At 43.4% G+C, this 272,500-nt stretch overlaps 2 protein-coding genes and 2 long non-coding RNA genes across 6 annotated transcripts in view; 1 reads left to right on the top strand and 3 right to left on the bottom strand.

Annotated features, from left to right (window-relative positions):
* Positions 1-57,296: 57,296 nt before the first annotated feature.
* LOC118399417 (uncharacterized) lies at positions 57,297-77,890 on the bottom strand. Of its 2 annotated transcripts, XR_004828835.2 has the most exons (3): positions 76,999-77,890; positions 73,810-73,930; positions 57,297-57,695 (listed from the first exon to the last, which is right to left on the bottom strand). It is a non-coding gene; the product is annotated as an uncharacterized LOC118399417 (long non-coding RNA). The 2 variants fall into 2 exon arrangements; XR_008072628.1 differs by lacking the exon at positions 57,297-57,695 and having other exon boundaries at positions 73,232-73,930.
* Positions 77,891-78,089: 199 nt separating this feature from the next.
* LOC118399416 (teashirt homolog 1-like) lies at positions 78,090-112,901 on the top strand. Its single transcript, XM_035795475.2, has 2 exons — positions 78,090-79,151; positions 105,834-112,901. Exons 1-2 carry the CDS (start codon positions 79,112-79,114, stop codon positions 109,232-109,234), a joined length of 3,441 nt encoding a protein of 1,146 aa, XP_035651368.1. The 5' UTR covers positions 78,090-79,111; the 3' UTR covers positions 109,235-112,901.
* A 3,268-nt stretch (positions 112,902-116,169) lies between these two features.
* LOC118399415 (uncharacterized) lies at positions 116,170-210,153 on the bottom strand. Its single transcript, XR_004828834.2, has 3 exons — positions 209,988-210,153; positions 118,552-119,255; positions 116,170-118,121 (listed from the first exon to the last, which is right to left on the bottom strand). It is a non-coding gene; the product is annotated as an uncharacterized LOC118399415 (long non-coding RNA).
* Positions 210,154-254,302: 44,149 nt separating this feature from the next.
* Positions 254,303-272,500, bottom strand: part of LOC118399414 (zinc finger protein 516-like) — a 29,307-nt gene continuing 11,109 nt past the window's right edge. For both annotated transcript variants that reach the window (XM_035795472.2, XM_035795473.2), the window contains exons 2-5: positions 265,729-267,431; positions 262,531-263,916; positions 258,827-258,891; positions 254,303-258,131 (exon numbers count right to left, since the gene is read on the bottom strand). In XM_035795472.2, the coding sequence (XP_035651365.1) occupies positions 258,081-258,131; positions 258,827-258,891; positions 262,531-263,916; positions 265,729-267,274 (3,048 nt within the window). In that variant the 5' untranslated portion in view covers positions 267,275-267,431 and the 3' untranslated portion in view covers positions 254,303-258,080. The remainder of the gene's footprint in view (positions 258,132-258,826; positions 258,892-262,530; positions 263,917-265,728; positions 267,432-272,500) is intronic.

The following is a 272,500-nucleotide window of genomic DNA, read 5'->3' as shown; positions in this document are numbered from 1 at the left end:
TTTGAACAATATATGACCAAGTGAAGAGGTGTGAAGAAGTCACAGCTCTATTTAACAATGAGCTGTGACTTTAAAGAGCTAAGATTAGCTGAGTGCTCACAATACACAATGTATAATTGCAGGTTCATCTTTTATCTCCCTCTCTCGCCATCACAGGACATATTAGACAGGGTAGCTTTAGTATTGTCTTCTTGACCCTTTTTAATCGGCTGTGTGACCTGGGGCCTGTTCAGAACGCTGCAACATTATCGAACATTCAGATAGAGATGCGTTGTGTAGAACAGATACGATTGTCTGTAATGTAGAATAGGGATCCGTGTAAGCTCTATTTATACAACTTCTATCTGCAACAATCTGAACGTTTCACCTCTCCAAAAACAACCCCTAGAAAACCATTAGTGGATCTACTAGCCAATCAAGAAGAATCAAAAATACAACAGGCACTATGGCTCCTGGGAACAGGCGTGGTGCACCCCCTTGATTTAGCAGGTGTGTTGTCTTCTTCCCTTTACGACCAGACAAGCACAGGTGCAGAGGGTCAGGACCCCCATGCCTCCAGGGACACCCTTAGAGCCTTGTGTGGCTATGATGGAGTACATAGAGGAGATAGAGCAGACGGCATGATGAGAACAGCCCTGCGGCGCTCAATCACTCTCCTTCCCAGTCTGTGTATAGACATTCCATCTTACCATCTCCCACCAAACTGCCATGTGTGGGGAGGAGGAGGGTGTACTGGTGCAAAATGGACGCCATCCCTCAGCTTTTTGGTTGCTACACCTTTAAGGTGAGTGGATTGACTTTGTGTGTTGAAGAGTCCTTTGGTATCATCAGTATTATAAGCAAATGAGCTTTGAATGAATTAAAAGGCAATAATTAAATCTTTGCATGACTTTCACTTACACATACAAAATGAATCCTGAAGATTCACTTTCCCTTTGGGTTTGTCGTTTCCTTGCTTAGAATGAATGTGCTTTCCACTAAATAGACACGGAGGTTTCACTGTTGATGGACCAATTGAACTGTCAAAGAGAAATGACCACCTATTGGAGTCCATAAGTCGGTGGACAACAAATGTCCTTGGGCATGTCAAGACCTTTATGGTGTCCTCGTCATTGAGCTCACCTTCCAGGAGAAAATCCACCCCATATCTGTCCATCCGTTTGTCTGTTATTCCACCCCAACTCTGCCTTCCGATATCCCACAATCCTTCAATGTAAATGCAAGGCAGGACAAAGTTTTAATAAACAAGCCCCTAATTTGCCATCGTGCCACTCAGGTTCATCGGTAGATAAAAACGTAATACGCCCAGCATCTGTTAGGCTAAGCATGGCAGACGCCAACATTTTGTCTCCATTTGATGGAAGTTTGACTCGGATCTGAACAGCGCTCATTTGAAATTGGCCGCCCACGTGTTTAACTGTCAGAGTGCTGAGAAATGCAATCCGATTGTGTGTTTTCGTATGCAAGCGCGCGGTTATGACTCAAAGCACCCCCTTCCTCACAATCGAACCCAACCCACTTGTTTTATTCATATCCCTCAATCCAACCTGCTGGTATTCGATCATTTTGATTAAAAGACCGATTTCTCCTGGAACTGCAGTGGGAGTTGGGAGTGGAGTGGCCAATGACAGTTGAGGATTCGTATATTTTCATAAACTTTTAACAATGTCAATGGGAACATGTCTTCAATCTTAGCTTTCGCCACAGAAAGGCACTCCATCTTTCTTTAGCTTTTGACAGAACATTTGAATACGAGCATAGGATTATTAATGTGCCAGGTCCTATGGCAGACTTCCTGGGGAGATTCACAAGGATTTTTATTGCAGAAAAGTAGGTGTTGTTTTAAATGGTAGAATTTTTTTTAAAAGACGAGCAATAATAAGGAAGAATATTAATTTTCTCCATGGTTCCTGTGAATGGCTTCGGAGACATATATTTAAATTGGCTTCCGATTCCTTCCTATGACTGAGCCAGGGGTATTCATTTTAACCGGAGATGTTATGTTGTCCAACTGGTTATACAAGAACATAGGGGAAACTGTAGTTAATTTACATTTTCCCGAAGGAGTGTAATTGATTGTTTATATTTATTGTTTTTCCAGACGTAACAACTCAACATTGTTATGTCTAGGTTCTGCTTCAGTGCAGGTTAGTTTCCGACAAGCAAACTAACAAAGGGAGTATAAAAACTTATGCCATGGTAAGGTGTAGGTTCAGGAGTAGTAACTCACATTAAGAAATAGGGCTGCAGCTGCAGCCTGAAGAACACCACTCCCACAAGTAAAATTGACTGAGTGAGTACTCGACCAGGGTGCTTCCCTTCATCCTAAAAGTTCACATTCAGGAACTTTTTTGTACTTTTTTCCCCCTTTCTTCTCTCGTCTCTTTGTTTCCTCTTGGGCAGTCACATCCTCTGTTCCTCCCCCTCCTCTTCCTCCTCCTCTTCCTTCTCCTCCATTTCCTGCTCCTCCTTCCCTTGTATCAGTGCTTTCTTGTCATAAGAATGAATTGAATTTGTCCCCTTTAGTGCAAACAACAATAGACAGAGTGGGGACCTGCAGGAAAACAGATCGCCACTCCCGTCCCTGCTAGGGATAGTAAAGTTTGTGTGTGTGTGTTTGTGTGTGTGCGTGCGTGTGTGTGTGTGTGAGGATGAGGCGGCAGATGAGGAACAGGCCCAGGCCAGAGAGACACCCGCGGTCGTTTATTACCATGCCATCTTTATAGCTCCTGCTGAACCAGCGAGCGTCTCAGACAAATGATGTTAATAATAATAGCTGGCCCTGTGGCGAAAGAAAGCGGAATGGCTAGAAACGTCACTGCTGCAGCACAACTCAAGCCTGCACCTGATACATGTAACTTCCCTCCATAAACAGAAGGGGGGAACGTTTGGGGGTTTGTCTTTGCGGATCGGACACCATACGTTATGAAGTTGGCCTGCCTGTCTGAATATGAAATAGGATATGAAATAGGATATGAAATAGTTATATTTGTTGATGTTGTTAATATACTTCCTATGCAATGTAACATTGTCATTTAATCAGGATTTGCACGTGAACAAGTGCATGCAATGAGTGTACATTTTCCTCCTGTCAAGATGCTCAAGGACGAGTATCTTGAACGTATCCATGTGTTCAGTGTCTGTCGGTAAAACAAACAATGTCAAACCATGCAACACCTGCATTGTGTATTACGTCATGTGGTTAATATGAGCAGGTCACAATGTAACTAGCTACCTTCAAAGCAACATTGATTTTCAAGCTTTTGATTTGAGAAATCAACTTTTCTGCGCTGAACATTGATGGTGATTGCTATGTGTCACATCTTTGATTCCTTTGGAGAGAGAACCCCCCCCAACAATTGAAACGAACAAGAAAAGCCACAATATGGATCGTCCATGTCATTTCCTCTACATGCGGCGGCACTGAGTCGGATAGAGGTTAGCTAGGGTCATGGAATGGACACTTCGAGTGTTGTCATTAAATCAATTTGTTTGCGGTAAAGCCCTCTCTCCTCTTTCTCTCCCAGTCAGATCTCTGCTCTGCCAGTTGTAACATGGTAGGGAGGAGGGGAATGGATCATCTGCCCAACTGGTTACGGTCAGTGTTAAAAGCTTTTTCCAACACTATCGCGGAGTGGCTGTTGTAATAACACTGTCAGAAGAAATGACATAACACCTGTCATTTGTGGCATCCCACAATGTGTATCAATGTTGGTGAAGAGGAGAGTGTTGAAACATCACTGTGTGCGTTACCACTTCCAATGTAGTTTGACAGATTGTTTTTCATCCAGTCGGCTCGGTGATTCAAACGACCAGCGACCTTTCGGTTCATGGCCCAACGCTCTTAACCGCTAGGCTACCTGCCGCCAGTTAGTTTTGACGGTAAACATACATATTAATATGATAGATTTATAATAATACAATGGTACGTATTCTCAGTGGCCCTTTGGACTAATGTGAATTACATACATAGTGAGCTTTTCTAAACCGTTCTCACTAAATCTATCCATTTCTGAGACAAGAGTTATTTTTACCGTCAACCCATTCCTGCAATAGATACAGAAGTGCTTTCCCCTTTTTTTGACCTCAGTGGTTGTTTTTGTGTATTATGGCTGTGCCATGTCTAGAGTTGCTGACCCCAATAAGGTCAAGGACAGCTCTGGCACCTTGCAGCATCTCCCTCCCTACACATGTATTTCTTCCTCCCTCCTTCTCTCTCGTCCCCTCCCTCTATTAATCCCTCCGTTGATTTAACATGATATTTCATCACTCCACGGGAGTTTGTTGAGAGAGAGACGGGCGTGAGGTGGATGTTGCCCCTAAGTACTGACTCAATGACAGTTTTGTTTTTTTACTCCTAATGCTATAAGGTTTGTGTTGACGTTGGGAAGGCTGGTCCTAGAATGGGTGAGTTGGTTGGTGGGTGCTTATGTGTGTGTGTGTGTGTGTGTGTGTGTGTGTGTGTGTGTGTGTGTGTGTGTGTGTGTGTGTGTGTGTGCGTGCGTGCGTGCGTGCGTGCGTGCGTGCGTGCGTGCGTGCGTGCGTGCGTGCGTGCGTGTGGATATGTATATCTCAGACTTTGCTTTGCGATAGTTTTCATTTAGGTTCACAAAGTTATCAACAGCTGTTACTATAAGGTCAATAAAACATGTTTAAACCAAAAACACAAGCAACCCTTTCCCCTAAATACACAGCACTTTGACTCCGATACTAAGTAATAAAACACACTATTATGCCTAAGACATATCATGTCAAACAATGTACAATGTTATTTTTTTATTTCATGTTTTAGGGAAATGTAGTGTGTGTGTGTGGGTGTTTGGGTGGGTGGGTAGGTAGGTGCGTTTGTGTGTGTGTGTGGGGGGGGGGAGGTAAAGGGTAAGGTATGTGTGTATGTATGTAGAAGGTTGAAGTCCTGTTGGTTGTGAAACCTGTGGTCAGAATGGCAATATTTTATTGATAAAGATTACTACTAGGGAGGCTGGTCGACTGATATGAAAATGGTGTCGCGGGACAATTTCCAAAAATTCAGATATTTTTTTTTTATATCAAATTCATTGTAATGTGGTTAGCCTTAAAAATCTAAATGAAAATGATTGAAGTCTAAAAGATCAAATTCAACCAGAGAGTGCCCATAGATATGGGAAAAGGCCACACTTGACCGTTGCTCTTGAATCATACCCACAGTGAATGGCTAGGCCTGCTACGCTATGAAACCACACGCTATTGCAGAGACTGATATTACCGGCCGCAATTGATATGGTGAAAACATTATGTGGGGAGGCAGAGGCACATAAACTCACATCAATACCTTTGTCAGATAACACTGTTAAACTAAGAATGTATGCTATTGCTAGCAATCAAGAGGAAACTCTGACTGAACGACTCAAACTCCCCAGCTTATGCTCTCTTGGCTGTGAAGGCCGAGATGCCCATGCATTGACTTTTGCTCGCTATATGGATGCTTTTCGCGAGGACATATTGTTCTGTCTCACGACAGATGAAATGGCACAGGAGATGTACAGTGTGCTGCGTGGCTATGTGGACAAAAAAAAACAGATTCCATTGGATCGAATGGTGGGCTTTTGTGTAGACGGGGCACCATCTAAAACGGGAACGGTGGGCAGGCCTTCTGCATTCTAGTTATGAATGTGTCTCCCTCTGCCGTATGGACGCAATGTGTGATATACTAAGAGCAACTGGCGCTATGGGCGATATGAGATCAGAGCAGGACAATGTTGTGTTTCACACCGCGGCTTGGTGGTTATCGAGGGGGAGTGTAGGAAAGATTTTTCGGATTGAGAGAGGAATTGTTTTCTCTGTGGACGTAAAAACTAAAAAACAGACTTGGTTGACTTTCTGTATAATGAATAGAAAGCTTGTGTCGTCCTGCCTATGTAACAGACATATTTGGAACTGAACGACCTGAACGCAAGCATGAAGGGGAAATCCAAAAACATTCTGCAGATGAGTGACTGAATCAGTGTATTCAGAGGACAGAATTCTTATTGGAGAGAGAGAGTCTTTGAAAAGCGAAACCATACCCCCTTGCCCATGTTTCTAACAGAAAACAGCATCAGTAAGTGTCCCACACGAGTGAGGACTGCTCACCTTCAACGCTTGGAAGAGCACTTTGGGACCTACTTCCCAATCTGTTTGATCCTGGCTCAGTTGACATGCCGGTAAGTGAAATCGAACAGCTGATCAAACTGTCATGTGACCGAATGCATTCACGGGTCACTACGGAGGAGTTTTGGTTCCTGACTCAAAGGGAATATCCCGCTGTCTCCCTCTGAGCATTGATGCCGCGTTCAAAACAACTGAATACTCGGAACTGGGAACTGGGAACTGGGAACTGGGAACTGGGAACTGGGAACTCGAACTCCGACTTCCGGCTTTAGTGCTCTCAAGACAACTGAGTTCTGACTGGGAAAAATCGTTTTGAGCGGTCATCCAACTTGGAATTCTAACTCGGGAACTCTGGCCTCTTTCTGTAGCTCTGACTTTCCAACCTGAAGATCACTGGCGTCATGATTAGACCTGTTTTTCAGAGTTCCCAGTTATCACGAAAGCGCCATAAAACTCATGGTCCCCTTTGCCAGCTCCTATCTGTGTGAAGCTGGATTCAGGTCTCTAGTCTGCATCAAAACCAAATATCAATCCAGGTTTGATGTGGCAGCAGAGATGAGGCTGCGCACAGTCGACCACGCCCTCTGACCTTTGAGAGGTTCTGACGCGACAAGCACTCCCATCCCATGAGATAAGATCTATTATGTCAGACTAATTTCCAATTGACTGTCACAGCCCTATATGAAAAGTAGGTGATAGTGAGTAGAGAAGACAATCAGAAATATTGTAACAATGTTTTTCAACTGACTGCCATAGCCACAAATAAAAAAGTAAACATTGGCTGTTTATTATTATTTTTTATTCTCTCACATGGTTCGGGTTGCAAGAATTTGGGGTCGTGGGCCAAAAAAGTTTGGTAACCCCTGGCCTACTGTAACGTTGTTAGCCTTCAGCTCATTTTAGACTGAATTGCTACCTAGGAGAACAGGGGACAGGAACAATATCTAGTTACAGCCTATAACTAGGTTCCAGATTTTTCTTGGCAGGTCAAAATGCCATATTATGGCTAATAACCTGCCCCCCGGAGGGTGGGCTTAAATATATAAATATTCCCTACAATTGGCCCCATGTGAGTACAATTCCAAGTATTTTATTCCCTCTGCTCTTATCAAGTGCCTCTAATGGATCTGAAACGACTGGACAGGTAAAAGCAATCGACCATAGATGTTTTGATTACTCACAACTTTCTCTGTGCGGGAGAGGGGGTATAAAATGGCAGATCTTCGATAGTCAGGCTATAAGTTATGCAGGGCAGATACTGTATGTCCAACCACTCAAGATAATCAAGACTTCTGTCAAACTGAAAGGGAGTTTTTCCCTATGCCAAATCTGTTTCTAAATGGGTAATATACATTCCACTCCAGTGTTGGCCTACAATAAGAGAGAAATAATGGCTGAACGGATTAATAAAAGGAATAAGAGGAATAGGCTTATTCAAGGCTCTATGACGGCAATGCTGTTTGAATGGAGAGTAAGACAATAGGAACAAAATGGTCGCTCTCTAAAGACGCTGTAGTAATGGCATTCAGAGATGGAAACAATCCTTCCGTGAAACAGTCATTTGTGTGTTTTGACAATCATTTTTATCGCCCACAATGGCATTTTGTGAGGAGTCAAGTTAATTTGACTATAATAAGCTAATATGACGACATATACAGTGACTCTTGGTCCAGTTCATTGGAGCTTGGTTATGGCCATTCAGACTGTGTATGGTGTTTTGTATTCCTTTCTTAGTCCTTTTATTTGAGGACTCGGTGCAATTAGAGAATCGGAAAAGGGAATGAGACCAAAATGGTTCCGTGTTAATCTGTTTAACTGTGCATGTTCATTATGACAAGGGTGTATTTTCCTGAGACAATCGCAGGCTTAATACATCTCGAGCCGGTGCGCAGTGAAGGGTTCGTTATGCTTTCTCGAGGCTGTGGATGGGCGGTTTGTTGCTTTCTCTCTGGCTCAAGACCTATTCTGGTTGTAATGTATGGCAATAGAAGGAGCTTCTGTATATTACTCTACAGTATACCACATCACACAGTTCATAAGGTATGATTTAAAAAAAAAAAATTAAATTACATTAGATCTTACATGGACCTCTGGTTAAAAATGATATATTTCTTGTTCTTTTTTTATTTTTAAAGAAGGTAAATTACTTTGGAAGCGATCAAGTCTTGTGATCTTCTGCTTCCTGGAGCATTAGAAGTGAATTTACCACCCCCTTCAGTTGATTCTCATACAGTTGCCAATCAGATTGACCTGTGGTCATGATTGAATGTGTCACACTTCCATTTTGAGGCGAATCTTAAAGCTATGTGTGTTTAATTCAAATTCAAAGCCTTATATACTTTTTATGGTAATTATGATAAGTCTGACTATCTACTTCATCGTGTCACGGTCTCTTTTGAGATTGAGAAATGGGCAGTGAAATGCATTTAAATTGGAGGGAAACTGTAGCAAAAACACCATAAACGCTCCTATCAGGCAAAAAAATCACAAAAATGAGATATCTCCAAGGAAGGAGAAATTATTCTTCCTTATGATACCAGAGGCTTGGTTTACAGGGTCAATATTAGGACAACTCTATCCTAATATTGAAACTGTTTTGGCAGCTGCTTCTCCAACTCCTACTTGGTTTACCTTTAAAACACATTCTCCAGTGGGCAGCCTTTAGGAAGTTTCCCGAATTGTCTTTGGCAAAGACTGCTCCCAGGCACGCATCAATCTATCCCTCTAAAGGTTAGGAACCTTGGCCAACTTCGATAGAGCTAAATATTTACGCCGTCCAGCCCACCCTGTCTCCATGCAGGATGAAAAGGGGTATTCAGTAGATGCTCTCCTGGTTCTCTGGCACCTCACCTACAAGATGAAGAACCAAAGAGCAAAACCTCCCACTGTTACACAAATGGCTATATTTAGTCACATCCAAGCCATGGATAACAATATCTGTGTATATATTGGACAAATACCGTCTTAGTAATGATGAGGTAGTGTAAACGTATCCATGATGGGTGGCATAAGAATGAGAATAGGTTGAAGAGTTGTGTCATTTCAGCCTCGTATCCGGTTTGCTTATGACAGGGATATAGACCTGGTAATCTCATGTTGTCAGATGCACGGCCTCATGTTCAAGAGTTGTGAGTCTTGTGCTAATAGTATTTTTGAATAACTATACCACCCTCGGGAGGGAGTAGTCTAACCTGTGAGCTACACCAAAAATGTTGGAACCCCCGGTACAGTCAATGTGTAATTATGTAGTTATGATTATTCCGTTACTTGTGTAGTATTTTGTCCAATAGAACTGTATCATAGCATACAGGCGACTACATTTGTATGGCTTATGTTCAGCCCACATCTACAAGGTCACCATATACAACTTGACCTCAGTGAGCATATCACTGCGACAGGGTTGGTATAACCCACAAAGTCAAATCAAATCAGAGTCTATCGGTCACGTACGCAGTTTAGCAGATGCTAAAACGGGCGACGCAAAATGCTAATGTCACCGGGTCCTAAAAACGCAGTAAAACGTTGAAAAGAAGTACACAAACAGAGAACATCAATGTCGGAACGAATTCAATTAAATACCCAAATAGCGCTGTAATAGTAATCCAAATACAATCTATGCAAACGTATGTACACCGGATGAATTTACACAAAATGTGTTGAGGATGATATGTACTGCCGTAGATATAATAGAGTGAGCTATGTCAGGAATCCATGAGTGGACGAAACATTTTGAAGTTCTTGACACACTCAAACTGGTCACTCAAACACACACCTACCCCGTTCTCAAAGGCACTTGAGTATTTTGTCTGGGCCCATCCAGCCTCTGAATGGCACACATACACAATCCGTGTCTCAATTGTCTCAAGGCTTAACAATCCTTAAAAAAACTGTCTTTCACAGGTGACATCAATAAGGAATCATAGATTTCCCCTTGCGTTCACCTGCTCAGTCTATGGCATAGAAAGAGCAGGTGTTCCTCATGTTTTGTGCATTCAGTGCATACAGTGCCTTCAGAATGTATTCATGTGTAACGGCGTTCTTCGTTTGTTGAAAGAGAGTCGGACCGAAATGCAGCGTGGTGGTTCCTCATGTCTTTAATGAATGAAATGACGATACATGAAAATAACGTAATATACAAAAACAACAAAACGGAACGTGAAACCTAATTACAGCCTATCTGATGAACACTACACAGAGACAGGAACAATCACCCACGAAATACACAGTGAAACCCAGGCTACCTAAATACGGTTCCCCATCAGAGACAACAAGAATCACCTGACTCCGATTGAGAACCGCCTCAGGCAGCCAAGCCTATACAAGACACACCCCTAATCAACCACAATCCCAATGCCTAGAAAAACCCCAATACGACAATACAATAAACCCATGTCACACCCTGGCCTGAACAAATAATTAAAGAAAACACAAAATACAATGACCAAGGCATGACATCATGACTATTTTTCCACATTTTGTTGTGTTACAAAGTGTGGTTAAAATGGATTTAAAAAAATGTTTTGGTCAACAAGCTACAACAAAATACTTGGTCATGTCAAAGTGGAAGTAGAATGTGTAAAATTACTGAATGTGTGGGGTACAGAGATGAGGTAGTTGTTTAAGAATCATGTTAAACACCTATTGCACACAGTGAGTCCATGCAACTTATGTGACTTGCTGAGCAAACGTTTACCCCTGAACTTATTTAGGCTTGCCATAACAAAGGGGTTAATAAACACTTTCTGACTCAAGATATTTCAGCTTTTCATGTTTTATTAATTTGTAAACAGTTCTATTTGGCATTATGGGGTATTATGTGTAGATCAGTGGCAGAAAATCTCAATGTAATCATTTTGTATTCAGGCTGTCACTCAACACAAAGTCACAGCGTGTGAATATTTCTGAAGTCACTGTAAATAAGTGTGTGGTGTGTATAATCAGTGTAACTACAGATGTAATGTACAGCAGTAGAAACATTAGGAGGAGCTGTGTGAAGAATACAGTATTTAAATACACCGTGTGAAACAAAAAGTATCCAGTGGTTTAATGTCTCTTTAACATGGGACAGCAGCATTTGCTGTGTGTGTGTGTGTGTGTGTGTGTGTGTGTGTGTGTGTGTGTGTGTGTGTGTGTGTGTGTGTGTGTGTGCGTGCGTGCGTGCGTCGTGCGTGCGTGCGTGCGTGCGTGCGTGCGTGTGTGTGTGTGTGTGTTTGTGAGTATTAGGTGTGTATCTAATAGTGTGTAATAGTGTGTGTTTTGTGTGAGTGTGCATCACCTGGTAGATGGCTAGTGGTGGCTGTTCAACAGTCTGATGACCCGCTAATAGAAGCTGTTTTTTTAGTCTATTGGCTCTGATGCACCTGTCGGACGGTAGCCAAATGAACAGTCCGTGGCTTGGTGACTGAGGTGCTCAATCTTCTTCGCCTTCCTTTGACACAGAGTGCTGTACATGTCCAGAAGGTGTAGACAGTGTGCCATCGGTGATGAGTCAGGCTGCCCGCGCCACCCTCTGGAGAGCCATGCGGTTGAGGGCGGTGCAGTTGCCATACCAAGAGGTGATGCATCCAGAATGCTCTCAGTGGCGACAGGATGTTCTCAATGGTGCATCTGTAGAAGTTTATGAGGGTTTTAGGGCCCATGCCAAATTTCTTCAGCCGCCTGAGGTTGTAGGGGCGCTGTTGCAGACAATCAGACATGTTCTGGGCCATATGACACTTTGCGGCTCCAGATCTGGGCCATAGTCGCCTGCTGTCTAGGTCTGGACCGTAAAAGTTTAAGAAGCTGAATGCTCAAGATGCTCCCGCAGCTCTAGCTGGACCTTTGCCGCGCTCCTCCGCTCATACGTAGCAAAGTCAAATATCTGCTTCATCGTCTGAGTCAAGGGCGTTTGCTTGAACCACAGAGTGGCAGGCGCCGTAAATAACATTTAAGGAGCCAATGTGTCAACAATAAATGCCAATAGCCACCAAGCCATAAAGCATTGATGAGGAAGAAGGCCTTAAAATGATGCATCAAGCTTCTAAGAGCCCATTGATTCTGGATTTGAGCACTGGATAGCAACACTGAGCACTTATGGCAACTTGCTGACAATGGAGGAAACATTGCTCCAAAGGCTATTAACAGCTAGTTAATGCTTTCAATGCCTTTTCACATAAACCAAGGTCGTATATGCATAGTCTGATCTATTTTGTTTTTTAAATTGTGTCACAGCGTCAGAATCGGCTTGACTATGAACATATCATTTAACATATCACATGAGATGGAGAGGAAAAATATGTAACTTTGTGGCTAATTACACCACATAATTCAATTTTGATTCAGAATGAACATCTCGTTTCCCACCTAAATATCCATAATTAATCAACAAATCAGCGAGAAAGAATAGGCTAATTGGCTTCAAAACTCAAACCTGACCACTTAATCCAGGGATGACACAGCTAATTGTGGGAGTAATCGAAGTTCCTCACCTTTGGGAGTTGATGGAGGGATTCGTAAATGGGGGTTCCGTCGTGTTGTCGTGACGACTCCATCCGTTACACGGGGAGTATCTCCACTGTGACAACCAGAGGGTTGGTTCATAATCGTCAAATACTTTACAGTATCATTATGAATGAACAGGCCGGATGATTCTGTACGGTGTGCCGAAGTGTCAATCATTGTAACAATTGTTATTACATTGTTATTACATTAAGTTGTTCAATAACATTGACAAAGTAACATAGTTATTCAGGGATAGAAGTTAGCTGGAGGAAAGCACATATTAGTCTTATAACTGAACTACCAACAGTTTATATCTGCCCCTATGGAAACAACCTTTTTTTTAACGATTGCTCTAGAAAGATTATTATGTCCCACACTCATTTATTCTCTTCATTACCAGCCACTTTGTCCTTGAGGTGGCATTCCAGAATTTTTTTCACAACCTTATTTTTCTGTCAATTCCTATTTTAATTGGACATTTTTGTCACCAAACAAGATTTATTACCAGTGTACAGGTGAGAGTGAACATGGCTGAAATTATTATCTTTTTTTTTCTGTGACACGGGCATATCCGGGGAGAGGTGCGACCTTGTAGGCAGCTCTCTAGGGGTGGACCAGTGCTGTGTGTGTATATGTTTATCAGAGAGAGAATGTGTGGGAAAGGGGATACCTAGTCAGTTGCAAAACTGAATGCATTCAACTGAAATGTGTCTTCCGCATTTAACCCCTTCACCACTGGCCTGGATACAGAGCCTAGTCACATTATCTACTTAGCAGTATCACCTTCAAACCCAGAAGTACTGACTCCTTTTTGCTTCCCCTGCTCAAAGTGCTATTATGATAACTTACTAACATGCTAACGTGGCATGGTAGTGCAGCTGTGCCATGCTGTTAGTAGAAGTTGCCCATATGCACAGATCTGGGACCAGCTTACCCTTTCCAAATGCTAAACTTAAGGACATTGCGCTGACCTTAGAACAGTGTATATCGGCAACCTTCATCCTACTTCCTGTCACTCTGGAAACAATCATTAATAGACATGGGCTGTAGGAAGAGCTAGAAGAGTAAGAGTCTTGCTTCCTGTTGGTTATGTTGTACGATCTGCTTATTTTTCATTATTAGGAAGCAAGATTAGCTTATAACTCACTTATGAGCCTGCAAACACTTGGTATGTTTGGAGTTTGGAAATTGTAGCTACAGATGTTGGATCTTAATTTGATCATCTTTTGCAGGAGAACTTTCCTGCAATTCAGGAAATTGAAAATGTGTTGTGTATTTGAGGTTTAGAAATGCTTCTTCATTTTTTTATTTCCACTTTGGAATTTCAGACTTGATTTTCCCTTGTGAAAATGTAGCAATCCATTATAATCAACATAATAATTTGCATTTCCTGTTGCTGCAGGATTTTTTCCCTGCTGTACTCAAATTAAGACCCTACATGTCACGCCCTGACCTTAGTTATCTTTGTTTTTTAAAATTATTTTTGGTTAGGTCAGGGTGTGACGAGGGTCGTATGTGTTTTTTACTTTGTCTCAGGTTTTTTGTATATCTATGGGGTTTTGGTATTGTCTAGGTTTATGTAGGTCTATGGTGGCCTGAATTTGGTTCCCAATCAGAGGCAGCTGTTTATCGTTGTCTCTGATTGGGGATCCTATTTAGGTAGCCATTTTCCATTTTGGTTTTGTGGGTTATTATTCTATGTTTAGTTGCCTGTTTGCACTAGTCATATTGCTTCACGGCTCGTTTTGTTATTTTGTATAGTTCTGTTCAGTGTTGCATTCGTTTAATAAAATAGAATGTACGCTTATCACGCTGCGCCTTGGTCTCCTCCTTATGGCGACCCTGACACTACATCCGTAATGGATATTCTATTGTTTCATTACATAGAGTCGTGCTCTGATATTATGCATTGTATGAAATAAATGTTGAGAATGAAAACACTGACCGAGGTCTGAAAGGGCTAGTATTATTTTAACCCTTTTCTTTAGCTGCCTGATTTACAGTCGTATGTACTGTAGCAATAAAATCAATTCATATTTAATGTTCAGAAACATGAGTATCAGCTTCCTGTTTGAAAAACTCAGTGTCACTCTTAGGGCCAGTAAGAGGTCAGAGAGGAGACAGGCTCTAGCCTGTTTGTACTGGCAGTATGCAATAAATGTCTCAATGCACAGGGAAATTATAGCTTTACTGTGCCCACCACCATCACCTTTCAAATGAAATATTTAACACAAAACGTAATGTTTTACGGCCCTAATGCAACCGACCTAAGAGAGCCAACAAGCTCTCTTTATTTATGTCTTTCATTACACTCAGTTCATTTCATGGTTTTGGGGTGTTATTTTGCTTGTTGAGGACCAGTTCCATAGGTATGCTAGCAGGTGCATTTTATATCAGAGTTGTGTATGTTGTTCACATGGGTATCTGCCCTCTCATTGGCTAGAATGTTCCCAATTGATTTCGCCTCCTCCCGCCTGCCTCTTCCGCCTTTGCGAAAATAACTACCATTGTTAGGACAGAGACGAGACCATCTCGTCATTATCTAGAGTATCTCTGCTTAGGATTAGTTGTGGTTTTTTTTAGGACCCCAGCTGCTTAGGTTGCCTGGCAGGTGCCTGTCCAGATGTGTCCCCACCGCCCCCTTTCTCCTCTAGTGATGTCACTCTGAATACAGCTGCTAGGGGTCCCAAGCCTCCCCAACCACCCCTACCCTCGCCTTGACCATCATACTCTGGGTGTAATGAATACTATCTAGGAACCCGTCGAGGAGGGTTAAGGGGCTTATTTTTGGTAATTGATTGTAAGTGCTGTGCGACAGCTCCCCTGATGCTAGTGTACAAGTCATGACGCGGGCACTTATAGCGCACTCACCGGCAACTTGATTGATCAAGCCCAATCGATAACTTGGCCAGTGTGTAACAGGGGGCCTCTTAGCACGGGTTGACGTTCAGCGCTAATTGTGCATGACACGGTTGTGGGGGGTTGTTTGCGGTGTGATTATTCCACATGCCACACTAGTACTTGGCAAAACACTAGTACTTGGTAGCATAATGCGGCTCACTGTAGCTCAGTGGAGAGAAGCTCTAGCAGTCGGTCACGATGCTTACTGTTTTTCATTCATTCAAACTAATATCTCCTGTTTGAGGCCTGTGGTTTGCTTATTGATGTGAAGTGCAGTAGTCCTTCTACTGTGTGTGTGTGTATGGGGCATCAATTTACCTCCACCACCATTGCGCATCATCCACTTGGAAGATGCACATCAACAGTCACAACTCCTCCACTCTCCCAGCTCCCCTTACAGATGTAGGATCTTAATTTGATTACTGCAGGATGATTTTCCTACTGTAGCAAACTGGCTCAACTTAAGATCCTACATCTGTAGCTGTTCTATCCCTCCCCCCTCCCTCCCTCCCTCCCTCCCTCCCTCCCTCTCTCTCTCTGCCTGCTGTCCACCTCTGTGACCGGCCTCCGTCGCCCTATCAATGCCACCCGCCACCACCATCTTAATGAGCATCAGATTACAAACAGAAATCAACAGAGATGATTGGCAGGTTTTGGCGGCGGGCAGCTGAATCCGGACATGTCGCTTTGATATTTCCTCTCTCTCTCCATCTCACTGATAATGTTAACCCTCTAATGAACCTTTTGTGTGCCTGTCTGAAGCTATTGTCTTCTACAGGAACCATTATTTTCTTGCTTTTTTCCCCCGCGACTGACATACCTGTGACCGTATGACGGCTACTGTCTCTTTCTTTTGTTTCTATTTTATTTTTATTTCTCTCTCTCTCTCTTTCTTTCTTTCTTTCTCACTTTATTCTCTATCAATCTCCCACCGTCGCTCTGTTTTTCACTCCTTAATCTCTTTTTTTCTTCTCTCCATCTCTTTCCATCCCTCCATCATTTGCATATTAGATGTATTTGCACTCTAATTCACCCCAAGCCTGTGCTATTTGAATTCATACGGGGCTAAAAACCCGATGACTCGCTGTACAGCCACTCCCGCTGAAATGTCATCTTGCACGGAACAGCAGTATAATTTAATAGCAATTAACAGTAAACAATGGTGTGGGGTTGGTTAATAAATCAATGGGCGTGGAGAGGAGGGGTGGCGAGCGTGTGCTCCTTCTGTTCTTTCATCTAGTGAAAGGTAGATTAGCTGGGTTTAGCCGGGTTTCAAAGACCTTGACGCAACTGAACAAATGGCAGTGGCTACGACCCTCTGTGTTGATGTTCTCCTTTTTTGCTGAGCGTAACACAGATTGTGTACTGCAATAGGGATTAATGAGGTACTACAACAATCAATTCATGCAAGTCTCCACATTTATTCTCTCTCCTGTGTGTGGGAACACATGGGGATGTGTGTAACTTCCTCCTCAGCCTGAAGTGTCCCCACTAGCGCCACCAACTAGCTAGTGTTTCGACTGGCGCTTACCGCTAAAACGCTTCAGGAGGGGCGGTCACATGTGTTAGCAAGGCAGAGGAAGGCAGAGGATCCTGCGCGTTAGCCTTCACATATGTACATGTGCATTCCGCTAGCTGTGTTGTTTAACACAAGACGTTGCACTTTGTGCATGTCTGCTGTCTTTTGTCAGATGCCGCTGAATATACAAGGGTTGCGATGCTCATAAATACATAGTATTTTGTTTATCTTAGTACCTGAACCAGCAACCCTGTGGTAAACGGTCCATTTCACTATGTGAACAAAACAATGCTGTTCTGACAAGAACGACTCCGCTGTTCGTGTTGTGTAGCGTGAGCCACCTTCCCTTTTTGTCGGGAACATTTCCTGAAATGCACTGCTAAAGTGAAGTGCTAGTCGTCACAGCAAACAGAGGAAGCTAGGAAACGAAGTAGACGCCTTTGATGGAATGAGCCAAAGAGCCTTTCATGTCTACAGCGCCGAACCCATCTGTTGTCTAATCCTTCAAGGGTACTCTGCCGCGCATATCCCGCCCAAATGAGAAATGGCATAGAAACACCTTTTTATTTTATTTTTTGAAACAATCAACGTTTACTATTTGCTGATTACCATTAGTTTTTCCTGTATACCACGTACCTAGTGTTCTATTATCTGCCCTGTGCTGCAGGGGTTAAATGTAGGGCTAAATACTGTAGGAGGACGCAAGTACGCAGTCGTTTGTACGCTTTTTATTTACCTTTTTATTTTCCTGGGTTTGTGGTTAATGAAGCTTGCGTTTTTGCATTACAAGCCGATATTAGGTAAATGGCAAGGTTGAAATGATGTCAATATGATGTTGGCTTAACCAGGTTTGCCCCCCCCTGGGTGAATTATGAAACAAGGAAGTTATTGTCATGTTAAAAATCATCTAAGTTCAATTGCCGTTTCGTACCTCCTTCGCCAACTTTTCACACGTTGTTTGTTCTTGTCAGGTAATGGAATTGGATGCGTAAACCGGTAAGGCATGCCACGTTAAGTTAATGTGGGGGAACTGCATGGCAGTAGAGCCTCTTTGATAGGCCATGATGCCCAGCATGTCTGAGGCCTAGAGGCAGAACCTCAGGCTAACGTGTCACATCCTCTCACTCAAGTGCAGTAGACTCAAACCAGCAATGGAGGGTTTGCAGAACCTCTCGGGTGTAAAATGCATCCGGAAGGATACGGAGCTGTTATTGGTACGATAGATGCATGTGGATGTTATGTAGGAAATGTTATGTTTCAACGCTAGTTGGATACAGTTTAAACAACAAGATACCTGATAAAGTACATAGGTTTCTTGATGTATTTCCTAGGGAAGGCCGATTTTGATATTAACACGTGTACATATCCTATTCACAGACCAATCGGCTAAAAACGATGGTATAGCTTTCAAAGATAAATGTGAATCGTTTGACACACAATTTGTGAAATGTTTTCACTCGAAATGTGGGCCATGTGTAACATTTGCACACCCATAGCACTACCACACTATGAACAAACAGACAATTATATTTTCTTCAAGAGAAAACATTTTAGTCCTGGTTATGATTAGCCTGCTACAGAAGCCTTATGCTATCAAAGTTGCTACTGTCCAGCCCTAATCTTTTTATGAGCGATTTGCTGTTTTTAATGAAAACCCTCGCAGCCCTATCCACAATCAGCTCCCCCATCTCAGCTTATATTTCATCCGGCCATTGTGATGTCATAATACATAATTCCCCCTTCATGACAAACAGTGGCGTGTGGGGGGCAAAAATCTTAAAATAAATGCTTTCTTGTGTCAAGTCGTAGTCACTCGCGTTGGAACAATCATGTTAAGCTGGTTTTCGCAGGCTCTCAGGCTCCAATCGAATGAGTGCTGACGTCCCTCGTATCGAACAGGTTTTGTTGCCCCTGTGGCAGGCTTTCGAGCGATGAACAAGGGACGTCAAAGTGAAGATGGTTTTACATGCATGGAACGAGAGGTGTCACCCTTACAGCCCCAACACACACACACACACACACACACACACACACACACACACACACACACACACACACACACACACACACACACACACACACACACACACACACACACACACACACACACACACAGATACAACTCTCTGTGCAAGTTTGTCACTGTACGACCAACCCAGGATGTAAATCAATGTACACACACACACACACACACACACACACACACACACACACACACACACACACACACACACACACACACACAGAGGGCGAAGGCTGAAAAGGCCTGTGCATGACACAGTTATGGTCAGAAGAGTGACAACCCAGACGGAATAAACACAAGGAGAACACACACACACACACACACAGCTACATGAACACAGAAAGACTACACACACACCCCTACCAGAAACATGCCCCCCTTGCTTGCCGCCCCCACCCCTCGCCACTCTCCCCTCAGCCTGAAAATCTTTAGCTGCTACATGATGCATGAAAATATGCTGTCTTTTCTCAGAAGTGTTTGCGCCCTCTGACCCCATCGTCTCGGAGGCAATGTGACCTCGCTGCCGTCATCCATTTTAGTCGGCAGAACAAATTCGATGAATTTTTATTACTGTCTGTCTGGTGTGTGTTTCTTTTTTTTCTGTCTTTCTTTTGGTGTCTCTTCACTGTGGTGTCGAATGTCTTGACACTTCCAAAATGAAATTGTTTAGGTACTCCGAGAAGTTTCTTTCCCGCCTCACGCAGTGTTATACCACTGCTCCCTTCTCTTTGTTATTGACTCTCGTACGGTGGTTGAAATACAAACGGGATATTCAAGCTTTCATTCTGTGGAGGTGAGTAGCGTACCACTCCATTCCTAAGGGTACTGTGGAGAAAAAAAATGTTTTAAACTGGTCTAACTTCAGTACTTTGTCGAGAGCCTTTTAGACACCCTCATAGTACGACAGCAACATTGACACAAGGCTCTGAAAGCATCAATTAGCACCGCTGGTGGTCGGCGTACATTATTGCCTCCTCCATTTTCTTTTTACATCTCATGGGAGAAGCTGCTAAGGGATACAATTATTATTATTTTTGACACAAAAAGGAAAGTGCTAATTCACCTGTGATAACGAGTGCTATTCTTACCTCCATGTTGATGAGCGTATAAAGAGGTGTTTATTTATTTATTTATTTATTCATTCATTTTCCCCCATCGTCAGATTTGACTTTGGTAATTGTGGGATCTCAAGTTGAGGAGGAGTCTAAAGAAACATATTACAGTCCTGTTTGGCAGTAATAGCGTTTGTCAAAAAAAAAAAAAAAAGTTTTCCTTTACTTGCATGTTTTTTAATTAGTTGTTTTGGAGTTAGTTCAGCTTGGGCCCAGATATTTGGTGTAAGACTCAAACCATTATTTTCATACTATATCAAGTCTTTGAAGTGTCTAAGTAACATACTGTATCTGGGGTGGCAGGGTAGCCTAGTGGTTAGAGTGTTGGACTAGTAACCGCAAGTTCAAACCCCCGAGCTGACAAATCTGTCGTTCTGCCCCTGAACAGGCAGTTAACCCACTGTCCCTAGGCCGTCATTGAAAATAAGAATTTTGTTCTTAACTGACTTGCCTAGTTAAATAAAGGTAAAATAAAAAAAATCTTCCCTGTTGTAGAAAAACGAATCGAAGGAGAAGAGCAACACGGACCGTACAGTGAACAAAAGATGACACCCATTGACAAGAAACTGGAAGTTAAGAGACTGAAACGTGAGCCGTTGTCAAACAGACCTCAAGCTAAACTAAAACGAGTCCTCTTTGTAACCAAAGTGGGAGGTCTTGGAGGGAAAAACGTCAAAGTGTTAGCGAAGCTGCGTAGAATGTCTTCACATCCTCCATGCTGGATCCTGGCGCGTTCCTCCGCTGATGTTGCAAGAGGTAAAGTACAGAAGTAAAACACATCAGTGCTTGTTAAATCAACATCACAGCATCACTGCGCCTCACCTTTGGGAAACGAGGTGAAGGTATGAGACGCTTGTCACGGCTGTCTTAGAGAAGGAGGACATGTTTATCTTCTTGATGCTTTGCACATAGACGTCGTACATGCTACAGCTTACGGGCTCAATTCAGCGGAACACACCTTTTCCCCCGTTGTCTTTGCATTGGATTAAGTTGTAGGGCAACTGTTTTTGCCAAGCATTTCAGCGGCCAAAGTGGAGCTACTGGCATTGCTTATATCTATCCACTTCTTTCATATTTACAGGAAGTGTCGACGGGGTAGAGCCATGTGACATGAAACCAGGGTTACACAAGTAACTTAACATTTCTCTCCCCTATAAGTGCCAGTGAAATCACAGGGGACAGCCCCAACACACCTATCCCAGGACCCAACAGGCGTTTCCTTCACCCCTCTACACTAATAGGATTAAAACACGTTTCACCAACTCATCCAGGTCCATCTCCAAAAGGCGGACATAAAGAATGGGAAACCATCTGAAATCACATCTCGCGCCGGCTCGTCTCTTGACTAGTGAGCCCCATGCACATTTCAACATGAATTCATTGGAGGCAGGGATAGGGCGAGATCGGTGGCAGCGGCGGGAGAATCGTGGCGCTCATGATTGAAGCTGTTGTGTTTTATAGGAGCCATTTGTCAAGTCCGCCTCTGACAGCACTTGAGGTAATTAAATTGGTGAATTCAAAAAAGAAAAGAGGGATGGAGTGAGTGAGTAAAGGAGGGAGAGAGATATGTGGTGAGGAGTGGACTTTAGAGTTGCCCTGGCCTTGCCAAGGGAAGCCAGGCTTCCCCAAAAAATGAACATATAGAATCATCATTTTCCTTCAATTCGCTAGAGGCTGAATGTATTTCACTGGAGAAAGGTTCAGAGTGAGTGAAACAGCTCCCCCTCTGTCTCTGTATGTGTAGACCCTCTATCTGATGCTGTCTGGTCCAAAAGAGGATGCCATTGTTGCCGTCTGTAGCATTGAATGCAAGAGAAGCCAGCGAGCATTTGGCCTAAAAAAAGTATAAAATAATAGCCAATCAGCATTGAGCTAAACTGAGTGAGCTATACTGTGAATGGTCCTGGCGCACCCTAAACATTTTTTCAAGGGAAGCCAGTTTGGACTTGGTGTCACTCCTGTCAAATTGCATTGAGAGCAGACACAACTTGAATTGTTGCATCTCGTTGTGTCGTTGTCCTCCAGTGGCTAGCTAGCTAAAATTGTCCCTTTCCTAAATTAGCCCTGGATGGACATTGGGATTTGGACTTGTGGTTTTACTTAATTCTCCATACAGGACAATGAATATAACGGCGATTCTGACCCAACCATTAATTAATACATTGTGCCCCTGGCCTGAGAGGATGGAAGTTCAATATGCACAGTAGCTAGATGTAGAAAGTTAATGTTAACTATCTAACGTTACCCCCTGAAAGGAAGTTAGGCTAGCGAGCAAGCCTTTTAGGCAGGTAGCCAAAGACAACAAGAAATTAACATGAAGAGAGGAGGATGGCATTGGCGTTCCTCAACAAGTAGGGTGAGTCAACATGTTTTTTCTACTTGCACGAACGCGCACACACACACACACACACACACACACACACACACACACACACACACACACACACACACACACACACACACACACACACACACACACACACACACACACACACAGAAATCAGAAACATGCGCAGCCACATCATATTTAGCTTACGTTGATTGGGACTAAATGGTTTTTGGTATCTTTTAGTTGTTACTAAATTAGACTCAACATAAGTGATTTGTTGAAATGTTGAAGTTGAAAATTATGTTGGAATAGTGGAGGCAGCTCCTGTTTTCTTTGTGCCTTGCCGTCACTCTCTGTGGTTCCAAATCAAGAGTTGTTTAGTGGTCTGAAAATGCCGGCAGCATTACCTTGCTTGACCCTGCTGTAGGTCATGTAACTGTTGGTTAAATGCAACATGCTTTGTGGACTTCACCGGACAGATGTTGCTCTCCGGTTTTCAATGTATTCTGCCACTGTGTCTTCTTATTGTCTTAGGCCTATATAATACAGAGTCAAGGCATATGAACTAACAGGTTATAGAGCAAGACAATTCAAGTATCACAACACATAGGCTGTATTATGTAAAAAAAAAATCTGTCTTCCCCAGTGATTTTACCCACGCACCGTTACTGGTTGCCTGGTGTTTTCTTGGGCCGGAGATAGTGTGTGTGCGTGTGTGTGTTGGTGGCTCTTCGCCATTTAAAGGTCACTTCCGATTGAGCCAACATATGCGTTTACAGTGAATGTGGTCTCCGCGATCGCAGAGCACATTTCCTTTAAAAGTTGCATAGACAACAAAGTGCATAAAAGTTGCATGGACAACGAAGCACGATCGGGTTGAATCCCAGCCTCATTTAGCGTGTGTGTGTCAGTGTGGTGTTTGTGTGCATGCACGTGTTCATTGTGACACTGTAGAATGGGGGTTTTCTGATATGGGCTTTGAGAGTGGATGGAATAGGGGGCACAAACATAGCCACTGTGACCTTGGCGTTCACCCGTCTGCAGCCAAATAGCCACTTAAACTCACATAGAACTTATTCTCATACAACACTACTCTACCACCTCCATCTACATTGTTCATTGTTCATATCTCACTCAATCATTTGGCCCATCTCCTTTGTTCACTCCGAGATGTCAATTATTTATCTGTATTATACACACGCACACACGCACGCACACACATACCTACTCTACCTCTCCCTCTTCCAATTAGAACGCAGAGCATCTTCCTCAGTCTCCAAATGACTGCTCATTGCCAAGCCTGTCAAGAAATTAAGCCATCACATGATGAGAACTGCTCCTCTCTCTCTCTCTCTTTCTCTCCCTCTGTTTCCCTCTCTCCCCCCCCCCTCTCTCTCTCTCTCCCCCCTGTTTCTCTCTCTCTCTTTCTTTCTCTCTCTGTCACTTGTCTAGCAATAATCTAATCACTTAGGAGTTTCAAATACATCACACACAAGCATGCACACACCTACACATTTTGTGTATCCATTAGGTGTGCCAGTGTGTTTTGATACTACGAATGAATTAATATATTTTTTACCCCTAGATATCTACTCTTCTTCTTGCAGCTTCTCTCTCTTCCACTCGTCTATGAATGCCCTTCATTTAACAATGCTTTTTGATGCCAAAGAGTGCTGTCAAAAAGTCAAAAGTCTCAATCTCTCTCTCTCTCTCTCTCTCTCTCTCTCTCTCTCAATCTTTTTCTTGCTCGCCCTCCTTCATTTAACAATGCTTTTTGTTGCCAAAGAGTGCTTTCAAGAAGTCAAAACCCTCAATCTCTCTCTCTCTCTTTCACTCTTTTTCTCTCGCCCTCTTTCTCTCTCTTTTACCCATTGCCCCCTCTTCTTTCTCTCTCTACCATCCTCCCAACTCTCGCTCTCGCACCCTCTTTCCCTTTCCTCCTCTCCTCTCCTCTCTCTCTTTCTCGCCCATTCCATTCCTCCCTCATCTCCCTCCCTTCAGTTGACTGACTCTAATCCACTCCAGTAAGCGGAGCCAGCACGCGGATCACTGGCGGCCCCCTCATCGTCTCTTCTCTCTGGGGAGGCCTTTGTGAAGCTAGGGGCTGAGCTACAGGCGACTCCTGTGTTACAGCACTCTTTACCCCCCCCCCCCGTCGTTATCCGTGACTATCTCTCTCTGTGTCTGTTTGGGGCCGCACTATAAAGGGAGCGATTGAGAGAGGGAGACAGAGAGAGAGGAAGAAGGGAGGGACGGCATGTGGGTGTGAGGGGGGGAGAGGATGAGGGAGATGGAAACGAGATATCCACAATACATAGAGGAGAAGGTGTGAGTAAAGAGGGGTAGAAACAAAGAGGGAGAGTGTTTGTATGAAGGAACGATGAGAGAGTTAGAGAGGTGGCAGAAAAACATAGAGGACTAATTTGAGCAAGAGGGAGTCACACACAGCAAATGGGAAGAACGAGGGGAAGAACCAGAGAGCGGAGAAAGGACAGCAAGAAGGAAAGAGTTTCAGTCGGCCAAAGAGAGGGAGAGAGAGACGGCGAGAGAGGCTCTTGAGGGCTGAATGAAGCCTGATTCCCCAGACATTTGGACCTCCCTCGGGAGGGTACAGTGGTTGCCTGGCACTGATGATTGGAGATAGGCTCCTGAGGGAACAACACAACAGAATAAGCTGGGAACACACAAGCGTCTCGCTCCCGTTTGATTGACGCTTATTCCGTCAACATATCCAGCATACCATCGCTCCAACGCAATCCCTTTCAGAGACACAGTTGTTGTTGTATTGAGTCCCGGGTGTCTAGGGATCCAAGGAAGTCAGGCTCTTGTTTCCGTATTGATACAAGTATTTGGAGGCGATAAAAGCGCTAACAGCAGAAATATACTGTACATTTATGCGTGTGCACTTGAACTTTTGAATATGCATGTGCCCTGGAATGATGGATGGAATGAGTGTGTGTCATGATCTGTTTGCTACGTGTGTGTGTGGTTGAGTCACTGGCCTGATCTTTCCTATCCAGTTTTGCGCCCCCTCGGGCTTGTGCAGTGGGGGAGATCTCCGTGGGCTATACTCGGACTTAGTGGTCTGTTGCTGTTCCTTTGGTGGTGTGGGGGCTGTTCTTTGGGTGGGGGTGGGGTAATATCCTACCTGGTTGGCCCTTTTAACTTTAGACGGGGTCACAGTATCACACTGTCAGTGTTCTATTTAGAATTCAAGGCACAACCAGCATGGCTACCACAGATTTTCTGCAGCGATACGCCATCCCATCTGGTTTGCGCTCAGTGGGACTATCATTTATTTTTCAACAGAACAATGACCCTAAACACACCTCCAGGCTGCGTAAGGGCTATTTGACCAGGAATGAGAGTGATGGAGTGACCTGGCCTCCATTATCAACCCAACCTCAACTCAGTTAAGATTGTTTGGGATGAGTTGGATCACAGAGTGAAGGAAAAGCATCCAACAAGTGCTCAGCATATGTAAGAACTCCTTAAAGACTGTTGGAAAAAGATTCCTCATGGAGCTGGTTGAGAGAACGCCTAGAGTGTGCAAAGCAATCAACAAGGCAAAGGGTGGCTACTTTGGGGGATCTAAAATCTACAATAAATTGGTTACTACATGATTTCATATGTGTTATTTAATCGTTTTGATGGCGACACTTTTATTCCACAATGTAGAAAAAACATATATATATATATATATATATATATATATATTACATTTACATTTACATTTAAGTCATTTAGCAGACGCTCTTATCCAGAGCGACTTACAAATTGGTGCATTCACCTTATGACATCCAGTGGAACAGCCACTTTACAATAGTGCATCTAAATCTTTTAAGGGGGGGGGGTGAGAAGGATTACTTGATCCTATCCTAGGTATTCCTTAAAGAGGTGGGGTTTCAGGTGTCTCCGGAAGGTGGTGATTGACTCCGCTGTCCTGGCGTCGTGAGGGAGTGTGTTCCACCATTGGGGAGCCAGAGCAGCGAACAGTTTTGACTGGGCTGAGCGGGAACTGTACTTCCTCAGTGGTAGGGAGGCGAGCAGGCCAGAGGTGGATGAACGCAGTGCCCTTGTTTGGGTGTAGGGCCTGATCAGAGCCTGGAGGTACTGAGGTGCCGTTCCCTCACAGCTCCGTAGGCAAGCACCATGGTCTTGTAGCGGATGCGAGCTTCAACTGGAAGCCAGTGGAGAGAGCGGAGGAGCGGGGTGACGTGAGTGAACTTGGGAAGGTTGAACACCAGACGGGCTGCGGCGTTCTGGATGAGTTGTAGGGGTTTAATGGCACAGGCAGGGAGCCCAGCCAACAGCGAGTTGCAGTAATCCAGACGGGAGATGACAAGTGCCTGGATTAGGACCTGCGCCGCTTCCTGTGTGAGGCAGGGTCGTACTCTGCGGATGTTGTAGAGCATGAACCTACAGGAACGGGCCACCGCCTTGATGTTAGTTGAGAACGACAGGGTGTTGTCCAGGATCACGCCAAGGTTCTTAGCGCTCTGGGAGGAGGACACAATGGAGTTGTCAACCGTGATGGCGAGACCATGGAACGGGCAGTCCTTCCCCGGGAGGAAGAGCAGCTCCGTCTTGCCGAGGTTCAGCTTGAGGTGGTGATCCGTCATCCACACTGATATGTCTGCCAGACATGCAGAGATGCGATTCGCCACCTGGTCATCAGAAGGGGGAAAGGAGAAGATTAATTGTGTGTCGTCTGCATAGCAATGATAGGAGAGACCATGTGAGGTTATGACAGAGCCAAGTGACTTGGTGTATAGCGAGAATAGGAGAGGGCCTAGAACAGAGCCCTGGGGGACACCAGTGGTGAGAGCGCGTGGTGAGGAGACAGATTCTCGCCACGCCACCTGGTAGGAGCGACCTGTCAGGTAGGACGCAATCCAAGCGTGGGCCGCGCCGGAGATGCCCAACTCAGATATATATATATATATATATATATAAAAAAAATCTAAATCAAATAACTAAATGGTCCTTGGTATGACCATCTTAAAACAATTCCATATGTTATGTGTGATCTTTGTTGTGTGTCTTGTGTTTGTGTGGTTCCCCTCTGTCCTATCCATCAGTGAACACCCCCTGCATTACCAAGGCCGTTAGTATGTTTGGAGCCTGCTGTAATATGGGAGTGTTAGTGACACATGTGAGTGCCCCCCCTCCACTTAGGCAGCGTGGATGATGGACAGGAGTGACATGCCAGGTGACAGTAATGCGTCACACTGTGGCATTAAGAAGTACCACGGCGCCTCTGGCTACGGGGAACGTCCTCATGGAACAGTTTCAGGACGCTTCTGTCACTTTGAAAAGAAGGGAGCTCTGTTAACTAGGTCATGTAGGTCATAGTCTACTGACTAATACTAATACTTAACAATCAAACGTCTGATAAGCCGGCCTTGTTGATGACAATAAGTTTAGAAAATGCTGAAAAAACCTTATTGAATACACTTGGAAAGTGGAGACGTCATAGAGACAGGGGACACCTTGCCGTTTTGGAGACACACTTGCTAGCAAAGAGATTTGCGGTGGCTAGTTAACGGTAAATGAGTTCATTGTTTCGCCTCACAGTTAGTCAAGACGCTAAGCTAGACAGCTAATTGCTTACAGTTTGTTAGCAATCCCTTCTACACTATTTTGCTAGGTACAGTAGCGATGCCGTGTCTCCTAAAATGTGTTGACATTTCACCATTGTGACATGCCTCCATGCATATCCACTTTCTATGTGTATTGGCATATGTTATTACATGTCTATTGCATATGTTAATGTTCTTTATTAATTGTTCTTGGACAGCCTACAGTATTAGTTTACAGTATTTACAGTGGGCCTCATTTATCAACATATAAGCAAAATAATATTAAGGCTTTGGGGAACCTGGCCCTCCATGGATCCCCATGCCAAATTGGCACTTCAACTCGACAGCCTTCCAATGCCCCGATGCGGTACTACAGTATGTAGGAGCAGGTGACATCTCTTCACTGAATAATGAAGCAGGTGATTAAAATGACTGATGTCCACCTATCCATTCTCTCAGATCTCCCTTTAATGCCACCCCCTTGGCGACCACGTAGCGACCATGTCCAAACTTAGACTATCAAATAACCTCATTTGTGAAGGATCCAGCTTGCTCTACACCTGCCTTCATGTTATTCACGTTGCACCCAGGCATCGTTCTCTAGTAAGTGAATGATCATGTGTGGACAGAGAGCAGTTGAATAATAGGAGGGAAGAAACCCCAACTGCCATCTGATTGTCCAATTTCTCCTAGCACTCCTTCCCTCCACACCTCACTCCAGCACAGAGCAGAAGTGATACGAACCTTGCCTCAAATACTATTTGTTTCCTTGGAAGATCCTTGAGCTACACATGAATGATCATGCCTGGCGCAATGGAACCAATGGAGTGGTCCCTAACGTGCAAATGCACTTCCGACGGGCTCAAACAAACACCTAAATCATTTGAAAGATAACGGATACTACTTGAATCCAGGAGTGCGCAGGAGTGATAAGAGTGATATTTCGGCTCGCGGGGTCTTTTATATTGTCCATATCAGGATATGGGGAACAATGTGTCCGTTGTGGCAGGCGCCCATAGTTCATAATGTGCTGATGATGACCATGTGTCACTTTGATCCATGGATGGCAGAGCAAAAGGAATCCTTAAGCAACCTATATACACACACATGCATGGACACATGCAAACACACACACCTTCTGCCTACCCCCATAAGAATGTTCCAGGAAGAAGTAGCAATGGGGCCAGCATCTATCCGCTGGACGGGGAGCTGGACACATGTAGCAATGGGGCCAGCATCTATCCACTGGACGGGGAGCTGGACACATGTAGCAATGGGGCCAGCATCTATCCGCTGGACGGGGAGCTGGACACATTCTAGCAATGGGGCCAGCATCTATCCGCTGGACGGGGAGCTGGACACATGTAGCAATGGGGCCAGCATCTATCCGCTGGACGGGGAGCTGGACACATGTAGCAATGGGGCCAGCATCTATCCGCTGGACGGGGAGCTGGACACATGTAGCAATGGGGCCATCATCTATCCGCTGGACGGGGAGCTGGACACATGTAGCAATGGGGCCAGCATCTATCCGCTGGACGGGGAGCTGGACACATGTAGCAATGGGGCCAGCATCTATCCGCTGGACGGGGAGCTGGACACATGTAGCAATGGGGCCAGCATCTATCCGCTGGACGGGAGCTGGACACATGTAGCAATGGGGCCAGCATCTATCCGCTGGACGGGGAGCTGGACACATGTAGCAATGGGGCCAGCATCTATCCGCTGGACGGGGAGCTGGACACATGTAGCAATGGGGCCAGCATCTATCCGCTGGACGGGGAGCTGGACACATGTAGCAATGGGGCCAGCATCAATCCGCTGGACGGGGAGCTGGACACATGTAGCAATGGGGCCAGCATCTATCCGCTGGACGGGGAGCTGGACACATGTAGCAATGGGGCCAGCATCTATCCGCTGGACGGGGAGCTGGACATATGTAGCAATGGGGCCAGCATCTATCCGCTGGACGGGGAGCTGGACACATGTAGCAATGGGGCCAGCATCTATCCGCTGGACAGGGAGCTGGACACATGTAGCAATGGGGCCAGCATCTATCCGCTGGACGGGGAGCTGGACACATGTAGCAATCAGGGAGGAGAGGGATGGAGATGGAGGTGGAGAGGGGAAGACAGATAGAGGACTGGAATAAGACAAAGGAGGGAGGGAGTAAAGTGAGGACCAGGTACACTCAAGTTAAAAAGAGATGGCGAGAAAGAACCGGGAGAGGGAGTTCAGGACAAACGAATGAGGGGTTGGGAGACATGAGAGAATGAAAGAGTGGCGGTGTTGCACATTTCAAAAAGAGCTCAATGTGAGGCGCTACTATGGGGAACTGCAATGGATATATTAACACTGGCAACTGATGGCGGGAGACAACGTTATCAACAGAAAGGAAGAGAGAGGTGGTGAGACGAGTATACAGAGAACAATGTCAAAGGGTGATATCAAGGGAGGACAGAGAGGACAGAGAGAATGAGAAGAGAGACCCCCATCCGCTAACTATTGTCATATTCAGATTAGGGAGCAGACATCATTATGTTATTCTAGGATTGACAGGTGTTCTCACGGGCTTTAATTCTCCATTGGCCCGAAACCTAACTTGAGATCTGCGCACCTAACTGACTTCCACATAAAACAAGCATTGTCACTGGGAGAATTGGGTGAGAACTCCAGTTGCGTGCGCCGATCTCAAGTTCAGACTTCAATTTTGCACTGTGTCACAGGTCGTCTTCCGTGCCATTGTACGTGAGAGCGAGACACTCCTGATGTCAAAATAATAAGACAAAGCCAACTCGTTGTTGTTGTTCAGCAGAGTGGACGTTTTGCTGTTGCTCGGTGCAAGAGTTGCATCAGACACGAGTCCCTCTGGTTGGTCGTTAGACCAGAGCTTCTCTTTTGCGTCGCGCCAGAGCTTGACGGCCCATACAGACCTTGGGCTTGACAGTGGAGTGGGGGTTGCATGATTGCATCAAGGAGTGAAATGGGAATTAATTGCATGTATGTGTATGCGTTTGTCAGTACGTGCGTATATGAGCCGGTTTAAGTGTTTAAGTGTTTTCATGTACAGTGTGTTTGTGCGTGTAAGTAGCGACCAGCCAGACGTGACTCTTGGCAGCTTTTGAGATGGAAGTCTTTGAATAATTTTGTATTATATACTGTAGCTGCATCCATCCCTATACATTCACATTGGTCTGTTAACACATACAGCAGCTGAAGCTAAAATCATTGAAAATGGGCATTGGGCTACAGTGACATGTTTCCATTTCCACATTGCTAAGGCCATAGTTATACAATACCTGCGACCAGCGCACACACACACACACACACACACACACACACACACACACACACACACACACACACACACACACACACACACACACACACACACACACACACACACACACACACACACACACACACACACACACACACACACACACAAACACGCCCATTGTCTGACTTACGCACACATACTCATCCAGGCAGGTTTCACTTTGAACTATAAGGTTGATCAAAGTAACACAGTCTGTCCTGACAAGGCAGACTTGACAGAGACACTGAGGAGTTCTTGAGTAGAAGATATGACACACATGCACGCACACCTGATCATTGGCAATATCTACGACAACACAATTGACATATTTATAAAATCCACACTTGACACATACATAGAGCCCCAGGCATATGTGTTCGTTTGGAATTAATTAATCTGTACAATAGTGAAATATTTATAGTGTGACAATAGATTTGTGTCGGGTACAACTCAAAACATGACGGTGAGGGGATTGTATTGTATTTATTGTCAAGATTTCGAATCAATGGATCTGTGGCAGTTTTTGTGCAGTACAATTATGTCATTTGGTGATGAACTAGTAGTTGAAATACTGGATGCAAATTTTTTCGAATTTTGAATGTGTAATAATCTTGAGAGAGAGCGAGAGAGAGAAAGAGAGCCCTTTGATGGGGGTGCAACCTGTTGAGAGCCCTTTGAATAATCTTGAGAGAGAGAGAGAGAGAGAGAGAGAGAGAGAGAGAGAGAGAGACCCTCTCTGTTGAGAGTATTGTAAGTGGTCTAAAGTCCTTAATTTCTTCAGACTATACCCAGATATTCACAACACATTATTAGTGTGTGTGTGCATGCGTTGGATTGTCAACATGCAGGTGTGTGTCTGCACATGTTTGTTCACTGGTATAGCCAAAGGTTTTTTTGTGTTTGGACGGAGTGGGTATAGGTTTTAGGACTCTCTCTCCCTTCCCCTATCCCTCTCTTTCTCCCTATTTTCTCTCTCTCTCTCCTCCCTCTCTCCCTCCCTCCTCTTTCTATCTCTAGCTCTTGTTCAGGACTCTCTCTCCCCCCCTCTATCCCTCTCTTTCTCCCTCCTTTCCCTCCCTATTTTTCTCTCTCCCCCTCTCTCTCCCCATCTCCCCCCGCCCTCCCTCCCTCCCTCCCTCCCTCCCTCCCTCCCTCCCTCCCTCCCTCCCTCCCTCCCTCCCTCCCTCCCTCCCTCCCTCCCTCCCTCCCTCCCTCCCTCCCTCTCTCTATATCTAGCTCTTGTTCAGAGTCGCTCTCCCTCTCTCCCTCCCTCCTCTCTCTATATCTAGCTCTTGTTCAGAGTCTCTCTCCCCCCCTCTATCCCTCTCTTTCTCCCTCCTTTCCCTCCATATTTTTCTCTCTCCCTCTCTCCCCCTGCCCTCTCTCCCTCCTCTCTCTATATCTAGCTCTTGTTCAGAGTCTCTCTCCCCCTCTCCCCCTCTCCCCCCGCCCTCTCTCTCCCCCGCCCTCTCTCCCTCCCTCCTCTCTCTATATCTAGCTCTTGTTCAGTCTCTCTCCCCCTCTCTCTCCCCCTCTCTCCCCGCCCTCTCTCCCTTCCTCCTCTCTCTATATCTAGCTCTTGTTCAGAGTCTCTCTCCCTCCCTCCTCTCTCTATATCTAGCTCTTGTTCAGAGTCTCTCTCCCTCCTCTCTCTATATCTAGCTCTTGTTCAGAGTCTCTCTCCCTCCCTCCTCTCTCTATATCTAGCTCTTGTTCAGAGTCTCTCTCCCTCCCTCCTCTCTCTATATCTAGCTCTTGGTCAGCGTCTCTCCCCCGTCTTTCCTCACAATTTATTACACAAGCAACACAGAAAGGGGGAAACCTCCCAGTATGGAACCATTTGTCATCTCTACATTATCAGTGAAACACACCGCCTTCCATATTGTGCTACAAGGGCTCCGGCAAATTACTCTTTTTATGGGGTATGATAAAGGAAATGCTCCCTTATGTTCCCATTTTTTACCGCCTGATGCTGGCTAGACACGCCATGATTCACTCGCGGAAACCAGTTTTTTCCGTAGGCTGCAGTGCGTTGCTTGGTTTGTGGGGGTGTACGGGTGTGTATGTGTGTTATGAAGAGCAAAGACACAAACAGAGATGGATACAGGTTGGATGTGTAATATTTCCATTTAATACCATCTTTACCACCATCTCGGGAGACGTTGAAATGTTGCGTATGGAAATAGTGTCAACGGATCATTCAACGACAAGGAAAAGAAGCGGATGGATGTCGTTCACCTGGTGGAGCCAGACAATTGTGTCTACTGGAATATCTTAGTGTGACTATGAGCCTTGTCTGGGTTCAGTTAGTCTTTCCTTGATTCCTTGCGTCCTCGCTCCTCGTCCTTCTCAAAGAGAAACAGCCCTAATCTGGCAGAACGTCCTCTAGCCTCCAGTGATACGCTGCTGTCACGAATGCTTGTCGAAGTCGGTCAAATGAAAGGAAACACAACCCGAGAACATGAATATGTACAAAACATCAGGAACACCTGCTCTTTCCGTGACATAGACTGACCAGGTGAAAGCTATGATCCCTTATTGATCCCTTATTGATGTCAAATCCACTTCCGTCAGTGTAGATGAAGGGGAGGAGACAGGATAACATAAGGTATATATTTTTGCGGACATATGAATATAGATTTTTTTGATCACCAACTGTCCAATGAGAAAGAAACTGACCCAAGTTATGACATTACCAACCAGAACGTTCACTAACAGGTCTGGTATCACATCAACTTGTGTCGATCACATTTTTACTAACATGGCTGAACATTGTTCTAAAGCTGTATCAGTGGCACTAGGTTGCTGTGATCATAACTTGGTTACATTCACTAGGAAAACACCAAAGGATTTTTAAAATGTGCATTCACTGGTCATAGTCTTCTTATAAGCTTGCTGCCTGTGTTAAGTAAATTATTGGAAGAAATCTGTACAAATAAATCATTATTTCTCATGTAGTGGTCAGATAAATGGTTTCCAGTATGCACACAAAGAAGTGCATTCTACGAGTACGGCCTCAGCACAAATGACAGATGATTGGTTAAAGAGTATGGATGACAGGAAGTTAGTTGGGGCAGTGCTGCTAGATTTCAGTGCTGCTTTTGATGTAGTTGATCATGAACTGATAGTAGGTAAACTCAAATGTTATGGTTTTAAGTCTGCAGCTCTATCCTGGATGGAAAGCTATCTATCCAGGAGAAGGGAAAAATGTGTTCTTTAATGGTAGCTTTTCAAACAGTAAAGATATACACTGTGGTGTTCCTCACGGAAGTTGCCTAGGCCCACTTCTCTGCTCTATCTTTTCCAATGATTAACTTTCAGTAATGAACAAATCAAGAGTGGTCAAGTATGCTGATTGACACTACAATGTATAGCGCAGCATGATCATGTAATGAGCTAACAGATGTACTGAGCAAGTGAACTAAGAATGGTTCAAACCAACCCACTCCGACATCAATTGGTGTTGAACATTTCTTAAATTAAATGTATTATAATTGGATCAAGATATGTGCTTGCTGTTGTAACCCAAATGAATTTGTCGAACACAAGTGAAAAAAACAAAACTACTAGGCGTCATGTTGGACACAGCTTTATCATAGTCAGAACACACACAGTTGAAGTTGGAAGTTTACATACACTTAGGTTGGAGTCATTAAAACTCATTTTTCAACCACTCCACAAATTTCTGATGAACAAACTATAGTTTTGGCAAGTTGGTTAGGACATCTACTTTGTGCATGACACAAGTAAATTTTCCAACAATTGTGTCACAATTCCAGTGGTTCAGAAGTTTACATACACTAAGTTGACTGTGCCTTAAAACAGCTTGGAAAATTACAGAAATGTATTTCATGGCTTTAGAAGCTTCTGATAGGCTAATCGACATCATTTGAGTCAATTGGAGGTGCACCTGTGGATGTATTTCAAGGCCTATCTTCAAACTCAGTGCCTCTTTGCTTGACATCATGGGACAATCAAAAGACATCAGTCAAGACCACAGAAAAAAATTGTAGACCTCAAAAAGTCTGGTTCATCGTTTGGAGCAATTTCCAAATGTCTGAGGGTACCTCGTTCATCTGTAAAAACAATAGTACGCAAGTATAAACACCTTGGGACCACGCAGCCGTCCTACCGCTCAGGAAGGAGACGCGTTGTGTCTCCTAGAGATTAACGTACTTTGGTGTGAAAAGTGCAAATCAATCCCAGAACAACAGCAAAGGACCTTGTGAAGATGCTGGAGGATCTATACTCGAGTCCTATATCGACATTACCTGGAATGCCGCAGAGCAAAGAAGAAGCCACTGCTCCAAAACTGCCATAATGTAACGATCTTCGTCGGGTAAATGAGAGGAGGACCAAAATGCAGCGTGATGAATATCCATTGTTAATGGGATACTTAAACAACGAACAAAAACAATGAACCGACAAAAAGAACGAAGACGAAACAGTCCCCGTAACGTGAATAACAACACTGGAAACAGGAACAATCACCCACACCCCACAATATAAAACAGGCTACCTAAATATGGTCCCAATCAGAGACAACGACTAACACCTGCCTCTGATTGAGAACCATATCAGGCAAATCACATAGCAACAGACAAACTAGACATACAACATAGAATGCCCACTCATATCACACCCTGACCAAACAAAACATAGAAACAAACAACGCAAACAACGCCGCTCAGCAAGGAAGAAGCCACTGCTCCAAAACCGCCATAGAAAAGCCAGACTATGGTTTGCAACTGCAGATGGGGACAAAGATGGTACTTTTTGGAGAAATGTTCTCTGGTCTGATGAAACAAAATAAAGCTGTTTGGCCATAATGCACATCCTTATGTTTGGAGGAAAAAGGGGGAGGATTGCAAGCCGAAGGACACCATCCCAACCGTGAAGCACGGGGGTACAGCATCATGTTGTGGGGGTGCTTTGCTGCAGGAGGGACTGGTGCACTTAACAAAATAGATGGCATCATGAGGGAGGGAAATTATGTGGATATATTGAAGCAACATCTCATAAATGGCTCTCCCAAATAGACAATGACAGCAAACATACTTCCAAATTGTCGCAAAATGACTTAAGAACAACAAAGTCAAGGTATTGGAGTGGCCATCACAAAGCGCTGACCTCAATCCTATAGAAAATGTGTGGCCAGAACAGAAAAAGCGTGTGAGAGCAAACCTGACTCGGTTACGCCAGCTCTGTCAGGAGGAATGGGCCAAAATTCACCCAACTTATTGTGGGAAGCTTGTGGAAGGCTACCCGAAACGTTTACCCACGTTAAACAATTTAAAGGCAATGCTACCAAATTCTAATTGAGTGTATGTAAACATCTGACCCACTGGGAATGTGATGAAAGAAATAAAAGCTGAAATAAATCATTCTGAAAATTATTCTGACTTTTCAAATTCTTAAAATAAAGTGGTGATTCTGACTGACCTAAGACAGGGATTTTTTACAAGGACTAAATGTCAGGAATTGTGAAAACTGAGTTTAAATGTACTTGGCTAAGGTGGATGTAAACTTCCAACTTCAACTGTATATTTTTTTCCCAGCTTTATTTAACCAGCTAGGCTAGAACAAGTTTGCAACTGCGACCTGGCCAAGATAAAGCAAAGCAGTTCGGCACATACACCAACACAGAGTTACACATGAAATCAACAAACATACAATCAATAATACAGTAGAAAAAATCTATATACAGCATGTGCAAATGAGGTAGGATAAGAGAGGTAAGGCAATAAATAGGCCATGGTGACAAAGTAATTACAATACAGCAGTTAAACACTGGAATGGTAGAATGTGCAGAAGATGAATGTGCAAGTAGAGATACTGGGGTGCAAAGGAGCAAGATAAATAAATACATTCAGTATGGGGATGAGGTAGATTGGATTGGCTATTTACAGATGAGCTATGTACAGGTGCAGTGATCTGTGAGCTGCTCTGACAGCTGGTGCTTAAAGCTAGTGAGGGAGGTAAGAGTCACCAGCTTTTGTGATTTTTGCAGTTCATTCCAGTCATTGGCAGCAGAGAACTGGAAGGCGAGGCGGCCAAAGGAAGAATTGGCTTTGGGGGTGACCAGTGAGCTATACCTGCTGAAGCACGTGTTACGGGTGAGTGCTGCTATGGTGACCAGTGAGCTGAGATAAGGCTGGGCTTTACCTAGCAGAGACTTGTAGATGACCTGGAGCCAGTGGGTTTGTCGACGAGTATGAAGCGAGGGCCAGCCAACAAGAGCGTACAGGTCTCAGTGGTGGGTAGTATATGGCACTGTGATAGACTGCATCCAATTTGGTGAGTAGAGTGTTGGAGGCTATTTTGTAAATGACATCGCCAAAGTCGAGGATCGGTAGGATGATCAGTTTTACGAGGGTATGTTTGGCAGCATGAGTGTAGGATGCTTTGTTGCGAGATAGGAAGCCGATTCTAGATTTAATTTTGGATTGTAGATGTTTAATGTGAGTCTGGAAGGACAGTTTACAGTCTAACCAGACACCTAGGTATTTGTAGTTGTCCACATATTCTAGGTCAGAACCGTCTAGAGAAGTGATGCTGGACGGGCGGGCAGGTGCCGGCAGTGATCGGTTGAAGAGCATGCATTTAGTTTTACTTGCATTTAAGAGCAGATGGAGGAAGGAAAGTTGAATGGCATTGAAGCTCATCTGGAGGTTAGTTAAAACAGTGTCCAAAGAAGAGCCAGAAGTATACAGAATGGTGTCGTCTGCGTAGAGGTGGATCAAAGAATCACCAGCAGCAAGAGCGACATCATAATGTATACAGAGAAGAGAGTTGGCCCGAGAATTGAACCCTGTGGCACCCCCATAGAGACTGCCAGAGGTCCGGACAACAGGCCCTTCGATTTGACATACTGAACTCTATCAGAGAAGTAGTTGGTGAACCAGGTGAGGCAATAATTTGAGAAACCAAGGCTGTTGAGTCTGCCAATAAGAATGTTGTGATTGACAGAGTCGAAAGTCTTATTCAGGTCGATGAATACGGCTGCACGGTAATGTCTCTTATCGATGGCGGTTATGTTATCATTTAGGACCTTGAGCTTGGCTGAGGTGCACCCATGACTGACTCTGAAACCAGATTGCATAATGGAGAAGGTACGGTGCCATTCGAAATTGTCGGTAATGGTCGGTAATCTGTTTGCCTTAGAAAGGCAGGGTAGAATAGATATAGGTCTGTAGCAGTTTGGGTCTAGATTGTCTCCCCCTTTGAGGAGGGGGATGACCGCGGCAGCTTTCCAATCTATGGGAATCTCAGACGATACGAAAGAGAGGTTGAACAGGCTAGTAATAGGGGTTGCAACAATTTCGGCAGATCATTTTAGAAAGAGAGGGTCAAGATTGTCTAGCCTGGGTTATTTGTAGGGGTCCAGATTTTTCGGCTCTTTTAGAACATTAGCTATCTGGATTTGGGTGAAGGAGACGTGGGGGAGGTTTGGGCGAGTTGCTGTGGGAAGCGCATGGCTGTTGACTGGGGTAGGGGTAGCCAGGTGGAAAGCATGGCCAGCAGTAGAAAAATGCTTTTTGAAATTCTCAATTATAGTGGATTTATCGGTGGTAACAGTGTTTCCTAGCCTCAGTGCAGTGGGCAGCTGGGAGGAGGTGCTCTTATTCTCCATGTCCCAGAACTTGTTTGGGGTTGTGCTACAGGATGCAAATTTCTGCTTGAAAAAGCTAGCCTTAGTTTTCCTAACTGCCTGTGTATATTTGTTCCTAACTTCCCTGAAAAGTTGCATATCACGGGGGCTGTTCGATGCTAATGCAGAACGCCACAGGATGTTTTTGTGCTGGTCAAGGGCAGTCAGGTCTGGAGAGAACCAAGGGCTATATCTGTTCTTGGTTCTACATTTTTTAAATTGGGCATGCTTATTTAAGATGGTGAGGAAGGAACTTTTAAAGAATAACCAGGCATCCTCTACTGACATGATGAGGTCAATATCCTTCCAGGATACCCGGGCCAGGTTGATTAGAAGGGCCTGCTTGCTGAAGTGTTTTAGGGAGCGTTTGACAGTGATGAGGGGCGGTCGTTGGACCGCAGACCCATTACGGATGCAGGCAATGAGGCAGTGATCGCTGAGATCTTGGTTGAAAACAGCAGAGGTGTATTTGGAGGGCAAGTTGATTAGAATGATATCTATGAGGGTGCCCGTGTTTACAGATTTGGGGTTGTACCTGGTGAGGGCATCAAGCTTAGAATGTAGGATGGCCAGGGTATTAAGCATGTCACAGTTTAGGACACCTAGCAGCACGAGCTCTGAAGATAGATGGGGGGCAATCAATTCACATATGGAGTCCAGGGCACAGCTGGGGGCAGAGGGTGGTCTGTAAGCAAGCGGCAACAGTGAGAGACTTGTTCCTGGAAAGATCGATTTTTAAAAGTAGAAGTTCTAATTGTTTGGGTACAGACCTGGATAGTAAGACAGAACTCTGTAGGCTAGATTGCAACACCGCCCACATTGGCAGTTCTATCTTGTCAGAAAATGTTATAGTTAGGGATGGAAATTTCAGGGTTTTTGGTGGACTTCCTAAGCCAGGATTCAGACACGGCTAGGACATCCGGGTTGGCTGAGTGTGCTAAAGCAGTGAATTAAACAAACTTAGGGAGGACGCTTATAATTTTAACATGCATGAAGAGAGATGGAACTAAATAGTAGGTTAAGGCAAATTGTGCAGGGCTAGAGGCTCTACAGTGAAATAAGACAATAATCACTAACCAGGACAGTAATAGACAAGGCATATTGATATTGGGGAGAGGCATGCGTAGCCGGGTGATCAATAGGGGTCCAGTGAGTGGTTGGTCTGGCTGGAAACACGGCGATTCAGACAGCTAGCAGGCACCTGATAGCAAGCTAGCAGACCGGGGCTAGGAAGCTAGCAGAAGGGCCTTATAGAGGGACGTCTCAATGGAGGAAAGTCTGTTTCGGCCTTCGCGTACGGTGGCGTCGATTGACCAGTCGTGACGGATTAGTAGGGTTCTGAGTAGCAGAGGGGTCCAAGTCCATTGTCAAAATAGGTATAGTGGCCCAAGAAATTGGCCGATGGATCTATACAGCTAACAGTCCAATATGCTCTAGACAGCTAGCAGCTAGTGGGACGCGGCTAGCGGATGGGCATTCAGGGGTGGTCGCGATGTAGAGGTTGAGTACCCCCTCGAGCAGATTGAGTACTCCCTCGAGCAGATTACGTCGTAGTCCAGTCGTGAAGGATCGGTGGGTTTCCTTGCCCCGTACCGGCAATAGAAGGTGTCTGGGTATATTAGCCTAGGAGTAGCTGATGGGCCTCTTTAGCTAGCCGGGAGAAAGGACCTAGCATGGGCTAGCTCCAGGATAATATGTGTACCTGACCTGCAGAAGTGATTAAATAACTGAACACATGGCATAGTTTTCATCAAAATGTATATTCTAATGTTCTCCTTTCTCTAAAATGTGGACATGATAATGTGATGGTTGTTCCAAAATGTTTATTTGGTTAACTCTTCTTTCAAGCTCCTTTGGAAAGCATTAACTCTGTGAAGGTCAGAAAGACAGAGAAGGATGAAGACAAACCTGGAATAGGGAGTCATGAGAGACATAGAGAGAAGGAGAGAGAGAGAGAGAGAGTGACAGAGTAAGCAATGGTAAATAAATCAGTTGAGGTAAAAATGCATGGCCTTGTTCTGCGGGCAAAGATGTGTATACCCGTTGTCTGTGTCTATCCCCCTCCTCCACCTCCTCTCCTCTCCTTCAATCCTTCTCTCCCCAAGCCTTTGGCGTTGTCTGACAGCCCGTGCAGTGCCAAACTGACAGGTCCTCAAGCCTGGCCAAGAAAGCAGGCATTAATTAAGTCATTGCCGGACTATAATTTCCTTGAGAAGTAAAAAATTCTCACACTCGAAAAGGTTACCGAGACCTTTTCTGTGTCAAAATTACCATGCGTCATGAATATTAATGTGCCTAATGAAGACAACCTTTGCTTCATCAAGAATGTTCTAGAGCAGGTGCCAAGCTGATAAATTCAACTCGGTGAAGTTTTTTTTTCTTCTTCTCTTTTTTTCTCTGTTTTTTTTTTTTTTGTCTCGTCTCGTCACCCCCCTGAAAATAGACACACGGCGAGGTTTACTTATTTAAATCAACATCTATCTGGATTAGTTTATTTCCTTTCTTTCAACCATCACCCATCCCCCCCCTCCCCTTTCCACCTAGCTACCAAGTCTTTCCTTTTCTTTCATTCACTCTTTTTACATTTTAGTCCTGTTTGATGGTCTTGAAAAGTTGCCGACTGGCATGAAAAATTCTGTTTATTTTATGTTGAGGAAATGTTTTCCTTCTATCACCCCAGATGTGGCTAGCTGCTATTATGAGGTTTTGTGTGAAGTAGCAGAGAGCCTAGGAAATGTCAGAAGGTGAAAATGAGTTTTAATGACTCCAACCTAAGTGTATGTAAACTTCTGACTTCAGCTGTACATACACTTAGGTTGGAGTCATTAAAACTTGTTTTTCCACCACTCCACAAATTTCTTGTTAACAAACTATAGTTTTGGCAAGTCGGTTAGGACATCTACTTTGTGCACGACACAAGTCATTTTTCCAAAAATTGTTTACAGACAGATTATTTCAATTATAATCCATTGTATCACAATTCCAGTGGGTCAGAAGTTTACACACACGAAGATGACTGTGCCTTTAAACGGCTTGGAAAATTCCAGAAAATGATGTCATGGCTTTAGAAGATTCTGATAGGTTAAATGACATAATTTGAGTCAATTGGAGATGTACCTGTGGATGTATTTCAAGGCCTTTACCGTCACTCGTTGCTTGACATCATGGTATTGGAGTGGCCAACACAAAGCCCTGACCTCAATGCCATAGAAAATGTGTGGGCAGAACTGAAAAAGCGTGTGCGAGCGAGGAGGCCTACAATCCCGACTCAATTACACCAGCTCTGTCAGGAGGAATGGGCCAAAATTCACCCAACGTATTGTGGGAAGCTTGTGGAAGGCTACCTGCAACGTTTGACCCAAGTTAAACAATTGTAAGGCAATGCCACCAAATACTAACTGAGTGCATGTAAACTTCTGACCCACTGGGAATGTGATGAAAGAAATAAAAGCTGAAATAAATCATTCTCTCTACTATTATTCTGACATTTCACATTCTTAAAATAAAGTGGTGATCCTAACTGACATAAAACAGGGATTTTTTACTAGGATTAAATGTCAGGAATTGTGAAAAACTGAGTTTAAATGTATTTGGCTAAGGTATATGTCAACTTCCTACTTCAGCGATATGTGTGATCTCAGCTAGTAGGGTTGAAAAAACAAAGATTTTGTGTAAAACTTATGATTTGATTAAAACCGTCCCTTGGGAATGATTCTGCTTCAATAGAGCTATTGTCAAAGACAAAAAAAAAAAAGATTTTTAGACTACAATGCTTTAGACTGCATGTGGGGGAGGAGTTTCTGTCTCTTTCACATAGTGATGGTGACTCCAGGTTTTGTATGAGTGAGAGTGTGAGAGCAGTCAGATCATCAAACACGGTGGCTCTGACGTGGCGGCGGCAGTGATAAAACACACCCCCACCTCCTCCTTCCACCCCTCCCCAACTTTTTCTTTTCTCTGACATCCTCCGCCACTGCTGCCTATTGTCTCCCAGCTGTAATTGAGATGCACGAGCATTGACAGAACTCATTTACTGCCATGGAGAACTGTGTAATATGGAGGGGAACACAGATTATTACATCGACACACAAACACACAGGCACATATGCTCGGCACGCACACAAGCGCATGCACACGTGCACACACCAGCACACGCACGAGCAGACAATCGGACACACACATACAACCACATGCACACATGTGCACACGCAGGCATCAAACGCACCTGCAAAAGAATAAGCCTTGCAATTTGCCATTGCGGTTGATGTGTTTATTCAGTTGTTCCAGCATGATTTACACTCTGTCTTACTCAGTCTGGGTGGCACTGTGAGCGGAGGTGAGAGCAACTCTCTTGATTGCTTTGTGTTCACAGCTCAAGTCAGTGAGACTCTGTGGCAGTGAGCTCAAGTCATTTCAGCACAGTGCTGGAATAATGTCCGAAGTAGCTAACGTCCTCTTGTGTATATATTACGTCGATGTGAAGCACTTGAACTAACACAGAGAAGTGACATAATGAAGACTCTGATGATATGGTGTGGACTGGGTTTGAATTGGACTGCTTGGAACTTCTTGACTTGAGTGGGTGGTTAACTCCTTGACTTAATTTGCAATGCATTCTAAGGTACAGTATATAGGGTTGCATTAGTTTTATTCTGGCATTGGTGAACCCAACAAGATTAGGGTCAAATCAAATGTCGCCAATTCAATTCAGGGAATTAACTCAATTTGTATTGTTTCCTTAAATTGACTGAACTTGACACTTACTCCTAGAATACACCTGCACAATTAAACTATATAGATATTAAATGTATGGGAAGTCACCTGATTGACCTAGGATGTGCTTTTGCAAATGAAAAGTTTAAATTATACTTCTTTGATTTTCCTTAATTGAAAATCAATATATATTTGGAAGTATGTATTTGGAAGACATTTTCAGAAGGGAAACGTGTGCCTCCCTTTTCTAAGGAAAACATCTCTTTTCTCTTCCTCCTCTTTCTGCATCAGATCGATGGCCCGATCCCTGAAGGGGACCCATCCTCTTGAGACAAAGGGCCTCACTCACTCCACACACACACACACACACACGCACACACACACACGCACATGCACACACACACACACACACACACACACACACACACACACACACACACACACACACACACACACACACACACACACACACACACACACACACACACACACACACACACACACACACACACACACACACACACACACACACACACACACACACACTGTAACAGCGCCGGGATCCACCGTCACACACCTCTCATGAATTCCCACCTGTCAGCCAGTCCCCTCCCATATCAAGCCCCTTGAAAGGTGACAGCTTTCCAATGACTGACAAAGGCTCTTTAGGTGATACCGAAGATCTCTGGCTGCCGCCGCTTCTGTAAAGTGCCCCTCAAATGTCACTTTGCCTCTCCCTCTGCAGATACACACACACACACACACACACACACACACACACACACACACACACACACACACACACACACACACACACACACACACACACACACACACACCCTTCCACTCCTTACACTTTTCAAACAGAGGCCTGCTCTCAATTGCTCCACCGGCTTTGACATTGATATTGCCAGGAGCACGTAGATGTAATAATGGTGCTCGCCCAGAATGCTTCTAACACCTGAGAGGTGTACGATATGTTGAATGATAGGTCTATTGCTGCTTAGTTTTTCAATACATTTGTTTTTATCCATGAGGTAAAATAGAGAAGGAGAGGGAAACTATTTGCACTGAACCATAAGTATCAGGGGGTTTGTTGTGTTAGCCTGCTGAGCTAAGGCCTGGACATCAGCTCGGGGAGCTAACGCAAGTCTTCAGGTTTCAGACACGGTTACTCATCATGCAACTGTTGTCCACCGAATGACTTCTGTTACATTTCACCCCCTTTGACCTCCTCCGTGTCGAGACCCATCTGAGTCATGGAACCAATGTGACAAACGGGGGTTCAAACCCAGATCTCATGTGCACCACAAGACTGTATTAGCCCATGTGTTAGCCCGCTGAACTAAAGCCCAGGGATGAATTAACTCAGGGAGCTAACCCAAGCCTTCAGATCTCAACGTTACTCATCATGCGAGCGCAGTTCACCGAACCACTGCCGTTACACTTGCAGGTCCAAAACATGACAAAGATACGCCAGAAACGAGTCTAGTTCGAGGTTGTTAGAAGAAGTGAAGTTTTCAATAGTTATACGATACAGTTCGCCTGAAAGAATGCAAATAATTGACGAGACGTTTCCTTTTGCATGATGAGCCATTTGCCTCTTGGAAGTCGTTAACATTACTTCATAGCAGCGGGAGGGCTGATAAAACGTTGCAAAGTGAACTTCAAAGACGGTGGTAATTTGTGTTTAGCTGAATGATAAAGGCTGTTTCCGTGTCATAGTGGCGGTGCCTTTATCCAGGAATAGTGGCCCATACAAAATAATAGCCATGTTGTGTGTGTATGCTTATCTAATTAACAAGTGATACACACTGTGAGCCAAATGAAAGTCGCGGCGGGGTATCGCTGGTGACAGAGAACAAAGCTTCTAGCGTCTAGTGGGATCGCACGCAGTAGAAGGAAAGGTACAGTTCGATTGTGTGATGCAACCTTTATTTCATGGAAATGTCACAAGAGTCAGTTAATAGAAGATAGATATATGCGGAGACATACAATATCAAGAGGTACAGTACAGTAGAATACTGTACATTTCAATATGATTCAGTGCAGTAGAATACAATACAATTCAATATGATACAGCACAGAGCACTATTGTTCATTCAGTAGGGTACTGTTTTTTAATGATATATTTTGTGTTAAGATGTTTAGTGGCGACATCTTGGGTGAAATAGGACACAGTGATTACCTAGAAGAACCTTAGGCATGGGAGAGAAAAATAGTGTGTTGACTGATTAATAGTAAAGCACAATACATTTTAATCGCTTCTGAACATTTGGAAATCAAGAGCTTGTTACACTAATTAAAACACCTTGCGGATAAAAAGTCGGTCTTGCTTGTGAAGTGGAAAAGGAGAGATCAAGATTAAAAAAGCCAGGAACCAATTATCACAGGAAGCAGAACAAAAGGATACCCCATTTTTCACACACAAAGGAGATGTCAGACAGGTTTCAATAACTAGCCCTTCAATTATCAAGATGCGTGTCTTCAACAAGCAGTTAAAATGTTTATGTGCACTACTTGAAGGGCATATTCCATTTGAGTTCGTATTTAACTGAGTTTCTTACTTCAGTGTTCAGAGAAAACTAAGCAATGTCATAGTGGCTTCCTCAATCCATTGTGTGTGACACCAACAACAACATTGTTTTCTAAAACATTGGTAACACGGTACGGTACGCTTGTCAAAAATCCAGACATACAGTAGAAATCTGAAGTTTACATACACTTGGAGTTGGAGTCATTACAAATTGTTTTTCAACCAATCCACAAATTATTTGTTAACAAACTAGTTTTGGCAAGACGGTTAGGATATCTACTTTGTGCATGACACAGGTAATTATTCCAACAATTGTTAACAGATTATTTCACTTATAATTCACTGTATCACAATTCCAGTGGGTCAGAAGTTTACATACACTAAGTTGACTGTGCCTTAAAACAGCTTGGAAAATTCAAAAAAATGCCATGGCTTTAGAAGCTCCTGATAGGCTAATTTACATAATTTGAGTCAATTGGAGTGGATGTATTTCAAGGCCTACCTTCAAACTCAGTGCCTCTTTGCTTGACATCGTGGGAAAATCAAAAGAAATCAGCCAAGACCTCAGAAAAAAATGTAGTCCACCACAAGTCTGGTTCATCCTTGGAAGCAATTTCCAAACGCCTGAAGGTACCACGTTCATCTGTACAAACAGAGGGGGAAAAAGGGGGAGGCTTGTAAGCCGAAGAATGCCATCCCAACCGTGAAGCACGGGAAGCACGTGAAGCACGCATCATGTTGTGGGGGTGCTTTGCTACAGGAGTGACTGGTGCACTTCACAAAATGATGGCATCATGAGGCAGGATAATTATGTGGATATATTGAAGCAACATCTCAAGACATCAATCAGGAAGTTAAAGCTTGGTCGCAAATGGGTTTTCCAAATGGACAATGACCCCAAATATACTTCCAAAGTTGTGGCAAAATGGCTTAACCTGTTTGGGATTGGGGGCAGCATTTTCACGTTTGGATGAAAAGCGTGCCCAGAGTAAACTGCCTGCTACTCAGTCCCAGTTGATATGCATATTATTAGTAGATTTGAATAGAAAACACTCTGAAGTTTCTAAAACTGTTTGAATGTCTGTGAGTATAACAGAACTCATATGGCAGGCGAAAACCTGAGAAAAATCCAGTGGGAAATATCAGGTTTGTAGTTTTTCAACTCTTGGCCTATCGAATACACAGTGTCTATGGGGTCATATTGCACTTCCTAAGGCTTCCACTAGATGTCAACAGTCTTTATAACCTTGTTTGATGCTTCTACTGTGAAGGAGGGGGGAATGGGGGCTCTTTGAGTCAGTGGTCTGGCAGAGTGCCACGAGCTGGTGACGCGTGTTCATGTGAGAGTTATTTATTTATTTATTTTTTTTATTTCACCTTTATTTAACCAGGTAGGCTAGTTGAGAACAAGTTCTCATTTGCAACTGCGACCTGGCCAAGATAAAGCATAGCAGTGTGAACAGACAAGAGAGAGTTACACATGGAGTAAACAATTAACAAGTCAATAACACAGTAGAAAAAAGGGGGAGTCTATATACAATGTTAGCTTGAGTTCCATTGCATTTCTGAAGACAAAGGAGTTCTCCGGTTGGATAATTATTATTATTATTGAAGATTTATGTTAAAAACATCCTAAATACTTTGTTTGACATGTTTCTACGGACTGTAACGGAACTTTTTGACTTTTCGTCTGCTCCTAGTGATTGCGCGTCGTGAGTTTGGATTGTGTACTGAACGCGCAAACAAAAGGAGGTATTTGGACATAAAAATTAACTTTATCGAACAAATCAAACATTTATTGTGGAACTGGGATTCCTGGGAGTGCATTCTTATGAAGATCATCAAAGAATATTTATAACGCTATTTCTGACTTCTGTTGACTCCAACATGGTGGATATTTGTTTGACTTGATTTGTTGTCTGAGCGCCGTACTCAGATTATTGCATGGTTTGCTTTTTCCGTAAAGTTTGAAATCTGTTACAGCGGTTGCGTTAAGGAGAAGTATATCTTTAATTCTGTGAATAACACTTGTATCTTTTATCAATGTTTATTATTAGTATTTCTGTAAATTGATGTGGCTCTCTGCAAAATCAACGGATGTTTTGGAAGCAAAACATTACTGAACCAATGTAAACTGAGATTTTTGGATATAAATATGCACTTTATCGAACAAAACATACATGTATTTTGTAACATGAAGTCCTATGAGTGTCATGTGATGAAGATCATCAAAGGTTAGTGATTAATTTTATCTATATTTCTGCTTTTTGTGACTCCTCTCTTTGGCTGGAAAAATGTCTGTGTGTGTTTTTGTGACTAGGCTCTGACCTAACATAATCATATGTTGTGCTTTCGCTGTAAAGCCCTTCTGAAATCGGACACGATGGGTAGATTAACAAGAAGTTTATCTTTCATTTGGTGTATTGCACTTGTTAATGTATGAAAGTTACATATTTCAAAAAAATTTTTTTGAATTTCGCGCGCTGCCTTTTCAGCGGAATGTTGTCGAGGGGTGCCACTAGTGGAAGAAGAGGACATAAGAAGAGGACAACAAAGGTATTGGATTGGCCATCACAAAGCCCTGACCTCAATCCTATAAAACATTTGTGGGCAGAACTGAAAAAGCGTGTGCGAGCAAGGAGGCCTACAAACCTGACTCAGTTACACCAGTTCTGTCAGGAGGAATGGGCCAAAATTCACCCAACTTATTGTGGGAAGTTTGTGGAAGGCTACCCGAAACGTTTGACCCAAGTTAAACAATTGAAAGGCAATGCCACCAAATACTAATTGTGTGTTTGTAAACTTCTGACCCACTGGGACTGTGATGAAATAAATAAAAGTTGAAATAAATCATTCTCTCTACTATTATTCTGACATTTCACATTCTTAAAATAAAGTGGTGATCCTAACTGACCCAAGACAGGGATTTTTTACAAGGATTAAAGGTCAGGAATTGTGAAAAACTGAGTTTAAATGTATTTGGCTAAGGTGTATGTAAACTTCCGTCTTCAACTGTAGCAACACTTGTCGTAAGCAGTTATAACAACTGACGTCAGATGACATTTTTCCTCTGAGTTGACTGACTGTAGTAAGCATGTAGCCCCAAATAACCTATTGCTCTGTGAATGCCTGTAGGAAACCTCAGCCTATTTGGTGCACTCACCCTCTCTTCAAAGACTGTCACACAGGACTTCCCACTGAGAATAATCTCCTGGAAAAAATAAATGGGTTTGGGAATTTTACCAGTGTCCCTGTCTGCCTCTGAAGACCCGTGTCAATATTCTCATTGGCTTGTAGACAGATGAACATGGTATTGGAGAATGTGACTGGTACTCCCTAACACAGGGGTGAGCAATGTTAACATTCGAGGGCCGGTGTGGGTGCAGGGTTTTGCTCCGTCCAATTCTATTTGGAATTGGGCATAGTACTTATCCTAGGGGGAAAACAAATATGTCAGCCATTTTCTACTTCCTGATACGCACAGAGCAATACCTGGTCTGCAGCTACTGACCTCCTACTGGTCACAGTTCAATGTCAGCCAGTTCTGGCCTGATGTTTGGAACACTAGTTCTCAGTCTTTGATCCATATTTGATTTTCTCCCTATTTCCTTTCCACGGAAAGAAAAGGACACAAACAAATGTCAAAGTAAAAATGCAATGTTTTGGTCGAGAACTTTCCGTTCCTATTACACATACAGAACAAATATGTAAACATATACCCTGTGATCACAGTAGGTTGGTGGCACCTTAATTGGGGAGGACGGGCTCGTAGTAGTGGCTGGAGCGAAATGAGTGGAATGGTTTCCATGTGTTTGATGCCATTCCATTCACTCTGTTCCAGCCATTGTTATGAGCCGTCCTCCCCTCACCAGCCTCCACTGCTTGTGATACACACACTGCTACTACATTTGGTGGCAGCAGTGGGGATCTAGTGGCCTCAGGGCAGCACCATCTTCAAGCAAGACACACACACACACACACACACACTAAAACCTCCTGAAAAGGCCTATCATGCCACGAAGAGGTAAAAAAATAAAAAATAAACTACAGAGGGAAAAGGAGAAAATATATAGCTCCGGGTTTGCAGCGAGTAGAAATTAATTACGTAACCTATTGCAGCTCATCTCCAAAAGTTCACGGTGCATGAAAAACTTAATATGTGCTGCCTTCACCTTTACAGGGTCATAAAAACGATATAGTTGTACTTACATTTTTTCATAAAGTGACACAGAACATTTATTAAGACTGGCATATGTTAATAATATTCTGTCTTAAAAACCCAGTGAAGGACGATTCTGGACATCCAGTAGCACAGTATCGCAAAGGTCAATAATATTTTTATAATACTGTTCTAATGGCATTTCACATCCTCGGGGACCGCCTCTGAATTTGACTCACACGTTTGGATCGAAATTAAAAAGAGGGAGAGAAAAAAGTTGAATGTGTAAAATGTGTCCTAGATATTCTACAGGTTCATTTAATTTCAAAGAAGAAAAAAATAGAATGACCTCTAAAGAATATAGAGTGGCTTCAAAAATGATTCACAACCCTTGACTTTTTCTAAAATGTTATTGTGTTAAAGGCTGAATTTAAAATAAATTAAATTCAGCCTGTGTCACTGATATACACACAATACCCCACAACATCAAAGTGGCATTTTGTTGTTGGAGCATTTTCTAAATTAACAAAAAATATATATAATAGTGGTTAGCGTTATTTTTGAACGATTACCCCAACTCAGTATTCCACACATACAATTATCCGTGAAGTCCCTCAGTCGAGTACTGCATTTCAAGCACAGATGCAACCACAAAGACAAGGGAGATTTTCCAATGCCTCTCAAATCACCTATTGGTAGATGGGTAAAAAAAGCAGCCATTGAATATCCCTTTGAGCATGGTGAATGTATTAATTACCTTTCGGATGGTGTATGAATAGACCAAGTCACTACAAAGATACAGGCATCCTGCCTAACTCAGTTGCCGGAGAGGAAGGACATCGCTCCCGGATTTCAACATGAGGCCAATGGTGATTTTAAAACTGTTATAGAGTTCAATGGCTGTGATAGGAAAAAACTGAGGATAGATCAACAACATTGTTGTTAATCTACAATTAGTAACCTAAATGAAGGAAGAAAAGAAGGAGGTCTGTACAGAATAAAAATATTCCCAAAACATGCATCCTGTTTCCAATAAGGCACTAAAGTAATACTGCAAAAAATGTGGCAAAGAAAATGAACATTTTGTCCTGAATTCAAACCATTATGTTTGGGGCAAATTTAACACAACACATCACTGAGCACCACTCTTCTAATTTTCAAGTATGGTGGTGGTTATATCATGTTATGAATATGCTCGTCATTGGCAAGGACTAGGGAGCTTTTCTTTTATATAAAAAGAGACGGAATAGAGCTAGGCACAGGCAAAATCCTAGAGGAAACCAGGTTCAGTCTGCTTTCTTACATAAACAGGGAAACAAATTAATCTTTCAGTAGGACAATAACCTCAAACTCAAAGACAAATATACACTGGAGTTGCTTACCAAGACAACATTGCATGTTCCTGAGTGTCCTAGTTACAGTTTGGACTTAATTCGGCTTGAAAATCTATGGCTAGACTTGAAAATGCAATGATCAACAATCAACTTCACAGAACTTGACAAGTTTAAAAATAATAATTGGCAAGTATTGTACAATCCAGTTGTTCAAAGCTCTTCGAGGCTCACCCAAAAAGACTCACAGCTATAATCCCTGCCAGGTGTGTTGACTCGGGGTTGAATACTTATCTAATCAAAATATTAGTGTTTTATATTTCATCATTATATAATTTTTCTTCCACTTTGACATTAAATTATTTTGTGTAGATCGTTTCCAAAAAATTAAATTAAATCAATTAAATCTATTTTAACCGCAATTTGTAACACAAGAAAATAAGGAACAAGTCAAGGGGTGTGAATTCTTTCTGAAGGCATAGGGGACACAGTCATTTATGAAGGGTGGTAGAGATCCAGTATATACAATGTTCCTTTAATGTCAGACATGTGTTTCCATACGGTTTGCATAAGGCCATATATAAGTTAATGGTTTCGCAAGACTTCCATAGGTGAGTGTATGGTTTCCATTCAAACACAATGTATGGCTCAGGTACAGGCCAAGCATATGTCACCGACCGGCTCGATTCGGTTATATGTAGCAACATTTAACATGGTGATTATTTACATTAGATAAAAGTAGAGACTCAGAGCAAGAATCATACACTACAGTTGAGGAACAATTTTTGAGAAAATGGCCCTTGAATTATTTGGTACACCTACTGGAGAGCTCTTCTTTGTCTACGCCCGTTCAGCATCGTTCACACCCTCTTAAGCCTTAGCCCTACCCATCCCTTTAAGGATTCACGTGAGGCCATGTGCTAAACAGGGTGATTTAGTGTACTAAACAACAAAAGATTTTAAGACTAAAGGCAGGTTTATACTAAATCTATCGACATGTCTGTATACAGTTGTTGCAGTGGCATCCTGAACATTCTATTGTAGTCCGACATCAAACTAGTCATTGTCATTATGAAAAAGTACAAACACAAAAACAACAGGCTGCATGACATCAGCAGCCTAGTTGTCCAAAATAGCATAACTGGTGTTTTTTAACAACACTAAACCCATCTGTAAAATCATCTGTGGAAACCCATCTGTGTATTTAGTATACGTCAATCTAGCAAACCTGGGAACGAAAAGCAACTTTATAAACATTATTTTGGTTTGTTTTTAGCTTGTTCGCCAGCTAGCTAACGTTAAGTTAGCTGGCTAGCAAGTTCAAACACTGTAATGACCATATCATATAGCTGACAACGTCTTAACTTTAGCTAATTTGTCTGAATTATGACAGGAAAATAAACTCACAACATGATGATTATTTACAAGTTAATGGCAAGCTAATTACAGAGTGTGACGAAATAAAAGCAGGGCATTTTACAGGATACTTTTTGAACTTCGACACTGTCTCATTGGCCTAACGTTATATCCTAATTTGACTTTGGTGCATGTCATGTTGTTCTTAATATAATAATGACCGGCTCTGGCAAACACACATTATATCAAATTAAATCAAAGTTTATTTGTCACATGCACAGGACATTGATGTTTACCACTGATGTGATCTTCCTGTCTGGGTTGGCGCCCTCCCTTGGGTTGTGCCGTAGCGGAGATCTTTGTGGGCTATACTCGGCCTTGTCTCAGGATGGTAAATTGGTGGTTGAAGATATCCCTCTAGTGGTGTGGGGGCTGTAGGTAGGGTTATCTCCTTCCTGTTTGGCCCTGTCCGGGGGTATCATCGGATGGGGCCACAGTGTCTCCTGATCCCTCCTGTCTCAGCCTCCAGTATTTATGCTGCAGTAGTTTGTGTCGGGGGGCTAGGTTCAGTTTGTTATATCTGGAGTACTTCTCCTGTCTTATCCAGTGTCCTGTGTGAATTTAAGTAAAAATTTAAGTGCTCTCTCTAATTCTCTCTTTCTTTCTCTCTCTCAGAGGATCTGAGCCCTAGGACCATGCTTCAGGACTACCTGGCATGATGACTCCTTGCTGTTCCCAGTCCACCTGGCCGTGCTGCTGCTCCAGTTTCAACTATTCTGCCTGTGATTTTTATTTTTTGACCATGTTGGTCATTTATGAACATTTAAACATCTTGGCCATGTTCTGTTATAATCTCCACCCGGCACAGCCAGAAGAGGACTAGCCACCCCTCATAGCCTGGTTCCTCTCTAGGTTTCTTCCGATGGTTTTGGCCTTTCTAAAGAGGTTTTCCTAGCCACCGTGCTTCTACACCTGCATTGCTTGCTGTTTGGGGTTTTAGGCTGGGTTTCTGCACTTTGAGATATCAGCTGATGTACGAAGGGCTATATAAATACATTTGATTTGATTTTGATTTATAAACGGCAAAGTGAAATGGTTACTTGCATCTCTTCATTCAAAGACTCAATCATGGACACTCTTACTGACAGTTGTGGCTGATTTGCGTGATTTATTGTTGTCTCTGCCTTCTTGCCCTTTGTGCTGTTGTCTGTGCCCAATAATGTTTATATCATGTTTGTGCTGCTACCATGTTGTGTTGCTACCATGTTGTTGTCATGTGTTGCTACCATGGTGTGTTGTCATGTGTTGCTGTCTTGCTATGTTGTTGTCTTAGGTCTCTCTGTATGTAGTGTTGTATTGTCTCTCTTGTCGTGATGTGTGTTTTGTCCTGTATATATATATATATATATATATATATATATATATATATATATATATATATATATATATATTTATTTTTATTTTATTTTTATTTTTTAATCCCAGCCTCCGTCCTCGCAGGAGGCATTTTGCCTTTTGGTAGGCCGTCATTGGAAATAAGAATTTGTGCTTAACTGACTTACCTAGTTAAATAAAGGTTAAATTAAAAGAAAAAATATTTGTGGAGTCTTTTGTTTTAACATGTAGCCAGCTAGCTAGCTAAACAATTAACCATAATCCCAACATTACTGCCCTGCATGAGTCTACAGGTTGCTAAAGATAACCAACAAGGTTCAATGTTAGCTAGCTATATCTAGCAATGCAAATGACTCTGGGATACGAATAATATTACTAAACAGACCATACATGTAATGTTAACTAGCGAGCCAGCCAGCCAACTAACAATACACTTTTACTTGCAATGAAAACAACTTTCTGCAAAAATGTGAAACGTATAATATCTGAAAATGTAGCTAGCTAGACTCTCTTACATGGATGAACGCTTCTCCCTCTGTAGTTCTAGTGATATCTTTCAAAAAAGCCTCATTAGAAAGGATTACCTACACAAACTGAGCCGCTCATGTTATAGACAGAAGCAACGCTACATGGCAGACCAATCCAAACTCATCTCTTGGCATGTCCAGCCCATCCATTATCTCATCCAATCAAGGCTAGCGGGAAGGTTCCTGCCTTTTTCCATGGTTAAAACAACTAGGCTCGTAATTTAACAATATCTTCATTTTCACAGATGGCATACAAGTTTGTTATTTAGGCACATTAAAGTTCACATGTTCCAGAAGGCATTTCTACATTTTACAGTCAAATGCCTCTCATGTGAAGTATTGTCGTACGACATAAACCTAGTTTCCTGAAACGAGTCACATACTCCCAGGCTGATGCAGGCTAAGGCCTGCCAAACCTACCTTCTGCCTGATTAGGCCGCTTTCCCTCCACACTATCTCTGACCAGCCAGATGTCTGGTAAGGTCAAGGTAGGGCTGTGGTGGCGATGACATTTCATCAGCTTGTGATTGTCAAGCAAATAACTGTCGGTCTCACTTTAATTGACCGTTCATTTACATAAACACATTTAAGCATCTCCTGGGTTCCACACATCATTCACAAGTGATAATATATCATTCACAAGTGATAAGCTAATATTATCATCCATCAGACTATTCTTAATTTAATATTGTCTTTACATATACTAAATAATAAATGTGTGGCATTTGTTTCAATTTAGAAAGGACCATTATCGAAATAGGAGCAGCGGGAAAAATGACATGTCATCTATGCACTCAAATAGCGAATGGAGGACGCTTTTCCCAGTGGCTTATTTTCATGCCAGTCAGGAAGGCTATACTCCTGTTGTAAACATAAGCAATGTGCTTAATATCAGGAACGTTGAGAAATAAATGTAGTAGACCTAGCCCATAGAAAGCTGATGGGATCCTCCTCTTTTATTAGTGGCCATCACTATTAGAAACGTTGGCCAACGTGAGCTCTGATGAAGTGTTTGATTAGACTTTCGATGACATTTGCATTGATGTCAGAGTGATTAGAGGGACAATAGAGTGCTGAGTACCAGGCAGTCAGCAAGTTTGGTAGGCTACTGATGACCATCAGCAGCATCAGAGCTTGGAGAAGCGATATTACCGTGATGTGGAATTGGACTGCCTTCATGACTCGTGAGCGCCAGTGTGGCAGTAATACGGTCACCACAACAGCCCGAGGTCAAGCCCTCCAGAATGTCAGAGAGCTGAATGATGATTTTGTTTTTCTGACGCCTTTATTTTTCACCCTCTGACATTTTTGATTTCCTTGTGTCAGTGTCAACAGTTAACACTCCCATCTACTGCGGTGCAAAGAGTCTAAGACCGGAGTGAGGCAGCAAAATGCTTAACCCTTCGCTTTGTGTGTGTGTTTGTGTGTGTATGCGTGTCAAAGGCCAACCACCACCTACCTACCTGCCTTCAATTTCTTTACCGAGATTGCGTTAGCCAGTGGTTTTCAATTGGGACCAGAATTCATGTCAAAGGCGATAGGATTATTTATGTTCGACTTCAACTTCAATTTGCAGCCAATGAATATCCGTAGTGCTGTCACAGTTGTGACAGAACTGGTTCAGTGAACCGGGCTTGCATGATGAGTAACCTTGCCTGAGACCTTAGGACTTGCCTAGGCTTTAGCTTAGTGGGCTTCAATTGAGTTGGAAGATAGCAGGCTGAATTCATAGATTTACCCACAAAAAACCCTACAACTGTTATCAAGGTATTTCCCCCCCATATATTCCATATTTCTTTCTATTGAACTCCTTCGCCTATTTTGAAAAAAATATTACACAAAAAAAAGACACTGTGCCCTTTTATAAATACTTACATTATTCCTGTTGACTGTCAGCGCCCTGGATTGGCCCCCTAGCGTGACATGAGTTGCTGTGATTGTGATGTTGTGCCCCGAGCTAAAAGTCATGGGGCCTCCGAAGCTCGATGGAGGTGCCTCCTGTCGCCAAGGGGTGGTACTGTAGTTCTCTGCCAATATAAAGGCAATGCAGTCGCAAGCTGTTCTTGTTCTGAGCTTTTGTATCTTTTTGGTTCCCAGCATTCACCACTCGTTATCATTGTTCAAAAGTACACTACAATAAAACAATATGGCTGACAGGGAATTGCAAGGGGAGGGATACAGTTTTTTTACATTTATTCAATTATTTCATACTATTAACATTGTTTTATGGAGAATGTGATGTTCCGAGCAAGTTACAACCATATAATTGGAATTATTAGATTCTATATCTATTGATTACAATGTCTTTATACCTGTTCTTTTTGGATCTGTCATGTTTTTTTTTTTTGTGTCTTGCCCTTGTCATGTCACATGACTGTTCTCATAGCACAGGCCAGAGTCCCACCTTCATTCCCCATCCCTTATCCACCACGGAGGAGAAAAGACAGAGACACAACACAATCAGATGGCTTTGGGAGTGTGTGTGTGTTGTGGTGTACAGTGGTTTACATCCTGGGTTGGTCGTACAGTGACAAACTTGCACGTAGAGTTGTCGCTTCTTTCTCTAAGTTGCTGTATTTTTTCCATTCAAGTCAGAGAGCCAAGCAGAGTTGGGCCCTGTTCAGTCATAATGCCTGTATGGACAAAAACAAGATACAGTACTTCAATTGCAACAGGGAATACGCTTGAAACATAACTAGTGAAGTAAGTTTCATTTGATCACAGTAAACATTGTTAAATTGATTAAATCAATCTAAAATGTGTTAATGTAGCAGAATAGGGATTATCTTTAGAAAGTCTAGCAACCGGCTTTGATTGATTCATTGATTGGTTGAATGGAGCGGCCCTGTCAGTACTTTCTTTTCAGATCTTTTTCAATTGAACAATTTGTTTTATACATGTGTTTGTGTTCCTTTTTATATGACAGCTGTCTCCGCCTGTCTCTCTTTCTGTCTGTGAACAAGATGTGCATGTGTGTGTGTGTGTGTGTATGTATCCGTTTTAGAAATGGCACTTGGCCTTGACAGTCACGTAAACGTTCTTGAAAAGCACTCGGCGTGGACACTCGAGGAAGCATCTCCGATAGATTCCCTCGCTGTGATGTCTGCGTGTCAAAGGACTTATCTCGCTAAGCATATGCTGGCACTTCACAATCATGTACTTCAAAAACCTCCAGCCTTCAAAGCATCAAAACGGAATTCAGCACATCAATCATGTAGCCACAAGCAAAATTCCCGAAGATGTCATCTGCGCTTAACAACAGCATCCAAAGGCGTTTTGAAGACATTCTTAATGGCTGTCTTAATTTGAAGCTTTGCCTTAACTTTGCCTTAAGATAGAACTGTATGAGAAGAAATGAACACTAAAAAAGGACAAAAAATGAAATCTGAAACCTTATCATTTATTTGTATTGCAGAAAATAATTCGTAGCACACCCAAGCCAATTATTGAATCCTCTGTTGAATTTCTTTCTAGGATTCCTATATATGGCCATAAAACAAGCAAACCTATGGTCAATTATGGCAGTTTGCAACATACAGAATCAAAATGAAAGGTAACTTGCTCATCAACGTTCAACACAATGTAAAGCATCCACAGTCAAGCTTGTACTCAGTTGAGGGAAAAAAAATACAAAATGACAACTCCCTGTGTTTAATTGTATTATTTTATTTTTTGTAGCCAACACCCCCTCCTTCCCTTGTGTTAAGAGAAAATATTCCAGCGCAGGGCGCAGCGGAGGGATAAACAATTTCACTGTACTAATTGGCCAGTGTCACTCCTGATGTTTTGGATAAACAGAGAGCAGGGGAAAGCCGAGACAAATGTTGGCTAATTAAATTGATGGGGGTAGAAAAGGGGGGGGAAGAAAACACCTGACAAAAAATGTGACTGGGAAATAACAACAGCTCTACTCGGCGAATAAAAACTTCCTCCTTACTTTGAAATACTCAGCTTTCCCCTAATTGGGCATCATTTGCTGATGGGCGAACAACGTCCTCAAACTGGAACTCTTATTTTTTGAGAAGTAAGAGTGAGGTCCTGGATCCTCCTGAATAATACACGAAACAAAGAGAACAGGACAGAGAGCTTTGAGAGAAAGCGTGTTGTTTCGTTGTGTGATTCGATGTTGTGGCGATTTCCCAGTTCTGTAAGTATGTCGATTAGGAATTAATTCATCCCCCTCCCTATCCAACTGTCTGGCTGTCTACCTCAATATTTATTTCCCTTTCTCTCCGTCTCTGCTTGGCTACTCTCTACTCACTCTCTCTCAAACACACAGCAACACTCTCTTGCTCTCTCTCTCACATACACACACACACAAACACATACATTCTCTCTCTCTATAAAACACACATACTCCCTCCCTCCTCTGTGTTGACCACTTGTCAGAGGATGTTTATGGACCATTGTTTGCGGTGCTGATGATCATTGTCATGGGGTGCTTCCATTACCCATACTCCACTCTGATGGATGGGGCCTCCCTTGACGCCTGCTGATATGGGTGTCCTTGACCACTGGGGCAGACAAGACAGGGGGAGGGGTTAGTGTGTGTTAGTGTGTGTGTGTGTGTGTGTGTGTGTGTGTGTGTGTGTGTGTGTGTGTGTGTGTGTGTGTGTGTGTGTGTGTGTGTGTGTGTGTGTGTGTGTGTGTGTGTGTGTGTGTGTGTGTGTGTGTGCTGAGGTACGACTAAGATGGGCGATGTGTTTTTTGATTTAGCTAGGCGAAGGCTATGATGTATAGATTGCAGTGGGGAGATATATAGATATGGAGCCAAACAGGACTGGTGTAGGACTATTGCTGTTTAAGATGGCTTAGCCTATACGATGTTACTTGATTTAGCTAGGCTAAGGCTATGATATATAGATACACTGCAGATTTTGCAGGTTTTCCTACTTACAAAGCATGTAGAGTAGTTTTTTAAAATCATAGGAACACTTCAACTGTGAGAGACGGAATCTAAAACAAAACTCCAGAAAATCACATTGTATGACTTTCTGGATTTTTGTTTTAGATTCCGTCTCTCACAGTTGAAGTGTTCCTATGATAAAAATTACAGCCCTCTACATGCTTTGTAAGTAGGAAAACCTTAAGAATCGGCAGTGTATCAAATACTTGTTCTCCCCACTGTATATACTAGGGAGATACAGTTCATAGGTACAGTATAGTGGGGAACCCAGCTGGACTGGGATAGTCTATGGCTAATGGGCTATGGTTAAGCCATGCTTTGAGTTGGGCCAAGGTTCTCCACCATTCTTACCTCATGGTTCCCCATTTGAGTTATACCTCACCAACCCTGTTCAGAAAAGCTTTGGCTACATTGGGCTATAGGCTTGGAGCAACTTTATTCTCACGGCGCTCAAAATTCATATTTAAGGATTACCATTATATGTGCAGGTCCTCAGCTCATAACAACCAATCAGAATGATCAGTGGTGCTTATCTGAATATATGGCTCAGTAACTCATCAATGAGTGTCAGCTCTTGTTCTTCCGGCCTGAAATATATGTACTCAAAGTATGCATACCAAACACAACGATACTGTATAATAATATGAATGGAATGATAATTGCATACAGTCAACCTACATCATTATATATTTTTTTCTCGAAATGGCAATTGATTGAAAGCACTTGCGTTTCATGATTTTGTCACCACGAGACCTGACAGAGCATTGCACGATTAGATGACAGTATATTTCCCTTGCCCGGCAAGATTAACAACTATTATTGACCTTAATGGAAAGCAGAAGAAATACATTTCAAACAAATGATGCCCACCCTGGTGATTTGCATTCGACATGCCATTCGCCATCTTCACTGATTACCGAATGATTTTTGCTTTAATATAATGCACGGCAATCCATTCAAATATATTATATGCAACTTTACAAGCCCAGAGACAAAAAACCTTAAAGATATTGAAATGATAGTTTAAGGACTGTGGGGGGTGGGGAGAATGAGATATCTTAATGTCTTATCAGTTAAGACTTCCTTTGTATGGAGTAGTTTTCCCACCTTCACTCTCCTTGGAAAGACAGAGGCGCCACTGATGAATTCTTAAGCAGATCTCACTGATAATTGTATTTCATAACTGTCAAGCTGAGAAGAACGGTCCACTGAGAAGCTATTTGTGTCACCGCAGCCTCCCTCTCCCTCTCCTCACACAGCCCTCAATAAAACTCAAAATCGCGGCGGAGATTGTTAAGTCTTCCTCAAGGATTATTAAATCCAAAGGAGAAATTTATGGGTGACACTTCATAACAATTAATCAGAGTGCTTGATTAATAAAGTTGGCTGCCCCTCCCCATCCTCCTCCCTTATGCTCGTGAAGCCGTCCTATCGGGGACGACGTGGTGTCATTCTTTTTGATTAATGGAGCAGTCTGATCACGCCCATAACCCCCCCTCCCGCCACACACACACATTCATGCACACACACACATAGTATGCCAAGTCTCACCTCTGTGGGGTGACTTTACTAACTTTCAAAAACAGGTAGGGCACAGTCATATGCGTATATATGTAGGATCTTCATTTTACCTCTATTATCACAGCAAAGTAATTTGACCGTTTAGTCCATAATCAGTGGTTAGGCTATTAGCTGGCCAAAAGTAGGCTACATGAGAAGTGCAATACTGTTAACCCCATAGTCGATTAAGAGCCGACATCTGTAGATATGTTTTCAATGATTTCTGATAAAAGTGACCCTTGAGGGACAGAGAGAGACCATGAGGGACCCTCTCTGTTGACAGTATTGTAAGTGGTCTAAAGTCCTTATTTACTTCAGATTATACCCAGATATTCACAACACATTATTAGTGTGTGTGTGCGTTGGATTGTCAACGCACAAGGGATTTAAGGGGAAAAGGGGGAGATTTTGGAGAATGTCACCCACCTAACCTTGTCACTGTGATTAGACTACTGTGATTAATTAGTTTGGTAAGATTGAGCAATTAGGTCAGGTGTGTGCGTGTGTGTGTGTCTGGCAGGGGCATGTGAGAGCATGGAAAAATTACTTCCTCAGTTGACCTGTACCAAAGCAAAAGAGAAAGAGAGAGAGGGAGAGCGAGAGAGACATTTTAGCAATGAGAGACCGATTGATTTTGTAGGTTATAAATCTAGTATGATTCAGAAACTTGAAGATGGTATAATACATAGGCTACCACCAGGGGTTCGGCCAATAATAGTTTCAGGATATGTCAGTGCTTTTCAGGTACTGTATTTAGTTACATTCAATGAATCACAAGTCATCAGTGTCCCTTCAAAAATATGACTGTCGCTCTTGAGCAGGCCTACAAGTTGTAATGTAGCGCAAAGACTTCACAATAACACCCAAAATACCAACAACAGCTTCAAAGGAAATGTCCGTGGAGCCCATTAGAACAGTAAGGTGCACATTTTAAGACACCCGCAGGCTCAAGCTTCACAGCAGGCTGGTATCCTCCATAAGTCTGTGGTACTGGGGCCTGTTCAGAAGAGAGCAACCCTTCTATGTACAACATTGTGAATGCTCTGCCCTGCTTAATAGGCACCAGCTTTCCCCCTCTAAAATACTGTTTGGGGTAAGAGGTCTTATCCACTACAAACTACATTTTACCCTAAACTGCGACTGTAAAACACAATGACAAAAGATGAAGTAAACGGTTTGAAGTGAAAGAGGATCTCCAACAACTCCTTGAGAATCGGCCTTGAGGAACCTTTTAAAGGTTTTCCCAATTAACTTGTTAGTGAGGTGGCTGGTATATTTTTGCAATTAAGAACCCCTCTGTGATTTAAGGCTTCTTTTCAAGTGCCAGGTCCTCAGAGACTGGGTTTGTGGCCATGCGATCACTCCTGCTGATTATCATTAATGAACGTTGTGAGGTCCATCCCTCAATATGACTAGGGAGGTACAGAGGACCTAATTAAGCGGTTCCCCTTCATGAAAACGTTCCTCAAACTACATGGGATGACCAATATAGAATACAGACATTTTAGTTACATAAAAGACAATCATCTGTTCAGAGTTGTCAATTTGGAACATCAATAGTAGCGATACATAATTGCTCAACCAAATCCCAAAGAAATTACATTTACATTATCAAGATTATCAACTGCAGTCAGATTCATTCTTATAAGACTGACCATTCAATGTTACTGGCATGTTCAATCTCCAAATATACACCTCGCCATAACTAGCAACAGAGATATGGCATGGCTAGCCCTTTCATTTATTGCATGTGGAGCCATCTGTGCTGTAGTTGGTAGATTACAGCAGTGTTGTGGTTATTATTATGGCATATTTTTTGTTTGTTAGCTGTCAATCAAACCGAGCAAAAGTTCAACTGAAACTAACCTCGACAGGTAAATTTAGGAATACATTAGGAGATTTTGGTTAAGTGTTAGGCATTAGGGTTAACTTTAGGCATTCATTCTGAGTGGATAAGGTTAGGATTAAGGCTTGAAACAGAAAAAAACAAAAACAAAACAAGTGCTTAGAACTGGTTTTGAACCCGCGATTCTCAGAAGCATAGCTCGCAGTTTAAACCAATCCTCCATCCCATCCCATCCCATCCCATCCCAAACACCCTAGCTCGTCGCAAGCCTCTCTGGAAATAGGCTCTTGTGCTGTCCCTAGTGGATGGTAGGGTGTTGGGATCCCTGTGCATTAAAAACCTGGGTTTTCTGTTTGTCTGTTACCAGTTCGTCTTGTCTCTTCAAGCCTACCAGCGTGTTTTTCCAGACCCCTGTTTTCTCAGTACTTCTGGTTTTGACCAGTCTGCCTTCCCTGACCCTGAGCCCGCCTGCCGTTCTGCACTTTACGAACTCTGCCCTGGATTTACCGACCTGCCCCTTGACCTGCCGATTGCCTGCCCCCTGTTTTGTAAATAAACTTCTGTGATTCGAACTGCCTGCATCTTATCCTGAGTTCTGATATGTGGTCCACTGGGCATGTTGCGTGGTTGTTTTAGTGGAGACGTAAAAGGTTTGGCGAATCATACTGGAAACGACTACGCAAGAAGTGCAAGCTCACTTTTTAATGTTGGGATGGGCAGTTCTTATTTTCTCAACACTAGATCTGCAAAATAAATGATATATGTGCTTTTAAATTGCAGTAAATGCTGTCATTACAATATAAATGTCCTTTACAAACTAATTAGCAATGAAAAAAAATAATGTTTGCACTATGCCAAGAGACAGTCAATATTACTGATGCAGTGCTGTTTTGTCTGTTTGGGAAAATGTAGTACTGTCTAGCTGAGCTGACAAAGACAAACATTTCACTGCTTGACTTTTCTAATTAACGGGCAAAAAAAGGCTAATTGGCAGTGGAGTGCTTGTGTCAAAAACAACAAAAGGATCAGAGGAGGAGAGGAAAGTACACTCTTAGGAAAAAAGGGTTCCAAAAGGGTTATTCGGCTCTCCCCATAAGAGAACCTTTTTGGTTAAAGGTAGAACCATTTTTGGTTCTAGGTACAAACAATGCTTTTGGGTTCCATGTAGAATCTTCTGTGAAAAGAGATTTAGATGGAACCCTAAAGGGTTCTTTAAAGGGTATGCATGTCAATGTCTGGTATTTTGAAAAGTGAAATCTGTCACTTAATACAGCAGTGCTATAAAGGTTTTCTGAAGGGTGTTCCAGAGCCCTGGTCTGTCCTGAGACACAACTGTTTAAGTGAGTGAGTGAGAGTATGTGTTTAGGAAGTGGCCCACATAAGTATAGGTGACTCATGCCCCAGCCATAAAGACTCTGTTATTCTTACCTCTGGGTACCCCCTCTGGGTATTTGAGGCCCTCTCTGGGTATCGGGGACCTCCTCTGCATATAGGCCCTTCTGGGTATTTGGAGCCCTCTCTAGGTATTGGGGGCCTTCAGACCCCTTCTGCGTATCGGGGGCCATCTCTGAGTATCGGGGGCACCCTATGGATATTTGAGGCCGCCTCAGGGTATTTGGAGCCTTCTCTTGGAATCGGGGCCCACTCCGCGTATTTGGGGCCCTCTCATGGTATCGGGGCCCACTCTGCGTATAGGCCCCCTCTGTGTATTTGGAGCCCTTTCTGGGTATCGGGGCCCCCTTTGCATATAGGCCCCCTCTGCTTATCAGGGGCCCCCTCTGGGTATTTGAGGCCCTCTCTGGGTATCGGGGTCTCCTCTGCATATAGGCCCCCTCTGGGTATTGGGGCCCCCTCTGCGTATCAGGGGCCCTCTCGGCCATCTCTGTGTATCGGGGGCCTCCTCTGTATATAGACCCCCTCTGACTATTGAGGGGCCCCAATACACAGTGACTAAAAGAGGGGCCTCAATACACAGTGCCCCCCCTATGTGCAGAAGGGGCCCCTCTTTTTTTTCCTAATGGAAAATAAACCCCCCCACAACAAATCCACATAATAATTCATATTTCCTGTTGCTGCATGATTATTTTACTGTTGTAACAAAATGGCTCAAATTAGGATCTTACATCTGTATACACAGCAAGTAGTCTGTGTATAGGTTCTTCAAGCGTGATAGTGAATTTTTATCAAAATCCGTTTAATCAGAATAATTGCAAATATGCTGAAGTCAATGTGCTAGCTACTTTCACACTCTACAAATCCACAATGAAAAAATACCTTCAGGAAAAATACTGTACAAGTTGTACATTTTTCGAATGGGGTGATTCCTCACAAAACTAGAACATAATTTACTCTACGGGCATATCAAAGATCCAGAGTGGGATCTCTGCTAGTTTTAAAGTTATGACCCATTTTATATAGAGACATTTGCATAGTAGACACTTTAACCAGAGAGGAAGAGGCGAAGTGAGGGAAAACTGGGCCCAAAATGGGTGTTCTCCAGCAGGTGGCATTTTTTCATTTTTTTTCACTCACCATGAAGGTCAATGAGAATTTTGTATTTGGTTATAAAAACTGTTTTGTGGTTTATTTGCTACGTGTGGATTAATTGATCGAATAGAAGTTTCGTAATGATTAGGTTGTTACGAGTGTACCGATATAAGTACAACACGTGAGACATCCCTGCAACTTTGAGAAAAAACACTTTATTTTGGAGTTGTGCCTGGTCGTCACTAGTTACCCCAGCCACAAAGTCAGGCATCCAACCTATTTCCAAAAATGTTCTTCTTAAAATTATATTTTAAACCTCACCCTAACCACTCTGCTAACCTTATGCCTAACCCTAACCTAAAATGAAGACAAAAAAGCTATTTATTGTTTTCATGAATTTTTACTTTGTGGCTGTGGTAACTAGTGGAAACCATTGTGCCTGTGGGTCACACAAGTATCTGTCCTCTCATTGGCTACAAGGATCCCACCTGATCTTGCCTCCCTACTGCCTTCCATTTTTTTAAACAACATCTATTCATTGTTAGAGTGGTCACTAGAGTATCTGGTCAATATAGTGGATGATCAGTGATTTAACGAGTCACAGCCCTCCTTTTACTTGTATCATTACACACCCTGCAAATCAACAGCCAGAGTGCAACCATTTTGAATCCATTTTCACATTCACTTTGTTGGTAATGCAAACCAATTGGATTATAACTCTAAGTTGCAGACATACCACTTTGATATGGTTGTAGAGTGTATTATGTTCAACAATATACTGTATATAAAAAATAGGTAAATCAAAACATGTAAATGTTCAATATTCATGTTTATATTATCAATATGCATAAATTAATGTCAGGTTATTTGAACTTAAATCAAAATACTACTCATATTACAGGGCAATCGTTAAGGCTTTGTATAACACCAATGTTTGCTTTGCAGCACCTACAGATTAAACATTATAGTCTTAAATGAAGACTGGTTAAGGCCGAAATGTCACAAATATTCCAACTTCAAATAATTATTTCTCAATTATGCTTTAAGACAAACTACATGGTCAAAAGTATGTGAACACCTGCTCGTCAAACATCTCATTCCAAAATCATGGGCATTAATATGGAATTGGTCCCCCCTTTGTTGCTATAACAGCCTCCACTCTTCTGGGAAGGATTTCCACTAGATTTCGGAACATTGCTGCGGGGACTTGCTTCCATTCAGCCTCAAGAGTATTACTGAGGTTGGACACTGATGTTGGGCGATGAGATCTGGCTCGCAGTCTACGTTCCAATTTATCTCAAAGCTGTTCGATAGGGTTGAGGTCAGGGCTCTGTGCAGGCCTGTCAAGTTCTTCCACACCGATCTCGACAAAACATTTCTGCATGGACCTCGCTTTGTGCATTGTCATGCTGAAACAGGAAAAGGCCTTCCTCAAACTGTTGCCACAAAGTTGGAGGCACAGAATCGTCTAGAATTCTATTGTATGCTGTGGCGTTATGATTTGGGTGGACCACCCACTGTATTTTTGGTTAGTTAGTTAGCTGTATAGTAGTAGGCTAGTCTAGCTTAGTGTCATGTTCTGGCCTTAGTTCCTTTGTTATGTCTTTGTTTTAGTATGGTCAGGGCATGAGTTGGGTGGGTTGTCTATGTTCTTTTTTCTATGTTGTGTTTTGCGTTTGTCCTGGTATGGTTCTCAATCAGAGGCAGGTGTCGTTAGTTGTCTCTGATTGAGAATCATACTTAGGTAGCCTTTTCCCACTTGTGTTTCGTGGGTGATTATTCTCTGTTCAGTGTTTTTTGTATTCACCGTTCAGGACTTTTTCGTTTCATTCTCTCGTTATTTTCTTTTCTGGTGTTCATGTAAATAAAGTATCATTATGGACACTTACTACGCTGCGCATTGGTCCGATCTCTCCTACTCCTCCTCAGAGGAAGAAGATGAGCGTTACAGAATCACCCACCACCAAAGGACCAAGCAGCGTGGTAACGGGCAACAGCAGCGATCTCCAGACTCCTGGACATGGGAGGAGATCTTGGATGGCAAGGGACCCTGGGTACAGCTGGGAGAATATCGCCGCCCCAAGGCAGAGCTGGAGGCAGCGAAAGCCGAGAGGCGGTGGTATGAGGAGGCAGTGCGGCAGCGCGGCTGGGACGAGAGGCAGCCCCCAAAATTTCTTGGGGGTGGCACATGGGGAGTGTGGCTAAGTCAGGTAGGAGACCTGCGCCAACTCCCTGTGCTTACCGTGGAGAGAGGTGGACCGGGCAGGCACCGTGTTATGCTGTGAAGTGCACAGTGTCCTCGGTGCGCAGGCATAGCCCGGTGCGTTACATAGCAATGCCTCATATCGGACGGGCTAGAGTGGGCATCGAGCCAGGTGCCATGAAGCCGGCTCAGCGCATCTGGTCTCCAGTGCGTCTCCTCGGGCCGGGGTACATGGCACCAGCCCTGCGCATGGTGTCCCCGGTTCGCCAGCACAGTCCAGTGCGGTCGATTCCACCTCACCGCACTGGCCTGGCTACGGGGAGCATCCAGCCAGGTAGGGTTGAGCAGGCTCGGTGCTCGAGACCTCCAATGCGCCTCCACGGTCCAGTCTATCCGGTGCCTCCTCCACACACCAGGCCTCCGGTGGCAGCCCCCCGCACCAGGCAGTCTCTCCGTCTCCTCCCTACAGGTGCTCCCGCCTGTCCAGAGCTGCCAGAGTCTCTCCATCTCCTCCGTACAGGTGCTCCCCCACCTGTCCAGTGCTGCCAGAGTCTCCCATTTTTCCTGAGCTGCCAGAGTCTCCCATCAGTCAGGAGCTGCCAGAGCCGTTCGTTACTCCGGTGCCCTTCACTCCGGAGCTGCCAGAGTCTCCCGCCTGCCCGGTGCTGTCGGAATCTCCCGTCCACTCAGGACCCGCGGCTAGGGTCCCCAGTCCGAGGTCGGCGGCGAGGGTCGCCGCTCTAAGGAGGGCACGGAGGCAGGTTAGGAGGCGGACAAAGACTATGGTGGAGTGGGGTCCACGTCCCGCGCCAGAGCCGCCACCGCGGACAGACACCCACCCAGACCCTCCCCTATAGGTTGAGGTTTTGCAGTTGAGGTTTTGCGTTCCAGGGAAGGCTGTGCCGCCTTCAGGTAATGTGAATGGCAGAACGGGCTGCAACCCAGGATTGAACCCGTGGTCCAGTCAATATCGGGGTTGTGCTTCTGGAGCTAAGGAAATCCCAAAACAATAAAGATAATATATAAATAATAATAATATATGCCATTTAGCAGACGCTTTTATCCAAAGCGACTTACAGTCATGTGTGCATACATTCTACGTATGGGTGGTCCCGGATGTGGGGTGACTCAATGAGGAGAAGCTGTATTGACTCACTGTGGTTTCCAGATACCCGCATATTACTGGGAACTGTGTTGTACGTGACTCTTCCAATGGAGCGGCCGTCCAGTGCCCTGGCATCCATGGGAACGGAGAGGAGTTGAGTAGGGATACTTAGTTCTGATACCAGGGTAGCGTCCATGAAACTTTCATCTGCCCCAATGTGTAGAATTGCAGTAAATTTGCTTTTAAACTGCAACTCTTTCTCTCGGCCCCATGGCAAAACAAGTAGAATTGCATGAAATGAGTTATGAAATTGCAACATTTTCTTTCCGCACCATGGCAGAATGTGTAGAATTGCAGAGAACTTGCTTTCAAGCAATGATTAAGTTAAACAAAGTAGAAAAATTGTTAGGGAAAAAAAGGACAACAACAATGAAAATAAAGTAGGCCTACAACAAAGCTTAATGCAAACTGTAAATAGGACTATAGCATAAAACATGGCAAACATTAAAATGTTTGAAGTTGACATGGAATAATGACACAGTAAATGTTTTTCTATTGTGGTGTAATTATTACTTACCAACACATCAATTTAATCAGCCCAACGATTTGAAGACGCACAAGCAATCACCAGAGACTTGATTTTGTTTGTGTTCTCTCTGTGTGAATTTTTACCTTCAAACAATTAGGCTTCACAGTCTAACCTTTACATCTTAACAGCGAGCGATATTGTTTTTAATGATCTTAGTCAATCATCTAAAGTTCTTTAATAAGAGTCATTATTTTTTGGATCAATTGTAATAGCATAGCTATAGTCAGGGCTGACCCTGGGCATAAGTGACATAGGCAATCACCTTGGGCCCCTGGCCATAAAAATAAATAAAACTCAGTCGGGGTCTCAACTTACAACTTACATTAGAATAGTAGAATAAACAAGTTGCAATATCCTGAAATTTGCTTGTCCACCAGCAGTTTTCCTCTTGCTATTTCAGTCACTGACAGCCATTAATTTTTTTTTTAGAATGGTAAGTTATTTAAACTTGTAGTAATCATGGCTGCATTACCGACCTGGGCACTAAGGGCACGTGGCCAGGGGCTGTGACCTCCAGGTGGCCCCCATTGATTTTGTGACTGCAAGTCTTTCTCTCCACCCCATAGCAAAATGAGTAGAATGAAATGAGTTATAATATTGCAACAACAATAAAAATATGCACCATGGCAATATGTGACTCACCCCCTGGATTCAGACTTATGTTGCAAAATTTGAAATTGTGTTTTTTACATGAGATAAAAGTAGAGATTCAGAGCTACAAAATGGTATATCATACACTGCATTTGAGGAACAATGGGAAATTAATTCTGGTTTGAAAGTTGATTAGCTTGTAAACTCACTTTTGAGAAAATTGCCTTTTGAAGGTCTTGGTATCTAGTGAAGAGCTCTTCTTTGTCTACACCCATTCAGCCTCGCTTTAGCCCCACCCATCTCGTTTCCCTCTGGAAGCACACACTTGACGCTCTGAATAGCATGAAAACAGCCTAACCAGCTCTGCTGGCAACAATTTCATTACGCTTGTTTGCAGACGTTTACTGACACTGGCCATAGTCATTGGGTGTTGTACACACATCAAGTAACGTTAGCTAACGAGCCAGCCAGCCAACATTAGTTAGTTAAACCATGTTAATCAACCATGTTCAATGTTAGCTAGCTAACACTAGGCTCTAACTAGAACAACACACGCCTCTGGGAAATGAATAATAACATCAGCTAGGGAGCCAGTCAGCTAACGTTAGCTAGGTAGCTAACAATACACTTTAGCTTAAGACATATAGCTAGCTAGGTAAACAATGTACCTAGCTAGGTAAAGTGTAATTTCACACACGTCACATAATGTTTGCTAACGAGCCAGCCAGCTAACGTTATGTTAGCTAGTTAAACAACAATGAACAGTGCCAACAATGCCACAGTGCTGTGAGCTAACCAACCATAATAATGTTAGCTAACTCGAACAGCAAACGGCTCTGGGAAACGAATGATAACATCAGCTAGGGAGCCAGCCAGTTAATGTTAGCTAGCTAGCTAACAGTACACTTTAGCTTGAAATTAAACCACTTTCTGTCAAAATTAGAAAACGAGTAATATCTGAAAATGTAACTAGCTAACACTAGGCTATCTTACCTGTATACATCATCGTGCATGAATGTGTCTCCGTGTCAGGAATGCCATGCCACCGTTGCCCTTAGTTTGAAGATGTAATCCAAAGACTTTAGCTATCATACTCTAATTCCACTGATTTCAAAACTTGATCCTCCAGAAAGTGGTGAGACACACTTATGCAGCTCCACTACACAATACCATTTTTTTAAAGCCACGTTCGACAGGATTACCAACACAGACTGATGAGATTCTATGGCAGACCAAGCTGAAGTCCTCCCTCGTCATCTCCAGCCCACTCATTATCTCAGCCAATCATGGCTAGTGGGAAGGTTGCTAACTTTTTCTGTGGCTCAACCAACAAGGCTCATAATTTAACAAATGTATTTGTATTTACAGATGACATACACGTTTGTTATTAAGGCACATGAAAGTTCACATGTTCAAGAAGGCATTTCTGCCAAAAACCGCATTTGGATAAAAAACAAATATGTTTTATGTTCAAATGGCTTTCCTGTGAAGTCGTGAATTGCGGCATACACCTAGATTCCTGAATCGGGTAACATATGTGTAGAATTGCAGAACACTTGCTGTTGAACTGCAATACTTTCTCTACATCCAATGGCACACTTTGTAGAATTGCAGGAAATGTACTTTAAAATGTAGATTTTTCTCTCCGCCATCAAGAGGGGGGTCACCTAAATGTTTTATCTGCGAGGTTGGGGTCCCCCAATCAAATCTATAGCAGAGCAATTTAATCATGAGTGAATCGATATATGTAGACCTTATACTGTACATGTCCACATATCCATAGCATGCTCAACACCATTTTAATTTAGCTACATAGTAGTATGGCTCATAATGAACTTGCTGTGCATCTGTCATCCTCAAATAACGTCCGTGGGACGTTTCATCATCTTGGGGCGTCCAAATTGGGGTAATCAAAAGACCCCGGCAGAGATTATGAACCTTTAATTGCGTTGTCAAAATTACGGCATAGTGTGTCATCTCTCGCGTCTCTACTTCAGATACGTTTCTTCATCAACATTTGGTGAAAAACTACAGAAGTAATTGAGTTGTGGGTATAAAGCTCTATCAAAGCTCTTGTTCTTCTAGGCTAGGTGACATTTTAATTATACGTCCTTATCTGATAGATGGGGAGATATACCTTGTGTCAAAGTAAACCCCACTTCTTTATTGTTTTTTAATCATATATGCTTATATTCATGCTGTCAATGGATGCATGGGATTTCATTTGACCCATCATTGATTGAAGATTATGTACCATATAGAGGAGGTTTATCGTGAGCCACAAATCTCTCCGATTAGAAGTGTCTTGTTACTTGAATGACAATGAGCGCAAAAAGAAACTTAATAAGTGAATGGCTATATTTTATTCAAAGTTTAGTAGAAGTATGTTATGGTGAAAAGACTTTGTGCATGTGGAAGAACTGCAATCTTGAGCTGACAAGCTTATAGTTCTTCCTCAGGCACAAAGTCATTTCACCATAACATTATACGTAGTTAATAGTGCTTCAATTGTAAATAGTACTTATACTATTTGATTACTGATTGAGTCAGTAAGTAATCAATGTAACAATAGCCTCAATGATGAATCAAGAGTATAGCTATGGATCAATAGTACCAATGAGTCAGGCTGTAATTAGGACAAGTTACAGTACATTGCAACGTTATGAGCATCATAACATTCGAATGGCATGTCCAATTATATTATGGAGTTGAAGCGACATGGAATTCATCCCCCACACTAAAAACCCTTGATTCTATCATTCCATCAGTTACCCTTGCATTGGTGTGTTACGGCTGGAGGGTCTCAGTTTGCTTGAGGAGGTGCCTCAAACAATGATAATGGTGATAGTAATAGTGATAATGCTACACATATAACCAGGCAGTTAAAGGTCTTTCTCTTTATTGTGCCAACAGCATGTTTGCGTTCAACTGTATTTGTTTGATTAAATATTTCTTAGTGTGACTGATGAGGTTGTGTGATAGCAGGTCAAAAGAGGCATCAAACATTTTATCTGAAGCTTTGATTTAAAACATTTTTAGTACTTAATAAAAAATGCATGTAGGCATAGCACTTTGTATCCAAACTTTACATTTAATAATTATTATATTGGAAGATAAAATGGAAAAACTAAATGTGTTAATCAAGTGTCATCAGCTAATGTATGTAACATATTTTCTCCAATTGTTGGCCTATAAAAGTAATTTCTAACTTTCGTTACTTTTAGTTTTTGGATATTCCATTGTTGCCACCCATTTCAGGCTTACATTAAGGGGCAGTAAAGTTTGGGTAGAGAGTAATCTATCTCTAGCTAAATATCTTATCCTTACTTCATCAATAAAAGGGTAAAAATGTTTTGTCTATATACAGGTACATTTTGTGTATACTGCATATCACATAAATGTTTGGGATGAGGTTGTTTGTATACGTAAACAGTACACTACATTGGGAATGTTCCCTCACCTTCTAGCACTGGGCCTTCAGCCAATGTAGTATTTAGAAGCAGGGGTGAAATAGTAGTTCCATTCTCACTGGTATCACTGTACACCATCCATACAATCTGTGCGTGTTCACGTCAACCAATCTAAAAAAAAAAAGAAAGAACAAGAAAGAAGAACATAATGTGTGCAAATATACAGTACATGCCAACTACACGAACATGTTCACATGTACTGAGGGGAGTGTTATTCAACGTAGATAAAAAAAAAAGGGAGACGACGGTGACACAAAACGAGGGTGACTCGTCATCGTGTTGTCATTGTGTCAGTTTGAAAAGGTACTTGATATGCGCAGGGGGGGGAATGGGACTATGCCATGTTATTGTTTGCGAATGTGTAAGATCTTGACATACATGTGTGTGGACATGTGTGATGGCGTCCTAGGATTGTGTAGCTTGGAAGCTTTTTGGACCATAATGCACTGATTCATTATGACTGGCTGTAAGGAAGGAGAGAGAGAGAAAAAAAAAAGAGAAAGAAGGGAAAAAAAAAACGTTTCAAATGCGCTAGCACCTGGAACTTCAAATCTAAACAAAAATCTCCCCATTTTCCCTTCAATCTTGTCACAGGATATGCCATACTTTTCCTCAGACACCCACTTCTAGGGAACTGCAACACAATTTCCAGAAAATTCCAGGGAGTGTGGACGTGGACCCAATGCCCAGCGAGTTATGGTCTGGCCTCCCGGTTTACGCTCTGTGTTGTTACTGACAATGGTAGCCATGCTCTCACTCCTGTCATACCATGGTGCCGTCCGACTCTGCATTCAGCCATGTCTCTCTTATGATCACACTGTTCTTTAAAAAAAAAACTCAGTTACTCTCCAATGTTCGCGATAGCATGAATTGTGTGGTGTAAAGTATTGTCAGGATGGCTGCTCTAAGTTCTATTCAAAGTTAATACAAATGCTGGCTTCAAATTCTGCTTTTTTTGTGTCCTGTAGATTTCTTGGGCCTTGGCACTATGGTATTGTGGAATCTTCTTTGTAAGCGTCTTAAATACCTAAAATAAGGTATACCCAATATGTAATTGCATTCACACTGGCAATAAACGAATACATAAAAGACCAGCAAATTGTGAATAGTGGTGGACACTACAGAAAATACTCTGCTGTTAACATTGACTTACACATTACGAGAGGTTATGCATGTGCACGGGGGACGTGCAGAGAAACCACCATCTTGTTTTCCAGTTTAACCCTATGTGATAGGGCTTGCGTTGAGTCATCGGGGACATTCAGCAACAATTATAGTTACAATGTAACTGTAATGGGGCCACCACACACTGATATCACCACATGTGTGTGAGTTTATGTGTGTGTGTGTGTGTGTATGTTTGTGTGCGTAGGTGTGTGTTTGCAGGCCAGTGTATGTGTTTGCGAGCCTGCATCCGTCTGCAATGTGAAGGCCTATGCATGCATGTGTGTATGTGTGACACTGCCTTCCTTTGGGCAGATAAGAAAGCAAACAGCATAATGTGATCTTTGGTGTGTAAAAATCTGGATAATATCACATAACACATAATATGTGTATCTAGATTCCATAAGAAACAAATGTAGGCCTACAATATACCCTCAATTAAAATATAAGCCTACAATATACCCTCAAAGTAAGATTTAATTCCATATGATCATTATCGCATTTTCAATACCATGCATATTATGAAAGTGTTTATTTTCTCCAAAATAATTAATTTAGCAAATACAAAAGGTTAAAAACATACATGAGGATGACCTAATAATTTTCCCCATTACATCTTATTGTGAATACAACACAATGCCTAGTGAAAATGATTTACACTCAGGACTTTTTAGATGACAAAGACACTATGAACTCTGAATTAAACAAATTCTTTAGCAGGAATATTGTGTGCAAGTTAATCATGCATGTCAAATGACAATCCCTTTGAGTTAAAATTGAACTGCATCCTTATTGAGCCTGGGCTGGAAAGTATGGTCTAGAAGTGTTTTCATTCACTATGAACCTTTATGAAGTAGTCGTAAAGTTCTCCTGAGCAGGTGTTTGCCTTGAGAAAAATATTTAGTTCTGGTTTTCTGTAATCATTAGAGCATTCAATAGTGAATAACAGGCAACAATTTAGGACCTACAATAAATGCAATACACTCTATTCTACATAGTTGTGGATTAATATTTTGTAATATTTCTAATAGCCAAATTTCTAAATTATGTTAACTGGTCTATACCTAAATTACACCAAAGATGCCAGCAATGGCTTATAGAAAGAAATGATCAAAGCAACAAGACCAAACAAGATGCACAAGGGAGCACAACTAAGGCAGGATAAAAGTTCTCAAAGATCAACATTGGATATATTGTATAGAATTCAATAAGGTATCAATCTGCACAAAACATATATTCATTTTTTTTTGGACAAAGTTGACCAAAACGTTTTTCTGGTTTTGTTATAAGTCTTTGCCAACAAATCGCATTGGTATCCTATGTTAAATTAACTGTAATAATAATAATTATTATAATAATAATGACACTAATAATAATACCAACAATATTAATAATAATAGCAATATCTGTGGAAAATAATGGAGTTTAAGAATATGAAATTACATGAGACAAAACCTTTCAAGACCAATTAAATTCCAATGTTCAAACTGAACACTTACAATTGTAAACGCAGCTAGAGAAGTCTTATAACCGTTAAAAACGCTGTAGGCCTATTCCCTATGAAGAAGCTCCTGTAACACAGAGTGCTCTGTCCATTAAGTGCATAAAACCCTCGCCTGTCCTTGCCAACTCTACTTCCACGATGCACTTTCTGATTGAAGATTAGTGACGTAAGAAACATCAATCGCGACAGCCATGTCGAGGTAGATGGAGGAATGGATAGATAGGCAGATGTTGGGGCGGTACTTGGAAATATTGCCACATTATTAGCCCCCTCCGACAACCATTCTGCATAGATGATAAATTTGATAGCATGCTGGCAATGTCTCAAGTATGTCGCGCGCACTGAGAGGTAAGGATTTATTTGAGTGTGTAAAATCCTAACGATAGTCTATTGGTTCATCATCTGTTACCTTTTGACTTGAGAAAAATATCTAACATTTTAAAAAATGAAGTGCGGAGTGGCATGAACAGATAAGAGAGGTTAACATATGGTGCAAATTCCGAGAACTCACCAGGGTTAGTTAAACAAGGTTCGTCTGCCGGCCGCCTGGGCGTTGGGAAATTAATCCGTCTCGCAAAAATGCAGTCGTGCGCCCGAGAATGTGGATTGAGTTGGTGCATTAGCAAGAAGCGGCAGCCATGGTGGTGATGGAAAATCTCCAAAATATCTGATGCATGGGGTGGTACGTGGAACGGTGCGTATCTACCGCTGAGCAACGTAACACAGCTTCAATGCTACCGAAGTTATAAACTAGCCTACTTAGCAACATCAAACGTGCTTTATGTAACACATGTACCCACAGAGTAGCCAAAATAAAAGAGCATCTCATTAAAAAAACTGAAGAAAACTCAACTTCACGGTAAATTGGGGTTCTCTTGATGTCCTAGGTTTAGAATACTTTCAACAGCTTGGCTATTTGAGTTATTGACCAAATAGATACTCTGCCTCAATGCAGTCGGGCAGAATAAGTTGTTGTATTGACATGTTAATAACATAGTGAATGAAATGGATTTAAAAAATATATGCGCAGGGATGGAGAGCAGTGCACTGTTTCAGTTACAGTGGACTTCTGCACTCTGTGCCCCTCCCCTTCCCCATGCAAAGTATTCAATTCCTAGCAAGGTGCAACGAATCAATCTGCAACTTCCAATGCACCCTTTTTAGAGGTGTCAATGAAGAGGTACAACAACAAAAAACTCCTCCCAACTGCTGCCTGTATATATATATATATATTTTCAAGATACAGAAGCTTTGCAATCTAATATATGGTCTAAACGGTTAATGAAAGAATGAATTTCAGAAGAGAACTGAATATCAGAACAGATACAGAATATCCCGTCAGTGTTCTTTTCTGTGTTTTTGTGTTGATCATTTCTCTCCATTTTGCAGGCCATGTAACATGAGGACAGTAGCATAAGACATGCAGTAGTACCCTGTAGCCTCATACACTCACAACGAATTTGGTGAAACCAACTATCATAATGCATGGACGTGGAGAGTATTTTTTTCCCAGAGCATTGCATTGGACATGGGGTGTTTTATTATCCTGTTATAGAAAAGAATAGAGAGAAAACAACAGAACAATTAAAAAGATTGACAGGTGGGCTCTGACTGTCAGAGTGACGCTTCCAGAGGGGTGGAGTAACAGAGAGGCAGGAAAGGCAACTCGATGTGTCTGTCTATCAGTTGAGCCTGTCTGATCAGTCGCGCATCCCCGGTACATATTTCTCAATGCGGAGACGAGACTCCAGCTTCACTATGTGGAGTTTCAAAAAATAAGCAATAAATCCACATTCGTATCGGTTCATGGAGTAGCTGTTGGCGTTTCGTTTGTTTCTGAAAAGTCTTTGGAGCGGTAATACATGAACTGTCCACATGAAAGCCGAAAGGGCATCGTTTTTGTGAGCTTCGTCGGAATAGGCTATCCGAGCCTAGCTGTGGGTGTTTAGTTTGCGCGAGGAGACGGAGAGTAGCCTATTGGCGGCATAGCCATTTGATCTGTAATGCCGTGGTGATATGACTGACACGGACTGATTGACTTAACCCTCTAATGCCAATCTCCTTCTATCCCATGTTGTGTCTACTTGCAGAGATTGAACCACGGAACAGCACCTGTGCGGAAATACAGTTTGGAACGTTGTCCATCGCCGTGGAAGTTTGATACATTGAAAGACTTTTACTTTCAACGCGAAAATCTGTTATAAAGTGTCGTTCCCGGGGTTGGAATCCTTGTTTTTTAATGGAAGCTCCGTGGACTGAAGAAGCTTTTGGCGGCTGTCCATGTTCTCCACTGCTAGACTGAAACCTAAAACAGAGGTCTTATAAAAACTGTTTTCAACTCAAAATTTCCAGAGAAACATCATTTTGTTGAGAGACAGGCTATTTGTTTCTTCACATTTGACAAACATTCGCTGAAAGATTTTTTTTTTTTAAATAATACTTTCACTGACGTTTAGACTTCCTTTGCCACTCAAAAGAACGGGAATCTAAATTTCTATTCCGATTCTATTGAAGAGAAGGACAAAACTACGTTATTTTATTTGGTTTCGTCAAACTGGTTTCCTCTTGGGTCGTCTTTTATTTTGGTCTCTGCATGAAAGTCAAGCGGAAAGTCTACCAGCAGCATGCCGAGGAGAAAGCAGCAAGCGCCAAGGCGGTCCGTAGGTAAGTACAACTACAAGTCTATTTCCCCAATTCCCTCCCATAAAATACTCTCAATGACGCATTTTCCCATCCTTATTTCAAACAGCCCTAAGTAGACACACATTCGAAACATAAATATAGCTTACTATGTTATACATATTTAGCTACACTCAAAAGGAGATAAACATATACTTTTTGGTCCAGAAAAGTATTTAAGCCTAATTCGAATACTTTCCTCTTAATTTTTGGCACGGGTTCATATTCACATATAGGTTGTCAAAACCCATAGGCCTATTGAAGTTTTACACACATATAATATACCTAATGCAATTGGACGTGTGTTTGATCTAGTAGCATATCTTCGGCTTTAAGTACCCATGAAAAACTAGTCGCTGGCGCGTAGTTTAAGTCTCTGCGTTACACTCGGGGATTGCCATCCTTGATTTGATGCCTGATTGATCGTCTGTCATGCGAATACCTTTGATCTATTCATTCCTGTTAAGCGTCAGTAAATCATTCACTATGGAAACACGCATGCGCTTGACAGCTTGAGCCACTCAATGGACAACTTTTTCCCCTGTCGAGGAGCAGGAGAAAAAACAAATTGAAAGAAAAGTTCCCAAGCGGGGTAAATACTTTGCGATTAATGACCATGGGGGGAGGGACAAGGGATGAAGTGGAGGGAGGGGTCTGGGCGTGTCAAGATCAGAAAGTAACACTCAAATACTCGTAAGAGTACCTACAGTACGTCGACAATATCCTCCTCAAAGAAGCAACTTTAACTTTCCCCCAGACTTACTAGGCTACTCTTTACCAATGCAATACTATACTCAACCCACAATAGAAAGAGCTTTTTTCAGAGTAGCCTAAATTCTATTCTAGGATATAGACTATGCAGTATGCACACTTTTTCCCCCGCTTTGATAGTGCGTTTTTTTTCCTTCTATTTTTGGGGAGGTGCACAAAAATGTATTTGACACACATACGAGTTTTCATGAAGTATCATGAAAGATGACCAGAGTTGAGCCTGTCATTTTGGAGACGTTTTTTCTTTGTCTCTTATAACATGGAATGATTGACAAGGATTTCCACCAATCACCTAATGAGAACTCTGCCTTTGAAGTTCAGGCATTAACGACTGCTGCTGAACAAAACAGTTCTAGAATATTAAACAGACTTTGGAAATGTGAAGTTAAGCAGGTTGGGAAGGAGTTACTTTTAACTCTGTGGGGTTGTGAATTCAGCTTTAAAGCAGAAATATAAATGTGAGGATATTCTGGTATAAATAGGTGACATGGATAAAATAGTGAAAAAATTGTTACGAATGAAAAGGGCGCCAGGGAAGGGGTTTTGTCACTAAGCATGTAAGCTACAGTCAACTCCTAATAAATACAATGGCCTGAGACTGTTGTGAATGCATGTACTAAATCGCATTCAATAACCTTGTGCAAAAAACCATTATTTTGGACCGGTGAACTGCAATGCACTTCAACATAGTATGCACATATCCAATGTGTACACTTAAAGGGGACTATATTGTGTGCTTTAGCCTAGTTTTACCATGCACTGAAATGTACAAAATGCTGCTGAATTATCTGACCCAGCAGCTTGTGCACTCAACCAAGCCATCAGCTCCCTGCTCGACTCCCATCCAGCTTTTGAATATTGATTTAATTGTCTGATTTGTGACGGGAACATACATCATTGGCAGTAATGGTCAATCAAAACTTGGCAGGCATCGCCTTTCCATTATTTCCAGTGTGTGACACATGGTGGTCTCCATCAAAACACTGTGACAATAACTAGTTTGTTTGAGTGTGTGTGACAGAGACTTCTTCATTACTGAAAAAAGCACCACTACCCCACACTTACACACACAACCCAAATCATGTATTGAAAGTTAAATAAAAATCTTGACTTAAACACACACTGCAGTCAGGAAAATAAGAATGTGAAAACAACTAGCTGTGTTTTGCTGAAAAGCGATTGAATATCACTGTTTTAAAATGGAGGTCCATGCTTTATTGGTGGATTCTAGCCCCTTGGATGCCGCTGTACCTTGTGTCTAGTATGGCCAGTAACTATACATAATCTCCCCTCCATTTGTAACAACATGGCTGCATCTGTTCGTTTTGGCAGTTCCATTCAATGCGGTGCAATCCGAGCAGCATCGACTTTTGCTGCAGTCATTTGTTGACGTTTGATCTCCGGAGGGTGCTTCGTTTTCATTTTGGGTGTGTTTTAGCACTCTTATTTGGAGTGACCTGCAAGTCCAGGGTAGGCTTACTGTACTTTGATACATTTTCAAGCCAGAGATAAAAAAAAATCTGTAGCCTATGTAGCGCAAGTGTCATTTTATATAATAGTTTCTGAACAAATGGGTCCAGAGAAGCTTTGTTATTTTCATACTAGAGCGTATGGGTGACATAACCTTTGACCTGCAAATGCTGCTTAAAAATGTTGTACCACAAGAGTGCAGAATGCCAATATTCTCTCCAAGGGGGTTATGAAATTGAGGCCTTGTCTTGTAGTACTAATACCCTTTGTCACTTATTGTAATAAGTGTTGATTTCAGGACAATTTTCTTCTATACCTCTACACTGTAAAATGTCACGATAAGACCTACCCAGGAAAAACTCCATAATATTCAGATACTTAATCATCACCTCAATGACACCAAAACAAGAAACGGCGACCAATAAAAACACACCTTTTCTGTGACGTCGATCTATGCCTCCTTTTCTCCCCAACCAAACCCTGCCTGCTACATGAAAAGGAGTCTCAGTCTCTTAATTATCACCCGAACGAGGGAGGGAGGGAAAAATAAGTCAAGCCTCCTCCCTTCGTACGACGACAAGCGGGCGGCAGCTAGTGGCATCGTTAGCACGACTCCATAATTATCTGGGATGCTGACGGATCTAGCGACAGGGCCCCGCCGATTAATGCTGACAAATTCAGCAAGGTGTCAAGTTCTGCAGCTGGCTCGATGTAATCAAGTTGATATTAGCCCAGGTCCCCACACACAAGGCACATTTGCTAACACACACACACACACCCACACACACACACACACCTCTAGTTGCAGTATTAACTCAATTATTTCGAAGGGGTTCAGGGTGGGGGGCTTGCAGCTAGGTAACAAAAGGACTATCTGGCTAATCAAGTTGAAGTCGCCGAGGCAAACGAACACTGCTAGATAATGGCTGATCTAAGCCGTGTTTCCATGAGTTTTGTACAGGTGTCCTATAACAGGGTTATAAGATGTGCTGGTTTAGGCATCAGTACATTGGATATGTTGTATTGCATATTGTCCTGCATCACGCTGCTTGATTTCTATCTTCCATCTGTACAGTTTGTTATGAAGCGGGTGTTCCATTACGAACAGAGATTGTGTTGCGCACTGTTGGGGTTTCTCTTCCTGTGTTTTCAGACTAAACGTTTTTGTAGCACTGCAGCTTTGCAGGTTGTCAGGTCTCTTAAACTAAGCTGTAGTACAGTATGTGTGAGTCTGTGCGTGTCTGTGTGTAGCAGCCACTGTCTCTTTACCCTAGCTATAGTCGGGGATATGCAAAGTGTCATTAACAGTCGACATTGACTCTAGTAGTCGATAGTCATGTTTGCCCCCCCTATTTCTCAACGCAAATAGTTTCAATTTGCATGTGGGGTCAGTAAGGCCTATAGGAAATCAAAGTGTTACACACACATATATACACCCACCCCTCCACACACATACTCCCGTTCCTCATCTACGTGGAGGTTAAGTGACAAATGAAGATCGATGACTGCTCTTATGGAAAAGAAAGGGTGTTGAAAATATGCCTGGATTAAAAGAGCGCCGGGAGAGTGGCGGTGTGAAGGCGTCCGCCTCAGGAGCAGCGCCGCCGAGGTAAAACTATCCCTGGGTTTTCCACAATCTCCACACCTACAACAATGAAGAACTTGCTACAATCCTGCAGTTTAGTCTTCCAGTACGTGTATGGGAAACCATAGTATCCAAGGGGAACGGAGCAGCTGTATTTCCTCTTCATCTCCCCCTCCCTCGGTGTGGCTTGACATCTCATCTGTCCACTCATTTCTATCAGCGTGAGACAGAGGCGGAGAGCGAGACGATAAAATAAAAAGAAGAAAGAAAGAGCGAGTCATGACCTGGAGAGAGAGTGGAAGTCCAGAGTACACTCTCTTGAGGTCAATGTGTACTCTGGGGAGTCCCTGTCTGAACGGGTTCCATCTAAGCCCACGCTCTGTGTGTGTGTTTTGGAGGAAGTTGTGTGTTATTGTTACAAAGCAATGTGTATGTTATTTTTTCCCCCCGCCTTTCTAATGTTTCCTTTGACCTTAGAGGATAGGGGTCAATTGTAGACTTATACTCCAGTCGTCTCTGAGCTTATGTCAAGGCTTCTGTGTGTGATTGAGAATGTGGACGTGTGTCAGAGTCGTCTGGGTGTTAACTGATAAGTGCCAGACACATGGGATTTTTGTGGCGGGTGTATGATGTTAGGCAGTCCTTTGTCAATTAGCTAAAGCAACTGGATTTCACTGTGTACTGACACAGTATGACCTCTTCATTTTTCTTTTGTTTTAACAAACTGTTAGTTTTATGAGGAAAAGATTGATAGGACTGTGAAGAGCCTGTTTGGTGCATGTGGCACAAGGCCAATATTATATTTTATATTTTGGACAGTGACTTTCAGCCAATACATTTAAGCAAATAGTATTTGTGACCATATTTAGCATTGATTATATTTAATCTGAATGACCAATTAAAAATAAACTAAATGCATCTCTCTGATGTCCGACTTTGTAACTGCCTTTCAGAAAAAAAATCAACATTCTGGAACCTTGTGTAGCTCCTCCCCAACTTCCTGTTTCCTACTTCCTGTCTATCTGTACTAAACTAAACTAAATCATACAAATAAAAAGCATCTTTATTATTTCTTTGTTTATTTCCATAACAGAAGTTTTGAACACTAATGTGGTAGAGTGCATTTAACGGTGAGTGGAGGGAAGACAGAAAAAAATGTAGGAAGAAAGAGAAAGGGGGGGTTGGGGGGCTGCGAGGAAAAGGTATTAAAAGTGACAGATGAACAGGAGTGGGGAGAAATTCTCCCCCAGCAGCTGTGACTGCTGCCATTACCCTGACAGGTGTCAATTAAGAATTACTGCCAAGGCCCCCAGTCATTTCTACTACACCCACCCCCCAACCCAGCTGTGTTTGTGTGTGTGTGTGAGAGAGAGAAATAACACTTTACCCTTGTCGCTGTGTTAACATGTGGCCACAGTCGCAGCCCCCCCATTGAAAATGAGCCGTTGGGCGGTAGCTAGCTGCGCTAATCGATAACCAGTGTATTAGCAATTATTTTGCCCATTGATTTACGAGGGACAGTAACTCCCCACGCAGTGTTATTAGCCTTTAATTAGATGTCTGCACTACACACACACACACACACACTTGCACACTGCCCTGTTGCCAGATGGATATATGTTGGACACGCACACACACACACATACTATCCTACAGCTTGTTGCTAGGTGGATATATAGTTCCTTAGAGGCAGCAGGGTTTAGAACAATCACTCTCTATCATATCACAGGCCCTACATTTGATGCTGAGGAGCCTTAAGACCTTTGGGCAAGCTGAGGGAGGGGGCAGAATGAAATACAGGTCCATTTCAGATAGTAGTTTCATTGTGTGCACTTGTACTCTGGATGGAGGCTTTTGATAGGGTAGCGTGTATTAACGACTACTTAACGGTGGCAACATTGTTCCATATTAGCTAGTGGAATCATGCTAACATAGAATCAAGTCACCTGTCACGAACAGCCAATTGACACTTGACAATTTTCATGACATCGGCATCAGTTTCCTCATGCTTAGAGCACGCAAATACTAAGGATGGATGGGTGTTTGGAGTTTAGTTCTCCAAGTAAATTGTGCGAGGACATTCTTCGGATTCATTTGACGTCTGCGTTGATCAAATATCAGATTCTCTTCCTATCACTCAGAGGACATTGCTGTGTCAGCAAGGTTAATTTTATCCCATACCCAGATGAAATCTATTCCTCGAATAAAAAGCATTCTCAATTGAAAATCTCCATTTAAAATTGCTTTTAGTCCCGAAGACCAGTCCCAAAATACTTTGAGTGCATTTCTGTTAGCCAGCCCCAGTGAAAATAGTATGTTGAACCCCTAATCAGTGGCTTGTTACACAGACTTCAGTCTATAAGGCTTTCCAGACACAACAGGAGCATCAATAAGCCATACGCATCTGTGACTGAACTGCCATACTTGGAGAAACATCTACTAACAACAACACATTTAACTGAAATGTAATATGTGCCACTTTACAAGACTTTGTTGTATCATCTTGTAAAAGTTTAATTTGAAATGTGTCAAGCCCTTGTTTTGTTTTCCCTAACTTACTTGTAGGGTTAGAGTCGAGATTTTTACATTGCGATGCTACTCGTCTTTTTGTCCCTTCATTCAGGATACAGGGCACTCCAAGTGGGCTGTCATGTGCCTTTTTTTTAGTGAGGAGTGGCTTCCGTCTGGCCACTATACCATAAAGGCCTGATTGGTGGAGTGTTGCAGAGATGGTTGTCCTTCAGGAAGGTTCTCCCATCTCCAGATGAACTCTAGAGCTCTGTCAGATTGACCATGGGGTGGCAGGGTAGCCTAGTGGTTAGAGCGTTGGACTAGTAACCGACAAATCTGTTGTTCTGCCCCTGAACAGGCAGTTAACCCACTGTTCCTAGGCCGTCATTGAAAATAAGAATTTGTTCTTAATCTTAGAACTCCCCATCCCGGATCCGGGATCGTGACTACTGCTCAAGCTCATTACCATAACGCAACGTTAACGATTTCTGAAAATCGCAAATGAAATGAAATAAATATGCCTGTTCTCAAGCTTAGCCTTTTCTTAACAACACTGTCATCTCAGATTTTCAAAATATGCTTTTGAACCATAGAAAATCAATAATTTGTGTAAGAGTGTTGATAGCTAGCTTAGCATTTAGCGTAGCATTTAGCACGCAACATATTCACAAAAACCAGCAAAGCAATCAAATAAAATAATTTACCTTTGAAGAACTTCAGATGTTTCAATGAGGAGACTCTCAGTTACATAGCAGATGTCCAGTTTTTCCTGAAAGATTCTTTGTGTAGGACAAATCGCTCCGTTTTGTTACTACACATTTGGCTACCGAAACGAACCGAAAATTCAGTCACCTAAACGTCAAACTTTTTTCCGAATTAACTCCATAATATCGACCGAAACAATGGCAAACGTTGTTTGAATCAATCCTCAAGGTGTTTTGTCAAATATCTCTTCATTGATATGCCGTTCGTGGAAGCATGGTTTTTCTCAGAATCCCATGGAAAAATACCAGCAGCTGAGTTTTGCGCACCAATTTCCACGCAGGACACCGTGCGGACACTTGGCAAATGTAGTCTCTTATGGTCAATCTTCCAATGATATGCCTGCAAATACATCACAATGCTGCAGACCCCTTGGGTAAACGATAGAAAGGGTAGGCTCATTCCTGGCGCATTCACAGCCATATAAGGAGACAATGGAAAACGTAGCTTCAGAAATCCTGTTCATTTCCTGGTTGCAGAAACATCTTGGTTTTGCCTGAAGCTTTTGTTCTAGGGCACTCACAGTGAAAATCTTTGCAGTTCTGGAAACGTCAGTGTTTTCTTTCCAAAGCTATCAATTCCATGCATAGTCGAGCATCTTTTCGTGACAAAATATTGTGCTTAAAACGGGCACGTCTTTTTATTCAAAAATGAAATACTGCGCCTAGAGTCTTAAGTTGACTTGCCCAGTTAAATAAAGGTAAAATAAAATATAGTGCCTTCGGAAAGTATTCAGACGGCTTGACTTTTTCCACATTTTGTTACGTTACAGCCTTATTCTAAAATGGATGAAATAAAAATACTCAGCAATCTACACACAATACTCTACAATGACAGAGCAAAAACAGGTTTTAGATATTTTTGTTCTGAAAGAGCTGCAAAACCTGGACCCGTACAAATCAGCTGGGCTTGACAATCTGGACCCGCTATTTCTGAAACTATCTGCCGCCATTGTCGCAACCCCTATTACCAGCCTGTTCAACCTCTCTTTCATATCGTCTGAGATCCCCAAGGATTGGAAAGCTGCCGCAGTCATCCCCCTCTTCAAAGGGGGAGACACCCTGGACCCAAACTGCTATAGACCTATATCCATCCTGCCCTGCCTATCTAAGGTCTTCGAAAGCCAAGTCAACAAACAGGTCACTGACCATCTCGAATCCCACCGTACCTTCTCCGCTGTGCAATCTGGTTTCCGAGCCGGTCACGGGTGCACCTCAGCCACACTCAAGGTACTAAATGATATCATAACCGCCATCGATAAAAGACAGTACTGTGCAGCCGTCTTCATCGACCTCGCCAAGGCTTTCGACTCTGTCAATCGCCAAATTCTTACTCAACAGCCTCGGTTTTTCGGATGACTGCCTTGCCTGGTTCACCAATTACTTTGCAGACAGAGTTCAGTGTGTCAAATCAGAGGGCATGCTGTCCGGTCCTCTGGCAGTCTCTATGGGGGTGCCACAGGGTTCAATTCTCGGGCCGACTCTTTTCTCTGTATATATCAATGATGTTGCTCTTGCTGCGGGCGATTCCCTGATCCACCTCTACGCAGACGACACCATTCTATATACTTTCGGCCCGTCATTGGACACTGTGCTATCAAACCTCCAAACGAGCTTCAATGCCATACAGCACTCCTTCCGTGGCCTCCAACTGCTCTTAAACGCGAGTAAAACCAAATGCATGCTTTTCAACCGATCGCTGCCTGCACCCGCATGCCCGACTAGCATCACCACCCTGGATGGTTCCAACCTTGAATATGTGGACATCTATAAGTACCTAGGTGTCTGGCTAGACTGCAAACTCTCCTTCCAGACTCACATCAAACATCTCCAATCAAAAATCAAATCCAGAGTCGGCTTTCTATTCCGCAACAAAGCCTCCTTCACTCACGCTGCCAAGCTTACCCTAGTAAAACTGACTATCCTACCGATCCTCGACTTCGGCGATGTCATCTACAAAATGGCTTCCAACACTCTACTCAGCAAACTGGATGCAGTCTATCACAGTGCCATCCGTTTTGTCACTAAAGCACCTTATACCACCCACCACTGCGACTTGTATGCTCTAGTCGGCTGGCCCTCACTACATATTCCTCGCCAGACCCACTGGCTCCAGGTCATCTACAAGTCCATGCTAGGTAAAGCTCCGCCTTATCTCAGTTCACTGGTCACGATGGCAACACCCATCCGTAGCACGCGCTCCAGCAGGTGTATCTCACTGATCATCCCTAAAGCCAACACCTCATTTGGCCGCCTTTCGTTCCAGTACTCTGCTGCCTGTGACTGGAACGAATTGCAAAATCGCTGAAGTTGGAGACTTTTATCTCCCTCACCAACTTCAAACATCAGCTATCCGAGCAGCTAACCGATCGCTGCAGCTGTACATAGTCTATAGGTAAATAGCTCACCCTTTTTCACCTACCTCATTCCCATACTGTTTTTATACTGTTTTTATTTATTTACTTTTCTGCTCTTTTGCACACCAATATCTCTACCTGTACATGCCCATCTGATCATTTATCACTCCAGTGTTAATCTGCAAAATTGTATTATTCGCCTACCTCCTCATGCCTTTTGCACACATTGTATATAGACTGCCCATTTTTTCTACTGTGTTATTGACTTGCTAATTGTTTACTCCATGTGTAACTCTGTGTTGTCTGTTCACACTGCTATGCTTTATCTTGGCCAGGTCGCAGTTGCAAATGAGAACTTGTTCTCAACTAGCCTACCTGGTTAAATAAAGGTGAAATAAAAAAATAAAAAATTGGAGTCTACCTGTGGTAAATTGAATTGATTGTACTTGATTTGGAAAGGCCACACTGGTCTATATTAGGTCACACAGTTGACAGTGCATGTCAGAGCAAAAACCAAGCCATGAGTTCGAAGGACTTGTCCATAGAGCTCATAGATATGATTTTGTTGAAGCACAGATCTGGGAAAGGGTACCAAAAAAAATTGCTGCCGCATTGAAAGTCCCCCAAAACACAGTGGCCTACATTTTTAAATGGAAGATGTTTGGAACCACTAAGACTCTTCCTATACCTGGCCTCTCGGCCAAACTTAACAATCGGAGGAGAATGGCCTTGGTCAGGGAGGTGACCAAGAGCCAAATGGTCAATCTGACAGAGCTCTAGAGTTCCACTGGAGATGGGAGAAACTTCCCGAAGGACAACCATCTCTGCAACACTCCACCAATCAGGCCTTTATGGTAGAGTGGCCAGACTGAAGCCACTCCTCAGTAAAAGGCACATGACAGCCCACTTGGAGTTTGCCAAAAGGCACCTAAAGATCTGAATGCCAAGCGTCACTTATGGAGGAACCTGGCAACATCACCATTGTAAAGCATTGTGGTGGCAGCATCACACTGTGGGGATGTTTTTCAGAGGCAGGGACTGGGAGACTTGTCCGGATCGAGGCAAAGATCAGCGGCGCAAAGTACAGAGAGATCCTTGATGAAAACCTGCTTCAGAGCGCTCAGGACATCAGACTGGGGCGAAGGTTCACCTTCCAACAGGATAACGACCCTAAGCACACAGCCAAGACAACGCAGGAGTGGCTTCTGGACAAGACTCTGAATGTCCTTCAGTGGCCCAACCAGAGCCCGTACTTGAACCCGATCAAATATCTCTGGAGAGACCTGAAAATAGCTGTGCAGCAATGCTCCCCATACAACCTGATATAGCTTGAGAGGATCTGCAAAGAAGAATAGGAAAAACTCTCCAAATACAGGCATGCCAAGCTTGTAGCGTCATACCCAAGAAGACTCAAGGCCAAAGGTGCTTCAACAAAGTACTGAGTCAGGAATCTGAATACTTATGTAAATTTGATGTCTGTTTTTATTTTTAATAAATTGTCAAATTGTAAAATCCTGTTTTTGCTTTGTCATTCTGGGGTATTTATAGATTTATGAGGGGGAAAAACAATTTAATACATTTTATAATAAGGCTGTAACCTACCAAAATGTGGAAAAAGTCAAGGGGTGCGAATACTTTTCGAAAGCACTGTAAATCCACAACTCTTAAAGTCTGTGTTCACAGTATATCATGACATAAGACAAATAAAAATTGGTGCTGTTTTTACTGCGAGGTGATGGATAAAAGCTGGCCTCAGCACATGAGACAGTGTGTCGGGAGAGAAATTCCCAGCGAAATTCCCATCTCCAAGGAGTGTTTATTTAACCGATAAGTGTCTTTTGAAAAGCAATGAATCTAATTTTTTTGGGACAACAGTTTACTGGGCTCTGTAGATAAGATACTGCATCTGGGAATGGATACGGCCCACAGATGACAGTTTGTCCTTGAGACTGGACCAGACGCCAGGGTTTTTGCTGAATCCTCACCTCTCTCTCTCTTTCCATTTTTCTCTCCTTACTCAATCTCTCTCTGTGTCATGGTCTCTCTCTCTCTCTCATCTTTATTGCTATCCATCCATCTCTCCCGATCTCGTTACCTCAGTCCTCTTTCATATTCTCTCGTTTTGTCTACTCTTTCATACTCTCTCACTATTTTCTCTTTATTTACCCCCTTCCCACTCCGGTGTAACCGGACAGAGCCAGCAAGTCTGTTTTGAAAAATATGTACTAGAAGACAAAAGGAGTGTTTCCTATGCTGTACTCTGGCAAACCCATGTGTATATGTGCATTTCCTTTGCATAACACTCTTAATAGTCATGTAGCGCCATACATACTAGTTGTAGATTCTCTATAGGTGTTGGGGAAAGAATTTACTGTATAGTGTGTGGGTTTGTTCGACGCCACATGTGGGCCCCAAAATTGCCCGCAAGCTTTATTTGATCCGACGCGAACTCAGACAGTGTCAGTCTAAGCTCGGCTCTAAGTCGTCTTTCTTAGGAAACGGTGGGGTGCCCCCAGTCCCCCCTCTGTCTGTCTCATGACTGCCCTGTCACCTGGTCTCTCATAAAGTCAGTCTGAAGACTTGTTTTTGTGTCTGACTCTCAGACTTTCAAATTGTCTGTATGCCCTTTCAGTGGATCTCTCGTGTGGTCCTTCTTTCTGTCTCTCTTTCTCATGTCTGCATTGTCACTCAATCTCTCATACAGTCTGTCTGAAGACGTGTTTGTCCGTTATTCTGACTCTCTTTCAAGTTGCCTGCCTGTTCATCCCTCTGTTTCATAATCCTGCTGTCTGTTCGTCTTTCCCACAGCGGGGAAAACTAATCAAGCCATCTGCAATGATTGAATTCTGTCTGTCTGACACAGAGAGTGAGACAGCGAGAGTCAGGCAATGATTAGCTAAGTTGAACATTAGCTAACTATTGTGGCTGACTCAAACATCCATGTTTTCCAGTTCACTGTCAATCATCCATCAATCATTGACCCAGTTCGTTGTTGACACCTTCAGTATCTGTCTGCCTTTTGAGGTCACAGGTTCAGAGGTTAAAACGCTAATTGTTGACTATAAATTTTAAGTAGGTGTTTTTGGTAGGATTTCAACAAATTATAATTTATCCAATTAATAGTGTTACTTTGAGGGCATCCCTTTGATCACATAATGTGATGCAAGGTGATTTGTAGATCGTTGATTCTGCTCTCTCCATGGAATGTAGTGGAGCTCAAACACACACTGTGTAAGTGTGTGGTTTCACTGCTCTGCAGATTGACGTTCAATCGCACTTGGTCATTACACTGATAAACTGGTAATCGAGAATTAGAGATGTCTGTTCGTTGCCAATAGTGGAAGGGCTATTAGCCACGTGCGAGTGTGCGTGCGTTACTGTACAGAGGGATAGAGTGTCTAAGTCTTGGGGCAGACGGTGAGGAAAAAGAGACTGAGAAAAAGAGGGAGACTGCATGATGTGAGAGGGGGAGAGAAAAGGCCAGAGGTGGAGTGGTAAGAGGAAGAAAAGCGGGGAGGGCAGAAAGAATGTAAAAGAGGAGGAGCGACAAACGGTGAGGGAAGGAGGGGGTCAGGTTGGGTGGGAGAGTGGCATAGGGGAGAGAGACTGAAAGAGCATGAGAAGGATAGAGGGAAAGAAAGACATGTAACAAAGAAGTAGTGAGAGGGAGGGGCGAGAGAGAGAGAGAGAGGGGTCAGCCATGCCTGCCACTCATCACTCACTCCTTAATGACACTCTTTTTTTCTCTCCCTCTCTCCCTTTTTCCCCCGGAGTCTCAGCTCGGCCCAGCGGCCAATCAAATGAGGTCATCCAAAGTTCACGACCCCCACTACCACCGTGGTCCCACACAACACCCATCCCGTGTGTGTGTGTGTGTGTGTGTGTGTGTGTGTGTGTGTGTGTGTGTGTGTGTGTGTGTGTGTGTGTGTGTGTGTGTGTGTGTGCCAACTTGCTGTTTTTGTTTTTTAAGAAACACATTTTTCAGACATCTGAGAAAATGGCAGGTGTGGGTGGATGTGTCTACAGTACGTGGTTGATGAAAGACTTCTGTCAGTGAAATATTTTGTTTTTCGTTCTTCCTTTATTTGGATATCTTTCAGATCTGCCAGGTAGACCAGATTGTATGTTATGGTGCAATAAGGATTTTTTTTCACTGTTTATTTACAATAATATAATAATATATTCTATCGAAACAAAGTCTTATTATAGTTTTTTGTACTTTTGTTCAGTCTTCTGTGTGTGTACTATGTATTGTTTCGATGCTGGCTCGGTTCCTATTCCTGCTTGCGCAGGGTGTTGACAGACCAGGTGTGTGTGTGTGGTACCACAGTGTCCCATTCCCCTTGGCACGGTTTGTCAGCTATCTGGCTCTGGGAAGCGTCAAGCAACGCAACTCAAAGTGAAGCCTTTTCACTCTCTCCCCCTCATACCAAATTTGGGAAACAGCTGGAAAGACCATGAAGATGATTTGTCTCCCTCTGCTAGTGTGTTTGACAGCTTCTGCTGCACCACACACACACACACACATGCACTCACACTCCCCCTTGAGGAGATGTAAAATGAACAGTCCAATTTGGAGATATTCAGCATATTAAATGAAGTCAGTGTCCCTGGGGTGGATGGAGGGAGATTTGATAGGGTTTAATGGAACCAGTGGAACTTTTCATTATGTGTGTGTGACCACATTCCTACGTAGGTGTGTGTTCTCAAATATCTCCATGCAGAGTTTGTGAACACACACACAGGGTCTTGTATAAAGGGCTGTGCTCTCTTGGTGCTTGTTGCCAAAAAGACCCTGATTTCCTTTAGCCCAGCATGGCTGGGTCATACATCACTAAGGGGCCTCCCAGCTCCGGTGGCAGGGGCTGACAGAATGACACGTGTCATTTATCATAGAGGGGCCAGGCCTTGGGAAACTACACAGACTGGACCGCACATGACACTGCCTGAGAACGAGGGAGAGAGGCCGAGAGACAGAGGGAGAGAGAAATAGGGAGAGCTCCGAAAGGGTTGTCTGTACGATACACAGATAGAATACACGTGGACACAGTGAGTAAGTGTCTGTTCGTTCGATCCTCTACGTATCCCTCTATCCCTTCTCCTTCGTTCTCTCGTTTTCCTCTCTCCCATGCACCCATCCATAACCCCGCTCCTCCTCCCGCCTCTCCCCCTGCGACTTCTCCCTCTTTCCTTCCCTCCATCCATCCCACCATGTCACTCGCCTGGAACCCTTTTAATTTGTCTTCATGAGCCTCATTTATTTTGGATGCCACATGCAAGTTGACAGGCATCACTCACTACTGCCCTCCTTACACACACACACACACACACACACACACACACACACACATCGCCCTTCCCGACTTATCCGAGGTCAACCCAGCAGTCACGCTTCTCCATTTTACCTCGTCTCCCCCCTGTCTCTTATATCCTCCCACCACCCCCATCAACATTGCTGCCGATGGATGTGTTTTTAAATCAGAGATTGATTACGGTAGGGGGGCAGTGGATATCATTGCGATATTCGTGGACACCATCTGGGTGTATGTGTTCATGGGTGGCACAGTGTGAGTGTGTTTGGTGTGCCTGTTTCCGCGTGGCGCGGTATATAAGTGGCACGGTCGGTGGGCACTTTGAGAAGCTGTGCAAAAGTTTAATTGCCAGGGCGGTGAGGTTCTCTTTCAGCTCCATTTCTAAAATGTTCCATAGTCAGCCCTCAGTACGATATTATGTTGTGTTGAGCGATGGTTTCCTTCTTTTTTTTTCTCCTCTCTCTCTCTCTCTCTCTCTCTCTCTCTCTCTCTCTCTCTCTCTCTCTCTCTCTCTCTCTCTCTCTCTCTCTCTCTCTCTCTCTCTCTCTCTCTCTCTCTCTCTCTCTCTCTCTCTCTCTCTTACTCTCTCTCTCTCTCTCTCTCTCTCTCTCTCTCTCTCTCTCTCTCTCTCTCTCTCTCTCTCTCTCTCTCTCTCTCTCTCTCTCTCTCTCTCTCTCTCTCTCTCTCTCTCTCTCTCCTTCACTTACTGCTTCTCTCTTCTAAGCTGTTATGGATGGTTTACTAAGAGTCATGTCCCTACCCTGGGAAATCTCAACACAGGCGCACACACAACACTGTGAACACACATGATACAAACACACAACATGACACAAACACACAATCGGAGATGTAGGCATTGATCCCCAGTGACGTGGTTTCTTCTGTGAGAGGCCAGTTTGTGATTTAGTGCGTCTCCTCCTTCAGGGGCTCTATCTCGTTCCCCCTCTGCCTCCCTCTTTTGTCAGTTCACTGTCACGGCCATCAGGAATAGCCCCCCCCCACATACACAAACACTCCCATGTGGGCTGACAGAATTGTTACTCTTTCTTGACCCCCTTTTAGTTTTTTTCCCCTCGCTTAACTTTCCAGTAACACTTCATTTAAACTGTTTAAATGATGTAGCTTGACAACACAGAGTAATGCTATGTTGTAACAAGGTCTATTTTCTGTCACGTTGTTTGCATTGATATTAATGGAGTTGTCATTGTTTTGTGGAATGTAGACGATGTTCTCATGATCAGCAAATTCGATTTGGCAATCAGTGTGTGTGTGTGTGTGTGTGTGTGTGTGTGTGTGTGTGTGTGTGTGTGTGTGTGTATACGTACGCGCGTGTGTCTTTCCTCTGATCTGACTCATCCACAAGCTGTGTGGGTTTTCCCCGCAGAGACAAGGGGTCAGTTTCAGGGAAGAGTGTGTGTGTGTGTGTGTCCTGTGTGTGTGCATGTTGTTCCTCAGCGGTGTACAGAGCGGATGGCCCATGTAAAATAGAGGGGAAGGCTGAGGGTACAGGGAAGGGTTGATTGATGGGTTATTGTGCAACCAGACATAACTGGTGAGGTCATGGCCTTCACTCACTCACTCACTCACTCACTCACTCACTCACTCACTCAACTATTCACTCCCCTGCACTGCCTTTCTCCCTTCATAATCCACTTTGTTTTCTTTTCTTTCCTTCTCCAGTGTAGTTTTTTTTAATTAATTTAATCCTGTTTCATTTTAGACTCTATTCACTGAATGTAACCATTGAAATACTGTCTCTGACTCCTGAGAAACTCTAGCAAAAGATCTTGCTGCGGCGTTTTTTTTACGGCCACGCCGATTGGGCAGCAACCAGTGATTATCCAATTAGGGAGCCTCATACAAATTTTTCTCCCTCATGGGAAATATTCACCAAATAAAGTGTGACTGATGCAACAGGGGTCATGGAAAGGTGTATCTGAGCAATACTTTTGTTTTCTCTCCCTTGCCATGTCCTCTGCAGAAAGAGAGTGATTTATGGTAATTATCGTCTTTGGGGTCATCCATCAACCTGTTGTTGCTAGGCGACGGGAGCAGCTGTTGTTTGGGCCAGGGAAATTCCACTGTCAGGGGGCAGGCAGTACACAGGTGACTTCAGGGGGAGATTTAAAGGGACAGGCCCCATTTTTTGTTTTGTTCTTTTTCCCAGACAACTCTTGTGCATGTTGATTTTAGTTTGTTTTAATCTGTTTGTTTTTTGGTTTAGTCAGTGCAGAGAAAAGACTAGGATAGATAGAAACAGTAAGGACTGAATTTCGTCAAGCTCCCAGGAATTCCTTGAAGTCAAACAATGCCTGTGGATTGAAGAGGTAGATAGTGATACAACGATGATTCAATTTGACCCTACCATTGCCAAAGACATCGGGGAATGAGGGAAGATGGTCAATGCAGCTAGTCTATGAAAATGCTTATCCTAGAACCTGTTGTGTATGAATTAAAATGTACTACAGTAAGCGAAGCATGAGTGCTTATAGTGGCACCAGAAGCACTCCAATGTTGACTTTAACCTTTCCAAAACCATCCGTTTTTCAATGTAGCTCTTCAGAAATAACTGTGACGCAGAGGCTTCACTAACTGTAATAGCTAAACCTTCCAGGCGGTTTCTCCCAAAGCTTAACCAAGTGGGTGTGAGGCTACACTAACGCTCAGCTAACATTAGCAAAACGTTAGGACTTTTTGGTTGCATTATTTTGAGAAGCGGCAATAATGGGGGCAGAGGCGATACTAGTCTCTATGTTCTGTAGCATTCAGCTAAGATTAGCGAAACGTTGCGACTTTAGTTACATGGGTTTCAACAGAAGCAGCCAGCCAGATGGGGGTTGGCTCTGCAGTGCTTATGATATAATGGCCATTGTCTCATCTCTGAGCAGCCTGGAGTTGACAGTGGGGGGGAAAGGTGATTTATTGACTGCAACCGTCGCTATGGCTGCTCAAAGCTGGCTCCCAGGGAACATGGACAAACAGAGAGGGAGGGGAGAAAGGAGAGAGGGAGAACAGGGAAGAAGGAGAGAGACTGTACTGCAATGCAGGAGCGAAGAGCAGGGGAGTAAAATGACTGATTATCAGAAGTTTATTTGTGAAATTCAAAATTGTTTGTTTATAGTTAAATGATTCAGCAAAGAATAAATCAAATAACTTTAAGGTTTCACACTGCTTGTTGTTAGTTTAAACAAAATTATAATACCCACAATGTCTTCACATTTATGAACTAACAGGTATGTTGTTAATTTGTTATGAAGAGTTATAGAGTTATATTTACTTAGGATCAACATTTTTACCCCCCTCCCCAATTTCGTCATATCCAATTACGATATTGTCTCATCGCTGCAACTCCCCAACTGGCTCGGATGAGGCTTAGTTCAAGTAATGCGTTCTCCGAAACATGACCTGCCAAACCACGCTCCTTAACACCCGCCGGCTTAACCCGGAAGCCAGCCGTACCCATGTGTCAGAGGAAACGACGTTCAACTGATGACAAAGATCAGCCTGCAGTTACCTGGCCCGCTAGAGCACGATAAGCCAAGTGAGAGGGAGGCCCCAAGATCAACAATTACAAACATCAACAAAAAATAAAAACTGAAATAACTTATTTACATAAGTATTCTGACCCTTTGCTATAAGACTCGAAATTGAGCTCAGGTGCGTGCTGTTTCCATTGATCATCCTTTAGCTGTTTCGACAACTTGATTGGAGTCCCCCTGTTGTAAATTCAATTGATTGGACATGGTTTGGATAGGCACACACCTGTCTATACAAGGTCCCACAGTTTACAGTTCATGTCAGAGCAAAGCCATGAGGTGGAAGGAATTGTCCATAGAGCTCCGAGACAGGATTGTGTCGAGGCACAGATCTGGGGAGGTGATTTTCCTCTTCTGGTGTACTAATACTTTTCACTGTACATCTACACACCAGTCTGTATCCTTTTAACTGTGAGTAATGTGCTAATTGAGCCCATAAATTATTCAACGATCACTCCAAAGCTCTTGCCGCGTCTGGGATTGTCAATGCTGTGTGGTTTGGATGGGTATTGGAAATGTGTTAGTAGTTAGGCCTAGTATTACCTCGGTTAAGAGGTTTGCATAGTTGTTTCATTTTCAACTAATGAAACCGTGGTGGTCAAGGTGAACTTTTCCCCATGACTAAGAACTTGTGATGGAAGATGTACTTGTTCATGTTGCTGTGAGTAAAGTTGTCATGATGGTCAGGATAAGTCATGTCGGACTTATCTCCCTCTTCTGGACAGGGATATAAGAGTGAACTGACAGAACTTCCCCCTCCACAACCCAATAGTCCAGTCACCTCCCGTTAGCGACCCCCCCATTGTTTGAAGCTAATGTATAATGCTCTGTCTATATGACCCATTTTAGCAGGTCATTAGCATAATTTGGTTGTGGCCAGCAAGTTAGTGTACTGCAGATGACAGGGAAAGTGTGCTACACAACCTTAAAATATATATATATATTATCGGACAAAGTAGACTTTACAGTGGGGTGTGTGTGAGATGGAGAGAGAGAAAGGTGGATGAGAAGGTACAAATGCGTTATACATTTTATACCATGCTACAGGTGTATAATATCAAATTATCTTAATATCTATTTACAGAAAATAGGCAGAAATGTCATGTATGAACACAAATTTGGCTTAAATGATGATAATTTTAGTGAATTGAATAGAAAATAAACATGGTTTTCCTCCACCTCCGGACATTTTGGAAAGCCGAGGAGATGAATTTGCACGGCCTGCTGGAATGGTACAACAGCTATTGGAGGCCCTGCAGGTATTGTGCCATATGGTCAATTATTCCACATGGGCAGGGGGAAGGGGGGGCTGGGAACTGTGAGCAGATTTTTATAAGCAGGCAGTTGAGGGGAAATCAGATATTAATTTAGAGCGACCACTCCACAAGATGCACGGCAAACAAAATCAATGTCACTTTATACTGGGCGGGGTTCATGCAGGACAAGCCTCAGAACTTCAAAGGCCACCACTTTTGTTGAGGCTGGGATAAAGTTGAATCTGTCTTGAGGCAACAACAAAAAGGCAGTGGACATAATCACAACAATAATGCTAATCAGTGAATGGGTAACTCCCTAAGCATGGGTTGTATGATGGAAAAAGATGGGTCAAAACTGAATGCTCTTGGTATAGTTTGTACATTGGTTTGAAATCGCAAAAAATAATGTTAAAGGAGATTGTACACCAACAGCAGTCATGTACTAAAAAAACAGAGGTCCCTCACCATTACAGTAAATAAGATGCCCAACAAATAGGATGCTCTGTGGCCTTTTTCTTCTTTTTTTGAACAAAAGGAACGACTATGAGAATCATCTCGAAATGAAAACTATGCTGTCGACCCTTTTACACACAGGCGTAAATGAAAAGGCCGTTTTTCCTCGATTAGCCTGAGCGAACGTATGCAGTAGGCCTTAACGCCAGCTTGCTGTAGCGTAGACCCCGTGAGCGCTTGGAACAGACAGCAGCATCACGCCACCCAGGCCTGTGCAGCAGTGGCTGTCCCAGAGAAGAAGAAAGCGGGAGAAGGAGAGAGGGAGGAAATGACATGCCCCCTGACGTGCGGTGCATTACCATAATTGGCTTTTCTACATGATAGGACAGAGGAAATAATAATGTCATTTTATTTACAGCCAGTCCCACTGTCCCCCCCTCACTCGTGCGTGCGCACACACACACACATGCACACATCGTGCAGGTCAAATGACACACACTGATCAGGCCTGTCCAAAGCCATCACAGCTAAGTGGCAGCGAGTAGAGGGCCCGGTGACAAAGCAAAGCAGAGAGAGAGAGAGGAATAAGACTGGCCACGTTTCGGCCCCCATTTTGAAGGGCGTCTAAACGGCGACTCGGTTGCCGGTCTGGAATAGCAGAGAGTCCGACACGGGCTAAATCAGCGGAGTGAGAGCAGGCGGAATTGGACATTAGCACCGCAAATGACTGCCGGGATTGGCCCTCTTCTCCGAGACAGAGTAAATAAATATGGAGGGGTGTGTGTGTGTAACATGTGTGTGAGTTGCAATTCGGTGGTGCTGCTTCTCGCTCAACTGCTCTCGCTCCCTGTCTCACATTGTTTCCCTCACGATAGCTTTGGTTAAGTTTGACACCAGCCAAATGGTGTAACCCCTGCGCCCTGTGACAGATAGATAGTGTTACGGGTTTAAGTGACAGATTTGCGCAATAGAAACGAGCCAGGAAAAATATATATGAAGGTACTCCATTTTTCAGATGTTATATAGAGAGAGAAACTGCCGGCTCTCTCTCGGGAAAGCAAAACTTAATTTTAGTCTAATTTGTTTTGAAGCAGAGGGGCCTGTCTCGCCGGTTGATTCTCAAGTTGTTCCGATGCGATGTTTGAGCGTGTCAACACATTAGTGCATGTGAGTGAAAGCACAGCTAGTTGGGAATTCACTGTGTATACTATCACAAACACGGGGCCATATAGACAATGCAGAAACAGTACTGTAAGAGGACAATGGTTCTTTTTATGTTTATCCATGACAGATAACAATTTCTTTGATGAATGCAGTATTATATTTAAGCAATAAGGCCTGAGGAATTGTGGTACATGCCCGATATACCACATGCCCGATATACAAAGGCTGTTCTTAAAGAGTGCCTGGACACAGCCCTTAGCTGTGGTATATTGGCCATATATCACAACCCACTAAGGTGCCTTATTGCTATTATAAACTGGTTACAAACATCATTTGTGCAGTAAAATAAGTGTTTTGTCATACCTGTGGTATAAGGTCTGATATACCACGCCTGTCAGCCAATCTGCTTTCAAGGCTCAAACCACCCAGTTTATAAAACAGATTTGAGCTTGGCTTGGAGAAGGCTTGTACATGTTTGCATGTGCGTGACAGTATGAATGTCTGTCTGTTTTTGTCTATGTACTGTAAACTTAGGTGTGTGTGTGTGTGTGTGTGTGTGTGTGTGTGTGTGTGTGTGTGTGTGTGTGTGTGTGTGTGTGTGTGTGTGTGTGTGTGTGTGTGTGTGTGTGTGTGTGTGTGTGTGTGTGTGTGTGTGTGTGTGTGTGTGTGTGTGTGTGACAGTAAAGGCCCGGTAGTGTCCTGCCGAGGTGTCACCTGTCTGGACGAAGCCTGTGCCAAAGTGACAGGCTCGTCTCTGGATGCAGATGGCCTCGCTCTCCCTTTCCTCTCCACAGCTGTCACACGTCCCCTCTGTGTTTGACACACACACACATTTGCACACACACATACTAACACGCACACGTCATTGACACTGACACATGAACGTACTGAGACACACAAACACACAGGGACAGGCCTGATGGATACGTACAGAATATCTCCCTCGCACACCAGGTGGATAGATACGCATAGATGCTTACAAACCCACCCACGCTCACTCACATACACACACACACAAACCTTTCGTTTTTATCTCGCTGCCTCAGGTTACAGTCGATTTCACATCTGACCCACCCAAAGACAGACCAACTCAAAACTCTTGTTCACACCTCTGTCAGCTAACACCTAACCAAATCGTCTTTCCTTTTTTTGTCTCTACAAACTTATTTTCCTCTTCCATTCTCTGTGACAGCACAAAGTGGGCTTATTATTCTTTTTCTCTTTTGTTGACTGACAACCACAACAGACGTCCTCCCCTCCCCCTATTTGAATCCTTCCTCTCCATCTCTCCGTTGTTCTGAGTGAGGCTTGAAAGCGGGCGGCTCAACGCGCCTTGTCAGCATCTCCCCATCACTGATTGCCTTATTAGCCACCGGTGAAACCAGGAGCTTTTTTGATTTTATTTATTTTTTACACAGATGGCAAAAAAGGAGGGAGAGAAGAAGAAAAGAAATGGGCTTTTATGTTGCTTATTTTTTTCGATGAAAGAAAAGGCTTGTTGGTGGACACTGACACCCACCACCCTCACACTGACACCCACCACCCTCACACTGACACCCACCGCCCTCACACTGACACCCACCGCCCTCACACTGACACCCACCGCCCTCACACTGACACCCACCGCCCTCACACTGACACCCACCGCCCTCACACTGACACCCACCGCCCTCACACTGACACCCACCGCCCTCACACTGACACCCACCTCCCTCACACTGACACCCACCTCCCTCACACTGACACCCACCTCCCTCACACTGACACCCACCTCCCTCACACTGACACCACCACCCTCACACTGACACCACCACCACCCTCACACTGACACCCACCACCCTCACACTGACACCCACCACCCTCACACTGACACCCACCGCCCTCACACTGACACCCACCGCCCTCACACTGACACCCACCGCCCTCACACTGACACCCACCGCCCTCACACTGACACCCACCGCCCTCACACTGACACCCACCGCCCTCACACTGACACCCACCTCCCTCACACTGACACCCACCTCCCTCACACTGACACCCACCACCCTCACACTGACACCACCACCCTCACACTGACACCACCACCACCCAACTGACACCCACCACCCTCACACTGACACCCACCACCCTCACACTGACACCCACCACCCTCACACTGACACCCACCACCCTCACGCTGACACCCACCACCCTCACGCTGATACCCACCGACCTCCCGCTGACACCCACCGACCTCCCGCTGACACCCACCGACCTCCCGCTGACACCCACCGACCTCCCGCTGACACCCACCGACCTCCCGCTGACACCCACCGACCTCCCGCTGACACCCACCGACCTCCCGCTGACGCCCACCGCCCTCCCGCTGACGCCCACCGCCCTCCCGCTGACGCCCACCGCCCTCCCGCTGACACCACCCCCCTCCCGCTGACACCACCACCCTCCCGCTGACACCACCACCCTCCCGCTGACACCACCACCCTCCCGCTGACACCACCACCCTCCCGCTGACACCACCACCCTCCCGCTGACACCACCACCCTCCTGCTGACACCACCACCCTCCTGCTGACACCACCACCCTCCTGCTGACACCACCACCCTCACGCTGACACCCACCGCCCTCACGCTGACACCCACCACCCTCACGCTGACACCCACCGCCCTCACGCTGACACCCACCGCCCTCACGCTGACACCCACCGCCCTCACGCTGACACCCACCGCCCTCACGCTGACACCCACCGCCCTCACGCTGACACCCACCGCCCTCACGCTGACACCCACCGCCCTCACGCTGACACCCACCGCCCTCCCGCTGACACCCACCGCCCTCCCGCTGACACCCACCACCCTCACACTGACACATGATTTGACACGGACGGTTTCCGAGGTGGAGGCAGCAGTCTGGGGATGTCGGGGGAAGTACGTGTTTGTGGTGTGTGTGTGTATGTGGGGTGATCTAGGCTGAGGTGTAGGAGTGTGTGCAGGAAAAGACTGCCAAGTGTCAGGTTCTCTTGTCTGTCTCTTCTGTCAAGGCGTTCCCTCTTTACCCACTCTGCTCAGTCAGAGCTAAGGGTAATTATAGTGGAGACGCTAATTGATTTTTTTTTTTGGTGTGTTGCTTAGTGTGATGAGCTATTTGGAGACAGTGAGAGAATAAGAGTGATGGGAGAGTTGTCAGGTACTCAACCAAACGCTCCAATGAAGTGAAATACGGAATGCTCTTGACGGATGCACTTTTGACATTTTTTGTTGTGGTCAGTTCTTTAATTGGATTATATGTGAAAGGGTGTGATGTGGGGCTCTGGGATACGCCAAGTTGTAGTACCGGACCGATAGATTCCAGGTATTATGTGAGCAAAATAGTATTACCTTTTGTGTGTATACAGTACACGCTACAGTTGATGTTCATACACATTTATACCAACACACACACATACACACACTAGTCACAGTTGCTTATGGCCCTCCAGCTTCTCTCAGGCAGCAGTAAATGGCAGCTCACAAACATCAGGTATTATGTCTTCTCCGATTATGGGCCTGAGCGGCATGCGCAGTTCAGGAGCTGACAGCACATCTGCCTCTTCGCTAGAGACTGATACTGGCACCTTGGACAAGCATCTTATGGGGAAGGATAGAGTGAACTGCCCGAGCACTGTCTCCATCTGTCTGTCTCTGTATCGCTTTCACTCGCTCTTTCCCCCTCGCTCTCTCTGTCCGTTTCTCTATTTACAGTATTTCTCCTTTACCATTACAATATGGAACATACGTAATGTAGATACAGCACATTTTCATACCGAGTGAAACGTGACATAGTGTTGTGAAATATGGAACACATTTGATTGTTGTAAATTTGTTCCTCTACAATTTTCTATTTGCTACCTAGTGCCGTTTAGAGACAGTTGAAGTCTGACATTGTCTCAAAGTCCAGAGGGCCTGGATTTCTACTTGAGAGATGGTTGACGCTGGTTATAGGCTTGTTCTCAAAGTAAAATGTCTGCCATGATTCCTGCTTGGCTACAGTACAGGGGTTGCAATCACATGTTGTCTTCCATTAAAGATAACCAGCCGGGCAGCTGATCAACACAGGTAGTGCCTTGTTAAGTACTCAGTCACGTGGCTTTCATTCACTTTCCTTAATGGTCATTAAATAAATGGCGTGTCTTTTCTATCTTGTTGTGGCCTGACAAAGAGTTCTGTTATTCCCTTTTCAGGGCTGACAACACTTAAAAGTGTAAATGCCAGACAAATGCAGTTTCATTAGACACATACCATAGCCATGCTGTTGTTACCTATTATATCTTCTTTATCTGATGAAAGGCCACATAAGGACTGCCTGATTGTTTTGTTTTTTTGGTGTTGAAGAAAAAATAACTGGTGTTGTTTTTCCGCAATTCAGATTATTATTTTTTTTAAATAGTGCACTTCAAAATAGTATGTAGATGAACCTTGATATAAGAGTCTGTGTAGAGAAAGTATACTCAGTCACACCCTCATCCTCTATGGGTAACATTGTGTGTCCCCCCCCCCAGAAGCAGCCACACTCCGCTCCCTGAGAACTAGTACAACATGGATGGTGACAACATGTCATTTCCACCGGCGATTTCTACGTGCCACGCTGTGAGGAGTCCACTGCCTATGCCAACTCTATGCTAGCCCAGCCGAGGGCCTGGCATGCTCACTTATTGCACACTTGACGGGCAGGGTGTGAGTGGCACAGTGGTAGCAGAGACTGGATCAAACTCAGAGAGAGTCAGTGGCCTCCAACTAGAAGAGGAAGCCATTTTAGTACATGAACTGGCTTGTGGCTGTTGTGGTCACCTTTTTACTGGGCAGTCTAATCATTTCAAGGATAGGATTTAGGACTGTGAACTTTTTTTGTATTCAACAGTGTACATCAATATTAAATAGTGTATGATAACTTGGAGTTAAGACATCAAGGCACTACAAAGCAACAAACATGAGAGGTCTAACATACTGTATGTAAGCTACTGACCTTTTTTGTCAAGTGGACTGTTGATTAATATCTGCTTTGGGAACTGGTTTTCCATCATGTAGAATTTTGCTTGTGTCACTAGTTTTTGAATTCAAGGGGAAATATTTATCTTGCTCATCTGTGTTCTCCTTTACCCTTGCTGAGCCGTAATGTTCGATACCTTCGTTAGGCCGCACAGTGAAGGGGACTATCTATCATAGTCAAGATATCGATGTTTGCTACTTTATAATTGCAAAGCTGTGTCCTCCGCCAGGACTATTGACAAAAATCTCTTAAGAATCACGACACTCACCCACTCTTTACACATTCAGAGATACGCGCATGCGTGCGTGGTATACACACATTAAACGCACATTATGGGATGCAAACATCGAGAATCTTTATACACATCAGGTGGACACATCTGATCAATTTGAGTGGTGCCATTAGGAATGTTCTGCCCCAATGAGTTGCCTGATGTCCCTTTTTTCTCTCATCTTGTGTTTTTCAGCTTATGGGGACGAGGACGAATTTAAGGCTGATGACAAGATCGATGAGGAGCACCTGCAAGATGATGGGCTCTCTTTGGATGGACAGGATGGCGAGTACCTCTGCAACGAGGATGACGATGCCGGGGACCAATTCAGCTTCCAGAACTCCCCTTTCAGCAATGGCACCAACCCCGACGCTGGCTATGCTTCTCCTCTCAGCGATACCAGCGACCAACTTATCGACTTCCAGAGCACACGCTCCAAGGACGGACTGGATAAGGAGGAGGCAGTCAGAGGAGGAGTAGACCACCTAAAGATCTCCAATGGCCTGTCTCTGCAGGACAGCCTGGCGCAGATGAAAGCTGTCTATGCAAACCTGATCTCGGACGCCTCTTGGTCCAGCATCACCAAGGACATGCTAAGAAGTAACAGCAACAGCAACAAGGTCATCAGTGTGATCAGCAACAGCAATGGAAGCAGCCACAAGGGGAGCAACGGTATCGCCAACAGTAATACTATCAGACTTGTGAACAATAATAACCACACCAACAGCAGCAGTAACACCTCTGCCCCTACCAACACTACCAGCAACACTACCGCTACAAGCACCGCGAACACTAACAACAATGGCACTGGTGTCAGCACTGGCAGCACCGGTGGAGTGACCTACGACTGGCACCAAGCGGCTTTGGCCAAAACCCTGCAGCATACACCATATAACCTCCTCCCCGAGCCGAGCCTCTTCAGTACTGTGCAGCTGTACCGGCAGAACAACAAGCTCTACGGTCCGGTGTTCACCGGTGCCAGCAAGTTCCGGTGCAAGGACTGCAGCGGAGCCTATGACACGCTGGTGGGGCTCACGGTACACATGAATGAGTCAGGCCACTACCGTGATGACAACAAGGACAAGGAAGAGGAGCGGGGAAAAAGGTGGTCCAAGCCACGTAAGCGCTCCCTCATGGAGATGGAAGGTAAGGAGGACGCTCAAAAGGTTCTCAAGTGCATGTACTGCGGCCATTCCTTTGAATCCCTACAGGACCTGAGTGTCCACATGATCAAAACAAAACACTACCAGAAAGTGCCTCTCAAAGAACCCATGCCAGCCCTCACCTCAAAGCTGGTGCCACCTACCAGAAAAAGAGCATTTCAGGACTTGGTGTCCCCGTGCTCACCAGAGTCTGTCCACAACACACCTGGTGTACACCTGGGGGAGACCACGAAAGACCAGAAAGTGGTTAACCCCTATGTCACAGCGAATAACCGCTACGGCTACCAAAATGGCGCCAGTTACACCTGGCAGTTTGAGGCTCGCAAGGCCCAGATCCTCAAATGCATGGAGTGCGGCAGTTCCCACGACACCCTGCAACAACTGACAGCCCACATGATGGTCACAGGACACTTTTTGAAAGTGACCAACACAGCGTCCAAAAAGGGGAAGCAGCTGGTGTTTGACCCCCTGGTTGAGGAAAAGATGCAGTCCATTCCTCTCCCGCCGACCTCTACACGACTCCCTGCGCCCAATGTGAAGTCACAGCCCGATTCTCTTCTCCTGCACTCCTCGCACACTGAAGAGAAAAGGGAGGAACACGAGGAGAAAATGGAGATGAGTGAACCAGAGAATAAGATCAAAGAAGAGAAAGAGGATCTGACTGAGAAAAGTGAGAAAACTGGCAAGGCTGGACATTACAAGTATCTCACAGAGGAAGACCTGGAAGAGACTCCCAAAGGAGGTCTGGATATCCTGAAGTCCTTAGAGTTCACAGTGTCAAGTGCAATCATCAAGGCCCAGACAGGGACGCCCACCTGGGGTGGTGCTGGCTACCCTAGCATCCACGCTGCCTACCAGCTCCATGGGTCTCTGAAGTCCTCCATGCAGAGTGTCCAGGTGGTTCAACCCTTGTTCAGCACTAGCAGCTTGAAGGTGATGTCCTCTGACTCCAGCAATCTGATCCATTCACCGATCAGCCATTCCCCACCTCCAAGCCACAAGAACAATGTGCTGGCCATGGAGGAGCTGGTGGAAAAAGTCACAGGGAAGGTCTCTGTGAAGAAGGAGAAGGACGAGAAGGCGTCAGAAAACAAATGCAAAGTGAGCTCTACCAAGTCACCGTCCCCACTGTCCAAGGAGAGGAAGGGGTCACCCATGCCGGATAGCCTCAGCAAGCCGGTGAAAAACATTGATGTAGAGGATAAGAGTGAGCCTAGAAGCAGAGAGGGAGAGGCAAAAGACGGCAAAGCGGATCCGCCAATGAAGAACGGAGCAGATGTGCCAAAAACGGTAGCCAGCAATGGCTGTAACGGCTTGGGAATCATCACGGATCATTCACCTGAGCAGTCATTTGTCAACCCCCTCAGTGCGTTGCAGTCAATCATGAACAATCACTTGGGAAAGGCCTCGAAGACAGCCACCCCCTTTCTAGACCCTCTGGCAATGCTGTACAAGATCAGTAACAACATGATGGAGAAGCCCATGAACAACTCCAATCAGGTCAAGCAAGTTGAGTCAATCAATCGATTCTATGACAATGATGACCAACCCATGGACTTGACAAAATCCAAAAACACGAATGGACGCACTGCTAACAGCACCTCCACTACGCCGAACAACAATAGCAACTGTAACAGCAACAGGCCTATTCTGTCAAGCTTGTCTGAATCTCTCTCGTCCCCTTTACGGGAAAATGCTTTGATGGACATCTCCGACATGGTCAAGAACCTGACCGGCCGTCTGACACCGAAATCCTCCACCCCATCCTCCATCTCTGAGAAATCTGACGCGGACAACAGCGCCTTCGAGGATGGCTTGGAGGAGCTCTCTGCATTCCAGAAAAGGAAAGGCCGGCAGTCCAACTGGAATCCTCAGCACCTCCTCATCCTTCAGGCCCAGTTCACCTCCTGTCTCCGGGAGACGGCTGACGGCAAGTTCGTCATGACTGACTTAGGCCCCCAGGAGCGGGTCCATATCTGCAAGTTCACCGGTCTCTCCATGACCACGATCTCCCATTGGCTGGCCAATGTCAAGTACCAGCTGAGGCGGACAGGCGGGACAAAATTCCTGAAAAACATTGACTCGGGCCAGCCCCTGTTTCTCTGCAGTGACTGTGCCTCTCAGTTTAGGACTCCTTCCTCTTACATAAATCATTTGGAGTCCCACTTAGGCTTCAGCATGAAGGACATCTCAAAGCTTTCCATAGATCACCTTAGAGAGCAGCAGGCAGTTACCAGAATGATAACGGAGAAAACGTTCAGTTCCCTCGGACTTAATGAGGAAGACTCATGCTCTGTATTTCAGTGCAAGCTGTGTAATCGGACCTTTGTCAGCAAGCATGCAGTCAAACTGCACCTTAGCAAAACGCATGGCAAGTCTCCGGAGGACCACCTCATCTTTGTCACTGAACTAGAAAAGTTTGATAAAGCATAAATGAGTTGGACAAAAGCTGATGATATGACTGATTACTGAACCGTTGCACTATATCTCAATACTGCACTGCATCTTAACTGAGACTTTGGAATCAGTCCGAAGTAACTGCTGTCATAAAACTGGGCCATGTTCTGTTATGGATTTTATTTAGTTTTTAAACTGAACACACATTTTTGCAGATTATTTATATGATCTTTTGTCTGTGCATGTTTTTCAGTGAATTAAAGAGATACTTTGGGATTTTGGCAATGAGGCTACTTATCTACTTCCCCAGAGTCCGATGAACTTATGGATACCATATTTATGCTTCTGTGTCCAGTATGGAGGAAGTTTGAGGTAGCTTCTCGAGCCAATGCTACCTAGTGTTAGCGCAATGACTGGAAGTCTGTGAGTATCTGCTAGCATGCTAGGTCATCCGACTCTGGGGAAGTACACTGAACAAAAATATAAACGCGACATGTAAAGTGTTGCCTTCATGAGCTGAAATAAAAGATCCATGAAATGTTCCATACGCACCAAAATATTATTTTTAAAAATGCCGTGCGCACATTTGTTTACATCCCGGTTAGTGAGTATTGCTCTTTTGCCAAGATAATCCATCTACCTAACAGGTGTGGCATATCAAGAAGCTGATTAAACAGCATGATCATTACACAGGTGTACCTTGTGGTGGGGACAATAAAAGGGCACTCTAAGATGTGCCATTTAATCACATAATGCCACAGATGTCCCAAGTTTTGAGGGAGTGTGCAATTGGCATGAATGTCCACCAGAGCTGTTGCCAGATAATTTAATTTTCATTTCTCCACCATAAGCCAACCTCCAATGTTGTTTTAGAGAATGTAGCAGTTTGTCCAACTGGCCTCACAACCACAGACAAAGTGTAACAAGGCCAGCCTAGGACCTCCACATACAGCCTTACCTGTCGGATTGTCTTGGGAGGGGTATTTCTGTCTGTAATAAAGCCCTTTTGTGAGGAACAACTCATTCTGGTTGGCTGAGCCTGGCTTCCATGTAGCCCACCCATGCCTAGTCGTGTGAAATCCGTCGATTAGCGCCTAATGGATTTATTTAAATTGACTGATATCCGTATATATGAACTGTAACTCAGTAAAATATTTTCAATTGTTGCATGTTGCTTTATGTTGTGTATAATTTTTTCGTTCAGTAAAGGGCATAATTTCCAAAATCACAAAGTATCCCTTTAAGATGAAACTAACATTTTAAAAGAAATGTTGAACAAAACCACAAATTTTGCAAATATATGATCGATGTGAAGGTGTTTAGTTGTTTACAACTAATCAAAAAGGAATTAGGATTTCTGCACTTTACATAAGTGCTTTTGGGGTACAATGATGAGGTGTACACATTAGGGTTGTCAAAATAAACTCCATGGCAAGATGACATTTAAACATTTAGACTCTTCTCCTGATCACCTCAACATTGCGTAAGGGATGTAACATTTTAAAGGATGATGTGTAGGTCAAATGGCAAACTACAGAAAGAACAGAATAATCATTTGTTTAGCTTTTCTCTGCATACAGTATTTGTTTCCCTAATCAAGTATTATTTAATGGTGGTATTGAAATATTTGCTTTGATACCACGTTTCTTTGTATTGTGTGCAGTTTCAGTTTCAACTTGTAAATGAAGTTTAAAAAGGATGCATACATAAATGATCAGCAAGCGTGTGTAAATGTATGTCATCATATCTTGCTATTTGCTGCAGCTCAGCATTTGTACTGTGTGCATTTTTATATTGTCATTTTATAGAGAAATATGGAAAAAATATACAATTAACTATATATAGGTATAAATAGTATATACAGTGCCTTCAGAAAGTATTCAGACCCCTTGACTTTTTCCACATTTTGGTAGGTTACAGCCTTATTTTAAAATGTATTAAATTGTTTTTTTTCCCCCCTCATCAATCTACATATAATACCCCATGATTACAAGCAAAAACAGGATTTTATAAAATGTTGCTAATTTATTACAAATAAACTGAAATATCCCAGTTACATAAGTATTCAGACCCTTTACTCTTTACTTTGTTGAAGCGCCTTTGGCAGCAATTACAGAACCTAAAATCTTCTTGTGTATGATGCTACAAGCTTTTCACACCTGTATTTTGGGAGTTTCTCCCATTCGTCTCTGCAGATCCTCTCAAGCTCTGTCAGGTTGGATGGGGAGCGTTGCTGTGCAGCTATTTTCGGGTCTCTAGAGATGTTTGATCAGGTTCAAGTACGGGCTCTGGCTGGGCCACTGAAGGACATTCAGAGAATTGTCCCAAACCCACTCCTGCGTTGTCTAGGCTGTGTGCTTAGGGACGTTGTCCTGTTGGAAGGTGAACCTTCGCCCCAGTCTGATGTCCTGAGCTCTCTGGAGCAGGTTTTCATCAAGGATTTCTCTGTACTTTGCTTCATTCATCTTTGCCTCGATCCTGACTCGTCTCCCAGTCCCTGCTGCTGAAATACATCCCCACAGAGTGTTGCTACCACCACCATGTTTCACCGTAGGGATGCTACCCGGTTTATTCCAGAAGTGACGCTTGGCATTCAGGCCAAAGAGTTCAATCTTGGTTTCATCAAGACCAGAGAATCTTGTTTCTCATGGCCTGAGAATTTTTAGGTGCCTTTTGGGAAACTCCAAGCAGATTGTCATGTGCCTTTTACTGAGGAGTGGCTTCCGTCTGGCCACTCTATCATAAAGGCCTGATTGGTGGAGTGCTTTAGAGATGGTTGTCCTTCTGGAAGGTTCTCCAATCTCCACAGAGGAACTCTGGAGCTCTGTCGGGTTCTTGGTCACCTCCATGACCAAGGCCCTTCTCCCTCGATTGCTCAGTTTGTCCGGGTGGCCAGCTCTAGAGAGTCTTGGAGTCTTGGAGATTCCAAACTTATTTCATTTAAGAAAGACGGAGGCCATTGTGTTCTTGAGGACCTTCAATGTTGCATAATTGCTTTGGTACCTTTCCCCAGAACTGTGCCTCGACACAATCCTGTCTCGGAGCTCTACGGACAATTCCTTCGACCTCATGGTTTGGTTTTTGCTCTGTGGGACCTTATATAGACAGGTGTGTGCCTTTCCAAATCATGTCCAATCAATTGAATTTTACACAGGTGGACTCCAAGTTGTAGAAAGATCTCAAGAATGACCAATGGAAACATGATAAACCTGAGCTCAATTCTCATAGGAAAGGGTCTGAATACTTATGTAAATAAGGTATTTCTGCTTTTTATTTTTAGATTTGCAAAAAAATTGAATAACCTGTTTGCTTTGTCATTATGGAGTGTTGTGTGTAGATTGCTGAGAATTTTTATTTATTTTTATCCATTTTAGGATAAGGTTGTAACGTTAAAAAAAAAAGTGGATAGAGTCAAGGGGTCTGATCAGTTTCCGATGGCACTGTATACTGTATATATACTGTAGAGCCAGAACATGTCCTTTTTTTCAATGAAAAGTAGGTCCTTCAGTGTGGTTTACATGATTAAATGTAACTACGCAGGCATCTCTTCTGGTGCATGGTACTGTATGTCAAAAGGAACATGCAATGCACAAGAAATTATACATTTCAATGTTGTATCATTAATACTGTTCAAAATTCTATCCTCTAAATCATGAAAGTATTGTTTTGTTTCTGCAATTGTAAAATAAACTTTAAACCAGTATTCTGCTTTGTTATTTATCTTGGGGATTTTTTTTAACAAGGCAATGTAGCATCAGGAAAACATTGATTTATTCTTCATGGATCAATTCTCGGCTTGAAGGTAACCAGACCCTCAGCAAAAAATGTATTTTAAGTGGTCAAGACATGACATTTCGTATGTAGTTTGTCTATCACTGATTAGAGAGACTCATATTGACTATTTCTCATTGTATATGTTGTGTTAGTCTCTTGATGACACACACCAATGAGCATTAATAGTCACAGCAACGAGGGAATTTGTCTCCTGGACCAACAAAACAAGCTGCACTTTGAAGAGATTTTAAATGACAATGGGTTCGAGATATTAGTGATTTTAGCACCATAGCGCCTGTTAACCTTTTACTGCAGTGGGCTAAATTAGGGTCACCCAGAGGGATTCTTCTTCGTCTTAAATCTACTTTGAAACAAAAGTATACACCTCACACACATGGTTATGTGCTTAACCCTTGTGTAGTCTTAACATTCTGTCTACTCCCCTTGTTCTAAGGATAAGAAATGACCCGCCTTCACTAAACCCCTAAAATAAAGCACCTTCATTTAATGTTAAACCCCAAATCTATTTTGCATGAAAAAACAACCTTCCCTCTTCACAATGCAGGAAGACTGCATTTAATCAGTGGACACTGATTTATATTACAACACACCTGTCATAATACTATTAAACCTCTACTTTAGAAAACAATTATCATTATTGCTAAAGGTATTGCATAGGTGTAAACACTTTTTTAAATCAAGAGATACACTTGTATAGCCTAAGAATGTAACGGCGTTCGTTTGTTGAAGAAAGAGAGTCGGACCGAAATGCAGCGTGTTGGTTACTCATGACTTTAATGAAAGAAAACGCGGTACATGAAATAACTGATACTAAATACAAAAACAACAGAACGAAACGTGAAACTAATTACAGCCTATCTGGTGACTACAACACAGAGACAGGAACAAACACCCACGAAATACAAAGCGAAACTATGGCTCCCTAAATACGGTTCCCAATCAGAGACAACGACAAGCACCTGACTCTGATTGAGAATCGCCTCAGGCAGCCAAACCTAACAACACCCCTAATCAGCCGCGATCCCAAATAATACAAACCCCAATACGAATACAACATATAAACCCATGTCACACCCTGGCCTACCCAAACATATAACAAAACCACAAAATACAATGACCAAGGCATGACAAAGAAAGTAGCAGAAATGTGCAGAAAGTAGTTTTGAATGCATTTTATTGAAGGGAAACAAGTCTTGAATTTTTTTGGCAACATTGTGATATATTCTTATATACTGTACAATGAGGAATTCAACAACAAATACTAGTCTTCTCCCATTTTTTAACCATTATACACCTCGTGGGTGGGGGCAAACAACAGCAATAAATAAGAATAAAATAAGATAATAGATACAAAACAAAAATGTGAAGAGCATAAATCAATCAACTCTAATTAGCACATGCAAGTCTGTGTGCGTGGATTTATTTATTTACAGTCCCCCCTCCTCCCTCTCTGCAGATGACTTCGTCAACCATTTTGAAAAGATGGTCGACGACATCCGATCCTCGTTTGCTAAGTCAAACGACACCGCTGGTTCTGCTCACACTGCCCTACCCTATGCTCTGACCTCTTTCTCCCCTCTCTCTCCAGATGAAATCTCGCGTCTTGTGACGGCCGGCCGCCCAACAACCTGCCCGCTTGACCCTATCCCCTCCCCTCTTCTCCAGACCATTTCCGGAGACCTTCTCCCTTACCTCACCTCGCTCATCAACTCATCCCTGACCGCTGGCTACGTCCCTTCCGTCTTCAAGAGAGCGAGAGTTGCACCCCTTCTGAAAAAACCTACACTCGATCCCTCCGATGTCAACAACTACAGACCAGTATCCCTTCTCTCTTTTCTCTCCAAAACTCTTGAGCGTGCCGTCCTTGGCCAGCTCTACCGCTATCTCTCTCAGAATGACCTTCTTGATCCAAATCAGTCAGGTTTCAAGACTAGTCATTCAACTGAGACTGCTCTTCTCTGTATCACGGAGGCGCTCCGCACTGCTAAAGCTAACTCTCTCTCCTCTGCTCTCATCCTTCTAGACCTATCGGCTGCCTTCGATACTGTGAACCATCAGATCCTCCTCTCCACCCTCTCCGAGTTGGGCATCTCCGGCGCGGCCCACGCTTGGATTGCGTCCTACCTGACAGGTCGCTCCTACCAGGTGGCGTGGCGAGAATCTGTCTCCTCACCACGCGCTCTCACCACTGGTGTCCCCCAGGGCTCTGTTCTAGGCCCTCTCTTATTCTCGCTATACACCAAGTCACTTGGCTCTGTCATAACCTCACATGGTCTCTCCTATCATTGCTATGCAGACGACACAGAATTAATCTTCTCCTTTCCCCCTTCTGATGACCAGGTGGCGAATCGCATCTCTGCATGTCTGGCAGACATATCAGTGTGGATGATGGATCACCACCTCAAGCTGAACCTCAGCAAGACGGAGCTCCTCTTCCTCCCGGGGAAGGACTGCCCGTTCCATGATCTCGCCATCACGGTTGACAACTCCATTGTGTCCTCCTCCCAGAGCGCTAAGAACCTTGGCGTGATCCTGGACAACACCCTGTCGTTCTCAACTAACATCAAGGCGGTGTCCCGTTCCTGTAGGTTCATGCTCTACAACATCCGCAGAGTACGACCCTGCCTCACACAGGAAGCGGCGCAGGTCCTAATCCAGGCACTTGTCATCTCCCGTCTTGATTACTGCAACTCGCTGTTGGCTGGGCTCCCTGCCTGTGCCATTAAACCCCTTCAACTCATCCAGAACGCCGCAGCCCGTCTGGTGTTCAACCTTCCCAAGTTCTCTCACGTCACCCCGCTCCTCCGCTCTCTCCACTGGCTTCCAGTTGAAGCTCGCATCCGCTACAAGACCATGGTGCTTGCCTACGGAGCTGTGAGGGGAACGGCACCTCAGTACCTCCAGGCTCTGATCAGGCCCTACACCCAAACAAGGGCACTGCGTTCATCCACCTCTGGCCTGCTCACCTCCCTACCACTGAGGAAGTACAGTTCCCGCTCAGCCCAGTCAAAACTGTTCGCTGCTCTGGCCCCCAATGGTGGAACACACTCCCTCACGACGCCAGGACAGCGGAGTCAATCACCACCTTCCGGAGACACCTGAAACCCCACCTCTTCAAGGAATACCTAGGATAGGGTAAGTAATCCTTCTCACCCCCCCTAAAAAGATTTAGATGCACTATTGTAAAGTGGCTGTTCCACTGGATGTCATAAGGTGTATGCACCAATTTGTAAGTCGCTCTGGATAAGAGCGTCTGCTAAATGACTTAAATGTAAATGTAAATGTAAATTGGCATTTTCTCCTCTTGCCTGCCCCAGCTGCAGCCTCCGGTGGATCGGGACAAGATTCAGCCCCCAAAACAGCTTTCACAAGCGCTGCAGAGGCTGCTGTGCGAGGGAGGCGCTCCCTTCTTTGAATGTGTGGGGTTACAAGTGCCTTTTCCCAGCTGCTCCAGGAACACCCTCCTCTTGTTCCGCTTATCAGGCATCCAGGTAGGGTTGATCTTGTTCCATATCACAAAGGCATTGTATAAGGACACATCAATTATGTTATAGAAGATGACCAGGGCCCAGCGGGCAGTCATCCTCCTGCAGCTGTAAGTTCCAATCACCTTGTCTAGGTTGTCCACGCCTCCTTTGTTGTGGTTGTAGTCCAGGATGATGACTGATCTCAGCCGTTTTGTGCAGTATGCTCAGGAGGACCACATTCTTGTTCCTCTTTGGGAGGTAAGAAACTAGAGTTCCAGTGGGGGTGAAGGCAAACTTTGATGAGAAGGTCTCTCTCCCCCTTATTGCGAGGAGTGCAGGGGGGAGCTCAGACTTGTTCTTTCTAACTGTGCCAACCATGGTGATCTTCCTCTTCAGGAGCTGCTGGCTGAGGTCAATCAGTAGCACACAAAATCTCAATTTGTCATTGTGTGTGTGTGTGTCTTTGTGGTGTGTAAATGATTTTGACCCAAAGACAATCTTTGTACCCTGGTTGTGTACAGCTTTCATGGAAATATGAACAAAGGCGATGTTTCTTATTTTCGAATGTTGGGGTCTAATCTTCTCTATCTTGGGGCTAATCTTCTCTATCTTCTCATAGCAGACAGCATTTTGCTGGTTCTGGTGATGGCCTCCCCCTTATGTTAAGGATCTTAGCATGGTCCTAGTACTTAGACTATGTAAATCACTGTAATCGTAAGTAACGCCACAATGCAGCTACCTGCGGAGCAGACGGGAACATTGGGAGATAGGCACAGTTTCAGCAGATTTGCATGGTTTTGCCTCGATTCCGGGGGGATTCGTTGGCCTCCCGCTTATTTGGTAAATGTCAGTTTCCTTTCGGGAATCCAACATTTACTCCTTTCAACTCAATTATGGGCCAATTATGTGTCATGGACACGGGGCCACAGAGAAAATAACAATAATGGGTATGAGAGCAAATGTGCATTGAGTGCACAATCATCTCAAACGCTCTTTTACTTGAACGGACAAATATAGTTGTCCAAAACCGAACACATGTCAATCGAATAATATTACAAATCTCTGTTGAATGTCATGGATTGGTAATGACAGATGTCATAACATAGTCATAAGTGGTTGGTTGGTTAAATAGTATGACATTTACCACAGTCTGACTGGTGGAGAAATAAACTTGTTATTTTGATGATTGCAATGTCTAATATCCTCTGCCCAATCCAATGATTGAGTTAGATAGAACTGGTAACTTACATATTGTATATTACAGTAAGAGATGAGGTTCTTTGTCAACATCAGAACTCAAAGACTTGACGCTCAGCACATTTAATCCTAGTAGGAATAGCTTCAAATTTAAGTTACCAGAGGAAATGGGAATATACAGTAGGCTTAGTCACTTCTCTCACCGAAATACAGAGAATAAGGGGTATTGTCATTAAAATCAGGATTTCTGAGGGACTTAACAGTTTCAGGTGTATTATAAAATTAAGCCTCCAATTTTTCTGAGTCACCTGGGGACTTGATAAAGGGGGCATGGCAGGTTTCTTCCGGATGGTATTTAAGATGACACACAGTACTGCCACCCCACACATCTCTTGTACGTTCGCCTGAGGCGCTTCATACAAAACAATGAGGAACCGTGGTGCCTAGCAGCTTGTGTTCAGTACCTGGAAGTCATAAAAGAAAACAAAACACATACTAAGATATTTAAGTCACAGAAGAAAAGTTGTGAGGCAACATGAGACATAAACATTGGGGTAAACCCACGCTTTGGAAAACTAACATCTGGGGGTTTGTTCAGTAGGTACAAACAGGTGGAAATATTATTTAATGGAACAAACTTATTGGAGAAATTCTGAAATGTGGTCCACTTATCAAGTTCCCTTTATACAAGAAATTGCTGGTCGAGTGGTATAGTCCAGGGTTTACCAAACTTGGTACTGCCCACCCAGGTGCACGTTTACTTTTTTGCCCTAGCACTACACAGCTGATTCAAATAAACAACTCATCATCAAGCTTTGATTAGTCGGATCAGCTGTGTAGTGCTAGGGCAAAAAAACTAAAACGTGCACCCAGGGGGTTTGACGTATTTGATACCATTCCACTGATTCCGCTCCAGTCATTACCACGAGCCCGTCCTCCCCAATTAAGGTGCCACCAACCTCCTGTGGCACACATAGATGATAGAAAAGCAAAATCACAGAATTAACAATGGAACTATCCTGATGTTTACAGCACCAGCATTGCTTTCAACCACAGGAAATATGAATAGAGGTTTTGCGAGATGTCCTTTGCTCGTCTTGTGGAAGAGCTGTCATCACACAAACACAGCCCCTCAATATGACTGTCAGTCAGACAATGTTTTGTTTGTTCTCTTGCGATTCCATTTTTGTTGTTGTTGCTGTAAAACAAACGGATAAATAAATTGTCTAGATGTCATCAACATTACCCTACAAGGCCACAGCATAAATATGATGTTAAAAAAGGGTGTGTACAGAAGGCATCACAAATTCTATTTGTTTTGACAACTTATAATAATCAAAATGAAAAATCAGTCCGAGCACTGCAGTGTACTGCAAACTAATTAGACTTTACATTATTTTTTTTTAAATATCACGTTTCCATGATGTATTGGTGGCCAGACAGTTGGACAGTTGGACAGGGAATGTAAAGGATTGAGACTTGTGCAGACATATCATTGTACATTAATTTCCTCCTTACAAAAGGAAATAATGTGTAAATAATATCAACAACCCCATGTCACTTATCTTATATTTCTGTGCTCTCATTCCACTCATCACCTGCAAGAGAAGAAGAATAGAATTACAATCCTTACCACAGTGTTAAACAACATGTACCTATATCTCAGTAGGGACTTGTGTCATAGAGAGTACAGATGTCCTAAAATGTACACCATCGCGTACTCTGCATTGCTGCTATGATCCTATCATATTCTAGACGATTAGTTACCAACTTCCTTCTACTTCCGTCATCTATCCCAGGGGTACTCAACTACTATTTGAGAAGGCCCAGTCGCACACATTTCCTAAGTGGCAAAGGTCCGGATGGATATTGTAATTTATTTCTATAGTAACAAACCACCATCTTTCTATCCTTCTTTTTTTGTTTGTTGTTGGAACCGTCGGGCTGTAATGACCCTGTTCTCGGTTCGGATTTGAACCGCTGTTGAATATGGCTGATCTATCCATTGCCAGTTCCTGGCCTCCAGGCCCGAAGATAGGACATGAAGACTCAAAACTCCAAAAGACCCTTCATGTCGGACAGAGAGTTAATTCCAATGCTAGTTGACACATCTTTCCCTGCTGAAATCGTCCCAGTCACTCGAGAGCCATCTTGTAAAGTGTTGTGTCCCTGTCAAAAGTAAGCCGTGTTCAGAGATAGAGCGCGCCACTATTCATCAGGGTGAGTCTAACGCTCATGAAGAATGGAGATGTGACAAAATAATCTCTTTGGAGAATAATGATGGCTGCCAAACCATGTTTTCGAAATCTATCAGACGCTTTTCTTGATGATGCCCGTCCTCTATGAGGACCCGCAGGTGTGCGGTGATGACAGACGGCGGCATCTTCGCTTTGGCATCAGTCACTGTTGGAAGCAACTGAAAGCATACCTCTTCATCGTTGAGTGGCTTTACTTTTTATTTCACCTTTATTTTGTCTTAGTTTTACCTAGAAGGGACTGAATAAGCCATTATTATTTCTGACTGACGGGATACACCGTCTCATGTACAAACAATGAGAAGAAATACATTTGTTATGTCTAATTTATGTATTCTTCCCTCAGTCCACATGCATTGTGGTTAGATTGGTATGTATTTCCATGCATTCGAGACTAAATGATTGAATTGCACCCGGGCTGAATAGTATTTCTTCAGTCTGTAATTGCATAGGGCCTCCACGGGCAACAAAAGCTACCACTGCTGCAGTGGGATTCCTCTAGCAATCAAATCTTAAATTGATAAGAGGAGGAAAAAAGTTGCCTCTGTGTACATCAGTAATACCAGCGATAGCTCTTTCCCCATTTGTGTATAGGAAATGTAGATTTAGCCTTTGGGGCCTGAGGAAAAGAGATGGCTCGTGCTTTCCCGTAGTCTGAGGTTCATAACATTGTTCTGTCGACATTCCCTTGTTATGTGGGACTATTCCTGGCACAGGTTGGACGATTTGAATGTCTATGTTTACCCCCCCCCAAGGTACAAGAGGAACTGCTGTCACATGGTTGGTATATAAGCCTTGGACATTGTGGTGGGTCCCGTAACGTCTAGAGTTTCATTCACATTCTGTCAAATCCTGATTCCTGACATAATTTGCATGAGAATAAGCGCAAACTCCAAAAAGTGACACGTCCCAGACGGGCGATCCCAACTTGGCTGTCACAATTATGCCTGTAAATTCAGGTGACACAGATCTCGTGTCCTCGTCAAGTCTGACTTGACAGTGGCTCATGTTCCCTCCTGCTTTTTTTTGTGTGTGTGTGTGTGTGTGTGGGGGGGGGGGTTGGTTTTGTTTATAATCAGCGAGATGGACGTTTCTTGCTTGCGGGAGCCTACGGAGGGGCAGCGGGCGAGCCAGTGCGGCATCATTAGCCGAAAACCTGCAAGCTGCTGACACTTGTCGAACGAGGCTCACTCGAACCACGGACGACGCATCCGCATAATGTTGAGAGGTGAAGGCGTTTCTATGTACAGCAGTGCTGTCAGGTGAAATCTCGCAGGGAAGGGACTCCAGAGGGAGGATGGGAGGAGATGGCGGGTAGAACTTCCTTCTTCAATGGATGGTCGTATACAAACCCAGATAGGTAGTCATACATACTTTCCATAACTGCAGTGTCCTTCTTATTAAGAGTCAACAATAACTTTGACTGATCAAATGTACAATGTGTTTCCCTATTGGAACAGCAATAGTCTGCAGTCCCAATCAGTCTCATGGTCATAGCATTCACTTGTCGCGACCGGCACAATCACGTTCACTCAATTGTCCCCCACCATTAGTGCAGCATTCAAATATTCATACAATATCCATCACACACACACGCACACACACACACACACACACACAGACGCACACACAGACAAAGAAGTTAACTAAAATAGTGATACATTGTCATACATCCCTACTGAGAACCAGGCTGAACCTCACTTGTGTCCTACCAGATGCACTCACGGTATGTACAAACATGTCCCATTGATTTGAAATTGATGGAGCAATGTTGATATGTATCCCTGCCGCTGGTGCTGCCGACATCATTGACATCCCTGCCGTCATGTCACTTTGAAGGCACACCGTTTCTTCTCCATCCTCATCCATCAGTCTATCTATGCATAATGTATATCTGGGGTCACGTACATGGCTGGCTCCCCTCTATCTGATGTAGTAACAAGACTCTAGAGGGGGAAGGGGTATTTTGTGGGCACTGGAGAGGCTTCATTATGGCCTCATCAAAGGTAACAAGTGTAGTGTATGATGAGAACTAAGATCACCATTGCAATTCAGGGGGTGACCTTTGAACCGAAAAGAAGGTACGGGCAACTTCCTCATTATTGTGCTTTACCCATATTATGGAAAATGTTAGTGGTTTGGTTAAACGAACTGTACCTCACTGTGCCTGACTCACCTCTTCTCATTGACTCACAGTGCACAATGTAACAGCTTACTTTAAGAGATAGGGCAATCATTCACAGCTCACTCCGTAGCATACGATGCTGTGTAAAGAGACGTCTACAAACACTTTGTCCTGTCATGGTTTATTTTTTAAGAGCATATGTCCCATAACTGTCGTGAATGGACGCGTTGAGCCACTGATATACGGCTGTACGGATTACGGAGTGGTGGACAAGGCTGCTTGCTTTCGACGCTGATGTTTAGAGTCTATTAATTTTACAGTGCTGTTTAGAATTATCCAATCGCTTAAAGGTTAACGGCCTTCTCCTCATGAAGAGTGCATCCCCCCTCCTTCCCGCGCCAAAAGTTCCAACACGTGCCTGTGGACCTCTCTACACTGACACAAATGATAAAAGTTTGCAGGAGTCACATGGTCAGTTAAAACGGGAAGGCTGTAAATGAAATGGACCGGACATATCCTCGGAACTCAGCCTACTGTTCGACAGTAACTGCTATACATACAGTATATATTTTAAAGAGATGTATTAATAAGGGAACAAACAATCCACTTAATGCCTAAAGTGAAGGGGAGAGTCATTTTTTACAAGTCCCCCAGATGAGATTCCTCGGCTTCTGCGGAACCCGAGTCAGGGTGGATGATTTAGCACGCAGGCCTGCCGGTATTTTGTCACTCAGCTCGAGTCATTGTTCTCTGTCAGCTGCCAGGAGGGAGGCCGAAGTTCACCTTTAACAATAACGCTAAATGCATGGTGGCGCGATGGTCCGACGGCTCATGAATATGAATATAAATATAAATAGACAAGTTGAAGATGGATGCTGGCTTGTCACTTTCATCTTACCTAACATCTCCACTGAGAGTTTGCCGTGTCCCAGATCTTGCGACTGGAGCAGCAGAGCTGACTTCAACAAAGTTTGCGAGGGACAGAGGACTATAGCTTGTCACACTTTGAGAATACTTTGTCACACATACTTTAAAAAAATTTCAAACAGATTCCCAGGTGATCATATTTTTGTGAACTTGAATATTATTACAGCAGAATGGATTAATCAAATCAGGGATGCTCCCCTGTAAATAGCCAGGGGAGCATCAGCTGATTTTAAGTCCTTGTTTCGAGGTGCTTTATAATAAATAATTAAGTCTTTTAATCCAATTAATTGTGCTTTTTCATCTGTACTGAAATGAAAGAGCAGACAACAAATCTTTCTGTTTTCAGATCAGTGAAGATCAAGAACAGGAGATAAGGAGAGGAGATGAGTAGAGTAAACCCCTTTGACTATAGAGATGCACCCATAGAGTCCCAATTGACCAGAGAACCAATCAGAGGGGTGGTGGGCATGGCTCAGTCCTGTAGATGCTGAGATTCTCAACTGGGCAAAAATCTGTCCTCTCCTTCACTCCTCCATCCTCCTCTCCTCCGTGACCCAAGTGGTCGAGGAGAGTGTCAATTTGTTAATAGGTGAATGGAAGAGTGTCCTCTTCTCCTCGATAGCCTCCTCCCTGCCGAGGAAACTCATCGGTATTCTATCGGCTCCCTACCACAGAAGTGTTTTGAAATCCACCACACCCCATTTAAATCAGCTGTTGTTTTCTCAGAGGAGAAAAGCATCCACTAATTTACCTGTCTTCTATCTATAAAATGCCTGGCACAACCAGCTACATTTTATTTTACCACTTTACACATATATTTTTTGGATTCCTCTGTAAATGTAATTTGCTTGATGAGTGGAGAAGGAGAGTTTCATTTCATACAAGAGCAGTTGTTTCTACATTTCCTCTCCCCGCCACCTCTCCTCGATTACTTTTCACCTTTTTCAAAAAGAGGCAGAAGTCGAGCAAAACCAATTGAGATTCTCCTATCATCGGTGATGGGGTTAGGGGTGGGGCTTAAGTCCTTCTGAAGGATACATTCTAATATATCCATCCTTCCCCTTGTAGCTGGTTGGATGGTGAAGCCACTGTGTCCTGGTTATAACTAGAAGCAATGCAAAGGCCAGTTCTACATAAAGCAAAGACTAGCTCATTTTTATTAAGTTGAGCCCTCTGTGATAGTATAGTAGATTTAAACCATATATTGTTGTTGACATTGCCATACTGCACTCAATGTCACATCCTGATTGGTTTCACCTGTCTTTGTGCTTATCTCCACCCCCTCCATGCATCACCCATCTTCCCCATTATCCCCTGTGCATGTATACCTGTGTGCTATGTTCATCTGTTGGCAGTACGTCTTGTCTTGTCAGGTCTTAGCAGCGTGCTTTCCCGTCTTCCTGTTTTCGCAAGTTTCTGTTCCCTAGTTTCCCCGGTTCTGACCATTCTGCCTGCCCTAACCCCAAGCCTGCCTGCCGTTCTGTACCTGCCTGACTCTGCCCTGAATTACGGACCTCTGCCTGCCCTTGACCTGCATTTTGCTTGCCCCCTGTTTGGTCAATAGACATCTGTGATTCTATCTGTCTGCATCTGGGTCTTATCCTGAGTTCTAATACACAGGGTTGTTTGCTGTAGGGAGGTACAGTAAATAATGAAATTAGGGATGGCAATGTTATTATTCACTTAAGCATTATCACTTATTATAATATTTAAATATTTATTTTAATATATAATATCTAAACAGCATTTTTTACATTTATTTTATACAGTGGACATCTCTGGAAGTGCATAATCCAGGAATGCACTCTGTTTGACATTCTTTACTGACTATCAGAATGTGCTGGAAGTATCCTACCTGTCCAGTCATTGAGTGTGATGGGTGTAGGCCTTATTTTGAGTTGAGCAAGGCACTCGCCAAACCCAGCTCTCTTTCTTCAGCCTGAGCTGCGACTCCCACATTGTCACTATCTTCGATGCCTTTCATTTCACCTAACAGTGGGAACTTTTGACGTGCGACATTGAATATGACTCCCCTAGCACAACAACACACCGAGATTGAGTTCCCCTGGTGGTATGCTCACTGCCTGTGTCTGTTGTTTTTTTTTTTTAATAACTTTCACTCCAAGTTAAGCCAACCCCGACTGCCACGAAACAGAGATGTGACAAAAACAGGGAGAAGGGGGCAAAGGGAGGGGGAGTGAGGGAGAGTGTTAGCGTATGCCAAAGCCAATCTGCCACTCAGCGACAGGCTGTTTGACAATCATAGGCTGTCATCACTTTCTGATCAGACCTGTCACTGGGAACGACGTTCCCCTCGACAGCACTGCGGTGGAAAAATCCACACGTTTCACCCCCCACACAGACTCATACACACACGTACCACTCACACCGCTCACACACAAATCACTGATAGGCGAGTCACTTCTGTTATTAATACACACACAAGCCACATTTTGGAGGGCCAACAAATAAAAAAATTCACCAAGTGCCACACAACACCAATACGAGAAAAACTAGAATTGGATGTGTATTTAAGTAACGGGATGTTATATAGTTGAAGTCGGAAGTTTACATACACCTTAGCCAAATACATTTCAACTCAGTTTTTCACAATTCCTGACATTTAATTCTAGTAAAAATTCCCTGTTTTTGGTCAGTTAGGATCACCGATTTATTTTAAGAATGTGAATTGTCAGAATAATAGTAGTGGAAATGATTTTTTTATTTTTTTATTTTTTATTTATTTCATCACATTCCCAGCTTCCCACAATAAGCTGGGTGAATTTTGGCCCATTCTTCCTGACAGAGCTGGTACAACTGAGTCGGGTTTGTAGTCCTCCAAGCTCGCGCACACTTTTTCAGTTCTGCCCACAAATTTTTTATAGGATTTTTTTATATTGAGGTCAGGGCTTTGTAATGGCCACTCCAATACCTTGACTTTTTGGTCCTTAAGCCATTTTGCCATAACTTTGGAAGTATGCATGGGGTCATTGTCCATTTCTAAGACCCATTTGAGACCAAGCTTTAACTTCCTGAATGATGTTTTGAGAAGTTGCTTCAATATATCTACATAATTTTCCATCCTCATGATGCCATCTATTTTGTGAAGTGCACCAGTCCCTCCTGCAGCAAAACACCCCCACAACATGATGCTGCCACCCACAACATGATGCTGCCACCCCCATGCTTCACGGTTTGGATGGTGTTCTTCAGCTTGCAAGCCTCCCCCTTTTTCCTCCAAACATAAGGATGGTCATTATGGCCAAACAGTTCTATGTTTCTTTCATCAGACCAGAGTTGCAAACCGTAGTCTGGCTTTTCTTTATGGCGGTTTTGGAGCAGAGGCTTCTTACTTGCTGAAGGAATGGCAATATAGGACTTGTTTTACTGTGAATATAGATTCTTTTGTACCTGTTTCCTCCAGCATCTTCACAAGGTCCTTTGTTGTTATTCTGGGATTGATTTGCACTTTCTGCACCAAAGTACGTTCATTTCTAGGAGACAGAACGCATCTCCTTCCTGAGCAGTATGACGGCTGCGTGGTCCCATGAAGTTTATACTTGCATACTGTTGTTTGTACAGATGAACGTGGTACCTTCCGGTGTTTGGAAATTGCTTCCAAGGATGAACCAGACTTGTGGAGGTCTACATTTTTTTCTGAGGTCTTGGCTGATTTCTTTTGATTTTCCCATGATGTCAAGCAAAGAGGCACTGAGTTTGAAGGTAGGCCTTGAAATACATCCACAGGTACACCTGCAATTGACTCAAATTATGTCAATTAGCATATCAGAAGCTATCTAAAGCCATGACATAATTTTCTGGAATTTTCCAAGCTGTTTAAAGGCACAGTCAATTTAGTGTATGTAAACTTCTGACCCAGTGGAATAGTGATACAGTGAATTATAAGTGAAATAATCTGCCTGTAAACAATTGTTGGAAAAATTACTTGTGTTATGCACAAAGTAGATGTCCTAACCGACTTGCCAAAACTATAGTTTGTTAACAAGAAATTTGTGGAGTGATTGAAAAATGAGTTTTAATGACTCCAACCTAAGTGTATGTAAACTTCCAACTTCAACTCTATTTGTCTTAATTGTTATGAGTTACAAAAGAGGCCTGATTGGAAGTTTCTGAATAACTCTGTGAATTGTCAAGCAACTTAAGCTAACAGATCCAGTGTGAATTCCAGAAAACTTGCTGAATGTAACTTTTACATGTGCAGGTGTATGTGTTGAGAATGTGTACAGTACGCTGACCTTGCACTCTGTCAATAGCTGACACTCTGGTGATGGGTCGTTTCCCGAAAAATTACAGATTGAGCGGGGCCTGTTTGAAAGTGACAAGAGACATACATTATACTTACACAAAACAAACTGTCCAAAATGCTAGAAGGAACCATTAGACACACAGAAAGTCTAGTTTGATAGTATGAGCATGTTAAAAGCTTTCACTTTTTTTTTGTTGTTGTTTTTTGTTTTATTTGTATTTTTACAAATGACTGACACAAAACGGTCACAAAAAGAAACCTCGTGAGAATTCACCCTTTGAAATGGGTCACAATAAGTTGTTATCAATAAACGTCACAAAATGGTGCAGAAAGTTAAATTGACCTGCTGTGGTACAGGGAGACCCCCAGCTCCTCTAAAACCATTGGCACATGTTAAAATCATTTGGATATAATATCATCAACATTTGAAAAGCCAGAACTACCAATTTCAGATTTTTCCATGCAAAGGAATTGTGCACATTTAGCTCTGTCCTCAGTAAGTAATTGCATGCTTTTCATGATAGGTATTGATGTAATTTAAGATAAGTGAGGGTAGCCTATCTTCTTGACATGTAGCTAGCTAACTTAGCAAGCAACTTGTGTCATTTAGCTTGCTTCACCAGAGATAAGCCTTTAGGAAAGAGATTGAAATTGACAAGTATATTTTGAGTCCAAGCTCGTTCTGGTAAGCTTGTCTGTCTGACTATTGATGTCATCACTGGCAAGCAAATCAATCAATATTAAGAGATAACTAAATCGTTTTATCCACTGAAAGTTAGCTTATTAGCTAGCTGGGCAAATTGACATGATCTGTCATTAGCTAGCAAGCAAATTTGACGTGGTCCATCAATCAATGTCATGTCTGTCTTGTTGCACAGCAGCAATGGTGATTAACCAGTCTTAAAAACAATGTTGAAAGGGGGAAATGTTAGCTAGCCTAGAGAAAAAAGTACATAACTTACCACAATGCTTAGGCAACTTTACAAAATGTCTTGCTAGTGTTCTGAAATCAATAACTAGCTTACTGATTTTGCTGCACTCGCTATGTCTAGGGGTCTTAGGCCTAGCTAAATGGTCCTGTAACCTAAATGAGTGTGTGTTTTTATGTGATAAATCAGCATTTGAGGACCGTGTTGGATGCATGTACCCAGGAGACAGCCACTTTATCTTAGCTCCTTCTTGACCTCTTGGTTGGCCAGTCCAAGCAGGTTGATAGTTGTTCAGATGGTGATGAAGCATAATTATGACAAAAGGAAAACTACCAAAGGCAAGGCCAATCTAAAGACTCCAAAAACAAGCAAAATGCCTCGTGGCCAACAACGAAAACCAGCAGCCTCACAGCTTTTCCAGCTGGGACAGACTGACAATCTCCCTAATTGGCAGATCCTGATGCTCTTATCAAGGCTTCCTGGCAGAGCACAGCCCTTGTAGAGGTATTTTTACTTTATATTACTCAAATATCTAATTAAATGGTGGCTAATATTGAGAGATGGAGGTGTACTCTTGCCCCCCAGCTGGGAAGGGCAATCGTTTCCATTTGAAATAGAACAAATGATGACGTTAACAACTTATTCATGGTTTGCACGTTTCGTCACAGTATTGTTTCGAACATTTGCTTTGAACTGATGACGACTGGGGATTCTACTAAATGCATTGTCAATGAGCGCTGATAAAGATTTCATCAAAAGTACATTTATTGGAACGAAAATGACATTACAAAAGGAGGCAAATAATTAGTAGGAAAACCTTTCATCGTCAGTTTGATGCCGCCATATTGACTTTGATTTCAGTATAACGTTAGCTAGCTAGCTAAGATTGATAGAAGACAACTGGATTTTAGTTAGCGTTAGCAATGCTAGCTATTTTTGACAAACATTGCCATCTGTCTAAATGAAAATAAACATGGTACTGATGGCAAAGATGTTTCCTACTAAATATTTGCCTACTTTTGCTATGTCATCGTAGTTCCATGCCACTATAGTGTCAATTAGACCAAACAGTCGTTAGCCGTTATCATTATGTCCAGAATGACTGGGCTTATCATGACTTTTGAGCACCACTCTGGCGCCATCGGCATGAGAACATTCATACAATGGCATGACGCAGCCGAGGTACGGAAGTGTAACCTATGAATTGAGTTAATTACTCTATGATGTCATAGAGGAACTAATGGCCCCATGAAATTACTGATAGGACGCATGGAGAGATAGTAGCTCCTTTTTGTACCGTCAAAATATGTAGAAGCCAGACAACATAGTTTAGATTGAGCCACCATTAAAATCTATAGAGCAATATATCCCCAAGCAACCGGGAGACAGTGAGCAGTTAGTTACAGTGAGGCAAAAAAGTATTTAGTCAGCCACCAATTGTGCAAGTTCTCCCACTTAAAAATATGAGAGAGGCCTGTAATTTTCATTATAGGTACACTTCAACTATGACGGACAAAATGAGGGGGAAAAAATCCTTGTGATCCAGTCCTTCAAATTGCCGCCTTTAAAACACTCACAAGAGATGTGTTTTCTGTCTTTCAAGAAGGAGAACAACTTATGTTTTTTTTTTACTCTTCGGGCTAATCATGAGATAATGAATCATTTTGAGTGTGTGGAGGAAAAGGGGTGGTGTGGAGAAAATAAGTCAAAATATTTAAGGCTAGGGAGGGAAATATTTAGTTGCGGGGTGATGGTGGTGGGGTGGGTGGGTGGGGGGGGGGGGGGGTGTATGGTGGTGCAGGACACATGTCAGGGAAGCTACATGAATTACCGAAGCTATTATTGCTTTATTAGTCTCTTGTCAAATCAAATTCAAATAAAATGTTATTTGTCACATGCTCTGAATACAACAGATGGACCTTACCGTGAAATGCTTACCTACAAGCCCTTAACCAACAATGCAGTTCAAGAAATAGAGTTAAGAAAATATTTACTAAATAAACTAAAGTAAAAAAAATATATATATATAAAAAAGTAAGAAGGAAATTACATAACAATGTGCTGGGGTACAGGTTAGTCGAGATCATTTGTAAAGTGACTTTGCATAGATAATAAACAACGAGTAGCAGCAGTGTAAAAACAAAGTGTGTGTGGGGGCAATGTAAATAGTCCGGGTGACCATTTGATTAATTGTTCAACAGTCTTATGGCTTAGGGCTAGAAGTAGTTAAGGAGCCTTTTGGTCCTAGATTTGGCGCTCCGGTACCGCTTGCTGTGTGGTAGCAGAGAGAACAGTCTGTGACTTGGGTGACTGGAGTCTTTGACCATTTTTGGGCCTTACTCTGGCATTTGGATGATCCAGAAGAAGATTGGGAGAATGTCATATGGTCAGATGAACTTTTTGGTAAAAACTCAACTCGTCGTGTTTGGAGAACAAAGAATGCTGAGTTTCATCCAAAGAACACCATACCTACTGTGAAGCATGGGGGTGGAAACATCATGCTTTGGGGCTGTTTTTCTGCAAAGGGACCATGACGACTGATCCGTGTAAAGGAAAGAATGAATGGGGCCATATATCGTGAGATTTTGAGTGAAAACCTCCTTCCATCAGCAAGGGCATTGAAGATGAAACGTGGCTGGGTCTTTCAGCATGACAATGATCCCAAACACACCACCCGGGCAACGAAGGAGTGGCTTCGTAAGAAGTGGCCTAGCCAGTCTGGCCTAGCCAGTCTCCAGATCTCAACCGCATAGAAAATCTTTGAAGGGAGTTGAAAGTCCGTGTTGCCCAGCAACAGCCCCAAAACATCACTGCTCTAGAGGAGATCTGCATGGAGGAATGGGCCAAATTACCAGCAACAGTGTGTGAAAACCTTGTGAAGACTTATATAACAAAGTATTGAGATAAACTATTGTTATTGACCAAATACTTTTTTCCCACCATAATTTGCAAATAAATTCATAAAAAATCCTACAATGTGATTTTCTGGATTTTTCTTTCTCATTTTTTTTTTTCATTTTTTTTTCTCATTTTGTCTGTCATAGTTGAAGTGTACCTATGATGAAAATTACAGGCCTCTCTCATCTTTTTAAGTTGGAGAACTTGCACAATTGGTGGCTGACTAAATACTTTTTTGTCCCACTGTATACACAACAGCATACCAATCTATGGGTGAAACAACACTGAGACTCAAACAAACTCTGATTCCAAGCAATACTGTTCGTATGGAAGGGAACACAGAGAATGGAGAGGAGTTCACAAGAGCCAATGAAGCACTAAACCGGCTGCAGGAAACCTTTCCAGTTGAAAGCGAGCCCAGTACCCAGCAGAGTGGCAGAAGTGGAAAAAAACAGATAAGCACACTAGGCTACATACAGTGATGCCCAAGACCAGTTTATCGTATACTGAGACAATAGTACTTCACCCTACCCCCAATACAATCTAGACTCTATTGTCCCCAAGAAACTGTTGTTCTCTAAGAAGTAACGATAGAATTAGCCAGAGCCAATGAGATACATGGACACTGAAAAGACAATATAAAAGAGGAAATTAGCACGTCAACAATTGTCAATAATTATTCTATGCATGCATGCATGTGAGTATGCATGTGAGTGTGTGTGTGTGTGTGTGTGTGTGTGTGTGTGTGTGTGTGTGTGTGTGTGTGTGTGTGTGTGTGTGTGTGTGTGTGTGTGTGTGTGTGTGTGTGTGTGTGTGTGTGTGTGTGTGTGTGTGTGTGTGTGTGTGTGTGTGTGTGTGTGGGCAAGAGGGTGTGAGTGGGTGTATGTGTGGGTATGTGTCTGTGCATATGAATGGGAGAGTGAAGGAGGGTGGTAGAGAATGGATGTGTGTAGTTATTGGGTGTATGTTCTGTGTGAATAAAAGAGAATGGATGATTAAGTAGTAGTATAGAGGGGTGTAAATATGTTTGAAAAGAAGGGAGAGGGGAAAGGATGGAGGTTGGGATAAACTTGGTCTGGATGTTTAAGGGAGAGCAAGGAAGGCGAGGTGGTGACACATTTGGTTTTGGGGGAGAGAACGGGGAGGGGTGGTGGAGAGGGATGGATTTGGTTTTGGAGAGAGAGAAAAAAAAAACGTAATTATACTATAATGTAATTGTATTTCTTTCTTAAAAGTGGAATTATTTCTTTAAATGTATGTACAATGTATGTGCCATAGTTTTTATTCACAAATTTAGGGAGCCTCCAAAGAGGATGAAAATGTTCATCTCCACAAATGATTTACCGGACACCTGGAGATGTTATTATCCCCAACTACAAAGGACTATTCCTTTTTTTCGGAAAGTAAGAAAAGCTATTCAAGAATTTACTACATTCTTATTTCCAAAAATACACCAAACAATTTACTGGATTCAAATAATTCATGATTTATTTTTTTTATAACCTTTATTTAACTAGGCAAGTCAGTTAAGAACACATTCTTATTTTCAATGACGGCCTAGGAACAGTGGGTTAACTGCCTGTTCAGGGGCAGAACGACAGATTTGTACCTTCTCAGCTCAGGGGTTTGAACTTGCAACCTTCCGATTACTCTAACCACTAGGCTACCCTGCTGCCCCGATATTGGATCATTCTCCGGTAACATGTTTAATTACACCAATAGAAAATACACTTTGTGACAGAGTTTGGAGAATGACCAGAGCCATCTTCTGGACCCCAATGTATTAAATACGTAAATTAAAAAATAAAAACGTTTTACCATTACAAATGTAGACATAGAGGACAGAGAAAAGTAGACCTCTGATAGAATTTGAGATGCTTTTAAGGAGTACATTAGGGGGATAATAATCTCATACTCTGCAAAGTTCAATCTGGTTCAGAAATTAAATTTCAATGCAAATGTTATAAATCATTATCTTAGAAAAAGTTAGAGAAGAGAATACAATTTCGGAACTTAAGAATGAATACAATCTTTTACATTTGAAGAGAGCCAGCAACTACAGGTTAAACTCAAATAAAGCATAGTACTTAATGGAAAATGAACCTGGTGAATATCGCACAGCTCTCACAAAACAAATACATGCTAAACCAATTATAATTTGAAAACATAAAGATACAAAAGCGCTAATTACAAACAACAACGTAATTAATAAAACATGTAAAAGCGTGTATGTACATAAATCAGAATTAAAACAATAGTTGGATGGATCCTACAGCCTTCTTAGACTCGACAACTCTGAAGCAATTATCAGCAGACAAAAAGTAATCACTAAAAACAGAGATCACCAAAGAAGAAGAAGTTGATACTGTTAAGACATTCGCACAGAGAAAAGCACCAGGAATGGATGACTTTCCTATAGAATTCTATTCAACATTTTGGGAAAAGTAGCCACCTTATTTACACAAATGACAACACACACGTCACTCAATTCAGTACTTCCTAGTTCCATGTGTCAAACAGTTATTTCAGTTATATTAAACCCAGAAGAATCTGGAGAGTCCCATTATATGACACCCATAAGTTTAATAAATTATAAGCAATCGAATGGCAAAAGTCTTACCAGACTTGGTACAGTGCCTTGCGAAAGAATTCGGCCCCCTTGAACTTTGCGACCTTTTGCCACATTTCAGGCTTCAAACATAAAGATATAAAACTGTATTTTTTTTGTGAAGAATCAACAACAAGTGGGACACAATCATGAAGTGGAACGACATTTATTGGATATTTCAAACTTTTTTAACAAATCAAAAACTGAAAAATTGGGCGTGCAAAATGATTCAGCCCCCTTAAGTTAATACTTTGTAGCGCCACCTTTTGCTGCGATTACAGCTGTAAGTCGCTTGGGGTATGTCTCTATCAGTTTTGCACATCGAGAGACTGACATTTTTTCCCATTCCTCCTTGCAAAACAGCTCGAGCTCAGTGAGGTTGGATGGAGACCATTTGTGAACAGCAGTTTTCAGTTCTTTCCACAGAATCTCCATTGGATTCAGGTCTGGACTTTGACTTGGCCATTCTAACACCTGAATATGTTTATTTTTGAACCATTCCATTGTAGATTTTGCTTTATGTTTTGGATCATTGTCTTGTTGGAAGACACATCTCCGTCCCAGTCTCAGGTCTATTGCAGACTCCATCAATTTTAACCATCTTCCCTGTCCCTGCTGAAGAAAAGCAGGCCCAAACCATGATGCTGCCACCACCATGTTTGACAGTGGGGATGGTGTGTTCAGGGTGATGTGCTGTGTTGCTTTTACACCAAACATAACGTTTTGCATTGTTGCCAAAAAGTTAAATTTTGGTTTCATCTGACCAGAGCACCTTCTTCCACATGTTTGGTGTGTCTCCCAGGTGGCTTGTGGCAAACTTTAAACAACACTTTTTATGGATAACTTTAAGAAATGGCTTTCTTCTTGCCACTCTTCCATAAAGGCCAGATTTGTGCAATATACGACTGATTGTTGTCCTATGGACAGAGTCTCCCACCTCAGCTGTAGATCTCTGCAGTTCATCCAGAGTGATCATGGGCCTCTTGGCTGCATCTCTGATCAGTCTTCTCCTTGTATGAGCTGAAAGTTTAGAGGGACGGCCAGGTCTTGGTAGATTTGCAGTGGTCTGATACTCCTTCCATTTCAATATTATCACTTGCACAGTGCTCCTTGGGATGTTTAAAGCTTGGGAAATCTTTTTGTATCCAAATCCGGCTTTAAACTTCTTCACAACAGTATCTCGGACCTGCCTGGTGTGTTCCTTGTTCTTCATGATGCTCTCTGCGCTTTTAACGGACCTCTGAGACTATCACAGTGCAGGTGCATTTATACGGAGACTTGATTACACACAGGTGGATTGTATTTATCATCATTAGTCATTTAGGTCAACATTGGATCATTCAGAGATCCTCACTGAACTTCTGGAGAGAGTTTGCTGCACTGAAAGTAAAGGGGCTGAATAATTTTGCACGCCCAATTTTTCAGTTTTTGATTTGTTAAAAAAGTTTGAAATATCCAATAAATGTCGTTCCACTTCATGATTGTGTCCCACTTGTTGTTGATTCTTCACAAAAAAATACAGTTTTATATCTTTATGTTTGAAGCCTGAAATGTGGCAAAAGGTCGCAAAGTTCAAGGGGGCCGAATACTTTCGCAAGGCACTGTACATATCAATCAAAAAGGGTTTATAAAAAAGTGGCACATACAAACAAATACAAGAACATGTTTAAGTTCAACACAATATGCAAAAAACAACTAGATATAGATTTATCAATAATGGCTGTTGATGCTGAAATTACAATGTTTTTGTATTTATTGTCGATAATACCAATTACCTAAATGAGGACATTCTTTACAAAAGTATACTCGGTCATAAATAAAGGTTTTACATCTCCTTTAGTCTGATGGTGGTTTTAACTTTCCACACTTGGAATTGTAGCAACTCGCCACCCAAGGCTTTTACTTGCGACATATTGTTAAATGCACTAAAGAGGAACAATGGGTACATATTGAAGATCCCCAGAATGTTTTTACTTGTTCATTTTCAAAGGATAACGCTAAGAACATGAACAACTTCATAGTTAAAGAACACTATAACAATATGGAAGAAAATGAAATGTATTCTACAACAACTAATATCACTTCCTAAAAACATAACCTAACGGACAAAATCCTTAAATAGCTTTTCAGAAATTCTCTGAAAAATTGGTCCAGATGGAAAACAAAAAAGGCATGGAAGGAGTTAATGACTTAAGTAATACATTTATTTCCATGACAGAATGTTAAAGTTTTATGTCACGTCGTGGGTGGAGCTAGAAAGTTGGCTGTCAGAAGTATTATTATGTAAACATACTCTTAATCCATCTGTCTGCATATTTCCAGACATGCCATATGGGGGTGTAGTGAGATTCCCGATGGGTTGGACGATTCTCTTCTCATCAATCATCTTGAAAAAAACGTATCCTAACAACGTGGAAATCGATCAATTCACCGTCATTAGCACAATGGAAAAAAATCAAATGATTTATTACTTAAATATTGAAAGTGTGTGGGCTACGGAGAGGAACAAAATGGTGCCGTTTCAGGCCATGTGGTGGAAAGTGATGTGGGCACTGGAGATGGGGCTATATGCCAGTGGATCTGGGCAGGTGCGATATAGTTGATGTTTGTATGATGTTATAATTTTTTATGTGTTTGTAAAAAAAAAATAAACTACTGATCCGTCCTACTACAGGTTTTCAAGCTGAAGCCAGCTGAACACCCTTTAGTTTACAGGCTATAAACATGACCTTTGGTTCATGCAACTCTTATCAATTTAACATTTTCTCTATTGTCTGCTGCTATAGAGTTGTGCTTATTGTACTATCTCAAAGTAGTCCTGATTGTGATTGTGTGCATGTGTTCTTACGTGCGTGCATACGTTCTTGCGGGTGTGTGCGCGTTGGGATATAGGTTCGTCAGACAGCGAAATCCCTATAGAACATCCATTTGAGTTTGTAGTGGTAAAACATACGAAATCAATGTTCATATCAGCGTCAACTAGTACTCATAACCCTACCATTTTAAAACAGCAATGGTGTACCTTGTATGAATACTGCAATCTAAAGCCAAGGCGTATACTGTGATGGCTCACTGAGTGAGTAGGGATGGCTGCCACTCTCCTCCTCCTTTAATGGGTCATTACCAAGGCCCATTCCAATCCCCTGCCTGGGGCTTGGTAATATTATCATTAACATCAAGAGCACATGTAGCCTCGTCTGCTGGAGACAGAGGGGTGTGTGTGTGTGTGTGTGTGTGTGTGTGTGTGTGTGTGTGTGTGTGTGTGTGCGTGTGTGTGTGAGAGATAAGAGATAAGCACGGGTTGAGTGCACCTTGGGGCCTGTTCGTTGTGCTAATCACTTTTAATATGACACACTCAGATACAAACAACAATAACGCTAGTGTATACACACACACACACACTCGCACACGCACACACACACACTGAAGCGTATTGTTTTTACAAAACACATGTACAAATTTGAATTGATAGTCTTTAAACTGCCTACACATTTACAGACACACACACACACACACACCACAATTAGAATCTCACTCTCTGATAGTACAACACATGGACACTCAATGTACTGTGTTACACCACCCCAGTAGACCAGGAAAGGGTTAATATGAAGCCCATACAGAAAGCAGTGCCTGGAGCCATTTGAGGAGCTTTTTGATCAGTTTGATGCTGCTGTGATGGAAATGTGCTCGGTGGGCAGTGTCGGGAGAACAGATCAGTAGCTAGGGCGATGTGGAGTGAAGCCCGGGCCAAAACTGCCTGACATCTTATCCGTCTAGCTGGGCTCACTCTCTTTTTTCCCCTCATCCTTCCCATCTTCTCTTTTATTTCTCTTTTCTCCAGGCCCCTTTTCATCGTTCTCTTGGGGATGCTGGGTGGGTGGCTGGGTGGGGGTGGGGAGGGGTTACGTTTCACTAAGGTCCATGTTTTGAACCCAAGCAACTGCGGTCATGTCGACAAGGCAACTTTTTACTAAACTAGCCCAGAGATGGTCATTCTGTTGGCGAACCGTGGTGGGGGAAAGTCGACACGGTGAGGGGAGCCCAAATGGAGAACCGGTGAGGGGAGAACGAATGGAGAACGGGTTAGCCACCAGAGACTGAGATCAATGACCCTCATATCCTCTGATAGCAGCTCCACAGAGCACTAACAAGTTAGACCACCAGCGATGTGTAACAACATGGTCGAAAGATGCAAATTAATCACTGAAATGGAATCTGCAGTTCAGAGAGGATGAGTCAGAAGTTAATCTTCCTTGAGCCCAGGGTACCCTATAAAACTCATCAGTTGGGACACAACTTGTGTGGAAGTTCAACCGAATAGGGAGATGAATCTGAAAACGGAGGGACTAATGTTTTGAGTTAGTTAGACCAACTAGCTTTCAATCTGGCTATTCTGCATGCTGTGTTAACCCTCTAAACTAATGCCTAGGCATCTACTGTATTTGTTGTCTACTTTCACTGCGCTTTGCAACTCTATTGTCTGTACTGAATTGGTATATAAACGCAATATGCAGCCAAAAATTTTAAATATTTGGCTGAGTTACACTTCATATAAGGAAATCAGTCAATTGAAATGTACTTTTTTTCCCCTACAAAAGGGCTTTATTACAGACGGAAATACATCTTCATATTGTTGAGATATTTTATTTCAGCTCGTGAAACATGGGACCAACACTTTACATGTTGCGTTTATATTTGTGTTCAATGTACAATTGAATTCTGGCCCGTGTGTCCTCAACCTCTGTTTACTGTAGGTGTGTAGTGGTGTAAACCATGTTTATCCCCAGAGAATGACAATAACCCAAGTCTGTAATTAACAGCCTGTCACATTATCCTCTTGTATTCAGCCATATGCCTTTTTTGAGAACGTTGTATCAAGGACTGTCTCAACTTGTACACGATAATTAAAATCAAATGACAATTCCACATGTTTTTAAAAAAATTATCCACTTAAGATGTGCATTGACACACGAGCACAAAACACACACATACACACACAAAGAATGCCTGTTTTCACCACATTTTATTAAGTGCCCGCACTTCAACTTTGATGTTATTCATAAATAAATCACCTCCCACTCACACATCACTCAAGCTCTCATAATTGGAGTGCAAATTCATATAGGTTTGACGATACATTTTATCTAAAAATGACACCCCAGAACCAGCAGATTTTTCTACGTGTTTATGACAGCGTGCTTGGCGGAAATAATTGGCAATAGCTAGTTCGCTGCGATAGGGCTAGTTAACGAGGCAAATTCCCGAAAACAATACATTAATATGCAAATGATCTCTGTCTGCCGCTAATTTTCAGAGGCAGTGATATCAGGGTGCTGTTAAGCTTTTTCTCTTTAACACTGATTTTCTTTATCCACCATAACAAACAAACAGACAGAAACTATAATCCTATTATATCGTTAATGGCACCATTTTGTTTCTGAGGTGTTTTTGTGAGCCCATTTTTTTAGGTTGGCATTTTCTTTATTGGAACTATCACAACTTAAAATCTATTTTCATCCATTTATATTGCCCCTTTTTTAATTTTATACCCTTCTCACTTATCTTCATGCCTCCATTCTCGTTGACTTAACTTCTCCTTCCTTTTGTCTGAGTCACTGTGCTTAACGTCTGTCACTGGGAAGACAGTGATAACAAACCATTTATATTTTTGCGGAATTAATATTAAGTACCTTACCATCATGTTGTCATTGGTGTTTTAGGGTTGCCATCCCACATTAGGGTATGTCAGATAGTACTGTATGTACCAAATGTATTCATTCTACCATAAAAGTGGTGTTTGTATGTGTAGGAAATACAACTGTCGTAACCTGTCCCTGGACAATGAAACAAAATGAAAACCCCCGTCACTTCAACAAATTGTTTAGCTCTTTATACACTTTAGTGGTCTGATGGTCTAAAACATGGAGCTTATTCAAGAGAGCAACGTCATAGACATACCTGCATTCTTTTAGACGTTTTGACCTCCTAAACAAACCCCTGATGTCACTCATTTGACTATTTTAACACAATGTCCAATAAGACCAATTCAGAACAGTAAATTACAACTAACACAAGCAGACCAAGCCCTTAAAATGTCAATAGGTAAACTGTACTATGGTCTTAATTTGAACCAGCTTTGAAAGAAAGATGGTCGTTTTATCAGCCAAACCCCCCCAGCTTGTACAAATGGGTACTCATGTTTACATTCAATAGTGGCTCTGCTAGTCACAGCCTCAGAGTTTTTGACAGGTTCCTCTCGAGTTCAGCAACCTTGTCTGCATTGACAGCTACCGTTATTAAGGGCATGAGGCTGCCATGGCATCCCGCTGTGTTACTGACTGGTTAAAGGCATTTGGAGTATTTTTCCCTCTAAAACACCCAGCTAGTATGTCTCTGTCAGATAGCTATGCTATACCTGTGTCTTGCCGTCTAGCCATAGAGTATGACAACAAAGTTTGGGAAGTGTGAAGGCGTGCGGTGTAGATGGAGATTGAATGAGAGAGAGAGAAAGAGAGAGATGGGGGGGAGGGGCGGTTTTGAATAAAAGATGAGGGATTGGTTGTGAAGTTGTAGAGTCATCCTCCTAAAGTGAGTGATGGAGTAAATCAAATGTGTTGTGCATCATACGGCAGATGCCTGAAGTACTATTAATCCTGTACACACTCTCTCTCTCGCTTGCAAAAGCATTAGTGAGGTCAGTCACTGACGTTGGGCGATCAGGCCTGCCTCGAAGTCGGCACTCCAATTCATCCCAAAGGTGTTCGATGGGGTTGAGGTAAGGGCTCTGTGCAAGGCAGTTAAGTTCTTCCACACTGGTCTCGACAAATCATTTCTGTATGGACCTCGCTTTGTGCACAGGGACATTGTCGAAACAGGAATGGACCTTCCACAAACTGTTGCCACAAGGTTGGAAGCAATATCGTATAGAATGTCATTGTATGCTGTAGCGTTAAGATTTCCCTTCACTGGAACTAAGGGGCCTAGCTCGAACCATGAAAAACAGCCCCAGACCATTGTTCCACCTCCACCAAGCTTTACAGTTGGCACTATGCATTGGGGCAGGTAGTGTTCTCCTGGCATCCGCTAAAACCGGATTTGTCCGTCAGACTATTAGATGGTGAAGCGTGATTGAGTCCAATGGCGGTGAGCTTTACATCACTCCAGCCAACACCCGGCATTGCACATGATGATCTTAGGCTTGTTTGCGGCTGCTTGGCCATGGAAACCTATTTCATGAGGCTCCCAACAAACAGTTATTGTGCTGACGTTGCTTCCAGAGGCAGCTTGGAACTCAGTAGTGAGTGTTGAAACCGAGGACAGACTATGTATATACGCTACCTGCTTGAGGACTTGGTGCTCCCGTTCTGTCAGTTTGTGTGGCCTACCACTTCGCGGCTGAGCCGTTGTTGCTCCTAGATGTTTCCACTTCACAATAACAGCACTTACAATTGACCGGGGCAGCTGCAGCAGGGCAGAAATGTAAGGAACTGACTTGCTGGAAAGGTGCCACATTGAAAGTCACTGAGCTCTTCAGTAAAGGCCATTCTACTGCCAATGTTTATCTATGGAGATTGCATGGCTGTGTGCTCGATTTTATAGACCTGTCAGCAATGGGTGTGGCTGAAATAGCCAGAGGAGTTTCTCCCATTCTTCTCTGCAGATCCCCTCAAGCTCTGTCAGGTTGGATGGGGAGCGTTGCTGCACAGCTATTTTCAGGTCTCTTCACAGATGTTCGATCGGGTTCAAGTACGAGCTCTGGCTGGGCCACTGAAGGACATTCAGAGTCTTGTCCTGAAGCCACACCTGCGTTGTCTTGGCTGTGTACATAGGGTCATTGTCCTGTTGGAAGGTGAACCTTCGCCCCAGTCTGAGGTCCTGAGTGCTCTGGAGCAGGTTTTCATCAAGGATCTTTGCCTTGATCCTGACTAGCCTCCCAGTCCCTGCCACTGAAAAACATCCAAAAAGCATGATGCTGCCACCACCATGCTTCACAGTGGGGATGGTGCCAGGTTTCCTCTAGACGTGATGTTTGGCATTCAGGTCAAAGAGTTCAATCTTGGTTTCATCAGACCAGAGAATCTTGTTTCTCATGGTCTGAGAGTCTTTAGGTGCCTTTTGGCAAACTTCAAGTAGGCTGTCATTAGTTTTTTTCTGAGGAATGGCTTCCATCTGGCCACTCTACCATAAATGCCTGATTGGTGGAGTGCTGCAGAGATGGTTGTCCTTCTGGAAGTGTCTCTCATCTCCAAAGATGAACTCTAGAGCTCTGTCAGAGTGACCATCGGGTTCTTGGTCACCTCCCTTATCAAGGCCCTTTTCCCCCACTTGTTCAGTTTGGCTGGGCGGCCAGCTCTAGGAAGAGTCTTGGTGGTTGCCAAACTGCCTCGACACAATCCTGTCCCTGAGCTCTATGGACAATTCCTTTGACCACATGGCATGGTTTTTGTTCTGACATGCACTGTCAACTGTCAGACCTTAAATAGACTGTTGTGTATTTCCAAATCATGTCCAATCAATTGAATTTACCACAGGTGGACTCCAATCAAGTTGTAGACACATCTCAAATATGATCAATGGAAACAGGATGCACCATGAGCTCAACTTTGAGTCTCTCAGCAAAGGTTCTGAATACTTATGTTTGTTTTTTTGTTTAAAAAAATTGTCATTGTGTGTAGATTGATGAGTACAAATGTTTATTTAATCCATTTTAGAATAAGGCTGAAACGTAACAAAATATGGAAAAAGTCAAGGGGTCTGAATACTTTCTGAAGGCACTGTATAGTGTATGTTTAAATTGCCAAAGCAAGTGAAATAAATACGAAACAAAAGTGAAATAGACAGATTTTTATTTGATTTTTTACAGTAAACGTTTCAGAGGAATAGAGACGTTTCAAATGTCCTATCATGTACGGTGTCGTAACGATGCTCTCTCTCTGCCTCTCTCTCTCCCTCTAAAAGGTCCTCTGTAGTCTCTCATAGCTGTATATTTGAGTATCAAATTCCAGCAATGATGATGAAAAATGGACAACTAACACTTTATTACCAGTGTTGGATTAGAGTTATTGGATCCATTTGCTTCATGGCCCTAATGTGCTGAAGTCAAAGTGGAATGCTGAACTAAAACTGCCTAATAAAAAGTGTAAAGATTGAGTTGATGTCATTTCTGAATAAATTACCTTTTTTCTTGCTCAATATTATCTGGACGTTCGTTTTAAATCGTCTATAGTATTTTTGATTTGGTAACTGAACCGGAAATCTCATTGATTTAGCAAACACTATATCAATTCACCACCCATTGCCGTAGCATAAATTCAAAAGATGGATTGGCATTTTTTGTACTATTCAAGTGTTTCCATTGCACCATGCAAGCTCAAGCAAGCACGCATAAATATTTGAAAGAAAAGAAATACAATGTTGAAACCAGGTCTGATTCAAACCGTAGACAGGTTTGGTGTACAACTGACTGTCTGTCCGCCTCTCCTCCTCAGTCACCTTCCACAGCGTGTATAGTAACCTTAGGAGAAAAGTGACAAGAGCCCATATGACAGCTTTGCAGGTGTGAGAGGGAAGAGCACAATGTTTTCAAGGACATGCTATGTGTGTACGCACCTAGAAGGGCCAACAAACGCCACCAACTGGCACACTGAGCACTGCAAAACTGGGCTGCTGTTGAGAAACAGAGAGTATTGGCACCGGTGAATGTTCCCATGTCTTGGAACAAGGATGGTTCAGAGGAGAGACAACAATGATGATAGGTTGGGGTCAATTCCACTTCAACTCACTCAATTCAGAAATTGAACCGAAATTATGATCCAATTCCAGTTTACTTCCATAATTGAAATGGAATTGGGACCCAATCCTAGTTTACAAGCTTGTTTTTTATTTACATGCAATTATATTATATTATAATTATTTTTGCCATTACATTTACAATTGATGTATTAAAGGAATTAGAAATGTGTGTTTTGTGTGTGTGCTCACCGAAATACTGCTACAAACGACAAAATATCACATTTAGATTCCTTCCTAAATCTAAATAATACCTTACTTGCAATGATGGCATCCTGAACAGTTGACGGTAACTATTGTGGAAGTGTTTGTTTCGATCTCAGTTGTCAATGAGGTTTTTAAGAGGCTGAGCCAAATCCTTGTGAAATGTCTCCTGAACCTGGCTCAAGACGTTGCCTCTCTCTCTCTCTCTCTCTCTCTCTCTCTCTCTCTCTCTCTCTCTCTCTCTCTCTCTCTCTCTCTCTCTCTCTCTCTCTCTCTCTCTCTCTCTCTCTCTCTCTCTCTCTCAGTGGGCGGAATGGGGTTGTTTCATGAACTGCAACTGTAACAAGCAGGAAGTTCCAATTGAACCACACAAATCATAGAGTCTGGAATACTTGCACGTACTTACATTGAAATCAATGCATGATTTACCGGACATTTTAAGTCAATGTCGAAAGCAGGTACATCACACTTGGCAAATTTCCTTGAGCTCTCAATTTCCATTCACAATATATGCAAAAGTATGTGGACACCCACGTTGTTGACAGGTGTATGAAATCGAGCACACAGACATGCAATCTCCATAGACAAACATTGGCAGTTTGGCAATCCAGTGGATGAATCTGGGTTTGGCGGATGCCAGGAGAACGCTACCTGCTCAAATTCATAATGCCAACTGTAAAGTTGGCAAACTATCAATGGAACTAAGCCCCTTAGTTCCATTGAAGGGAAATCTTAACGCTGTAGCATACAATGCCATTCTAGACGATTCTGTGCTTCCAACTTTGTGGCAACAGTTGGGGAAGACCATTTCCGGTTTCAGCATGACAATGCCCCGCTGCCCAAAGTGAGGTCCATACAGAATTTGTTTGTCTAGGTTGGTGTGGAAGAGCATGACTGGCCTGTACAGAGCTCAACCCAATTGAACACCTTTGGGATGAATTGGAACGCCGACTGCGAGCCAAGTCTAATTGCCCAGTGTCCGACCTCACTAATGAGTCCCCGCAGCAATGTTCCAACATCTAGTGGAAAGCCTTCCCAGAAGAGTGGAGGCTGTTACAGCTGCAAAGGGGGGACCAACTCCATATTAATGCCAATGATTTTGCAATGAGATATTCGATGAGCAGGTGTTCACATACTTTTTTGGTCATGCAGTGTATTATCTCCTTTGTCTGTGACCCATGTACACAAATCCTTTTAATGCTTGTTACTATGAGTCCTTAATCTCCTTCATTAGTGGGCACCTCTTAATTGTCTGTTGCTTCTCAGACATCAGACTTTGATAAGAGGATTGTACTGGTGGTCAATGTTTCGGGGGCTGATTTCCCCAAATGCTATACTAGACAAGACAAAGATCATGTTCTTTAGGCACCAATTGGGAAGAAACTGACTGAAACAGGGAGGGATTTCCCGGAACTTGTCTAATAAGAAACTCACATTTTCGTTTCCCATTGCAAAACTTTCCGATGCAAACCTCAACGAACATGACCAAGTTCCCTTATAGGGATCTTTGGAATTGGGGAGGTGGGGAGTATTGGGGGGATTGGAATCTCTTCATATTTCCCACTTCCCGCTGTTTTTCTCTTCAGGGTCCCGCCAAGTGCCATATGGAGAGGGATTCAGAATGCTGCTGTCTACAAAAGAGGATGATGGGCATGATTGGGCAGCGACTTAAAATGTCTGGAAGTTTAATACGGTAAGTAACCGTGCCACCTTATTGGAATTAAATTCCTCCTGTTTTGTTATCATGTTCAGATTGCTTTGTAATTTGTAACAAATATACATATTGTATATATATTTGTTTTTTCTTAACAGCAGACAACAACCTATTTGTATTTGCTCTGTTCTTAATATTTGATAATGATAGTACTAGTGCAAATAGTTTCATATCATCCCCTCTCCCTGTCTTGCCTGTGAATATATTCTTCTCTATATCCCCAAGACAGGGGTCCAGACCAAGTAACAGATAATTGGAATACCCCCCCCCCCCTCTGTTTTACTTCAAGGTCTTGGCAATTCCTGATCCTCATGACATTCACACTCCTCCAGGGTCAAACAACATCTTGCAGCCTTCATAAAATGATTAAATATTTTAAACAGCCTCTGCTCATACCTCAGTTGCTCTCCGAGACCGATGCTGTTAGCGTTTTTGTCAAAGCCTGTTTCAATCTGCATTTGTCATTCCCACACACATTTACCAGTTATCAATCGCTGTGTCAGAATGCGAAATAACTGATGTTCTCCAGGGCGGTATTGGATGGACTATCTGAGGCTTTTAATCAATGCATATTTTCTCTCTCTCTCTCGCTCTCTCTCTCTCTCTCTCCCTCGCTCCTTTTTTTCACCCCTCCACTCACATAAATCTTTTAACGTTGTGCCTGAATGTAATGTATTTGCACAGAGAGCGAGAAAAAAACGAGAGCCGTGACAGAAGCAGTATATTATCAAACATTACACCTCAGGTCTAACAGGGTATCAAGGGGCTTTCCGGCTGGGAATGACTGGGAACGCTGGGAATCATGGCGGAATCACACACACAAGCTTTCTGCTGTCCATAAATCAACTTTTCCGAGCTAATCTTTCTCACTCAAAAGGCAGAGTAAATACTCTGAATATGGATGGTGGATTGATCTGACGGGTCGCGCTTCCTGCGCCGCACCTGGCTAAGGCTGTATGGTTTTACACCACAGTACAGTACAAGACCACTGCCACTAGTAATAAGGTTGTTAATGTATCTCTCTCTGTCTAAAATATTCTTCTCCATCTTGTCTCCGCTGTTTATGTAGGGTGTTGAGAGAAGACATGAAAGCAAGGGATGGGGTAAGAAGGGTGCATCCCTGACAGATGGGTACTATGTGCGTGTAAATGTATGCATATATCTTAGGTAGAGATTCAGTTCAGAATCACAATTTTAAAACCTTTTGATTCTTGTTATATACTGTATATCCTTAATCTGGTCTGCCAAAAAAGGAGTCATATTAATTGATCAACCACTGAAATGCAACAGGCTTATGAAAAAAGACAAGCCACAAGCTTGTAATGGAGTAAAACATGAAGAGGTACATTCTCCCCAAACTGAACATCGTAAATTAAAAACCTGATGACATGCAAAATTAGCCACTTAGCTAAAACAGCGGAGTTAGCATCCTTAGCTAACACAGCAGAGTTAGCATCCTTAGCTAACACAGTAGAGTTAGCATCCTTAGCTAACACAGCAGAGTTAGCATCCTTACCTAACACAGCAGAGTTAGCATCCTTAGCTAACACAGCATAGTTAGCATCCTTAGCTAGCACAGCAGAGTTAGCATCCTTAGCTAACACAGCAGAGTTAGCATCCTTAGCGAACACAGCAGAGTTAGCATCCTTAGCTAACACAGCAGAGTTAGCATCCTTAGCTGACACAGCAGAGTTAGCATCTTTAGCTAGCTAGTTAAAGTGAATAAAATCAATAAACTATTCATTTCAAATTCATTTATAAAACCTCTCAACACACTTGACAAATATATATATATATCTTTTTTTAAATGGAACTGACTCCTTTGCGTAACAGAGGCATCAGTTTCATGTTTTATTCCCGTTCCTCGCTGTAACAGCCCTCGTTAGTTAGGGGAAAGCCGCTCAACCTCCCTGGAACAGTGTTCGATCAACTAAGCGGAAAGCATTCGTTTTGGGCATATAGTTAATTGTTGTCCATCCGATGTCTTTTCCCTGGTGGTTGGAGGAGACAAGGACATATCATTATTTGGGGAGAGGGACTGGAGGGACGATGCAGTGGAGTGTAAAGAGGGGATGAAAGCAGGAAGGGCTAAGCAATGAGTTTCCACAGATGCAATTTAGGTTCAAATCAAACCTCTGAGAAGCTGAGAAAGCCCTGGTGACAGCCACCCAGCTCTGAAATAAAACACGCTGTATTGTGTTTGGGAAAGTTTGTGGCCTCTGAACCGACAGACAGTCTAAGGGTTTTTACATTTCCTGGAGAAGGGGGTTTTACCGTTTGTGCTGGCCACTTAAGAGGACACTGTCAGGTTGTGTTCAGGCCTTAAATGACTGTTTGAAGTCCCAGCTTGGACACAAACCTTGTTATTCTGCATTGTACCTCAGTGAGAGAATATCCTCTATACCCCAAGATGGTATGATGGCTGAGAGTACATTTATAGCTATGCCTATGAAAGAATTTGTAACATTTTGTTTATGAAGAGACACCTCAACATCTCCATATAATGCAGCATATATAGGGCCAGGATCTCATGACTACTGTACATGACCTTGACCAGGAAAACCTCTGGGACCTATAACAGAGGTTCTAATTCATGGACACGCTGCATTATAACTTTGGCAATGCCCAATTGCTTGAAGAGACCTGGGTCATGTTCATTAGGCACCAAATGGACTAAAACAAGGGGAAACTAGCTTGTCCAATAAGAAATGCTCATTTTAGTTTTCTGTTGAAAGATATTTTCCATTGCGGTGCCTAATAAACACGACTCTGATTGCATTGACAAACAGAAACCTTGACCTTTGACATGGCCAAGGTAAATCGGTTCAACAGTCCCTTTCCCTTCTAAATGAGTCTGCTCTCTTAATTGATAAAGAGTACAGAGGTTGTGATCCGATTACTGTTGGTGTGGGACTCAATTAGCAGAAGATGTAGCACTGTCTGATTTCCCTCGATCAGCTGTAAACCAATAAACTGCCTCTAGTTATACCTCTTCAACAATGACATGACTGATCTTAGGTCAGTCCTACTGACTGAGTGCCCTGAGCACAGTCCTCCTAAAGCTCTCATTGACTGACTTTGAACTACAGCATATTCTTTTTTGAATTCTTCTGTAGGTCCCATTTCATATCCTTACTGACCAGAAGGTGACATCAACAAGGTTGAGACTCTGCCAACTGGTAGGTTCCCACCTTCCTTCATGTTCTACTGCTTTTATCTGAAGGTTTTGGGAGGTGCATTACAGACACAGTACATCAAAGAAAACAACACATAGTAAGTAACCTTGTCAAGGAGTTGAAAGACGCTGGACTCAGTTTTGGGTACCGGTTGGGTCTGCCCCCGAATTCGTTGCAGTATAGAATTTAACACACTGAAGTTGAGTTGCATTTCAGAGAGACACAAGGCCTGATGCCGTTCTAATTGTTGCTGTAGACCACAACAGCCCCTCCAATCAAAGCCCCCAATCTAATTGATCTTACCCGGAATATCTCTGATGATTTACTGTCTTGCTAAAAGGATATGATAAGTCGAGGGCCTGACGGCTTTCTATTCGACAACCGTTTATTTTGTGTGTGTGCGGTTTTAATTCAAATTCATGAAGGGTTTTGTGCTGAATTGCATTGGCTATAGCTGCGGATCTCTCTGTGTGCAACGGTGGTGAGGGTTGGTGAGAAGGATGATGAGTGATGTCAGACAGGAGAGTGTGTTGACAAGGGCAGAGAATGCACATCCCAGTGTTTATCACCGTCTCTCATCTGCATCTGGAGCCACTCCTACAGCACTGTCTGTTGGCACCAAGCCCCCAGTGTCCGGTCTGGAGCGTGAAGTCACAAGCTCCGCTGGTCGGCTACTGCGTAACAACCTAGCGGTGCCAAAAGCCTTGGCTTGCACTAGAAATCCTATGTAAAATTAGGATCACCAGAATGGCCAAACAAAAAAACGTTGGACTTTGTCTCTCTCAGGCAGGATGAAAATGACTACATCGACCGTGATCGTTTGCTAGTTACGGCCACTTTCACCATGATCCTTAGGATTCTTATGTGCCAATTCAGCACGTTCAGCAATATGGAGCGCTTCAAATTCAAATACGTCTGTCTCCATGCATCATCAGGAGTCTTCCATAGGAATACATGGATGACGTCAGCACTATCATCAACTACTGGTTTTGATGTCTATGGGTGGCAGGGTAAGCAGTTGTGTTTTGGGTCCGCATCAAATAGCACTGACTGGATTTATGATAACTGATCATGTCTGGATCGTCAACTAGTAATGTCTAGACCAGGGATGAAGCAACTCTGGACTTTCGGAGGCCTGTGTGTCTGCTGGATTTTGTTCTTATTTTCAAATCAGTGTCTGGTTAAGACCTGGGAAACCAGGTGTGTGTGATTTGGGGTCCTTAACAGATCAAAATAGTGCCTGGAATAAAATACAGCCAGCTGACACTCAAGCCACTGAAGAGGGGAGTTACCCATGCTTAGGGCTCTATTCAATCTGTAACACTGCATTGTTGGTTAAGGGCTTGTAAGTAAGCATGTCACAGGCAAGGTCTACACCTGTTGTATTTGGCACATGTGACAAATACATTTGATTTGATTTTGCAATAGAAACGTAAAGATAATTTCCAATTAAGCTGACATGTGCAGTGTTTACCCGTAAATGCGGTCTCCGATAAAGCTGACATTTGCAGTGTTTACCCGTAAATGCGGTCTCCGATAAATGCGGTCTCCGATTAAGCTGACATGTGCAGTGTTTACCCGTAAATGCGGTCTCCGATAAATGCGGTCTCCGATTAAGCTGACATGTGCAGTGTTTATCCGTAAATGCGGTCTCCGATTAAGCTGACATGTGCAGCATTTACCCGTAAATGCGGTCTCCGATAAAGCTGACATGTGCAGCGTTTACCCGTAAATGCGGGCTCCGATAAAGCTGACATGTGCAGTGTTTACCCGTAAATGCGGTCTCCGATTAAGCTGACATGTGCAGTGTTTACCCGTAAATGCAGGTCTCCGATTAAGCTGACATGTGCAGTGTTTACCCGTAAATGCGGTCTCCGATTAAGCTGACATGTGCAGTGTTTACCCGTAAATGCAGGTCTCCGATTAAGCTGACATGTGCAGTGTTTACCCGTAAATGCGGTCTCCGATTAAGCTGACATGTGCAGCATTTACCCGTAAATGCGGTCTCCGATAAAGCTGACATGTGCAGCGTTTACCCGTAAATGCGGTCTCCGATAAAGCTGACATGTGCAGCGTTTACCCGTAAATGCGGTCTCCGATAAAGCTGACATGTGCAGCGTTTACCCGTAAATGCGGTCTCCGATAAAGCTGACATGTGCAGCGTTTACCCGTAAATGCGGTCTCCGATTAAGCTGACATGTGCAGCGTTTACCCGTAAATGCGGGCTCCGATAAAGCTGGAACATTGTCTTTGAATTTCAACCACCTTGTAAAGCTGAACCTTCACAATGTGGCTTGAATAGAGCCCTAAGTCTAGATCTACAGCAACTAGATCTACAGCAACTAGATCTACGGCAACTAGCTTTACTAGTTCTGTACCTGTAAGGTTCTTGTTGTTGGTTGCAAATAGAATCACACGTACGCGAGTGTGTGTGCGCACACACACACTTTCTCAGTTACCCTCAAACTATTTTGCACCTACGCCAAGTTGAACGCAGTATTAGACTTTGCATCCATAAATGCATGTTTCCTGTACAACACCAAGGTTAGGTCCTGAATGACCAATAATGACTGTAGTGTCATTGCAACACCTGACCTTGAGTCTGAGTACCAACACATCTCTCCTTACATTCATTTCAACCCAAAAGAGCTGTTTGTCAGCAACCATAGGTCTCTATGTCTCTTTCTGGATCCAACTGGCCAGACTCGACTGCATTATTCATCAAACACAGACACACAGAGAATGGATTCCTGTGGACCGCTACTCACATAAGTAACAAGATTTATGAGTCCCTCTTTAGGTTATAATTCAAAGTTCATCCTCACATACATCATATTTTGAAGCACATAGATTATGAGAGAGAGCACATTTATCATATGACAGGGCGCACATACCCAGGCACACACAGACGTGCACACAGACGTGCGCACACACACTCGCCAACAAATGGACACACACAGGCACACACCATCACACCAACAAATATACACACACCAACAAACATTCACACACACACACACACACACACACACACACACACACACACACACACACACACACACACACACACACACACACACACACACACACACACACACACACACACACACACACACACACACACACACACACACACACACACACACACACACACACACACACACACACACTCCTCCTCTGAAGCGTTAAAGTGCTTGAGCTTTTTGTTCACAATCAGATGAGAAACAAGAACGCGCTGAACAAGAATGCTTTACTATATACCGCCCATGAAGAAAAATAAGTGATCATAATCATTCATCATACTGTTTACGTAATACAAGATATTGAGTACACAAACTATCAAATGAAGGGTTAAGCCATGCTTGTGCCATCTATTGACCATTGCTGTTCACTTACTGGAACATAACATTTTGTGTACAAAATACTGTATTTGATCAAAATGTTTCAAACAACTGGAAAGGACAGGGCGGTATAGGATATTGTGTAGTGAGACACACTGCATTAGCTTTCTAGAAATGACAATGAAAGATGAAAATGGTATGAGAGTCAAAGTCTAACCCTCAAGTAACATCCAACTAGCCGTTAACCCTGCCTCTCACCATGATAGATTGTATTATGGCCTAATCTTCTCTCAAACACTTGATGAGAAAGGGTAATTTGAGAGCTGATGGACTGAGGGATCGAGTTCAAATCTCTCAGGCCCAGTGAATAGATACAGATAATAACCGCAGACAAGAAGCCTCGATTCCACATTTGGCACCAAAACAAACTCGCTTCTTCAGAAGTCCCAAATCACAATTTTGGGGATGCCGACAGATTTGATTCTCTCTAAATAGGCGCGATAATGTTATTGACGCCACTTCAAATGAGGTTTCAATGACACACTCAAATTGGAGATCATTGGCTTAAGCTAATCCCCTCCATTTGAGCACTTGTCAGAGAGGAAACTGAAACTGCCATTTCGCAAGTGCCCTCGTGATCCGGTCCTTCAAATTGCCGCCTTTAAAACACTCACAAGAGATGTGTTTTCTGTCTTTCAAGAAGGAGAACAACTTATGTTTTTTTTTTTTGACTCTTTGGGCTAATCATGAGATAATGAATCATTTTGAGCGTGCGGGGGAAAAGGGGTGGTGTGGAGAAAATAAGTCTATTTAAGGCTAGGGAGGGAAATATTTAGTTGCGGGGTGATGGTGGTTGGGTGGGTGGGTGGGGTGGGGGGTGTATGGTGGTGCAGGACACATGTCGGGGAAGCTACGTGAATTACTGAAGCTATTATTGTATTATTGTTATTGCTATTATCAGCCCGACCATTGTTGTGTCGTCAGCAAACTTAGAACAGGGAGTACAGGAGGGGACTAAGCATGCACCCCTGAGGGGGCCCCAGTGTTAAGGATCAGCATGGCAGATGTGTTGTTGCCTGACCTTACCACCTGGGGGCGGCCCGTCAGGAAGTCCAGGATCCAGTTGCAGAGGGAGGTGTTTAGTCCCAGGGTTCTTAGCTTAGTGATGAGCTTTGTGGGCACTACGGTGTTGAACACTGAGCTGTAGTCAATAAAAAGCATTCTCAAATAGGTGTTCCTTTTGTCCAGGTGGGAAAGAGCAGTGTGGGGTGCGATTGATATTGTGTAATCTGTGGATGTGTTGGGGCCATATGCAAATTGAAGAGGGTCTAGGGTTTCCGGCATGATGGTGTTGATGTGAGCCATGACCAGCCTTTCAAAGCACTTCATGGTTACTGACATGAGTGCTATGGGGCAGTAATCATTTAGGCAGGTTGCCTTTGCTTTCTTGGGCACAGGGATTATGGTGGTCTGTTTGAAACATATATGTATTACAAACTCTGTCAGGGAGAGGTCGAAAATGTCAGTGAAGACACTTGCCAGTTGGTCCGCGCATGTTTTGAGGACACGTCTTAGTAATCCGGTTTTGTGAATGTTGACCTGTTTAAAGGTCTTGATCACATTGGCTACGGAGCGCGTGATCACACAGTCATCAGGAACAGCTGGTGCTCTCATGCATGCTTCAGTGTTGCTTGCCTCGAAGCGGGCATAGAAGGCATTTAGCTCGTCTGGTAGCTCATGGCTGTGTTTCACTTTGTAGTCTGTAATATTTTTCAAGCCCTGCCACATCCAACAAGTGTCAGTGTAGTAGGATTCATTAGTCCTGTAGTCCTTAGTCCTGTATTGACACTTTGCCTGTTTGATGGTTCGTCTCAGGGCATAGCGAGAAGCTTCCGGATGAGAGTCCCACTCCTTGCAGGACACTCAGTGGCAGCTCTAGCCTTTAGCTCGGTGAGGATGTTGTCTGTATTCCATGGCTTCTGTATGGGAAATGTACATATGGTCACTGTGTGGATGACATCGCCGATGCACTTATTGATGAAGCCGGTGACTGAGGTGGTATACTCCTCAATGCCATTGGATGAATCGCGGAACATATTCCAGACGGTGCTAGCAAAACAGTCCTGTAGCGTAGCATCCGCGTCATCTGAACACTTCCGTATTGAGGCAGTCACTGGTACTTCCTGCATTAGTTTTTGCTTGTAAACAGGAATCGGGAGGATGCAATTATGGTCAGTAATTAATATCGCACTTTGAAGTAAAGTTCGGCTTGCAAAAATGCAAGTAAATCATATTCCGAGACGTTCCCTGAGTTAACGGAGGAGCGATGGGAGAATCACAAGACAGGATTTCAACTCCCCGGCTGGAGAGGATGTTTCTGAACTGTGACACAGTGTAGCGAACATTAGTAGACGATGATCCCATTTTCTTCCATCTCACTCGTTTAGTAAACTAAAAAGATTTGCATAACCTGCAAATGGCGTAATGTTGGGGCTCAAACAACACTTGAGGTTCAATATTGGAGCCGACAGAGAGAGAGAGATCTTAATATATACTAATATATATTATACTTATTCTGTTTGATTCTATTCTATTAATTATGATTAAGATACCCCCTCCCATTTTTTTGCTTACATTTTCTCTGTTACCCTCTGCTTGTCTGAATTGGAAACGGGTCTTTTGATAGAAATAATTTCCTCTTCAAAATATTACTATGAACAACTTATGAGACGGAGGCTTTGAAATGCATTAACAGTGAACTGTACTCACTCATTTCGATATATCTTTAAACGTACATCAAAGGACTCACATCAAATCAGATCTGAAACAGCTGGAGCATTGTTTGTGTTTTTGTGTGTCTGTGAGTGCGTGCGTGAGTGTGTGCATGTGTCTGCGTGTGTATTTGTGTGTGTCCGTCCGTGTGTCTGAGTCTGTTTGTGTCTGTGTCTATCTGTGTCTCTGTGTACTGTGTCTGTATGGGTCTGTGTGAATACACTTCAAAGGCTTAGGTCTACTTCAGAATAAATGTCAATATTTGCTTGTGACACACTGAATTCACTTTTGATTTCTATGTTCTGGGACATTAACATATTATTCTAAAAGTGATAGAAATGAATTGTTCCTGATGAATGATGGAACGAAACCTGATCATATTCGACATTAGAGCCATGATTGTGTATATTCTTTTTTAGATTTCTTACATATTTCTTCTTATATTTCTTGCATACACTTTATAATGTTGTGTTTTCAATCATATTACTCAATGTTACTATTTTTTACCAGCTTGAAAATATAGCCTTTATGATCCATCATTATTAAAAGCTGTAACTTCTTACACAGTTAATTACAAGTATTGGTGATTACCTGCCCCTTCATTTCTCCCCTCTCTCTCTCTCTCTCTCTCTCTCTCTCTCTCTCTCTCTCTCTCTCTCTCTCTCTCTCTCTCTCTCTCTCTCTCTCTCTCTCTCTCTCTCTCTCTCTCTCTCTCTCTCATATTATGAAGCCAATCAGTTGAATAATGTGTGGGTATTTTTTTGTCCTAAACTCTGCCACTACCACTGGCACACAATCTATCTAGTGGGACTAGCATGTGCATGTGGGTGTACATGCGTGTATGTCATGGAAGAGTAAGGCTCATTTGTACGTTTATTGTTTCTCTTCAAGTTCTCTTTTTATATTTTCTTAGTATCGTTGGTTTGATATGAGGGCAAGGCTAGTGTTAGGACATAGAAAAACACACTGTCCGGAATACACCTCCACACCTCCAACCGTGTCCAGGTGCTGAGCCTGGTTGATAAGCACAGCAGGTGCTGCCAATTAGGGTGGGGAACTGCATTGTGGGATAGAACACCGGTGCGGTGGCCATGAGATGGCAGACAGGACTAAAAGCAGAAAAGTAAAACGTGTTTTGAGTGACTATGGAGTGGTGGATCACAGATCACTTTGGGAAGAGCTACAAAAGGAAATTGAACAGGACGAGAGTGAGGAGGAGGTGGGGTGAAGACCGCCGAGTTTAAACTTACCCTGATGATGAGAAAGATGATTCTGGCCCAGTGGGATTGAGATTTTAGAAGAGAATGGATTTTTGCCTTCTTTCATATCTATATATGGTGTCAGGTTGGATGGATAAAAGGTTGGGGAATATTGGGTCGTGAAAGGGACTCGAAGTGGAGTCATGTTTATTTGTTGTGTTTCTGCCGTCCAGAGGGCGTGTGCGCTCTGCAACACACAAATGGGGACAAGAACTGTGACTTGCTTCCCTCTCTGGAGCAGGGCGCCATTGAAAGGAGTGATGACTCGAGCGGCGTTAAGTGTTGAAGAGGATCACCTGAAGTTGAGCACTTCTGGTGTCTGTGATGCCCAGTGGAGAGCATGGTGAAACTGAGAAGACATTGTCTGTTACTACTGAGTTTTGATGCAGAGTCTTTAACAGATAAAGTCAATTTAGGATGTGTCAGTTATCCCATGAGATCCCTGTCCCGAATTCATTATGGTGTTTTAGTTGTCAAGCTTTATGGTCATGTGGCAGCAGGGTGTAGGAGGGGGGGAAAAGGTTGTGTGTATAAAGGAATGTGTCTGTGGAAAAGGTTTTGTGTACAGGGTGCTAGAGATCAGAGGTGTCCTGTGAGAGAAAGGCAGGTTGAGTTTGCCAGGATCATAATGCAGAAGGTTCGTATGCAGAGACAGTGAAGCGAGTAGTAGAGGATGATGGGTCCAGGATGAGGGATCCTAAGAGGATCATTGTGAGTAGGTTGAGGCCAATAAAGCGTGATAGGAATAGCATGTGCTTCAGTAAGGTTGTTGTTCTGGCGTTCATGGCTATGGTTGTCAACTGTACCGCAGGAATGGAAAGTAAATCACAGAGGATAGATGTTGTGGTGGCAGCTGCGGAGAAGTACTTGGGTGTACTAAATTTGACTGCAGAAGAGTTACAAGATCTTTTGAACGATAGCGTCCCGTCCTCCCAGGCTGCTGGCTTGGAGTAGAATCAGATAGGGCCAAAGTAGTGGAATAGTGGTGAGGTTTTAATGGGTGCAGGGTTAGTTGGTAGGGTAATTATTTCACAAAGTTGAATGAATTCATACTATTAGAACAGTAAGCTGATGCACAGCCAATACAGTATGTGGCGAGATGCACCTATAATATTTGTTTGCGGACTGCCATAATACCAAAGAAGAAGAATATTAAGGCGATCACCGATGAGTGTCCCAGCTTGCAAGCCGTAGGTTTTCTTTGGTGGCCATGAGGCCTTTTGTTTGTTTTTGAGTCTTTAGTTTGGGCATGCCTTTAGTATTTTTTCCTTTTTGTACTTATTTATGTTTTATTACCCTCTGAATAAATACTAATCCGCTTGGACTGACCGACCAAGAGGTCAAGAGAAACAGAGCTGGCCCTGGATCAAGGTAAGGTTGCTGTCTCCCTTTGTACATGTGCATCCAACAGACTTCAAGCACTGATTTCTCACATATTCACACATTCATTCAGGTTACAGACCGGGGCGGCAGGGTAGCCTAGTGGTTAGAGCGTTGGACTAGTAACCGGAAGGTTGCAAGTTCAAATCCCCGAGCTGACAAGATACAAATCTGTCGTTCTGCCCCTGAACAGGCTTTTAACCCACTGTTCCTAGGCCGTCATTGAAAATAAGAATTTGTTCTTAACTGACTTGCCTAGTAAAATTAAAAAATTAAAATTAAATTAACCAGGCCTAAGACGTCTCTACTTAGTGAGTGCAACAATAGTAGCAGGCTAGTTTTGGGTTTTGTAAAATATGGGAGCTCGTCCTGCATTCATTTGAACAGAGGTGAACATTTGCAGATGTAGTGTGGGTGATTTTGAACCAGGATGGTTCGGTACTGCTTTTGTGCATTTGTTGAGAGAGTTTGTAGCAAGTGTTGTGTCGAGCTAGTATGCTAGGAGAGATTAGCAAGATAGCTGATGGTTTTGGTCAACAGAAATGTTTGGTGCGGTTCGTAAGCTACTGTAGGGCTGATAAGGTGTCTTCGTGGTTGTATTTGTGGGCTGAGAAATTAGTTGGCTCCCCCAAGTCTTTTGTTCCTTTAGCTGACACGTTTTTTTGCCAAAGCAGAGGCGATTGTGGTTACTCAGCAGGTTGACCGTGAGGTTGTTTGGATTTGATTTAGCTGACACATTTCTCATAGAGATATGGAAGGGAGGATATTCTTCCCAATGATGTTGTGAGGATTCTCTGGCAGACCTGGTCTGGGTTTTGCAGGTGGACTTGGCTGTGTCTTGTGATGAGAATCAGGAGTTTGAAGAAGTGAGGTTGGTGGAGAATCTAGATCCATCGGTGTTGTCACTTCCTGTTGTTGAGGAGCATTTGATAGTTCCTACAGCATGTAGGCCTAGCGTGTCTCCTGCTAAGGTGGGGGAAATTGAGGAGGATATGGCTAGCAGTTCCCCTCCAGTGAGTGTGCAGGGCTGGAGCAAAGAGGCATTAGGGAACGTAGATGGTGTTCTTAGTGAGTTGGCTGAAGCCCCTAGTGAAGGTTGCTCCAAGTCTATAATCGTTGCCTCCATACCAGATGGAGCTTGGCGCTTGTGACCATGGGGTGTTATGATATGGGGGCACGGGTAGTGTAAGAACATAGACAAACACACTATCCAGGATACACTTCTACACTCCATTACCCCCAGGGAGCAGCAGCAACCTTGTCCAGATGCTGAGCCTGGTTAATAAGCACATCAGGTGCTGCCAATTAGGGTGATCGTCAGTCAGTGTCCCAGTTTGCAAGCCATGAAGCTGCAGGTTTTGCTTGGTGGCCATGAGGCCTTTTGTTTGTTTTTAGTCTTTAGTCATCCCTTTTGATATTTTTGCACATACACTGGATTTATGTTTCATGACCCTCTGAACAAATATTAATCTGCTTGGACAACCAAGAGTTCAAGAGAGAGTTGGCCCTGGACCAAGGTAAGGTTGCTGTCTCCCTGGGCACATGTGCATCCAACACGGTCCTCGCATAACTGCACACATTCATTCAGGTTACAGACCAGTTAACTAAGCCTAAACCCCCTAGACTTAACGCGTGCAAGAATATTAGCAGGCTAGTTATGGGTTTTTTGAGTGCATCTGATTGTCAATGCAAGGCTGAGATCACACACAAAGCTTTTGGCTCAATTATATAGTGGGATTTTAGATATCCAATCAACCAACCTAGTGTGAGTTCTAATCGGGATTTAATGACCATTCTGATGTGCTGTGAAAAGGATATTTTCGCCTCGTCTTTCCATCCGTTGCTCTCGTCCTTGTCTTATTGGACGTCATCTTCCGCTACACTCTCTCGCTCTCTCCTGATTTCCATTTTGGGTTTGTGGTCAATGAATCCGATCTCCGCTCTTCCCCTAATTTTCTTTTTGATTAACAAATAGAAGCCCCAGTTTCCCTTTTGTACCATTCTTATAAAGCATGTTCATGCAATTAATGCATAAATTAATGGCAATCTGGGAATAAATGAAAAATGATGATGAGCAATGAAGATTCAAGACGGAGAAAGAAAGAGCGAGAGAATGGAGAGAGAGAAAGAGAAAGCGTTTCAAGCTCCATCGCTTCCTTCCAGGTGTCTTTGCCCGCATCATTTCAGCTGTGAACCATAATCAACTTCCTTAATGAAATACGTAATTAACATATTATAATTGTACTACGAATGGTTTTGACAGAAATCATTTTCCATATCTAATACTATGCTAATTTAATCTGTTCCCCTTCTCGCCAACATGACCTTTTGTGATTAAGTTTCATGGCGGATTTCTTCAGTGTGTTTCTGTGCGAAGTGTGTGTGTGAATGCATTTGTGTGGTTGATGGATTGATTAAGCTACTGCGAATGCCAGTGCTAGGACGTGGCTGTCACAGTTTTAACACCCGGAATGCAGACGCAGATGGCGAGAAAAGGTATATGAGAAGTGAGAGGAAACTTGGGGAGATATGTAGAGCGGGTCTACCTAGCTGAGGAAAGGTACTGTTTGATCTTTAGAAACCAACTGAGAGGCAGTTATGATTTGTCAAATAATACCAGAATAACTTTTGTACAGACCATGGGCAAACAGTCCACTACTTTCCCACCCTCATTTATGTCAAAAGCCAACATTTTACATGCATATAAGCCATATGCCCAATAGAGATACAGGAAATCAGCCAATGATTTTCTCCCCCTGTAGGACAACAGATGGCTATTATCAGAGTCATGTGAAAGAAAGGTTTTCTGATGAACTGGATACCATAATGCTGCCTTTGCACAGTCTACTCACCCACTAATGATGAATACTTGGGAGACCTCTTTTTGGTAGACCTCTTTTTGGGAGACCTCTTGCATCTAAAGCTGTTTTGTTTGTACCCTTAGTGAAAATTTCTGTTCAATAACAGAATGTTATTGGTCAATAATAACCCTGAGGAGCCAACATGGATGGCTTTGAGTCACGTCACGTCATCCCACAGCCCAGTGTATATCACAATGCATTTCAGTTGAAATGGGGACGGCCTAGATATGACTCCGGGGGTATATGTGATAGAGTTCCAGCCCTACAATATTTCGCTCCTCTTCGTGTACACAAAAAGGTCAAGTAGGAAGGAATGCAGGAGGTGGGGAAACACAGGAAGTGAATAGGAAGTCATCTGTGTCGTGACCTATAGTGCGGGGGGGACATTTGATGAGTGACAAATTGGATGCCAGCGAGTAATGAGAGAAAGTGTCCCAGACTGCCAGTGCCATTGTTTGTCTGTGTGACAGCTTCAGTGCCCCAAGGTGTGCCAACGACACTGCCACTTTTCACCTCCGATCAACAGTGTATCCCTCTGCCTTTCAGCGTGGCATAACCCATATGGTGTGATGGGACTTGACATGTTTGTGTTATGCTGGCATGTCTCTTGTTGTTTAATGCCTGTAGTGCTGGAACGAGCTGCAAAAAAATACTCAAACTGGACAGTTTTATCTCCATCTCTTTATAGAAAGACTCAACCGTGGACACTTACTGACTGTTGAGGCTGCTTCGCGTGACGTATTGTGGTCTCTACCTTCTTGCCCTTTGTGCTGTTGCTGTGTCCAATTATGTTTGTACCATGTTTTGTGCTGCTACCATGTTGTGCTGCTGCCATGTTGTGTTGCTACCATATTGTCATGTGTTGCGGCCTTGCTATGTGGTTGTCTTTAGGTCTCTCTTTATGTTATGGTGTCTTGCTTGTTGTGATGTGTGTTTTGTCCTATATTTTATTTATTTACTTTTAATCCCAGCCCCCGTCACCACAGGAGGCCTTTTGCCTTTTGGTAGGCCGTCATTTTAAATCAGAATTTGTTCTTAACTGACTTGCCTAGTTAAATAAAGGTTAAATAAAATAGTGTGCACGTTAGTTTACTCAAAGTCTGTTTGTATAATTGGGAGAGTTATAGAGCAGCGCATCGGACAGATGAAAATCAACCTTTTAAATGCATTTTCCTCAACGTTTGAGGAGGTTGCATTCACAGTAAATGCTGCACATGTCAGCTCAAGCCTGCACTATAGTCGCCTCTACAGTGGTTATCTGAATTATGGCAACACAGGACAAGATATCCACAAGCACCGCAGCTTTCCTCGCAAAACACAGACACAACCACATTAGACACACAGGTACAGCGCAGATCACATTGATGTGATCATGCGAAATAACATCATGCTGGGTATAGTGAGGCTCTCAAATGTTTGGGTGACGGCAGACTAAGGCAAGAGAGGGTTGGGCATATCATCCATATGAAATACAATATTCATCCACCTTCTCAAATAGGTCGAGATAGCAGTTACCCCTGATTACTAATACGAGGTCAGATACCCTTTCAATACCGTATTGGTGATGATTGGGGGTAATCTGATCCTAGATCTGTGGTTTTAGGGAAACTTCTATGTCTTGTTGTTCTATTAGAAACCACAGAAGCCAGTGCTTGATGTTTTTGCTATGGCTAGCGGCTGACGCTGCGGTACGAGGGTCATAGGTCATATCCATCTCCATCTGTCAATCACAGAGAGCCAATCCTCCAATCTGATAAAAGTATGCGGTCGCCATCCCTCATTACTGAGTCCACAACACGAAATGAGCCTGATGCACACTGATAAGTATCTAAAATGGTTTCTAGCCCTCAGGCTAACGAAATGATGAGCACTATCAAATATCAGACACTTCTGCCTGGGTATTAGGGCCCATATCTGCCATGCAGCTTTGATCACTCAGCAACAAAGTGTGCGCTTCTTTCGATACCCCTTCATCCACCCACCCCTGACAGACATCTATGAACAGACAGTGACATGAGCGCTGACAGGGTCGATGGAGACATTTGACAAAAATGTGGTTGTTTTGAGGAAGAGACACTTTTGTTAGAGAGCCTGCTCTGTTTGTTGGTTATAAGTAGTGCAGTACTTTAAATATGGGATATATATTGGCATTCAGGAGACAAGGGTAATACTTGAATGACTGTGGTCATTTTTGAATAAGAGCCTTGTGACATTCCATGACAGATCATGCATTGGGGACCTTTTTTACTCTCCGAAAGGTTCTCAAACATTTTCTAAAAGAGCCGCGACATCCCTTTGCAACTTGACTGAGTAGTGAGCTCTCTGTTTACATCTAGAACAGCTGAACACACTTCCAGACCCGCACAGTGAATTCCCTGGCAATCTTCCACACTGTAATCCTCATCTCTCCTCTCCCTCTTCTGTCCTCTCCACCGCTCTATCCCTTATCCCTCTCTCTCCTCTCCGTTACTCCTTTATCTGTCCTTCCTTCCCTGCACCTTACTCCTTATTTTCTGTCCTACCTATTTTGTCTAAAGGTCCTCCTCTTCTGTCTTCTCTCTTCTCATGTGTTCTTTCATCTATTTCACATTTACATTTGAGTCATTTAGCAGACGCTCTTATCCAGAGCGACTTAGTAGTCGAGTGCATACATTTTCATACTTTTTTTATTTGTGTTAATTTTCCATCTTCAGTTTCTACCCTCTTACCTATTCCTTTAGGTTCCTCTTCTCTCCTTTCCTCCTCCAATTTCCCTTTTATCACATCAGTATCCCCCCCCCCAGAAGTATAAGCAAATGGATGATAGATGCTTAAAATCAGTCCCTATTGGCCATTTTCCCCCTGGTTGCGATGTCATGGCTGACAGACGGACAGGACGTTGATGGGGAGGGGTCTCTTCCTCTACCACTTGGCGCCAACTGTGCTCGTTGGTGTTATCTTTTACCTGTGAGCCTTGTATACTGCACCTCTAAGTCTGGTCAGGCGAGAACAAGGGGAACCATCATGGGGCGACTAAGAAGAACACTGGTATATAAAGGAAGGGATATAGAAATGAGAACGAGATGGTTGGAATGGAGGACGAAATAGGATGGAGGAAAAGAGGACCACAGAGAGAAGTATTACTGAAATAGTTAGATTTAGAATTAGTTTAAGTGTATTGACATACATACATAGACAGTTCCACACTTAACGAATTAAACACATGGGTCATTGTGTGTGTGTGTGTGTGTGGGGGGATTGAGAGAGAGAGACCTACACAGGCTCTAGTGAATGGAAGGGTTTATTATTCTCCCTGGCACTCAATCAAACGTTGGCCCCGTCACCGGGAACAGAGAGTCACGCTAGAGAATCATCCTGGGGCTTTTTTTTCTCTCTCTCCCCCTCCCATCCAGTGTGAGTGGTATCCATCTGTCAGCTGTCAGTGCCAGCGAGCGATATAGAGTGCTGTCACTTCTTGTCAGCCAGCGTTTGTGAGGCCTTTTTGCAGCTGCTGTGTTACACATCCTGACTGACGGCCAGCACAGGGCCCAGAGAAAAGGTTGGGAGGGAGGGAGGGAGGGGGGAAAGAGTGAGGATAGAGAAGGGAGGAGAAAAAAAAGAAAGAGATCAAGAAGGGGGAGGGAGGAGAGAAAAAAAGGGATAAAGGATAGAGAAAGAGAGGAATAAAGAACCGGGGAGAACAAACGTGGTGAGAATGGGCAGGCCATCTTGAGCAAGTGAGAGGGAGGGAGAAAGATGGAGGACAAAAAGAGGGAACGAGGAAGAGTAATGAGACTGTGGAGGTAGATGAGTCAGAGGATTGCGGGCTCTTCACTTGCGTCGCTTCAGAGTGGGGTTTGGGCAGAGAAGGAGAGGGAGCCAGAGAGACTGAGGGGGAAGAGAGCAAGAGAAAGATTATTAGAGGGAAGGAGGACAGAGATGTGACTGCCAATGGCAAAGAGAGAAGGGCGAGCAGCAGCAGACGGCACAAGGAGCCAATCAGAGAACAGGAAGGTGTGTGTGTGAGCTGTTTACCCCACACCCGTGCCCCGTTTCTCACAAGAGCTGCACTCAAGTACAACACAGCTGAGAGGCAAAGTGCCAAAACCAAACACAGCTCTTGGAAGCATCAGGCCCTCCAAGATTTCAGATGCAAGCGTTTGTTTTTCATCCAAAGCATCTACTGCATAGTACTTTTCAGTTAATTCGTCCTCTAAACACAAACAGTCTGAGGTGCTTTAACCTTCAGAGGGTGAGCCTTTGTATCCTCTGTCACTCTCAGCGAGGAATTCTTCCTCCTACTCTATGTCTGTTTTACACTACTGTTCTGGCCTGGTTACACATCCATAGGAAAATGGGTAACACTTTATTTGGATAGTCCATCGGTAGATGCTATACAGACTATCCGTCACATTTCAACCATCTATCTACTAACCCTAGCTCTAACCCTAGCTCTAACCCTAGCTCTAACCCTAGCTCTAACCCTAGCTCTAACCCTAGCTCTAACCCTAGCTCTAACCCTAGCTCTAACCCTAGCTCTAACCCTAGCTCTAACCCTAGCTCTAACCCTAGCTCTAACCCTAGCTCTAACCCTAACTCTAACCCTAGCTCTAACCCTAGCTCTAACCCTAGCTCTAACCCTAGCTCTAACCCTAGCTCTAACCCTAGCTCTAACCCTAACTCTAACCCTAACTCTAACCCTAGCTCTAACCCTAGCTCTAACCCTAGCTCTAACCCTAGCTCTAACCCTAGCTCTAACCCTAGCTCTAACCCTAACTCTAACCCTAGCTCTAACCCTAGCTCTAACCCTAGCTCTAACCCTAGCTCTAACCCTAGCTCTAACCCTAGCTCTAACCCTAGCTCTAACCCTAGCTCTAACCCTAGCTCTAACCCTAACTCTAACCCTAGCTCTAACCCTAGCTCTAACCCTAGCTCTAACCCTAGCTCTAACCCTAGCTCTAACCCTAGCTCTAACCCTAACTCTAACCCTAGCTCTAACCCTAGCTCTAACCCTAGCTCTAACCCTAGCTCTAACCCTAACTCTAACCCTAGCTCTAACCCTAGCTCTAACCCTAGCTCTAACCCTAGCTCTAACCCTAGCTCTAACCCTAGCTCTAACCCTAGCTCTAACCCTAGCTCTAACCCTAGCTCTAACCCTAGCTCTAACCCTAGCTCTAACCCTAACTCTAACCCTAACTCTAACCCTAGCTCTAACCCTAGCTCTAACCCTAGCTCTAACCCTAGCTCTAACCCTAGCTCTAACCCTAACTCTAACCCTAGCTCTAACCCTAGCTCTAACCCTAACTCTAACCCTAGCTCTAACCCTAGCTCTAACCCTAGCTCTAACCCTAGCTCTAACCCTAGCTCTAACCCTAACCGTGACCTTAGCAAGCAGTTGCATATCAACAGATAGTTGTTGATAGAAAATCCAGACTATCCAACTAACGTGTGACCGGACGTTAAATGAAAAACTCTGTGCCAGAACGGGATGGTTCAGGTGGGCAAAATGGTGTGAAAAGAGAGAGAACGTTTTTGTAATGTTCCCCTGATAATGATCGTAATGTTCCCCTGGTGTTTGAGCGTCCGGTTCTCCATTCTAAGAACCTATTCTACAATAGGTCTACAATTTTGTTTCTGGTGTCCTTTGACAGCTCTTTGGTCTTGGCCAAAGTGGAGTTTGGAGTGTGACTGTTTGAGGTTGTGGACAGGTGTATTTTATATTGATAACAAGTTCAAACAGGTGCCATTAATACAGGTAACGAGTGGAGGACAGAGGAGCCTCTTAAAGAAGAAGTTACAGGTCTGTGAGAGCCAGAAATCTTGCTTGTTTGTAGGTGACCAAATACTTATTTTCCACCATAATTTGCAAATAAATTCAGTAAAAATCCTACAATGTGATTTTCTGGATTTTTGTGTCTCTCATTTTGTATGTCATAGTTGAAGTGTACCTATGATGAAAATTACAGGCCTCTCTCATCTTTTTAAGTGGGAGAACTTGCACAATTGGTGGCTGACTAAATACCTTTTTTGCCCCACTGTACTGTATGGCAGCATCATATTTTGGGGGTGTTTTGCTGCAGGAGGGACTGGTGCACTTCACAAAATAGATGGCATCATGAGGGCGGGACATTATGTGGATATATTGAAGCAACATCTCAAGACATCAGTCAGGAAGTTAAAGCTTGGTCACAAGTGGGTCTTCCAAATGGACAATGACTCCAAGCATACTTCCAAAATTGTGGCAAAATGGCTTAAGGACAACAAAGTCAAGGTATTGGAGTGGCCATCACAAAGCCCTGACCTCAATCTTATAAAACATTTGTGGCAGAACTGAAAAAGCGTGTGCTAGCAAGGAGGCCTACAAACCTGACTCAGTTACACTAGCTCTGTCAGGAGGAATGGGCCAAAATTCACCCAACTTATTGTGGGAAGCTTGTGGAAGGCTACCAAAAACGTTTGACTGAAGTTAAACATTTTAAAGGCAATGCTACCAAATACTAATTGAGTGTTGTGGTCCTTCTGTAGCTCAGTTGGTAGAGCATGGCGCTTGTAACGCCAGGGTAGTGGGTTTGATTCCCGGGACCACCCATACGTAGAATGTATGCACACATGACTGACTGTAAGTCGCTTTCAATAAAAGCGTCTGCTAAATGGCATATATTATTATATTATTATATATTATGTAAACTTCTGACCCACTGGGAATGTGATGAAAGAAATAAAAGCTGAAATAAATAATTCTCTCTACTATTATTCTGACATTTCACATTCTTAAAATAAAGTGGTGATCCTAACTGACCTAAGACAGAGAATTTTTTACTAGGATTAAATGTCAGCAATTGTGAAAAATCGAGTTTAAATCTATTTGGCTAAAGTGTATGTAAACTTCTGACTTCAACTGTATATATACTTCTCCAATATTATGATTGTTTACCAATTCCTATGAGGTAGACGAAGCATATGCATATTATGTTTCTTCTTCTAGACGAAGCATATGCACCAAAACCTAAAGTGGTAGTCATAATAACAAATTAATGAATCGGATGACGGTCACAGAAAATGGCTAATGGGAAAAATCCTCATTAAGTCCCATTGGAGACATAATTTCCGATCGGAATATCCGGTAGGATATTCTTTGCGATTAAAGATCTATCAATATCCCCTCCTCGCCTCGGGTCTTTGACATGCTCGATACCCATTTACTTCAATGAAGAAACATTGTGTCTGGCAGTCGTAAAAAGGCATAACGACTGGATTTTTGGGGTCTTAGTTTCTGATGCTACTTCTATGTTCGGAAATGCATGTCTTCAGTGCCCGACGCGTTCAGCCCACATACTGTATATTTCATTGTTTTTGTGCTGCTCATTTCAACTCAAAAATATATAGACCTCCCTGATTGGTGCTTGTCTTATGTCTATTATTATGGGCACGGTAAACTTCCTGTGAAATGACCTGACGAAAATCATTGCAGGATCGAACCATTGTTTGTTTATAAGTAAAGGTACATGGTGGAGCTTATGAGTGTGTGGGCTCTATTTCTTTTATACCGACTTATCTGTCCAGTTGGCCCACAGTACGGACACTCATCGGTACAGCACAAGACATGCAATCAGAGGACTGTTTTTTTACAGTGCCCAGGTCCAGAACAGAGGCTAGGAAACACACCGTATTAAATGGAGCCATAACTACATGGAACTGTCTGCCACCCCAGGTAACTCAAGCTAGCAAGAAAAACAGATAACATTCTTTTTAAAAGACCAATGAACACCTTACGTCACAACGGTGACTGTGAAAGAGACAGGCTTTTTTTTTTTTTACATATTTTGCATTCTATTTTGCATTGTATTGTATTATGTAGTTATCTTCTGTTTTCTGAAGTGTGAGGCAGGAGATTATGTAGTGTTTCTGTATATTATATGTATTTTGTTTGTGGCTTTGTTTCCTGTTTGGACACTAGGAAAAGTAGCCGCTGCCTTATAAAAATCAATACCCAAGTCTAGTGTTGCTATTTCAGGCCCTGATAGTAAAACAAGCATACAGGTGAAGAAACACACAAGCAAAAGAGCACTTGGAAAGGTGAGTACATTCTGAGCATTGAGAGTATCTTCATATATTTGTAAAGAGGTCACCATGGAGATGAAGATGGATGAATTCTCGAGGCAATGATTCAGAGATCTTGCCGTCACATATCCTGAAAATGTTTACAAGTGAGTCAGGAAAAAAAGATAAATAAATAATAAATAAGTTGCTAAGAGAATCCGCAGAGACTCCGAGGACAGACTTAATCCTAGAAGCGAATGAGGAAATAAAAGGAGACCTTCTGTTCTACACGGCTGATCCTAATGCTGGGTACACAGTTCTCCACAAGACCAGCAATCAACTTAATGGAAGAAAACATAAACATTGAGGCAAATGGTACATTGATTCCATCTCCAAATGTAACATTAATATTTATAATATCAGCAATGTGATGGTTCAAGGTTCGGAGGCCAGTCTGGATCAATTTGTCCACTACTTCGACCAAATAAAAGCTCTTGTTGCTGAACTTAACCTCTCCACTGTCCACTTAACCTCTCCCAGTATGTAGTCCCCAGTGTTTCTCGCCTGAGCAGACACAGCCCTGAGCAGGCCTCTCACACGTGCACCTGCAGTACCACAGCATCTTTATAGAGGAGGAGATCAGCCTGGCGCGTCAGCATAGAGATGAGATCTGGGAGCTGCAGTGTGCAATGAAACTGTTGAGGAGGACAACCCCATAATTACTCCCATCACTCCTGCCATCCTCCACAGACCTGACGAGAAACCAGACATTATATTAATGATGGACTCCAATGGAACGTTTATATTAGATAATAAACTTTTCCCAAATAAAAAGGTGGCAAAGTTATGGTGCCCCACAAGAGAGAGCTATGGAGCTCTTGACTGTGGCCCAGCTTTGCTCCCCCAGTCATCATCATTCACACATGGATCAATTTATCTGCTTGCCCAACAGGAGAGGGTGGCCACATCCCTAAGGGGAGTGATAGAGCAGGCCTCCACCATCTTTCCCCTTGCGAAGATTGTAATATCTACCCTGCTCCAGAGAAGACATGTCCACTCTGCCACCATCCAGAGGATAAATGCCAGCCTCTCTCGGGACTGTGTGCTACGGCACACCATCCCACCCTCAGTCTGGACTGTCTTTACAACAGTGTACACCTGTACGAAGAGACAGTCCCCACCTTCACCAGAACGTTAAAGGATGTTGCTCTGGGTGGCCACCTCACCTCACCCCTACAGGAGCAGCAGACCAGCCACCAACTCCCTGAGACAAATGAGACACTCCTTTATACCTGCATCCAGTGGCGCTTCACAGAGACTGGAGAACAGCCATAAACACTTCCCCCCCACAGCACCCTCCACCACTTCTCTACCAGGAATTGCATGCGGATACACTGAGCTATGCCCAAGCCGTATGCATTAAAAGAGGCCCCACACAGAGTTTGGAGCATTGCCGGCCACTTTGCCCTGCACACCATCCTCTTCAATTCCCCCTAAAACCGCCCACCCATGATGCCAGTCCAGGCCCGCCTCAGCACAGCTCAATCCGACCTGACCCATCACAGCACAACTCAATCGGACCATATCTATCACAGCACATCTCTACCAGACCAAGCCCATCACAACACAACTCAACCAGAACCGGCCTCCTCAGCACAGCTCTACCAAACCAGGCCCACCCCAACTCAGCCCAGCTCTACACAGCACCAATCCCTATCCTAGGGTCTGGCAAAACACTGTCAAGGGTAGTGCACCACATGATGCAGTCCACATCATTCACATCATCAGCCTACATATGCTGAGAGTTTGGTGCTTCACCAGCCACGCTGCCCTCCACACCACCCATCTCAATTCCACCCACAACCTCCCGGCCAAGGCAAGTTTTGGTTACCCTCCCTACTCCCATCCCCAGGTCAGGCCTGGGACACTCCTGCCCCCCAGCCCAACCCTGCAACAGGAGCCACAACCAATACCTCCTGTGCACACCCAGAATGGAACATTGGCAGCCACTCTGGTCCCCTGCAGCATCTCCACTCCTTTTGTGGGAACTCCATCGGGGTGGACTGAGCTCTGCCAAAACTGTTCTCCCAGTTCGTGCCCCTGCCCCTGCATCCAGTGACTTGAGGGAGGTCTGACGAGTACAAATTCCTCTTCTTCCCTGCCTAAGCAAGTTCAGTCTAATTCTGGTATCATAACTGAGAAGAATGGGTTAAGTGATGCATTTAATAATAATTTGATCTTGGAAGGCTTTGAGAGAAACTGTGGTGTAGATGATCCTGGTCAGTCAATCGACTGCTCTTCCCTCTGCCAGCCTCTAGCTGACTCGAAGGTTAACCCGTCAACTTCTAGTGAATTTTTGTTTTCATTTCAACAATGTACTATCTGTGGATGCTTTGCTTAAGATTGATGTTTTAAAAAATCCCCTGGGGCTGATATGCTTGATCCTTTTTTTTTGCTGCAGCTCTCTGCCCCACTGATTGCTGAATCATTAAACCATATTTTTAATCTGACAATTATATCGGGTACTGTCCCCAAGGTTTGGAAGGCGGCCCATGTACTCCCCCTTCACAAAGGTGGTGACCCTTTCGACCTTAAGAACTATCGGCCTACTTCTAAACTTTCTTGCCTAGCTAAAATATTAGAATCTTTGATTAATTCTCAGCAAAGATCTTTCTTATCTTTCAAATATATTCTAAATGTACACCAGTCGGGTTTTAGAACAGATCATAGCACTATCTCTGCTGCATTCCTAGTTATAGATGTGGTTAACTGTATGGTCAAACAGCCACATTGTGCTGCCCTCTTCATTGACCTTTCAAAACTGTTGCTCACTCACTGCTAATTAAGAGGCTTTCCTCAATTTGCCAAGACCGGGCTGCATGTAACTGGTTTCAAAATTATTTGACAGATAGAACGTATATAAATCTACCAATTTGTGTTAAATCCGGTTTCCTGGATACAATAAAAAGTGTCCCGCAGGGGTCGATTCTGGGTCCTTTACTTTTTACTGTTTACATGAACAATATCGACATGTCTGTAAACATTTCTTACCTGCACTTGTATGTCGATGATACTGTTGTGAAGGCTGTGGGCCCCACGGTTGACCAGGCTCTATTTGAACTACTATTTTAGTACTCATCATTCATTTATCTACCAGAAAGTTGGTTGGTCCTCTTTGATGTCATGTAGGTTGATGCAGTACATTGCTATGTCTTCATTTATAAAGCCCCTTTACAAAAAGTCACACCATACCTAACATCATTACTAAACTTTAGTAATAAGAGTTATCACACCCGGTCTCAGGGATGGCTAACTCTGGAGATTGCTTTGGTCTCTACTGAGTTAAATCAGCTTTTTGTTTTCTTGCACCTTATTTGTGAAACAATCTCAATGTTCTCCCAATTTGATGTTCTGGTGCCTCTAGGGCAATTCAGAAAGCTGATTGAGGACCTTATTACTGATGAATGTGTTTGTTTTTTTATGACTGTTTTTCTTTCTGTTTGCATTTTGTATTTATATTTTCTGTGTTTTCTGTAACTTAAGCATACTGAGCAAAATATAAACGCGACATGTAAAGTGTTGGTCGCATGTTTCATGAGCTGAAACAAAAGATCCCACAGAAAGTATATTTCTCTCAAAGTTTTTGCACAGATAATCCATCTACCTGACAGGTATGGCATATCAAGAAGCTGATTTAACAGCATGAACATGTCCACCAGAGCTGTTGCCAGATAATTGAATGTGAATTTCTCTACCATAAACTCTGCCTCAAACATAATTTTTGAGAATTTGGAAGTACTTCCAAACGGCCTCACAACCACAGTCCACGTATAACTACGCCAGCCCTGGACCTCCTCATCCGGCTTCCTCACCTGCAGGAGGGGCTGCTAAGCAGTATTTCTGTTAGTAGTGAAGCCATTTTGTGGGGAAAACGAATTCTCATTGGCTGGGCCTGGCTCCCCAGTGGGTGGGCCTGCCCAGTCATGTGAAATCCATAGATTAGGACATAATGAATTTATTTGAATTGACAGATTTTTCTTATATGAAATGTAACTTGTTGAAATTGTTGCATGTTGAGTTTATATTTTTGTCCAGAATAACTCAGGGCTCATCTGTAAACGAGAGCTTGATATCAGTATGACTCCCTGATAAAATAAAGTTTAAATAAAAAATTGTGCCATGCATCTTATGAACTGAGCCACATACAGGACCACTACAATACCTAAGTATAATACTGGAAAATAGAATACACGATTCAAATCCAGGTGGAAGATGTATGATTGCCATCCCCATGAGCGTACCACCCTCCTTCAGGCCATGGAGGAGGCATGCAATGACTTCAATCCTGACCTACAGTACCAGTCACAAGTTTGGACACACCTACTCATTCAAAGGGTTTTCTTTATTTTTACTATTTTTTACATTGTATAATATAATATATTTATAATATATATTGTATAATATTGTATAATATCAAATATTTCATATTTGAGATTCTTCAAAGTAGCCACCCTTTGCATTGATGACAGCTTTGCAGACTCTTGGCATTCTCTCAACCAGCTTCACGAGGTAGTCACTTGGAATGCATTTCAATTAACAGATGTGTCCTTGTTAAAAGTTAATTTGAGTAATTTCCTTCTTAATCAGTTGTGTGGTGACAAGGTAGGGTTGGTATACAGAAGATAGGCCTATTTGGTAAGATACCAAGTCCATAATATGTCAAGAACAGCTCAAAAAGCAAAGAGAAACGACAGTCCATTACTTTAAGGCATTAAGGTCAGTCAATCCGGAATATTTCAAGAACTTTGAAAGTTTCTTCAAGTGCAGTCGCAAAAACCATCAAGCGCTATGATTAAACTGTCTCTCATGAGGACCACAAAGAAAAGGAAGACCCAGAGTTACCTCTGCTGCAGAGGATAAGTTAATTCGAGTTAACTGCACCTCAGATTGCAACCCAAATAAATAGTTCACAGAGTTCAAGTAAAAGACACATCTCAACATCAACTGTTCAGGTCTTCATGGTCGTATTGCTGCAAAGAAGCCACTACTAAAGGACACCAATAATAAGAAGAGACTTGCTTGGGCCAATAAACACAAGCAATTAGACCGGTGGAAATCTGTCCTTTGGTCTGATGAGTCCAAATTGGAGATTTTTGGTTCCAACCGCCGTGTCTTTATGAGACATAGAGTAGGTGAACGGATTATCTCTGAATGTGTGGTTCCCAGTATGAAGCATGGAGGAGGAGGTGTGATGGTGTGGGGGTGCTTTTCTGGTGAAACTGTCTGTGATTTATTTAGAATTCAAGGCACACATAACAGGGATGGCTACCACAGCATTCTGCAGCGATAAGCCATCCCATCTGGTTTGGCTCAGTGAGACCATCATTTGTTTTTATAATATCAACAGGACAATGCCCAAAAACACACCTCCAGGCTGTGTAAAGGCGATTTGACAAAACAGGAGAGTGATGGAGTGCTGCATCAGATGACCTGGCCTCCACAATTACCCAACATCAACCCAATTGAGATGGTCGGGATGAGTTGGACCGCAGGGTGAAGGAAAAGCACCAACAAGTGCTCAGCATTTGTCGGAACTCTTTCAAGACAGTTGGAAAAGCATCCCAGGTGAAGCTGGTTGAGAGAATGCCAAGAGTGTGTAAAGTTGTCATCAAGGCAAAGGGTGGCTACTTTAAATTTAGATTTGTTTAACACTTTTTTGGTTACTACATGATTCCATATGTGTTATTTCGTAGTTTTGATGTCTTCACTATTATTCAACAATGGAGAAAACAGTAAAACTAAAGAAAACCCCTTGAATAAGTAGGTATGTCCAAACTTGTGACTGATACTGTATATATATATTTAAGTCCTTTTTCCACACAACTTAATTTAAAATTGTTGAAAGAGTTTCCTGTAAACAACAGACATTATTTTCCTTCTCTTTTAGCCCGGAAAATACTGATAGTCTTTTCTTTTCATCTGCTAAGCCATTGCAATTATAACTGGCTATACTTATTTCACCATTTACCATAATGAGTTACAAGTTTCAATTCTATTCATCATAATATATTTTTGTAAACCTACCATTAAAAAGTACCATAATGATTGAGTGTCCATACACTGAAGCTATACCATGATTTTTACACTAAGTAAACCTCTAATTGTTCTCCACTATTCCATCCGCTAAAACCTCCCCCATCCCAAGTTGGGTTGTCGTCCTAGTGACTGGCAGACCACCCCCATCCCCCGGGATCCCAGGGCCCCTGAGAGACTGGGACCCATCCTTCATAAAGAGCACACAGTGCCACCCACAGAACAGAAGCAGATTAACCGCCAAAAGCCTCACCTCGATCGTACTATATACAGCTATTTTTTTTAAAATTATACAGTATATATATTACAAAAACTTTTGTATCTTAATGTCCACAATTAACAAATAATATGCGTAATAATCTAGGCAGTTCATGCAAGGATTGTTACCTATAACCAGGATTGACATGACAAAAATTACATTTTTGGCAAGCAATTATTATTTTAGGAAACAATTATTGTGATTCATCCTATATTGTTCCCAACATTACCCTATAGAAAAGATGTGGGACACACACACACACACACACACACACACACACACACACACACACACACACACACACACACACACACACACACACACACACACACACACACACACACACACACACACACACACACACACACACACACACACACACACACACACACACACACACACACACACACACACACACACACACACACACACACACACACACACACACACACACACACACACACACACACACACACACACACACACACACACACACACACACACACACAGCGTAGCCTAGTGGTTAGAGCGTTGGACTAGTAACCAGAAGGTTGTGAGTTCAAACCCCTGAGCTGACAAGGTACAAATCTGTCGTTCTGCCCCTGAACAGGCAGTTAACCCACTGTTCCCAGGCTGTCATTGAAAATAAGAATGTGTTCTTAACTGACTTGCCTGGTTAAATAAAGGTAAAATTAAAAATATCTTTCTTTCTTTAACTGCACAAAATGGAAAGCTTTCTGTCACAACTCCTGCTCACAGACACACACACACACACACACACTCCCCACCCTTCTTTTCCAAGCATCTCTGTGCAGTCAGATCTTTGATTTATTTTGTGCCACCAGGGCCACAATAATTTGTCCCCTCTCTGAATGTCTGAATGTTACCCCCTCCCCATGGTTACTGCAGCGAGTGTTACCAGCACTGCCACTACCTGGGTGGGGGCACCCCACCGGAATCCCCACCGGCTCGGTACAAGGTCGTCAAGGTTCTCATTAGCAGCTTTGAGAAATTCCTTGTATATTATGCTCACCCATCTGGGGGCTTTGGCTTTGTAGGAACAACCCTGCCAGGCAGGCTCAGAATCTTGAGGGGGCGGCGCTGCTTTAGTGGGTCTCTGACCGCATTTATCTTTCTATCTTGGCTGCATATAGGTTACTTGCAGTAGACCTATAAAACAGATAAGGGCTTCTACTTAGTGTATGGGTCGCTCAGGTGGGTGTAGAGGTTATAAGGTGGGGGACCATTCCATCATGATAGGACAATACCTTTTTATAAACTATATTTATTTAAAAATGTATATCCCATTAACTGCACAAAATTGAAAGCTTTCTGTCACAACTCCTGCTCGTAGACACACATGGCATTGGCAACCATTTCTTTTTCACTCCCTTAAGTCCACACTTTTCCAAACACAAAAGCACACAGCCCACCTTCCATTACAATACACCCACACATACCTACATACTCTGCCCTCTACAGTATGTCCTCTTTTTGCTATGTTTTTCTCCGTACCATGTTGATTCCAAAATCATTTCAGGCTTTTGACTACTTTTGCGTTCCAGTTCCTTATATTTGAACTATTATTTCAATAATTATTCTGTATTCCAATAACCTCTCCTGTCTCTGCCTCCAGTATTTATGTTGCAGTAGTTTCTTTCTTTCTCTCTATCGGAGGACCTGAGCCCTAGGACCATGCCTCAGGACTACCTGGCCTGATGACTCCTTGCTGTCCCGAGTCCACCTGGCCGTGCTGCTGCTCCAGTTTCAACTGTTCTGCCTGCGTCTATGGAACCCCAACCTGTTCACCGGACGTGCAACCTGTCCCAGACTTGCTGTTTTCAACTCTCAGCAGGAGTGGTAGAGATACTCTGAATGATTGGCTATGAAAAGCCAACTGACATTTACTCCTGAGATGCTGACCTGTTGCACCCTCGACAACCACTGTGATTATTATTATTTGACCCTGCTGGTCATCTATGAACATGTGTACATCTTGTCCATGTTCTGTTATAAATCTCCACCCGGCACAGCCAGAAGAGGACTGGCCACCCCTCATAGCCTGGTTCCTCTCTAGATTTCTTCCTAGGTTCTGGCCTTTCTAGGGAGTTTTTCCTAGCCACCGTGCTTCTACACCTGCATTGCTTGCTGTTTCGGGTTTTAGGCTGGGTTTCTGTACAGCACTTTGTGACATCAGCTTATGTAAGAAGGGCTTTATAAATACATTTGATTGATTGATATAAATGGAAAGTCAACTACTAATTATTTGACAACATTCCCTATCTTGAATGTATTATTTTATTTGATTGTTTTCCTTTTCTTTACAATCCCTACCTTGGATAGTATTGGATGTTCCATCTATGAAAACTCTAGCCATGGTAGTATTGGTGTCTTGGAACAATTGGGTATCAATATACAATTTATAGACTGCGAGAGCTACACGTTTCCTTTTTCATCTATTCACCTTGAAAAGTGGGTACAGAACTTTGCACCGTTCTGCAATTTCCTTCGGGAAATGGCTTTTAACCATTATTTTACCGCTAAAGAATGCACATTTGGCAACGTTTGGGCACTCGTATCTCTGTCCTCTCTGTCTGAAACAGTGCACACACGTTTGAGTTTGATTTTGTCAACAGTGCCGCTTGGAATCTGTAGTATTTCAAGAAACGATTATTTCACCACACTTTCAGGATCTTCACCCTCGTTTTCCTTTGATACCAGCAAGTGCCTGATTTTCTCTCATAGATCAAGTCTGCTTTTCATGTAAGGCTTGTCTCACAATTGTTTTTCCTTTTTAAGTTCTTTAACGTCCATTTCAATCGTGTCGACTGTACCTTTTAGCTTCTTTCGTTCTTTCTTCCTCCATTGTCACAGCTTTTTCATCACTCATGTTCGAGTCTCCCCTTCAACTCCTTCATTTCTCCACTGACTTGTTCAGGTATGCCCAGTTTATCATTAATCCACCTTAGCAACTCGGTTTCTACACTTGCTAAGGTGTTCCTGGTGGTGAAAAGCATAAATCGCCTGTGTCCGTCAGAGTCTCGTTCTCTTTCGGGAATTGGCTCTCCATGCTTACTCTCCAACATGTTTGGGTGTCGATTGTGTTGGTGATATTGGTCGCTCAATTTCTCTAGCCTTATCATTTGTTTTGTGTTGTTATCCAGATTGAAGGTTATTGCCGAAGCCTTTATGGAGTGAAGTGCTAATATTTAGTCAAACGTACAGATATGGACTTTTACCTTTTTGTCTTGAGGCATTCTGCACTGCTGTGTTGAGTCCGCCATGACGTCTCTCTAGCGTTCTTTTGCATAGTTCGTTTTGCATGCTAAGTCTTGCGTAAGTCGTTTTGTTTCGGTATGCTGCGTTGAAAGTGGCTAATATTGTGTTGTTTCGGTCAACAATTCCCACAGTAAAAGGAAACATTGATAGTGTTAATTAACTAAGGGGGGAAAACGCTAGAAAGTAAAGTTTTATCTCCTGCTTCTCTGTGTGGGCTGATATTTCTTCTGCACAGCATACCCGGGGGGCGCAGCTTAGAGGGAACATTGATGTGAGCAATACTAAAATGGCCTGGAGCATTTAATAGTCAATGCTTATTTGTAGGACTTATTCAAAAATGTCCACGAATAGCTGTAAAAATACATAGCCTCATATAAATCATTTTCAAAGCCACAAGTAGGCATATCAGACACTGGCAAACGTGGGAAGAAGATAAATAATAAAATACTGTAAGTGTGTGAGGAATAGATTTATTTTAGCCCTTTGTTTTAGAATGAGAATTGCTCAACTGATCAGAATCAAAGTTAACTGATAATAAAAACACAAGATTACATCAATCTGCCCCTACCCCCTAATCAATTATTATTCTTTTATTCATTGTCCCCCCTCGAGTATCAAGCATACACTTTTGGGTTCACAATCTTTTTGACTATAATGTATTTTCATCTTTACAAATCAGGTCACCCTACCAAACTTTCCTGCTAAAACCGACTGTAGGTCTGTCTGCTGCCTTTTCATTGTCACAGGCTAAATGCCAATCACCAGAGGGGACTAATTCAAGTGTGGATTAAATCGATTTTAGTACATGCTGTCAAAAGACTGCATTCTGCAATAGGGACCGAAGTAACAGCAACCTGTTTTTGTTGACAACATTCTACACAAAACAGTGCTACCATGCTGCTCTCTTTACGGTTTTATAAACTTAGCGGAGAACATTCTCTCTCTCTCTCTCTCTCTCTCTCTCTCTCTCTCTCTCTCTCTCTCTCTCTCTCTCTCTCTCTCTCTCTCTCTCTCTCTCTCTCTCTCTCTCTCTCTCTCTCTCTCTCTCTCTCTCTCCCCCCCTCCCTCCCCATTCATCTCCACTCTGATCTTGAGGGGCGTTTCTTTAAAATGTGCATCCAATCCCCTTGATCCCTTACATAACTAGCCCAATCATATGCTTCAGTGTGCAGCGGTTCATAGTGCTGTGGCAAGACAGGACAACAATAGAGGTTCTGCATGTGATGTTAAATTGCAGACCCAGATGCTACAATTTCAAAACCATTTTGAGCACAGTTGAAAAGTTAACCACAATACAACGGACTTAAAAGCAGTACTTTTCAATGCGTGAGATATAAGAGGTGTGTGAGAGTTGGCAGCTCCGTAAACTTATATTTTGGTTGTGTGGTGCAATTTGTCTGCAAGCTAAAATCATTCATAATGGAAGGTTTTGAACGCAAGACTAGCTGTGTTACAAGTGTTACCAGTTTGAAGTTTGTACAGAGAGTTTTTGAAATTCACCACATACTTGTGAAAATAGCACCAAAGCGATAAACTGTAAGAGCTGTTACCAGTTTCAGTCATTGAGTTTGTAGCCCAGTCAAAACTGTTCGTTTTGGTGGAAATTCACCAGGACATAATCTTCCGGAGACACCTGAAACCCCATAGGAATACCTAGGAAGGGTATAATCCTTCTCACTGATTTAGATGCACTATTGAGCTGAGATGTCATAAGGTGTATGCAGTAGTTCAAAGTGTGAAATGACAAATGTAATTGACACAGACATGATGGTGTAACAGGAAGATCAGAATGAGGTGAACCAAGAGGTTGTGAGTTCAAATCCCAGATGAGGATATGTTGAATAATGCAGTAATTACTGTACAATGTACTTATTTATGTCAAATGTATTCATTGAAAACATTGTATGTTAATGGCACTGTGTGTGTGGGTGTACCTAACCTTGCAAACAAAGAGCTGTGAATGGATCAGTGGTTCACCAATCAGGGCCTCGATGGGCTTGGCGACAGCAACAAGGGGTGTGTCAAGAAACATCATTTTTAGGGTCTTTAGGGACATCCCTGGAACAAGCTCGGAACTAGACCAAATCCTCAAGAGGACAATGACAGAATGTCCTATGTTTTAAACGCCATTGGACACATGAATGCTCTTGCAACATTCCCATGAAACATGCCTAGAACATTCCTATATTTTATTCTCAGAACATGGCTACCGTGTTCTGTGTTTGTTTGTTGTGATGTTGATGAAATATTATCCTAACCCTCAGAAAACTAGACTATTCTTGCAATGTTCCAATGAAAAGTGTCTAGAACATGAATATTGATTATTCGGAGAACATTGTAACCACGTTCTTCGGGTAAGTTCTGTTTGACATTAAGGGAATGAATGGTCTCTTGGAAACAGTCCTTGCACATCACTGGATTGCTCCTATAAATATGTTAGTTAAAGACCTAATGAGACTCCTAAGGGAACGTTTTCTAAAGTTGTGGGAATGGTTGTTAGCTGCGAAGGTTGTAAACTAATCCACCTAATTTGATCAAAGTTGCACTGTGGAGAAACATGTTTCAAATGCAATCCAATTGGATTTTCGCTTTATTCTAACGAGAGATTTAGGTCTGGGTTGCTTTTAAGCACCTTGTGAGAAATGTATTCGTGGATTGACAGATTTGACTCTATCTCTAAATAATACAAAAAGCTAACTTTGGAGAAAACAATTATTGAAATGCTGACAGTTGTCTTTTTTCCTCATTAAAATAGCTTCTTAAAATGTTCATTTCTGTTTGCATTTTATTATTGCCTCTGTCAAAGTCCCTTCTGGCCACCCCTCAATCCAGATTTATGGTTTTTGGAAGTGGAGCGCCTCCTAGACAAGTGCCTGTCAATGTCGAGTCAACGTGCCTGCTAAGGATATCTCTCTCTCTCTCTCTCTCTCTCTCTCTCTCTCTCTCTCTCTCTCTCTCTCTCTCTCTCTCTCTCTCGTTCTCTCTCTCTCTCTCTCTCTCTCTCTCTCTCTCTCTCTCTCTCTCTCTCTCTTCTCTCTCTCTCTCTCTCTCTCTCTCTCTCTCTCTCTCTCTCTCTCTCTCTCTCTCTCTCGCGCTCTCTTTCGTTCTCTCTCTCTCTCTACACCTGCCCATGGGTTGTTGATGTATCTGTGCTTGGGCAGTTGTCAATCTGCCAAATTTGCATATGCAGTCTCAGCAGCCCCTCACTGATCTAAGGTGTGTTTGTGCATTGAGAAGGGAGGGGGTTATGAAGACAGAGATTTGCAACACTTTCCAAACTGCCTCTTTAAAAAAAATGACTCTCTTTCGCTCTCTCCCACTTTTCTTCAAAGCGTCAGACCAAAGTATGGAGGCGCCTTCCTGACGCACGCATCAAAACAAAAACAACGAGCAGAACATTTAACGCACCTTTTAAAATCCTCAAATCGTATGTCTGTGTTCAAAAAGAGGCAACTGGGGGATAGGGAAACATCAGTAAAACGTTTGAAAGCAACCCCCGCCCAGAATACCCAAACCACTACCACTCTTTGCCTTTCCTAATCTTTACTGCCTAATACAGAGCGGAACTTAAAAACAAACAAGCTTGAATTCAAAGAACGTTTTTTTTTTTTTTTTTTTTGCCTCAGCGTGCGTTCAACACAAGGGCTTATGGGTTGGTTATGGGAGTAGCAGTGCAGACTAAAGTATTTATGACAGACTCTCACAGTTTCCTCTCAAGGGAAAAGTAGGTTTGATTATTGTTGGGTAACTGACTTTTTATTTTTGTATTGATCCTTTATTTAGCCAATTGAGTCCCACTGAGATAGGAATCTATTTGGAATGTTATTTAAAATAAAATAAAAACATTTACCAGGTTCCCCACTGGGAAAACACATGCATTTCGTAATACACTGTTCAGATACACTTTTTCAAGCCATAGACATAATGGTCTAGCTCTATTACGAGTCATAGCTCATTACCAATACCTCAGGCCTCACTCCCCTGTCATTACATAAACAGTCACTGAGTCGTACCTCTAACAAACTTTAGGCTACACAATATACACGTTCATAAACATTCACAGCACCAAACATTGTGTTTAGCTTAGACGCCTAATTGACTCGTTCAGGCAGGTTAAAGTTACTTGCAGAGGGAGAGATGGGGGGGTGGATACATAGAGGAGTTAAAAAGTGGGAGGAGGGAAGAGAAGGGCTAAATGAGGCAAGAAAACAGAATGAGAGAAACAAAGGTTTCAAGTCGTGGAGAAGGAAACGATCGAGGAAGAGAATGACAGTGAAAGAGAACCACATCAAATAGTATCCATCACATGCTTCATAAACAACAGGTGTAGGCTTAACAGTGAAATGCTTACTCACAGGCCTTTCCCAAGAGAAAGAAAATTGAGAAATAATAGAAAAGTAAAACACACAGTAACAAAAGTAACAATATATACACAATAAATAACGATAACTTAGCTATATACACGGGGTACCAGTACCGAGTCGATATGCAGGGGTACGAGGTAATTGAGGTAGATATGTACACATTACAAGGAATAAAGTTACATATAATAACCAGTAGCAGCAGCATACGGTGGTTCCTCCTTTAAAATGGCAGCGTTCTGCGGTGCAGCTTGCATGGTGCCGCATAATTCTATGGTATGTTTTTTAAGTGTGAACAACTGGTACCATTTAATGCTACTTAGTGCTAGTGTGACCGCCAGAGTGCATCTTTGAGAAGCATTTGTCAGCCTTCAATAATGGCTGTAGTAGAGAATGCCAGGCACGTGGGAGACCGGGATTCAATTCCACGACATGGAGGAAGGAGTAGGCTGTCCTTGTGAATAAGAATTTGTTCTTAACTGACTTGCCTTGTTGAATAAAGGTTACACTAAGAGCATAACATTTCTACACCCGCATTTTCTCATTCTACTCAAACTAGCATAACATTTCTACAAACTAAACTCATTCTACCCAAATGGAGATTCAGTGAAAATAAAATCTCATGGATTTATCAAGACCTATCAAGATTTATCAAGATTTATCAAGATTTATCAGTCCCCATGCTAGTCTCAGAGCAGCGCGAAAAGGTGCTACAATAGTTGTAGGCTATTGCTTCAAATCCGGTTGCTTCGAACTTCAATATGCTCTTTAAAAGAAACAAGACCTACACCCCTTTTAACAGCAAATTACACAACACCAGTGAGACTCATGTCCCCCTACAGTATATCGAAAAATATGACATGACTCTCCGCCAATAATTACATATATAGAATTGGAGAATATTTCTGTAATTCAGTGATATTTATTCCCATACTAATTCGTTATGGATCCATAACTAAATAAACTTCTGCATTTTGAAAGAGTATTTTTATCATTGTTTTATTAATGAAAGCATAAAGATGCCATTATTAGTTACATTGTTTTAGTATGAACGTGCAGACTGGCACTAAGAACAGAACAGCAGGAACGTTTCCCTAGTCAGCGCCATTATTAGTGCAATGCCCCTTAAAGTGTTGCCAGTCTGGCGGGGTGGGGGTCCACCCCTCCCCCTTCCTCCTCCTCGCTTCCCCATGGGCTAGCTCGGTCTTCTGTGGGCGGCTTTATGGACCATCCCGTTCCTCGTGTATGTGGTGTAACAAAGTTAGTGCAAAAAGGGTCAATGTAGATAGTCCAGGTAGCTACTAGGTTAATTATTTAACTAATTTAGAAAAATTATGGCTTGTTCAGGGTTGGTTCCAGACTTGGTGCATAGGTACCACTTGCCGTGTGTTAGCAGACAGAACAGTGACTTGGGTGGCTGGAGTCTTTGATCATTTTTAGGAAGTGACTAAGCATGCATCCCTGAGGGGCCCCATGTTGAGGGTCAGCGAGGCTGTTGGGTTGCTGCCTACCCTCACCACTCAGGGGCGACCCGTCAGGAAGTCCAGGATCCAGTTGCAGAGAACCATCAGAGTCAGAGAGATCCGCTGCAGGAGTTTGTTCCTGGTGCCATTTCCTCTTTGTTTGTTTGCATCACAAGCTTAGTGATGAACTATTGATAGCTCCTTCCTAACTGTCTTTAAGTTGTCTCCCCTTCTCTTAGCTCTCCATCTATCTGTAGCACCTGGGGTAGACGTGGGGAAACGCACACGTCTGTCTGAAGAGATGAGGCACAGCCTTGTGCATCGGGCTGTCAAAGATGACAGACCACTTTTTCCTCCCTCCATCTCTCCCTCTATCCCCCCATCACAACCGGGGGAATAATGTTTGACTGGTTTGCCTTCACTCAAAAAAAACATATGCACTGGGTAATTGGATTGATGAAGACTGCGCAAAGTATGGATAGCGTGTTTGGTGGACAGGTGATGCTGTCGATTTGTTTGGCCATCTCTCACAATGCTACTATATGTAGTATATTGTGTGATGCTGTGTTTGCAATGTGTGTGTGTTTGTGCTTGCGTGTGTATGTGCATGTGTCTGTCTGTTTGACGTGTGTGTGTGAGTGAGTGAGTGAGTGAGTGAGTGAGTGAGTGAGTGAGTGAGTGAGTGAGTGAGTGAGTGAGTGGGGAGTGAGGGAAGGAAAGGGGGGGATTAAGTGCCGGCACACACGGAGTGATAGGTGGGAGATGGCATTCCAACAGTGACAGGTTCGACAGGTTCGGCAGGGCAGGCCCATGTTGGCATCTGCCACTCACTCACATGTTCGAGCATCATAACTCTCAGTGTGCATTGGAGGTAAAATTGTACAGCTTTAAATCCATTTTTTGTCTTAAACATAGGACATAATCTCACAACCATGGAAATTGTAGAAGCTTTTAGGCTTGGTTAGCCACCCTCAATCAGGCACGTGCACAGATAGGGCCCTAGGGGTACCCAGTTGCCCTCGTATGAGAAGTGCCCTTGCAGATTGGCAACATTTTTAATTAATACTTTGAATTATTGAGAATGTATTCTGTTTTCTTTCTTGTAAATGTAATGAATTGCCCATAACACTTGCTAGGCTAATCTCACAAACTCTTGCATTTTTGAAAAATCCCCCTCCCTAGCAACTCTGCCACCAGGAGAGCACATCCTGGCTGTAGGACAGACTACAGGCACCATATGGTGAGTAGAGTATAATCCTACTTTTGAGTAGCTTGTTGTCGTATCTCAGAGCAGGGGAGAATTGGACTGTTTTTTGTTGTTGTACAAGGCAGCAAGAAAACAAACTCAAGTCACGTAAAGACAAGTTGTAATTCTTTCAATAGCATAGCTAAATGGCTACTGTAGATAACAATATACTGACATACATAATCTACGGTCGCTCATTGCTTGACTTGATGTTGACTATCTGTGAGCAGTAGAAGCCTGGGTGAGAGTGTTTTACAGTGTCTTGCGAAAGTATTCGGCCCCCTTGAACTTTGCGACCTTTTGCCACATTTCAGGCTTCAAACATAAAGATATAAAACTGTATTTTTTTGTGAAGAATCAACAACAAGTGGGACACAATCATGAAGTGGAACGACATTTATTGGATATTTCAAACTTTTTTAACAAATCAAAAACTGAAAAATTAGGCGTGCAAAATTATTCAGCCCCCTTAAGTTAATACTTTGTAGCGCCACCTTTTGCTGCGATGCCAGCTGTAAGTCGCTTGGGGTATGTCTCTATCAGTTTTGCACATCGAGAGACTGAACTTTTTTCCCATTCCTCCTTGCAAAACAGCTCGAGCTCAGTGAGGTTGGATGGAGAGCATTTGTGAACAGCAGTTTTCAGTTCTTTCCACAGATTCTCGATTGGATTCAGGTCTGGACTTTGACTTGGCCATTCTAACACCTGTATATGTTTATTTTTGAACCATTCCATTGTAGATTTTGCTTTATGTTTTGGATCATTGTCTTGTTGGAAGACAAATCTCCGTCCCAGTCTCAGGTCCTTTGCAGACTCCATCAGGTTTTCTTCCAGAATGGTCCTGTATTTGGCTCCATCCATCTTCCCATCAATTTGAACCATCTTCCCTGTCCCTGCTGAAGAAAAGCAGGCCCAAACCATGATGCTGCCACCACCATGTTTGACAGTGGGATGGTGTGTTCAGGGTGATGAGCTGTGTTGCTTTTACACCAAACATAACGTTTTGCATTGTTGCCAAAAAGTTCAATTTTGGTTTCATCTGACCAGAGCACCTTCTTCCACATGTTTGGTGTGTCTCCCAGGTGGCTTGTGGCAAACTTTAAACGACACCTTTTTATGGAAATCTTTAAGAAATTGATTTCTTCTTGCCACTCTTCCATAAAGGCCAGATTTGTGCAATATACGACTGATTGTTGTCCTATGGACAGAGTCTCCCACCTCAGCTGTAGATCTCTGCAGTTCATCCAGAGTGAGCATGGGCCTCTTGGCTGCATCTCTGATCAGTCTTCTCCTTGTATGAGCTGAAAGTTTAGAGGGACGGCCAGGTCTTGGTAGATTTGCAGTGGTCTGATACTCCTTCCATTTCAATATTATCACTTGCACAGTGCTCCTTGGGATGTTTAAAGCTTGGGAAATCTTTTTGTATCCAAATCCGGCTTTAAACTTCTTCACAACAGTATCTCGGACCTGCCTGGTGTGTTCCTTGTTCTTCATGATGCTCTCTGCGCTTTTAACGGACCTCTGAGAGTATCACAGTGCAGGTGCATTTATACGGAGACTTGATTACACACAGGTGGATTGTATTTATCATCATTAGTCATTTAGGTCAACATTGGATCATTCAGAGATCCTCACTGAACTTCTGGAGAGAGTTTGCTGCACTGAAAGTAAAGGGGCTGAATAATTTTGCACACCCAATTTTTCAGTTTTTGATTTGTTAAAAAAGTTTGAAATATCCAATAAATGTTGTTCCACTTCAGGATTGTGTCCCACTTGTTGTTGATTCTTCACAAAAAATACAGTTTTATAGCTTTATGTTTGAAGCCTGAAATGTGGCAAAAGGTCGCAAAGTTCAAGGGGGCCAAATACTTTCGCAAGGCACTGTAATTAAATAATTTGGCTACAGGAGCGGCAGAGAGGGACGGTGTCATATTTATCTCAATACATTGTCACTTCATCAGTATTATGCATTTTTCATCTCATAGGTGTATTATAGTTGGTAACACTTCCTTTTATGGGGTCCTAATTAGTGTAATTACATGTGTAAGTTAACTGTAAGGACTCATGGTTACAATGTAATAGCATGTACCTGGTAGTAATTGCCATCTGTAATTACAGAAGTGTAGCAACGAAAACTTGTTACCATGCTTGTTACAAGTGGGCAGGTTTCCACTAAATTTAACAATTTAGTACTAGTTTCTTCTCAGCTGCGACAAAGGTTTGGATATCTTGTGGATTCGCTGGGTGTCTGAGAGATTATAGTCTATGCTCAATAAACTGTAATTACTTAACCATGAATGTGAACTGTTAAAAATATATCTCCAGTCAACGTTGTTGCTAGCGCTAGTTGTTAACCCCAAAATAAAGCTTGCCATCTTGGTTAACTTTGTTGAGCTGACGAAAACAGATTTAGTGTGTCATCCCAGATGAAGAATAAAACACTTTCTAAGCACAAGTAAGATTTGCCTAAATACAGTGTAATTACTAGTTGTTACACAGGGTTTAGCAAGTTAATATTAAGTATATCTTGAGGGCTACTTACTTATAAATAATGTGTACTTACACAGTACATTACCAATCCTGACAACCTGGCCGCCATTTTAAAGCTTCTGGAAGCACCATCCAAGTGGGAGAATAAACACACTAGTACACTACAGAGTACATGTAAAAAGTTTTGGGACACTGTAAAGTCCATGGAGAATAAGAGCACCTCCTCCCAGCTGCCCACAGCATTGAGACTAGGAAACACTGTCGCCACCGATAAATCCACAATAATCGATCATTTCAAAAAGCATTTTGCTATGGCTGGCCATGCTTTCCACCTGGCTACCGCTACCCTGGCCAACAGCTATGCACCCCCCGCAGCAACTTCTGTATCACCATTCTGTATACTTCTGGCCCAACTTTGGACACTGTGTTAACAAACCTGCAGACGAGCTTCAATGCCATACAACACTCCTCCCGACTAGCATCACTACTCTGGACGGCTCTGACTTAGAATATGTTGACAACTGCAAATACCTAGGTGTCTGGTTAGACAGTAATCTCTCCTTCCAGACTCACATTAAGCATCTCCAATCCAAAATGTAATCTAGAATCTGCTTCCTATTCGCAAACAAAGCCTCTTTCACTCATGCTGCTAAACGTACCCTCGTAAAACTGACTATCCTACCGATCCTTGACATCGGCGACGTCATTTACAAAATAGCCTTCAACACTCTACTCATTAAATTGGATGAAGTCTATCACAGTACCATCAGTTTTGTCACTAAAGCCCCTTATAGTACCCACCACTGCAATCTGTATGCTCTCGTTGGCTGGCCCTCGCTTCATATTTTTCGCCAAACCCACTGGCTCCAGGTAATCTATAAGCCTTTGCTAGGTAAAGCCTCGCCTTATTTTAGCTCACTGGTCACCATAGCAACACCCACCCATAGCACGCACTCCAGCAGGTATATTTCACTGGTCATCGTTGGAGACTTCTATCTCCCTCACTAACTTTAAGCATCAGCTGTCAGATCAGCATACCGGTCACTGCACCTGTACACTGCCCATCTGTAAATAGCCCACCCAACTACCTCATCCCCATATAGTTATTTATGTTTGCTCTTTTGTCCCCAAGTATCTCTACTGCACATCATCATCTGCACCTCTATCACTCCAGTGTTAATGCTAAATTGTCATTATTTCGCCACTGTGGCCTATTTATTGCCTTACCTCCCTAATCTTACTACATTTGCACACACTGTTTATAGATTTTTCTGTTGTCTTATTGACTCTATGTTTGATTATCCCATGTGTAACTCTGTGTTGTTGTTTTTGTCGCACTGCTTTGCTTTATCTAGGCCAGGTCGCAGTTGTAAATGAGAACTTGTTCTCAACTGGCCTACCTGGTTAAATAAAGGTGAAATAAAAAGATTTGCATAAGTACAATGTAATTACTAGTTGTTTAGCTAATTAAAAAATGTGGTGTATCTTTAGGAGTACTTACTCGTAATTAATGTGTAAATATACAGTATATTACCCATCCTGACAATTTAGTGGGTGAATAAATACACTGTACACCACAGAGTAATATTTGCATAGGTACAGTGTAATTACTAGGTGTTACACAGGATTTGGTTTGTTATAATGAAGTTTATCTTGAGGGGTAGTTACAGTACTTGTAATTATAGTGTACCTACAAAGTAAGATACACATCGGGATAATCTCATCGTCAGCTTCTGTGGGAAATCAACACACTAGTACACCTCAGAGTAAATGTAATATCTCCATAAATACAAGGTAGTTAATAGGCGTTACACAAGTTTTAGCAATTTCTATATAATTACTTAGGCCTACTACTAATTACCAAGTGAAAATCCCTTCAAACAGTAGATTTTACTATAATAACGATTAATAATTCAATCTTGGTTTTATCAGACCAGGTAATCTTGTTTCTTGTGGTCTGAGACTCCTTTAGGTGCCTTTTGGCCAACTCCAAGCGGGCTGTCATGTACCTGTTACTGAGGAGTGGCTTCTGTCTGGCCACTCCACCATAAAGGCCTGATTGGTGGAGTGCTGCAGAGATGGTTGTCCTCTGGAAGGTTCTCCCATCTCCAAAGAGGAACTCTGGAGCTCTGTCTGAGTGACCATTGGGTTCTTGGTCACCTCCCTGACCAAGGCCATTCTCCCCGAATGTTCAGTTTGGCTGGGTGGCCAGCTCTAGGAAGATCATGTCAAATCAATTGAATTTATCACAGGTGGACACCAATCAATTTGTAGAAACATCTCAAGGATGGATTCATCTCAATGGAAACAGGATGCTGCTGAGATCAGGTTTGTCACATGCATTTCACAACACACAGCATTAACATCTGCTAAACATGTGTATGTGACCAAATAACATTTGATTTGATCAATTTCGAGTCTCATAGCAAAGGGTCTGAATACTTAAATGTGATACTTCCGTTGTTTTTACGTGTAATACATTTGCAAAAATGTCTAAAAACCTGTTTTTGATTTGTCATTATGGGGTATTTTGTGTAGATTGATGAGGGAGAAAAAATAATTTCATACATTTTAGAATAGGGCTGTAAACATAATAAAATGTGAAAAAGGTGAAGGGGTCTGAATACTTTCTGAATGCACTGTACCTTAATAGAAAATGACTAAAGTGAAAGCCTCCCAGTAAAATACTCCTTGAGTAAAAGTCTAAAAGTACTTGGTCTTAAATATACTTAAGTGTCAAAAGTAAAAGTAGAAATAATTATTGAACATTCCTTATATTAAGCAAACCAGACAACCCGAATAACAAAACAATATGGATAGCCAGGGGCACACTCCAACACTCAGACATAATTTACAAACAAAGTATTTGTGTTTAGTGAGTCCACCAGGTCAGAGGCAGTAGGGATGACCAGGGAAGTTATCTTGATAAGTGTGTGTATTAGACCATTTTCCTGTCCTGCTAAGCATTCAAAATGTAATGAGTAATTTTGGGTGTGTCAACAAAAATGCATTGAGTAAAAGGTACATTATTTTCTTTAGCACTTGTAGTGGAGTAAAAGTAGTAAATTACAGATACCTTTTGACTAAAAGATGCACTCTCAAACATTTGTATAATTTCAGCCTGACAGGGGTGCTCAAAAGTGTTCCCTGTTTGTGTACTATGTCATCAAATTGTGTATTATGTCATATGACATTATACTGTATGTCCTGCAAAAAAATTTGGGGGGGCTATTCGTTCTATATCGTGTTACACATTTGTTGCGATTAAAGATCCTGAAGTGCATCTTTAAGTATCAGAACTAGCATCCCAACACACTGTAACGGCTCTCTTCTATCTCCTCCTCTGACGAAGAGGTGGAACAAGGATCGGACCAAAATGCAGCGTGATGATGATTCATGATATATTTTAATAAAGAAAAAACTATACATGCAGAAACTACAAAAATAATTAAATGAAATAATGAAAACCGAAACAGCCCTATCTGGTGCAAACACAAAGACAGGAACAATCACCCACGAAACACTCAAAGAATATGGCTGCCTAAATATGGTTCCCAATCAGAGACAATGAAAATCACCTGCCCCTGATTAAGAACCGCCTCAAGGCAACCATAGACTTTCCTAGACAACCCTACTCAGCCACAATCCCGATACCTACTACAACCCCAATACAAAAACACGGGACTGAGAGGCAGCTCGGGACTGAGGGGCAGCTCGGGACTGAGGGGCAGCTCGGCACTGAGGGGAAGCTCAGCACTGAGGGGAAGCTCAGCACTGAGAAGCTCAGCACTGAGAGGAAGCTCAGCACTGAGAGGAAGCTCAGCACTGAGAGGAAGCTCAGCACTGAGAGGAAGCCCAGCACTGAGAGGAAGCTCAGGCAGGTAGTTGGCTCCGGCAGATCCTGGCTGGCTGGGGGATCTGGAAGAGTCTGGTTGACTGGCGGATCTGGAAGTGTCTGGTTGACTGGCAGATCTGGAAGAGTCTGGCTGACTGGCAGATCTGGAAGATCATGGCTGACTGGCAGATCTGGCTGCTCTGGCTGCTCCATGCAGACTGGCAGCTCTGGCTGATCCATGCAGACTGGCAACTCTGGCTGCTCCATGCAGACTGGCAGCTCTGGCTGCTCCATGCAGACTGGCAGCTCTGGCTGCTCCATGCAGACTGGCAGCTCTGGCTGCTCCATGCAGACTGGCAGCTCTATGCAGACTGGCAGCTCTGGCTGCTCCATGCAAACTGGCAGCTCTGGCTGCTCCAGCTCTGGCTGCTCCATGCAGACTGGCAGCTCTGGCTGCTCCATGACTGATAGCTCAGGCTGCTCTATGCAGCTGACAGCTCAGGCTGCTCCATGACTGGCAGCTCTGGCTGCTCCATGCAAACTGGCAGCTCTGGCTGCTCCCATGCAGACTGGCAGCTCTGGCTGCTCCATGCAGACTGGCAGCTCTGGCTGCTCCATGCAGACTGGCAGCTCTGGCTGCTCCAATGCAAACTGGCAGCTCTGGCTGCTCCATGCAAACTGGCAGCTCTGGCTGCTCCATGCAGACTGGCAGCTCTGGCTGCTCCATGCAGACTGGCAGCTCTGGCTGCTCCATGCAGACTGGCAGCTCTGGCTGCTCAATGCAGACTGATAGCTCTGGCTGCTCCATGCAAACTGGCAGCTCTGGCTGCTCCATGCAGCTCAGCTCTGGCTGCTCCATGCAGACTGGCAGCTCTGGCTGCTCCATGCAGCTCTGGCTGCTCCATGCAGACTGATAGCTCAGGCTGCTCTATGCAGACTGACAGCTCAGGCTGCTCCATGCAGGCTGGCAGCTCTGGCTGCTCCATGCAGACTGATAGCTCAGGCTGCTCCATGCAGGCTGGCAGCTCTAAACAGGCAGGAGACTCCAGCAGCGCTGTAGAGGAGGAAGGCTCTGGCAGCGCTGAACAGGCGGGAGGCTCCGACAGCGCAGGAGAGGAGAAAGGCTCCGACAGCGCTGAACAGGCGGGAGGCTCCGGCAGCGCAGGAGAGGAGGAAGGCTCTGGCTGCGCTGAACAGGCGGGAGACTCCGGCAGCGCTGGAGAGGAGGAAGGCTCTGATAGCGCTAGACAGGCAAGGCGCACTGAAGGCCTGGTGCGTGGTGCTGGCACTGGTAGTACTGGACCAAGGACACGCACAGGAAGCCTGGTGCGGGGAGCTGCCACCGGAGGACTGGTGTGTGGAGATGGCTCTGGATAGACCGGACCGTGCAGGCGCACTGGAGCTCTTGAGCACCGAGCCTGCCCAATCTTACCTGGCTCGATGCCCACTCTAGCCCAGCCAATACGAAGAGCTGGTATGTACCGCCCCGGGCTATGCACCCGCACTGGAGACACCGTGCGCTCCATAGCATAACACGGTGCCTGCCCGGTCTCTCCAGCCCCCCGGTCAGCACAGGGAGTTTGCGCCGGTCTCCTAGCTGGCATAGCCATATTCCCTGTGAGCCCCCCCCCCCAATACATTTTTGGGGCTGACTCTCAGGCTTCCATCTGCGTCGCCGTGCTGCCTCCTCATACCAGCGCCTCTCCGCTTTCGTCGCCTCCAGTTCTTCCTTGGGGCGGCGATATTCTCCAGGCTGAGCCCAGGGTCCTTCACCGTCCAGTTCGTCCTCCCATGTCCAGTCCTTCTCTCGCTGCACCTTGGTGCGGCTACACTCCCCTGGTTTAGCCCAGGGTCCTCTCCCGTCGAGGATTTCCTCCCAAGTCCAGAAATTCTTGTCCTGCTGCTCCTGCTGCTGCTGTTGCCTGTTACCACGCCACTTGGTCCTGTTGTGGTGGGTGATTCTGTAACGGCTCTCTTCTATCTCCTCCTCTGACGAAGAGGTGGAACAAGGATCGGACCAAAATGCAGCGTGATGATGATTCATGATATATATTAATAATGAAAAAACTATACATGCAGAAACTACAAAAATAATGAAATGAAATAATGAAAACCGAAACAGCCCTATCTGGTGCAAACACAAAGACAGGAACAATCACCCACGAAACACTCAAAGAATATGGCTGCCTAAATATGGTTCCCAATCAGAGACAACGAAAATCACCTGCCTCTGATTAAGAACCGCCTCAAGGCAACCATAGACTTTCCTAGACAACCCTACTCAGCCACAATCCCGATACCTACTACAACCCCAATACAAAAACACACCACAAAATAAACCCATGTCACACCCTGGCCTGACCAAATAAATGAAGACAAACATACATACTTCGACCAGGGTGTGACACACACCATGTTTCAGCCTGGACAAACCCTGTGATATGTGTCGGCCAACTGAGGACCGATATCCTCATTGACTCTGCTTTGATCACCAGGTAGAAAGTTAACTTTGGTTGTTTTGTTTACTAGCTTAGCGAACTGGCTAATGTTGTCGCTGCTGGCAAGTACTGACCTAACCTAGCTAGTTTGCTAGTTGGCTAATAATGTTAAGTATACTTTCCTTTTGAAATTAGTTAAAGCGGATGACACATAGAATTTAAAGCCCTTCTCCAATTGGATTTTTGGCACTGCCGTTGTGGCCCAGGCATTTCTGTGGACATTGTTTATGGTCAACTTCGGCAACTGCTGAAGGCACCAAGAGAACTTCCCGTGCAGTACTGTTTACTATATGAATACGGATTTAAAGTTCTGCAAAGTGCCTATAAAGGGCTCTGGAGTCTGATTCAAAGGCCCAGTTCAAGCTTTTGTTTCAAATTCATGGAAGCTTATGAGCACAATGTCAAAAACAGGTTCACAAATGGTTCACATAAAAAACAATTCAATTGTTAAATAATTTTATGTGTATTTGACAATGGGTCAATTTCTTTAACCATCAATGACATTTTTTTTAGACACATTAAGCAACAGTTTTGGTTAAAATTGTAAGTTTGCTTGAATAATGGTTTATACATGCATTTAAAATAGTCATAAAACAAACTCTTATTCCATCATGTAACCTTGCACTGTTGAAGAACATTCTGACTTTCGAATGTGATGTGTTGATGCAAAAAGTTTTTACTACGTGTCTTCAGGACTTGCCTCAAATTAATATTAATGATGTAGATCGAATTGTTAAATCAGCCTCCGAGACTCCAGCTAGCAGGAATGAAAAGGGGTTCAAGATGTATAATGTAAACTCACCCCATTCTGTACAAATGTGCGCCTTGGGGCGGCAGCGTAGTCTCGTGGTTAGAGCGTTGGACTAGTAACCGGAAGGTTGCGAGTTCAAACCCCCGAGCTGACAAGGTACAAATCTGTCGTTCTGCCCCCGAACAGGCAGTTAACCCACTGTTCCCAGGCCGTCATTGAAAATAAGAATGTGTTCTTAACTGACTTGCCTAGTTAAATAAAGGTAAAATTTAAAAAAAATAATTAGCGACTGTGTTGACGTCAATCGGGGGTGAACTAGGTTTCTATTCAAGCGTTGATCGACATGGTAATGGCTCTATAGTATTGGAGAAAAGTTAAAAAAAACTGACCCTCTGTTACATCTTGACATGTCATATCGTACAGCACGCATAAAGCAACTATTTCTGTCTTACAATCTCTCTCCACTAGGTGTCGCACTTCTATCATCCTTTAAAAACAAGAAATGCACAGTGACGGGGGTAAGGGGGGGATACCTAGTCCTTTTATTCGTCATCATTGCATGCGATCATCATTCTCAAAGCCGCTGTTTACTTCTAAGATCACTTTAGCACCGACCGCCCTAAAAACCCGATTTAAATTCGACACAAACCTTCAAATAGGTTTTATTTAAATTTTAGAGGTGATAAGGTGATAAGTTGGACAGATCGAGCGAAAAATTTTCCCACACTACATCTCTCCTTCTCACTATCACGCTTACCCAGCCGCCATTTTTAAAAAGACCCGACGGGGCTCATTGCCTGCTTGAATTATGCAGAAACGGGCAGCGTTTAGGTCATGTAATTGATTCTGTTGGAAAGGGGAGAAATTATGCTTTACAATGGTATTGACATTACAGTTGATCTGGAAGTATTATGTTTTGGGGGGCGCTAAAATAAGGGCAATTTTCGTTAGCTTGGTTAAGTTATGCTTGCTAGCTATATTTGCTAGCTAAAAATACTTGTTATTCATGTATTCTTCACAGTATCTAACAAAGATACATTGACAGGGGAGATCACCGTGACGGCTGCCTGTCACAGGTCCATGAGGAAGAGTGAAAAGCCGCACAGCATGAGAATAGGGAAAGCTTATAGATGGCTACTAGGGACCTTGTTAAACATCTCCTGTGAGGCACTGTCATCATGGTCAAAATGTGTTGGAGACAGTGTCAACGTTTAATCTTATCAGTAGATAGATATTAATGATGGGTCCCAATCCCAATTTAGAATTGCCCACTTAACAGGTTATTTGGTAAAAATCTGTTGATGCAGTGTTTGGTAATTGTGTTACTGAGACACAATCTATTCCTGTATAGTTAAATGAGCCCCTAGTTCAGAAGACTAGACACTACTATGTTTATTGTTATTTATGGGCCGCATCATTCTTGTTTCTCACTTCAGTCTTTCATCACACTTATCCTCACAGATGGTGTTAAAGCACTCCGTACCAGTGACAGTGGTCCAAAGCCACTGCTCCTGTGTTGCAGGAAGTGCTCTGTGCAATCTTCTGGTGGCCCTTCTTTACCAGACAGCACACTACTCTCAACTAAACATTCCTGCTGCACCACCAGTTCACAGCTGCACAGACACAGAACAACGTTGGCACAAGCCAAGAACACTCTGTAAAAGGCCATTGTGCAAAATCCAGACATGATAGTTTGCCGCTAAATAAAAATACTGTTGTAGACGAGACAAAAACGCCACAAGAGAGAGAAAGTATCTGCTGGACAATTTAGCATAGAAAGTTAGCTATCTAGCTAGCATTTGCAAACTACCTAGCCAGGTGTTGGGTAGCTAGCTAACCGCAGAGCCATATATGGCTAACTGTAGCTCGTTAGCTAGTTAGCTATGATTTGAGTCACCACTAGAATAGTCATTTTTATGTTATCTTTGTTTAATCAAATTATGAATCCTTATTATTTTGTAAAAAATGAAAGGTATTTTTAGATGTTGCAATAAAGTTGACTAAAGTAGTAGCTCAACTGTTGTTTGTAGGTATTTTCACTTCAATTTTCATTTCCACTTCACTAATGAGTATTAGGCCCAAGTAATTATATAGAAATCAAAAGTAACAGTCAGTATCTGGTGTGGCCACCAGCTGCATTAAGTGCTGCAGTACATCTCCTCCTCATGGACTGCACCAGATTTGCCAGTTCTTGCTGTGAGATTGTACCCCACTCTTCCACCAAGGCACCTGCAAGTTCCAGGACATTTCTGGGGAGATTGGCCCATGCCCTCACCCTCCGAACCAACAGCTCCCAGACGTGCTCAATGGGATTGAGATCCGGGCTCTTAACTGGCCATGGAACACTGACATTCCTGTCTTGCAGGAATTCATGCACAGAACAAGTGTAACAGTATAACTTTAGACCGTGCCCTCGCCCATACCCGGGCGCGAACCAGGGACCCTCTGCACACATCAACAACAGTCACCCACGAAGCATTGTTACCCATCGCTCCACAAAAGCCATGGCCCTTGCAGAGCAAGGGGAACCATTACTTCAAGGTCTCAGAGCAAGTGACGTCACCGATTGAAACACTATTTAGCGTGCACCACAGCTAACTAAGCTAGCCGTTTTACATCCGTTACACTCACCCCCCTTTTGACCTCCTCCTTTTCCGCAGCAACCAGTGATCCAGGTCAACAGCATCAATGTAACAGTATAACTTTAGACCGTCCCCTCACCCATACCCAGGCGCGAACCAGGGACCCTCTGCACACATCAACAGCAGTCACCCACGAAGCATCGTTACCCATTGCTCCACAAAAGCCAAGGGGAACCACTACTTCAAGGTCTCATAGCAAGTGACATCACCGATTGAAACGCTATTTAGCGCGCACCGCTAACTAAGCTAGCCGTTACACAAGCAGTATGGCTGGTGGCATTGTCATGCTGGAGGGTCATGTCAGGATGAGCCTGCAGGAAGGGTACCACATGAGGGAGGAGGACGTATTCCCTGTAACGCACAGCATTGAGATTGCCTGCAACAAGCTAAGTCCGATGATGCTGTGACACACCGCCCCAGACCATGACGGACCCTCCACCTCCAGATCGATCCCGCTACAGAGTACAGGCCTTGGTGTAACACTCATTCCTTCAACAATAAATGCGAATCCGACCATCATCCCTGGTGAGACAAAACCGCGACTCATCAGTGAAGAGCACTTTTTGCCAGTCCTGTCTCGTCCAGCGATGGTGGGTTTGTGCCCATAGGCGACGTTGTTGCCAGTGATGTCTGGTGTGGACCTGCCTTACAACAGGCCTACAAGACCTCAGTCCAGCCTCTCTCAGCCTATTACATTCTGAGCACCGATGGAGGAATTGTCTGTTCCTGGTGTAACTTGAGCAGTTGTTGTTGCCATCATGTACCTGTCCCGCAGGTGTGATGTTCGGATGTACCGATCCTGTGCAGGTGTTGTTACACGTGGTCTGCCACTGCAAGGACCATCAGCTGTCCGCCCTGTCTCCCTGTAGCGCTGTCTTAGGCGTCTCACAGTACGGACATGATCTCATCTGCAGTCCTTATGCCTCCTTGCAGCATGCCTAAGGCATGCAGATGAGCAGGGAGCCTGGGCATCTTTCTTTTGGTGTTTTTCAAAGTCAGTAGAAAGCCCTCTTTAGTGTCCTAAGTTTTCATAACTGTGACCTTAATTACCTACCGTTTGTAAATTGTTAGTGTCTTAACGACCGTTCCACAGGTGCATGTTCATTAATTGTTTGTTTCATTGAACAAGCATGGGAAACAGTGTTTAAACCCTTTACAATGAAGATCTGTGAAGTTATTTGGATTTTTACTAATTATCTTTGAAAGACATGGTCCTGAAAAGGGGCATTTCTTTTTTTGAGTTTAGTAACTGAATTGTATTTATACATGTACTCTGTTTCTGTACGTAATATTGTTTTCATTTCCCACTTCGATGGCGCTTTCAGAAGCTGAAGATTAGATTGTCAAGATGTGTAATGTAGGTACACTATAATTAAAAGTAAGTACCCATCAAAATCAGTGGCGGTCAGTGCCATTTAAGATGAGGGAGGATGATTATTTTTTTCACGAGCATGGCCTTATTTCTATTACAGCATATTGGATGACTGTCATTCATATTCCATTCACCCAGTTCAATGTAACAGCGATAGGTTTAGGCTACTGCATGATACCCACATTTTCTCTATACGCATCATGAGGTTGGTACAACCTAGCCTATGAATGATAGTTTACAACATAGGGAAAGAGGTGGAAAGTAGGTGACAGACAGTGACATATTCAATACAGCCTTGCACACTCTTGCCTGCATCTAGCTGATATGGGGTGTAATCATTAGTCTAACAGTTGCAAAACCAGTTTCATTTGGACAAAATCAGATATGTTTATCCCCGTTTTCCTCCGTTTGAGGGCCAGGTTGTCAGGGTGGGCCAGGTTGTCAGGGTGGGTAATGTAATGTAAAGGTACACATTAATTACAATTATTACCAGTTACATGTTATTACACTAACTATGAGTTATAGTTAAGTGCAGTACTTGCTGATGTGTAATTACATTGTAATAAGAACCCATAAAAGGTAGTGTTACTTTGTATTTGTTGGAGCATTTGTGAGTATGGGTCCTAATCCAATCATGACAATAGCATGGAGTTTACCCATAACACAGCCTTCATCTTCCTAATTTTGAGTTGCAGGGAGGGAGCCGGGCACCTGCTTATCCAAAAAGGCCAGAAGGTTTTCATTTGTCAATCTTTGTTAGGCTCTGTGAATGAAATCTAACGTCCTAATCTCTGACACCAACATCCTTGCACTAAGCCTTTTAACCCAAGGCCAGAGGAAAGCAAAAACGGAGAGGTGTTGGGGGAGTGTGCCATACTGTCAGCCAACTCTATTCTGGGAATGGACATAGTGGAGAGCACGGTACAAGACGGCCTTGTAAACAAGCATAACAAGGGGAGGTGTGTGTGTGTTCCTCTCATCTCTCTCTCTTGTCCTTCACCCATCCCTCCCTCTCGGTTTCTGTCTCTCTGTCTTTAAGCCCACCTCTTCCCTGATGAATGGCGGCGGGGGGCCGTCCATAAATTGACGGCCCAGAAATCCTATTCATTTGCATACTGTGATTATTCTTTGAATCAGCCTACCTTTATTGCTGCCAGTGAAAATTTACTGTCAGCACTGCCCAATCGATCACTGTTGAAAAGCCAGTCCACTGAAGGAAAGAGGGTCTGTGAGGAGATATAGGCTGGGCTCCACCCCACCAACTAGCAGGCCAGCACACACACACACCATGCGCACGCTCATAAACACACACTCAGAAAAACATACTTCTTCGCAGACACACACACAGCTATGAACTGAACTGATCCTAGATCAGTGTAATAGGGTATTAGGACACGGACCATGCTACTGTACATGGTGTACTGAGCCTAGATCAGTGCCCCTTGGGTTGGGAATAGCTTGATTACCACTTTGAAGAGCATGCTGCTATTGTGTTTCTCACTATGGCTGCACCTTTGGTCTAAAATCTGACAGAGAGAAAAAGGGCATTATAATCTGTCAATTCAGCTAAAGACGATGTTTGATTTTTCACAACCAAACGCATGTCTTCTGGCGTTGCGCACACTGTACACATGCATGTATAGACACACACACCCTGTCTTGTTCCACTTGGCTGGGTTCATTATGGAATGGAGTCCTCCAGAATCTCCACTCTGATAATAATACACCGATCGAGGCTCAATTCAGTTCATAGCTATGTTCGACTCTAAAAAGCCCAATTCTGATTTTAGTTCAGGTCAGGTAACAGGAGTTGAGTAACACTAGCTAAGTGCAGTTTGGGCTGTGTTTTAATACCCAATTTTGAATGTACAGCATCCATATCAGGACATTGTCAGTTGTCGGATTAGCAATATTGTGTCTGATTGGCTGTGTCCCACTCATCTTATTAGGTAGCTTCCTTTCCTCATCTCCTTCTTTTATTCAGGAGCTCTAACAGGTCAAATAACATTGGCCCTAAGATTTTTGAAGGCGGTTCTTTTTAATAAACTGCCTCCAGGTCAGGGAAGGTCTGCTCTGCCGTCTCTCTTCAGTGCCAAAATCTGATGTCGTCTCAGTTGTGTTCAGCAAGGCCATCTGTTCCCTTAGCTCACCTTTCCCAGCTAGCACATAATGTTCTGAGAACCATATGTTTCTTCGAGCTTGGTGAGAGCGTTGTTGTCCCATGTTTAATTTTGCATGCAACCGTCCCATAATGTTTCCTCATGGTTATATTTAAAGTAATGTTCTCAGACCATTCAGAAAACTTTACACATTACAAAGAAATATACATTCCATTCTCAGCATCAACAAAACTGTCTTCCATCTTGTTAAGTGTGTTTGTGTGTGTCGGCCACACCCACTAATTGGCCACACCTGAACACACTTAACTTGAAAAAGGATGTGTTTGAATAGACTAAGATGAACAGCTTGGTATAAGTAAAAACAAACATGGCATGCTAGCTCCATCCTTGTAGCGTGGTGGACTAATTCCATGGATGGACAGCAGAAGGTCATAGGTTTGAATCTCACTGATGCCATGCCACAATAAATAAAAAATACATATTTGCATAATTAATGCCTCAGCAAATTTATTTCCATGTGTCCTGTCTGTGCTTGGAGTTCTGAACAGTTAAACTAAACTTAGCAGTATTATTGAAACATGTTCTCAGAATGTTATTTAATCACCTTCAAATATCTGATCATTTAAATTCTTACAAAGTTAATGAAACCTCCCTGGAAAACTTTCAGGGAACCATAGAAACATTTTCTCAAGAACAGGTCCATAAACGGCATCTTGTCTGCTTTGATCGGACTGCTAATGTTAATGAGTCTAATTCACATTTGTGCATATGAGATTGCAGATGCTTGTTTATTTTACCCGCACACTTCTCTCTCCCAGGCTTCCAGTGTTGTCATCTCTACAGCGGATAAGATTGCCTAGCTTTGCCCTGCCTCTCAATCTCGTCTATGTGTGCTAGAATGTCCTCTTTCCTTGCCAACACACACACACACACACACACACACACACACACACACACACACACACACACACACACACACACACACACACACACACACACACACACACACACACACACACACACACACACACACACACACACACACACACACACACACACACACACACACACACAAAGAGAAGAGGGGAGCAGCTCTTGGCCTACATAGAAATCCCTGTGGGAAAAGGGGGAGAATCTCTGAGCCTCTTTGAGTAGTTGTTTTGTCATGTTTTATATCATTCAACTAATAAAACACAAGTCCTTTACTAAAGACTCCGGCTCCCAGAAGACCCCTGTTATAAATGTACTGTAAACACAAATGTTTGTCTTCAAAACATGTTCCTCCTTTTTATCCCCCTCCTCCTCCTCGCCAATCTAGTCCCATATATGTCCTGCTGTTGTTTTCTTGGTAAACACACTAGTGAAATGTATTTGTTGATGGCTCTGGGAAGAAAAAATTATGAAACTGCTACTGAGTCCATTTTTGTTTCTTGTCATCAGTTTCCAAGTGAGCCTTGTCTTTGGTGGAGATATTGTGAAGAGGATTTCACTTTCATACGAACGTCTGGACAGCTTATTTGTTATCTTCGGTTGTCTTCTGAATTTCGATGTTTGAAATATTTTAAATATAGAACACAGTGTGAACCAGATACTGCACATCTCAAAACGTGATCTGCAGAGAGAGAGAGAGAGAGAGAGAGCCTGTTTTGACACTGCGGACCCTCAACTGTGACGAAGCACCAGTGCTGTTCCCTCTCCTCACACACGACTGTAATCACTCTCCGAACCCTATAAATGACCCACTACATTGGTGGCAGCTGTGTTTTTTGAGCATTTTTAAAGACGGGAAAAGTCTTCTGAAGTCATGACGGGACGTGACTGTGCTTGGCTTACATGCTCGGCCTACTACCAGCCCTGTGGAGCCAGCATACGAAGCGGAGCATGCACCATGTTCTCTGAGCTATCATCTCTCTCACTGCTAGCTGTCGGACAGGCAAACCGTGAGTATTGGCCACAATCATCCCTGGATCTATACTGACCCCCGAAAATGTAGACGCAACAATTTGAAATATTTTACTGAGTTACAGTTCATGGAAGGAAATCAGTCAATTGAAATCAATTCATTAGGCCCTAATATATGGATTTTCACAGGTACCTTTAAAAAAAATGGCCCTCGGGATCTCGTCACATTATCTCCGTGCATTCAAAATTGCCATCAATGAAATGCAATTGTGTTCGTTGGCCATAGCTTATGGCTTCCCATACCATAACTCCACCACCAACTTGTGGCACTCTGTTCACAATGTTGACATAAGCAAACCACTCACCCGCACGATGCCATACACGTGGTCTGCAGTTATGAGGCCAGTTGGATATACTGCCAAACTCTCTAAAATGACGTTGGAGGTGGCTTTTGGAAGAGAAATTAACATTAAATTCTCTGCCAACCACTATTTTGGACAATTCTGCAGTCAGCATGCCAATTGCACTCTCCCTTTGAGACATACATTGACTTCAGAAAGTATTCAGACCCCTTGATTCCCCCCCCCACACATTTTTGTTAGGTTACAGCCTTGTTCAAAAATGTATTAATTTACACACAAGAGCAAAAACAGGTTTTTAGACATTTTTGCTAATTTATTAAATAAAAAAAACAGAAATATCACATTTTCGTAAGAACTCAGAACCTTTACTCAGTACTTTGTTGAAGCACCTTTGGCAGCGATTGTAGCCTCTAGTCAAATCAAATCAAATGTAATTGGTCACATACAGTACACGTGATTAGCAGATGTTATTGCTAAATGCTTGTGCTTCTAGTTCCGACAGTGGAGTAATATCTAACAAGTATTATCTAACAAATTACACAACACGCACAAATCTAAGAAGGAATGAATTAGACTATACGGACGAGCGATGTCAGAGCGGAACGGACTAAGAAACAGCAGAATAGTATTGAACACATTACATAAACTCAGCAAAAAAAGAAACACCCCTTTTTCAGGACCCTGTCTTTCAAAGATAATTTGTAAAAATCCAAATAATTTCACAGATCTTCATTGTGAAAGGTTTAAACACTGTTTCCCATGCTTGTTCAATGAACCATAAACAATTAATGAACATTACGTTAAGACACAGTTATGAAAATTAAGGACACTAAAGAGGCCTTTCTAACGACTCTAAAAACACCAAAAGAAAGATGCCCAGGGTCCCTGCTCATCTGCGTGAACATGCCTTAGGCAGGCTGCAAAGAGGCATGAGGACTGCAGATGTGGCCAGGGCAATAAATTGCAATGTCCGTACTGTGAGACGCCTAAGACAGTGTCAAAGGGAGACAGGACGGATAGTTGATCGTCCTCGCAGTGGCAGACCATGTGTAACAACACCTGCACAGGATCGGTACATCCAAACATCATACCTACGGAACAGGTACATGATGGCAACAACAACTGCCCGAGTTACACCAGGAACAGACAATCCCTCCATCAGTGCTCAGACTGTCCGCAATAGGCTGAGAGAGGCTGGACTGAGGGCGTGTAGCCTTGTTGTAAGGCAGGTCCTCACCAGACATCACCAGCAACATTGTCGTCTATGAGCACAAACCCACCGTCGCTGGACCAGACAGGACTGGCATAAAGTGCTTTTCACTGACGAGTCATGGTTTTGTCTCACCCGAGGTGAGGGTCAGATTCACGTTTATCGTCGAAGGAATGAGTGTTACACTGAGGCCTGTACTCGATTTGGAGGTGGAGGGTCCGTCATGGTCTGGGGTGGTGTGTCACAGCATTATCGGACTGAGCTTGTTGTCATTGCAGGCAATCTCAATGCTGTGAGATACAGGGAAGACATCCTCCTCCCTCATGTGGTACCCTTCCTGCAGGCCCATCCTGACATGACCCTCCAGCATGACAATGCCAACAGCCATACTGCTCCTTCTGTCCGTGATTCTGGGATTTCTGCTCACCGTTCTTGTGATCATTTTGACCCCACAGGGTGAGATCTTGCGTGGAGCCCCAGATCGAGGGAGATTATCAGTTGTCTTGTATGTTTTCCATTTTCTAATAATTGCTCCCACAGTTGATTTCTTCAAACCAAGCTGCTTACCTATTGCAGATTCAGTCTTCCCAGCCTGGTGCAGGTCTACAATTTTGTTTCTGGTGTCCTTTGACAGCTCTTTCGTCTTGGCCATTGTGGAGTTTGGAGTGTGACTGTTTGAGGTTGTGGACAGGTGTCTTTTATACTGATAACAAGTTCAAACAGGTGCCATTAATACAGGTAACAAGTGGAGGACAGAGGAGCCTCTAAAATAATAAGTTACAGGTCTGTGAGAGCCAGAAATCTTGCTTGTTTGTCGGTGACCAAATACTTATTTTCCACCATAATTTGCAAATAAATTAATAAAAATCCTACAATGTCATTAAATCATGTTGTCTGTCATAGTTGAAGTGTACCTATGATGAAAATTACAGGCCTCTCTCATCTTTTTAAGTGGGAGAACTTGCACAATTGGTGGCTGACTAAATACTTTTTTGCCCCACTGTATGCTACCTCTTGGTGATTCGGAAACACAATGGCAACCTTCACTGCTATGCAGATGACACGCAGCTGTACATTTCAATGAAAACATGCTGAAGCCCAAAAAATGTTTAGATGTTGGGGCCGGAGAGGATGGCTGCCGTTTTATTGGCTCTGAACCGACCATGCTATTTTTATTTGTTTCACATTGCTTGTAACTTATTTTGTACATAATGTTGCTGCTGCGTCTCTTATAACCGAAAAGAGCTTCTGGACATCAGAACAGCTATTACACACCTCGATTTGGACAAATAATTTGTCTTTAATAAGTTGGGCGGGAAGGATATACTCCAAACACCCGAACAGGTCCTCATCCCTTTCATTTGCAGGAAAAAGAAACAGAGATTTCGTGGAAGGAGATCGGAGATCCTTGTGAGGATCAGGCGACAAGTGGCTAATCTGCCTTTGCCATCCATACTGTTAGCCAACGTTCAATCGCTGGAAAATAAATGGGGCGATCTAAGAGCATGTATATATCCTACCAACGGGACATAAAAAAAATGTATATCTTATTTTTCACAGAGTCGTGGCTGAATGACGACATTAATAACATACAGCTGGCAGGTTATACAGTCTATCGGCAGGATAGAACAGCAGCCTCTGATAAGACACGGGGTGGCGGCCTATGTATATTTCTAAACAACAGCTGGTGCACAATATCTAAGGAAGTCTCAAGGTTTTGTTCGCCTGAGATAGAGTATCTCATGACTTTGTCAATAAAAAAGTGGTCAGATGAAGCAGATGCTACGCTACAGGACTGTTTTGCTAGCACAGACTGGAAGATGCTCTGGGATTATTTCGATGGCATTGAGGAGTACACCACATCAGTCACTGGCTTCATCAATAAGTGCATCGATGACATAATCACCACAGTGACTGTACGTACATACCAGAAGCCATGGATTACAGGCAACATTCACACTGAGCTAAAGGGTAGAGCTGCTTCTTTCAAGGAGTGGAAATCCAGCTATTCCCTCTGACGAACCATCAAACAACGAACCTCCAACGCTACTCGGATGTGGCAGGGCTTGATAACTATTACAGACTACAAAGGGAAGCACAGCCAAGAGCTGCCCAGTGACACAACCCTACCAGACGAGCTAAATAACTTCAATGCTTGCTTCGAGGCAATTAACACTGAAACATCCATGAGAGCATCAGCTTTTCCGGGCGAGTGTGTGATCACGCTCTCCGCAGCCTATGTGAGCAAGACCTTTAAACAGGTAAACATGCACAAGGCCGCAGGGACGACAGATTACCAGGACGTTTACTCCGAGTATGCGCTGAACAACTGGCAAGAGTCTTCACTGACATTTTCGACCTCTCCCTTTCTGAGTCTGTAATACCAACATGTTTCAAGCAGACCACCATAACCCCTGTGCTCAAGAACAATAAAGTAACCTGTCTAAATGATTACCAACCCGTAGCACTCACGTCTGTAGCCATGAAGTGCTTTGAAAGGCTGGTCATGGCTCACATCAACATCATTATCTCAGAAACCCTAGACCCACTCCAATTTGCATACCGCCCCAACAGATCCACAGATAATGCAATCTCTATTGCACTCCACACTTCCCTTTCACACCTGGACAAAAGGAAAACCTATGTGAGAATTCTATTCATTGACTACAGTTCAGCGTTTTCAACAACATAGTGCCCTCAAAGCTCATCACTAAGCTAAGGACCATGGGAATAAACATCTCCCTCTGCAACTGTACCCTGAACTTCCTGACGGACCACCCCCAGGTGGTAAGGGTAGGTAACAACACATCTGCCACGCTGATCCTCAACATGGGGGCCCCTTAGGGGTGCGTGCTCAGTCCTCTCCTGAACTCCCTGTTTACACATGACTGCACGGCCAGACACGACTCCAACACCATCATTCAATTTGCCAATGACACCACAACGATGAGAGAGCCTATAGGGAAGAGGTCAGAGACCTGACCATGTGGTGCAAGGACAACAACCTATCCCTCAACGTGATCAAGACAAAAGAGTTTATTGTGGACTACAGGAAAAGGAGGACCGAGCATGCCCCCATTCTCATCAACGGGGCTGTAGTGGAGCAGGTTGAGAGCTTCAATATCCTTGGCGTTCTCATCAACAACAAATTAAAATGGTACAAGCACACCAAGACAGCACGACAAAACCTCAGGAGACTGAAAAGATTTGGCATTGGTCCTCAGATCCACAAAAGGTTTTACAGTTGCAACAATGAGAGCATCCTGATGGGTTGCACTGCCTGGTATGGCAACTGCTCGGCCTCCGATCACAAGGCACTACAGAAGGTTGTGCGTACGGCCCAGTACATCACCGGGGCCAAGCTTCTTGTCATCCAGGACCTCTGTACCATGTGGTGGCAGAGGAAGGCCCTAAAAATTGTCAAAGACTCCAGCCACCCTAGTCATATACTGTTTTTTCTGCTACTGCATGGCAAACGGTAACGGAGCGCCAAGTCTAGGTCCAAGAGGCTTACAAACAGCTTCTACCCCCAAGCCATAAGATTCCTGAACATCTAATCAAATGGCTACCCAGAATATTTGCATTACCCCCCTTCTACATTGCTGCTACTCTCTGTTATTATCTATGCATATTCACCTTAATAGCTCTATCTACATGTACATATTACCTCAATTAACTCAACACCGGTGACCCCGCGCATTGACTCTGTACTGATATCCCCTGTATATAGCCTCGCTATTGTTATTTTACTGTTGCTCTAATTATTTGTTACTATTATCTCTTACTTTCTTTTTAGGTATATTCTTAAAACGGAATTGTTGGTTAAGGGCTTGTAAGTAAGCATTTCACTGTAAGGTCTACTACACCTGTTGTGTTCGGCACAGATGAAAAATAACATTTGATTTAATTTGAAATTGCCTACCCTGGTAGCCTGCTTCGTGGAAGTCGGGGAATTTTGCATCTCCCGCCAGTCACTGTTTTCGTTGCTTGGTGAGCTTGCACGTGGAAGGACTGTGCTCTCCTTGGTTTACCACATTGGGATCGGGATGGAGCTGCCTACTCTAAGAGGGAGAACTTGCCCAGCTACTGTTTGTGTAGACTTTGACCACATGAAAGAGGCCTTGGGGATATCTGCTATTGCACGACCATGGGACTGCTTTATGCATGCCGACAGCGCATGGTACTGAGAGACCATCCTAGTGGTCTTCATGGTTTGAAGAAAAAGAAAATACTAAGTGTGAAGGTGGACTGAATGTTGCGTTTGCAATTTTGTGCGAATGAAATGTCAATTGCATTTTGTCTGCATTTATGACAGTCAAAGGTAGCCATGACAGGAATATTTTGTTTTGTTATATAATATTTATCTCAGCAATATGCATAGACTATTCAATTATTTTGCTTCTAAAACAATTAGGCCACTACCTGTGTTTTATGTTAGAAAAACAAGGACGTTTCTTAGTGAGATTGGGACGGATGTAAGGATGAGAATTCATGTCTATAAATTCACGTCAGTCACGTGAAGTAATTAAGATGGTTGCTTCTAGAGAATAAATACACTTTTTACATAGCTCCTCTATGCGTCGTCTGTCTAGTCTTAACTTTCCAATAGTGGAAGTTCCACTCTCCGAACTTTATAAACGGCACGTTACAGTAGAAAGCATTGGAATGAAATCCAAAAGCAAGCATTTTCTTCTTAGATAGGTTCAGGTACTACCTATACCCGTTTCCTTCCGTTTCATCCCCATTGAACACGCCTCTGGGTTGGAGTCATTGAAATACTTTGAGTATTTGAACGAGTCTACCTGGAGTGTCAGATGGAAGAATGCATGCAGAATTTATCTCGAAACCAGTGCTAAGATAGTCTGCAAAAAATACATTCACAGACTTGACTTCCTTAGCAAATCATCCCTCTCTCTGCCAACGAGCCAAGTCAGCACTCAGCAAGATACTGCAGACATCTCCCAAAACATGTCATATGACCTTGTTGTCCAGCCTGCAGGTGAATTATCTCACTCCCTTCCTTCCTTCCCTCCCCTCCTTCCTCCACTCCACCCCCTCTCCGGCCTTTAAAATGGGGCTGGAGAGGAGTTTTATTGCTAAGTGGGCCTGGGCACGGTAAAGTGCCAGATGACGGTGTTTAATGGGACCATTAACAATGGGATAGAAAATCAATACAGAGAGGTAGAGAGGAGGTGCATCTCTGTCACGGTGATGTGTAGTTAGTGCCTGATTGTTCTCAGGCTGAGATCTGGCCTCACTCCCAAAGCCTGGCCGTTGTAATGTTGTAATGTACTCTGCTCCGACGCAATTAAATTGAGTCCCCCCCCCCCCTTTAGGCATGGTGGTGGTGGAGAGAGTGGAGGCCTGTAAACATGTATAACAATATAGAAAGGGCATTTTCTTTTGGATTAGATGCACCATTTTTTATTTAAACTTTGTTTTGGGATGTCTGTGTGAGCTGAATATCTGACAAGGTAGATCTTTGTGATGGTTAGATTTTTCTTTTCTTTTTTCTTCTTCGGTAAAGACGTAGTACACAGAAAAGCACGAACAAGTCCATTTCTTTGCAAAGCTTTTGCTATCGAGATATTAACCTGTGCCTCAACTTCTGTCCCTATCAAGCGTGTTTTACAAATACATTTCTACCTAACTGTAAATTGAGGCAGATACCGAACTAAGTCGATGCAGAAAATGCACCGAACAAAAGGAAGAAACACTCAAAACGTTGATCGTCAGAATACATTTTCAGGTAAACACACCACAAAAATATCATGGACTCTTCGCCATTACAAAAATGTTAGTTCCAGCTGCCCTTCCCTTCTGCTGCATCTAATAGACAGACAAGTGTGTGTAAGAAGTGTGTTTCAGCCTCCTTCCACTCCCCCCCCCCCTTGTGTGTGTGCTGATTGACAGGTCTTACCTTCCTAATGGAACGGTGAAGGAAGCCGGATGGCACCACTGGGTTTGCCGGGGGGGTTCCCCCTCAGGCTAGCACAACGATGATGACTACAGAAAGAAAACAGAGACAGGCACCATCCAAATGAAGAGGGGTAGTTGGCAGATACACTCAGTGAATACTGTTTGTTGATGAGGCTACTGAGCCTTCTCTCTCTCGCTCTGTGTGTGTTTGCAATGCAGCATAGCCCTTCGGGACTCTCTTCCCCTGCTGCCACATCTTATTTGGGGCTTGGGTTTTTGTAAATGAGAATAACAACTCAAGGAAACAAGACTATTGCTCTTGCTCTGTCTCTCCATCTTTCTCTCACAATACAACTCTCACCCCACCCCCTCACTGATTCCCTCACTCACCCCCTACCACCTCTCTCCTTGTCCTCCCCCCGATAGTAAAGGATTTAAAAAAAATGTAAATCTCTATCTGTGGCTGTATAGTTTTGCTGGTGTGAAGGATAAACAGCATCAGCTAACTATTTCCTGGGCAGTTGCCAGTGTCTTGCTCACTCATCCGCTGTGTAGGAGACTGTGGGAAACTCGGATCCGCATGGGGAGGTCGGATGGTTCTTTGCAATGCATGCTGGGAGTGAGGGGGTGTTCTTGCACCTTTGTTTTGAATCACTGGAATGACCCAGGGAAAGTGCTCAGTGGAGATTTGTAAACAGAAGTCTGCATTGGACAGTAACTAACTACATCTAGCACGTTGGTTTGTAGCCTATCCAGCACTGTTTCAAAGCTGGCTAGCGAGTCATTCCCTCTTGCCAATTGATCAACGCACAGCAACAATATAACACATCTATGGTAATAATAGGTCACCACATGAAGTGTTCACTTCCAAAGCCACATACCAATTATTTTTTTGTGCCCTTCTCTTTCTAAAAAGTCACTTCCTCTCTTCCTGATCCCTCTCGCACCAAAGAACTCAAATGGCTTATCAGAATCCTTTCACTCTCTCTCTTTCCTTTCCCTTTTCTCACTCCAAGCCCCAGTTATAGAAACTCATCCGGCCTCTCTCCCATCTCCTACTGTTCACAGTAGGGTGTGTTTTTCATCAGCATGTCAGTCATGTGTATGGTCTGATTGATGGAACAGATTCGGTTTAGTTTCCCGAAAGCTTTGTAGCTATCATGGTCCTTTATTTCTCTCAATGACCCCAACTGACACACTCAAACAACAACAAATTGTTTAATTTAATGAAATGCATATGCCCATGTCCGGTATTGGAGAGTAGTGAACGACATGTAGTTCAATTAGTAATTCAACTACATTTTGCGGTAGCTTGGTGATAGTTGAACTAAATTCAAATCTTAGTAGTGTGTTATTTTTTTGACATGAAGCGGTATCGCTATTTCCTGGAACACCACACCCCTTTTTGTGCTCAAATATAATATGTGTGAAGCAGTGATGGTCGGTGCCGTTTAAGAGGAGGGAGGAAGATTCTTTTTCATGAGCATGGCCTTATTTCTATGACAGCATATTGGATGACAGTCATTCATATTCCATTCGCTTAATGTAACATCGATAGGTTTAGGTTACTACATCTAAAAGTCTATGCTAGGTAAAGCTCCGCCTTATCTCAGTTCACTGGTCACGATAACAACACCCACCCGTAGCACACGTTCCAGCACGTATATCTCACTGATCATCCCCAAAGCCAACACCTCATTTGGCCGCCTTTCCTTCCAGTTCTCTGCTGCCAGTGACTGGAACAAATTGCAAAAATCGCTGAAGTTGGAGACTTTTATTTCCCTCACCAACTTTAAACATCAGCTATCTGAGCAGCTAACCGATTGCTGCAGCTGTACATAGTCCATCTGTAAATAGCCCACCCAATCTACCTACCTCATCCCCATACTGTTTTTATTTACTTTTCTGCTCTTTAGCACACCAGTATCTCTATTTGCACATCATCATCTGCTCATTTATCACTCCAGTGTTAATCTGCTAAATTGTAATCGTTCGCTCCTATGGCCTATTTATTGCCTACCTCCTCATGCCTTTTGCACACACTGTATATAGACTTTCTTTTTTTCTACTGTGTTATTGACTTGTTTATTGTTTACTCCATGTGTAACTCTGTGTTGTTGTCTGTGTCACACTGCTTTGCTTTATCTTGGCCAGGTCGCAGTTGTAAATGAGAACTTGTTCTCACCTAGCCTACCTGTTTAAATAAATGTTTTTTTTAAATTAAAAAATACATGATACTCAAATTTTCCATATAGCCATCATGAGGTTGCTACAAACTAGCCTATGAATGTGCGTAGCCTAAGATGCACAGGTCAAGAGAAAAATGTGAGTAATCAAGGTGACAGACAGTGACACATTTAATACCACCTTGAACACTCTTGCCTGCATCTAGCTGATCTTGGGTGTAATTATTAGTCCAACATGTGCAAACGAGAGTTTCTCTGGGATTCAGGTATGTTTGGTTTGGGATGATTTGGACCGCAGAGTGAAGGGAAAGCAGCCAATAAGTGCTCAGCATATGTGGGAACTCCTTCAAAACAGTTGGTAAAACATTCCAGGTGAAGCTGGTTGAGAGAATGCAAAGAGTGTGCAAAGCTGTCAAGGCAGAGGGTGGCTACTTTGAAGAATCTCAAATATAAAATATATTTTGATTTGTTAAACAATTTTTTGGTTACTACATGATTCCATTTGTGCTATTTCATAGTTTGATGTCTTCACTATTATTCTACAATGTAGAAAATAGTAAAAATAAAGAGAAACCTGAGTAGGAGTATCCAAACTTTTGACTGGTACTGTATATAATTATTTATAGCTAGCTCTCTTGCTCACTTCTCCTTCATTTTTGAAGAAATTCATTTGTTCAAACTGTAATTTGCTCAAACTCTCTGAGTCAACAATTAATTTTTTTGAAGTACTTGATTAATTCTCTGATCCTTGGGTGGACAACATGTCAGTTCATGCTGCAAGAGCTCTGAGAGGTTTGAGGAAGTCCTCCGGAAGTTGACATAATTACTGTGTTAGTGAACCGAGTCTTCTAGGTTTGTATTGAAGTCAATGTAACCAGAGGAGGAATGAAACTAGCTGTCTTTCAGCTGCACCATGGTGCTACCCTATAGAGTGTTGTTGAGGCTACTGTAGACCTTCATTGCAAAACAGTATGTTTAAATAAATTACTTGGTGGTGTGAATATATTTAGTATATTTCTATCTAAAAACGATTACTTTTATTCATGTTTCACATTTTATTTTTCTGAAACTCACTGATGATGGTCCTCTCCTTCCTCCTCTGAGGAGCCTCCACTAGTGTGGAGTAGGCAATCATTTCCTTTCTTTTTTGGCATCAGACCTGCCTTATTCTCACTCTAAACATTGTTTTTGTGTTTAATAGGATAAATGACACATTCTGTTAACAGGAGTGATCTGACCTTGCAATTTGTATTCTATGATGTTTTAGATTGAAATATGATACATTTTCATGTAGTTTGGATGTAGTGAACAACTTTTTTAAAGTAAGTTAGTGAAGTATACTATGTTTCTCTTAAGGGTAGCTTTAGTGTAGAATAACTTCTTCCAGTGTGAAGTCATTTGTAGCTTGGTAAACTATCTTTTCAGAGTAGCTTCCTCAACACTGCCCATGTCCATGGAGAAAAAAGCATCCCAACAACAGACCTTTTATTGTAAAGAATGTCCATTTCGCTGCATTCAATCCAAATAATGAGATATTCTGTATTCGTTATGCTAGCATCCAATCAATGTGATTCCCAATTGACACGGGCTCTACATTTCTAGGGAAAAGGTCGTTTTAAATGTAGTTCTAATCTCTGCTCTCCCATGTGCTAATCTGTCAAACCCTCTTTTCATAATTTCACCAAATTCCATCTGCCTCGCTCCAATACAACACCCGGAGTCTGTTGCATTGAAAACTGCTCATTCTAAAAATGTGACAGAACATTTGGAGGGAGAAAAAGTCTTAGTTTGATATTGCCTTGCCAACAGATGCCAAATTCTTGAGTCAGCCTCTTGGGTTTTGAAGGGGGGGGGGGATTATATGAAACTTCATTGAATTGTGTCCCGAGTCCAGTATTGACAAATTCTGTTTTCTAGTACAATGAAACACAAAATAGGAATCCATCGTTTTTTTAAATGACTCGATTAGGTTTTGCAAATAAACACCATTTGTAATCTGCAAACCTTTTCTCTTTTCTCTCTTTCCTGTCTTTTCATGTTTTACTTTTATTTCCTCGCATCTTAGCTTTACCTCTAATTCTTTGTTTGTTCCTTCCCTGTCACAATCTCTCCTCATCACCCTCACCCGTTATACTCCTCATTTTCTCTCTCTATCTTTTAGCTTCTTCTACACGCAACATATTTATACAATATATTTTCTACCCAACGAAATGGTCCCGCAATGTAGCATTGTTGGATTATATCCAATAGCGTCTCATCAAATAAGGAACCACATCATTTTCTAGTGCTATAGTGGATCCCTGCTGGCCTTACATCATTAAGAAAGCCCAGCACCTGTCATGTCCTTCAAACAATAATAATATGAGGTTAATTTGGTTATTGAGAGTATGAAGAACCATTTCCTAATGACCCGCAGGCTATGATAATAGGAGCATCAGCAATGTCACCCAGTTGATTGTCGTGGTAACCGGGCCAACCATCCAAGCATGCTGCCCCCGATTGCCATCTGATGGCTTGGCCCAAATATCGCAAACCCACACACACACGCACATGCCTCAACAGATACACAAATGCCTCAACAGATAAACACAAACATAATAACAAAAATAGAAACACTGCTTAGAGCAGGGATAGACACCTTTGATGGCAGTTGGGGCACAAAAAAATCTGAACTCATCATTGGGGGCAGCAGTGGCTCACGGGTGTGCGTACCCACATCCATACTCACACATTTGGCCCTGGCCTTTTGGTGGCCCTAACCAACATTTTATTTTCCCCCACCTTAAAACCTCTCTAGGGTACGTGGGACGGTAGCGTCCCAACTGACCAACATCCAGTGAAATTGCAGAGCGCCAAATTCAAAAACAGAAATACTTATTATAAAAATTCTGAAAACATACAAGTGTTACACATATGTTTAAAGCTTAACTTCTTGTGAATCCAACCACAGAATCAGATTTCAAAAAGGCTTTATGGCAAAAGCATACCATGCGATTATTTGAGAACATCGTCCAGCAGACAAATCATTACAAACAGTAACCAGCCAAGTAGAAGAGTTACACAAGTCAGAAATAGAGATAAAATGAATCACTTACCTTTGATGATCTTCATATGGTTGCACTCAGAAGACATTCATTTACTCATTAAATGTTTGTTTTGTTGGATAAAGTCTCTATTTATATCCAAAAACCTCAGTTTTGTTTGCGCGTTTTCTTCAGTAATCCACAGGCTCAAACGCAGTCACAACAGGCAGACAAAAAAATCCAAATTGTATCCGTAAAGTTCATAGAAACATAGAAAACATTTATATTCAATCCTCAGGTTGTTTTTAGCCTAAATAATCAATAATATTTCAACCGGACAATAACGTCGTCAATATAAAAGGTAAACAAGGAAGGCGTGCTCTTGGGATCGCACATGAAAAAGTTCTGTGACACTTTAGGTTCCAGTCATTCAGATTGGTCTTACTCCCTCATTTTTCAGAATATAGGCCTGAAACAATTTCTAAGGACTGTTGACATCTAGTATAGGAACTGCATAGGAACTGCAATTTGAGTCCTAAGTCAATGGATGAATGGCATTGAATAGAAAACTACAAAATAAAAAAATACTACTTCCTGGATGGATTTTTCTAAGGTTTTCGCCTGCCAAATCAATTCTGTTATACTCACAGACATTATTTTTTGGAAAGTTTTGGAAACTTTATAGAGTGTTTTCTATCCAAATCTACCAATTATATGCATATCCTAGCTTCTGGGCCTGAGTAGCAGGCAGTTTACTTTGGGCACGCTTTTCATCCGGAGGTGAAAATAGTGCCCCCTACCATAGAGAAGTTTTAAGAGCAAAATATTTTAGCTGCCACCCTACAATTTTAGAGTTAATTGTCTGCAATTCTACACATTTTGCCATGCGGTGTAGAGAAAAGGTTGCAGTTTTAAAGAAAGTGCTCTGCAAATCTAGACTTCTTTCCATGGGAGAAAAGATTTAGCAATTGTATTTCTCATTTCATGCAATTCTTCCAATTTTGCCATGGGGTTGAGAGACAAATGTGCTGTTTTAAAGCATATTTCCTGAATCCCTACCTGTTTATTCCGTCATGAAAACCTGGACATTTTTGGAAAGGATTCTGCAAATTTGCAAAATTGCCCAAGTTCTTATAGTGGGTGTGGCTATGGTGGAGGCTCCTCGTTCCTCCCCACCCCAAATGTCCCTTCATACTGTGTCAATGTTAGGGAGAGTATAATTTTGGACATAAAAATAATCATTCAGGTTTACCGGGGGCAGGGCCATCAAACTAAAGGCTTATCTGAAGAGGATGCTGGCTGAGGCTAAAACTGGCGAGTGTAAATGGTACAGTGCATTCAGAATGTATTCAGACCCCTTGACTTTCTCAACATTTTCTTCCATTACAGCCTTATTCTAAAATGGATTAAATTGATTAGTTCCCTCATCAATCCACACACAATAGCATAATCACAAAGCAAAAGCAGGTTTTTAGAAATTAAATATTACATTTACATAAGTATTCAGACCCTTTACTCTGTACTTTGTTGAAGCACCTTTGGCAGCGATAACAGCCTTGAGTCTTCTTGAGTATGACGCTAGAAGGGTGGCACACCTATATTTGTGGTGTTTCTCCCATTCTTCTCTGCAGATCCTCTCAAGTTCTGTCAGGTTGGATGGGGAGCGTCCCTGCAAGGCTATTTTCAGGTCTCTCCAGAGATGTTTTATCTGGTTGGGCCACTCAAAGACATTTAGAGACTTGTCCCGAACCCACTCCTGCGTTGTCTTGGCTGTATGCTTAAGATAGTTGTCCTGTTGGAAGGTGAACCTTTGCCCCAGTCGGAGGTCCTGAGATCTCTGGAGCAGGTTTTCATCAAGGATCTCTCTGTACATTGCTCCATTCATCTTCCCCTTGATCCTGACTAGTCTCCCAGTTCCTGCCACTGAAAAACACATCCACAGCATGATGTTGCCACCATAATGCTTCACCTTAGGAATGGTGCCAGGTTTCCTCAAGACGTTACGCTTGGCATTCAGGCCAAAGAGTTCAAACTGGTTTCATCAGACCAGAGAAATCTTGTTTCTCATGGTCTGAGAGTACTCTAGGTGACATTTGGCAAATTCCAAGCAATCTGTCATGTGCCTTTTTACTGAGGAGTGGCTTCTGTCTGTCCGCTCTACCAAAAATAAGTGATTGGTGGAGTGCTACAGAGATGGTTGTCCTTCAAGATGGTTCTACCATTGGGTTCTTGGTCACCTCTCTGACCAAGGCCCTTCTCCCCGATTGCCCAGTCTGGCCGGGCGGCCAGCTCTAGGAAGGGTCTTGGTGGTTTCAAACTTCTTCCATTTAAGAATGGTGGCCACTGTGTTCTTGGGGACTTTCAATGCTGTCTAAATGTTTTCGTACACTTCCCCAGGTCTGTGCCTCAACACATTCCTGTCTCGGAGCTCTACGAGCAATTACTTTGACCACATGGCTTGGTTTTGCCCTGACATAGACTGTAAACTGTGGGACCCTATATAGACAGGTGTGTGCCTTTCCAAATCATGTCCAATAAATTGCATTTACCAACTCCAATCAAGTTGTAGAAACATCTCAAGGATGATCAATGGATACAGGATGCACCTGAGCTCGATTTTGAGTCTCAAGACAAAGGATCTGAATACTTACAGTTGAAGTCGGAAGTTTACATACACCTTCGCCAAATAGTTTTTCACAAATCCTAGTAAAAATTCACTGTCTTAGGTCAGTTAGGATCACCACTTTATTTTAAGTATAGAGAATGATTTATTTCAGCTTTTATTTCTTTCATCACATTCCCAATGGTTCAGAAGTTAATGTACACTCAATTAGTATTTGGTAGCATTGCCTTTACATTGTTTAACTTGGGTCAAACATTTTGGGTAGCCTTCCACAACTTCCCACAATAAGTTGGGTGAATTTTGGCCCATTCCTCCTGACAGAGCTGGTGTAACTGAGTCAGGTTTGTAGGCCTCCTTGCTCACACACAGTTTTTCAGTTCTGCCCACAAATGTTTTATAGGATTGAGGTCAGGGCTGTGTGATGGCCACAATACCTTTACTTTGTTGTCCTTAAGCCATTTTGCCACGACCTTTGGAAGTACGCTTGAGGTCATTGTCCGTTTGGAAGACCCATTTGAGACCAAGCTTTAACTTGACTGATGTCTTGTGATGTTGCTTCAATATATCCACATAATGTTCCTGCCTCATGATGCCATCTGTTTTGTGAACTGCACCTTCCCTCCTGCAGCAGAACACTGCCACAACATGATAATGCCACCCCCATGCTTAACGGTTGGGATGGTGTTCTTTGGCTTGCAAGCGTCCCCCTTTTTCCTCCAAACATAACGATGGTCATTATGGCCAAACAGTTATATTTTTGTTTCATCAGACCAGAGGACATTTCTCCAAAAAGTACGAACTTTGTCCCCATGTGCAGATGCAAACCGTATGTCTTTTTCATGGCGGTTTTGGAGCAGTGGCTTCTTCCTTGCTGAACGGCCTTTTAGGTTATGTCGACATAGGACTCAATTTACTGTGGATATAGATACTTTTGTACCTGTTTCCGCCAGCATCTTCACGGGGTTCTTTGCTGTTGTTCTGGGATTGATTTGCACTTTTCACACCAAAGTACGTTCATCTCTAGGAGACTGAATGCGTCTCCTTCTTGAGTGGTATGACGGCTACTGCTTTAAACTTGCATACTATTGTTTGTAGGATGAACTTGGTACTTTCAGACATTTGGAAATTGCTCCCAAGGATGAACAAGACTTGTGGAGGTCTACCATTTTTTTTCTGAGGTCTTGGCTGATTTATTTTTCTGAGGTCTTGGCTGATTTTCCCATGATGTCAAGCAAAGAGGCACTGAGTTGGAAGGTAGGCCTTGAAATACATCCACAGGTACACCTCCAATTGACTCAAATGATGTCAATTATCCGATCAGAAGCTTCTAAAGCCATGACATAATTTTGTGGAATTTTCCAAGCTGTTTAAAGGAAAAGTAAATTTAGTGTATGTAAACTTCTGATCCACTGGAATTGTGATACAGTTAATTATTTTGAAAGAATCTGTCTGTAAACAATTGTTGGAAAAATTACTTGTGTCATGCACGAAGTAGATGTCCTAACCGACTTGCCAAAACTCCAACCTAAGTGTATGTAAACTAGTTTTAATGACTCCAACCTAAGTGTATGTAAACTTCAGACTGTATGTAAACTGTATGTAAATAAGGTATTTCTTTTTTTAATACATTTCCAAAAATGCCCCAAAACCTGTTTTCACTTCATCATTAAGGGGTATTGTGTGTAGATTGACGAGGAATAACATTATTTAATCAACTTTAGAATAAGGCTGTAACGTAACAAAATGTGGAAAAAGTCTAGGGGTCTGAATACTTTCCGAATGCACTGTATAGGAATATTGTTATCCACATTGGCACCAACAATGTTATGATGAAACAGTCAGAGGTCACCAAGTGAAATATAACTTCAGCATGTAACTTAGCTAGAAAGATAATTGTCTATGGCCCTCTCCCATTTAGTGGGAGTGGTGAGCTCTACAGCAGACTCGTACAGCTGAATTACTGGTTGAAAACTGTTTTCTGCCACTCCCAAAAGGTAGAATTTGTAGATAACTGGCCCTCTTTCCTGGAATCCTCCACAAACCGGACCAAGCCTGGTCTGCTGAGGAGTGACAGACTCCATCCTAGCTGGAGGGATGCTCTCATCGCATCTATCAACATAGTGTAACGTCCGTCGTTAAATGAAGACCAAGGTGCAGCGTGATAGGCATTTTCTTTCATTTGAAATGTTCCACCAAAAAAACAATAACCAACTCAACGAACGTAAAGCTAGGAGTGCAACACATGCAACACACAAAGACAAGATCCCACAACTGAAGGTGGGAAAAAGGGCTGCCTAAGTATGATCCCCAATCAGAGACAACGATAGACAGCTGCCTCTGATTGGGAACCATACTGAGCCAACAAATAAATATAAACATAGATTTCCCACCCTAGTCACACCCTGACCTACCAAATAGAGAAAATAAAGGATCTCTAAGGTCAGGGCGTGACACATAGACAGGGCTCTAACTCTTCTAGCTTTACAATGAGATAGGGAACAGGCCAGGCAGTACGGTGCAGGCTAGGCAGCCAGCTTAGTGGAGTCTGCTCCTAGCACAGTCAGTGTACTCAGCTCAGTTTACGCCATTGAGACGTGTCTGTGCCTCAATATAGGTAGGGGGAAACTAAACATGGCTGTGTTCGCTTTTGCAATCCCACTGGAATAAGAGCTCCTATCCTATTGAAAGGGATTGTGATAATACCTCACATCTCAAAAAAATACTATTTCATATTAGATCCCTCACTTCCAAGGCAGTCATAGTCAATGAACTAGTCACTGATCATAAACTTGATGTGATTGGCCTGACTGAAACATGGCACAAGCAAAATACATTTACTGTGTTTAGAGGCCTCTCCTCCTGGTTACACGAGTGACCTTATCCAAATCAAAATGTATTGGTCACATTATGTATGTGACTCAAATACACATACTGTATTTAGCAGATGTTATTGCGGGTGTAGCGAAATGCTTGTGTTCCTAGCTCCAACAGTACAGCAGTAACAATAATACACACAGATCCAAAAGTAAAATAATGAAATTGTGAAATATAGAAATGTTAGGACCAACAATTTCAGAGTGGCATTGACTAAAATACAGTAGAATATAAAACAATATATACATATGAAATTAGTAAAGCATTGTGTTAACATTATTAAGTGACTAGTGTTCCATTATTAAAATTACCAGTGATTTCATGTCTAAGGTGGAGGGTTAAGTAACCCTAATCGCTTGAGAAAGAAGCTGTTTTTCAGTCCCTCGGTCCCAGCTTTGATTCACCTGTACTGACCTCGCCTTCCGGATGGTAGAGGGGTGAACAGGGCGTGGCTCGGGTGTTTGATGTCCTTGATGATCTTTTTGGCCTTTCTGTGACATCGGGTGCTGTAGGTGTCTTGGAGGGCAGGCAGTGTGCCCCCGGTGATGCGTTGGGCAGACCGCACCACCCCCTGGAGAGCCCTATGGTTGCGGGCGGTACAGTTGCCGTAACAGGCAGTGATACAGCTCAACAGGACTCTGTCAAGTGTGCATCTGTAAAAGTTATTGAGGATCTAAGAGGCCAAGCCTAATTTCTTCAGCCTCCTGAGGTGGACCATTTCAGATTTTCAGTGTTGTGTACGCCGGGGAACTTGAAGCTTTCGCATTCTCCACTGCGGTCCCGTCGATGTGGATGGTGGCGTGCTCCCTCTGCTGTTTCCTGAAGTTCACTATCAGGTGCTTCGTTTTGTTGATGTTGAGGTACAGGTAATTTTCCTGGCACCACTCCACCAGGGCCTTCACCACCTCTCTGTAGGCTGTCTCGTCATTCTTGGTAATCTGGCCTACTACTGTTGTGTAATCTGCAAACTTGTTGGCAGTCATGGGTGAACAGGGAGTGTTGAGGATCAGCGCTGTGGAGGTGATGTTTCCTACCTTCCCACCTGGGGGCGGCCCGTCAGCAAGTCCAGGACCCAGTTGTACAGGGCGAGGTTCAGACCCAGGACCCCAAGCTTGATGATGAGCTTGGAGGGTACTATGGTGTTGAAGGCTGGGCTATTGTCAATGAACAGCATTCTTACATAGGTGTTCCTCTTGTCCAGATGGGATAGGGCAGTGTGCAGTGTGATGGCGATTGCATCGTCTGTGGATCTATTGGGGAGGTATGCAAATTGAAGTGGGTCCAGGGTGTCAGGTAGGGTAGAGGTAGCGGTTCTCCTAGCTTCTATTTTTCCCAGTCTCTGTTTTTTCCTGGCCCTCCTGGTTTTGACCCTTGCCTGTCCTGACGCCGTATCTGCCTGCCTGACCACTCTGCCTGTTCTGACCTCGAGCCTGCCTTTCCCCCTGTACTGTTTGGACTGAACCCTTACCTGTTCTGACCTCTAGCCTGCCTATCGTCTGGTACTGGTTGGACTTGGTCTTGGTTTACGAACTGTCGCCTGTCCCCCACCTGCCTTTTGCCCACCCCTTATGGTATAATAAATATCGGAGCTCAAACATCCGCCTCCTGTGTCTGCATTTGGGTCTCGCCTTGAAAGAGATACTTCCTGTGCTTGACCTTCCTATGAACATAACAGCTAACTATCCTCCAGATGTGTACAAAAGTAAATAAAAACCAAAGCTTAAAAATAAAAAAAACTATTGATCTATATCGAATCTCTCATTCCTCTCAACATTTATAAAAAGGACTTCCTTCCTAAGGACAAATAATGTATACAAAACTCTTCAGGCCTCCTTTGTTTCCCTAGAATTTCTAAGCAAACAGCTGGGGATATGGCTTTCTCCTGTAGAGCTCCATCTTTATGGAATGGTCTGCCTATCCATGGGAAAGACACAGACTCAGTCTTAACCTTTAAGGCTTCACTGAAGACTCATCTCTTCGGTAGGTCCTATGATAGTGTGTAGTCTGGACCAGGGGTGCGAAGGTGAACGGCAAGGCACTGGAGGGACGAACCACCCTCGCTGTCTCTGCTTGGCCAGCTCCCCTCTCTCCACTGGGATTCTCTGCCTCTGACCCTATTACAGGGGTTGAGTTACTGGTTTACTAGTGCTCCCTAGCAGGGGTGTGTCAGGTCATGCCAGGCTTTTTTTTGCTATAATCAACTTGAGTGGGTTGAGGCACTAAGGTGATCTTACTGTCCGGGGAGGTCTTTGTGGGCTATTCTCAGCCTTGTCTCAGGGTAGTAAGTTGGTGGTCTCTTGATATCCCTCTAGTGGTATGGGGGCTGAACCCCCATCTTATTCTCCAGTATCTATGCTACAATAGTCTGTGTGTAGGGGTTCTAGGGTCAAGCTGTCCTATCTGGTGTAATTATCCTGTCTTATCTTGTGTCCTGTGTGAGCTTAAGTATGCTCCCTCTAATTCTCCCACGTCGCTCGTGCGCTCTCTCTCTCTCTCTCTCTAGTCGCTGTGTTTTGATGGAAAGAGAGGTGACAGGTCCCATGGAATACTCAATGGCTATGCCTAGACTTGACAGTTAATGCAGCTTTTGTATTCTGAACGTGAAGTTCTGATGATGGAATTCCGGACACATCCTGTGTCTACACCTACATTTAAATATATACCGTGTCCACATTGTGTCCCTTTTCCAGCACTATATTCAAATGCCAGTATTCATTCTGCAAACGTTGAAAGAGGCTAAATCTGATAATAACAGAACAACATGGCAGTAGCCAACAACTAGCCTAGTGGTTAGAGAGTTGGACTAGTAACCGAAAGGTTGCAAGTTCAAAATCCCGAGCTGACAAGGTACAAATCGGTCGTTCTGCCCCTAAACAGGCAGTTAACTCACTGTTCCTAGGCTGTCATTGAAAATAAGAATTTGTTCTTAACTGACTTGCCTAGTTAAAAAAAAAAAAAAATTTAACTATTGAGGGCAGTAGCTAGCTATTGGAGAAAACTAGCAAGCAAGCTAGCTAGCAAAACTAAGGGGATTGCCAACAGGTTAGCTTAACTCTTTCTTTCTAAATAAGCTCAAAACCATTTATGAAGACAGAAAAAATGTTACTCACAGGCAAGGAACATATTTCCTCCAATGTTTAGTTAAAAAAAGGTGCCCCTCGCTCCCAAGACACACGTTTTATGGAGACTTGTGGTCAGAGTGCTGATAACGTCGCCCACTGTATGCGCTTTCAGTAGCCTGATTGCATCCAGATCGAGGAGAAATCCAAACACAATACGTCCCTGACCACCACCTGAAGTGGTCAGTCAGATCTGAACACAATCCAACCTGTCTTTTCAATGTGATCTTCATATTCGGATAGCAGAAGTCGCATGTAAGTGTCAAGTGTCGACAGAGTAGGCGTGGGTTTCAACTTCTGAGGAGGATCATTTCAAGAAAAAGTCCATATATAAGTCTGAGGTTGATGATCAAGAGAATGGCACAAGGGTGAGGAACTTTGTTTCGTGCCTTTTCAATATACAGTATTTGATGTATACATACATATATCTAGAAACATACAGTATGTGTTCAGCATGTATATGTATAACAGTATCGTATTTTTAAGACATCGGACAGTAGATATACAGTTCCGATTCAACGATTATCCTCCTTTCGTCTGTCCCCGTCTGTCCCCTTTCGTCTGTCCCCACATTTGCTTACCCTCTATCTCTCTCCCCCATTCTTACAGTCGGACTCCTCCTTTTCATGTCTCTTCTTCTATCGCCTTCTGCTCCCCCCGAGTTACGGGCAACAATACTAAAAGATGCTGTGCATTACGGAGCATCAGGGTAGAAGCGCATGATGACTCTATTCAATAACTGTCATGTCCATTTAGTCCCCTCAGTGATGCTGCTCCAGATTGCAACATGTGCTCGCGGATGGCCCCCATCAGTAGCATTGTCTCTGCCTTAAGCTCCCCTCTCCTAACAGAGCAAATTCAACCTCCAGGGTAATGTTCATTACAGCACTCAATGGAAAACATTTAAAAATCAATAATTTCTGTGAGAATATCAAGTTAATTTGTCCCAAAAAACAAAATGTTGTTCGTCAATTGCCACACATAACAGAAGTTAAGGATATGTCAGTAGTTTGCAGCCTTAGATACAAATCCTTTCTCCGATATGAGATATATTTTATTGAAGGCAAACTTCTTACTCAACACAATAGAAATATTAGGAAACCGAGAGAACTCCAAACGGAACCCACAAGACAATCAGTTGAGAGAGCATTCACTTGCTTTGCCACTTGCAAATACCCTGTTTTGTTCACATGTTTACCTTGTGTGCATCGTGTAGGGTTGTCATGACACTGACATGTCACCCTGGCAAGGAGTTAAAACAGATAAATAAGACAACGCCGTCAGAGCGCGGATAATCCCTTTTGTTTCGGCGGATTTGCTCTTCTCGTGCGGTAAGGCAAAACAATCTTCTGTGAAACTGAAAGACAGGGAGAGAGAAAAAAAAATGAGCAGCTTTGATATGTAAACCTACCAAATCTTTACCTGAGGCTATACAATCATGGTTTTCCTCCTCGATCCCGAGGAATCAAAAGGGGGGTAGAGAACAAAAGAGATGGGATAGGAAGACAAAAGGCCCTGACAAATCTCTCTTTAGAGGAAAACAACAAAAGATGGGAAGGATGCAACGAATGCAAAGCAAGTTCTTCCTGGGTAGGAAAGCCAAGGTGGTTGTGCAAAGGACATGAGATCTGGCTACGCATTCCCATAGCTACACACACTCACACCCCACATCACTTTGCTGTAATCACACATGTTAAAGGGTTCAAAGGTTACACAAGCATAGTGATAGAGTGCAATACAGTTCATCCCTTTTGGCTGTGTTTCATGGTAACATAAGAGAGCACTTGTTTTTCTAGACACCTCCAAGGTCAAACTATCGTTGTGTTCCTTTTCCCAAACGCAGAATGTTCCAGAGTGAAACCGACAATAGAATTGAACGCCGCCACATCCACATTAGTGACACGCATTAGTGACTTGAACTTGGTGCTACGTACATGAACCGCAGAGGCCTAAGCTTAGAGGTCATTGCCATGTTTTTCTGCCTTTCCCTCTTTTGACTTAATCTAAAATAGTGGGGGCCGGAATGAATTTAACCCCAACGCAATGACACGTTTATTTCCATAAACTGTATGGACACAGAGGGTCCAGCAACAGGAAATTCAAATCAACACATTGTTTCGGCAACGTCGGGAGCAGCTAACCGAGTAGCCATCACCGGGTGGCTCGGGGATATGCATTGTCAAAACGGTGGCCTTGCGAAGCGCTTCAACTAATCTAATCTTGCTGATCTCCCCCTGTATGTCTCCTAATGCACGTCTGACCTCATTCTGTTCGGAGGGATACATCGGAGGGAGGACAGGAGGAATCCGGGTAAACAAGTTTAATTCGCCGAGTCAATCCGAGAAGATGTGTGAGAAGCTGCCTTAACGGGTGGCGACGTGGTGGCAGTGTTTGCCACTTGCATGCCAGCCTTGTCCTGAGGGGGGAACAGTAGCTGTTACACTTACAGAGAGGGCAAGTAAATATTGGCCTCAACATTGAATGTGGTAAATCACATTTTGGGTGATATTTGCTTACAAAGTTCTATTAAATCTGGAACCACTAAAGCAGGGTTATAGTAAGACTATTTAAACAAAAAATGACCTAGGTAGGATGATTTTGTAAGTGTAATTTTTTTCAGAAATTCATGCCTGAGATGGTACTGAATATCATCAAAGTCAGACCAAAAGAGGCAAGACATTCCTCCATTATACCGATGTGTTGTTTGCCTCCGCTATATCTGTACTGTGTTTTTAACTGTTTGCTTTCCCACCTTTTCAACTCGAGCCAAGTCTACCTCGAATCAAAATGTCAGTTACCGTATGTGGTAGTTGCTACCATTGTTGCCTTTTTCAAAGTTTTGCCAGAGCAGTAGAGGCGGCTGTCGCTCATACCTGCTTAACAGACCCTACTGTGCCAGTAATGGTTGGACAGCGGGCCAAAGACAGACTGCTGAGCCAGACAGGTGGACACTGGCGATAAGGAGATTTCAGAGCCACATATGACTGAGTGGCAAAGCAGTTTGGAGGATATCCAGCTGAGGACAGTTAATAACTGATGGAGAGAATTGATAGAGATTGTCATCTTCTATCTCTCCTCTGGACTTACCTTCGGTCCCTCCCACCCTGAATTTCTTCTCAAATCTATGTGAATTACAAAATGTTTTGTGGCTCATGAGCTTTATACGCTGGTCATATAGAGCATGCCAATTTTACGCTTGTACTGGTTTTACACTAAATTCATTGTATTTCTATGACTGACAGGTGAATAACTAGCTGTTGTTAAACTGCAAGTATCTCAGGTTTTAGATAATAATGATGCCCATAACACAGTAACCATTCATTTTTTAACTGCACACAGCTTTGTCTTCTCTCAATAGATCTCTACTCATAACAATCCATTGTAGAGATATGACAGAGAGTCAATGAGCTATACGTGGGAGGCCCCTTGTCAAAAACTCAGAGCCATCTGCTAAACATTTGTTCAAACAAAGATTGATTGTGTTTGGAAACACTGATCCAATATGTAGCTCTCACCTCCTCTCCTCTCCTCTCACCACAGAAGAGTGGAGGACGTGCTATCCATCTCTCCATCCTCGTGAGAGGAGTGATGTGAGAGTTGGCAGCGGAGGTGAAAAACACGCATTATGTCCTCTTACTTGTACGCTTTTCTGAGAAGTCATTTTTTGTTGAACGCTATTGTGTGTCATCTATGTGGTTACCTCCTACACTCTTGGTGCTATAACCTGGAAGGGCTCTTAGGCTTGTCCCTGTTGGAAAACACTTTTTTATTCTACAAAGGTTCTACATAGAACCCGACCCCAAACCCCTACCTGTCCTCAAAGAACCCTTTTGTCTAAGAGTGTATTAATGCATGGAACCAAATAATAATTGAGCGTGACAACATGTGCACATGTAGAACCATCCACTGAATGTCGAGCAGACTCTCTACTGTTACAACAACGCTGAAATAGAATAACAAATGTCAACCGTTTCAAATAGGTTTCGCAAGAGGACATCAACATCGATACAAATCATCTCTCGGGGTGTCTGTTTGTGTGTGTTGGGTCGTACGGGTTTAAGAGTTCAACAGTTAGATGTAGAGTAGCACGTTTCCATATAGCAGGCCCCTGGTCAGCCAGTGTGCTTATCCTGCTGTTCATTTGCTCCTAACCTCTGTTCCACACATCAAAAACAGAAATGATAAAACATAGGTGGTGAGGTGAGAGAGTGCATATCCTTTCGCTATAGGGATGAAGGGGTAACCCTGAGGGGATAGTGTGTGTATCGCCATTGAAACGGTCACCCCTTGGTCAAGGCCCCCGCCCCCACTAGGCCAGGTTCACAGCCCCTCTTGACAGCAGTGACACACAAGCAGGTGGGCCAAGGTTAGAGATTGCGAATGTAGGCACAGGAGTGTGCACGATTTACCAAGTGAATGTAACACTATAGGGTGAGGACTTGTTCTCTTGGGATGCCCGGGAAGGGTAACTAACGACAGTCAGTCAAAGATTCTACTCAAACTCCTTGCCCTGACCCAAATGATAAGTTTGGCTTGACAGGATGATGCTCGGCGAATAAAGAAATCGCTATGAAAACATTTCAATTCATGATCATTTACACAACATAGTGCAGTGGCGGTCAGTGCCGTTTAAGATGAGGGAGGACTATTATTTTTCCTGACCATGTCCTTATTACTATTACAGCATATTGGATGACTGTCATTCATATTCCATTCACCCAGCTCAATGTAATGTCGATAGGTTTAAGCTACTATATGATACAAACATTTTCCCTATACCCATCATGAGGTTGCTACAACCTAGCCTATGAGTGAACGTCTGCAACGTAGGTGCACACAGGTCGAGAGACAGATTTGAGGTGACAGACAGTGACATTAAATTCTGCCTTGCACACTCTTGCCTACATCTAGCTGATATAGGGTGTAATCATTAGTCCAACAGTTGCAAACAAGGGTTTCTTTTCGACAAATTCAGCTATGTTTATCCCCGTTTTTGATCCGTTTGCTTAGGAAATGTTTTTTTCAACAGAATCAGGGGAATGAATGCACCATGGATGTTACCTGGGTATTGGCAACTAGAACAGACACTTAAATATGGAAAGTGATGGTCCTAGAAGGAACTGAATAGGCATAGTAAACCAAACAACCTTTTTGTGGAACAAACCCAATCGTTTGTTTTCTTGGCAACGATATGTCAATTTAATCTGGCCATCTTTTGGGAGACACCAAATGTGTGTAAAGTGAAAGACAGATCAACAGCCACATACCCAGCAATCTGCCCTGTCTCCCATAGTGACTTATTTTACTCTCTACGGGGCTGGTAACAAACGTGTCTTGTATTGTACTAAAACAGCCTCAGTTCCAGCTTTTCCAACACCTGAGTAGTCAGAACAAGCTTTTCCTCCAGGGGGTAAAATGCCCAAGCCTCACATACCGTCCTCCTGAATGCAAACATCTGCCAGGATACTCAAGGGACCTCCCTCCACACTGTTCCTTCTTAACAGATCCTCACCACTATAATCACATGCACAGCAAGCGTGACAGTCAAGGGACGTTGAGGGAAAAAAAGCTGCAAATTGGATCGAAATAGCGTCAATGTAGTTTTCTGAAACACGCCATTGTTAAATTTATCTTTGTTTTGCATGTGTGTCTCAATCTCCATTTTGGCTATTCCTTAAACTAATCTTCTTGTCATTATGAACAATGATATTAAGGGACTACATGCAGGTGAAAACAAAATGGATGATGGCCAAGGAAACTATTGCATTACCTCATTATTGTTTTTTTATATCATTGGTCACGAATGAAAGTTAAATGAGGGATGGTACACGATTGCTGAAAAACATTGGAACACTGCTGTTCTCTCTTGGTTCTCTCTCTTGGCTTTGTTCACAGAGCTGTTCCCCACAAATCCACTGTTCCTTCAGTCTCAGAGAGCTTAAACACCTGTTTCTCCTCTCCTTTGACAATTACAAATGGAGCACTTCTTATTCCCGCTCTAATAGTGTTCAAGCTGAGTTGGATCGGAGCTACTAAATTATACTCACCAGCATAGGTGGTTTTGGTCGTCTCTGGGTAGAACGAGTTCGATTCGATACCTTCTGGAATAACCACAAGCCCTGAGATGCGGTAGAAGAGTTGGGCTCTTTCTTTCATGTTTCCTCAAGTCCTCTCTCTTCACCTCGTTCTTCAAACACATTGGAGGAGAAGGTGCAAGGGGACTTTAGGTGTTCTCCTCCAGTACAGTTTGAGAAAGCGGGAAGGAGAGGAAAATCGAGGGATTTGAAGAAAGACAACTTGAGAAAAAGCCCATTTCTGTAGATGGTTTAGGGTCCAGATTCCATTCCAGAATCAGCTATGTTGTCAAATATGACACGTAACATACAGAAGTTGAAGGTTTACATACACTTGGAGTCATTAAAACTCGTTTTTCAACCACTCCACAAATTTTTGGTTAACAAACTATAGTTTTGGCAAGTCGGTTAGGACATCTACTTTGTGCATGACACAAGTAATTCTTCCAACAATTGTTTACAGACAGATTATTTCACTTATAATCCATTGTATCACAATTCCAGTGGGTCAGAAGTTTACATACACTAAGTTGACTGTGCCTTTAAACAGCTTGGAATATTCCACAAAATTATGTCATGGCTTTTGAAGATTCTGATAGGCAAATTGACATCATTTGAGTCAATTGGAGGTGTACCTGTGCATGTATTTCAAGGCCTACCTTCAAACTCAGTGCCTCTTTGCATGACATCATGGGGAAATCAAAATAAATCAGCCAAAACCTCAGAAAAATTGTAGACCTCTGTCTGGTTCATCCTTGGGAGCAATTTCTAAATGCCTGAAAGTACCACGGTCATCTGTACAAAAAAATAGTACGCAAGTATAAACACCATGGGACCACGCAGCCGCCATACCGCTCAGGAAGGAGACGAGTTCTGTCGCCTAGAGATGAACGTACTTTGGTGCGAAAAGTGCAAATCAATCCCAGAACAGCAGCAAAGGACCTTGTGAAGATGCTGGAGGAAACAGGTTCAAAAATATCTATATATACAGTAAAACGAGTCCTATTTCGACCTAACCTGAAATGCCATAGAGCCAAAATGAAGCCACTGCTCCAAAACCACCATAAAAAAGCCAGACTATGGTTTGCAACTACACATGGGGACAAAAATCATACTTTTTGGAGAAATGTCCTTTGGTCTGATGAAACAAAAATAGAACTGTTTGGTCATAATGACCATCGTTATGTTTGGAGGACAAAGTGGGAGGCTTACAAGCCGAAGAACACCAACCATACCGTGAAGCATGGGCGTGGCATTATCATTTTGTGGGGGTGTTTTTGCTGCAGGAGGGACTGGTGCAGTTCACAAAATAGATGGCATCATGACGCAGGAACATTATGTGGATATATTGAAGCAACATCTCAAGACATACGTTAGGAAGTTAAAGCTTGGTCACAAATGGGTCTTCCAAGTGGACAATGACTCCAAGCATAATTCCAAAGTTGTGGCAAAATGGCTTAAGGACAAAAATAGTCAAGGTATTGGAGTGACCATCACAAAGCCCTGACCTCAATCCTATAGAAAATCTGTGGGCAGAACTGAAAAAGCATGTGCGAGCAAGCAGGTCTATAAACCTGACTCAGTTACACCAGCTCTGCCAGGAGGAATGGGCCAAAATGCACCCAACTTATTGTGGGAAGCTTGTGGAAGGCTACACACAAGTGCATCTATTTTCCTGTGGAAACCGTAGTGAACATGTGTGCCATGCGATGTTCATGTCAGATATCTTGACGGCCTTATGTGCACCCAATTACCGTCCAACCAAAGGAAGAAATTATCTCAGACTCTGAAGGATGCACACTGGCAAGCCACTCCCAGAGACCACCTTAGGGACTCATAATCTATTGCTTTCTTCCTGAAGTCAGTCAGCGCAATCATATCATCATGTACCACTGGAGCTGCTTCTCTTAGATCAAATGATGTTTCCCGACATCCGGAGAAAAGTCTGTTAGTTTTACGGTAACTCTGGAGCTTTTGCCCGGGGCTTTATAAACAAAGGGGGTACTTCGATCTGTGCTCATCAAAAGCTCACTTACAAGGGAAGTAAAATAAAACGCTGTTTCAATTGTGAGTAATCTAAATGTTTTGCCTTTGGTTTGAAGACCAAAGACGTGCAGTCGTGCATACTCGATGAAGGTGATTCAGATGTAGTTGTTTGTTTAAATTGCACTCAAAATCGACACAGGGAGTAAAAAGAGAAAAGCCTGGAAAGAGGAAGATGAGAGGGTGACGGAGAGAGCGAAAGCTAGGAACAGGTGGGAATCAGTGGAGGCTGCTGAGGGGAGGACGGCTCGTAATAATGGCTGGAACGGAGCGAATGGAATGTCATCAAACACATGGAAACTATGTGCATGATGTATCTGATACCATTCCACTAATTCCACTCCAGCCATTACCACAAGGCAGTCTTCCCCAATTTAGGTGCCATCAACCTCTGGTTGGGATGGAGTCCAAAAAAAGGTGGAAGGTGTTTGAGCCATTCAGAACTGGAGGGGGTCTATGGTGAAAGGAGAGGCGCAAAGAGCAGATGGGGATCAGAGCAATGCAAAGAAAGACAGAATGTATTATGGAGATGAGAATGCAGTATGTGTGTCCTGTCTAAGAGAAACCAAAAGAGTGAATGCTTAGATAGAGTGGGAGACAACAGAATGTTCAGGCCACTGTGGTATGGAAGGTACTCAGCCTGTACCTTACAGTTCAACTGAAACAGAGCACATGGGGGAATATTCAGTGTACTTCAGGACCTGCCTGTGTGCTGTTATCGGTTCAGTCACCAAAAACCTACGTTAGGACATACAGTACAAGCTATGTCAGACATCTGACACAATACTACAAGCTAGGCTACATCAGATGAAAATGGTCTGTGTGTTGGGTTTAGTTGTACCAGAAAGGAAGTGTTTTGGTTCAGGCCACTGTAGGCCGAGCTTCATGTCCTCACAGTGTCCTTCCCCACGACCCTGAAGTCGCCCATCACTCATGCTTTCTCCGTGAACTCCAGATGCTCCCACCCAGGAGAACGGAGTCGGCTCCCGCTCATCCCTCTTCATTCCCGCTAACAATTTGGTAATGAAATATAGATTTTTAGTTAGATTCATATTGATGCTATTAGCTTTGCATTGATAAATCACCCTGGCCTGGGGCTCGGCCATGACCGCGGCTGGCTACAATAGAGTTGGGGGGAGATAACAATCAAGTCGCCCATGTGTTAATTTGATTGATATGTCTTATTTCTCTTCTGTGTCTCTTAGCTGGCTCGCTCGGTCTCTCTCTCCATCTCTCTTAGTCTCGGGAACACAGTTTCATAACAATGGCTCAGTACAAATCGCATTTGTGCAGTATTTATGGCTGTCCATTACCTAACTCAGCCCTCAGTCTCTTTCTCTCTCTAACACACACGCACGCACGCACTCACACACACACACACACACACGCAAATATTGGTACTCTAATACCTCCAACAAATTCAACACAATTGGTTACTGGTACAAACTGTTTTGCTCAAATGTAATTAGCCTTTTCAAAGTCCAATTACTATTATCAATAACCAATAATGGATATGCTTTTCACAGTGCCCTACCGTGCTGTTGTTTATAATCTCAAGTTAAGAATTTCAGCAGTGCCGCAGTCCCAAATCCATTATTTCTTCCCTGCTCCATATCTGCATGATTTAGTTAGTCCCAAGCCATTGCATGTATCCAGGTTGTGTTCATTAGGGCACACAAGGGAAAACATTTTACAGCTTTCTGCAATGGAACATGTTTCTAATTGAAACAAGTACAAGTAGTAAATCTGTTTGACCCAGTTTGCTTCTATTTGGTGCCTAAATAAACACGGCCCAGAGGTTGACGATAGGCACTCAAATGTTGAGAGAGAGAGAGGAGTTTTGATTGAAGTCAGTGGCTACATTTGATTTGATAGGAGTCTGATGAGATGAACCACTAACATTGAATATACTATATTTGCATATGGGTCCCCTCGTTTGGCCAACAATAGCCACGTGGTTGAACCAGCTGACAACATGCCACCTGTCATATAATCACAATTCTGTGACTTTAGCAGAATTCGTCATACATATTTCATGCCACTGGGCAGACTTCAGTTCAACGTCTAGTTTGGTTGAGTTGTCAACTAACTCAACCAAACTCAATGAATTCAATGTGAAATCAACAACAAGCTTCATGGCACTGGATTTAGGCTAAAAGTTTGGTGAAACAAAGACCAAATTCCCTTTATGTTCATTACATTTTTCAAATCCCATCAGTTTTCCACGTCATCACATTGAATTTGTATGTTGAAATGACATGGGATCAACATTGATTCAAGCAGTTTTTGCCAAGTGGGATACTTCTTCCTGCTTTTTTTATATGTTACAAACCCATAATCGTACAATACATGGAACAAAAATGTACGGTACATTTAAACACACAAACCAAACCACACCTCTTGGGTTTGAAGCGAGTACTTTCAAAGAGTTAAGTGGGGCTGCTGTTGTAGATGCAAACGTTAATGGTTCAATAAGGATTGGAACCTTTTTTTTCCCCATTTTCGCCTAAAATGACATACCCAAGTCTAACTACCTGTAGCTCAGGACATGAAGCAAGGACATTGATATGGGGCGGCAGGGTAGCCTAGTGGTTAGAGCGTTGGACTAGTAACCGAAAGGTTGCAAGTTTGAATCCCCGAGCTGACAAGGTACAAATCTGTCATTCTGCCCCTGAACAGGCAGTTAACCCACTGTTCCTAGGCAGTCATTGAAAATAAGAATTTGTTCTTAACTGGCTTGCCTAGTAAAATAAAGGTAAAAAAAAATACATTTAAAAAAAGGACATTGATACTATTTGAAAGGAAACACTGAAGTTTGTGGAAATGTGAAATTCATGTTTTTTATTTTTTTTTATTTCACCTTTATTTAACCAGGTAAACTAGTTGAGAACAAGTTCTCATTTACAACTGGGACCTGGCCAAGATAAAGCAAAGCAGTGTGACACATACAACAACACAGAGTTACACATGGAATAAACAAACGTATAGTCAATAACACAATAGAAAAAGTCTATATACAATGGCATAAGGAGGTAAGGCAATAAATAGGCCACAGTAGCAAAGTAATTGCAATTTAGCAAATTCAAACTGGAGTGATAGATGTGCAAGAGAAAGGTCACAATGTATTATTCCGGTTTGTGCACAATTTCGATTTTGGCCACTAGATTATTTCACTGTAATAGCTACTGTTAATTGAACAGTGAAATTAGAATTACAACAAATTAAGCTTTCTGCCTATATCAGATATGTCTATGTCCTGGGAAATGTTCTTGTTACTTACAACCTCATGCTAATCACATTAGCCTGCGTTAGCTCAACTGTCCCGCGGTGGTCGGGAGGGACACCGATCCTGTAGCGGCAGCACTGATATGAGTATGGCTTCAGTCATGTGTTTAAGAATGTAATATAGGTTGGATGTTTAGCAACAAAACCGAAGTGTGCGCAACTATGTGGCAAAACAGACAGGGTTGGCTTAGATTATTGATAAAATGTAAACTACATTTGTCTCCAAAGATTATTGAAAACATAAATAAAGTTGCACATGCAGTTGTCTCTCAAATACATTGTTACAGTTGTTTCAGCAAATTGTTTGCCATATTAGCATTAGATGTGACATCAGTCAAAACACCTCAAAACAAGACATGGTATCGAGAACAAGATCAAATGAGCTGAAATGAGCCACTTACGATTCACCACATGGCAGCTTCTTGTCAATGCTGCTAGCTATCAGGCCATCCAGAACCGTAACGACATACATCCTTCACCCCCTTTAACGTGCGTGCATTTTCTTTTCGACGTTGTCAGCTGACCAGTCTGTGTCATAGTATATGGCAGGGTTCCTAAACTGGCGGCCCGCGGGAGGTTTTGGGTGCCCTCCCCCCAAATTATAATAAATAAATAATCATTTAAAAAACACATTTTTTTTATTGTTGAACATAAAAGAATATAAAAACACTAGGAAATCAGCCCCAATGATTTTAATTGAAGAAATTTGTTCCCAAGTATTCCCGCGCACAATAGAGAGACCATGTACAAATGTACGCAAGGTTTGAAATGATTATGTTTTAGTCAAACATTATGTCCGTTTGGGCTTCTTGCGGTCCCTGGACTTCAGTAGAATAACAGATACAGTAAGCAGGCTGAAAAAGCAGCCTTTTCCCCTCTATAAAGATGGAGTGTTCTCCCCGCCTGGTGTGGTGATGGCTCTTTATCAGGAGAGTAATAGTGCTGCACTGCTAACCAGGAGACCCAAGGCTGTTTGTTTTTCTCTAACAAGATGAGTTTTTACATTTCCTTTCCCTTCTTTCTCCTTCGCTTACTTTATTTCCTTCCCTTGGAAACGTTGGCAAAGCGGACCAATTACAGTGGCTCAAAATGGATGCCACTTTGCTCTGGGGTGACGCATCACAGCGTAGAACAGGGTCGGGCACACAAAGAAAAATGTGTGTTTCTGGGTTTTTTTTGTCACCCGTTTTGAGCCTAATGAACACAGCCCATTTCTCGGGAAATGGCAACTATTTCGATGGGATTGATGGTTCGACATCACACAAGTTGTAGTAACTGAAATGTCTTGCCATAAAAATATTAGATCGCAATGCTGCCAAACAATCCATGCACTAAGGAACATGGCCCAGGTGTACAGGTGATTCTACCTAGAATCATCGTTCTCTGTCCCGTCCCCAAACCCACTTCAATTTCCTATCGTGGGATGTCAAACAGCGGTCAGTGACAGTGAGTGAGGGGGCGGGAGAGTGCTCTAAAGAGGGGTCATGGGGTAAGGGGGCTTTCAGGGGTCCTCTAATCACCCTGTCCCCGTCAATCGTTTTCCAATACCAACGGCCGCCGATGGCCATCCTTCACCCCGGTTGGGGCTAAAGTGATGGCGCCCTCATTAGCAAGGCGATCACTGAGTGCTTGAGCCGGAGAGACGGCGTCAGTCGCCGTGAGATCCATCACTCGGCCCAGCGAGAGCGCTGCAACTGCCGCTGCTGTGCCCCGTAATGGCTGCCACTGATTGTCGTCCATACCTCAAGAGGTGTGACAAAGTCCCCTGACAGAGAATAGGGGGAGTAGAGGGGATGGAAAGGGAGGAAGGGAGAGAATGGCGGGAAGGGTGAAGTCTGTGTAAGAGAAAATACTGAACACAGATGGAGAAAAGAAGAGTGGAGAGGAGAATAGGAGAGATCTCTATGAGAAAGAGAGGACAATAAGGAGTGGTGATGATAGAGGGAGGATGAGGGAGGGAGGAGGGGTGAAGGTGTTGAGGAAGCGACGGGAGCAGCTCAAACATTTCAGGCACGACGCCCCAGTGGCACTGGGTAATGAGGCATCACAGCAGAATATACCCAGGCCGCTGTTTGATAAAGGCGAGCTGACACCGGAGCGTGGATAGGTGCTTTTGTGATGCAGACACATGTCCATCCATCACTTCTCTGCACTCCTGAGGGGGAGGTGTGTGTGTGTGTGTGTGTGTGTGTGTGTGTGTGTGTGTGTGTGTGTGTGTGTGTGTGTGTGTGTGTGTGTGTGTGTGTGTGTGTGTGTGTGTGTGTGTGTGTGTGTGTGTGTGTGTGTGTGTGTGTGTAAAATAATGAGAAAGCGAGAGAGAGTGTCTAGGTACTGAAATGGTCCAGGAACGGCCACAAATAGGGAAAACAAATGCGATCCATATTTTGAAAGGGGTTTCAAATGAGACATTACACTTCAGTTAAATGGTAAGTCATAAGGCCTTCACAACTGTAACATGAACCATTCATGACTGGTCATCTCCATGAATGTAAAACAAGCCAAGATACAAAGTACTCCTTTACACTGTCTAACTAAATTGCAGTGGTTAGATAGCAAAATCTATTTTACATTTATCAGAAGGATTCATACTCTTTGTATGATGCAGCTTTGGAATCTCAATTGAGTTAGCTACATTTACTAAGTTGCTACAACGAACCACACAGCATAATGATGGGACCCTTAAAGGGAGCAACAAATATATAAAGAAACAGTGCAGTGCTCTTCAATCCTGGTCCTCAAGACCAAGACCTGGGTCATGTTCAGTAGAGCACACAGTAGCAAAAAAGGTATTATAACAAGTTTTACAGCTCAATTAAATGGCTGGAAGATGAGGCCAAAATGGATCCATTCCGGAATTCACTTTGTTAATTCAACACATTTGATTTGTTCCATTAATTAACAGCCCTGATGGAAACCAGTGGATCATTCTTAAATGTTTTGTCAATCCACTGAAATGTCTTGAGTTGAGGTCGAACTGATCCTTGACTGACCTCACGTTCAAGTTCAGGGTGTATCTAAACGCTCTCTAAAGCATGAATGGACTGACTGGTTCTCTTCTGGATAGAGGTATGCTACGTCTGTTGAGGTAACTGGGGGTTCTTATAGTGTGTCTGCACATTGTGGGTGGAATAGGAAAGAATTTGTTGTGAATTCTCAAGACTCTAAAATAAACTAGTCGCACACGCGCACATGCACGCACACACACACACAATGAAGCTAAGCTTTCCAGAACGAGGAGACTTTTACACCCTAAATTGGATGCTAACAGTACACAGCCATAATGCCAGAACACAATTCTACCCCTCAGCAAAAACAAACAAAGGCCCACTTTGTTCCATTGTTCTCTGCATATTGTTCCTCGACTTCCATAGTTGTTTGTTGAACAATGAGTACGCAGTACTGTTCACACGAAGAAGCCACATTATTCTGTAAATTATCTGTGGACTTTAGGCTGGGATTTTATAACCCATCGTCACCTGTTTCTATTTCAAAAGGCGACCGATTCATAAGACGACACGGATGCTGTTGTTTGGTTCTTTGTCACGGGGGAATAAACTGCTTACACGCTTAATAAAATGGAGGACCCTGTCTTGAGGAGGAGCGCCCCCACGCCGAAAGAAAAAAAAAGTGCTGACTTGATTTTCACACCCCTTGTCTTACTTTCCACACAATTTCAACAACGTGTTGTTGGTTCAGCATCTGTTATTGTCAAGATGGCCACCTGTCCCCATTGCTCTCCTGAGATGAGACAAAGGACAGACAATTTACACATGCTGCACGTGCCAGAGCATAACAAGCACATAATGTACAGTAAAGCTATACAACTTCTATGTCCATATTGGGACAGCCTCAGACTGTGAGGCAGCCTGACACTTTCTCTGAGTCTGTCCCAATACAGACTCTGTAACTGATCCTGTTGCTCATCACAAAACATGATATCCTTAAATTCAAAGGCCCTGGTTGAAAATAAAATGGCACTTGAATTGCAAAAAATATATAAAATTCCCCAACTGTGTGTGGGCAGATCGTATTTGGTGTTTCCCCAGTCAGACCCTTCAAATCCATAGTAGAATAGACTATGGGCTGTTCATGACACACACAACGGTGCTCTAGCTCTGCAGGTAATGTAGCAGTACGAGCATCATTAACCTTATGTGTTAAGTGGTTTTAACTAATGATTCATAAACAGGGTCTGAGAGAAACGTTGTTTCCTGAAATGAATACAGCTCCCGTTAATGACTGTGTCTACCAGTCACCATGCCGTGTCAATCACATGGGAGATGGTTATGTCGTTGTATTGAAGAAGTTGTGCATTTATCAGGTGTGTGTGTGTGTGTGTGTGTGTGTGTGTGTGTGTGTGTTCAGCAAGTCACAGCTGCACCATTAAAGTCTACTGGCGACGAGGTGCTTGGTAACGGGGGCAGGGCTGAAAGCTCCTAGCCAGGTCCCTGCACGGTAGAAGTACAGGGCTATTGGTCGTCAGCAGCTGGAATTGGAGTGGGAGCTGCTCCCGGCAGAACCTTATACATCTGAGCAGCCCTATTTAGGAACCACACTGTTCACCCCGGCTGGGGAAAGGCCTAGAAAAGGTGACCTAAACATTACTCACTCTAACTCTCCTGGATAGGCTACTGCACCTACCAGGGCTTTACGTTTCAGCAATAGAAAACAAAATAATAAGAAATATCACCTCTTTTGACTTGCAACATGGAACATAAGGAGTCTCACCAACAGGCCCGAACAAAGGACTGCACTCATCGCAGCAGCTAAAGCGATATAACATTGACATCGCTGCTCTCAGTGAGCCCAGACTCCTGGGTGAAGGGTTGCTCAGGGAGGCTGGAGAGGGCTACACATTCTTCTGGAAGGGATACCTCTCAGAAAAGCAGCATCTGCATGGTATGGGCATTGTCGTGAAGAACTGCCTCCTCCCAAATCTCACAGAAACACCAACTGGCATAAGCAAAAGGCTAATGTCACTCCGCATGCTCCTCGTTGAAAACCAGCGTGCTTATGCACCAAGTCTACCATCAGAAGATGATGCAAAAGACCGCTTTTTTAAGAGATGCTGGATGAGGCCCTCCACAGAGAGTTATTGGGTGACTTTAACGCAAGACAGCATTGGCTGTCATGCCAATGCAAATGTACTGAGATTGCTAAGCCTTTGTGCTGAACATGAACTCACCATTAACAGCACCATGTTCCAAATGAAAAACAAATACAAAACCTGGATGCACCCACGATCAAAGCACTGGCACATTATAGACTACATGATTGTCAGGGGCTCTTGATATCAGGGGTGTCCTCATTACGCGAGCATTGAGAGGAGCGGAATGCTGGACAGATCGTTGAATGAGCTTAACCAAGGTCAGAATGAATGTTCATCCAGACATCCGCCTCGAGAGGTCAACCAAAAAAGGCTGCACTCTGCTCGACTTCAGGAAACGGAGGCATGTAACAACCTATGTCGCTCTCTAGCAGAAAAACGAAAGAACAAGAAGGACTCTCCTGAATGCGGAGGCTGCGATTGAAGGCAAGTGGGCCTCCCTAAGCACATCACTGAGTCAGCAGCCCACTCCATCAGCTACAGCAGCAAGAAACATCAGGCATGTTAGACGAAAAATCAACAATCTTTCTGAGGCCCTTAAAAATGCAATGGCAAGAGCAGCGGAAGGAGGCACAGAGTATTCTACGACAACTACAAAATGAGTGGTGGATCTCCAAAGCATAATAAATCCAATCTTGTGCGGACAGATATGACATGCACAACTTTTATGATCTACTGAAGACCACGCCACGGCCAAAGAAGTTGCTCTCTCAGAAATACCGATGGGTCCACTCTCATAAAAGACCAAACTAAGGTAGGTCAGAGGTGGTGTGAACACTTTGAAGCACCCTTAACCAGACAAACCCAGTTGACGACTCAGTCCTGGATGAGCTCCCAACCCTGACCACCATCCAGAGTCTTGACCTCCCACCAACCTTTTCTGAGGTCTGCGCCACCATCAGGTCACTGAAGAACAACAAAACTTCTGGACCTGACCGCATCCATGCTGAGATCCTAAAACAGAGGGTATGTCTCTGTACCAGAGGAGTTCACCTGTTCATCTCTGAGATATGGAGACAAGAGAGCATCCCCCATCAATGGAGGGACGCAAACATTGTCACCATATGCACACGAACTGCAGGAACAGTGCCTTGAACAGAAACGAGACCTATTCATGGCCTTTGTGGACCTCTCCAAAGCCTTCGACACAGTACACCGTGAACTCCTTTGGAAGGTCCTCCTGCAGCATGGCTGCCCTGGGAAATGTGTGAACATCCTGTGTCAGTTCCATGAGGGGATGGTGGCCTGAGTTACAGTTGGCAGTCAGCAGTCTGAACCCTTTGGAGTTGGCACTGGTGTGAGGCAAGGGTGTGTGCTAGCGCCGGTCCAATTCAATTTCTTCCTCCTGAGTGTCACAACATTCCTGCACAAGGACATGAAAACAGAGAGTGGGGTGACACTGGACTTCAGATTGACCGGCAACCTCTTCAACATTAGGAGGCTCCAAGCTGCCGCAAAGCTCAAATCTGAACGCGCACCAGTACGCAGATGATTGTACTCTTGTGGCCCATACCCCAGAAGCTCTGCAAGCCAACTTCACAGCAGCTGTGAGGGCACAGAGCAGAATGGGACTGTCTGTTAACATCCCAAAAACAGAGGTCCTATATCAGTGGTCATCTGATCCTCCACTTGAAAGACCTGCACTCTCCATCTCTCCTCACTTGCCACACTTTAAATATATTGGAAATATCCTCCTGGGATACTGCATCATTGACCAGGATATCCAGATATCCAGGCCCATCCTCCTTTGGATGGCTATTGAAGAGAGTTTCATATGTATATACTGTATTCTACTGCAGTACACACCTTTTCTATTCATATACTGTCCATAATGTCTATATACACACCATGGACTACCTTAAGGGTGTGTGTGTGCGCGCACATGTGATATTACCTCCCACAATAGACCGGTTCTCTCTGCAGTAATCGAGCTGTGTGCATATGACCCCAACACACAGAGAGAGAGGGGAGAGAGAGAGGGGAGAGAGAGAAGAGAGAGAAGAGAGAGAAGAGAGAGAAAGAGAGAGAAAGAGAGAGAAAGAGAGAGAAAGAAAGAGAGAGAAAGAGAGAGAGAGAGAGAGAGAGAGAGAGAGAGAGAGAGAGAGAGAGAGAGAGAGAGAGAGAGAGAGAGAGAGAGAGAGAGAGGGGGAGAGAGAGAGAAAGATCCTCCTCACAAGGACCGAAAGGACAGGAGAAGCCTGTCATTCCAATCAGCCACCAGTCCGTCTCTCCTCTTGCCTGTAAGAGGGCTGAACTAAAGCGAGGCAGTTTCCCATCAAAGAACATATGCCAACCCATCTCCTTCTCCCTCTCCCAGACTGACTGGTGACATGATCTACTCTCTGGGCCCTATGGCCAACACAAAACTCACTGGTCCTCTGCTCGTGGCTCTAGCCATGATCTGTGTATTTTAGGCGGATGACTGACACTGTCACTACGCCTAGAGATGATGTGGTCCCATTGACAAACAGGATGTGATAGGTGCATGCTGCTGTGTGTGTGTGTGTGTGTTCAAAAAGCATCGGAAGGAGTTAACCGAGGTGTTGCCAGCGGATGCGACGGAACAGAAAGGATGTAAGGATTTGAGGCAGGGACGGAAACTGTTGATTTAGATTTAAAATGTTTTGTGCTTGGTAAACAAACATTTTTCACCTGAATTTTCAAACCTGAGTGGGGCCAGTTTACCTCAGTTTAAATCCAATCCCAATCGTGAAGATTAAAAGAGCAAAACTGATAATGGATCTGTGCTTAGCTGCCCAATGTATGCCCATTGTTCAAGCGGATGGCTATACCGAGGGTTGTTACTGATGTCTTTTGACAATCCACACGTAACTATATATTTAATAATGTTGCTATGGCATTTTTATTCCTTGTATTATGTGATGTGGGTGACGTTTTCTAACTTTTGTCTATAAATGAGCCATAGTTTATCCTGAATGGACAGTAATATTATTTTATGCCTTTCATCCTTTGCAGCTGAACTCTTCTCCGCCCAATCCTTGGTATTGTGCGCCATCTCCTGATAGAAATTGTACTTACACCATGCCTACATTTAGGGGTTTAGGGTTGATCTGGGAAGTGGATGTGTATATGAAGTTAGGGTTGAGGCTAGGGTTAGGGTTGAACTGGGATGTGAAGTTAGGGTTGAGGCTAGGGTTAGAGTTGAACTCGGATGTGGATATGAAGTTAAGGTTGAGGCTAGGATTAGAGTTGAACTGGGATGTGAAGTTAGGATTGAGGCTAGGGTTAGGGTTGAACTGGGATGTGAATATGGATATGAAGATAGGGTTGAGGCTAGGGTTAGGGTTGAACTGGGATGTGAAGTTAGGGTTGAGGATAGGGTTAGAGATGAACTGGGATGTGAAGTTAGGGTTGAGGCTAGGGTTAGAGTTGAACTGGGATGTGGATGTGAAGTTAGGGTTGAGGCTAGGGTTAAGAATGAACTGGGATGTGGAGGTGAAGTTAGGGTTGAGGCTAGAGTTAGGGTTGAACTGGGAACTGGGATGTGGATATGAAGTTAAGGTTGAGGCTAGGATTAGGGTTGAACTGGGATGTGAAAATGGATATGAAGTTAGGGTTGAGGCTAGGGTTAGAGTTGAACTGGGATGTAGATGTGAAGTTAGGGTTGAGGCTAGGGTTAGGGTTGAACTGGGATGTGAATATGGATATGAAGTTAGGGTTGAGGCTAGGGTTAGGGTTGAACTGGGATGTGAAGTTAGGGTTGAGGCTAGGGTTAGAGTTTAACTGGGATGTGGATGTGAAGTTAGGGTTGAGGCTAGGGTTAAGAATGAACTGGGATGTGAAGTTAGGGTTGAGGCTAGCCCTAGGACCATGCCCCAGGACTACCTGACATGATGACTCCCTGCTGTCCCCAGTCCACCTGGCCATGCTGCTGCTCCAGTTTCAACTGGCCTGGGCCCTAGGACCATGTCCCAGGACTACCTGACATGAGGACTCCTTGCTGTCCCCAGTCCACCTGGCCATGCTCCTGCTCCAGTTTCAACTGTTCTGCCTTACTATTATTCAACCATGCTGGGTCATTTATGAACATTTGAACATCTTGGCCACGTTCTGTTATAATCTCCACCCGGCACAGCCAAAGAGGACTGGCCACCCCACATATGCTCTCTCTAATTCTCTCTTTCTTTCTCTCTCTCTCGGAGGACCTGAGCCCTAGGACAGTGCCCCAGGACTACCTGACATGATGGCTCCTTGCTGTCCCCATTCCACCTGACTGCTGCTGCTCCAGTTTCAACTGTTCTGCCTTATTATTATTCGACCATGCTGGTCATTTATGAACATTTGAACATCTTGGTCATGTTCTGTTATAATCTCTACCCGGCACAGCCAGAAGAGGACTGGCCACCCCACATAGCCCGGTTCCTCTCTAGGTTTCTTCCTAGGTTTTGGCCTTTCTAGGGAGTTTTTCCTAGCCACCGTGCTTTTACACCTGCATTGTTTGCTGTTTGGGGTTTTAGGCTGGGTTTCTGTACAGCACTTTGAGATATCAGCTGATGTACGAAGGGCTATATAAATAAATTTGATTTGATTTGATTTGCTAGGGTTAGGGTTGAACTGGGATGTGAAGTTAGGGTTGAGGATAGGGTTAGGGTTGAACTGGGATGTGAAGTTAGGGTTGAGGCTAGGGTTAGGGTTGAACTGGGATGTGAAGTGAGGGTTGAGGCTAGGGTTAGTGTTGAACTGGGATGTGGATGTGAAGTGAGGGTTGAGGCTAGGGTTAGTGTTGAACTGGGATGTGAAGTTAGGGTTGAGGCTAGGGTTAGTGTTGAACTGGGATGTGAAGTTAGGGTTGAGGCTAGGGTTAGTGTTGAACTGGGATGTGGATGTGAAGTTAGGGTTGAGGCTAGGTTTAAGAATGAACTGGGATGTGGATGTTAAGTTAAGGTTGAGGCTAGGGTTAGTGTTGAACTGGGATGTGGATGTGAAGTTAGGGTTGAGGCTAGGTTTAAGAATGAACTGGGATGTGGATGTTAAGTTAAGGTTGAGGCTAGGGTTAGGGTTGAACTGGGATGTGAAGTTAGGAATGAGGCTAGGGTTAAGAATGAACTGGGATGTGAAGTTATGGTTGAGGCTAGGGTTAGAGTTGAACTGGGATGTGAAAATGGATATGAAGTTAGGGTTGAAGCTGGGGTTAGAGTTGAACTGAGATGTGGATATGAAGTTAGATTGAGGCTAGGCTTAGGGTTGAACTGGGATGTAGATATGAAGTTAGGGTTGAGGCTAGGGTTAGGGTTGAACTGGGATGTGGAGATGAAGTTAAGGTTGAGGCTCAGGTTAGAGTTGAACTGGGATGTGAAGTTAAGGTTGAGGCTCGGGTTAGAGTTGAACTGGGATGTGGATGTGAATTTAGGGTTGAGGCTAGGATTAGAATTGAACTGGGATGTGAAGTTAGGAGTGAGGCTAGGGTTAGGGTTGAACTGGGATGTGAATATGGATATGAAGTTAGGGTTGAGCCTAGGGTTAGGGTTGAACTGTGATGTGAATATGGATATGAAGTTAGGGTTGAGGCTAGGGTTAGGGTTGAACTGGGATGTGGATGTGAAGTTAGGGTGGAGGATAGGGTTAGGGTTGAACTGGGATGTGAATATGAAGTTAGGGTTGAGCCTAGGGTTAGGGTTGAACTGTGATGTGAATATGGATATGAAGTTAGGGTTGAGGCTAGGGTTAGGGTTGAACTGGGATGTGGATGTGAAGTTAGGGTGGAGGATAGGGTTAGGGTTGAACTGGGATGTGAATATGAAGTTAGGGTTGAGGCTAGGGTTAGGCTTAGGGTTGAGTTGAGATGTGGACATAAAGTTAAGGTTAGGGTAGCGTCCAACCGCCCTCTGTTTCGGTGAAAGCTGAATGATGGGCCGGGAGAATTGTAAGAAATCTCAAATTCATAGACAAAGCAATGGATGCAAGGACTGAACATCCATGATATCAACATTATAGTTTTAACCATGTTTTGAGGCTCTAAGGTGTTTATTTACATTCATTTGAGTAAAACAAGTTTATATTTTGGGTTCTGCTGTGGCACGAAAGTTGGGGTAATTAATTAAGCTCATGAGGATTTATAAGTTAAGTTCTTCAAGAATCAATGAGAAAAGGGTGGTCTGAAATTATTGACACCCTTGATAAAGATGAGCAAAAATGTATGTATAAAAAAAAATATGTTGTCAATACCTTTCAATACCACACCTTGCGAGGATAACAGCACTGAGCCTTTTTCACAAATGTTCTAAGAGGAGTTGGAAAACACATTGTGAGGAATCTTAGAAAGTTATTCCATAAATAATCCTTCCAGATCCTCCATCTGTGTTTATGGACTGCCCTCTTCCATTCAGACCACAGGTTTTCAATGTGTGTTTCAATAGTGAAGACATAAAAACTATGAAATAACACACATGGAATCATGTCGTTACCAAAAAAACTGTTTAAACAAATCAAAATACTTGTTATATTTGAAATTAATTAAAGTAGCCACCATTTGCCTTGATGACAGCTTTGAAAAATCTAAAATATATTTTCATTTGTTTAACACTTTTTTGGTAACTACATCTTCACTATTATTCTACAAGGTAGAAAATAGCAAAAAATAAAGAAAAATCCTTTCTACAACTTGATTGGAGTCCACCTGTGGTAAATTCAATTTATTGGACTTGATTTGGAAAGGCACACACCTGTCTATGTAAGGTCCCACAGTTGACAGTGCATGTAAGAGAAGAAACCAAGCCATGAGGTTGAAGGATTTGTCCATAGCGCTCCGAGACAGGATTGTGTCAAGGCACAGATCTGCCCGAAGGGTACCAAAACATTTCTGCAGCATTGATGGTCCCCAAGAGCACAGTGGTCTCCATCATTCTTAAATGGAGGAGTTTGGTACCACAGAGACTCTTCCTAGGCCAAACTGAGCAATCAGGGGAGACGGGCCTTGGTCAGGGAGGTGACCAAGAACCCAATGGTCACTCTGATAAAGTTACAGAGTTCCTCTGTGGAGATGGGAGAACTTTCCAGAAGGACAACCAGAAGGACAACCTCGTCAGCACTCCACCAATCAGGCCTTTATGGTAGAGTGGCTAGACAGAAGCCAGTGAAGCATGGTGGTGGCAGCAACATGCTCTGGGGATGTTTTTCAGCGGCAGGGACTGGGAGACTAGAATCAAGGGGAAGATTAACAGAGCAAAGTACAGAGAGATCATGTACCTCAGACTGGTTTGGTGAAGGTTCACCTTCCAACAGGACAACGACCCTAAGCACACAGCCAAGACAATGCAGGAGTGGCTTTTGGACAAGTTTCTTAATGTCCTTGAGTGGCCCAGCCAGAGCCCAAACTTGAACCCGATCGAACATCTCTGGAGAGATCTGAAAACAGCTGTAGAGCGACGCTCCCCATCCAACCTGACAGAGCTTGAGATGATCTGCAGAGAAGAATGGGAGAAACTCCCTAAATACATGTGTGCCAAGCTTGTAACGTTATACCAAGAATACTTTTTTTCTTATACATCCTGAGTGGCGCAGCGGTCTAAGGCACTGCATCTCAGTGCTAGTGGCATCACTACGGACCATGGTTAGATTCCAGGTTGTATCACAGCTGGCCGTGATTGGGAGTCCCATAGGGCAGTGCACAATTGGCCCAGCGTCGTTAGGGTTTAGCAGGGGTAGGCAGTCATTGTAAATAAGAATTTATTCTTTAACTGACTTGCCTAGTTAAATAAAGGTAAAATAAATCTGTTTTGCTCCAGCTTTAAGCCAGGGACCTTGTCAGTTGGCACAACCTCCAGGGCACAATGGCAGGGAATGTGGTGTGACCTGTGGAAAAGGTTAGATCCTTGCTGAACGCCACATTGTCACGCCCTGACCGTAGATTGCTTTGTATGTTTCTATTTTTTGTTTGGTCAGGGTGTGATGTGGGTGGGCATTCTATGTTGTTGTTCTATGTTTTCTTTTCTATGTGTTTGGCCTGGTATGGTTCCCAATCAGAGGCAGCTGTCTATCATCGTCTCTGCTTGAGAACCATACTTAGGTAGCTTTTTCCCACCTGGTGCTTGTGGGTAGTTGTTTCCTGTTTTGTGATTTCACCTTTCAGGACTGTTCCGATTTTCATTTCTTACATTCACTTTATTTTGTATTTTTCGTATTCTGGTATAATAAATAATCATGGACACTTACCACGCTGCGTTTTGGTTCGATCCTTCCTACTCCTCATCCGATGAAGACGAAGATCGTTAACCACATTGAGATTTTATTGCCTATGCTTTTCTATTCTTTGAGCAAATTATTTGAATTATGTTCATGTTTATGATTCTAACTTAACATTTTCATTTGAACATGGTTTATCTTGGAACAACATACAGACATTGGGGCGGCAGGGTAGCCTAGTGGTTAGAGCGTTGGACTAGTAACCGCAAGGTTGCAAGTTCAAACCCCCGAGCTGACAAGGTCGTTCTGCCCCTGACAAGGTCGTTCTGCCCCTGAACAGGCAGTTAACCCACTGTTCCCAGGCCGTCATTGAAAATAAGAATTTGTTCTTAACTGACTTGCCTGGTTAAATAAAGGGAAAATAAATCAAATAAAAGAGCCTTCAGAAAGTATTCACACCCCTGGACTTTTTACAGCCTGTTACAGCCTGAATATGAAATGGATTACATGTAAGATTTGTGTCACTGATCTACACACAATACTCCATAATATCAAAGTGGAATTATGGTTTTAGAAATGTTTACAAATGAATAAAAGCTAAAACGTCTTGATTCAATAAGTATTTGTTATGTCAAGCCTGAATAAGTTCCAGAGTAAAAATGTGCTTAACAAGTCAGATAATAAATTGCACGCACTACGTGTGAAATAATGGTGTTTAACTTTATTTTTTAAATTACTACCCCATCTCTGTGCCCCATACATAAAATTACCGGTAATGTCCCTTAGTCGAGCAGTGAATTTCAAGCACAGATTCAAGGACAAACACCAGAGGTTTTCCAATGCTTCGCAAAGAAGGGCATCTATTGGTAGATAGGTAAAAAAAAAAGAAGAGAGAGAGAGAAAAAAAGCAGACATGGAATATCCCTTTGAGCATGGCAAAGTTATTAATTACGCTTTGGATGGTGTATCAACACACCCAGTCACTACAAAGTTACAGGCAACCTTCCTAACTCCTAACTTGCAGGACATGAAGGAAACCACTCAGGGATTTCACCAATGGTGATTTTAAACCAATTAACAATGTTACATGGCTGGGATAGGAGAAAACTAAGGATGGATCAACTGCATTGTTGTTACTCCACAATATTAACCTAAATGACAATGGGGGGAAAAAGGAAGCCTGTACAGAATACAAATATTCCAAAACATGCATCCAAAACAATATGTTCGGAGCGAATCCAACACGAAACATCACTGAGTACCACTCTTCATATTTTCAAGCACGATGGCGGCTGAATCATGTTATCAGTATTCTTGTAATCGGCAAGGACTAGGGAGTTTTGTTTAGGATACAAATAAAAGGAGTAGAGCGAAGCACAGGAAAAGTCTTAGAGGAAAACCTGGTTCATTCTGCTTTCCAACAGACACTGGGAGACAAATCCACTTTTCTGCAGGGAAATACCTGAAACGCAAGGCCAAATATACACTGAAGTTCGTGTAGATGAAGGCGAGGAGACATGTTAAAGAAGGATATTTAACATGGGCCAGCCAGCATCCCTGTGGAACACTTGACACCTTGTAAAGTCCATGCCTGACAAATTGAGGCTGTTCTGACGGCAAAAGAGGGTGAAACTCAATAATAGGAAGTGGTTCCTAATGTTTTCTACACTCGTTGTATATCCATCCTCTCAGAAAATGAATGTCAAATTCCTTCCATATTGCTTTGTAACACTTTTCAACCTTATAATATAACTATACGAGCTAGAATAATTGGTGTAAGAGCTTTACCAAGCACTTTTAAACAATTATGAGAGATAAATTAAGCCGATTCCAAATACCTGTAATTGTATGAACTTTTCGCGTTACATAATCACAACCATGTATATGTTCATGTGTGCGATTGTCATTTTTGTATTAATTTTTTTATTTCACCTTTATTTAACCAGGTAGGCTAGTTGAGAACAAGTTCTCATTTGCAACTGCGACCTGGCCAAGATAAAGCATAGCAGTGTGAACAGACAACACAGAGTTACACACGGAGTAAACAATTAACAAGTCAATAACACAGTAGAAAAAAGGGGAGTCTATATACAATGTGTGCAAAAGGCATGAGGAGGTAGGCAAATAATTACAATATTGCAGATTAACACTGGAGTGATAAATGATCATGTACAGGTAGAGATATTGGTGTGCAAAAGAGCAGAAAAGTAAATAAATAAAAACTGTGGGGATGAGGTAGGTGAAAATGGGTGGGCTATTTACCAATAGGTTATGTACAGCTGCAGCGATCGGTTAGCTGCTCAGATAGCTGATGTTTGAAGTTGGTGAGGGAGATAAAAGTCTCCAACTTCAGCGATTTTTGCAATTCGTTCCAGTCACAGGCAGCAGAGTACTGGAACGAAAGGCGGCTGAATGAGGTGTTGGCTTTAGGGATGATCAGTGAGATACACCTGCTGGAGCGCGTGCTACAGATGGGTGTTGCCATCGTGACCAGTGAACAGATGAGATAAGGCGGAGCTTTACCTAGCATGGCCTTGTAGATGACCTGGAGCCAGTGGGTCTGGCGACGAATATGCATACAAGTCGCAGTGATGGGTAGTATAAGGTGCTTTAGTGACAAAAAGGATGGCACTGTGATAAACTGCATCCAGTTTGCTGAGTAGAGTGTTGGAAGCGATTTTGTAGATGACATCGCCGAAGTCGAGGATCGGTAGGATAGTCAGTTTTACTAGGGTAAGCTTGGCAGCGTGAGTGAAGGAGGCTTTGTTGCGGAATAGAAAGCCGACTCTTGATTTGATTTTCAATTGGAGATGTTTGATATGGGTCTGGAAGGAGAGTTTGCAGTCTAGCCAGACACCTAGGTACTTATAGGTGTCCACATATTCAAGGTCGGAACCATCCAGTGTGGTGATGCTAGTCGGGCATGCGGGTGCAGGCAGTGATCGGTTGAAAAGCATGCATTTGGTTTTACTAGCGTTTAAGAGCAGTTGGAGGCCACGGAAGGAGTGTTGTATGGCATTGAAGCTCGTTTGGAGGTTAGATAGCACAGTGTCCAATGACGGGCCGAAAGTATATAGAATGGTGTCGTCTGCGTAGAGGTGGATCAGGGAATCGCCCGCAGCAAGACCAACGTCATTGATATATACAGAGAAAAGAGTCGGCCCGAGAATTGAACCCTGTGGCACCCCCATAGAGACTGCCAGAGGACCGGACAGCATGCCCTCCGATTTGACACACTGAACTCTGTCTGCAAAGTAATTGGTGAACCAGGCAAGGCAGTCGTCCGAAAAACCGAGGCTACTGAGTCTGCCGATAAGAATCTGGTGATTGACAGAGTCGAAAGCCTTGGCAAGGTCGATGAAGACTGCTGCACAGTACTGTCTTTTATCGATGGCGGTGATGATGTCGTTTAGTACCTTGAGTGTGGCTGAGGTGCACCCGTGACCGGCTCGGAAACCAGATTGCATAGCGGAGAAGGTACGGTGGGATTCGAGATGGTCAGTGACCTGTTTGTTGACTTGGCTTTCGAAGACCTTAGATAGGCAGGGCAGAATGGATATAGGTCTGTAACAGTTTGGGTCCAGGGTGTCTCCCCCTTTGAAGAGGGGGATGACTGCAGCAGCTTTCCAATCCTTGGGGATCTCAGATGATATGAAAGAGAGGTTGAACAGGCTGGTAATAGGGGTTGCGACGATGGCGGCGGATAGTTTCAGAAATAGAGGGTCCAGATTGTCAAGCCCAGCTGATTTATACGGGTCCAGGTTTTGCAGCTCTTTCAGAACATCTGTTATCTGGATTTGGGTAAAGGAGAACCTGGAGAGGCTTGGGCGAGGAGCTGCGGGGGGGCCGGAGCTGTTGGCCGAGGTTGGAGTAGCCAGGCGGAAGGCATGGCCAGCCGTTGAGAAATGCTTGTTGAAGTTTTCGATAATCATGGATTTGTCGGTGGTGACCGTGTTCCCTAGCCTCAGTGCAGTGGGCAGCTGGGAGGAGGTGCTCTTGTTCTCCATGGACTTCACAGTGTCCCAGAACTTTTTGGAGTTGGAGCTACATGATGCAAATTTCTGCCTGAAAAGCTGGCCTTAGCTTTCTTGACTGACTGCGTGTATTGGTTCCTGACTTCCCTGAACAGTTGCATATCGCGGGGACTGTTCGATGCTATTGCAGTCCGCCACAGGATGTTTTTGTGCTGGTCGAGGGCATTCAGGTCTGGAGTGAACCAAGGGCTGTATCTGTTCTTAGTTCTGCATTTTTTGAACGGAGCATGCTTATCTAAAATGGTGAGGAAGTTACTCTTAAAGAATGATCAGGCATCCTCAACTGACGGGATGAGGTCAATGTCCTTCCAGGATACCCGGGCCAGGTCGATTAGAAAGGCCTGCTCACAGAAGTGTTTTAGGGAGCGTTTGACAGTGATGAGGGGTGGTCGTTTGACTGCGGCACCGTAGCGGATACAGGCAATGAGGCAGTGGTCGCTGAGATCCTGGTTGAAGACAGCGGAGGTGTATGGTCAGGATGACGTCTATGAGGGTGCCCTTGCTTACAGAGTTAGGGTTGTACCTGGTGGGTTCCTTGATGATTTGTGTGAGATTGAGGGCATCAAGCTTAGATTGTAGGACTGCCGGGGTGTTAAGCATATCCCAGTTTAGGTCACCTAACAGAACAAACTCTGAAGCTAGATGGGGGGCAATCAATTCACAAATGGTGTCCAGGGCACAGCTGGGAGCTGAGGGGGGTCGGTAGCAGGCAGAAACAGTGAGAGACTTATTTCTGGAGAGAGTAATTTTCAGAATTAGTAGTTCGAACTGTTTGGGTATGGACCTGGAAAGTATGACATTACTTTGCAGGCTATCTCTGCAGTAGACTGCAACTCCTCCCCCTTTGGCAGTTCTATCTTGACGGAAGATGTTATAGTTGGGTATGGAAATCTCTGAATTTTTGGTGGCCTTCCTGAGCCAGGATTCAGACACGGCAAGGACATCAGGGTTAGCAGAGTGTGCTAAAGCAGTGAGTAAAACAAACTTAGGGAGGAGGCTTCTGATGTTGACATGCATGAAACCAAGGCTTTTTCGATCACAGAAGTCAACAAATGAGGGTGCCTGGGGACATGCAGGGCCTGGGTTTACCTCCACATCACCCGCGGAACAGAGAAGGAGTAGTATGAGGGTGCGGCTAAAGGCTATCAAAACTGGTCGCCTAGAGCGTTGGGGACAGAGAATAAGAGGAGCAGGTTTCTGGGCATGGTAGAATATATTCAGGGCATAATGCGCAGACAGGGGTACGGCGGAGGTAAGCCCAGGCACTGGGTGATGATGAGAGGTTTTATCTCTGGACATGCTGGTTGTAATGGGTGAGGTCACCGCATATGTGGGAGGTGGGACAAAGGAGGTATCAGGGGTATGAGGAGTGGGACTAGGGGCTCCATTGTGAACTAAAACAATGATAACTAACCTGAGCAACAGTATACAAGGCATATTGACATTTGAGAGAGACATACAGCGAGGCATACAGTAATCACAGGTGTTGAATTGGGAAAGCTAGCTAAAACAGTGGGTGAGACAACAGCTAATCAGCTAGCATAACAACAGCAGGTAAAATGGCATTGATAAGGCAACGGGGCCGACAGATAAAACAAACTAGCAGAATGGAGTACCGTGATTAATGGACAGTCCAGCGTGCATCAGCTATGTAGCCAAGTGATCAGAGTCCAGGGGCAGCAGTGGATGGGGCAGGGGGGCTGGACTGGCGAGTGTTATCCAGGTTAAAAAAAAAAATTAACATACCACCTCAAAGGCTGATGAAAGAGCCTCTTGGATAAGTAAATGACCAATATCAAGCCCATGTAAATATATCAAGTTTTATTTGTACTAACAGGTATTATGCAATATAAATACTTTGAAAATACAGCCTCATCATCTAAAGTCCTAAAAGTCACAGAATATCTCAGCACTGAGTGAACATTGCAAATCATCATGAAGCGTTCTGATTAACACATGTCCACACTAAGCCCCAACCTTTTCTTATTACGAACGTCTATCGTTTTACCATCTATATAATTCTGACTTCAATTCATTAGACCTTTTTTAAACTTTTTTTTTTTTTTAAACATACGACAATCAATCAAGGTGGATAACTATCATATAATATTCAATAAATAACGTAGTAATAACATAAGATTGGTACTTCTTTAACATGGATGGCTTTCTTTCCTTGTGCACAACTAAAATAACTTGGAAAAAAACTGCAGAAGCCATTTCTAAGACAGATATCCAGTGATCCAGCAAAACACAAAAAGTAAAACACAGCAAAAAGGAACTAAATAAGTGTTTTTCGAAACAGACAATCCAAGACTAACCCACAATCCTCCTCATCGAAGAGTAGTCATTTTCATGGAGTCAAACTGCACATTACCATCTAAAGGGACATTTTCTGTTCTCAGACCTCAAAAGTGGCCTTCTGTTCCAAGTCCACAACACCATTGGTTGTGTAGATCCAGCTATATGCACGAAGCACTGCAAATCTGTAAGTTACATATAGTGCTTTCCTTTTCCATGCATTCGTTTTGGATTCATTTTCCATTCCGTCTGGATCACATAGCCCGGGACGTGGACTTACCTCAACAGAAGACAACATTCTGAGGTCTGAGAAACACCATGTTTGAAATGTTCCACATGGTCAGTGCTCCCTAGCAATGGAAGCCAGTCTTCCAATGTTGGGATATCCACTTGAGTGGATATACAGGCTTAACGCGACAGAACATACATAGTCAGCAGCATTAACATAGTGGTAAAACAATGGGTGGGTAAACTATAAAGTCCAGTGGGCGATCAAGAGAAGACTAACGAAATACAGGAAGACGTGTTACATTGTTATATCTGTATTGTTTGCATTTTACTGTAGGCCTATAGGGAAGGTAGGATATGGGGAGATATTGAAATGTCTTATTTTTGTACGTTCTTAATTTGTCTAATAAGATTAGTACAGATTTTCTCAGGGGACCCCACAGGGTGCCTTGACCCCAAGTTTGGGAACCACTGTACTAACCTCTCGCTCTCTGCTTGCTTCCCCTCTCTCTGTGTCTCCTCTGCCGCCTCCTGCATGCTTTGCAGCCTGCCGCAGCCTCGCCACCGTCTGTCTGACTAGTCCCACAGATAGAACAATGAGCCAGATATTTCACCTGATGTATATATGTGAAGCATCCGGTTGGCATTTCCACCCACTACCAAATATGGTGATGAAAGGAAGCATAGTTGCTGGCAGTGGAAGAAGATAGAGCGAGATGGATTTTGGCCGACATTCCGCAAAAATAAATAATTGATTAAACATTTGATCTCCATACAGTTTTCTGTTTCCAAAACTAGAATCTGTAACAGTGGACTGTGTTTTGTAGACTTTACCCTTTCCCAAAGTTGTGTTATTTAGTAGGAGGGTAAGGGTAAATATAGTTATTGCACACGCGCACTTCAGAGAAGGCATTCCCTAAATAAATGCTAGAACGCTCCAGTAGGATTAAACTAACTTGTGCTTGGCTCTGCCCACCTCCTTACTTATTCTGCCCACTATGATTAATTTGCTCCCATTGGAAACGACAGGCTCTGGTCTATCTTGGGTTAGTTATAAACATTTCAGTACTCTCTGTAAAGCAAATTTATGATGAGAACTTAGTAGCCTATATTTTGCCCCTGCTCTGGTCAAGCGCCATTTAACATTAGCTTCTTTCTTCATCCAGCTAGCTAGCTGGCTAACACTAGCCAGAGCCCTTTAATCATTTAAAATGTTATAGCAATACTAGAAGTCTCTGCCACCTGACTGACATATCTATACGCAACTATTTGCCAGTTGTACACTCATTCTCCAAGAGTCAGGTTTTTTGTTTGTTTGAGGGATGTCTGTAGACACGGCTGGAGTGGCGTACGTTTAGGAAAAAATAATACAATTATGTACGGCATCTCGCAAACCCACTAGTCTGTCAGCGGCGTCTCTAGTTGCCTACTTTTATAGCCACTTGCCGTTGGTCTGCTGGGGTAGTTTGATTCACTGGCCCTCGGTCTGTGCTGCGATTCGCGAGGGGCAGCGTTTAGCTGTTCGCTAAAAGAAGGTAGAACTCATCAAGAGAATTTGCGTTCTGAGCTTTGATCTACGCTTGGGAACGCAATAATAAGTGGGTAAACGTCATTTCACAAATTAAAAAGGTGAGTAAATAATACATTTATAATGGATTATATATATTTCTTTGCATATCCCAACTCCTCAAGTCACTCACAGGGAGTTGGGTCACGACCAGGGTTGCCGTTGTACAGCACCCCTGGAGCAATTAGGGTTAAGTGCCTTGCTCAAGGGCACACCCGACACATGGTTGGCTCCAGTATTCCTATTCCTTTCGGTTACTGGCCCAACGCTCCAACCTCGAGGCTACTTGCCAGCATTTTGTGTGTGTACTCTCCACTACATCCCTGGTCAGCAGAGTCTAGCATCGTTGTTGTTCATGTAAACATGGCTGGAGATGGACGGTAAGCCACAAACAGCCGCCTCATTATTGTTGCTTAAAGATGGGAGAAACTCCTCAGTGAGGGAAACCATACCACTGTCAACCCCATGGCCATTGTTATTGATTTTGTTTGTTGGACGAAGCAGAGGTGGGGAGCGTCGTGCATCAAGGTATACTTTTTTGTTTGTTTTAAGAATAATGAATATATGCTGCTGTTCAATGATGTCCGAGAGAAAGAAATGTGTTTGTTGTTTGCAGTAATTTGTTTCTTGTTGTAATATCACAAATGGACATGGCAGTTTTACTATTAAAGATTCCAGCTTTCCAGGTGGATGGTAACTTTGCTTGTGTGAGCTGGCTGACCAATCCAAACAGTTTCCAAATAACACACAAAAAAAAAGTGTCAAAAGCTCAAATAAACAGATGACTAAAACAGTAACACACACATTCACAGTAAACACACATACCAATCCGATTACTTCAAAATGTTCTATCAATTCTCTGGAGGGATATAATATGAAAGTTTCAGTCTTTGCTTGTCTTTTTGCTCTGACATGGATTAAACGGGTTTGCATTGAAGGTTACATAAAACACCCTGGGGGATCCTGGTTTTCTGCCCTTTAACAACTGATTTAGAATCAGTTATCACTAACCCAGCCTGAACTCAATCAACATGAGCTAAACAACTACACCATCTCTAGGTCAGTATACTGTCACCGCATAAACATCTAAGCCCCGTGTGTGATGTAGCAGATGGTTAAGTGCATCGCTACTGCATTCCTGAGAAGTGCTGCCACTCTGGATGCAGAAACGCCTTGTCCTTTCTGTGTCCGAGGTATTGACGGTGCTTCTTGAGTATGTTGAGTTACAGTGTAGAGGGTTGTGAGTTCACACCCCAGTTGGGGAAGAATTTCCACTCTGTCACGTCCACATGTAATGGTAGCTTTATCAGTCCGGGAGGGTTAGTTAATTGTAGACAAAGAGTGTCCCTTGAGACAATTGGGCCCCTCAAGTGAAGAGACACTGTTCTCCTGTAGTCATGGCTTGGTTCCTGTGAGGGACTGCAGGCTTCTCATCTTGCAGCAGTGCATTTTGGGAAGTCGAGTTTTCAGGGCATGTGGCATGCAGAGTTTTCATGTCCCCTTCCTAAGAGAGGTTGTGGAAGTAGAGGAACGGCCGCTCACCTATAGAGGACAGAGACAAGGGGCAAAGCGGAGTCAGATCACAGATCATACCAAGACATGTTTGTGTTGCTGAGTGTCAGTTGTCTTTCTATGAGTGTATTTGTGTGTGTGCAAGTATACTTCTGTGTCTGAATGTGTGTTTCGGATTATGCAAAAATGTCAGTTTGTGCGAGTGTGTGTGAGTTAATCTTTCGGTGTGTGTCAGTGTGTCCTCACGTCTCATGCATTACAAAGGCAACAAAAGAGGAAGAAAATAAGAAGAGAACCACAGACAGGTAGGTAGAGAGAGTCCAGGAGGGCCTGCGTGTGGTCATGATTGGCAGGATGTTGACATGCCATATGGAGACGCACGATTGTTTACCCCAAGGGGGGGGATGTCAAGGCTTTTTTATTTTTTTGTGTTCCTGTCAGCTCCTCGTACCAAACAGAGAAAGAGGGAGACAGCAGTCTGACACAGACGCTCAAGTATCACTGCCTCGCCTTTAGTGTTTCAAACACTGATTTCTCTTTTGGATTCTCAGAGCTGGGAGCAGAAAAGAGTGGTGAGGGATTTTTTTAAAGGTCTAAATACCATTAGTATTTTGTTATTGACGGGATAGGGGGAATGCAGAGGGAGATATACATCGAAGGGCACACAGTAAGGAGACGGATTCTATTTCTAGCTAAACAAAACCCAAACATGGAAAGTAGCATACTTGTTTGGAGGCCTCCGTGGAGGAATGGACTTCATTTCCAAAATGTCCATTGTACTGCAGTATCGCTGTAGAAACAAGAGATACAGAGCAACACTTCAGAATCCCAAGACCTTCACAATGAAAAGTTAGAAGAAAAAAACTGAACCAAATAATATCACAGTAAGTTAAGGTATCTGTTGTATTTTTAGTGAAATATTCTGTTTAGATTCCAAGGTAATATTGCCTTGGAGTGACAAGCGGGAAAAATATATAAACATACACACATATATACACTAAATCAAACTGTCCACTTAGGAAGCAAATGGAATAGACAACAGGTGGAAATTATAGGCAATTAGCAAGACACCCCCAATAAAGGAGTGGTTCTGCAGGTGGGGACCACAGACCACTTCTCAGTTCCTATGATTTCTGGCTGATGTTTTGGTCACTTTTGAATGCTGGCGGTGCTTTCACTCTAGTGGTAGCATGAGACGGAGTCTACAACCCACACAAGTGGCTCAGGTAGTGAAGCTCATCCAGGATGGCACATCAATGCGAGCAGTGGCAAGAAGGTTTGCTGTGTCTGTCAGCGTAGTGTCCAGAGCATGGAGGCGCTACCAGGAGACAGGCCAGTACATCAGGAGACTTGGAGGAGGCCGTAGGAGGGCAACAACCCAGCAGCAGGACCGCTACCTCCGCCTTTGTGCAAGGAGGAGCAGGAGGAGCACTGCCAGAGCCCTGCAAAATGACCTCCAGCAGGCCACAAATTTGCATGTGTCTTACTTATTTTCCACCATAATTTGCAAATAAATTCATTAAAAATCCTACAATGTGATTTTCTGGATTCTTTTCTCATTTTGTCTGTCATAGTTGAAGTGTACCTATGATGAAAATTACAGCCGTCTCATCTTTTTAAGTGGGAGAACTTGCACCTTAAACCAATTGAGACGGTTTGGGATGAGTTGGACCTCAGAGTGAAGGAAAAGCAGCCAACAAGTGCTCAGCATATGTGGGAACTCATTCAAGACTGTTGGAAGATAATTCTAGGTCGGGTGAGAGAATGCCAAGAGTGTGCAAAGCTGTCATAAGGCAAAGGGTGGCTACTTTAAAGAATCTAAAATATATTTTGTTACTACATGATTCCATACGTGTTATTTCATAGTTTTGATGTCTACCCTATTACTCTACAATGTAGAAAATAGTTTTTTTTTTCTAATTAAAAAAAGAAAACCCTTGAATGAGTAGGTGTGTCCAAACGTTTGACTGGTACTGTGTGTGTGTGTGTGTGTGTGTGTGTGTGTGTGTGTGTGTGGTAGTGTGTGTGTGTGTGTGTGTGTGTGTGTGTGTGTGTGTGTGTGTGTGTGTGTGTGTGTGTGTGTGTGTGTGTGTGTGTGTGTGTGTGTGTGTGTGTGTGTGTGTTATATATATGCCATTTAGCTGACACTTTTATCAAAAGCAACTTAGTCAGTTATAAGTGCATACATTTTACATATGTGTGGTCCAGGGAATCAAAACCACTATCCTGGCTTTGCAAGCCCCATGCTCTTCCAACTGAGCTACAGAGGACCAATGGTCACTGTGCTGGTGGTCAGGCATCTCATTAGCATGCACACACACCAATTACTGTACATCCCCCATAACTGACATCTGATTAATCATGTATAAACATTTTCACAGGTCAGTGTCACAAGCAAATGTGTTTGTTCAAAGTTGAGGGACTGCCATCCAAGGACAAAAGCACACACACAGGCAGACTGGCATTCACAGGTACAACACACTTTGTGTGTGTGGGGGTATGTGTTTTTGTGCGTGCAAATCTGCTCTTGCACCAATCTATTCATCCTCTGCTTGCAGCAATCCAATTCTGGGTTGTTACCATCAAAAGTCTGAACACAAGAATGCATAGGAACGCCGAATGCCGAACACCGTCGGACCAGATGGATTATCTAAGGAACATACTCTGTTTGGTACCAGTTTAAAAAAAAATCATTAACACCACACTCTTTCCTCTATTGTTCGAGCTAGATAGTTTGCTTTGTTCATGGAGTATATGCTAGCTAGCTATCTGCCATTGCAGCTGACCTGCTAAAGTATGCAAGCATTAGCTAGCTCTAATTGCAGTGTTGGAACCTGTTCCATTGATAAATTGTTTATCTCACGCAATGTTAACTTATCCAATCTTTTTACTGGGGCTGTGCAGCAGGCACGTATTCTGCAGAAACAGTAGCTAGCTAGTTAGCCCATTGGGTTTTTCTTTCAGATGTTTTATTGAACAGAATAAAGTCAGAGTAATAGCGTGTAAAGAATAGGAGAGTGACAAAGGGCTGTGGGTTAGATTTGAACTCATGCAGACACAGGTATACATGTGTGCTGGAGGCAGTGACGCTAACCGCTAGAACACCTAAGCCACAGAGTATTGGGCTCATTAGTACTTCCGATGTGCCATTAAGTTGGGGAAGGGGTGGGCTTCATTCAGAGCAGTGGATGACAACTTTCGTACCAAATCTGACAGCCCTGACACGGCCCCTGGCTGCCTGGGAAGTAACGCATATATTACCGCAAATTAAACTGCCTGGCCTCTGATGTGCCTTTGGCCAGCGCTCCCGTGTCACATGTCAGATGTCCTCCTCTTGCTCTTTTTCTCTCTCTATGTCTGCATATCCCTCTCACTAGGTCACTCTTTCGCTCCTTGTTGTTTCTCCCTCTCTTTCCCTGTACTTGCTCATTGCTCTTTCTCCTGCTGTCACCCCAATTGTGTCAGGTCTCTGATGTTCTGGGAGTGGAATTTACTGTGTGTGTGTGTGTGTGTGTGTGTGTGTCTGTAGCCTCGATGCCACCTCTTTCATTCTCCCTTTCTCTCGCTCAGACACACACACCCTTATCCTTGTCACACAGTACTGGGTGCCCACTGCCCATCTGTGTCACTGTGATCCATGCACGCACATACTGGTACAGTATGTGGTTACTGAGAGGAAGACGGCTCATAATAATGGCTGGAATGGAGTGAATGTAATGCTATTAAACACATTCATGTGTTTGATAACATTCCAATCACTCCATTCCAGCCAAAATACTCTGTTCCAGCCATTATTATGAGCCGTCCTCCCTGTGGCACACACACACACCCACACACACACACACACACAGGTCGACAGCAGAAAGAGAGACCTATTCCTTGACTGGTACTATCACCGGCAGAAACATGCAATGTCCTTCTGTCGGCCTTGGTAAACATGTTTCCCCCAAGCTATTAGCATTCATGCCAAAACACTCGTAGAAAAACAGAAAAGGCGGCGGACAAATGAAATGAAAAACTCATACTACAAAAGGTCACGTTATTACATGTGACTCAAAGGGCTAAAGAGGATGATGGGATCTACGACGACAGGCTGCAGGTTAGAGCTGCTACTCTCAAAGTGACCTGAGTGTGCAGTACATGGTCAGTTTTGTGAATGCATATTTCCCTTCCTCTACATGCTGAATTATGTAGGGCTGTGGTGAACAATATTAAAAATACAAAATCAATGCCATTGTCATTAATGGCATTGGGGCCGCAGGTAGCCTAGTGGTTAGAGCGTATGGCCAGTAACGGAAAGGTTGCTAGATCAAATCCCTAAGCTGACAAGGTAAAACATTTGTCATTCTGCCCCTGAACAAGGCAGTTAACCCACTGTGCTGTCATTGTAACTAAGAATTTACCCAACACTCAATCCCCCCCCCCTTACCTTGTTGGTCAAGCCTGGGATCTACAAAGCCCCAGTGCTGGTAGAGAGCTGCCAGGTCGTGGGGGTTGTAGTTCTTCAACAGACCCAGGATGTCCATGTCCACCGGGGTGTCTCTGCTGTCCCCAGCAGTCAACTCCCTCTTCCCATGGCTGAAGACAGTGGTGGGTGCCAGGTACCCACTGCTGCCCTGCGCCCCAAACATGTTTGTGACTGACCAAAGGTCTTGACCTTTCAGGGCTGCAGGGGGATCCTGTGGATGGCTGTGTGGGTGTGGACGGGGCTGGGGGTGTAAGTGAGTTCTGTCTGGGGTAAGATGGGATGTGTGGTCGGCCCTGCCATGGTTCCTGGCGAGAATAAAGCCGAGGCCCTCTTGCGGAAGCAGGCTTCCCCCGGCAGCAGCCCGATGATGGCTTCCAGATTTGGGTCTGCTTGTCGACTGCTGGGAGAATCCTCGGATGCTGGTTGAGGTGGCGGTGGTGGTGGCGGCAGGAACTTTAGGGTGGGCTTCTGTTTTAGATCGGGCGCTCTTATTTGCCACCTCCCCCGTATGGTTTGGGAGGCTTGACAACCTCTTCTTTTGAGGTAGGAGCAACTTCCCACCACCAGTGGGTGACCTTGTGGAGGTACGTGACCCTGACACCATGGCCTGGCTGGTGTTGGACTGGACAGTAGTAGTTGTGGTGCTTGTGTGGGTCTTTGCCCTCTTGGTGCCTCCACCTGAAGGTTGTGTGGCAGTGGAACCTGGGGCTTTGGTGCGCTGGGACCGGGGCACTGGGAGCGCTGGGCAGTCTTTTCCTTCCAGGAAAGGCGGGGGCCCCGTGCGTCGTCCAGCAGCCTTAGAGCCCTTGAAACAGGTGACGTAGGGGGCCCACTTGGGGGCCAGCGAGCTGCCACTATCCACCCTGTGGGCCACACGCTGGTGGATCCACAGCACCTCCAGGTAATGGGTGGTGTGGGTGCAGAACGGACACTGGTGTCTGACTAGCTTACCCTCGGACAGCGCTGCCACAGGGTTCGCATCACTATCCTCCTGCTGGCCCTCGGGCGGGGCAGACAGGTTGAGGAGGCTGGCGTTGATGATAGATTCCTGAGAGGATTGCCCTTTGACCTTTAGGCTCCCCGAATTTTCAGACTGTCCGCTCGATGCCGCCCTCTCCTGGCCAGGAGGATTCCAGTAGGGCTGGCTGAGCAGTGTGCTCTTCAGCCGGAGATATTCCATGTAACCTGAGACTTTGGGAGTGCCGTGGCTCGGGTCTTCTATAACTGCTTCCAGTATGTGATGACGTGCATCCCTGATGTGCTTGTGCAGCTTGTGCATGTGGAACGTGAGGCAAGAAGGGTCGCTGGTGTGGAAGTCACAGTGCTCGCAGAAGTATGGCTTGGTATCTGTGGATAGCAGAGTATTGGTAGACTAAGCTCACATTGAAAAACAGACATTTTAAGAAAATGAGCTTCAGCAAGGTGTGAAGATTTAATAAGCTTTCACAAACATGTGGATGAGAGAGAAGGACATTGTAATGCTACTTTTCATCAGTCCTTTTTAGTCATTTAGCCTAACAACTCAACTATTTTCAATACATGCTAAATTCAACCGTGTTCATGTCCAACTTAACTTTTACTGTTGAATGAAGCCTTCATGAACCCTTAAGTATATTCCAGAAAACATTCAAACAAATGTCAAGCTATATGAATGGTACAGAAAGGTTTATGCCTCACAGTACCAGATGTATAAGGGCCTTTCATATTCCTTTATGTAGGATGAGGGGTGGAATGGGCAATCCATGCCACACGATGGCGCCATAAAGCCATATAATTTGCAGTGGCACCCTAAAGGCAACTGTTGAACACCCATTTGACCTGTATGAGTACTGCTTCTAACTGGAACACTGAACTAAGACATCCACTTCCATACTCCTTCAAAATGTGAGAAAAGTGCTACAGAATAATACATATATCCATCACATTTTGCTTGTCAATGTCATGAGTGTAATTTCAAACATTACAAGACTATTACAAACTTGTGAGTTGCTATTTATGGGCATATTTACCATGTAACCATGTTTTATTTGTTTTATTTCACCTTTATCTAACCAGATAGGCCAGTTGAGAACAAGTTCACATGGGATAACAATAAACGTACAGTCAATAACACAATAGAAAAGGTCTATGTACAGTGTGTGCAAATGTAGTAAGATTAGGGAGGCAAGGCAATAAATAGGCCATAGAGGCAAAATAATTATAATTTAGCATTAACACTGGAGTGTTAGATGAGCAGATGATGATGTGCAAGTAGAGATACTGGGGTGCAAAAGAGCAAAAACAAAATAACAATATGGGGATGAGGTAGTTGGGTGTGCTATTTACAGATGGGCTGTGTACAGGTACAGTGATCGGTAAACTGCCCTGATGCTTAAAGATGGAGAAGGAGAAATAAGTCTCCAGCTTCAGTGATTTTTGCAATTCGTTCCAGCCATCAGCAGCAGAGAACTGGAAGGCAGTCAAAGTAGGTGTTGGCTTTGGGGATGACCAGCGAAATATGGTAATGTCTGAATTTTGGGGGGGGGTTATTTAATTATTATTGCTGTGAGAGTAAGGAAAATTGTTCTGTTTTTTCATTTTTTTTACCCTTTTTGTGATATCCAAGTGGTAGTTACAGTACTGTTCCATCGCCGCAACTCCCTTACAGACTCGGGAGAGGCGAAGGTCGAGAGTCATGAGTCCTCTGAAACATGACACCACCAAGCCGCACTGATTCTTGACCCGGAAGCCAGATGCACCAATGTGTCGAAGGAAACACCTTTCAGCTGGCGACCGAAGTTAGCGTGCTTGTGCCCAGCCCGCCACAAGGAGTCGCTAAAGCTCGATGGGACAAGGACATCCCGGCCAGCCAAACCCTCCCCTAACCCAGACAACGCTGGGCCAATTGTGCGCCACCTCATGGGTCTCCCGATCACGGCTGGCTGCGACACAACCTGTGATCGAACCCCTTGTCTGTAGTGACGCCTGTAGCACTGAGATGCAGTGCCTTAGACTGCTGCGCCAACAAAAATGCTCCTTTTGAGGATTACTTTTTTCAGAAATGTTCCCTTTTCAATCAGGATTTGAAGTGTGAATACAACTAAGATGCCTTTTGTCATGTATTTTCACGAAAATCGAATTCTTGTTGCTAATCTAGGTGATAGTGTGGTTTTGTCTTACCTTCATAGGTTGGGTCCCTGATATTATTCCTCTTTATGGAAGAGGCAGACAGAGAATGTTCTTGTCTTGGTGTGCTGGGCTGACTGGAAGAGTTTGATTTGGTGGCTTGCTTGCTGGCTTGCTTGCTGGCTTGATGACCATCTTTCACCTTTTTCTGCAATATTCCAAACGTCTCTGGGCTGAGCCCATTCAACAAGGTGCGGCTATTTCTACTGTCACCATGCTGGTGGGAGATCCCACCGCAACCACCATTAACGACAACATCCTGGGAACCTTTCTTCTTCCTGCTTTGGGAGGAGTCCAGCTGCCTCTTCCGCTTCTCCTGTTTCAGCGGCACATACTCGCCTTTCTCCTGGTCAAACACCACGTCGGCATCCGCCAGCCTCTCCTCCCAGCCTAGACTTTTATCTGTCACCTCAACCACATGCCCTCTGGTGACCAACTGCCAGGCCTGGTAACTGCATACCGGGTCCAGCTCGGGGATCCGTCTTCCAAGATTCCCCTCTATAGCTGCCTCTCCAGCCCCGGCTGCCCGGAGGTTAAGGCATTCCAGGAAGCGACTCTTGGCGGCGGGTGATGACGAGCCATTTTCGGGGTCTTGCTGCAGTGGCTTGTTGGGGGTATGGCTCTGCTTGTGGACCCTCTCGTGCAGCCGGAGGGTCTTGCGGTCGTAAAAGAAGTTGCCGCAGCCGGCACACAGCTCGTAGAGACAGTCATCATTCACCAGGGACGCCGGCTCCCGGAGGACCCCGTTGAGGGTTGTCGGGGACTCACCGCTGTCACCACCCCCAGCCCGCAGCTGGCTTTTGGCCCGATGAATCCGCATGTGGCTCTGGAGGAACCAGGCCTGGCGGAAGCGCCGGCCGCAGATGCGGCAGCCATGGTCTAGGGAGCCGCGGTGCTTCTTCATGTGGGCCTTGAGGAGCAGGGCCTGGGAAAAGACTTGGCTGCAAGACCCGCAGGGGAAGGAGCCAGCACTGGCCTCCTCAACCCTTTCGTCCATCCAGTTGGTCCCTCCAGGAAATGAGTTGCCCTCAGCCGTGGTTTGTGATTTGTCCTCCTTGCCGTCATTCTGGATCACTGCGTCGTCGTCTTTCTTCTTGGTGCTTTTCTTTTTTGTCTTGCCATTGACTTTGTGCTTCTTGGCCGAGGTGCCTTTGGAAAGGTTGTTGTCGGGACTAAGCAGTTGCTGGGGGTCTCTCTGTGTTTGTCCTTGCTCCCCATCCTCCTCCACTTCCCCCTCCCTTTTCTTGCCTTCCTCTTCTTTCTTGCCCAGGCTTCGGCTGAACAGGCCCAGCTTGTGGCTGCGGATGTGGACTTTCAAGCTGCCCTTCTGGGCCGCCCGGTGTTCGCAGTAAGGACACTTGTACGGCTTCTCTCCAGTGTGCCTGCGCATGTGCTGGGACAGCGAGCTAAGGAGAGGGAAGCTCCGTCCGCAGAGACCACAGGTGTGGCCAGAGGCCATCGCATTGTCCCCCTCCTGGTCACTCTTGACAGCGTCGGCCTTGCTTTGGTCCGCCCGCTCCTGCTTCGACACCACCTCCATGGGCTGTGGCAGCTCAAGTGTCTGTTGATCCCCAATGAAGAAAACTGACTTGTGCGTTCCAAAGTCATAAGGTTCTCATAGTGATGAGGGATAGGTCTGTAGATGTTGGATTTTCTTTAGCAATCATTAAAACTGGAGAGATTATCATTAAAAACACCTAAAAAGCAAGAAAAAACAATTAGGCCATATTATAAATCTAATAATAGGTTTTATTATAACCACGCAACCAATACAATAACTGACATCTGTTAGGCTATATTTACGACCTAGAGACAGACGGAGGCAGACAGGGACAGAGCGAACACAGTTCTCGGACGGAGCTTCTACAGCTGCACCATCGAGAACATCCTGACTGGTTGCATCACTGTCTGGTATGGCAACTGCTCGTCCTCCAACTGTAAGGCACGACAGAGGGTAGTGCGTATGGCCCAGTACATCACTTGGGCCAAGCTTCCTGCCATCCAGGACCTCTATACCAGGCGGTGTCAAAGGAAGGCCCTAAAAATTGTCAGTCATGGACTGTTCTCTCTGCTGCCGCACGGCAAATGGTACCAGAGCATCTAAGTCCAAAAGGCATGTTAACAGCTTCTTCCCCCAAGCCATAAGACTTCTAAACAGCTAATCAAATGGCTACCCAGACTATTTGCATTGCCCCCCCTTTTACGCTGATGCTACTCTCTGTTTATTATCTATGCATAGTCACTTTAACATATTACCTCAATTACTAACCGGTTCCCCCGCACATTGACTCTGTACCGGTACCCCCTGTATATAGCCTTGCGACTGTTATCTTACTACTGCTCTTTAATTATTTGTTACTTTAATTTCTTATTTTCTTTTACATATCTATTATTTACTTAACACATATTCTTCTTAAAAATTGCATTGCTGGTTAAGGGCTTGTAAGTATGCATTTCGCTGTAAGGTTGTACCTGTCGTATTCTGCGCATGTGACAAATACAATTGAATTTGATTTGATTTGATTTGACAGTCACCAGGAGGTCAAACAGAGGGGAAATGCTATCGTGCTGCAGTCATCAAAAACAAAACAACGCTATGACCATACAAAGAGCACCAACAACTTTGTCTAGAGGACTAGCCTCTCTCTATACAATGACGGTTGCAAATAAGTTGAAAATACACATCCCACTCCCTGGTACATTTAAAATGATTTCATCCACAGCTTAAGTTTGCATACATTTTGAAAAGAGCTTCTCGCAATTGGCCCAAGTGTAAAGAGTTTACATTGGACTACTACTATTACTAACAAATCATCATGTCTTTTGAATGTGTATGTTTCACTGTCACAACGTAAAGAGAGTGTTACGTCTGTGCGTATTTAAGTTTTATAAATGTAACGGCGTGTGTTAGAGAGGAGAGAATTTGCATTACACTCACTTTTGAATGGCTATTGTCCACAACAACAGGATGATTGATGGTTGTCCTTAAAGGAAGCGTACACTGAAAGTGTGTACGTGTGTGCGTGTGAGTGTCCTCTGTTCCCCATGCCTTAATTGCATGTGTCTACTGAAGCATGAAGAGGTGCATTCAGTCCTGACCAGTCAGGATGAGGCCTCAGAGCCAGTCCACTCCAAACCGCATCAATACGCCATTATCAACAAACTACATTTCTTTATCTCGCAGACAAACAAACAGGCTGAGACAGTCACACACGCGCAGACAGACACACACACTCGCAATACTAACAGCGAACGTCAAGGTCACATTGAGTGGTTATTAATATGAAGGGAAATGTAATGTCATAAACGAACAGTAGTTAACCTCACTCATACAAGAGACACTGAGAAAAGCACAGAGAAAATAATTCTAACAATGGGGCAGGTGGCATCAGCATCGTTAAGAGGAGTCAGCTCCTCCTGCACTATAGATACCCTAAAGTAAAAGAAAATGTGAGATGTTCCTATATCAAAGAAACAATGTGTTTATTATTTACGTCTAAGACAAAGATGTATCTTTGTGAAGGGGCATCTGTTCCAAGTTGTGTTTTTTATTTTATTTTTGTGGATGAGACACACACATCCTTCACGGGCCAAGTAATTGGCGGCAGGGGGATGGTTTCCCAGACCACAGCAGAAGATGGTGCCTTCCTTCTCAAAAGCTATAACGGTGCGCAAAGTGCCCAGGCTCTCTTAGAGCCAACGCAGTACAGGCAGCCGCGGGAAAGGAACACCATTGTGTCAGCTGCACCAGAACTGTCACATTTCGTCACGTCTCGCCCTCCAACCATTACCAGGGGGTCCTACAGTGGCCATTGTTGGGCAATGGGGCCTGCAAAAGATGTCTAGGGGTGAGAGAGCAGTGGCGGGGGGAGGGGGGATGACAAAAGAGACCTATCTGTCCCGTTTCAGGCCACTCTGAGCCGTGCGTGTGTGTGCGCGCGCATCCCAGCATGTCTGTGTGTGTGTGTGTGCGTTCTGCTATGGACTTTTCACTGTGTGTGCTCTTCCAGCGAAACAGCCAAGACACTGGCATGGGCTCCAGAATGGGAGTTGAGTTAGACGAGTGTGGTGGCAGGTGTTAAGAGGGCAGACGCTGAGGGATTAGCGTACAGACCGAGTGGCACAGTGGCTCTGTATGGTGGTGGGGGGGACAGGGAAGGGGGTGGTTAGTGGAAATTAAGGGGTTAAGGTGACGGCCGGGACGGGTGATGATGGGTTAACACAATGGGGGATGGTGGGATGATGTCAGAGCGAAAGGAGGCAACAGATGGTAGTGGAGGGCCATCAGGCCTGTGTGTGTGTGTGTGTCTTACAAGCAGACTAAATGACTCATCCCCGGTAAAGTTTTTTGGAGGGTATGAAGTGTTTTCAACTAGGTACCAACTAGGTCATTGTTAGGTTTGGGGTCTTAAAATGCCATACAGCAACCTATCCTAATAGGCAGCAACACCATCTTTTATAAAAACTCACAAAATGTTTGACAGACATGAACAATTCCATGGTCAGACTTAACAATTTCAAAGGAACATTTTGAAAAAACACATTTACTTGAAGAACAATGCAGATGCAAAGTTTGGTAACAGAATGACTGTTTGTGACGGCATTCTGTTACCAAACTTTTGCATCTATACTGTTCAAGTAAATGTGTTATTGTAAAATTTTCTGGAAATTCTTCCAAGTTGCCCTTGTGCATAGAGTTGTACGGTTTGTTGAACTTTGCAATCATTGGTTTTTGTTTGACATAGATTTTAAAGTAAAAAGTCTGCATCTCAACATAATTCTGTTGTCCGTGGACAACAAACTTTCCTGAATTGAAAACACACACAAAAACAAACCGAAAAGAGTATTTCTATGAGAGGGTTTAAACACATGCTGTGTCATTTAGTGGAGTGAGAAGACGTCTGACAGTGTGCTGTGTGTTCCGATCTCTCTAACCTCTGGCCGTTCCTTTATTATGTCTCTGTTTGTATAAATCTCTGTGATCTTCGAAAGTCCAAACTAAACAGAAATGAGCCTAATAGAGGAGACCATGATCTTGAATGATCATCGATTTGTGCAATAGACAACATAGCAATAGAAACAAAGAGCAAAAAGAGATTTAAAAAAAAAAAGGTACAGTCTGCAATATTTACAATTCAAAACAAATGTAAGAGTGTGCCTTTAAAGATGTATTAGCTCTACGTTGAACTTTACAAAGAGGGTAAGCTCTATTGAAGATGAGAGGGGCAGTGTTCTCTCAGATGATCTACATAAAGGAAGACAATACATAATATAGGCCAGGGGTTTCCATCCCTGTTCCCGGAGAGCTACCATCGGTAGCTCTACCTGTCGGTTTTCACTCCAACCCTAATCTAGCGCACCTGATTTGGAATAATTAGCAGATTGATCAACTGAATCAGGTTAGTTACAACTGGGGTTGTAGCGAAAGCCTACAAGAGGGTAGCTCTCCAGGAACAGGGTTGGAGAGCCCTGATATAGGCTTTTAGCCCAAGCTAGATAACACATTCAATGAAAACAGAGATGTGACATTGACTTCAAGATACACACACACACACAAACAAAAAACAGGACACGTCGATGAATGATACACACAGGCGCAGATAGCCAAACATATTGCTATGAGCTGACTTTTTCTGTACAGTCCCACTCTCCCGCTCTCTTTTCTTTGGCAGATGAATAGCCATGTCCAGTCAGCTGTCCTCACATTTATTCAGCCTGACGTCCAAACCAGCTCAGCATAAACTCCCCATGGCCAGGGCTCTGGTGCTGAGCTAAGAGCCTGTGTGTGTGTGTGTGTGTGTGTGAGAGAGAGAGTGTGTGGTGCGTGAGAGACAGTATGTGAATACATGCATGTGTGTGGCTATGCGTGCACGCACCAGTGAACCTGTGTCTGAGTATGTGAGTGTGTTGTCTGTGTGTGATGATTAAGTCACCCACATATGCTCTCTCAACCAACTGCAAGCTGTGCCAACATAGCCACTAGTGCTAGCATGTGACAGTCCTTATGCTAATGTTATGCTATACAGTGTGCTTCTGTCAGTGATCCAAATTTGTGTCTTGCCCAATCCAAAATCAACCTCTAGACCCTACTCCCTCCTAGATCTGTAAGGATTGGAGTACACAATTCCTGTGAGTTTATCAAAGGGCAAGGTGCAGCTATTATGATATTGCTTACAACTATCCAATTAATTCAGATGCATAAAGACTATGGGTCAATTAGGGATTGGGTGAAATTATCCCAGTGATTCACCTTGATTATTTGTAGGTGGAAGATTTTTTTTCTTAAAATACATAAGACAGCATACAAAACAAGAGACCAACATAAAACACAATGAGAACCATAGTAAATTGAGCTATTGAGATAGGCAGGGAGACGCCTCCACTTTGATCACAAAGGGATGCTCTTTGGTCCCAAAGTGTCCCTATTTTGGCCACAGAGGGTCCGCTCCAATGTCCAGCTAAAAAGAGACAGACAGAGGTGTGAGAGGCGACGGGGATAACAGCCGTCCGTCGTGGTGAGGTCACAGTGTAGAGGCCCTTTAAACGAGGCATTGTTTACCAGGCCGCGCGGCAGCTCCAGCGTCCGCCACACTGACTAACACCCTCTACACTGTCTGCCTAATCCACATCCTGGAGGCCCACTGTGCTATAGACATGTGAGAAGCACTGTGTTATAGACGTGTCAGAAGCACTGTGTTATAGACGTGTCAGAAGCACTGTGTTATAGACGTGTCAGAAGCACTGTTTTATAGACGTGTCAGAAGCA

The sequence above is a fragment of the Oncorhynchus keta genome, chromosome 20, assembly GCF_023373465.1.
Source record: "Oncorhynchus keta strain PuntledgeMale-10-30-2019 chromosome 20, Oket_V2, whole genome shotgun sequence".
NCBI lineage: Eukaryota > Metazoa > Chordata > Actinopteri > Salmoniformes > Salmonidae > Oncorhynchus > Oncorhynchus keta.
The sequence above is the reverse complement of the archived record's forward strand: the minus strand, read 5'-3'. Positions and strand labels throughout refer to the sequence as shown.

Bases quoted from the DNA above. Each gene is read 5' to 3' on its own strand.
- LOC118399416 (XM_035795475.2), top strand. From the start codon at position 79,112: ATGCCGAGGAGAAAGCAGCAAGCGCCAAGGCGGTCCGTAG. The intron at 79,152-105,833 runs GTAAGTACAACT...TGTGTTTTTCAG, and splicing joins AGCGCCAAGGCGGTCCGTAG to CTTATGGGGACGAGGACGAA.